The sequence below is a fragment of the Peromyscus maniculatus genome, chromosome 5, assembly GCF_049852395.1.
Source record: "Peromyscus maniculatus bairdii isolate BWxNUB_F1_BW_parent chromosome 5, HU_Pman_BW_mat_3.1, whole genome shotgun sequence".
In the NCBI taxonomy this organism is placed as follows: Eukaryota; Metazoa; Chordata; class Mammalia; order Rodentia; family Cricetidae; genus Peromyscus; species Peromyscus maniculatus.
The window spans coordinates 140,584,788-140,873,145 of record NC_134856.1 but is presented as its reverse complement, the minus strand read 5'-3'; the positions used below and the strand labels follow the sequence as shown (position 1 = coordinate 140,873,145).

The 288,358-nt window shown below is 42.6% G+C and overlaps 3 protein-coding genes and 1 long non-coding RNA gene across 50 annotated transcripts in view; 2 read left to right on the top strand and 2 right to left on the bottom strand.

Moving 5' to 3' along the window:
• The window catches only part of Golm1 (golgi membrane protein 1), a 52,498-nt gene extending 15,154 nt beyond the window's left edge, over positions 1-37,344 (top strand). For 2 of the 3 annotated variants that reach the window (XM_076573489.1, XM_006981695.4), the window contains exons 4-10: positions 13,434-13,488; positions 20,574-20,676; positions 25,747-25,876; positions 28,580-28,724; positions 30,091-30,318; positions 31,669-31,767; positions 34,637-37,344. In XM_076573489.1, the coding sequence (XP_076429604.1) occupies positions 13,434-13,488; positions 20,574-20,676; positions 25,747-25,876; positions 28,580-28,724; positions 30,091-30,318; positions 31,669-31,767; positions 34,637-34,746 (870 nt within the window). In that variant the 3' untranslated portion in view covers positions 34,747-37,344. Of the gene's footprint in view, positions 1-13,433; positions 13,489-20,573; positions 20,677-25,746; positions 25,877-28,579; positions 28,725-30,090; positions 30,319-31,668; positions 31,768-33,535; positions 33,705-34,636 lie in introns of those variants that run through there. The other variant, XM_076573490.1, reaches the window with a different exon arrangement.
• A 276-nt stretch (positions 37,345-37,620) lies between these two features.
• On the bottom strand, positions 37,621-97,704 carry Naa35 (N-alpha-acetyltransferase 35, NatC auxiliary subunit). Of its 10 annotated transcripts, none has more exons than XM_006981693.3 (23): positions 97,603-97,704; positions 96,800-96,928; positions 86,802-86,835; positions 84,125-84,239; positions 82,493-82,567; positions 80,314-80,481; positions 70,079-70,145; positions 69,947-69,990; positions 69,264-69,314; positions 68,590-68,673; positions 67,941-68,055; positions 63,887-64,065; positions 59,539-59,598; positions 56,074-56,180; positions 51,070-51,136; positions 48,488-48,586; positions 47,347-47,525; positions 44,464-44,600; positions 43,711-43,778; positions 42,514-42,654; positions 42,049-42,171; positions 39,283-39,363; positions 37,621-37,929 (listed from the first exon to the last, which is right to left on the bottom strand). In XM_006981693.3, the coding sequence occupies exons 2-23, from the start codon at positions 96,921-96,923 to the stop codon at positions 37,870-37,872; spliced, it is 2,178 nt and encodes a 725-aa protein (XP_006981755.1). In that variant the 5' UTR covers positions 96,924-96,928; positions 97,603-97,704; the 3' UTR covers positions 37,621-37,869. The 10 variants fall into 10 exon arrangements, with proteins under 10 accessions (XP_006981755.1, XP_076429602.1, XP_006981756.1 ...); XM_076573487.1 differs by lacking the exon at positions 86,802-86,835 and adding an exon at positions 86,401-86,744 and having other exon boundaries at positions 97,603-97,676; XM_006981694.4 differs by lacking the exon at positions 97,603-97,704 and adding an exon at positions 97,279-97,416.
• Positions 97,705-129,135: 31,431 nt separating this feature from the next.
• Agtpbp1 (ATP/GTP binding carboxypeptidase 1) lies at positions 129,136-279,241 on the top strand. Of its 28 annotated transcripts, XR_013051680.1 has the most exons (28): positions 129,157-129,270; positions 139,315-139,450; positions 144,406-144,470; positions 154,233-154,357; positions 158,736-158,803; positions 159,564-159,627; positions 160,369-160,515; positions 163,021-163,152; positions 165,983-166,076; positions 176,818-176,855; positions 180,226-180,434; positions 182,234-182,411; positions 192,676-192,773; positions 196,852-196,968; positions 199,730-200,418; positions 205,572-205,655; positions 207,195-207,281; positions 207,363-207,511; positions 218,547-218,634; positions 223,795-223,939; positions 225,316-225,469; positions 226,461-226,641; positions 227,415-227,544; positions 234,625-234,756; positions 238,537-238,713; positions 241,845-242,005; positions 276,835-276,984; positions 278,163-279,241. XR_013051680.1 is itself a non-coding variant. In XM_042278578.2 (27 exons), the coding sequence occupies exons 3-27, from the start codon at positions 144,439-144,441 to the stop codon at positions 254,418-254,420; spliced, it is 3,657 nt and encodes a 1,218-aa protein (XP_042134512.1). In that variant the 5' UTR covers positions 129,157-129,270; positions 139,315-139,450; positions 144,406-144,438; the 3' UTR covers positions 254,421-254,587. The 28 variants fall into 28 exon arrangements, 18 of the variants coding, with proteins under 18 accessions (XP_006981749.1, XP_076429593.1, XP_042134515.1 ...); XR_001578707.3 differs by lacking the exon at positions 139,315-139,450 and having other exon boundaries at positions 129,136-129,270; XR_013051683.1 differs by lacking the exons at positions 139,315-139,450; positions 276,835-276,984; positions 278,163-279,241 and adding exons at positions 248,787-249,483; positions 254,243-254,587 and having other exon boundaries at positions 129,136-129,270.
• Positions 141,227-185,234, bottom strand: LOC143273506 (uncharacterized). Of its 9 annotated transcripts, XR_013051691.1 has the most exons (7): positions 184,778-185,234; positions 183,190-183,309; positions 179,891-179,981; positions 156,533-156,598; positions 146,159-146,366; positions 142,848-143,051; positions 141,227-141,640 (listed from the first exon to the last, which is right to left on the bottom strand). It is a non-coding gene; the product is annotated as an uncharacterized LOC143273506 (long non-coding RNA). The 9 variants fall into 9 exon arrangements; XR_013051694.1 differs by lacking the exon at positions 156,533-156,598 and having other exon boundaries at positions 184,778-185,224; XR_013051692.1 differs by lacking the exon at positions 141,227-141,640 and having other exon boundaries at positions 142,771-143,051; positions 184,778-185,194.
• Positions 279,242-288,358: the final 9,117 nt, after the last annotated feature.

Here is a 288,358-nt window from a genome sequence, read left to right as displayed (position 1 = left end):
TTCATGTGTGGCTGAAGCCTTGCTCCTTCTGAGGCGACCAGGTCCGGCTCCCAATCCAGTTCCCCAGTGTCTCTTCGTGGGTCTTCTGAGGTTGTGCTGATAAGGAGCAATGCCCAGTGGTGGAGTTTTCTTAACAGTGGTTATGTCATCTGTCTGTCTGTCTGTCTATAGCCACTGGCCATGTGAGGCTATAGAATGCTTGAATGGTGGCTAACAGGTGGAATTTAATTTTAACTAGTTGAAATAAAATTGTCAAATATGGGCAGTGGCTGTACTGGCTGGTGTAAGTATGGGTGATTGGTAAGGAAGCAGATCTGGGCTGAAGTTTTAGGAGTCATGTTCCGTGAATAAGCAGACTCATGGGTCACAGGTATATGTAGGGCTGGGCACGCCAGTTCTAACAATCTGATATCTGAAGTGTACCACATTCTGAAATGTTTTAAGGGTATGGATTTGGGCGCACTTGGGATGTCATATTTTCAGATGAGGTATGCTGAATGAGTCAAGTTCGTGTAAATACACTAAAACCTGAAACACTTTGATCCTGGTATACTGGCTGTCCAAAGCATCTCCCCAGCAGGAGTGGGAAGTGGAGGGTGAGACCACCCTTGACCGGTGCCTGCTCCCCTGAGAGTCTCACTGTGTGCTGTTCAGCTGCTGGGCTATTGCTCAGTTCATCAGCCTGCTGTGTAGGCCTTGCTGTGGGGTTTGAACTTGGGACCGAAGGTGTATCAGTAATTGAACCTTACAAGTTACCGGGATGGTTCACACTTCACATCTCAGGCCCAGTGACCAGCACAGCCTCCAGCCCATGCTGTGGCTGCCCTGCGCAGGTGACTGTTTTGAATTCAAAGCTTTGCATTTGATTCAGGTGAAAGGACATAGTTGTGCTCTGGTTTCTGTTCCTGCATCTCAGGTTACGTTGAAGCAGTGGTTAAATCCACACTGAGCATGCTTGGTGGGAGAGATTGTGTTTGCTGCAGCTCTGTTGCCTGGAGTGCCCAGAGGCTTGCTGACAGCAGCCTGAGGACTCAGTCAGTGGCCTGTCACTGCATCTGTCGCTGAGAGCTTCACTGCAGAACTTGCTTGTCTTTCCCACACACCTGCTCGACCTCCTTACACTGGAGCTCACATCCAGCCAAGAGAAAGACCTTCTGTCTGTGTCTGTTAGTCCTGCCATAACAAGTGACCACACAGGAAGTGGCTTAAACCAGTGTAGAGTTTCCACTTTCACATTTCTCAAGGTCAGCAGCCTTAAAGGTGTCAACAGGGTCCTGTCCTCTGGCTTTCAGAGATCCCTTGTAGACATGTTGCTCCAGTTTATTCCTCCCCACTCATGTGGCCTTCTTCCTTTTGGGTTTCCATGTCTCTGTCTCTTTCTTGTGAAGGCAAAAGGGACAGGGACTATCATTAGCTTCATTAGTTCTGTGTGGATACGCCGCGTTTCTGAATGCCATCACTCACTGGTTCCAAGTGATGAATCTTCAGATACATCTACCCCATCCACAGTGTCTTGTGCGCTGTGTGTCAGCAGGGTCACGCCTACTGTGCTCACTGTACGCACAGTGGTGAGGCGGCCACCGCCGCCTTTGTGAGCAGTGTCAAAGGATTTGATCGTAGCAATGTTTTTGTGTGTTTGTTTGTTTGGTTGGTTTTCCGAGACAGGGTTTCTCTGTATAGTTGTGGTGACTGTCCTGGATCTCACTCTGTAGACCAGGCTGGCCTCAAACTCACAGAGATCTGCCTGGCTCTGCCTCTCAAGTACTGGGATTAAAGGTGTGCGCCACTGCCGCCTGGCCATAGCAATGTTTTTAAACTACCAGTAAAATACTGTGCTTCCTTCTGTGTGTACATGTTCGTGTGTGTGTGTGTTTGTGTGTGTGTGTGTGTGTGTGTGTGTACACATGTGAGTGCACATGTACTTGTATTCATGTGGAGAATGGAGGTTAATGTCATGTCTCCATCAATCACTCTCCGACTTGTGTTTTGAGAAAGGCTCTCTTGAATTTAGATAGACCGGCTGCTCAGCAGACCCCAAGTGTCCTCGTGTTTGTCTCCCAAGAGCTGGGATTATAGGTCTGTGCCACAGAGTGGCTTTTTTCATACATGCTGGGGACCTGCGCCCAGGTCGTAGTGTTCGCATATGGAGCTATCTCCCCAGCCGTTTTTTGTTAGTTTGAGGGTTTTTTTTTTTTTAAGATGTACTTATTTGTGTGTCTGTGTCTCTCTGTGTGAGTGTACGTGTACATATGTGTGCAGAGCAGATGCCACAGGAGGGCTTGGGGTGTCCGCTTCTGTTGCTGTCCTCTGCTTCTACCCTGAGGCAGGTCTGTCCCTGTCCTGGGTTAGGCTGCACAGTCCTCCTGTCTGTCTGCCTTGGAGCTGGGACTGCAGGACAGGACACGGAGATGGGTTTGTCACAGGGCACCAGGACCTGAACTCTGGTCCTCGAGATTGCACAGAAGTCCTCTTTCCTGCTAGCCATCTCCCTTGCCCCATTGTTTGGAGGCAGTCTGACCTGAAACTTACTGTGTGGCCCAGGCTGGTCTCAGACTCACAGTAATCCTCCTGCCTCAGATTCCAAGTACTGAGATTACAGGCGTAAGCCATCATTCCTAGCTCAGCAGGATTTCCCTTTAACAGGTGCATATATGTGTACATACAAAAATTTGTCTTCATTTGGTTTTATTCATTAATTGGTTTATTTTCAGTTTTGGGGTGCTAGGATTGTAGGCATGAGCCACCAAACCCTGCTTAAAATATGTTTCTAAAGATGTAAGAGGCAGCAGAGCTTGAGGTTTTAGTTGACAGAAACCTGTAAATATTCACTAGTGAGGCTCTGCATTGTCTCCCAGGTTGAGTTCATTCTGTTGTGTTTTCGTCAGCAGGCTGATTCGGGGTCTGGTGATCTACTGCGTTCTTGGGTCGGGCGGGGAGATCCTGGGGCGATCCTGGGCACTCATTAGCACTGTCAGGACAAACGTGGGTCTTCCTGCCACTCACTCGTGTTTGCCTGCCAAGCCTTAGTCGGAAATCGCCTCTGGGCAGTGTCTGTGCTGGTGACGTCCCTTGCTAGGCTGGTTCCTGGCAGCTGTGTGTCGGCCTTGACATTCATACTTTCTGTGTTCTATTTAAACTTGTTAATTAGCCTGCGGGGCACAAAGAAAATCCTTAGAGTACGTTTCCTTTGTGATGGAAATAGAGTTCCTGGGGGGAACAAGGGAAAGAAAGGACTGGAAAAAAAATCTGAGCTGAATGTAAAGGGAGCCACAGAGGCCGGTTCTTTGCTTTGTGTTCTGAGAAAGAGATGCTCCCAGGCCCCGCTGCCGCTGCCGTGAGCCCAGCCTCGTGAAGACAGAAGCAGTGGGGGGGCAGAGGAAGGACTGGGACTCTGCAGGGAGACCCTCACTTTCAGCACGCTGGGGTGCACTGAGGTGCTGTCAATGCCCCTGTGCGTGACACTATTCGTGGGGTGACTGAACAAATGTCTACTCGCCCCAGATAGGGAGCCAACAAAACAAAACAAAACACAAAGTCCACTGTGGTAAACCAGTGAGTTTTACCCTGGTTGCTTGCAGGAGCAGAAAATGATTCAGACCGCTTTGCTTCTGCAGGGGAAACACTCACCCATGTGAGTGCATCTTGCTTCCTGGGAATGAGTGTGGAAAGTGGAATTGAGCTTTCCAGCCTTCTATGCGGGATAAAATGTACCGGGAGCACACACTGAAGTGGGTCCATGGTGTCCTCCACTGGACAGCTGTGCGTGGTCTAAGGACCATTGCCTCACAGAAGTGTGGCTTTGTCTACTTCACCTGGGCTAGAAGTGGGTGTGGCAGGATGGGGGATTGAACTTCCCAAAGGTGTGCTAAAGCCAGCAAGACCGTGAGCTGGTACTCCAAGACTGCATGGCCAGGAGTTCAGACTTGAAGGTTAAATAGCAAGCCCTGCCCCCACAGGGGCTCTGTCAGAGGAGCCGGGCAGAAAGGTGGTCCCTCTGTCAGCTGGCTCTTGAAATACCTGAAGTAAAAAGAGCCCTCACCTTGGGAGGATTGAGACAGGATGGCAGGAGGCATCCGCAGCCTGTTAGAGAGGACAGTGGCTGAGCCGAGGCTGAGTGAAGCAGGTTATTATAATCCATTGCAAATATGGCTTCCTGGGGGGGGGAGCTTGTGTGAGGTGTATCAGATCCCTTTCAATCTTACTAGATTGGAAATCCTCAGTTTGCAGATTTGGTTTAGAGTCACGGCCAGGTTTGTAATTAAACTCAAGTAGTTGATACCCCACACACTAACCTGACACTGAATGTGTGTTCTTTGAGTGCCCCCTCTGCTCAGTTCTCACCTTCCCTGAGGAAATGTGACTGTGCTCCAAGGTGGCATACTAATCTCAGGAGAGCCTCAGAAGCCACCCTGATCGAAGACCTGACTTATTTAATTCCGTCACAAAGACTTCCACCTGGTATCTTGTGACGTGAAGTTGGCCATGATGGTTGGTGGCTGAACACACAAGCCATGTGCACTGTTCTCTTACTCTGTGGTGGGCTGTGCCTTACAGTCCACCTTCTGTTGCTACACCCGAGGCTGGATATGCTGGCACACGCCTTTTAATCCCTGCACTCAGGAGGCACAGGCATGTGGATCTCTGTGACTTTGAGACCAACCTGGTCTTCATATTGAGTTCCAGGATCTTCAGAGTGACATAGAGACCTTATCTCAGAAACAGACAGACAGACAAACCAAACAAGAATATACCTGAGATAGGACACTCTATAAGGCATGGAGGTAGATTTACCTCCCGGTTCTGGAGGCTAACATTGCTGAAGGCAGAGTAAGGCTTCCTTGTTATTCCCAGATCTTGGGGGACCCCAAAAGACCACCATGGAGACTGAATCCCATGTGTAAAAGCAAAGAGCCTTTATTTTCAAGCTCTGGGGCTTGTTCTCTCTGGCTTTCCAATGAAGTGGTAAGAGCAGAGAGCCCTGAGCCCAGGCAGGGTAGGGGTTTTATCATAGCAGAGGTTGGGGTGAGGGGATTTCCAGGGTTCAGAACCCTGATTGGCTGACATTTGTCTAGGGGTATCTGTAAAACAAAAACTGGTGTGTGCTAGACTCAGGGACATCTAGCCACCTTATCTAAAGGTTGGAATGTTTGGGATGTCAGGTATTTCCTCACCCTTGGGTGGATCCCTGGGTGGTGTCAGCTTAAGGCTTTTCCTGGATCTGGTGTTGCCTGCCAGTAAGCCTGTCACAGAAGCTGTGTCTGGGCCCCTAAGCCTGCCATGGCAGCTGTGTGGTCGGTCAAGCTGTTTTTGGGCCCCTCCACACCCTCAGGTGCATAGTGATTTTGGAGGCACAGGCTCATAAACAACAGAAAGAAACAAACTCTTCCAATGTCAAGCGCTGATTGACGTCATCATCGTCACTGTGAAGGTCATTCCTTCATGGGCACTCTGAAGGTCATTCCTTCATGGGCACTGTGAAGGTCATTCCTTCATGGGCACTGTGAAGGTCATTCCTTCATGGGCACTCTGAAGGTCATTCCTTCATGGGCACTGTGAAGGTCATTCCCATCTCCCCGTGCAGCGGTGTGCACACAGGTTAGATTTGCCGGTGCTGCTGTCTGCTTTGGTGAGTTGGAATTGTCTAAACCGTCTACCCTTCTTTTACTGTTGTTTTTCCTGTCTTTGGCATCAAACCTGTGACGCTGTGCATGCTGGGCACGTGCCGTCCGCTGTGACACCCATAGCTCTCTTTGTACGTCTAAACTAATACCACAAAGTAAGCGTTTGATGGAAACACGGAGAGAAAACACCGACCAGCCCTGCTGTGGTGTTTATTGTCTCTTTCTGCTTTGGCACATTGAGATCTGTTACCTGGGGGTGTGTCCGTCCGTCACCTTTCTCCCTGCTGCAGCAGGAAGCCTGGAAAAGTCACCTGGGGGAAGAAGTTCTCATTTGGCTCACAGTTAAGGCTCAGTCCATCATGGCGGCTCTCATGTGTTCAGGTGCCCGAGGTCACAGTGACCTCTGAAATCCTGATCCAGAGTCACAGTGGCAGAAAGCCCCACACAACTCGTCGTGAAAGGTCAGTTTCCCTCTTCCAAAAGACAGGCTGACCAGACAGAAACACACCAAGTCTCCACGACAAGAGGACTTCTGACGTGGAGCCCAGAGACCCGGGTGCACTGTCTTCTTTGTGCTTAAGTTTGATGCATGGGAACAGCTGTGTAAACAGTAGGGTGGGGCATGTGTTCAGCCGCAGCCGAGGGAGGACACGGAGGCTGTGGGCTCCTCACCTGGGCGCCTGCTGTCCTGAGGCAGGGCCCTGGGCAGGGTGAGCTAATGCGGCCCAGAGTGTTTGTGGCCAGCTCTGATGTGACAGATGAGGAAGGCTGGATATTTTTAGGTCCAGTGACCATCATGGAGGAAAATGAGTCTGTGTCTGCCCTGGAGAGAGGAATTCCCATCTCTGCCGAGTCCTAGGGGAGGAGAAGGGGAGGAGAACTCTGCTGCTGAGGCCTTCACTCTGAGGTTTCACCTCCCTTTGCTTTGCCTGCTTCCGCACTGAGCCACGTCCCTAGCTGCCGAGCCCAGAGCGTGTCCCGGAGCCACGTGGGAAGACGTGGAGTGGGAGGGGCTTCATTGTTTTTAGGTTTTGGAAACACAGCCATGGGAGGTGCCATGATGAGGGGGATAAACTACCTCCTGATGTGACTGTAACGTGGCCATCAGAACTTAGCACCGTGATAGGTAAACGGCACTGGCGGAAAAGCCACGAGCCACAGCCACGACCACCAGAGTTACAGAGAAAGGAAGGAGGGGACAGGAGGGAGGAGAGCCAGGCCTGCAGAGAGAGAAAGAGGGCGGGAGCAGAGCAGGGTACAGAGCCAGAGCAGAGAGGGAACAGAGAGAGAGGGTGGCGTCCGCGTCCGCTTTTTTTTTTTTTTAAAGATTTATTTATTTATTATGTATACAGTGTTCCGCTTGCATGTATTCCTGCAGGCCAGAAGAGGGCACCGGATCTCATTACAGATGGTTGTGAGCCACCATGTGGTTGCTGGGAATTGAACTCAGGACCTCTGGAAGAACAGCCAGTGCTCTTAACCTCTGAGCCATCTCTCCAGCCCCACCCCCCCACGTCCACTTTTTTAAGGCGCAGATTGCGTGACCACGTGTAGTCAGGGTCCTAACACATGGGGCCAGCAATGCACACACCCCAGAGCGCCCTCCACGCCCCAGGGTGGCTGAGGGCTCCGTGTTCTGCCTGTGCTTCATTCCTCTTTATGGCTGAGTCACTGCCCGCTGAAGAACAGGCGCGATTTCTACATCCCTCTGTTGGTGGACGTTTTGCTTGTTGTCTTGTTTCTCTCTTATTCCATTAAGGAGCCTCAAGAGTGCTTTGGCAGGTGAGATGACAAATGTGAAACGGGACACAGGAGCTGCTCTGCCATGCTGGGGACGAGCCCAGGGCCTCACATAAGCTAGGCAGCCACATGCTCAGTCAAAATCTGCCCTAAAAAGTCCTTCTTGAACTTACTCAGAATCTAAGAAAACAAAATTTATCTTGGCATCTTCTAATTTACTTTTTTAGAAGCCTTACAGTTAAAGTGTTAAACTTTTATACTGTTCAGATTTCATTTTTTGTTTGTTTTTGAGTTAAGGTCTCACTGTGTAGCCCTGGACCTCTGTAGACCAGGCTGGTCTCGAACTCACAGAGATCGGCCTGCCTCTGCTTCACACTTTGGGATTAAAGTCATATACCATAACATTCTACTTTCAGATTTAATTTTTATAAATGTGGCACAGGTGTGTGTGTGTGTGTGTGTGTGTGTTAATTGTGGGAAATGTAAACAGGAAAGCATGGGCAGAATGGGTTCATTGACACCATGCGCCTCACATCAGGCTTCAGCTCTGTCAGCGGACCATCTCTGCACACACAGTGGTCTGTGGCTGCTGCCCTCCATGCAGGGCTGAGATAACCACAGTCCGTAAGACCATATGGGGCAGAAAATTCCAACTGCCTCAAAGCTGTTCTAGCACATTCCTCCCACGTTTGCGAGGAACTGGTGTCCCAGCTCACCCTCTGCTGACTCTCTAAGGGAGAAACACATGCAGCTCATGCAGGTCATAAAACCTCATAGGAAGCAACAGGCTTTGTCCTTGTTATGCTCCATAGCTCAGTTTGAAATTACTCCGCCTCCGGCAGAGGCTTGCTGTAAACAGCATGCCATGTGGGACCAGCAGCAGCCTCAAACATTGTGTGTGTCAAGACTCTTGATTTTAGTGGGAGGCCACATCGAGCATTGACCTGTTTACAGTCTAGTTTGTTAAGTACCTGTTAAGATGTTGACACCCAGTGAAATCTCCCAAGGCTGCTCAGATAGCATCCTCTTCCTTAAGTGACAGGTAACAGCAATCTTTTCAGGCACAGCCACCTAGCAATTCCTCTGTGCAAACTCTCTGGCCATTGCTGACCTCCTGTGAATTTGCTTAATCACGACGTTGTCAGCACTGACCAGCTGTCCCACCAGTGTTCCTGTTTCTATGGGAACATGCATTCAGTGTTTCGGGGGCTGTGATCGAGGCAGAATGTTTGGGGGTGAGTATGAGTTTCAGCAGGATGTGGTCACTGAGAGTGTCTACTGCTCGCTCTCAGCTTCCTGCTCTTCCTCCCTCAGGCTCTGTGCTGTCCCTGGCACAAGTGTTTGTTGAACTCTTAAAATGTCTGGGTGAGAGACCACTCAGCAGTTTGGAACCGATAAGAGCACTGGCTGCTCGTACAGAGGACATGGATTCGGGTCCTAGCACCCACACAGGAGCTCACATCTGTCTGTAACTCCAGTTCCGGGGATCCATACCCTCTTCTGACCTCTCTGAGCACTATGTGCACATATTTGTGTGCAGGCAAAACACCTATACAGTAGATAAATTTTAATGTACCAGACAGTGCTGTCACCCTTGCTGTTTACTTACTCCCCATTTCTCTCTCCAGCCCTGAAGTCTCTCGTCAATTTTGTGCGTCTGTGCCTTGCTCACTCTGGATCTGTACAGTGTCCTTTTTATCTGTCCTCCTTCTCTGAGCCTCATGCTTCAAAGCCCTCCATCTGTCCCTGTTTGAGAGCTTCCTATGAAACACTGAGCTAGTGTTCCAAGAATCAAATCAAAAACAATTTGTTTCCAGACCAGCATGGCTGGGATACATATGTATATGCGATAACTAACAGTTTAGTCTCTAGTTAATTCTGGTGACACTGCACAGGGGATACCTCAGAATCACTCAGAATCAAAATACGAGAAAGAATTGATTGCTCAGAGCTGAGTGTATTATGTTATTTAAAAATAATTACAGGACAAATATAGCCAAAGTACATTATGTGGTTGTATGAACGTCACACGAATGCCCGCCATTCCGACGGTTCCATGATACTAGTACAGTGTATAAAGAAAGAATTTTAAAAATTGTTGGATGCAGTTTTTCTCTTCCTTATGAAGACACTCTCCCCAAACAAACAAGCTAGAAAGCATTTTCTTTTCTCCCCCCTCCCCCCACAAGGTTTCTCTGTGTATCTTTGGTACCTGTTTTGGATCTTGTCCTGTAGACCAGGCTGGCCTAGAACTCACAGAGATCCTCCTGGCTCTGCCTCCCAAGTGTTTTAGTGCTGGGATTAGTGCTGCTTGGCTTAGGAAGCATTTTCAATCTTCTTGAAAACAATTCAGCATTTTCTTTTCTTTCTTTCTTTTTTGTAATAGTGAATGTTTTTTAAATTATTTATTTATTTTTATTTTATGTGCATTCGTGCTGTGCCTGTATATATGAGGGTATCAGATCTTGGAGTCACAGACAGTTGTGAGCCACCCTGCCGGTGCTGGGAATCGAACCCTGGTCCTCTGGAAGAGCAGCCAGTGCTCTTCACCGTTTGAGCCATCTCTCCAGCTCCTTTCTGTAAGTTTAAAATCATATGCAGAAACCTTGGACATATTTTATGGCCCCATTTTCATCTTCTTAGGAGGCCATGGTCTTTAGTTCATAAGGAAGGAAGGAAGGTGAAAAGACATCTTCTTTGGCAGGCTAAAAGCTGCGAGGAAGCAGAAATGCCTTTGGAAGCTTCTGACTACAGCAGTTTCCAGATCTTCAGAGGCAAGGTGGCAGCTAAGGGTGAGCTGAGCGAGGGACCTGTGTCACAGAGACTGCATTTGCTGCACACCCATCCTCCCCTCAGCGATGGAGGCTGCCTTCCTGGGCTGTCCTGGGATTTTACTACCTCAGGTTTCTTGTGTGAGAGGGGTCCAGTCAACATTTTCCTGTTATAGCTGGGTGGTGGTGCACCCCTCTAATCTCAGCACTCGGGGGGCAGAGGCAGGTTGATCTCTGTGAGTGAGAGGCCAGCCTGGGCTACAGAATGAGTTCTAGGACAGCCAGGGCTACACAGAGAAACCCTGTCTCAAAAAACAAAAACGAACAAATATTTCCTGTTATGACTGGCATGTTCTTTCATTTAGCCCCAAATCTTAGGGGTTCGTCCATGTTGCGTATGTGTTGGTGTGTCCTTGTCAAAGGCTATGCAGTGTACCACATTTCTGTCTGTTCTCATGGGTTCTGAGATCACCTTTTGGCTGTGAGACTCGCTGCAGTGAATGTGGGTGGGCAGGTAAGGCCCGAGGATCCTTTCTGAATTCTTTTGCGTGTATATTCAGAGAGCGATTGTGGGATCTGGGACGGATTCATTGGTGCAGTTTACCAAACGCTTGCTCTTTTGTGCGGAGCAGCAGGAGTTTTGAGCAGGGGAAGTCCTATTCCTAGAGTGGGTCCTCATTCTCCACCCCTCCATCCTGTGTAAAAGAAACAATCCCAGGTAGAGAAATTTTCCCAAACCATTCTGGGGACTTCTCTACCATTGCTCACATTACTCCCAAAGCAAGCACAGGGCTTGCTGGATTTCATCTCCTGGCACACATCCATCCCTGTGTTCATCTCCCGGCACACATCCATCCCTGTGTTCATCTCCCGGCACACATCATCCATCCCTGTGTTCATCTCCCGGCACACATCATCCATCCCTGTGTTCATCTCCCGGCACACATCCATCCCTGTGTTCATCTCCCGGCACACATCCATCCCTGTGTTCATCTCCCGGCACACTCCATCTCCGTGTTCATCATCTCCCGGCACACATCCCCGTGTCTTGAATGTTGCTCAGGAGTCTGGGCCTCTTGAGACCTTTCCTGTGACTGGGCTCAGGAGATGTAGAGGTGGTGTCTGAGGAGGTTCCGGAGGACACGGGAGGGTGTGGAGGGAGGCACTGGCAAGGTTGGCATCAAGAATGGATGAAAAATGCCTGTTTTCAGCCTGTTGATAAGTGGAGTATTAGTTGTTGGAGATGATATAGTAAGAAACGTTCATGTTGCACCACACTCATCCTGTGTGTGTAAGGGGCCCTTGCCTGTGTGCTGCACACTCATCCTGTGATGTGTTGCTGTGGATAGTGCTCTGTATAAATAAAACGTTGATTGGCCAGTAGCCAGCCAGGAAGTATAGGCAGGACAAGCAGAGAGGAGAATTCTGGGAAGTGGAAGGCTGAGGCAGAGAGACCTGCCAGCCGCCGCCATGACAAGCAAGATGAAGGTACCAGTAAGCCACGAGCCACGTGGCAATTTATAGATTAATAGAAATGGGTTAATTTAAGATAGAAGAAGTAGATAGCTAGAAGCCTGCCATGGCCATACAGTTTATAAGTGATATAAGCGTCTGAGTGATTATTTTATACGTGGATTGTGGGACTGCGGGGCTCGTGGGACCTGGAGAGAAGCCCTCCAGCTACAACGTATTCCAGTGTGTAGTGTTTCTCTCCCCCTCTCTTGTTTTTAGCCTTGGGTTCTCTATGGAGACTATTACATGTGAGAGGACTTAGGGGAATCGCCTCATGGGATTGTGGACTGTGGCCTGCAGATCCTGGGGTACGGGATGCTGGCAGACTAGTTCATGTCTGACGGCCCTAGAGCCAGGGATGACAGGAGCTAGCGGTGGCCCCGGAGTCCTGAGACCAGAGAGCCTGGAGCTCTGCTCACAGCTGTGACTCAGGAGCATGCCCCAAGTCTCATGTCCAAGGGGGCAGTGGAAATCCTGCTTTGTCCTGTTTTGTTCTCCCCAGCACCCCACTCACCCCACCCATTCTGAGGACAGATCTTACTCTCTCTGGACACGGTCCCTGCCAGTTTGCAGAATAAACACTCAGAAACACATTAGCATGTCTTAGGGACTCCTTACTCCTGTCAAGCTAACGCCTACAATTAAGCATCCTGGGTGCAGTCCATGAAACTTGTCTTGCTCAGGTTCCTAGGTGCTTGCAGGGCAGCTTCTGAGAGCTTGCTCTCTGGAGTGTGTCTAGCATTTGTAGGTCTCTTCAGCACTTTTGACAGTGAGCCACTTGAACAAACTGTGTCTAGACCCAGGTGCCCCTCTCTGGCCTTGGGATGACAGCTGTTATCCAGCTCCTACAGCTGTTACAAAGGGCCAGTTAGTAGCTGTGCATGAGGTGTAGAGAGCATTGTCTGACCCAGAGTCCTGCATGTGCTGCATGAAGGTGGTTGACTTCTCACTCAGCGTTACGCCTCTCCCACCTCCTTACTGTGTCAGGGTTCCCTGTTGCCTGGAACACGAATTTTAAAAACGGTCTTATTTATAAAAAACCCAGAGCCAGGCATTGGGGTGATAGCTGAGAGATCAGAGAGACAGAACCAGCCACAGCTAACCTCACCTCGCCAACTCCTCAGCCAATCCTGTTCCTCAGACTGGAAGCCTCTGAGTCCTCACCGGAATGGATCTCTGCTGAACTGCTGCTAAAAGCCTAAAAGCTTAAAAAACCTCTAGTTCCTGGTCCTCACGCCTTATATACCTTTCTACTTCCTGCCATCACTTCCTGGGATTAAAAGCATGAGTCACCATGCCTGGCTGTTTCCAGTGTGGCCTTGAACTCACAGAGATCTGGATGGATCTCTGCCTCCCAAAATGATAGGATTAAAGGCGTGTGTGCCACCATTTTCTGGCCTCTATGTCTATCTAGTGGCTGTTCTGTTCTCTGACTCCAGATAAGTTTATTAGGGTGCACAATATATCAACCACAGTTGCCTCTTCCCTACCACATCAAGTCAGGGCCAGGAGCTGCTGGGAGTCTGCAGGCAGGGAGAGGACGAAGCTACGCTGGCAGGGCAGGGTGTCTGGGAACTGGAATTGAGGCATCCATCTTGGGGTGGCTGGAAAGCAGATGTGTGAGCAGGTGTATCCCTTCACTGTAGGTGGACAGTGCAGTGGAGCAGAGCCTTGCTCCCTGATGGGCTGGGCTGCTGCGGGCTGGGTGTGGCTTTCTTCCTTTGACACCTGCTCTGTAGGCTGAGTTGCACAGGTAAGCTGTCTGATTCCATTTTTGTCTTCCTTGCAGGCGGTTTTAGTGAGTAACATCACCACAGGCGAAAAGCTCATCAGAGACCTGCAAGGTAAGCCCCTTCCCGCTAGCCCAGCAGCTGCCTCAAGGAAAAGCCAGCCTGGCTCTGGCCGACGCCTCACAATGGCCTCGGGTGGCTCCGTCACTATAATCCTGTGTTAGGAGTAATTGAGCCATCCTTAATGTATTCTTACTTACCTGTCCTTATAAAATATTACTGTGACATTGCAAGTTATGATGGACATAATTCAGCCCTTTGATTTATGGATCTTTAAGAAATACTGGGGGGCGTGCTGAGTGTGGGGCGCTTGCCTAGCGTTTCCAGGACATTAGGTTCAATCCCCACCACCAAGTGAGTGATCAAAGTGGATGAGCATTCTTTGTTTTTTTCCCCGAGACAGGGTTTCTCTGTGTAGTTTTGGTGTCTGTCCTGGATCTTGCTCTGTAGACCAGGCTGGCCTTGAACCCACAGAGATCCATCTGCTTCTGCCTCCCGAGTGCTGGGATTAAAGGCATGCGCCACTATTTTTTTTTTTTTGTTTGTTTTGTTTTGTTTTTCAAGACAGGGTTTCTCTGTGTAGCTTTGCGCCTTTCCAGAAACTCACTTGGGAGCCCAGGCTGGCCTCGAACTCACAGAGATCCGCCTGCCTCTGCCTCCCAAGTGCTGGGATTAAAGGCATGTGCCACCACCCGGCTGGCATGTGCCACTATTGCCCAGCTGGATGAGCATTTTTTTTTTCCTTCTTTCACTTCTTTATTTTTTTTCCATTTTTATTTACTTATTTATTTTTCTATTATCAGCTGGATACAGTACAAATTCTTATCCTAATAGTGAAATGTTCCACTGAGGCTTGCCCAGTAATTGAGTAAAACCAAAACTTATTATAAACCACAGTCATTCTAGGGTCCCCCCTACTATGTAGCCTCCCTGGTTCTGTGGGTTGCAGTCTGATTGTTCTTTGCTTTATATCTAGTATCCACTTATGAGTGAGTACATACCATGTTTGTCCTTCTGGGTTTAGGTTACCTCACTCAGGATGATTTTTTCTAGTTCCATCCATTTGCCTGCAAATTTCATGCTGTCATTGTTTTTCTCTGCTGAGTAGTACTCCATTGTGTATATGTACCACATTTTCTTAATCCATTCTTCAGTTGAGGGGCATCAAGGTTGTTTCTAGGTTCTGGCTATTACGAATAATGCTGCTATGAACATAGTTGAGCATGTTTCTTTGTGGTATGATTGAGCATTCCTTGGGTATATGCCCAAGAGTGGGATGGCTGGGTCTTGAGGTAGATCCAATCCCAATTTTCTGAGAAAGAGCCCTAATGATTTCCATAGTGGTTGTACAAGTTTACATTCCCACCAACAGTGGAGGAGTGTTCCCTTTGCTCCACATCCTCTCCAACATTGGTTGTCATTGGTGTTTTTGATCGTAGCCATTCTAACAGGTGTAAGGTGGTATCTCAGAGTCATTTTGATTTGCATTTCTCTGATGATTAAGGATGCTGAGCATTTCTTTAAATGTCTTTCAGCCATTTGTGATTTTTCTTTTGAGAATTCTCTGTTTCGCTCTTCAGCCCATTTTTTAATTAAATTGTTCAGTATTTTGAACTTTATATACTTTAGAGATCAGTCCTCTGTCAGATGTGGGGGTTGGTGAAGGTCTTTTCCCATTCTGTAGGCTGTCTTTTTGTCTTATTGACCGTTGTCATTTGCCCTACAAAAGCTTCTCAGTTTCAAGAGGTCCCATTTATTACTTGTGCTCAGTGTCTGTGCTGCTGGTGTTATATTTAGGAAGTGATCTCCTGTGCCAATGCGTTCAAAAGTACTTCCTACTTTCTCTTCTATTAAGTTTAGTGTAATTGGATTTATGTTCAGGTCTTTGATCCACTTGGACTTGAGTTTTGTGCATGATGACAGATATGGATCTATTTGTAATCTTTTACATATTGACATCTAGTTATGCCAGCACCATTTGTTGAAGATACTTTCTTTTTTCCATTGTATAGTTTTGGCTTCTTTGTCAAAAATCAGCTGTTCATATGTGTGTAGATTAATGTCAGGGTCTTCAGTTTGATTTCATTGGTCTGTATGTCGGGTTTTATACCAGTACCAAGCTGTTTTTATTACTAGAACTCTATAGTAGAGCTTGAGGTCAGGGATGGTGATGCCTCCAGGGGTTGCTTTATTATACAGGATTCTTTTAGCTATCCTGGGTCTTTTGTTTTTCCATATGAAACTGAGTATTGTTCTTTCCAAGTCTGTGAAGAATTGTATTGGGATTTTGATGGGGATTGCATTGAATCTGTAGATTACTTTTGGTAAGATTGCCATTTTTACTATGTTAATCCTACCTATCCATGAGCATGGGAGATCCTTCCATTTTCTGATATCTTCTTCAATTTCTTTCTTTAGAGATTTAAAGTTCTTATCAAAAAGGTCCTTCACTTGTTTAGTTAGTGTTATCCCAAGGTATTTGCTATTATTTGTGGCTATTGTAAAGGGTGATGTTTCTCTGACTTCTTTCTCAGTCCTTTTATCATTTGTGTATAGGAGGGCTACTGATTTTTTTGAGTCGATCTTGAGCCACTTTACTGAAGGAATTTATCAGCTGTAAGAGTTCCCTGGTTGAATTTCTGGGGTCACTTATGTATACTATCATATCATCTGTAAATAGAGAAAGTTTGACTTCTTCCATTCCGATTTGTATCCTTTTGATCTCCTTTTGTTGTCTTATTGCTCTAGCTAGAACTTCAAGTACTATATTGAATAAATATGGGGAGAGTGGACAGCCTTTCTTGTTCCTGATTTTAGTGGAATTGCTTTGAGTTTCTCTCTTTTTAATTTGATGGTGGCTGTTGGCTTGCTGTAAATTTCCTTTATTGTGTTTAGGAATGTTCCTTGTATTCCTGATCTCTCTAAGACTTTTATTATGAAGGGGTTTTGGATTTTGTCAAAGGCTTTTTCAGCATCTAATGAGATGATCATGTGGTTTTTTTTTCTTTCAGTTTGTTTATATGGTGTATTACATTGACAGATTTTCATATGTTGAACCATCCTTGCATCCCTGGGATGAAACCTACTTGGTTGTGATGGATAATTTTTTTGATTTGTTCTTGGATTTGGTTTGCCAATATTTTGTTGAGTATTTTTGCATCAATGTTCATGAGGGAGATTGGTATGTAATTTTCTTTCTTTGTTGCATCTTTGTGTGGTTTGGGTATCAGGGTAATTGTAGCCTCATAAAAAGAGTTTGGTAATGTTCCTTCTGTTTCTGTTGTGTGGAATAATTTGAAGAGTATTGGAATTAGCTCTTCTTTGAAATCTGGTAGAATTCTGCACTGAATCCATCTGGTCCTGGGTTTTTTGTTTTTTTGTTTTTTTTTGGGTTGGGAGCCTTTTGATGACTGTTTCTATTTCTTTAGGGGTTACTGGTCTATTTAAATAGTTTATCTGGTCTTGATTTAACTTTGGTATGTGGTATCTATCCAGAAAATTGTCCATTTCTTCCAGATTTTCCAATTTTGTGGAATACAGGTTTTTGAAGTATGACCTGATGATTCTCTGGATTTCCTCATTGTCTGTTGTTATGTCTCCCTTTTCATTTCTGATTTTGTTAATTTGGGTGCTCTCTCTTTGCCTTTTGGTTAATTTGGCTAGGGGTTTGTCTATCTTGTTGAGTTTTTTAAAGAAACAACTCTTTGTTTCATTGATTCTTTGTATTGTTTTCTTGATTTCTATTTCATTGATTTCAGCCCTCAATTTGATTATTTCCTGAAGTCTATTTCTCCTGGGTGAGTTTGTTTCTTTTTGTTCTAGAGCTTTCAGTTGTGCTGTTAATTCATTGGTATGGGATTTTTCCATCTTCTTTATATGTGCATTTAGAGCTATGAATTTTCCTCTTAGCACTGCTTTCATAGTATCCTATAAGTTTGGGTATGTTGTACTTTCATTTTCATTGAATTCTAGGAAATCTTTAATTTCTTTATTTCTTCCTTGACCCATTGATGTTTCAGGTGGGCATTATTCAGTTTCCATGAGTTTGTGGGTTTTCTATAATTTTTGTTGTTATTGAAATCTAACTTTAAGGCATGGTGGTCCGATAAGATACAGAAGTATTCCAATGTTTTTGTATCTGTTGAGATTTGCTTTGTGACCAAGCATGTGGTCAATTTTTGAGAAGGTTCTATGGGGTGCTGAGAAGAAGGTATATTCTTTTGTGTTAGGATGGAATGTTCTGTAGATATCTATTAAGTACATTTGAGTCATAACATCTGTTCGGTCCTTTATTTCTTTGTTAAGTTTCAGTCTGGTAGATCTGTCTTTTAGTGAGAGTGGTGTGTTGAAATCTCCCACTACTAATGTGTGGGGTTTGATGTGCTACTTAAGCTTTAGTAATGTTTCTTTTATAAATCTGGGTGCCTTTGTATTTGGGGCATAAGTGTTCAGAATCAAGACTTCATCTTAGTGGATTTTTCCCGTGATAAATATGTAATATTCATTCTGATCTCTTTCGATTGATTTTAGTTTGAAGTCTGTTTTATTAGATATTAGGATAGCTACACCAGCTTGTTTCTTAGGTCCATTTGCTTGGAAAGCCCTTTACTCTGAGGTAATGTCTGTCTTTGAAGTTAAGGTGTGTTTCTTGTATGCAGCAGAAGGATGGATCCTGTTTTCTTATCCATTCTGTTAGTCTGTGTCTTTTTATAGGTGAGTTGAGACCATTGATACTGATGGATATTAATGACCAGTTATTGTTAATTCCTGTTTTTTTTTTGTTTGTTTGTTTGTTTTTTTGGTGGTAGTGTTGTTTTCCTTCTTTGGTATTTGTTGGTGTGGGGTTTTCTATTGCTTGAGTTTTCGTGGGTGTGTTTAGCTTCTTTAGGTTGGATTTTTCCTTCTAGTGCTTTCTGTAGGGCTGGATTTGTGGATGGTATTGTTTAAATCTGGTTTTATCATGGGATATTTTGTTTACTCTGTCTATGGTGATTGCGAGTTTTGCTTGGTATAATAGTCTGGGTTGGCATCCGTGGTCTCTTAGTGTCTGTATAAGATTTGTCCATGATCTTCTAGCTTTCATAGTCTCTATTGAGAAGTCTGTTGTTATTCTGACACCAGAATATAAACATATAAAGGGTCTGCCTTTATATATTACTTGGTCTTTTTCCTTTTCGGCTCTTAATATTTTTTCTTTGTTCTATATGTTGAGTGTTTTGATTATTATGTGGCAAGGGGACTTATTCTTTGGATCCAGCCTATTCAGTGTTCTGTAAGCGTCTTGTATTTTCATAGGCATTTCTTTCTTTAGGTTAGGAAAGTTTTCTTCTATGATTTTGTTAAATATCTTTTCTGTGCCTTTGAGTTGGTATTCTTCTCCTTCTTCTATCCCTATTATTCTTAGGTTTGGTATTTTCATGGTGTCCCAAATTTCTTGGACGTTTTGTATTATGACTTTTTTGTCTTTAGTGTTTTCTTTGACTGACAAATCTATTTTCTTTATTGTGTCTTCAGTATCAGAGATTCTCTCTTCCATCTCTTGCATTCGGTTGGTTATGCTTGTTTCTGTAGTTCCTGTTCGTTTAGTCAGGATTTCTATTTCCAGCATTCCCTCAGTTTGTTTCTTCTTTATTGTCTCAATTTTAATTTTCAAATCTTGAACTGTTTCCTTCGTCTGTTTAATTGCTTTTTCTTGGCTTTCTTTGATTTCTTCCCATTTTTTGTTTGTTTTTTCTTCCATTTCTTTAAGGGAATTTTTTTATTTTCTCTTTAATGGAGTTTTTCATTTCCTCTTTAATGGAGTTTTTAATTTCCTCTTTAAGGGCCTCTATCATCTTCTTAAAGTCATTTTTAGGATTGATTTCTTCTGCTTCTTCTGCCTTGGTATGTTCAGGTCTTGCAGGTCTAGAATCACTAGGTTCTGATGTTGTCATATAGGTCTTTATGTTGTTGCCTGTATTTTTGCACTGGCGTCTACTCATCTCTTCCTCTGCTCGGTGTAGGCGGTGTCTGTGTCTATAGGTGCTTCTCTTGTTCTAATTGTTAGTCTTGGTCCACTAGGAGTTCTTGGTCAAATCAGTGCTGTTGGGCTCTGTTTCTTTGGGAGCAGCTTAGTCCAATCAGTGTTAGTGGGTTCTGTCTCAGGGAGCAGTTGTTCCCAATTGGTGCAGGGTGGGCTTATGGTTCCGGTGGTTGTTAGGTTCATAGAGGTTGTTGTTGTTGGTTTTGGTTTTTTTTTTTTTTTTTTTTTTTTTAGTGGGGGAGCAGGGAAAGGTAGCTGTCTAGTCCCTGGGACTCCGTTGGGTAGGACCTAGGGGCTAGAGACCTGGTCTGCCGGTCTGGAGATGAGGGCTTACCTGTTTCCTGTCGGTGTAGGGTGGGCTTATAATTCTGGTGATCTGGTTAGGTGGCTGGGCGGTGCCTTCTTTTGTGTTCTCAGGTCGCATTTTGCTCGTTCGTTAACTTCTCAGCTGTGTCCTCAGACTGCAGACTGTAGGATTCTGAATCCTCTCCCGAATGGATCTCAGCTGAGCAGGTTGTTTAGTAGGGCAATTTCACCATCGCCTCCAAGTTGTTGGGTTTCGCAGGATTGGCAGCTGGGCCTAGGTTGGCCTCAGGCAGAGTGTTCCCAGCATTCTTAATCTAAGACTCTGAGCTCCAACATGTGGAAAATCCCACATCTGACTTCAGGCCCAGGTCAGAATGCACAAAATTATTGAAAACTTTGTATAAAGTTATCTTCAAGCTGTGTATATAAAGCCAGCGAGGGCTGGCGAGATGGTGCAGCAGGCAAAGGCACTTGCTGCTAAACCTGACGACCTGAGTTTGATCCCAAGACCCACATAGTGCAAGGAGAGAACTGACACCCACAAGTTGACCTTTGACCTGCACACATGTGCAGTGGTGCACAGAGAAATAAATAAAATCTAATAATTAAAATAGTTTTAATCGGCATTTCGAATAGGATCGAGGTGCAGGTTTCTGTGGGAGAGTTTGGAGGCTGTGATGGCGGGGGAGGGGCTGTTCTCTTCCTTCTGCTTCCTTCATTTGTGCTGAGTGTGGTTCTGGTGTGTCCTGTGTGTCTGAGGGGCACGACAGCCACACAGAGACCAGTGAAGGGATTTGTCCTTTTGGCTTAGACCAGTTGAAGGCTCTGCAGAGGAGTTACGGGAGGCTGCAGCAGGACATCGTCCAGTTCCAGAAGAACCAGACTAGCCTGGAGAAGAAGTTCTCCTATGACCTGTGAGTATGGCTCGGGATAAGCCCCACCCCCTGGGGAGGGGGGTCCGGGATCTGCGCATCAAAGGCCAAGGACAGAGTCCAGCCTGCTCACTCTGCCAGTCACAGAGCTGGTTCTTTGTCATATGTAGCGTGTGAGAAGGGACTCATGACTTCTGGGATGCATGTCCTTTATAAAACAGCATTCTATTTGGTAAATATCAGCCAGCAGAGTTCATTATGCAGAGTAAGGAAGGAAGGTATGTTTGTGTACATGCACGCATCTGCACTTGGGTGTGTATGTTTACTCACACGCACACAAGCCGTGCTCAGCAGGAAATGAATTGTCACGGTACCATAACATTTATGTGTCATAAACTTAATAATACAGAGCACAGTCGTACCACTTACCTTGGTAATATGAACATTTAAAACATCATGATGGTGTGGAACTGGAGCGGTGGCTCAGTGGTTAGGAGCACTGGCTGCTCTACCAGAGGACCTGGGTTCAGTTCCCAGCATCCACATGGCAGCTCACAAGCAACAGGCACTCCAGTTGACCTTTCACCTGCAGAGACTTCTCAGCCCATGCTCAAGTCATCTGCATGACCTCAGACACCACACTAACATTTTTTCAACTACTTGCCTTATACATACGAAATTCATATAGCTTCAAAGTGTTGCACCATTTAAAAGGTATTTGGGATTTTTTTCTTTCCACAAGACACTCAGCATAGATTTAGCTTGTCACTAGATGCACACTGCCAAATTCCTTGCATTCTTTCTTGTTTTATTTTGAAATGGGTCTTCCTGTATAACCCAGGCTAGCTTCAAATTTGTATAGCTCAGACTGGCCTGGAACTCATGATCTCTCACCCAAGTGCTTGATCACTACACAGTACTTCCCAATTGCTTCCTAAGAGTTAAACTGGGTGTGCAGTCCCCAGCAGCTGAGAAAAATTGCCTCACACATACCAGCCTCATAGAATACCCATGTTCTTTTGAAATACCAGTAACTTACCTGATTTCCTGATTACTTCAAAACCCAATCCTGCAAAAAGCATGATGTCTGGAGCACATTAATATGTTGCATAATAAAAGGGTAGGTGCTGAGCACTGCATCACTAGGCAGGATGGGTGCTGAGCACTGCATCAGTAGACGGGATAGAGGCTGGGCACTGCATCAGTAGGCGGGGTAGAGGCTGGGCACTGCATCAGTAGGCGGGATAGAGGCTGGGCACTGCATCAGTAGGTGGGGTAGGTGTTGGACACTGTATCAGTAGGCGGGGTAGAGGCTGGGCACTGCATCAGTAGGCGTGGTAGAGGCTGGGCACTGCATCAGTAGGCAGGATAGAGGCTGGGCACTGCATCAGTAGGCGGGATAGAGGCTGGGCACTGCATCAATAGGCGGGGTAGAGGCTGGGCACTGCATCAGTAGGCGGGGTAGAGGCTGGGCACTGCATCAGTAGGCGGGATAGAGGCTGGGCACTGCATCAGTAGGCAGGGTAGAGGCCGGGCACTGCATCAGTAGGCGTGGTAGAGGCCGGGCACTGCATCAGTAGGCGTGGTAGAGGCCGGGCACTGCATCAGTAGGCGGGGTAGAGGCCGGGCACTGCATCAGTAGGCGGGATAGAGGCTGGGCACTGCATCAGTAGGCGGGATAGAGGCCGGGCACTGCATCAGTAGGCGGGATAGAGGCCGGGCACTGCATCAGTAGGCGTGGTAGAGGCCGGGCACTGCATCAGTAGGCGAGGTAGAGGCTGGGCACTGCATTTGTAGGCGGGGTAGAGGCTGGGCACTGCATTTGTAGGCGGGGTAGAAGCTGGGCACTGCATCAGTAGGCGGGGTAGAGGCTGGGCACTGCATCAGTAGGCGGGGTAGAGGCTGGGCACTGCATCATCAGTAGGCATTGGCTCTGTGAAACTGGGTGGCCTTGCATCGAGATGGCTACAATCTCACTTGTCCTATGTATTTTTTATGGCCAAAACATCCTTATGTATCACATGACTGTTACATTGTTGTGAGTGCATAACTGCAGAGGACAGGAGCAGACACTCAGCACAAGGAGACGTGGTTGGACTGTGAAACTGTGCTGCCACATGCCTGTTCCTTCAGAGCCTGGGCAGTAGAGATGTTTTGCTCTGACTGAAGGGGAGTGTTACTGGAATCCATTGAGTAGAGACCAAGACGCTGCCAAATGTCCCCGATGCCCGAAACAGCTCCCACAATGAAGCTGTACCTGGTTCCACACATTCACAGTAAGCCTGGAAACTGAGCTAGTGAAATCAAAACATCACACACAGACAAGTGTGAAATGCCTTAGACTTACCAGCCTTCAAAAGCTCCCTGAAGCCATTATTTCCTCCAAATCAGTGGCCTTGCTTGGTAAGTGCTGACCCACGTTTTCAACCTTTCGGAAGCCAGCTATGGGCCAAAGGGAGAAGCATCGGTCCTAGCGCAGGCTGTGTGTGGTGCTGCCCTGGGGTGTGTGTGCCTGGAGACACACATTTCTAAGAGGCGAGCAGCCTTGACGGAAGGTCTCGCTGGCTGACTGTGTCTGTCTCGCTGGCTGTGCTTTAGGACCCCTGCTGCAGATGCAGGAGGTTCCCGGAAGTAATGACTAGAGACTGTTGGAAGCTAGAAAGAGATAGCTGTCCTTAAGTTTCTTTGAATTAGAGATCTGTGTGTTTGAGAATCTGAGAAAAGATGTGAATACCTTGTTAGCAAATTTATAATGTGTACAAAATTGTACATTAAGGAATTGAGAGGTCCTGACCAAATCCACAGTTGTCTAGTTAAAGCAAGCTTTATTAAATACTGGCTAGGATGATGGACATTGGCCAGGTCCACACCTGGGATTCTCAGAGAATGTCACTGAAATAGGTTAGTCAGGTGCTCATGAAGGCAAAATCCACCTTTGTTCAATCAGGGGCAAACATACATCCTGATGTACCTCTTGGCCTACATATGAGCAACACATCCTGTGCATTGGGGCAACCAACCTTGTTTACTGAAGTAAAAACATGTGACTTGTTATTTTAAGTGAACAGCCACCCTCAACATTCCAGGAAATTATCTGTCCTTGGGCAAGTGAAGCTTACAGGTCCACTTCAGCTCCCCAGCCCCGCCATTAGTGGCCTAGAGTTGTGTGCCTCTGTAGTCAATCCCGAGTGTCCGCTTAGTGTACACGTGTAGGCAGACTTTCTCTGTCGCACCTGCCAGCTCCCAACTTACAGTACGCAGACTTCTTATTAATTACAAAGCTTGGCCGATAGCTTAGGCTTGTTTTTAGCTAGCTCTAATAACTTAAATTAACCCATTTCTATTAATTTGCTTTCAGCTTCGTGGCCTTATTACCTCTACTATGATGCTTTCCTACTTCCTTTATACCTGGCAGGTGACTCTGTATCTCCGCCCTTCTTCCCAGCATTGACTTTGCCCCCCACAAATCTTGCCTAGCTATTGGCCTTCAGCTTTTTATTAAACCAATCTTCACAGTGTAGAAAAAGATCATTCCACAATGCACATGTATGAAAGAGCCAGCCTGGGCCTCCCAGAAGTGACACTGACCCAGGCTACATTGTGTGTCAGGGTCTGAGCTTCACACTGAGGGGTCTGCTCCTTCCCTGCTGCTTTTGAGCTGAACTGTGGAGGTGTGGAAGGTTTTTGCATGGCTGAGAGCTGGAGGGAGGCCCTTTCTGCTTCTTTCAGTACAGTCCAGGCGGGAGCAGCTGGTTCTCCTTTGCAGGTGTAAAAGTTCAGGAGTGGCCTGCCTGTTCATTCCTCAGTCAGCTAAGCTTCTTTAGTCACCGTTACAGCCCCTTTTCGCTTGTCTACCGCCTGTGGCTTGACTGACTGTGGGAAGCTCTTCAGTGACGTTTTTGTTTATTTCTCATCTGTCTGAGGTTCCTGTTATCGCCCAGTTCCCTTCTGTGTATGGCCTGTTGTGATTCAATGATGCTTTGAACTGCCAAAGGATATGCTCCAAGCTGAGGACTTAGGCTCCTAAATGCTTCCAACTCAGGAGAGGCCACACAGAAAGAGCATTGCAGTCTTCTGGGGACTTGACTGTCTCTTAGCTCTGACTACCCCAGGCCACGGAACATCTCTTAGCTTCCCCATTTGCGAAGCAAGTGGTTTCAGCTCTGCTCTGCCCTTGTGACATCCTCTTCAATTCCTGGGGGAAGGCTCGGCCTCCAGGGCATCTCAGAGCTAGATGTCCTCCAGCTGAGTCGATCCACACCCCATGGGCTGAAGAACTCAAGCTCTAAGGCTGCTCCACAGGCCAGTCACAAGAACTGGTATCCCCCAGCCACCCACGGGATGGTTTACCAGCTCAGGGATACCTGCTATTCTCCTTGATACTTTGCCAGAACAGCTCTCAGAGCTGAGGACAGCTTTACTCACTACTGGGGTTTCATCGCAAAGGGTGTGACAGGTGAACAGCCACAAATGGTAGTTACAAGACAAGGGCTGGGAATTTTCGGGGCTTATGTCTCCCATGGAGTCAGGGCCCAACCCTTCTGGTGCATCTGTATCGTTACCAGCCCAGAAGCTATGAAACCTCGAGGTCTAGAGGTGGTAGCTGGGTTTGTTATGTAGGCATGAATGATGACATCATTTGTCCACATGGCTGAACCCTCCAGTCCCCTTCACTTCCTAGTGTGAGGTGTAGCTGAATATTTTAACCCCTATCCTGAAATGCCCAGCACCTCCTCCCCATGAATCATCTCATCAACATAACCACAAGTCTGGCCCACAGAGCTCCAGATGCAGATGTTCCCAGCACCAGGAAATCACAGGGTTTTAGGCACTTGTACCAGTCGTCAGTGTTTTTTTTAAGTGTGTGTGTGTGTGTGTGTGTGTGTGTGTGTGTGTGTGTGCGTGCACGCAGTGTGTTTAAAGCAATGTGACAAATCTGGAGTGTGGTTACCTGCAATTCCTTCCCTGTCATCTAACACTTGCAAGTTCCCGTTTCAGATCGTGTCTGGAGTCGGAAAGGGCTGTTCTGTCTCCTGCTGCCTGGACTGTGGGTGTGGGGTCCAGCAGGGAGCACTCGGGACATCCACACATCCTTCCATTTGCCTTCACTAGGAGCCAGTGTATTAACCAGATGAAAGAGGTGAAGGAACAGTGTGAGGAACGAATAGAAGAAGTCACCAGGAGGAGAAATGAAGCAGCAGTTTCCAGAGGTGTGGGTGAAAGAAACGACCAGCCTCAGCAGGTAATTTGGGTCTGTTCTGGCCTGGGTGTCCAGGAGGTACACCTCCTCTGCTCAGCGTTAGTTCTGCTGGCCTGTGTCTCTGTTCTCCCCATGGGTGTGGTTCTCTGTGGTACAATGGAGCAAAGCCTGGTGCCAGGATACCCAGACCAATGGTGTAGGCTGGTCCCCAAGCTCGAAGCCCTCGTCTTTAACATTCCAGCTCTGTGTGGAAGAAGCCGATGCTGTTTGGCTGTTTGAGGACGTTGAGGTCAAGATGTGAAGTACTGTGGCCAGGGTCAGCCAGGCCAGTGGTAGGGCCCACAGTAATATTCTCTCATGTGTTCTGGTCTCAGAGCATTATCTTTTCACAGGATGAGTGTTCGTTCTTACTGATTTTTGTTGATTTTTTTCATTTTAATTAATTTATGAGCTAATTCATGTATCTTTTCTTCTAATTTGGATTTAATTTGCTAATTTGTTTCATGGCTTCTTATGGTACAATCTTGATTCTTGGATATAGATCTTCCCTTCTCATGTATGCATCCAATGCTACAAAATATCTTTAAAAAAATTGCTTTTATTGCATCCTATAAATTCCAGCAAACTGTTTGCATTTAAAACAAAATATCTATATTTATTTATTTATTTTGTTTGTTTTTGTTTTTGTTTGAGACGGGGTCTCACTGTATAGCCTTGGCTGTCCTGGAACTCACTATGTAATCTAGGCTGGCCTCTGACTTACAGAGATTCACCTACCTCTGCTTCCCAAAGTTTGGAGATTAAAGGTGTGACCAAAATATTTTTAAATTTAAGACTTTTACTTTAGTCTGAGCATTATTTAAAAGCATGTGCCTTAATCTCCACCCATTTAGAGATCTTTCTACTCCTGATTCCTTGTTTGATTCTTCTGTAATAGAAGAGTAGCCATGACGTGGTATCTAGTATAAATTTACTACGATATATGTAGATGAATTGCTAAATGGTCTTACTAATAAAAAACTCAGAGCCAGAAATTTGGGTTAAAGCCTGAGAGAGATCAGAGAAACAGGAAGAGCCACAGCTAACCTCACCTCACCAACTCCTCAGCCTCCAAAGAGAGCTACTTCCTGTCTACCCACACCTATGTGCCTTTCTGTTCTGTTCTCTCATTTGCTCTCTCAGCCCATCTACATCACTTCTTCTTCCTGCCCAGCTCTGTCACTTCCTGTCCATACAGACCTCCAGACCTCTATGGTTAGTGCTGGGATTAAAAGCGTGTATTACTATGCCTGGCTCTGTTCCCAGTGTGGCCTTGAACTCACAAAGATCCAGACAGATCCCTGCCTCCCAAGTGATAGGATTAAAGGCATGTGCTACCATTGCCTGACTTCTATGTTAATGTAACGGCTGGCTTTTTCCTCTGATCCTCAGGTAAATTTTATTGGGGGACACAATACATAGCCACAGATGTAGTTTTAGCCTAGAACGTGGTCTGTCTTGGTGAGTGTCCCCTGTGAGGTGGATGTTTTTTCTTGGCTTCTCAGAATTTTAATATCCCTGTAGTTTGAAATGACTTACTTTCTTAGTATTTATCCTGTTTGGTGTTCCCCGAACTTCCTCAATCTATGGTTTGGTGTTTGACCTGAATTTGGAGGAATTCTTAAGTCTTGATTACTAGATGTTTGTCTTTTCCAGGTCTGATCATTGCATATGTGTGGCATCCAGAAGTTGTCTCCGCCATCCTACCCTGAGTAGGAGGGATCTTATCTGTAGTTGTTTCATTGTTTTCAGACTTTGTTCTCACTGCTTTTCACTTTCATAGGTTTTTATTTTACCTCCAAACTTGGTAAAACCATAGCTAGACCCCACATGAGCCCACTGAAAACTTCATTCATGTACAGCGTTTTGGTCTCAGTTTTTCCTTTTTGTTTCCTTAAAGTTTCTATCTCTACCTCATTGTCTACGTAACCCACTGGGGCTCTAGATCCATGGCCTGCTAAGTCAGGTATCACTCTGTGGCTGGTTCTGATGTTTCCTCTCTTGTCTCCAGATTGCTTTTTGCCTCACAGGATGCCTTCTAATTTTGTACTTGGCTATGGGACAGGATATTCTGGGTAAATTGGCCTGTTTTAAATAGGCTGTCTACCACCCACTGTAAGATGTGACGGAGGGGAGACATACACTCTTTAGTGCTAGACGTAGGTATTAAGCCTGTGTTTTGGATTATGTCCTGCTTCTCCGTGTCCCCATCAAGTGGGACAGATGGCAGAAAGGTGCTGAAGTTGCACAGTCCCCTTCCTTCACCTCAGTTAGCTGCTGAGTGACCAGAGGACTGGGCATCTTTTTGGTCATCTGGGAGTGTTAATTTCCATGTGTTTGTGACTCTCTCAAGTTCCATGTCATATGATGGGGGACCATGTGTGATGTCAGTCATGCCAGGCAGACTGTGTGGGCATGTCAGTCATGGTAGGTCCACGTGCCCTGGCAGGGTGGGCGTGGCCTAAGTGCCAGGTTGAGTGCTGTAGATAGTTGATCAGTAACTTGGTTTATTGGAATGGTTACATTTTCCCTTATTTTCTACCTTGAGTGTGTTTTCTGGAGAACCTGGACTTAACCATATCTACTGATCTATGCCACGCGACAGGGTAGGTGGTGGTGTGTGTGTTTAGGGGTTCTTACTTGCTGGTGGATGCAGTGAGGGTCCCACAATCTACTCTTGTAGTCCTGTGTTTATTTCAATTCCAGACCCTCAAGACTCAGCCCAAGCTTCCACAAGTAGTCCCACCACAGGAACAGGTGCCCCAAGAGAAAGAGGCTGTGCCCAGAAACAAGTCCCAGACACCAGCCCCCAGCTCAGAGGTGCGGGGTTTGAAACCACACCAGCAGAATGGTAAGTGGAGGCAGCCATTGGTTTATGTCTTCCATATCCAAGCAGCAGTGTATGGTTTGGGTGGGTGGTAGACAGAGAGGGCAGAGTGTGGCCCGAGGCAGCAGAGAACAGGCAGTGTGGCTGGCTGGTGGTGCTTTCTCTAGGGTCCTGGGTAGGGACACAGCCTTCCTTCCACTCTGTCGTACTGACACTCTGTCCTTGGCAGCTCTCTGAGTACAGGTACAGACGGCACTTTAACTCAGGGGACGGGAGGATGTGGGAGTTGAGGGCGGAGACTAGCCTGGGTGGCTGCTGTGCCTGGGCTCCCGTGGCTTCTCCTACACAAATGACCCTGAGAGCCTAGCGCTCTGCCCTCAGAGTGTCAGGGCACCTGAATCCATGTTATTTTCTGGTTTTTGTTTGTTTCTTGGTTTTTTTTTTTTTTTTTTTTGAGGGAGATCTCTATTTATATAGATCTGGCTGTCCTGGAACTTGCTATGTTCACCAGGCTGGCCTCGAACTCACAGAGATCCCAGGGCCTCTGCTGAGTGCTGGGATTGAAGGTGTGTACCACCATGCCTCGAACTTTTCTGTTTCCTCATCTGCAGATGAGCTGTAGCACGGAAGCCTGTGGTGGGGGCGGAGGTCAGAGACCAGGCTCCCACTCCGAAGTGTGCAGCTCACCCAGTAAGCCATTCTTCGGGCAACACGAGGAATTAACTTCTTTGTTTTGTCTTTTGCTTTTGTTTTGGTTTTTTGAGATAAGTTCTTGTGTAGCCCAGGCTAGCCTAAAACTCAGCATGTAGCCAACACCTCAAATTGACTTTGCTGCCTTCCTCTCCCAAGTCCTGGGATTACAAGTGTGCTGCATGCATTCTTTGTAGTTAATGTTACCATTTTTTCCTTCTGTTTGGTCTGAGGCGGAGTATCCTAGGCTGGCCTCGAACTTACTACGTAGCCCAACATTCCTAATGCTGCGACCTTTTAATATGGTTCATGTTGTGATGACCCCCAACCATAAAATATTTTCATAACTGTAATTTTGTTACTGTTATAAATCATAAGTAGTTTTGAGATAGAGGTTTGCCAAAGGGTCTGGTTGAGAACCACTAATGTAGCCAAAGCTGGCTTTTGATCTCTTCATCTTCCTGTCTCTACCTCTGGAGTGACAGGATGATAGGTGTGTGCTCCACACCCAGTCACAGGTGTGGTGGCACATGCCTTTGATCCTAGTACTCTAAAGGCTCTCAGCGACAGGAGATCTTTGAGTTCAAGGCCAGCCTAGTGTACAAAGTTCTTAGACTGCCAGGGCTACCCAGAGAAACCCTGTCTCAAAACAACAAAAACCAAGAATGCTCTTGCAATCATATCTATATTCTATGCACAGAGGAAACCAACGAGATTCAGGTCGTCAGTGAGGAGCATGGTCTGGGACCACCGAAGGCATCAGTCCAAGAACAGGTCCCCATGGATGGCACCCTTGGAGGAGCTGGGAAACCTCCTCCCATGACACAAGGACCAGCTGCCCTGTTGGCCAGGCCTGAGGATTCTCAGTACCCTGACCGGGACCAGCTTGTCATCCGAGATGAGCAGAAGCAGCATGCAGCTGAGGAAGGTGGGTGGTCCTGGGGTCCCCAGGCTTCTTGCCAGGCACTCCGATTTCTCCATTTTCTCAGCATTGGACACATCCCCTCGAATTCCACCAAGTGGCCTTCTTTTTTGTGTTTCTTGTCCATTTTTAAGAGGGAAACAGGAAAGGGTAGTACAAAACCTAAAGTTTTAACCTTCAGAAACTTAATGTCAGTGGGACTCTGAGGGTGTGGGACACCTTGAGACGGGTGCTTGGCAGGTAAAATGTCGCCTCCTGGCAGTAAGCCACCTGTCTGTCTCTACCTGCTTGCGTGTTGCCGTACCGATGGTGCTTGGTAAGTGACTGAAGAAGGAATGAAGGGCGGTGGTGCATCTGAGGAACTGACAGGCGACTCCCACCTTTGCTTCCTTCTCTGAGTAGTGGTATCCTGTTGCCTTAGAGATGTGGAAACTTGCCGTTCCTGGGCGCCAGGAGCACTCATGATGACCTGCGCTCCTGAGTGGACCAAATAACAGACCTGAGGAAATGTGTCTCCTTCTTTCAGTCTTTCCTTTGGAATAATGAGTCCTGTTGTTCTGGTTAAGGGTGCATTTACCAGCCTCCTGCTGAGCGTCACTGCTCAGAGCCCTGCCCCATCACTATAGCAAGAAGGTGCTCAGGAGGGGAGGGAGACACCCCATTCTGGTGGCACCGAAGTGTCTGACTACTGGACCTGAAGTGCACAGCTAAAGGTGGACGTGAGTGACCAGGCCTGTGTGCAGCAGCTGCTTCCATGTGCAGCAGTAGCGATCTCATTTGGAGGAGAAAGCAGAGCAGAGATCTAGGCATTTCTTTTAAGAACGGGGTCTCCTGTGCCTCCCCATGTACACATTTCAGATACCAGGGAGACTCCTGTTGTCTCTAGTCTGCATTCTGTGCTTTTTCCAGGGCACATAGTCGTGGACAGTCTAGTCCTGTACATGAAATGTAGGCTCACGGTACTCACTCCTTCCCGTTTTGGAGTTGTTCTGAGAAGCCACTGTCATTTCCCATCATTAACCTATTACTTCCTCAGACAGTGGTTGCTTTTCCTTACTTTTGTTGCTTGCCATTTCGTTTCTCAGTTTTTTGACTGAATCATGACTTAATTTAGGATTCCTCCCCCCATTTTTTTGTGTTAGGAATGAAGCCCCCCCTCCCTTTTTGTGTTCTAGGATTCAGTCACCAGAGTTGAATTTTCTAGACTCAGTGTTGAAGGGCCTGTTTCTGAGTACTCTCCGTGGCATTAGTACTGGGAAGAAGTTCATGAGTTGGGCTGTTTTCTGAGGAATGGGTCTGACAACAGCCTGTACTGGTGCTGGTATTCCAGTGATTTCAATGAAATGGTTTTTACAGGGAGAAACCAGGGAGATGAATACAGCATGGATGAAAATGAAGCCGAGTCTGAGAGAGACAAGCAGGCAGTCCTTGCAGGGAACGACAGAGATATCAATGGTAAGAACAGCGGTGTATGGAAGTGGCCACCTCCCAACCTTCCATCTTTTCTTTAATATTATTGATAATAACACCTAGTGGTCAGTTCAGGGAGACTTTCCCCCTCCCCCTTTTTGTTTTTTGAAACAGGGTTTTTCTGTGTAACAGCCTTGGTGGTCTTGAACTCACTGTGTAGACCAGGCTGGCCTCAAACTCACAGAGATCCACCTGCCTCTGCCTCCTGAGTGCAGGAATTGAAAGTGTGTACCATCATGTCTGGAGAGACTGTTTTCTTTAGAAGTTCTGTTAAGTGGGGCAGTGGAGCAGGGTGAGAGCAGGGATGCCCCAGAAATCAGGGTTTGCTTTTAGTGATTTAGGGCTTTTCCAACAAGATGGCTAGGGCACCCCAGAGCACACCTGGTTTCTGTTGGTCCCCTCTGAAGCAGTTTTCTGCTGTGACTCGCCCTCTAGAGAGGGTGAGGAAGCATGTATCTGACAAGGCTCCTGTCCCTTCTGGCTCCTTGAGCACAGATCAGCAGCACTCTGCTCTGGCTCTACAAAGTATTTTCTATCTTTGCCTTTCTGGGCTGCAAATAGCATATTCAGTCTTCACCCAGTTTACATTTTTATTTGCAGATTTTGTGCCATCTGTTCTTTAACCCAGGAGTTTTCTGTAGTTCCTAGATTCTTTGCATCTTATATGCTGCAGCTGAGCACTAGTCTTCTTGAACCTTAGCCATGGGGCATGCGAGGGAGTACAGGCCACCCCGTGAGTCGTCTTCCAGGTGAAATGTGGGAGCCACACAGTGCCTAACTCCTTGAGGCAGTCTTCAGTTCTTTTGATAACATAAAACACTAAGTTGTAAGTGTGCAGCGTCCCATGGTTAGATGCTCTCTGTGCCGTCTTGCTGTCCCACTTGCACTAAAGTTTATCCCTGATAATCTTTGAACCAGGAACAGGGGCTTTGGATTTCCGTTTTACGTGCTTGACTCCCTGGGTAGAACCTGAGGTATTTTTTGTAGTTGTTTTTGGGCTTTTAAATCACACTTATTTGTGTAAGCACATGTATGCCATTGTGCATGTATGGAGGTCAAAGGTCAGCTTTAAGAGTCAGTTCTCTTCTTCCATCATGTGGGATCTGGAGATTTAAGATTTCAGGCTTAGTTCACACCTTTGGAAACGGAGGGAGAAGTCCAGGATCTTTAGGCTTCACCAGAAATCCTCTGGCCAGCTTGCTTCTTAATTATTACCTGATCATATTACTCCCACCTCACTTTTGGACTCAAAGATGCCCTCTTTTATTACCACATGAACAATTCTTGATGTTTGATGGTTTTAAAAAATTCAATACTGGAGAGATGGCTCAGTATTCAAAAGACCCAAATTCATTTCCCAGTATTCACATAAGGTGGCTCACAACTGCCTGTAACTCCAGCTCCAGGGGTTTTTCCTCTGGCTTCCAAGGGTCCTGTATTTATACACACCTATCTGCACAGACATGTAATTACAAATAAAATCTTTATTAAATTTAAATTAAAAAGTAGCAAAAAGTATTCCCATACATCTTCTCTCCATATTCCCCAAATGTATAAACTCTTAAGTAATCATAGTCCAATTGTGCACATGAAGAAATGTTGATATAGCATACTATCTAATACATATATTTGTTCAAATATAGTATCTGTCCAACTGATGTCCTTTAGGCTCCTACATGCTCCACAGTTAATGTCCTGCCTGTTTTATGTCTGTAACTTATTTATCACTCAAGTACTGTTTCGTTTTTTCAAGGTAAGGTTTCTGTGTATAGCCCTGGGTGTACTGGAATTCACTCTGTAGACCAGGCTAGCCTCAACTGGGAGATTGCCTTCACCTGCCCCTGACTCCCAAGTGAGTGCTGAGAATAAAAGTGTGTGCCACCATGCCCATCTCACTCGAATACTCTTGGATCATCGTTTTTCCAAGTGTACTGACCTAATCTGGGTGACAAGTCCTTCAATCTGGATGTCTGATTCTACAGTGTTTATCCAGCATGTCACCTGTTTCAACAAGGTAGTTATTTGAAATTTCTAGAAAAAGAAGCCCCAGTTTGATTTTTAAATTATATTAATGTACTATATAGGTAATGGTTTTTGAGGCATAGGAATAATGCATTAACAGGAGAAATGCTAAGCAAATTCAAGGCATCTCCATCTTTTGTGTACATAGTGACTGCCCTGAATTAAGTCTTCTGTTAGCAGTACTGCATTTGAGTATCCTGCTACATGTTTGGCCTGCAGTGAAAACCTGTGATGTTTAGTCCTTTACTCTGGGTGTGTGGAGCACTCTGATCTTGTGCAAGGCTCTCAGCAGAGTGAGGTGCAAAGCAAAAGGATAAAATGAACAGCTTAAGACCTTGCTTGCCCCAGGGAGATAAGGTGAAAAAGACATTAGCTTCAACTCTGTAGTCTCAACACTGCACAGATTAAACATGAGAGTTGCATTGGCTTTCAGTCTTGTGACAAAGTACAGTCAATACCCAGGATGGAAGCCTAGACCTCAGCTCTTAGAGTGGGCTTCTGTGTAGCAGTCTTCACCAGAGGCTGCAGGCAGGTGGCTCTGGGGAGGAGTGTGTGCTATTGTTGCCACCCTCTGGAGAAGGTCATGCAGCACAGGCTGTACTACGTCACCACTCAACAATGCTGGCGTTTTCAGGGCTTTCAGCTTTGTTTTGTGGCACTGTTAGCTGCACACACGTTTCTTTTGCTCGCTTGATGGGAACACAGTTCTAAGCTACAGTATTAATGGATGTGAATTCTCTTTATGAAAATTCTAGAAACTGACATGAAGCGAGACTTGCCCAAGCTGTTTCCCCTAAGTGCTTAATATTGGAATATTGTTTTTCATTTTTAGTTTTTAATGTTGAAGATCAGAAGAGAGGCCCAATAGATTTACTCAATGGGAGTGAAAAACAGAATCTCATCCTAAATCAAGTAGGAGTCCGTATTCCTCAACAGGCCTGAACAGAGATCCTGCAAAGACTCACGAGTGACTGAGTACTCAACTGTGAAATGTACCAAGTAAACTGTGCATCGGCTGATGATTATTGTGGGGTTTAATCAGTACATTTTAGCAAAGAAAAATGGACTGTCTCAGACAGTTTGGGGGTACTTTTAAAGTATCTACAAAGGATGTCAAAATTGGTCAAGCTTCCTTACAGGTTAGTTCTTGAGCAAGTCAGGCAACACCAAGAAGAGAAATGAGGTTGTCCTCTGTGGGGCAGCAGAACCTCATCATCCTGCGGTGTCTGCAGACAGAGCAGCCTGCAGGAGGGCAGCTGCTGCCAACGACCCCCCCCCCCCTGTTCTGCTGCTGCCAGTTTCTGTTACTGGTGGAGAGCGGCTCATTTCTCCTGCACACACTTGATTCCACCATCGACAGCCCAGGGCAACACCACTAGTCAGTTTAGACAAGTCTCAATACAAAGTAGTTCTGTACAAAAGTAAATAAATTAAAAGACAGCCACTAAACCTGGATAACTCTAGGACCCAGAAGGCTGAGGCAGGAAGACTGCTATAGGTTCTGGGCCAGCCTGAGCTACATAGTGAATTCCAGGTCAGACTGAGCAAGAAAGGAAGACCTTGTCTCAAAATGCCAATTGTTGGGGGAGGATTCTTTCTTTCTTTCTTTCTTTCTTTCTTTCTTTCTTTCTTTCTTTCTTTCTTTCTTTCTTTCTTTCTTTCTTTCTTTCTCTCTCTCTCTCTCTCTCTCTCTCTCTCTCTCCTCCCTCCCTCCCTCCCTCCCTCCCTCCCTCCCTCCCTCCCTCCCTCCCTCCCTCCTTCCTTCTTTCTTCTCTCTCTCCCTCCCTCCCTCCCTCCCTCCCTCCCTCCCTCCCTCCCTCCCTCTCTCTCTCTCTCTCTCTCTCTCTCTCTCCCCTTCCTTCTTTCTTTCCTCCCCCCTCCCTTCTTTTTAAAGACTACTGGTTTAAATAACTTTTGTTACTGTTTTGATATACAGAACACTATTTACTCAATGTGAGCACCTATGGTCTCTCCCTTGTTTTTTGAGTGGGCAAAGGGAAATCTCTAGTAAGCCACTGTACCTCACCAGGAGAGGCAGTGGCTGGGTTGGGCAGCCAGAGCAGCCAGGATGCGGAGCTCTGCAAGGACAGAGGCCCCGGGATTGGTACCTGTGTTGCTAGCATAGTCCAGGAAGAAGGGCTGGCTGCTGGGGGATTCCCAGGCTATAAGCTGGGGACGGCTGCAAAGGCGAGAGACACCAGCAGTGTGGTTTTTCTTTCCACCATAGTCTGCATACTGTCTGAAAACAGGTTCGCGTGGTCCACCAATGCTGATGGCGTTAGCATGTGCTGTGTCTGACTCAAGCCCACAGTGCTGGTGAACTGGAAAGCAGAACCACTGGAGGCCACTGGAAAACTAGTGCCTTCTGGGGCTGGCTGAAAGATCCCGGTAGTGTGAGTGGATGCCCAGGTGGTCCAGTCTTCCTGTCCTCCCATTCTTCTCCTTACAAACATACATTTGATCACTTGTGGCAGATGTGGGTTGTCTCTCACGGCCCGAACAACCAGATTTGGTGCTCATTCCCCCCAAATCTGACACACAACCCTGTGTGTAGATGGACACTTGTTACTCGCAGGGTCCTCAGCTGCAATGTCTTTACAGTCTCTATACTCTACTCCAAGGTTCCATGCTCAAGGGGACTTTGCATTTTCTGGTGCCAATTTCCTGTCTTAGCTTTGGTTCTGGTTTAAATTGTGGACATTGCTGACAAGCTATGCTGATTTCCTTCCAACAAGTAAAACAGGCGAGGAGAACACTCTGGCCTCTGGGTTCTAAAATTCCAGGCTGCCTAGTGTCTGTGTTTGACAGCTGAGCCAGACCACCTCAGTACTGACAAGGAAGTCAGTAACATCTTTGCCTCCATCTTCGCTAGCATTACAAGCAAGTTCACTCAGGCATGCTTCCGAGTATCTCTAGGAAATGTTCTGACACAAGGAAGGTGTCCTGACAAGGGCTGGGCACAGCTCCCTGAGAGGATCTGCCTAGTATGTGTGAGGCCCTGGGTTGTACCCTGAGCACCACCAAAAGTGTCAAATCAGAGTTAGGACACTGAACTCAGGATCGTTTTTACCATAAGCCAAATGAACTGCCAATGGTCTTAGGCCAACCCACAAAACCAGGTCAAACTTCTGGGTAGCTCATTGTGCTAAAAGCACTGCCCCTACAGAGGACAAAAGGGAAACCCCATAGGCCTAGACAGTTGTTGTAACACACACCAGTGCAGAGGAATAGGCAGCAAAACAAGGATGGGGCTCCGGCTGGTAGACTGAGAACAAACCCTGCATCTCAATCCACTTCAAGGGTTCAACTGGAGCAAAGGTGTGGACCATGTTCAAACAGACCCAAAGCTCAGCAGTGTGCACACTTCACAGCAGACACTGCGGTGTGACATGGTTCTTAAACTGCATGATTGCAGATCCTTACTAATGTGTGTCACAACACAGACAATCCTCGTGTACTTTAGAGATCGTCTCCCCTCAAAATCCATTTTCAAATTTCACCAGAATCTAAATGCTTAATAAACTCATGTTTTGAAACTTCTTTTGATCAAGTTTTTGGGTTTGTTTGGTGTTTTAAGATAGGCTCTCATGTAGCCTAGGCTGGCCTCAAACATAGTACACAGCTGAGGGTAACTGAAGCCTGGTCCTGGGGCCTCTGCCTAGGTGCTGGGATTAGGCTTACCGTGCCACAGCCAGCTTCAATAATTCCAGCACTGCTCGATGGTGATGCTCAGACCACAGTTCTTAGCAAAGCACCAGTGCATTTTTTGTCAAGAAATTTATTAACCTTTACAAACACTATATCACTCAATCATTCATTAAAAAAATGTTTTACAATTAAGTCTGTAATAAAACCACATAACATTCACTAATGCATTCCAGCCCAGTTACACCCATGGAGTATAATAAACCACTTTAAAACAGCAGTTTTCATTCCCGCCAGGTAAGGGTGTTAAACTGAAAAATCTTATAACAGGTTGTCATCCAAGAAATCCACGTTACGTCACTGTATGTGGCAGAATGTTGTATCACCTAGAGCGGACACGGTCCATCTTTGCAGTCTCTTTCACACAAGTTTCACAACAGGAAAGTATTTGTGAACAGAGAAATCAAATTCGGGAGGAACCTATGAAGAAAGCCAGAAAGCCCATGAATACATCTGTGAGTGCTCTGGTAACGTACAGTGGCCACGTGGCCCTTTGTCACGTGTCTCAGAAACAGGGCTGTTCAAGAGAGACTGGCCTAACGGGAAAAGTCAAACAGGAAAAGAAATGAGGAAGCTTTTCTCCTTCATGAAGGTCATCAGAAAACATCCCGGCCATCTGTTTCTTATCTTCAGAGAAAGTTAAAGGAAGATGGACGTCACTTCGAAACAAGGCACTTAGCCCCATCAGGATGACAACACAGCTCAAATTTAGGGAAACACGTGAAGAAGCAAAGCCACACACACCAGGCAACTGTCACAAGGTGGCATCAGAAGCTGACCCGTGACAAGGTAGATCTTCCATATTAACACCACATCTTATCAGTGTTTAAAAACAGTTTGGGGCTGGAGAAATGGCTCAGTTGGTACAGTGTTTGCTCTGCAGGTACGAGAGCCTGAGGTTTGAGTTCCAGCACCTTTGTTAAAAAGCTGGGTAGGAGAGCACACACCTAGAATTCTAGTGCTGGGGAGGTGGAGGCAGCTGCACCTTGGGGCTGCGAAGTGAACGGCCACTGCTTATATGCATGCATACCTGTGTATACAGCTAACTACTGGACCATCTACTTTCCTAAAGCAGGTGACATTAAGATACCTTGTACTTCTCCCCAAAAATACCTGTTTTATACATTTTCTTTAAAATTTTATTCCAGTCAGGCGGTGGTGGAACACCCCTTTAAATCTCAATGCTCGGGAGGCAGAGGCAGGAGGATCTCTGTGAGTTCGAGGCCAGCCTGGTCTACAGAGTGAGATCCAGGACAGGCTCCAAAACTACACAGAGAAACCCTGTCTCAAAACAAAACAAAACCAAAAAAAATCTTGTATGAGGATGAGAGCATGTTGCCATAGTGTGTGTGTGTGTGTGTGTGTGTGTGTGTGTGTGTGTGTGTGTGTGTGTGTGTGTGTGTGTGTGTGTGGTGGGTTGGGTCTTTCCTTCCCCAGTGTAGGTTCCAGTTAGTAAACTCAGGTCAGCCTGGACCAATTTGACAGCTCCTATTTCTGAGCTCTTGACACTCTGGCTCGTACTTTCTTAACTGCCCTAAGTTAGCCAATGATCCATATGGGAGCAGGAGAAAAGACGAGTGTAATTTCTAAGTCTCAGAATGTTTGGAAGAAAAACCATGAGCGAGCTTCACTTCTTGGTGGTTGAGCCCTACCTCTTCTCTTCTCGGATGACTCTTCCACAATGATGGAACCTTTTCTTTAATAGTGCACAGGGAACTCTTACACAATGATGGAACCTTTTCTATAATCGTGCACAGGGAACTTTGTACTCACCTTGGACTCTTTTTTGTGTCCTCCTGCTAAAAGCTTCATGACCACAAAGTTGGGCTTGGCAACCTTTAGGATTCTACTGACCTAGAACAAGACACTCAGCATCACAGCAAGAACAGGAGCCGGGAGGTGCTGACCTGTGCTGCAGGCACTCCAGACACTGCACTTCTTTAAACACACCTCCCAACCACCAACCGTGAGCGCCAGTCACAGCATGGTCCAGAGAACAAGCTCCTGTTCAGAACATGGAGCCACACCCCAGCTTCATCATTGATATCAACCTTCTCTCATTAGTGAGTTGCTCATGGTCATCCTCATAGAAATGAAGGTGAAGATTTGGCCCACTGCATAAAAACTGCTTTGAGGACTGAGTTAATGTACATTTCATGCTGCACATACAACTGTGGTTGCAGACACTGAACAGCACAGCCTAGCTCTGCACTTCTATTACCTGGCTGTATTTAAAGCTTAGAAACACTCCTGGCAAGTAGTGAGTGTTCTTGGAGCATTAACTTTTACTTCTAGAACTAACAGTCTAAACAGTTTCATTGAAATATATGAATCATAATAATGACAATTGCTAGATTTCTCTTAAGTAACCCCCAAGTTCCCACTGCTGAGTTATTGACCACTGTCTGGAAATACAAAAGGACAGATGGGTTCTTCAATCCCAAAGCAGATATCCACCTGCCTTGAGGGAGCAGCTCCATTTAAACATCTAATGGAAAGGTTGACACAGAAGTTCAGACCTGTAATCTCAGGCTCTGAGACTGAGTAAGAGGCCTGCCATGGGTGTGAGGTAAGCCCAGGTAGTTCCAAGGCCAGTCTGAGCTACATGATGAGACTGTCTCAAAAAAATAAAAATAAATTGATAACAATTTGACATGTCCGAAACTACACTGGTCCATGCCACCACACTGTTGCCACCATGCAAATCAATTCATTCAGCTGCTTAGGCCAAAACCTTTCAAGTCATATTCCATATCTAATCCATGAACCGACCCAGACTTGAAATCCAACGAGAACGTATCAATCAACATATGGTTGATTACCCATACCACCTCTCACCTGGACTACTGCTGCCGACTTCCTGACTTCCATCTTTGCAGCATGTGTCAATTTTCAGCGGAGTCCCAGAATGTTCCCAGAATATTCCCTTATCACAAGTCAGATCTATCTATCCTCTGCTCACACTCCAATACTACCTTGTTTCTCCCAACTCCAGCCACAGGGTCCCTGGCTGCTGTTCAAACACTCCAGGAACAGGTCTGTTCTGCATTGTTCTGCATTTGGGTCCCCTGTCTGGAAGGGTCCACCCTTGACATCCAGTGTCTTGCTTGCCCTTCTAGAATTTACTAAAATGGGTTATTTAAAATGCTTCAAGTTAGAGATGCACCTCAGCAGTAGAAGCGTTTGCATCGAGTGCTCAATACCCTGGGTTTAATACCAAGCAGAAGAAAAGCAGGGTTCCCTTCCTACCCCGTGACTGCAGCATTTCTTCAAAGTTCTACACTCTGTACAATACATAATATGACCCTTTCCCTGACCCATAACACCTGTTTTCTTCTGGGAATAGTAGATACTTGACAGATCTTGGAATAAATGAGTAAAATTTCTGCTAAATGAAACAAGTTTATTATTGAACCTCACTCTCAAATTTTTATAATTACCATTTTTATTAGCTAGAGTATATATTTTTTTCTTTTTGAGACAGGGTCTCACTATGTAGCCCTAACTGGCTTTGAAATCAGAGATCCTTCCGCCTCTGCCATCACATCCTACTAGAATACAATTTTTACATCTCCTCCCTGCTCTCTTCTCCAAGGTATTCAATGTTCCTCTCAGAGGCTAAGGCGCTATCAACAATTCGCTTTTAACAGAAGTGACTTGTTCACATAATACATAGTCTTCTCTGTCAACTTTCAATGAAATGGTAATGTTCTACTTAGTTTTAACCCTTGCTATCTTAACCCTTGACCTTGTGAGTGACTGGATCACAGTTATACTGTTTGTGATTAAAAACCTGCTATGCTGGTAACTTACCTATATTCATCACTCTTTCTGTATGTGCACATATCTAAAAAGTGGTTTTCCCTCTGTTAATTTATTTGCAGTGCTAGGGGATAGACCCCAGGCTTGGTGCGACAGGCAAGCACACTCCATCTCCGAGCCCAGTACTGGTCGTTTCTGATAGATAATACTAAGTCACCCTGCCCTGAGCTGTATTAAGTGTTCCCTCAGTGAGCAACACATGACAAGAATAACTCCTGTGCTAACAGAGAGGACACACCTCAGTTGTGCTGGGGGACAGTGCAAACTATTAAATCATCAAACACCTAAACCATGTTCCCTTTCAAAGTTTATTCTGGTACATCAGTCTTTTAATGCAACAGTCTTTTATGTCAAATGGTCAAGTATGAAATAATATTCTATAGTAACTGGCTATATAGTTTTTCATATTTAAGACTTATAAGAAGCTGGGTATGGTAGATCATGACCTAATAATCCTAACACTAGAGAGGGAGAGGCAAGAGGATTACTGGGAATTAAGAGAGCAGCCTGGACTATAGAGTGAGACCCTATCGGGTGGAGGCAAGAGACTTAAAAATGGTTCATTTGGCAAACTTGCCTGAATTCTTGCAAAAACAACAAGACAGGCTTCATCTGACAGTGCTCTCCAGCTGACTCACTATAATCACCAGCCACATAGTGGCAGGATGTGCTTTCTGTCAAGCGTGTCCCCTACAAGTACAGTGAACCCACTCTTACCTCACGGTCTGGGTTGGGGATGTTTTCGAGGATCATTTTCGCTTGCTGAAAGTGCTTACTAGCTGCCACATACAACTCTGGAGACTGAGGAGGAGGGCTGTATTTATTGAGGTCAGACATTTCCTAAACAGAAGGGAGACTATTATCATAATATATTTAATATAATCATTTTAAAGTTATTATGGAGTTCTTAACTAACAACCCAGCCATACAGACTCAGTCTGAACCTATGTGACATGCAGTTCTTAACCTGCATACACCATATCTCAATGATCCTAGTGACTTAAACAGAAACTGCCCACGTGATTAACATGTCCAACAAGGCCAAATACTTTCTACACCACTTAAGACTGTGGTTATTTTAGCACTTGTCCCACTGGTACAGCAAATGGGTTGGTACAAACACAACCTCTCTAGTGTGGTATACGGCTGAGACCTCACTCTGACCTCACGCAGCAAGCTCACCTTGAACTGTAGGTAGTGCACTGGAGGTGGTGTCATCACGCTGTTGAATGGAGCAAACCTGTGCTCATACCGAACTTGTTCACTATCAAGCTCAAACTTGGGCTTGCGCACTTTGCCATCCATGTCAAATGCCACCATTGTCTAAAGGACAAGAGAAGGAGAAAACAATGAGAAAGAGAGAAAGCCACTCAAGAGAGTGAACATGTGCATCAGTACAGGGGGAAAAAAGCAGCAACTTAAATACTTAAAATGTCATCTCAGAAATCAGAAAAGAGTAAAGCAGACCTCTCATCCATTTTAAATTCATACACCATGCTCTATACAAAAAATTTCCAGCCTCTGACTGTCTATCCAATACCAAGTGGTCAGCCCTGAAATCATATACACATAAGTCCGTTATATGGACTGGGGAGATTGTAGTTATTTAGGAACACACACATAGACTGTCTCTGTGTGTGTGTGTGCGTGTGTGTTTGAGTGTGTACACGTGTAAAACAAAGAGGCCATGACTTTGAGAGAAAGGAGATACATGGGAGAAGTTGGAGGGAGAAGAGGAGAAAATGATACATTAATTTAAAAATAATCTTTCTAGTCCCAGTGAACACACACACACACACACACACACACACACACACACACACACACACCACACACAACTCTTCTACATCTCATGCTTCTGTAGTTGCTTTGAGACTTTAAGTAAAAGATGTTGAAGGAACAAGTCCCACATAATCACACAGGCCAGTGTCTTTTCCAGAGTCTGCTCTGGGTGAATCACCTCCGAGCTTTCCTGAATTGCCAGTACAATTAAAAGTGAATGTTCACAGCCTTGCAAAAATGCCTGCTGTTTCTTCAGCAGCCATGCTAAAGCCCACTCCTCCATGTCACACCCCTGGAACGCTCCAACTGTCCTGCATGAAGCAAGGTGTCAACTGCTTGTGCACACAACTCGAGTGGGGTGAGGTAATCCTCAGACAGGGACAGCAGGAGAGAGAAGAACCTGGGAGAATCAAGGCAAGAGGTGATCTTAAATGCACTCAGGAGGCAGAGGCAGGCGGATCTCTCTGAGATCAAGGCCAGCCTGGTCTACAGAGTGAGTTCCAGGGCAGTCAGGGCTACACAGAGAAACCCTGTCTTGAGAAAAAAAGAAAAAGAAATGACAGTTAAACAGCAAGAACTCTTGATCTCACCACTTACTTTGAACATCCCAGCACACATGTTCTGATAGGCCTGGCTCATTGTGATTTCTCGGCTCAAAGGACGAACTGTAATTTAGAGAGAAAAAAAAAAATCGTCTATTTCCCCCTCTCTCCTAAACTACCGTAGAAGAAAAACTAATTAAACAAAAACCACCCCACTTACTTACTGAATGTGAACTTTACTTTGCTTCTCTAAATTTTATCTTATGACCAAAATGTACAAATAATACAACTGAGCTGAGCTGAAAAGTTAAATTGTGCTCTCCGAGTAGCTGGTACTAAAGAATGTTGGCAGGAATAGCAGTCCCTGACCTCTGCTTCCTGGGTCTACACTCTGTCCACCTGCCCACACCAACACAGCACACTCAGGGTGGACCCCTGCCTGCTCTAATCTATTCTGCCAGTACAACCGTGTGCTGTGTCCTGCTCTACGTCCCTCTGGTGCACAGCACTGGAAAGGACCCGAAACTCGCCCATCACTGACACCGGACTCTGCCTCTCCTAGTTTGTGCACAATGGTGAAAGAGAAGCCTAACAGACGCACTTCAGCTCACAAGGAGCTCTTCCCCCACTTGTCTGTCAAAGGTAAGGTGTCCTTCACTGTTTCAAATTTAAAAGCAGTCCACAAAGCCAGGGGTGATGGTGTACACCTGCAGTCCCAACAGGCAGACTGGCGAGCGGGCTGTTGTTCAGGCCAGCCTGTCTAACAGTGAGACCCTCGCTGAGTAAGGAAGGAGGCAATCGACAGCACCTTTCTTTTTCTTCTTTGTTTTTTTGCTGCTGCGGCCTTTCTGCTGCTCCTCCATGATCCTCTCCTCTGCCATCTGAGAGCCGTCAGCACGGCTCAGGGTGGACATCAGCCACGCATACAGGAACTCAGAGAGGTACCTAGATGGTCACAAAGATCAGTTACTAGCTGAACAAGACAGCTTTACCAACACAACTATTAATACTAACAGAAAGGTTTATTATTTAATTGTGATTGGAGGGACCGAAGACAGCTGCAGAGACGAACACAAGCCCGCTCTAATACACCTCCAGCCCCACATGGACAAGTTCTGTAATGCTTTAAAGTTTGTAAAACACAGGTTTATTTATTTATTTATTTATTTTTGGCGGTTTCCTAAGTGTAGAGCTTACAAGAAATGAGCATTGAAGGTGATCTTTCCCTTCCCACATTTTACAACCTTTCAAAAAATTTCTGGATAATTATCTACATACATGCAAATTAGAATACCTTTAAATTCTTTTCACTATCAGGACACAATTCAGCCCAATCTATTAATTAAATATTTTCTTTGCAAAGCAAATAAAAAAATTAATTCAGAAAGTGTCAAAAATTATTGGCACTATATAAAACTCACTCTAAAACTTAAAAACATCTAAGTTTATTTATTTAAATTTATCCAATAAACAAAATATAAAATAGGATATTCTACTAAAATTTTTTTCATGTTTAACCTAATAAGGCATCTAAGCTAGAAAAGCAGTTCAAATCTAGGAAATGGCATGCATTGTTTCCAGCATTACCAGCAATATAGAAAATTAAGGACTCATATAATGAATAAAAACCAGATCGATGTTTATGATCTCTTAGGATACCTATTTTAGGATGCCTATTCCCAAAACTGCACTGAAAGATGCCAGGCAGGCTACATATTAAAGCACATATAAACCAGAGCATTTTAATGTCCTCACTATGATGATGATGATGTGCATGTGTGTGGCTGACAGACGGTGGACTGTCTGGAGACTAGGGGACAGCTCTGTGTAGTCAGTTCTCCTCTTCTACCTTTCATGTGGGTTCGTTCCATGGATGTCACTTAGGTCATCAGGCTTGAGTGGATGTGGCTTTTACCTGCTGAGCCATCTTGTTGTCCAAAACAGAACATTTTCAGCCAACAGAAACTTATGAAAAGGTGGATTTGGAATTATACAGGTATTACATGTTGAAGGTAAAGGATTATGGTTTTTCCCACATATGAGGGATCCACTCATCTCATGAAAGAGTAGCTAACATCAGAAGAGGCGGCTGCTGACACTTCATTTAAAGAAACATTTAGCATACAGTATCACTATACAAAATACAAATGAATCCCCACAGCACAGAGTACAGTTAGAGGGTCTGCAATGTCTTTTGCAAAGTGGCACAGTGAGGTAACAGGTGACATTTAACTGTATATTTTCTGAGGACAGATGGTGAGGAGAAAGGATGACGTGAGACTTCCTTTCAGACACTAGGCATTTCTCATTGTTATTAAGAGCTTTATCAACAGCTACAAATATATTTAAGGAGAGCCAGAATGCGATATTCTGTAACACTGGTCCTCAAACTGCCATCTCTGGGCCAGCAGCAGTACTGCCTAGGAAGTAGTAGAAATGGAAATGACTGGCTCCCTCTGCAGATTTACTAAACTCAGGACTGACTTTAGACAAGAGATTAGATGTCCATATTCATCACTTGTTTCTGCTGCTGATTTATATAAAAGCCTGTAAGCCTTAGGAATTACATTTATAAGCAAAACAAGATTATTCTGCAAAAATTTAGGCGTTTAGTCTGTAATTCCAAAACCAAGGAACTGTATAGAACTTAATAAGCAGCCCACTGGAGTTTCTGTAGGTAGAATTACAGCAAGGGCCATGTGGGGTTGGCTACAGTCAATTCTCACATTCAGCTCACACAGCTCAGAACCTCAGTTGTTCCTAACATAGCCAAATGTGGGGAATAAAAATCTTGCTCTTCCCAGGGCAAGTGGTTAAGTTACATGATATTTAACTGTGAGTTTAAAAAGCAGATACACTGAAGTGTAGCACAGCAAACTTAAGCATTTGATGAACAGAAAACTGTTTAAAATTGCCTCCATCCCTTGACAGAGGAAGACACTTTACAATGACTAGTGTGCTGACTTCACTGTTTTCTACAGCTTTTCCATGGCCAAGACGGCCTCAAACAGCCTCTTCCTAGTGAAGGGGAAGAGCTACTCTACAGATGACTCCTCATGGATTATGCTCAAATGGGAGTGCAGCCATGACACCCCCCAAGAAAGCTCCTTCTATCAAGTGCGCCCATAGCATGGACATTGCTGCAGAAGTCACAGCAAACTGCCCACGTTCCTCCATGGGTGCAAACAGAAGATGTTGAATTACCCCATTCACTTTTATTAGTACTTCTCACAGAAATATGAAAACAGAGGGAGGAACATTTGTACAATGTTACAGCACTAAAGATAGACACTTTGGCCTAGCTCTAATTCTCAAAATAGTTTACTATGATACAACTACAGTACAAATGCACTGAAGGAAAAAAATACCCCAGGGGCCAGGGAGATGGCTCAGCTGGTCAAAGAGACTGTCAAGAAAGACTGACAACCTGACTTCAATTCCCAGAGCCTATGTTAAAAAAGTTCAATGCAGTCCCACACATCTGTAAGCCTGTCATTCTTACAGTGAGACAGGAGAAGAACCTGGAGCTTGCAGGCCAGCTAGCACAGGGACCCCACCTCAACAAGGTGGAGGAAAGCACCAGCTCCTGGAAGCTGCATGCCTAACACACAGAGCACCCCAAACGTGCACCTCTGCAGCTGCACGCTCAGACCTTGGCTGTGCCCCCACTTCTAACTGCAGGAGTCCTCACCAGTAGATGTAGTAGTACTCATGCATGCTGTACAGCTCCAGCTCAAAGCCACTGAGCAGATACTGGATCATAATTCGAAGGTTATGGTAAAGAACCCAGGTTCCTAAACAGGCCAGATGTTGTCTCTGGGGCTCCTGCTTCAACAACATAGTGTGAAGTGCTGCATCAACCTTCTCTGCCTGTCAAATTAATGTTACATTATGGTAAATTATTTAGATAGCGAGAGAACCTGAGAATATGAGCAGAAAATATAAATCTCACAACCCAAAAGAGTTCTGCTTTCAAATGCACTTCTGGTTAGGTTTGCAAAGTTCTTATCCTTCAATAATTAACATTTACCCCAATTATTTCTCAAAGAAAATATCCATTTTCACAAAGCTATTCTATCCTGACAAAGTGGTGGTACAGGCTTGTAAACCTGTAGTACCATCAGCCTATTCCAGAGACCAAGGCAGGAGGATCATGAGAGTCCAGTGGCTAAAAATAAGCCTGAAGAAACAGTGAGGCGCTGTCTCAAAACAAACAAGCCTCCAGCTGTGATTTCAGGCCTTGTGGTATTAGCAATGGGAACCACTGTTGCCCACGAGTCAGCTTTAAACCATTCCATTGTGGGGTAAACCTGCCAACCATAGTTTTCTACACATGCCACAATTTATTCTGATGACCAAAGACAGTTTAAGATGCCTATAAACTGGCCGGGCGGTGGTGGCACATACCTCAGGACTTTCAGGCCAACCTGGTCTACAGAGTGAGTTCCAGGACAGTCAAGGCTACACAGAGAAACCCTGTCTTAAACCCAACTGCATCCCCCCTCCCCGAAAAAAAAGATGTCTATAAATTGTATTTTTTCATTTCTTCATGTACACTCTTTCACTGGAGTATACAGCTGTTCAATTTTATGTGAAAAACAGGCATATTGTAGTGAAAAATTAATTCTCAAACCATTGTTTTAAGAATTGCTTTTCAAAAGTTAAAGCTTGAGGAAAATATCCCCACGTAACCCAGGATGGCCTTGAACTCATGATCCTCCTGTCTCACACTCCCAAGTTCAGTGACTTCAAGTATGCACTCTTTTACAGATGCATGCTACTCTTGTAACCTATGACTTGTTGAATTTTAGAAAAAGACACTTGGCATTTACCTCATCTTGTAAGGTAGCAAACTCCTCAAGGATGTGACCCAGTTTGTCTCTCTGCCGAGCCCTGTTATGGCCATGGATCTGAACAAGACTGCAAAATGGCTGCAACACACAGACAACTTGTTAACTGTCAACATGAAATTTCTTCATCCCAATATATGGACATCTTCCTCCAGCTTATTTTCTGCTATTTTAAACTAAAAGCCAAGATTATGATGCTAACATTTCTGTGGTGCTTGAGTGGTGGCTCCTACCTATGGCTCTCCTAGTCCCATGGACTGGAACCATAGCTTCCTGTAAAATCCAGAACACTGAACTAATCAGACAACAGACACATACGGTGAGCAGCCTGTACTTAGGCATAACAGCTTGTGTTGGTGAGTTCTGACAGACTGTTTTTTGATTAGCAACTATTCTAGAATATTCAGAGGCACAGGGTGAGCACCTCTCACCTGAAAACTTAAAAATAAATAAATAAATAAATAAATAAATAAATAAATAAATAAATAAATAAATAAATAAATAAATAAATAAAATTTTCCCCCTATATAATTAAAGTATTTGTATAACTTTCTCCAGTTGTGCTAATGGACACAGTCAAGATCCCTGATTTCAGGCTTTTCTGTAATTATCGTCATTAGCAACATCTGGCCATGACCTTCTCCAGACAAAAGTATCTTATCTGAGATACTCTCCCAGACTTTCTAAGAACAGACTTAAGCATCCAGACTACCTGAGAAGGCCTGGTGGATGTGCTAATTAAGCTTAACCTTTCCCTTTCCAAAGTCTTCTCTCTAATTTTAGATCTACCTTTACCAATAAACTCAGGACTAAAGGGTTTCTACAATGCAGGTTACCTAGCCACACTTCCCCCACCCTGCCAGAAAACGGGAAGGCCTAGATAGCTTAGACAGATAAGGGGCTAAGGAAAAAAAGGCAGTTTTACTTTCACTCGTCACTGATGGACTCCTAACACTTTACCTAACCACTTCTAAGAACAGTTTGAGCACATAAAATCCCCTTTGCTTAGATATTAACTGAATTTAGCCCTTAGTCGATTCATTTCCCCATGAGTCACTTCCCTTTTGGGTTGCAGATGAAAGCTGACAATTACTGCTCTTTTGTGTGGATTGTATTGCCCCTCCTTTTGACACCAAGGATATTCTAGCCTGGTGACCTTGCCTTAGCCAGAGCATTGCTATTGCATGCGTATATAACTGTAAACCTCAGAGACTTGGGAGGACTAGATCGGAGGACTGGAAGAGAGAACTAGAAGAACAAGAGGAAGACGAGGAAGAGGCAGGTGGGGTTAGGACAAGATGAGAGAGAAGGAGATGGAAGAGGAGCTGAGATGGGGAAGAACTAGATGGATGAGAACCTAGATGGGCAGGACTAGATGAAGGAATTAAGATAGCACTTATTGGGAATAGCAGACAAATGTAGAGAGAAATCAGGTGAGAAAGGAGCTAAATAAGAGAGCAGAGTAGAAGCTGTCTAGAGAGAGAACTGACTCAGAGTAAAGTGAATGGACTGAAGAGTTTTGTGTAGATTCATTTCTTATCGTCTAAGATTAGATTATCAGCTAGTTGTAGATTCTTCCACAGATCCTGGGAGAAGGCTATGGAGGGGCTGGACCCCAACAGTCTTTGTTAGCTGAGGACTGTGAAGTTGTGATCTTGCTGCCCCATTTCCTGAGTGTTTAGTACTATAGGTGTGCATGACCATGTCCAGTTTCCTAAAACTGGCATTTTTGAATGCCAGATAACATTAAAAATCCTCCAGACTGGGAGCATGCTGGATTTCAGGTTTTTGGATTAGGGATGCTTAACCCACAAATTCTACACAAATATTCCAAAATCTGAAACATCTTTAGCCTCATTTCAGCTTAGGGATTTCAGCCCGTATTAACTTTTCACTCTTCAAAAGAAATAATCTTCAGAAAGTAAAGCAAACATGTGGTATTAATAAAATGTTACAGAAATAAAACCTTTCACCATGCAATACTGACTTCACACTCACACTTGTATGCACACATGTACACAAGCATGCATGCAATAGAATTAACCCCTAAAGAACCACCTAATTTATTTGAGAGAAATGTTTAATTAAATAAGAATAACTAGTAACTTAATCTACAAGTCTGCATTTTTTTTTCATAACCAGAGACCTGAAAAAAAATTGTAACCTGATTTAAACTAATACTTTTAGTTTAAATAGAACCTCTTTCATTAAGGTAGTACCAAGGTAAACATATAAGAACATTTTTTGTAAGGTCAGAAAAGTGAAGTTTGTACGTCCATTTACAAAGCACACTAGGGAACAAGGGCGTTCTCAGCCAGGAGTCATGATGTTCCATTTCTGGTCCCCACAGGTGGTAGTAGGTTATTCAATGCTGACTTTGTATGTGAACCTGCCAAGAGTACAGGCCATAAAACCACTCATTCAAGAAGTAAGAGAGACAGAAATGTTAATGTATTCACTAGACATGAGTAAGAAATCAATGAAGAAAGAATAAGTACATACAAAAGAATTATGTACCATAATTTTTAAAGTATCAATCAGAACAACCAAAGTTGTAGTCTTACCCGAACACAGTGAGTAACAAAGGAGTCGATACAGTCCTTAGCCTGGTGATTATTATAGAGGCAACACCTGCAAGATAAGATGTGCATCACTAGCATCAAACTATATAGCTTAGACAGAAGACACAGTGATTACAGTAGACGCTACTAACAGAGAAAACACAACCCAATACATTACTAAGTTGAGGAACATGAGCATTATGTTAAATATTTCCTATTACTGTGCTTTCCACGTTTGTGTATGTGATCAACAATCCTAGTGAGAACAAGGAAGTCCCGACCTTTCATCACTTATTCTTCAATACTATCCTCTCAGGATCTACAGAGAGCCCTAATTTCCAAGATGCAACCTCATTTGCAACCCGGGATTGTAAAACACCTTATGTTCCTTGTGGTGGTATTCTAATTGTACTGAAATGTGATTTTGATTGTATTTTAATAAATAAAGTTGCCTGGGGGTCAGAGCTATTAGAGCCATAGACAGAGTGTGGCGGTGGCGGCACACGCCTTTAATCCCATACATCTCTGTGTGTTCAGGGATACAGCCAGCATTGGAGACATATGCCTTTAAGACCTAGGGGGCTGTACATTCAGACAGTGACGAGGCAGTCACGTGTTTGGGTTTACAACCAGTGAGAAGGCAGAATGACTAGAAAAACGACTTACACACAGGAAATAGCTCTCTTTCGGGAAGCTGGGACACAGCAGGAGGAAGGGTGAGATTTTAGCTCTGAGTTCTGACCTCTTGGCTTTCTCTTTTACATTGTTTCTGTGTTTCTTATTTAATAAGACGGTTGGTTACATCAACACCCTTGTCTACTCTCTTTGTGAAGTACTGTCTTTGTTCCTTATCTGTCTCTTCCTTGCAGTCTTCAAGGACTAGAGGAGCTACAGAGGCCAAACAGATACTGGACTTTAAACACAAACCATGTAGAGACCAGTGCTGTGGGATCTAAGGCAATGAAGGAAAAGCAGATGAGACTTTTTCCCTGGGGCCTTGATGGGAATTTGCCAAAGATGAGCAATCTCATAGCATCAAAGAGAAGTGGAACCATGACCATACAACAGAGAATGACAGATGGCCAGGAGGGGGCAAAGCAGAACACCAGGGACAAGGCAGGGTCATTCAAATTAAAACACTGGGAGACTTGATGTCTCTGACTGCCAAATAAAATTAAAAACCTTCCTGGTTCCATGAATGATCATCAAGCTTAAATCTAAGTAGCTGAGAGAAAGATGCTCACAAAAAACCTTTAAGACAGACAGAAAACACTGACAGCAAAGTGGAACTAATGAGGACATAAATGTCACGAAGAATATCCACAGTGATCTGAAGATCTGGCCATCAGCTATGTGTGCTGCTGGTTTATGTCAACTTGACACAAGCTGGAGTCCTTTTGAAAGAAGAAACCTGGAATGGAAAAAGGCGCCTACAGGTTGGCGGTAGGTCTTTTCTTGATTGATGATTGATATGGAAGTGGGGCTGGTGGTCCTGGGTGCTGTAAGAAAGTAGGCTCAGCAAGCCAATAAGCAGTGTTCTCCATGTCCTCTACATTAGTTCCTGCCCTGATTCCTTCAAATGAAGGAATGTCACCTGACAGTTGCAAGCTGAAATAAAACCTTTACTCCCCAAGTTACTTTTGGTCATAGCAACAGAAACCCCACTGAAGACACTCTAGAAGGGAAAAAACAGAGGTGAGAGTGAGACAATAGCCAAACAAGCAGTAATATGGAAAATGATCTGAGTTGAAGACTTAATGGTGAGTTTTAGGTAAGACTGGCTAAAATCCATGTGACTAATCTGGTAAAACTGAAATCTGAAGGAAAACTCTAGTGAGCCAAAGGAAAACTTTAAATCAGCTACAAAGGAAAAAAGAACTATAACAGCATTGGGTAGGACAAAACCCAGAGCCTGGTGTATGTGAGGTACCAACTCTAACATGACCTGACATGGTGGTGCACACCTGTAATCCCAGAATTTGAGAGGCAGAGGCAGGCGGAGCTCTGTGTGGGTTCAGGAACAGTCTGGTCTACATACTGAAACCCCACCTTGCACACATATAACACATGTGCTAGTTCACACCAGTGGGAACTATAGTTATATGGTACCATCCTATGAAATAGGCCCCACACAGTTGATTCTCACTATGTGTAGTGACTATATCCTATAAAACTAGTCCTTCCAAGCCAGGTGGTGGCGGTGGCGCACGCCTTTAATCCCAGCATTTGGGAGGCAGAGCCAGGAGGATCTCTGTGAGTTTGAGGCCAGCCTGGTCTACAGAGCAAGATCCAGGACAGGCATCAAAACTACACAGAGAAACCCTGTCCTGAAAAAAAAAAAAATCAAAAAATAAATAAAACAAACAAACAAACAAACAAACAAACTAGTCCTTCCAGATGGCTCTGGGGGTAAACCCGAGTTTGATCCTCAGAACCCACAGAGTAGACGTGTGAAAACAAATCCTGAAAATTGTTCTTGGATCTCCATCTGCATGCTGTGGCACAGGGTTCACCCACCTGAATCCCAATGTTTTTAACACCATGGACAACAAATGAAAATCAATGTTCCTGGAGGACACAGGGTCAGTTTCCTGCAGGTCTCTGGCCACAACATCTGATGTCGATTAGTAGTATATAACCTTTTCTCTATCCAGTGTTTTGTGACACCATAGTAAGTTAAAGGACTCCAGAGGGCGTCACAATCGACAGTTTGTGAATCTGGACTTGGAGTATGAGGTCTAAAGTATCATTCACTGCTCTGTGTATCCCTATTCCGCATATAGCTGCAAAGACGGCAAAAGGAGTACAAATACTGATTTGAAGGTTGCCAAGTGAATCTGAGTAAACAGGACATTTGCAAATATGAAGTCATAAAACACTGAGCTATTTAAATGGCAAACAGTGCAGCAATGTGCAGTTTAGGTGCTAAGAGATGCCTATCACAAAGGAAAGGCAAAGTCCAAATGAAAGGATTTAAGCACTTTGGAAAGGCATGCTAGGAACCAAACAGAGGACTATAAACATGTTATACATGTTACTAATAAACATCCTCTGCAAGATCTACGTCACTGGTGCCAGACTATCAGAAAGTCTCATATATCAAAGGCTAGACTATGGGGAAATGAGCACTATAGTGTTTACTATTTATTATGTATTTGTTTTTCGAGACAGGGCTTTTCTGTATAGCATTGACTATTCTGGAACTCGCTCTGTAGACCAGACTGGCCTCTTAACTTACAGAGATCCATCTGCCTCTGCCTCCTGAGTGCTGGGATTAAAGGCGTGCACCACCACCTCGATATTCATAGTGTTAGCAGCATCAAATCATGTCAATCACTTTGGAAAGCAATTTAACAAAACAGAATTGAAGATGCATGTAGCTTTATGATCCATAATGATTATGACTACATAGCTCACATGCACAAAGAGATATATTCAAAGACATCAACATAGCACCAATTTTAATACTGAAAAATTAAAGTCAGACATCCAATTGTAGACTAGCAAAATAATTCCAGAATGTCCAAAGTGAATTTTTAAAAACTCTTAGGTTTTGTACCTGCTATGTATGGCTGCCCTGGGAAGGGGGCAGAAGGATCAAGAATTCAAGAGCCGCCTAGGCTACATGAAACTCTCTCAAAAATACAAAATAAAGACAGAAGTCAAGTTTTACAAAGGTTTTAAACCAGCATTAAAACTCAAATATGGAAAAGGAACAAAAGTGGCAAAATATATGTAGAGCTTTAAAACAAAACAAAAAAGCCAGAGCCTTGCTATGAACATGTTTGGTAAATGTGCACAAAGCTGCAACGTCACAGTGTCCTCTCAGAGCAGAGTGAAGAAAGGACCAGGGGCAGGAAGAGGAGCTGAAACAACAGGGGTGGGGTGGTGGGGAGGATTGTGGGGTGTGTGGCCTTCACACACACACGCACGCACGCACGCACGCACGCACGCACGCACGCACGCACGCAGGAACAGGGGACAAAAATACAACTAAGAACTGGCAAGGTGGTGCACACCTTTGGTCCCAGCACTCAGGAGGCAGAGGCAGGTGGATCTCTGAGTTTCAGTCTAGACTGGTCTGCAGAGTGAGTTCCAGGACAGACAGGGCTACATAGTGAGGCTCTGCCTCAAAAACCAGAGGCCCAGGACTTTATTTGCCTTTTGCATTCCCTCTCTCTCCTCTTCCCTCCCTGCACACTCCTAAACAGCAAGAAAGTCAGTATGACTGAGGCAGAGTTAACAGCGAGAACAGGAAGAGGAGGCAGGAGTAGGAGACAGGACAAGGATCCAGACAGCACACAGGCCTTCTAGGCTGAATTACAAAGACAACTGCCTGTACGGTGACTATGAGCTGGAATGACAACTTTCACTTAGTCTCCCAGGGACAAACGTGACGTGACAGGCATGGGGCTAAATTCTCAGGTTTCTTTATTTCTAAAGAGGAAATATGGAGACTGTAACCCATTACTGTCTGCTTCCTACAGGACTGAACAAACTCACATCCAGGTGTGCACGCTGCTTCACTTTCTTCCTTTTTATGTCCTTTCTGCCTACAACATGCTGGCTTTTCCTGGCAACATCTCTAAATACATTTACATGAATACTGATCTCAAGGTCTGTTCCCAGGAAACCCAAACACAGAAAGCTACCACAGTTTATCACGGCATGTGGCTTGATTTAACAAATCATGGTGAGAACGCTGACATTTCATGTATGAAAATACATTTCATATTCTCATGCTTTTACAAATGCTGGGTTCTCTGTAGGAAATAATGACTCAGTTCTTCCCTTTCTGTTGGAAAAAAAAAGCCCTATTCATCTCTCAAAACACCAGCTCAAATGGCTGCATGCCCTCATCCCAGCCTCTATGACAAGGAGAGCAGTCTGAATAAAACTGACCTATGTACAGGGAGGCTGGCCCTAGGAGGTGAGGCCTGTTATCTGTAAGGAGTACAGAGAACTGGGTGTTCACAAGCATACACTGTAACCCATCTGGTAACTTACTTGGGGGAGAGCACCGGAGGACTGACAAAGGACCGGAGGGCATCTTTCACCATGTCTTGCATGAGGTGAGTTCCAAAGACCTTTTTGTTATCCACGAGGAAAGTGGTCTTAAAACAAGTATTAAGACATGTTAGTGAGCTACTACTGCTACCAGATGCAGTTGTCACCACTGAGATACACACTGAGATACTACCTGAAAATACGACAGAATACAAAGGGATTAAATTCAAAAACAGGTAGACACTTCATATATCAGTTTGTAAATCTTTTTTACATTTTTTATTTTATGTATCTGGGTATATGTCTGTGCACCACATGCATGCATGCCTGTGGAGGTCAGAACAGGGTGTCAGATCTTTTGGGATGAGAGTGTTACAGATGGTTGTGAGCTGCCATGTGGATGCTGGGAGTCCAACTCAAGTCCTCTAGAAGAGCAGCCAGTGTTCTTAGCCACTGAGCCATCTCTCTAGCCCCCCTACCTATTAATCCTTATTTAAGGTGCATTTTGATAGAGATTAAATAACACATAAAATTATAAATTCCCCAAGTCAAGAACAATAATGTTGAGCTGAAGGAGTCAACGGACTGAATCACAACAGAACTTTGTGATTAAAAACATGATGTTAAGTGATTAGTTGGTGACATTTGCCACTCAATAACTTTATATATTGAAAGCCTATAAAACAGAGGACCGATTGAAAAGAAAATTTCCACTGGTTGTACCAATTCATCTGTCAATCATTTTGCCAATACCATAGTGTTGGATAGTGTGCGACCTTTCATCTCATTTTTCTGTTCCTTCAAGGTTGGTTTTGCTCTTTTAGTTCCTTCCCCTTCCCACACATTTCAGACTCTTGATAGCTACCCAAGCTTATGCTGTCATTTTGAATGACATTACTATGAATTTGCAGTGCAGATCAATTTGGGGAAAAGTAACATGTTTAAAAAAAAAATCAATTCTTAGCCGGGCAGTGGTGGTACACGCCTTTAATCCCAGCCAGGCGGATCTCTGTGAGTTCAAGGCCAGCCTAGTAGTCTACAGTGCAAGATCCAGAACAGGTACCAAAACCACACAGAGAAACCCTGTCTCAAAAAACAAACAAAAACAAACAAACAAATCACCAAAAAAAAAAAAAATCAATCCTCTCAGTTTATAAAAAAGGTTTATGTCTCCAATTATTTAGAATGTTTCGGGTTTTTTTTTCCCACCACTATTTTGCATTTGGAGCAGACAGATCCTAAACAAAGGTTCTTATGTACATAGCTAGGTTTTTCATTTTTATGCTATTACACATAGTACTTTTAACCTATTAAAAAATTCTTTTCATTGGAGGAAAGGAGAGGAAATATACATAAACCATGACCTAAGTATGGAAGTCAGTGGACAGCTTTGTGGTTCTGGGGATGAACTTAGGTGGCCAGGTACACATGAAAAACGCCTTCACCTACTGAGTTGTTTTAATGGCTCAGTAGCCCTGCTTCAAAAGGGCTGATCTCTTGTTGTTTTCTGCAGGCGTATGGAAATCACTTTTTGTTGTACATAGATCTTATTAAGTTCATCCACCCATTCTAGCAAATTCTCTGTCGACCCCTGGGCACTCTGCTGTCAACACGGAGAACAATTTTCCAGCCACACACATTAGCTCATGACATTGGCTGACATTCGAATTACAAGTGGACATGAAGGGATGACAGGGAGTCTTCCCAGTATTAAGAGGAGTAATTTAATTTTCATCACGTACAGTGTGGTGGTAGCTGTAGGATTGCTTGTACAGACCCTTTATGAAGAATATTGTATTCTACTTCTGGTTCTGGGTGTTTTTTAGGATCATAAATTAATGTTAATCCTGTCACATTGTCCTTAATTTACTGAACTTTCCAACTGGACGGTAAAGTAAGATAACTTTCAAATGCTGACCCACACTTGCACTCCCAGGACTAACCCACTGGTCATGATGTAATTAGACCTCTATATACTACTACCTTCAATTTGCTATGACACTGCTTTCTGCTATAAGGAACACTGTTCTGTAGTTTCTTACATTTATAATGTTAGTTTGGTTTTGTTATTAACTTACTATTGGTCTCAGATAACTGTTCTGGCCTCTTCTAGTTTCTGGAAGGGACTATGTTGGCTTAGAATTTTTACTGTTGGAATGTTTTTAACTATTAATTCAAGTTATTTAATAGATTTAGGGTTGTTCAAATTATGCTTTCTTAAGTTTTGGAAGTCTTTCTTTAGAGAAATATATCTGTTTTGTCTAAGAATTTTTAGACAGAGTTATGTACAATGTCTCATTATTAATTATTTGTATTTTCCCTTGTTTTCCATCTGCCTAGCTAGATGCTCTTCATCTTCCCGGTGTTTCTAACCAGCTTTCAGTTGCAATGGTTTTCTCTATTGTTTTGTTTCATATTTTACTGACCTTGGTTATTTCCGTTTCTCTTCTTGTTCAATTTGCCCTTCTTGTTCTTGTTGTTTCTGAAGATGACAGCTTCAATGACTAGTGCAGTTTTCTGCCTTTTGAGTGTGTCTATGTGTATGTAGTATGTGTATGTATGTAGGATGCAGGTGGAGGTCAGAGATCAACCTCAGGTGCTGCTGGATGGCCAGCTAGCCCCAGCCTTTTCACATACCGTCTGGGGATCAAGCTCCAGTCCCCATGGATGTGCAGCAAGCACTTTAGTAACTGAGCCACAGTCCCAGTCCCCGTCCCTCTTTTAAAGCTAAACAGTGCTAAATACTTTAGTTGTATGATAGATTTTTGTGTATTTTTAATTTCTCCTCCCTCCCCCTTTCTATTTTCATGTGTGTACATGTGTATGTGTGTTTTGCCTGAGTATGAGTACATATGTATACACATATGCACATACAACTGGAGGCTCAAGGTTGATACCAGGAATTACCCTGGATCGCTTGTTCTTCTATCTTATTCACTGGGGCAGTGTCTCTAATCAAGCCCACAGCTCATCAATGTGGCTAGTGTTAGAGACAGGCCACCACACCCAGTCAATAATCCCGTGGGCTCAAAAGATACAAGCTCTGACCTTCAGGCTTGTGCTGCATGTGCTTTAACCACAAGCCATGTTCCTAGCCAAGTTTATTGAATTCAAAATGTTTCCAATTTCCCTCAAAACATCTGTGATCTGTAAGTTACTTTCCTAATATTTAAAAGTATTTCCCCCAGTTACCTTCCTCTTCTTGAATACTACTTTGATTCTAAACTTGGTCAGAAAGCAAGTTATCTTGCATGATCTCACTCGTAACGGAACTCCTGAGGTTTGGGTTGTGGCCCAGCATAACACCCTAAGTCAGTGTTTTAATGAGTGGAGGAGCACAGCAGTGCATCACTCAGACAGCAAGTGCAGGCTAAGACAAAACAAAACAGTACAGCAGCACAACAAAGGGACACCTTCAACAGCATCAACTTTTTGTTCATCAATCAATAAAAGAGTGCAACTTACTTGCAACAGAGATCTTGAAAGAACACATGGTGACTGTTCACTAAATTCACAGAAAAAATCCTAATAGAGAAAAAGCAGTATCGTTAATAGAGTAAACAAAAGCCAGGGATGTTTGCACATAAAGTATAATTTTCGTTTGGAAATAATAGTCTATTAGTGTTAAAATAAGTTAAAGAACTAAAGGTCAGTTTTAAAGAAAATATTTAATTATATCAAAGGGCTAACTTCAGAGTCTACAAAACCTTTTTTAAGATCTGACCAAAGCAGAATCAAGTACACATCCACATTAAATTTGTACACCATGAAAATAATACCAACAATAACTAGGTAATGATAAAACTTTAGCTGTTATTTAAAAGAAATGAGTATGGGGGCTGGAGAGGGTTCAGGGTTAAGAGAGTACTCTCTTGAGAGGACCCAACAGTGGTTCCCAGTACCACATTAGACAGCTCACAACCTCAACTGCTTATAACTCCAATTCCAGGGTGATCTGACACCTCTAGCATTCAAAGACGCATGCATTCATGTGTACATACTCACACACAGACAAACACATACACATAATTTAAAATAATGAAAATATACATTAAACAGTATCAGTAAGCCGGTAACTGGTATTACTTAGGGTGAAGACCAAGAAATATGGGTTTACATAAGAGGCAAAAGACAAGAAAATAGACTAAAACATTAACATTTAAAAATTTAGAGACAGTGAGCCGGGCGGTGGTGGCGCATGCCTTTAATCCCAGCACTCGGGAGGTAGAGCCAGGTGGATTGCAGTGAGTTCAAGGCCAGCCTGGGCTACCAAGTGAGCTCCAGGAAAGGCGCAAAACTATGCAGAGAAACCCTGTCTGGGGAAAAAAAAAAAAATTTGGAGACAGTGGCTAATTTATTATCATATTTTCTGAACCTTCCAATTTTCATATGTATGAATTTTAATATTTGAAATGGTTAAAGATAGGTATGTGGGCTTTGGAATGCCTACTATATCGCTGCAGGCTGGCAGTGAGAACAAAAGAAAAGAGATGTGTTCCCAGGTGATGTTACCATGGAAAGCAGGAAACCACAGGCAGCCCGTGGCACTCAGCTTCCAAAGCAGAGTATGAATCCTCCCGAGTTCAGCACTCATCAGTAACAGAATGGCATTAGAAAAGCCTATCATAACCCAAACCATCAAAGCAAAGCTGTACTACTGATGGACCTGGACATTCCTGATAGCTTATAAAATGTGTCTAAAATACACATTAGGGGAAAGGAAGGAGGAGGGTTGGGAAGAAGGAAGGAGGAGTCAGGGAGGGAGGATACTCACCTAACTCCTGACTACTTAATCAGTTTTCTTTTTCTCCTGTAACTGTAATTCCCTCTAGTTATGACTCCTTGCAACATTCATGCACTGCATTAACTCCTTTTAGAGGAAACAAACAAACCTGTATGCTTCAGTTACATTTGTTGCCTTTACAAACAATCATTCTAGCTCCTCTATTCCTGGTTTTTCTTCTTCATCCTAAATATTAAGTATGGGCACTCTTTTCTTCAGCTACTTATACCCCATGTGTCTTAGTTTCTATTTCTGTGATGAAACATTAGGATCAAAAGCAACCTGGGTAGGAAAGGGGTTTATTCGGCTTTATATGTTTTCACATTACTGTTCATCACTGAAGGAAGTCAGGACAGGAACTCAAAACAGGGCAGGATCCTGGAGGCATCAGCTGATGCTGAGTTCATGGAGGGGTGCTGCTTACTGGCTTGCTCAGCCTGCTTTCTTATAGAACCCAGGACTACCAGCCCAGGGATGGTACAATTAAAAATGGGCTGGTAGCCCTTCCCCATCAATCACTAATTAAAATGACCTACAGTCGGATCTTGTGGAGGCATTTTCTCAACTGAGGTTCCCTCTTTTTACACGACTTTAGCTTATGTCAAGCATAGGTAAGCCAGCACACTGTGTGCATAATCTGCATGTTTTAGTGAGTATTCTACCAAAATCTACACTCTGTGTTTGTGAGAGTACACAGGGTATATATATATCCTTAAACATTATAAAACTGACATTCACTAAATACATTGCTTTGTTGTGGAATATTCCTTTACACTGTGTGAAGATATATCACTGCGATTGGTTTAATAAAAAGGTAAACAGCCAATAGCTAGGTAGGATTTTCAGGGCAGAGATGCCATGAGATGCAGAGTAAGCAGGATGAACATTACAGAGATGAAATAATAAAGCCACGATTCACAAAGTAAATTAATAGAAATAGGTTAATTTAAATTATAAGAGCTGGTTAGAAACAAGCCTAGGCTATTGACTGAGCATTCATAATTAATAAGGAAGTCTTCTTGTGGTTATTTGGGAGCTGGCAGGCAGGACAGAAAAATCAGCCTAAACTGTTTAGTGGCTGAATGGCATTTATTCTACTCCATCTCACAGAATGGATAGTCAATACTGAAAATGTAACATGTTTCACATTTCTCAAGTCATAAACAATGCAAGAAATATATTCTTTGTGTGTGTGTGTGTGTGTGTGTGTGTGTGTGTGTGTGTGTGTGTGCGCGCGCGCGCGCACGCACAGCTGTGAATGCATATGAAGGCCAGAGGTCAATATTGGGTTTCCTCATTGATGGCTCCCCACTTACCTTTTGAAATAATGTCTCTCACTGGATATATATCTATATATCTGCTGGAGCTATACCTTTTAATCTGGCTTATTTTCCTTATATGTAAGTATACCTCACCACCTGACACTGACCCGAACCTTGACAATGACAGACTTTGCTTAACAGCAGATCTAGTCTGTTAACCCTTTTCCTACCTCTCCTTATCCACACTTCCTCTACTGCCAACACTGTACTGCCTGCCGTCTTTCAGGGAGGCATTTATCCTTCCTTCCTAAGCTCTCTTAACACAGTCCCAGCAGCTCAGGCCTGGCTCCCCCAGCTCCCTGTGCTCACAAGGCAAACCAGAGTTCCTACAGATGGAAGAAAACTCAGGAGTTACTCTTCTGCACTAGTATGTCTCTAGGGATGGGAGTCACACTTGATCCAAGAACAGAAATATAATGAGGGATGAAAGTTAAATTAATGGCTAACTATTTTAATGTGCATGAAAAAGATCAATAAATAACTATTAGGAAACCTGAAAAACTAGGAAATTATGAGTATTAGGCCTAAGTATTAAGAAAAAAATTCTGATTCATGTATACCAGACTATTGCAGAAATGTATGGAAACCATCTGCTGTATAATCTTCTTAAAAACAAATCTTTCCTTTGCTTAGTACTATTTGCTTTGCTTTGCCTTGAACTAGGGTCTCATTACACAACCCAGGTTAGCCCACAACCCAAACTTCTTCTGCTTTGGTGTCCCTGGTGCTGCGATTACAGCCGCTCACCACTGAGTTTTTAGCTTTGTTCTTCCTACACATCACAAAGTATGAGGGCTTCCAATTATACAGATGTTTTCACTCGGCAAAGAAAGTACATGCTGTACAGTTTTACATACAAAGGTTTCATCTTTGTACTGTCTGTGTGTTAAAAAGGCAAAACAACGCAAAAGACCTAAATGTAATGTGATATGTATGAACTAAAAAAAAATAATTGTTATATAAGTTTACAGTGGGATATGTCTTCAAAATAATGTAGAAATATGCCTATTTATTGACAAAAAAGAAAACATCTGTAACACAAAAGTTTTCGATTGAACAAAACAATAAACAGGTTACCAAACACCATGATCTCATATCCATAGGGCAAGAACACTAAAAACTGCCAGGTCTGGGAGATTAAGTCAACGTCTCTGCTATTCAGGAGGCTGGGGCAGGAAGTCACATGTTCAAGGCCTGGCTGGGCTACAGAGTCAGTCAACATCAGCCTGCATAACTCAGTGAGAGCCTATCTCAAAGTAAAGAATTATAAAGGGCTGGAGACACAGCTCAGTGGTGGAGGATGAGCCCAGTATGTATGAGGCCCTAGAGTCAATGACGTTTAAAAAGAAAAACTCTATTTTATATGTTCTCTCTCTCTCTCTCTCTCTCTCTCTCTCTCTCTCTCTCTCTCTCTCACACACACACACACACACACATACACACACACACACACACAATTTTGAAGGCAGAATTCAGTTACCAAATCCTATTCCTAAAAGTTGGGTGATTTATCTAATATCTTAAGTTTAGCTTCTTAATTTCTAAAAATGTATCAACTCCTTATAAAAATTAACTATGTGTTATGTTGTGTTATGTGTGTGCATACACACACTACCCCAATGCTTTTTACTGTTCTGTCAGCCAGTCTCTAGACTGGCAAACTATCCTGTTACTACATCAAAGCTCCAGAATGTAATTTTGTACTTACCAGAATACAATGTAAATTTGGTAAGTTCACGACTTCACAGACTGTTTTTATTCTGTCTATTAATCTTGAGAAATAGTTGACCATTTCTTCTCTTTTAATTATTTTTGCATAGCGAGGGAAGGTGGGTGGAAGTAGCCTCTGGTTAACAAGGGGCTCAAAACCCATCATAATTGGATGGTCTAAAGAAGAAAGAGGAAAGTAACATTTTCAATGTTTTTCTAGATTTTAAAATGAAAACTATTAAATATAAAAAGAAAAAGCCTAAATTTTGAAGGCATTTCCAAATTCTATCATAAAAATCTAATAAATTTTATAATTTACAACTAATTTATGTACCCATACATAAATTCAACTGAGATCTAGTGACTTCAAGTTATACTTCCCAGTTACAAGGATGGTGGCAGAGGTTAGAGGCAAAGACTGCAGCAGCAGGGATTCAACAAAGGCCAGGGATGGCTGCTGAGTCAGATCTCCACCCTGAGAGGAGACCTGACTTCTAGAGCTGCCTGGAGGCCACTGATGATAACTAGCTAACCAGTTCTAGTGTGGTGGCCCCCTAAAATGACAGGAGACTTTCTGGGTACAACACTGTTGGATCTGCATCACTGAGCCTCCTTCAAGAGTCATAACAAACCCAGCTGCTGACCACCTGCACTGGACAAGGAGCCTATGGGAGAGCTGCCCACTCCACAGATCACAGCAAAGTCAGAAGCCTGAAGATACAAGACAGGAGCGAGCATCTCTTGGGCCACTGTGCACTCTTATACCTTCGCAGTGTGCACTCTGCTCTTCTTTGAAATAAGCCCCTCTATTCTTTACACCAAACCAGGGGACTCATCTGAATTCTTTTAATGGAAATGATCAAGAGGGCAGACTAGAGGATTCCAGAGTAAAGCCCTGGTGACACTATCACTGCTCACTCTAGTGCACACTCCAGCTCTTTTTAAACCTGGAATCTCAAATGAGATACACAGCGTTGAAACATTTACACAATCTACATCCAAAGCTGTGCTCATCAACAAACAAGCTATACTCTAAGAATACAGTTTTAGACGTCAGTGAGACAAAACTAAGGCTTCACAGTTGCACTGTGAAGAATCAGAAACAAGACTGACCGACTGCAGTACCCCAAGGAGCACTCTGCTGCTCTCAGATCCATCTCATCTTTGCAGATGCTCCCAGGCCTGGGCTTTCTTCTCCACAATAACATCTCCTGCCTAGCAGCTACTTATATGAATTGTTCTTACAGGAGACCAATGCCACTGCAGATTCTTGGATGAAAACCCTCAGCCCACAAGCTTTCTTCTTATCTGTTCAGTGGATATTCCTACTTGGCATCCCACATCGTCTCAAAAGGCAATTTCAAACACTGTCTTTCTCCTAATGGTACCCTCTCTCAGAAACTAGGAACTTAGCTTTACCATCCTGAAGACAGCAACCGTGTCTCACTTCAGGGCTTCACCTACCTTTCACTTCATCAGCTAACAACTCTTAACTGCTCCTCTTTCTTCTTTCTGACATGATGTATGACTCCTTCACTAGTTAATCCTATGCACTGTCACCTCAATTTTCTATGGAAAACACAGCCTGACTTTTCCCTATCACAAAGTTTTAAAAATTATTTTATTTATGTATGGTGTGTGACTGCATGAATTTATATGAACCAAGTGCATTCAGGAGCATGGAGGTCAAAAGGCATCAGACCCCCTGGAACTGAAGTCACAGGTAGTTATGAGCCACCATGTAGGTGCAGGGAATCAAACCCAGATCCTCTGCAAGAGCAGTCAGCACTCTTAACCTCTGAGCATCTCTCTAATCTCCCATCTGTCCTCAAAGTCCTGTTCATTCCCCTTTTCTACAATACAGTGTCCTAAGAGTGCACGGGAAAGAGTCTGGTGGTTTCCTGAGACTCAACAGAAAAGTCTGCTAGATCTCTGGCTCTATGAAGGCTGGTGTTTTGTTTGTTTGTTTTTTTTTAAGTATGTATCAGTGTTTTGTCTGCATATATGCCTGTATGCTATATGTGTGCACTGACCATAGAGTCCCTAAGAAGGGAGTCAAATTCGCAGGACCAGAATTACGGAGAGTCGTGAGGGGCTGTGTGAGTGCTAGGAGTCAAACCTGGCCCTCTGGAAGAGCCACCAGTGCTCTTAACTGCTGAGCCATTTCTCCATTCCTATGAGAGCTGTTTCACAAATTCATCACATGTAGGGAGATTATACACGTAACCCACATTCCCAACTATATTCACTGTCTTTACCATTTTATGTGAGGAAAAACAAATAGAAAAGTTTTGCTCCCATTTATAATTAACTTAACAATTATCATTATCCCATATACATTTGCGCTAATTAAAAATAATTTTGGGGGGTGGGGGTGGCGGCACATGCCTTTAACCCCAGCACTCAGGAGGCAGAGGCAGGCAAATCTCTTGAGTTTGAGGCCAGCCTGGTCCACAAAGTGAGTTCCTGGATAGCCAGAATTACACAGAGAAACCCTGTCTTGAAAAAACAAAAGCAACAACAACAACAACAAAAATTTAAGTTGAGAACTGGGGAACTATAACTCAGTGACAGAGTGCTTGCCTGGCATGCATGAGGCTCTGAGCTCAATCCCAGCAACACAAACACACCAAACCAGACTTGGGACATGGTGACACACACCTGTAACTCCAGCACTTGCAAGGCTGAGGCAGGAGAAACTGAGAGTACCCTTATTTGCTCTCACAGTAATAAACGTAAGTATGAAATTATCAAGAAATGTTCTTCAGTTCTTAACACATAGACTTTTAGGCCTCATACAAGCAGGCAACTCAACGAGAACAGATACTTTCTCATGTCAGTCTTCCCTACTGCTATGATAAAGAACACTGAGACAAACAACTGAGGAGATAAGAAAGACTCATTTGGCTCACAATTACAGACCAGTCCATCACTGCAGGGAGCTCAAAGCAGCAGAAACTGAAGCAGCTGTCACATCCACAGATGAGAGCAGAGAGAATACAATGCATGCACGTTTACTCTCAGCTCCCATCCTCCACCCTTACATGCTTCAGGACCCAGCCTAGGGATTGGTGCCCCCCACAGCGCTGGTGGGTACATCCACCTCAGTATAATTAAGAAAATTCCCCAGAACCATGCCCAGAAGCCAGTTTGAACACAGAATTCCAGTAATCACAAGTAAGCTACTTTAACATGTTACAGTCATTTTTTATAAACATTTCCCAAACTAGATTATAATGTGTTTTAGAGTTGTGGATATTTTATACCTCAACAATCTCAAGACTACAAATACTATCCCATGAGTTTTAGGAATAATCAGTGCTGCTGTATACTCTAAAATGTTGACCCAGTGGTAAATTTTACAGCAGAGATACATTTTTCCTGTTAAAGCTTATTTGACATATCAAGTATGAATGCCACCAACATGTCAAGCACTCTATTCCTACAAGTCTTCAGAGTCTCATGCACAATTCCAGTGTAGTGTAAAGACGGGCACCTGCTGGGGGATGTCTTTCTGTACTCTGTGAATATATGTTGTTCCCACTGGTTAATAAATAAGCTTCTTTGTCCTATGGCAAGGCGGCTTAGAGGCAGCTGGAAATCCAAGGAGAGAGACAGGAAAGAGAAAGGCGGAGTCTAGAAAGAGACGCCAGCCTGCTGCCCAAGGAACAACAGGTAACCACGGAACACGTGGCAAAACATGAGAAATAGAAACGGGTTAATTTAAGATCTAAGAGCTAGTTAGCAAGAGGCCTGCCACAGATCATACAGTTGTAGATAATATAACCCTCTGTGTGTTTACTTAGGTCCCAGTGCCTGAGAAGTTAACAGCTAAAGGCACCTGTGAGTACAATGAACTTCAGAACACTAGGCCTACCTAGTGAAGAAAGGAGATGATAAACATAGACTAAATCTACAAAAAAGCCCAAAGCACTCTTAAGTATTCAGAGGAAACATCACGAAGTGCAAGCAAACTGACTTAAATGCAAGTCAGAGCAAAGTGCATTACATGTTGAGATAGGATACAAGTAAGAGCAAACATGGAGAATTACCTCCTTTGGTAGTGCCATTCTGAGCCTGGATGCCATGGTGCAGTGAAGTGTGGATGGCAGAAAGAAGGTCTGCTGCTTGGACCATTAGTTTCTGAGCCTCTGCAACAGCACTGGTCTAACAACAACAATAAAAAAAAAATCACCAAAACCACACGCTTTAACTGACAGACAAGGAGGTCCTACAACAGTCCTGAGAGCCTACGCATACCACAGTAACATGGATCCTCACAAAGTATTTACTTAATGCAGGATGCCCAAATCTGACAGGATGCAAAGCATTTTCCCCTCAAATCTGTATTTTATTTGATATATTAAAAAATGAAATGGTAAATATTTCCAGCTTATGGCACTAAGCTTACTTTTTAAAACAAAAGATCAGAAATACAGTCAACTGTAAAAAGGGAAAAAATTCCAGTACTATATAGTCATTCACAAATATGGGGTGGAGGGAATCCAGGACAAGAAGAATTACCTCAAACAGTATTTATCTATCCATAAGAAATCTCAGTACATTATAGAGAGAACTGTAAAGCAACAATCACTTTTCACAAAAGTATTAATGTGACTGTGGGAAACTACACCAAACGCAGAGAACTGTGAGGACAGGGAGGACACTGTCCCAAACCGCCCCAATCTCAGTAACTCTCACCTCTTTCTTAGTGAAGGCTATGAGCACTGTCAGCAGCACACGGGTGAACTTCACTCTGCTGAATGCCGCCAAGCACTGCTGGTGCTGGAAGACAGAGTGTGGTGAGAAGCAGAGCCTGCGGAGGCACAGCGCAGAGGAACTACATCTTAGCACTGGACCTCCTACATCTCTGTGCCAGTAACTCCCTACAGTAAAGAGGCCTCTACGGGGCTTTTTAAATGCCTGCAAAACAAGCCACCAAAAACTAGTCAACAAAGAAACGGGAAGAAACTATACTGTACTCATCAGCAACAGGACTGACTTTAATCCAAAGTCAGAGCTAGATGATTATCTCAAAAGTATAAAGCTGGCAGTTATAAAAGGGTTGAAAGGTTCCGCAACTTTTGATGATATGGAAATTCTTGATTTTGCTAAGTTTTGAAACAACATCTATAAGTGATCTTTTTTTTTCCAGTTTCTGCTTTCCAAAGAATTCTGAAGAATTTTGAAATCAGATATTCAAGAGATGTATTACTATTCTATACATAAAAATATAAGAGGAATTAATAAGGCCCCTGCAATGTCCAGTTAAATACCATAAAAGGTGCTTCCATAAATTACAATGCAGTTCAAAGAACTACAGTATTAAAGGATGGGCTTCTCTGACATTATCTATAGAAAATAAGGGCAATTACTTCTAGTTCAACTTCTGGATCTCTCTCTTCTCCTTGTCGACTTCGAGTACTCTAAAATTAAAATAAAAAAAAGGAAATTAAGATAATACAAATCTAGAGAGGTAAAGAAGTAAGTTAATTTATTGAGCATATACAAAAACCTATGTTCAGGAAAAGAATATCTGAGAGAATGTTCAGTACTTTCCTTTTTCCTATGAATGTATCTATATATAAATTAGAAAGATCTTGAGAAGAAGCAGATATTAAAACAACAAAAGCGGCCGGGTGGTGGTGGTGGTGGTGCACACCTTTAATCCCAGCACTCGGAAGGCAGAGCCAGGCGGATCTCTGTGAGTTCGAGGCCAGCCTGGGCTACCAAGTGAGTTCCAGGAAAGGCGCAAAGCTACACAGAGAAACCCTGTCTCAAAAAAATAAATATAAAAAATTTTCTGATGCACTCAAAACCAACTCACAACAAAAATCACTATCACTATTAAAGGTCCTACCATCTTTTAAAAGGGCCTGGCTGAGCCTGATGGGGGCATCCTTTCACCCTAGCACCAAGGAAGCAAAAGCAAACAGGGTGAAGTGAGTTCAAGGCCAGCCTGGTCTACATGGTGACTTCTAGAACATCCAGAGCTACACAGTCAAACCTTGTTTTAAAAAACAAAACAAGCCCTAAGCTACAGAAAAGGAAACCACACCTTTACTCTCCTTTGCATATCATCTTCCACATCTTTCAGCATTCCTACAATGAGAAACAGTAAGTTTTAAAACAAATCAAAATGTAAACTTACAAATTATTGTTGTGAATTATCCTTGTGAATGGTTAATACCTGTAACTCGAAGATCTGTCACACTGTTGGCCATTTTAAATCCGTATGTCATCGACTGGAAATCTTCCTATACAAAAAAGGAGTAATTATGTTCTTGGATAGCAACAACCATATTTTCTCTAACAAAATGACTAGTTACTTAGAAAGAAACAGAATGTCATCCAGTATGTCTCAATATTGTTGTTATACAGCTAGGCCTTCCTTGTAGACATACAATTAGACACCTTGACATTAATGCTGTTATCTGTCCTTGGCTTTAGCTGCTTGTTAGTGGTCTAGAGCCTAAGCATTCCCAAGTAGCATTACTCAAAGAAAACAGCAAAAGTACATTTTATTGCCCGTGGATTTAAAAAAACAAAACAAAACAACAAAAACAACAAACCAACAAGTCGGGCAGTGGTGGCACATGCCTTTAATCCCAGTACTTGGGAGGCAGAGGCAGGAATCTCTGAGACTGAGGCCAGCCTGGTCTACAGACCCAGTTCCAGGACAGCCAGGGCTACACAGAAAAACCCTGTCTTGAAAAATCAAAAGAAAACAAACAAACAAAAAATAGAGTATGGATTTCCAGCCCCACCTCCAAAATTTCACTGCTGAGACAACGAAAAGATTTGTTGGGCTCTCTATGATGAATTTAACATTATCTGGTAGAGTATTTCCCCTGTATTATAATTCCTACAAATATACAGAACTGTACCCCTGGAAAAACTCTGGGATGCTGAGTAAACACAATGAGCACTGAACTCATGTCAGTTAGTCTGTCTCGGAGAAGAGCAGAACATCATATAAGGAAATAGACAAAGCACACAACATGGAACCAAGCAGTGTGATACACGTGTCTGGGTCTTCTAAATACTCAGGTGGAGGTTCAGAGACAGCTTCTCCTACAGGTTCAGTGGACACTCTACCTTTCCTTGGACCTCTACTTCTCAAGCCTTACATATCCAAAAAGAACCTCATGTCCACTTTCCTAGCATTACTAGATGGGCATCCTACCTCCACCTCCCAGCCCAATCCTATGCGTAAGGAAACCGGAATGCCTGACCTACAAGTCTAACCTCATCACTTCTCATCTCTCTCTCTAGTTTAAGTTACCATCACCTCTCATTCCTGTTTACCAGACACATCCACCACCTGTCACAATTATCTCTGTATAATTATTTATTTTTTTGGTGGTGGTGATAGGGGCAGGGACAACACACTATGTATGCCTGGCTGGCTTGAAACTCAGAGATCTGCTTGCCTTTGCTTCCTGAGTACTGAGGCGAAAGGTGTGTATCACCAACTATGGACTACTCTTTGCTGTAATGTATCAACTACCAAATGTCAAAGGAACGTCTACAGAAGTCAGAATATGCCACTTGCTCATATAAAAACCCTTACATGGTTTCATACCTCACAGTAACCTTTGTACACGCTGGCAGCACTCCCAAAGCACGTCTTTAAGAATATCGTCAAGGGCCATCCCTAACTATATTCCAGCCCATGGTGTCAGTTCTCAACAGGCAGTTTTTCTCTTGCATCCTCTCTTAACACACTTGCATATCCCCCTAGCCCATGTTACTTTTCTTCACAGAGCTTATCATCACATGACATTACATATGTACTTATTTACTTATACATTACCTATTTTGTCCAAAAGAATATAATCATGACATTAAGGCTTTGTAGTGATATATTGTAAACCCTAATAAATTTGCCTGGGGATCAAAGAACAGAGCCAGCCACTAGATTAAACATAGAGGCCAGACAGTGGTGGCACACATCTTTAATGCTATCATCACTCTGGAGGTAGAGATCTGTCTGAATCTCTGTGAGTTCAAGGCCACACTGGAAACAGAGCCAGGCAGTGGTGGCACACACTGACATGGCTGTGCAGAGAAAGGTATGTAAGGTGTGAGGAAAAAGGAACTAAAGCAGTTCAGCTGAGATCCTTTTGGGTGAGGACTCGGGCTTTCAGTCTGAGGAAACAGAATCGGCTGAAGAGTTGGTGAGGTGAGGTGAGGTTGGCTGTGGCTTGCTCTGCTTCTCTGACCTTTCAGCTTTCACCCCAATATCTCGTTTCAGGTTTTTTATTAAAAGGTCATCTAAGATTCGAACAACAGGACTCTGTTTAATTCACTGCTTCATCTTCAGGGCTTAGCACAGGGTTTGGCATAAAAGGACTCAAGGTTCAGTATGTGTTGATGAATGACTTTGTAAACTTAACACAAAGCTAGATGGATATGGATGGCAAGAGGGAATCTTAATGGAGAAAGTGCCTCCGTAAGATTGGCCTCCATAAGAGGGCAAGTCTGTGTTTTCTTGGTTAAAGAATGATGTAGGAGGGCCAGCCCCCGGGTGGTGTCATCTGGGACAGGTGGTCCCAGGCTGCATAACAAAGTTGGTTGAGAAGTCAGTAGCAGCATTCCTCCACGCCTCCTGCTTCCGTTCTGTCTCCAGGCTCCTGCCTTCTTCGGTTAGTTTATTGTAAACACTGGACTAACTTGGACATAGGGACTGTCAATTAAGAAAATGTCCCCACAAGATTTGCCTACAGGCAAGTGTGTAGCACATTTTCTCAATTAGTGATTGATATGGGAAGGCACAGCACACTGTGGGCAGTGCCACCCCAGGGCAGGCGGTGGATCTAGGGTATAAGATAGCAGGCTGAACATGCCAGGAGAAGCAAACCTGTAAGCAGCACACCCCAAGGCCTCTGCATCAGCTCCAGCCTCCAAGTTCCTGCCCTGATTTCTCTCAGTGATCAAGTGTGACATGAGAGCTATAAGCTGAAATAAACTCTTTCCTCCCAAGTAGCTTTTGTTCAGTTTTTTTTTTAAATCACCATAGAAACTCTAACTAAAACTGTCTTACTCCATAGCAGGAGTCAAAATGCAAAAGGCAAATTACTAAATACATAGGGGAATAGTGTACGTAAACTGTGCAAAATCAAAGAACATCTGCTTTATTTAGAAAGAGCTAGTTACTGTTTATTCCATGGTGGCCATGAATGAATAGAGAGCTGTGTAGTCAAAAGAAAAGTCTGGGTTTTTGATTTACTATCTATCAAATCTTCCTTAAAATACAAGTAGGACAACTGTTAGAAGACAAACAACCTATTGGGTTTAGCCAAAGAACCTAAGGAAGGTTTTTTCTAGGGGAACTTGGTAGGCTCTGTCTAACTGAACATTGACAGGCTGTCTAATGTGTGTGTCATTCACAAGAACTGAGTTGGAGTAACCTGGGGAAGACACAAAAAGAAACTGCTGTCACTAAACTATTTGTTCTGAAAGCTTTGTGGAAGTATGGACAAAAATCACAGTCAATACAGGAAGGCCAGACACTGACTGTACCCACTCTCCAGGCAGGGACTGAAGGCAGCCACAAGCAGTTTCACATGGCTATGACAGAAGCTATAAAACAAGGAGCCGTGGAATAATCCTTTGTACACTGTGAAGATAATATGCTGCTCTTACTGGTTTAATAAAGAGCCAACTGGCTAACAGCTAGGCAGAAAGAGGTTAGGTGAAAGAGCCAGATTCAGAAAATGTGGGGAAGAAGGGCAGAGCTGATAGCCAGATGCAGGAGGAGGGCATGTAGAAAATGGGGTAACAAGTCATGATCCATACGACAGAAAGTAAATTAATAGAAACCGGTTAAGTTGTAAAAGCTAGTTAGTAACAAGCCTAAGCTATTGGCCAACCATTAATAATAAGTCTGTGAGGTTATTTGGGAGCTGACTGGCGGGACAGAAAAGTCTGCCAACATATTGCGCCCAACGTCCAGTACCCACATCCACATACGACCTGAGAAAGCTTTAAAAAATGTTCTGCACACACTAAAAGCGAGCCAAACATGGCTTCCCAGTCTTGTGTCTCTCATGCCAGCAGTGGTACAGAGACATCTTGGAGCAGCTACCTGTGTGACTGAGCTGCCAGGGTGCCATGACCTAAGCCATGGGGCAGGTTTAAAGTTTTGCTCATGAAGCTGGGCAGTGGTGGTGCATGCCTTTTAATGCCAGCACTTGGGAGGCAGAGGCAAGCAGATCTTTCTGAATTCCAGGCCAGCCTGGGCTACAGAGTGAGTTCCAGGAAAGGCGCAAAGCTACACAGAGAAACCCTGTCTTGGAAAAAAGAAAAAAAAATTTGCTCATGAACACAGAAAAGGTTACAGATACACAGTAAAACATGTTCAGACAGAAAACAAAAACAAAAACCCTCAACAGGTTTCAGTGTTTGAAAATCTGCTTAGGCTTAAAAAGAAAAAGTATACAGACAGTAATTTTAAAAGTAAGTAGTTTAAAAATAATAAAGTCTTTAAAGAGAGAAGTAAACTAATAAAAAAAATAAGCCATGCAGAGATGGGAAATACAAAGGAAGTCTGCATGCTGTTATGTTACTACGTTGATTATGAATTTTTTTGACTGCTGATAAGCAAAAGACAGCTGCTAAGAGACATGGGATTGAAAGGACTGCTAAAATAAACCAGCCTAGCTATTTTGAGAATGCCTTAACTTTAAAATGGAAGTCAAAAAATACATTTGTCAAATGGAAGTCAAAGATACTTTGGAGAAGAGGTTTTGCTTTTATTTCCACAGGAAATGAGAGGCTGTGGATTTGTTCCAGGTTGATATGAATTAGGTTTCATTACAAGGGACCTCCTGAATCCTGACAGGTTACAAAGGTTACAGCTGGTCTTCCCAGGACTTGGTCATTATCTCAATTTTCTCAAGGACCTCTAAAGATGCCTTTGCCCAGACAACAAGAAGCAGTCTAGAAAAAAACAACACACACATTCCCAAGAGATGGAATGGATAGATGGTTTTTGGTTATTTGTTGGGTTATAGATATTTGTTATCACTTAGGGGAATATAGAAATATAGCATAAAAAAAACAACTATTAATCTCAGATATTTTACATTGGTATTGATTTTGGTTTACTTATACAAATTTAAAGTTATTTTTGTTATACTGTATGTATATTTCTTCTCTTATTTGGGGTATTGTGCTTATGCACCTCATTTAAAACTGTAATCTATAATTAAGAAATGCAGGTTAGTAGTCATCTATAATCTATAATCAAACTTGTAGTCATATTAGGTATGTATTCAAGGTTAAACAAATATTTAGATAGATGATCTTCAAACACTTCAAAGATCTACAGAATATGGCATTTAATATGTTTAATAACCTGAGGCTTTTAATGAGAGGGAGACAAGTCTGCTCCCGGCAGCACCAATTCACTTCAAAAGAAGATGATGGGCATCAAAGAACCCCTGTTTGAGTTTGCTTTCTTTATGGCAAAAGCTAACCATTTGAGTAAGAAACCTGCCCTTGCTTCAACTGCTGACAGTATACTTTCCAAACTGGATCAGCAGGACACAAAAGAAAGTGACTACCAAACTTTGCCAAGACAAGGTAGGACAGTCCTTCAGAATTCCCTGCTTCACAGAAATGTGTCAGATACTCTAGGCCTGTAGGCCAAAGCTGGACGCCACAACACTGAAGAAGAACTTTGGGTGACTGTCCAGGCAGCCAGATGTCCCTGCCCTTATATAATATTACATCCTTCTGGGGTCTTTAAAGGAGTTAAAGACTAAATCGTTAGTCTTCCAATTTCCTGAGCTCATTGCCCAATAGCTAGGTAGGAAGAGGTTAGATGGGAGAGCCAGACTCAGAGACCGCTGGGAAGAAGGGCAGAGTTGCTAGCTTGTGTAGAAAATGAGGAAACAAGCCATGAGCTATGTGACAGCACATAAATTAATAGAAATGGGTTAATTTAAGTTGTAAGAGCTAGTTAGTTACAAGTCTAAGCTATCAGCCAACCATTTATAGTTAATACTAAGTCTCTTTGTGGTATTTGGGAGCTGGCTGGTGAGACAGAAAAGTCCACCTACAACAAGGTATTAATTATATTTAGTCTTTTGGTCTCTTTGCTTTTTCCTTTGGTCTCTTTCCTCAGTCTCTCCCTCTTTGTGGTCTCTCTGGCCTCTGAGGTCTTTGATCACCATGATGATAGTTTCACTAGAAGAAAGGCTCAGTCTGACTGGAGTGAATTCAACAGAAGAAAAGGAAACAGAGAAAATGGGTATAGATGCCACCCTAACAACCTGATGGTATAAACCCTCAGATTTCTGGAGCTCAGCCTGGTGCCTGGCCGTGGATCTCTGCATCTGCCTCCATCAGTCACTGATAAAGGCTTTATGATGGCAGTTAGGGTATTCACTAGACCGGTCACCAGAGTAGACCAGTCCAGGCACCCTCTAGACCACTGCCAGCACTGGCAGGTGAGGTTATCCTTGTGGATTCCTGAGAGCCTCCCCAGCACCCTGCCTCTTCCTATTCCCATGATGTCCTCATCTATCATGGCTCCGGGAATCCAATTAATGAGAGAAAGGAGGGATTCTGCAGGTGGGGGACATCGAGATCATGATGGGAGGACATTCAGAGATGACTGGCCACACTGGTGGAAGCCCATGAATTGTAGACTAGTGGCTGTGGAGCCCCCATGGGACTGGACTAGGCCTTCTGGAAACGGAAGACGGTTGTTTGGCTCAAACTGTCTGGGGGGCACCCAGACAGGGGGATCGAGATCCATCCCTGGTGCATGGGCAGGCTTTTAGGAGCCCAGTGCCGGTGGTGTGACGCCTTGCATAACTTTGGTGCAGTGGGGAGGGGCTTGGACCTGCCTAGGCTCAGTGTGCCAGGCTCTGCTGACTCCCCATGGGAGACCTTGATTTGGGGGATGGGAGGATGTGGGGTGGCTTGGGAGGGAGGGCTGGGGGGTGGGAGGAGGAAGGAGATGGGATCTGTGGGTGGTATGTAGAGTGAGTAGAAAATTTCTTAGTAAAGAAAAATGAAAATAAACAAACAAAATACCCACAGATTTGGGCAGAAGATGAAGGACAATGTTATGAGGTACAGCATAAAGCACATCTGTGTGCTAATGTATGAGTGGAGCTGCTAGAGTATCATCTTTGAATAGGTCAAGGTTTAGGGTCAGCGTACATTCATGAAAGCACATTCAGGATCAGAAAAGGCCCATATAAACTTGGAGCATTCAGTCAGTCCTAAATAGGGTATCTTCCAGGATGAAGATGAAAGAACTTTGTTCTAGGAGACATAAATCATCTATGCAGGCAGGCATAGAGAGAGGCTTTCACCAATAACACTAACCATTAACACGATGACATGTCTAACAGATGTTTACTATCAAGCAAAATCTTAGCTTTCAAAGAGAAAATGTGGATCCCATGTAAAAAGCAGACTGCACCTCTGGAATTAGAAAACATCATGGCTTGACATCTCCACTGTCTAACCTCACACTCCATCACAGTCCAATGACCTGGTACATGTGAAGGGAACAATTTGTACCATGAAAAGTCTCAAAAGTTTCTTCCCTGAAAGAAACCAGAGATGCTCCCCTAAACCAAGCAATAAACTAAGAACAGTAGGGGCATGAGCTCTAGATGATAAAGGCAAACAAAAAACAAGCAGACAGAATCCTGGAGAGAGGAGGAGAATGAGTAAGGAGAGGAAGCAGTGTGACAGCTGTGTAGTCACCCAGAAAGCAACCAATGTTACAGGAAGAAAAAAATTAACATCTCATTCAAAAATATGTACATAACTGACTGGTTATCTGATTATTACAAAGCAGCAACAGAAGAGGGAAGATCAGGGATTCCTTAGAAAATTAAGCAAAAGAAAAAAAAGTCATCACCTGAGGTGGTTTAAATGAAAATGGCTCCCAAACACTCAGGAAGCGGCACTTTCAGAAGGTATGGCCTTGTTGGAGGAAGTGTTGTCACAAGGGGCGGGCTTTGAGGTTTGAGATGCTCAAGGCAGGCCCAGTGTCACTCTTCTCTTCCCACTGTCTGCTGATCCAGATGTAGAACTCTCAGCTACCTCTCTAGCCCATATCTACTTGTGTGCCACCATGCCTCCCTCCATGATAACAGTGGACTTAAACCTCTGAACTCTAAGCCAGCTCCAATTAAATATTTTCCTTTGTAAGAGTTGTCATGGTCATGGTGTCTCATTACAGCAATAGAACCGTAACTAAGACATCTCCTTAGACAAACAAGCCTTTGCAAGAAAAGGAAGATGAGATGTACATGGACTTTCCTCCCATTAATACTGACACAACATAACTATGTCAGCACTCAACAATGACCTCCCCCAAAATACATTACTATCTCAGGCAACAGAATAATACACCCATAGTATCAATGCTAAAACCGTGAAATTCTTAAACCTAGAGATGAAAATACTGCTGTAAGAAAAAAAGCTTTTAAAACTACTGTTAAAGAATGGTAACAAAGAGCAAAGGCCCACTCTTTAACTCTGATGACCTATGTAACTTTTACAAATATGCACAAGGATTGCTACTTCTGTTAAATGTATTTTTGAAACAGCAAGACTATGACCAGGTTATGTTTTTTTTAGGAAGACAGTTTATGGTAATGTAAAGAATGAACTGAGGGAAGACTCCCAGGAGCCAACATTAAGAGGTCATTAGTACAGGAGCTAAACAAAGCTAAACAAAGCAGAATTATGGAAAAGAAAAATGAGCATCCAAAACCAAAATATTTTACAAGTGATGTCTCTGTGCATGCATGCATGCAGTGCCCACTGGTGGTATGAGCACCTGGTGTGGGTGTTGAGGAACAGTGCAGCCTTACTCCTCAATTCTTGCTGTGGATATCGCTCTGTATGCTGTGAATGTGTTGCTCTGATTTGGTTGATAAATAAAACGCTGATTGGCCAGTAGCCAGGCAGGAAATATAGTATAGGTGGGATAAGCAGAGAGGAGAATTCTAGGAACAAAAAGGTGGGGTCAGGAGTCACCAGCTAGACACAGAGGAAGGAAGATTTAAAGATACCAGTGAGCCACGTGGCAAGGTATAGATTTTTAGAAATGGGGTAATTTAAGATGTAAGTTCTAGCTAGCAAGAAGCCTGAGCCATCAGGCCATACAGTTTTAATTAATATAAGCCTCTGTGTGTTTATTTGGGTCTGAGTGGCTGTGGGCCCAGGCAGGACCGGAGAAAACTCCAGCTATACATTCTCTCCAGCAGTAATCCTTCCAGCTCCCTAATTTCTTACAAGAATGTCTTCCTATCTGAACATCACACTCCTTGAGAGACCCAGAACAGATAGGAGGAAACCCCTGTGCCCTTACCATACTCTGCACACTGCTGTTTCTTGACCTTCCTAACCCATGCCTATATGCTTGGCCTTTTAATGCTGTGGAATAATCCTTTTGTACACTGTGAAGACATGTTGCTCTCATTGGTTTAATAAAGAGCCAATTGGCCAATAGCTAGACAGAAAGAGGTTACGCGGGAGAGTGAGACTGACAGAACATGGGGAAGAAGGATGGAGTCACCAGCCAGATTCAGAGGGAGCAGGGCATGCAGAAAAATGAGGTAATGGCTGGGCAGTGGTGGTGCATGCCTCTAATCCCAGCAGAGGAAAACTGATTTCTTGAGTTCAAGGCCAGCCTGGTCTACAAAGTGAGTTCAGGACAGCAAGAACTAAACAGAGGAAACCCCATCTTGAAGTCAAAAAAACAACAACACACAAAAAAAAAAAAAAAACCCAAAGGAAAAAAAGAAAATGAGATAACAAGCCACAAGTCACGTGGCAGCATGTAAATTAATATGGGTTAATTTAAGTTGTAAGAGCTAGTTAGTAACAAGTCTAAGCTATCAGCCAAGCATGTATAATTAATAATAAGTCTCTCTGTTGTTTATTGGGGAGTCGGTAGTCCTGACACAAAAACCCCTCATGAGGCCAGAGGGCAGTGACTGGTTTCCTGAATGTCTATGATATATTCACAGGACACTCAGTAAGTAGGACTTATAAGAGCAGAGGAGGATGAAGGTCTTTCCTGAGGAGAAGTGCACTATATAGCTAATACATAGTCAGAATTCAGAACAATGTCTTTGAGATCCCTTGCCTTACCTTCTCCAATAGTTGGATCATACAGGTGTGTACCACCACAGGTTGTAATGTTCACCCTGACAGGGTCTTACTGTATAGCCCAGTCTAGCCTTGAATTCATTACCCTTCTCTGCTTCTGTGTTCTGAGTGTCTGGACTACAGACATGTCCCACACATGGCAACAGCAATGCTCTTCAGTAACTATTCCTTAGTTATACATGTGGACAAAAGCATGCATCATATTCTTATATCACAGAATCATTCATCTACAGCAAGGTAAGATGGCCAAGAGCTTCTGGGTTTCTTTACCTCTTCAAAAACAGCAGCTTTATTTACTTTTTCCCTTGCAATGTCACAGATCTTCAAGATTCCCAGAGCAAAAGCTTTCATTGCAGGATCTTCTATGAAGTCTGGATTATGAATGTAAAGGCACGTAAACACTGTCTGTGCCAGAGAATGGCCTTCTAGCCACGTGATCTGTTGAGAGAGAGAGAGAGAGAGAGACAGAGAGAGAGAGAGAGAGAGAGAGAGAGAATTAATCACTTAAAGTGATAAACAGGGTTTGCAAAGTCTAAACTGAGCCAGAGAGTCCTAGACCTCTATTAGTATAATTAATCATAACACTGAAAAGATAATTAATTGAAGAGACTGTCACAGAAGACAGGACTGAGAACTTGCTTTCATTGGATACATTTTTTAAGAAGCCTATATAGGCTGAGCTCTGGAACATGAAACTTTTTTGTACATGAGGCTAGTGCTCTAAGGGCTCCATATTTCAGATTTTCAAACCATAGTACTCCTGCACTGTAAGTGCCTAGCCATCTATGAGAAGCATTCTTAAGCCTAATATTCCAGTTTGCAACATCTTAGTATCTAATCAAAGCAGAGAAACTAGCATTCAAAAGCAAACAACTCCACAATGTAATCAATAAAAACTCATGGTTAGGGATCAGGCTTAACACTGACCAGGGTCTATGCTTCTCCTCCCATCACTAGCAACAACAGATTGTCTCCTTTAGATTGTTAAATAAACCACAGAAGTTTTCTTGCCTCTCATACAGGGATTGCTACTCCAACAAGATCTTTCTACAACAAAGACAACATTCAACACTATTTCTCCAGAAGCTAAAGGCTGGAACACTAACAACATCAGTACTAACTTCCATCTCCCCCAAATTATACTAGATAGTTTCATATATTTCATCTCATGTTTCTCTAGTCCTCTAGAAAAGAGGTTATTTTCATCCTCCTACATATGACAACTTTAAATAAGTTTCCCCCAGGTTATACTATTGTATTTTACCCTAAAACCCAAGAATTATGCAGCTAGAGGAAAACATGTTACTAGAAGACACAGTGAGAAATGGATTTTCCAGATGAAAAACCATTCTTATTAAAGCCCAGACTCTTAAAGACCATCTTTAGAGTCTCATACTGCTACTTCTTACCTTTGAAGAAAATTTTCCCTCTGCTTACCTTTCCATCTTTCTATTGTTAGTGACTACCATTACTCTTGGCTCCCGGCCAACTCTGATCTGCAGGTGCAATATTCTCTCTTTGACAACTCTATAAACATTTTGGTCAAAGGCCTGAACTCTTCACAATCTCATACCAGTATTACTTCCTTTGTATAGTCCTTCTTAGTCCCCTACCTGGGATATTAGACCCCTTCTAACCCTACAACACCATCACAAAACTACTCGCTAGTTATCAGTTTGTGTCAGCATATCTATTCCCTGCAAACCCTCCCTGGCCTTCCCTATTCCTTTATGAATAGTACATTGCTAAAAGGTAACGAAATCTTTTGAGACAGAGACAGAATTCTGGTTGTACCCCTTTCAGCAATGCAGCCTCAGGCATTATAATAAAATGCTGGAACCTCAAATAAGCAAGACCTAAGTGAGAAACAGTACATATCTACTAGTGTGCCTGTGCTTCCAACACATTCCATTACCAATATTGCCTGATGGAGAATCAACAAATACTACAAAAAAAAAAAAAAAAAAAAAAAAGGAAAAATTTCTACAATGCCTGGAGAAGACATGTATTCAACACAGATAAAGCACCAGAATATTTTTGTTGCAGAGGACTGCCAGTTCATGACAATTTATCCTAGAGCAGCAAAGCATATCTCCAAAGCCAGTCCAAACCTCCCTTTGCTTCAACTGTGCTCATCTCATGGAACCTCAATTACAGATTTCCCTTGATAACTTGAAAACAAACCAGAGCATTTTGGATAATGGCTGTAATCTTATCTTCACTGAAACAAAGCACCCACTGAACAGAACACATGACCACAACAATGCCAGCTGGAAGATGAAGCACTGTTTCCTATGGCTTAACTAGAGCCTGTGAATCTTGTGTCGACTTCTGAGACCTGGCATATATACTCGTATATACTCATATTCAACATGGTACACACATTTTAAATTCAAAGATTCAGGTAAGTCACAGTTCAATTAACCAATAGTCTTGTTTTAATTCTTACCAAACAGCAAAAACACGTATCCATTATCCCTATCAATTCAGGCAAGGTAAGATCTTTAATTTTAATGGTGCCATCCTAAAAAGGAGCAAACAAATGAAGTTAAAAAAAAAGTTATTATGTACATTTGTGTTTTGAATTTTAAAATTAGGTATTTATTAAAAAAAATAAACGAAAGAAAACACTAACATCTGATAAAACCAAAACACCAACTTAATTTTTTGTTCTTAGGAGCAAAATCCTGTTTCTTTTTTCTGACTGCAGTAGTCATGTAGAGACCAGGACGATCTGGGACTCCTGATCCTCCTGCCTCAACCTCTCCAGAGCTGATCTGACTGACAAGCCTGCACTATCACACCCAGTGAGACACATGTACTTTGTCAAACTTTATTTTAACACACAATTGAGGAAACTACATCTTAAATAAGTCTTTATTAATTTCTGTCCTAAATCTTGAATAAGAAAAATCAAAGTCTAATTTGAAACAAAAAGGTCTTTATAATAAAAAGTCCACTCTTTCTACACTTAGTGTCTCAGGTCTGTAAGCTCAGCATTTGTGGAGTCAGGAGCAATAGGAGTTCAGCAAGTTTAGTATCAGTGCAGACCACATGAGGCTGTGTCTCAAGGAAGGAAGAAAAGGGCAGGAGGAGGAAGAGATGCCAAATTATTAAGTATTTTGAAAGCACAAAGTTACACAGCCCAGGTTGGGATGACAGGCATATGCTACCTACCAACTGGCTTAAAGTAAGTTTTACTTATTTGATTTACTTTTTTTTTTTTTTTTTAAATACTGCCTCACTCTGTAGCTTGGACCTCACAGCATTCTCTTACCCTAGCATCTCAGTATTTAACGATATGAAATGTAATCTGAGTCAAGCATCCTGAATATATACTCAAAAATAATTCAAAGAATGCGCAAGTGGACAACTTAGAGCAAGTTCATGAGGACCTCCAGTCATTAATTTCTAGGTTTTAATTGAGACTGGTAACTAAATATTGTAACAAATATATGTACTTTTGGACAAGGTTTCATGATGCCCAGATTGATCTCAACATCACTATATAGCTGAGGACAGCCTTAAACTCCTGATCCTCCTGCCTCTACCTCCCAAGTGTTGAGACTATAGGAAAGTACCACTCTTCCTGCTTTAGAGTATTGCTAATTCTTGTGTCTGAGAAGCTTTTAAGAATACAGTTGAGCCGCCTATATGATTTCAGTATTTGGTTTTTTGAGACAGGGCTTCTCTGTGTAGCTCTGGCTGTGCTGGAACTCACTCTATAGACCAGGCTGGCCTCAAACTCACAAGAGATCCTTCTGCCTCTGCCTCCTGAGTGCTGGGATTAAAGGCATGCGCCACCACCTGCCTGGCTGAGCACGTTTTAAGATTTTTTTTTTTTTTTTTTTTTTTTTTTTTTTTTTTTTGGTTTTTCGAGACAGGGTTTCTCTGTGTAGCTTTGCGCCTTTCCTGGAGCTCACTTGGTAGCCCAGGCTGGCCACGAACTCACAGAGATCCGCCTGGCTCTGCCTCCCGAGTGCTGGGATTAAAGGCGTGCGCCACCACCGCCCGGCTACGTTTTAAGATTTTTAAAAAAGGTATGTTTTAAAAGCCAGAGACATACAAAAACAATAACTACCTTGATAGCTTGTTCAAAATTGAGAACTTTCCGATTCACTTGGTTTCCAATCATACCAGCATCCATCTTGGGATCCATCATTTCAATAGCAGACATGGCTTCAAAAAGACCAAATCTACAAATAAATGAACCCACAGGCTGTTTTTGAACCCAGATTTCCACAATGGTACAAAAATTGTCACAGTACTTTTGATAACTACAGTATTCCATGTATTTATTTGTATTATATGTATTATTTGCTAAAATTTCTATTTCAATTAATTATCATTTAGCACAAAAATTCATGTACTCACTATACACATGTTATCTTACATATCTTATGGAGGAAAGAAGGAAAACATCTTTATATTTCCTTCAACAGAATGTGAATCAGCAGCTTTTGGAAGAGATCGACTCCTGTCAACTGACTTTACATTCCTTAAATAATTTTAACTTTCAGAATAATGCTATCATGTGTAATTTTTTTCATGTATCCTTTTTTATGTGCGTGCGTGCGTGCGTGCGTGCGTGCGTGCGTGCGTGTGTGTGTGTGTGTGTGTGTAAGCTGGAGGACAGGCTCAGGGGTCATCCTTTGAGACACACTGCTCACTGGCCTGGAGCTCACCAATTAAGGTGGCTGGGTGGTCAGCAATCCCTAGTGATCCTCTTGTCTCCGCCTCCCCATTTCCGGGATTACAAACTCATGCAGGGGTTTTACAGGCTTCTAGATAAAACCCATTCCTCATGTTTACAAGGCAAACAGTTTATCAACTGAGCCATCTCCCCAGCTGTAGCTCCATTTTCTTCATATCTTAATGATATGATAATTAATTTACAAAGCCCAGAATTTTGGTGATTACATAATGCAAAACAATCCAGAAATTCTGACTGTTCACCATGGAAAATAGCTACTATATATTGAAAACTGATTAGAAAGACTTGAGATATGCCTCAAGAGATGGCAGAGAACAAGCTGAGGTTGAACTGAAGCCTGACTGACCAAACTACTGACAACTCCACCACACACTGAATGGTTTCTCTTAACTAAAAATCAACAGAGGGCTTGCTTCAGCAGCACGTACACTAAAAACCAAGAGAAAGATGGGAAAAGAATTTTCAGGACTGGTGAGGTAACTCAGTGCCAAAAAGCTTGTCTAGCACATGAAATGCCTGGGTTCAATCTCACTTTTAAAAGAACAAAATAAACTCCATAGATACAAATTTCCTGCCATGACCTTAGTACAGGAAACACAACTCTCACACACAAATTAGGTGACTGCTGATTAAAGCCCAAAAATCCTGACCAGAACAGTACTTTTTCAAAGAGTTAAAAAGGAAAGCAAGTTAAAAAGGAAAGCATTCAAGAATGCTAGAGTATTTTGTCAACAAAAACAACATAAAACAATATGGCTTCATCAACTACCAAACAATGCTATAAAGTGAGAATAAATAAAAACATTCTAGAACACACAGACTAATGGAAAACTCTATGAACACTCCACACCCACGTTCTATGGGAATTAAGCAAAAAGAAGGAATTCCACACTACTGGAAACACCAGTCAACACTGTTGAGAAAAACCACGCATCACATGGGAAAATCCAAATGTTTATTTATACAATTTGAAAAAATAAATCAGATTTAGGTTCTAAATCTTCAAAACAAGCAAACAAAACCTCTTCTCTGATAATCTACAAATCATCAAGGAAAAGCAAAAGCAATTGCAGAAATATTCTAAATTCTTGTGATAGTTTGAAAGTAATTGGTCCTCATAATCTCAGAGGGAATGGCACTATTAGGGGATGTGGCCTTGCTGGATCAAGTGTGTCACTGTGGGGGCGGGCTCTGAGGTTTCCTATGCTCAGGATACCACCCAGTGTCTCAGTCAACTTCCTGCTGCCTGCAAGCAAAGATGTAGCCAGCACCACAGCTGCCGGCATGCTGCCATGCTCCCCACCATGATAATGGACTGAACTTCTGAAATGGTAGGGAACCACCACAATTAATTGTTTTCCTTATAAAAATTGCAGTGGTCATGGTGTCTCTTCACAGCAACAAAAACCCTAAGACAATTCTCAATGTGGATTAGCAACTTATCTCACCTGAGAAGCTGTTGCAAATTCAAACACTGTTCTCAAGCCAACTTACTAAATATGCGACTTGGGTCCAGGCAGGTGTTTTTTAAAGTTTTCTAGATGATTCTTTGCACACTAAAGTTTTAACAGCCTCTTCCTGTTACTCCAGCAAAGACTGTCTAATTTTATCTACTTGCTAACTCAAAATTTTGTTGTTCTCACCCTGAAGCAGCCATGCCACACAGTGTTTCCAGCACAGTGGGGGAGTAAACAGAAAATACACGAGCCAGTACTTCCTTTTCTTTGTTTCACTCGGGGATCTCCAATTTTCTTCCACACCAGCATTCAGTCATTGATAAATCTACCACACTAGACATACAACTGAGAGTTTTCTTCAAGGAATCCCAGGTTCAGTATGTCCACCTTCATGAAAAGGATCCCACAGTTTCATGTTTCATGTCTTAACCAGGTCAGTCACTCAAGATAGCTCAACCAAGTTGAAACTACATTTATAACTCATTTTCACAGCTTCGAAGCATAAATTTACTTGGACTTCAAGGAATATTCTACATGAGAAAAAAAGATTCAAGTATTACACTATTTCAAAGGACACGGATACTCACAGCTTATCATGAAGTAGTTCTCCCAGCTTCAGTTCTAAAAGGTCAAAGTACAAAGTTACTTGAATAATACCACAATTATGTTTAAGTTTCAAGACTAAGAGGGAACATGTCTGATTGCTTTACAATTCATTTTCTAAGGATTGGTTATCTACTCAATCACAATGGTGCTTTCAAGAACATCACAAGGCAGGTGAAGAAAAGAAAACAAGACTGAAAATTAACAAGCAAATGACCATCTTAATATTCCAGTAAGAATCACAAATTTAAAAATCATTTTTAAAGTTACTAATAGTTCACCATGTTCTAAACTTTTCCACAGAAACAAGTGCTACCTCTCTACCTCTCTGGTTGTTTATAACCCACATGGGGTCATTATCTAGTCTTTGTTGTTACAAGAACAGTGTCAAAATCATATTTAAAGATTCATTTTACTTAAATGTAAAAAACACTGAGTAAACTGCTAATCCAAACAGTTCATGAGCTGGAGATGAAGGTCAATGGTAAAGCAATCACCTAGCATTCCATCCCAGAACAGAGGGATGGAGGGAGGGAGGGAGGGAAGGAGGGAGGGAGGGAGGAAGGGAGGGAGGGAGGGAGGGAGGGAGGGAAGGCAGCAGACAGGGGGTGAGGGACAAAAAGTCTTCAAACTTGAGTTTTCCAACGAACCAGAGATCACCCTAAACCCAACCTTCTCACATCACTCTAAACCAGTCCAATCCCACTGTGGGACGCCAACAATGCTTCTAAAGCAGCCAAAGTGATCTCAACGTTCGGACAGAAGACAGGAGCCACTGCTAGAACATGTTAGTAAGTTTTGTTTGTTTGTTTGTTTGTTTTTCAAGACAGGGTTTCTCTGTGTAGTTTTGGTGCCTGTCCTGGATTTCACTCTGTAGACCAGGCTGGCCTTGAACTCACAGAGACCCACCTGTCTCTGCCTCCTGAGTGCTGGGATTAAAGGTGTGCGCCACCAGCTGGCCATGTTAGTAAATTTAAATGTGAGTAAGTTTAAAAGTAGTAAGTTTGGTTTTTCCCTCTGGCAAATCACAGGTGAATGGGGGTGGGGATGTGGGGGTGGGGTGGGGGGTGAGGGAGGTGGGGTATGAAGTGGAAGCTGCCAGAAGGAACACAGTAGAAACTACAGAAGTGGCACTCCTCACATACACAGACCCAGTGACCAGAAGAGGCCAAGGGGAGTGCAGAGGTCTAAGAGAACTACCAGGAAAGAACCTACAAGTCCCTTCCCACACTCCCAGACCACAGGGAACAAGGAGGCTGCAGAGCAAAGGGTTCCATTCCTGCTCCTTCACACTGCACCAAGCAGAGCCTGCTAGGGCTGGAGGGCTCCAAGAACTTCACCTTTCAAATCAGCACAGCTGTGCCTGCAAGGCTACTGCATAAATACCCTTTTGATTTCTTACTTTCTATTACTTTATCTCTACTCCTGCCATATGTGTTGAGAGCCAGTCCAGTCCCAGGACTTTTCCTGAAGCCCTGATAAATGAGAAGAAACCTAGTTCTTTTCCTAAAACCAGGGACATACTTAGCAAGGCCAGTAATGGCCTGGGGCCAGGGCCTTGGGAGAGCTATGGTTTGGGATCCTAGGCCCTCAATTTTCCCGCTCCTGGAAGGGCTGTGGTCATCAGTCTCAAGGAACCTTAGATCTGAGGCACACCTGACATATCCTGTGTTACTACCTTCCTGCTACTTTGTCCCATTTCCCCTGAGAACTGTGTAGAAGATGCTGTACTTCTTAATAAACTGGCATAAGACCTCGCTTGTGCAAGACCTCCTGAGCCCAACTTTCCTATCTCTCAGGACCCTGTCATCAAACAACCACCTTCTGGTTCAGATCACACGTGTCTCATGATGTTTTTTGTTTTTTTGTTTGTTTGTACATTACTCAGCAAGGTTTAGACTGTTCTTATGCTTCACCACCCAGGTTACAGGAAAGGTCTTTACTATCCACCACATTACATGTACATCCTCTTTCTCTTACCCTTATCCCTTCCTCTTTTTACTAGTTAATTATAACCTCCATAGGTTTAACACAGCTCCTCCAAAAAGTCTACTCCTACAGTAATGGTACCCATTGTGGGTGAGCTAGATGGAATCCCAGACAATTCAAAATATGATTTTAAGAATGTTCAAAAATACTAACAGCAGAATAAAATAAGGAAGGTGTTGGGGAATATGAAAGGGGAATCCAACAGAGAAATACTGAAGAAAAACCATTATGAAATGATGGAAATAGAAAACACAGCAACCAGCTGGGCGGTGGTGGTGGTGGCGGCGGCGGCGGCGGCGGCGGCGGCGGCGGCGGCCGCCTTTAATCCCAGCACTCGGGAGGCAGAGCCAGGCGGATCTCTGTGAGTTTGAGGCCAGCCTGGGCTACCAAGTGAGCTCCAGGAAAGGCGCTAAGCTATGCAGAGAAACCCTGTCTCAAAAAACCAAAACCAAAACCAAAACCAAAACCAAAACCAAACAAAACACAGCAACCAAATAAAAAGCTCTGAACAAAGTATCACTGACAGAATGGATCAGAGAAGAGATTATCTGAGCACAAACACAGTGGAAGAACTGGACACTTCCACAGGACAAAGAGAAAGTAACAACGGCCGGCAAGACAGCTCAACAAGTAAAGGCATTGGCTGCCAAACCTGATGAGCTGAGTTCAATCCCTGGGACCCAGACTGTAGGCAAGAATTAATCCCTGCAAGCTGTCCACACACATACTCTCTTTTTCTCTCTCTAAATGTAAGTTTAAAACAATAAAGTAATACAAGAAAGCACAAGTGGTTATTCTGAGGTTTGTAACATTATTAAAGACCAAATCTATGGTTGAGCATAGGAGAAAAATATCATTATAAAAACATGTATTTTCAAAAGGACACTAACAGGTTAAAAAAGGCCAGCGAGATGGCTCAGCTGGTAAAACTGTTTGCTGCCCAGGCTTGACAAGCTGAGTTCAATCCCTAGGACCCATGTGGAGAAAGGAGAGAAGCAATTCCGCCGACAACTCACCTTCTGACCTTCCTGTGTATTCTATGACATGCCTGTGAGTTCATGTGTGCGCTACAGAAGACCCAAGGTTGATTTCCAGCTCACAGATGCCTGCAACTCAAACTCCAGGAGATCCAGTAATATTTCTTCTGGCCTCCTTGGGCATTTGCATGAGTGTGCATGCACACACATATATATATACACTAACACACAAATAAAAATAAAATATATCTTCTTTTTTATCCCCAGAAGAACCACAAAAGAAACATTTCCAGTTAGGAAAAGAGATACTAATCCATATACAGAAGGATTTTGGACACCAAACAAATAAGACTGGAAAAGAATCTTCTTTGTCGTATTTTAATGGAAACACTAAATACACAAAAGCAAAGGCAGTATACTGAAAGTGTCAAGAAAGAATATAGAGGCAGAACCCAACAGACTCATCAAATGAGGCTTTAAAAGCCAGGAGACCCTGGGAAGATGCATTTCAAGATCTGAGCAATGACCACCAACCCAGATTACCATAGCCTGAAAAGCTACCTGCCATAAAGGAAAGAGAAATAAAGCTACCATAATAGAAACAGACTAAAGGATTTTATAACAACCAAGCCAGCTTTACAAATGATACCTGAAGGAATTCTTTAGTCTGAAGAGAAAAACAGCTTTTTCTAAAGCCACAGGGAAGAATAACCCATGCCAGAATAATAATTAACTACAAGGAGAGGAGAAACAAACACGACAAAATCACAGGAATAAATCCACCTTTCAATAGCTTTAGTCTCAACCACACAATCAAAAGACAGAGACCGGTAGGTAAGATCAGAATCAGCGTCTTAGCTATTTCTGTGAAGAGACATTGTCCTAATTAGGGTTACTATTGCTCTGATGAAAGGGTTTATTTCACTCACACTTCTATGCAAGTTTGTCATCAAAAGCAGTCAGGACAAGAACTCAAACATGGCAGGAACCTGGAGGCAGGCGCTGATGCAGGAGCCACAGAGTGCTGCTTACTGGCTGGCTCCACATGACTTGCTGGGCCTGCTATCTAGCACCCAGGACCACCAGGCCCAGGGATGATGCAATCACAGTGGCTGGGTCCTACCACAACAATCACTAATTAAGAAAATGCCCTATAGGCTTGCTTTACAGCCCAATCTAATGGAGACATTTTCTAAGTTGAGGTTTCCTCTTTTCAGATGACTCTAGCTTGTGTGAAGTTAACAAAACTTAGCACAAGACCACGGTAGAATAAAATAAAATCAAGACTAATCCCCATACTATACAAACACAACACACTTTTGAAGGAGCAGTAAGTCACTGAAAGGATCAGGGAGGAAATCACAAAGAGCACACCCACTAGAGCACCTGGGTAGGGCCAGGCCAGCTTAGAAAGGAAGTTCAACTCCCTGGAGAGGTGGTCCTGAGCTGTATAAGAAAGCATGTTGAGCAGGCCGTGGGGAGCAAGCCAGTAACAAGCACTTGTTCATGGTCTGTGCTTCTGTTCCTGCCTTCCGGTTCCTGTCGTCTTCAGGTTCCTGCTAAGACGTCCTCAGTGCTGAAGAGTAACCTGAGAGTTGTAAACTGAAATAAACCCTTTCCTCCTCAGGTTTAAAAAAAAAAAGAAAGGAAGGAAGTTCACTGCTACAAGTGCTCACATTAAACACCAGAGAGCTTTTGGCTGGGGAGATGGCTCTTTGAATAAGGTACTTACCACACCACCAATAAATAATAACATCAGGGCAGATATTAAATGAAAGGGATTAAAAGAACAATGCACAGAATAAACCAAAGAATTGGTCCCTTGAAAAGAGTAACAAGACTGGCAAACCTCTAGCAAAACTAACAAAAAGACCCAAACTAATAAAATTAGAGATGAGAAGAAGTCTGTTACAACAGACTCTAATGAAATCCAGACCATTAGGGAATACTTCGAAAACTTATATCCCACTGGGCATGGTGGTGCACGCCTTTAATCCCAGCTCTTGGGAGGAAGAGGCAGGTAGATCTCTGTGAGTTCGAGGCCAGAATGGTCTACATTGTGAGTTCCAGGACAGCCAGGGCAGTTATACAAAGAAACTCTGTCTCAAAAAACCAAACCAAACCAAAAACAACCTTACATCCCTCTAAGCAGGAAACACAACAAGACAAAAAACAACAATGGATTAATTTCTAGATGTATGACGTCCTGTCCTAGTTTGCCTTCTATTGCTGTGACTAAACATCATGACCAAAAACAACATGGGCAGGAAAGGAGAGGATTTATTAGCACACACATCCCAGTCACAGTTGCTCACAGAGGGATGTTAGGGGAAGAACTCAAGCAGGAACTGAGGCAGGAAGCATAGGGAGCGCTGCTCACTGGATACTACTGATGGCTTGCTCAGCCTGCTCTAGCCCACCTACCCAGGGGTGGCACTAACCACACTGTGCTGGGCCATCCCACATTATTCATTAATCTAGAAAATGCCTCATAGACTTCTCCACAGGATAGTCTGAATGGAAGTAATTCCTCAGCTGATATTTCCTCTTCCCAGGTAAATTTAAGTTTGGGTCAACTTAACAAAAACTAAACAGCACATCTACTACATTAATTATTGTGAAAATGACATTTCTAAAAGTAATCTACAATGCGATCCTCATTAAATTTCCAATGACATTCATCACAGAACTAGAAAAAACAATCCTAAAATTCACATGGAAACACTCAAGACCACAGATAGACAAAGTGACTCTCATCAAAAAGAATAATGCTGGAGACATCACAATGCCTGTCCTTAAACTCTACTACAGAGCCATAGTGGAAAAGATAGCATGGTAATAGCAAAGAACTGACATGCAGACCAATAGAACAGAGCAGAGGACTCCGAAATGTAACTCAAATGTTAAATGATCTTTTAATAAAAAACCCGGGGCCGGGCGGTGGTGGCGCACGCCTTTAATCCCAGCACTCGGGAGGCAGAGCCAGGCGGATCTCTGTGAGTTCGAGGCCAGCGTGGTCTCCAAAGCGAGTTCCAGGAAAGGTGCAAAGCTACACAGAGAAACCCTGTCTCGAAAAACCAAAAAAAACAAACAAACAAACAAAAAAAAAAAACGGGACCAGATACTGGGATGAAAGCTGAAATATCAAAGAAACAGAGCAAGCCACAGCCACCACCTCTTACCTTACCAACTGCTCACCCTGAAAGAGCTCCAGCCCATAGGCCTCTAGCCAAATGAGCTTCCTCAGCTGGAAAGGCAGTTCGTGTTACACAGCTGTGGCTACCTCATTTTTTAACTTAAGTTATCAAAAACATACACTGGAAAAAGACAGCTTAGTCAGCAATAGCTGGCAGAACTGAGTATTTGCAGAAGAATGAAATTAAATCCTTATCTCTAACCTAGTACAAAAACCAGTTCAAAGTAGATTAAAGACCTTACTGCAACACCCACAACACTAAAACTGCTAGCGGCAGACAACCCAGATACAGGTGTAGGCAATAACTTTTTACTAGAGCACCAACCACACAGGGGAAGCCCCAAGAATGGGCAAAGGAACCATCTACCGAGGGAACACAGCCTACAAAATGAGAAAAAAACCCTTGCAAATTATTCTTCAGGCAGGGCTTAATGTCTAGAATAAAAAACTCCAAGAATTAAACACCAAAAGAAAAAACAGTCAAATAATAAATGGGCCAATGAACAGAACAGACCATTCTCAAAAGAAACACAAGTAGTCAATAATATTACAAGAACTGTTCAGCACCCTTTTATCATCAAGGAAATGCAAATGAAAACTACTTTGTGACTTTTCACCATAGTCAGAATGACTGTTATCAAGAAAATAACTGATAACAAATGCTGGTGAGGATGTAGGGAAATCAAGGACCCTTAATTCACTGTTGGTGGGAGTGAAAACGGCACGCCACTATGGAAATCAGTGTGGAAGATTCCAAGAAATGACTAATTAATTAAATAAGTAAAGGAAAGGAACCAGAACCACCACACCACCCTTCTGCATGACATCTGGGCATCACCACAGAGATACCTTCATCATATTTACCGCTGCTCTAGACCTAACAGCAAGGAAATGGACTCAGCCAGCATGTCCACCAACAGATGAAAAAACGATGAAAATGGGATACATATACACTGGAATTTTGTCAGACATAAGGAAAAATGAAATTTATAGGAAAATGGATGAAAGTAAAAACTAAACACATAATTTAAGGAAACTCAGATTCAGAAAGACAAATACCATGTGTACTGTCCCATGTGGGGATCCCAGCTTCCAATTTAATAATGTGTGTTTATGAGGAAGTGCGTGGAGGTCATGGAACTAGAAAAGGATCCACAAAAGGGCAGAAAGAGGCTTTAAAGAAAGGTGTGGAGGGCAGCAGGACATAAGTGATGAGGCAGGAAAGGAGGGGAGCTAGGGAGTGAGGTTAATTATGTACGAAAATATGATAAGGAAATTTGTTATTTTGCATGCTAAGTTTTAAATTAGTGAATAAAAATTTAAAAACAAACATCAAGGAGACTACATTCTCAAGCTTAGGCTCAAAACTCTCCCCACTGCCCATAGGACAAGCTCACACCAGCAAAGCAGGAAGAATGGCTGGGGGTGGGGGGGGGTGGGGAGGGGGGGGGTGGCGGCGCATGCTTTTAATCCCAGCACTCGGGAGCACAGCCAGGCGAATCTCTGTGAGTTTGAGGCCAGCCTGGCCTACAGAGTGAGTTCCAGGACAGGCACCAAAGCTATACAGAGAAACCCTGTCTCAAAAAACCAAAAACCAAAACCAAAAACCAAAACCAAAACAAAACAGAATGGTACTGAAGATTCTCACCTTCTTGTTCTGTAGACAAGCAGAATTATTCAGTATCACCAAAACACAAAATTCTCAATGCACTCTGGCTCAAAGGTTTACCTCAATCTAGGGTCATTTCCTCAGCTTCACTTATAGAAATGTGGCCTTCCCTTTAAGACACAACTTTCCCACTTAAGTCATGAAAACAGCCCACTAATACTTTAAAAAACAAAACAAAACCAAACCAGCACACACATGAACCATTTAATCACCCAAACTTTTGGGCATAAAAACTACCACATAACATGTCTCCTGGTAAACATACAGCAGTAGACATGTAGGGGCAACTCAGTCCAAGGCCCCTCCACTAACTGAGACACACTTTACCTGGACATGCAAATCAAACAGTAAAAAAATATCACCTGGCTTATGCTTACCGGGTGCCGCACCAGGTCTCCAAAAACGGATCGGAATGAGCTCCTTAACGTCGGAGCTTACCATTTTTACCTTTATCTTCATCTTAACTCACTTTTTCCTAGCCTAGTACCAGTCTATCCCTAGTCTCTCCTCACTACCAAGATCTTGAACCCAACCTCTCTTGAAATTTGAGCTTTTCTATTGTTTGTTCCTCCCTCTCATTCTTAGACAATAAACAGGATGTTTATAATAATCACTTACTTCTAAACACTTAGCTGGGAGGAGGAGATTATTTATTATAGAGGGAAGTCGTCTACATTTCTCAGAACGATCTTGAACTTCTGGGCTTCAAGTGATCCTCCTGACGAGAACATCTGAGTAGCTGGGATTATAGGGATGTCCCACTAAACCCAGTTATTCCCGAACACTGGGCCTACTATGTGCCATATGTAGCCCTATGTATATTCCAGGGTTATGTATATGGTTTCTGCCCTTATCAAACTTACATCATGGTAGCTAAGGCTGACAATGAGCAACAAATAACTACAATAATGGTTTTTGACAGATTAAACCCTGAAGAAAGTAAAACATGGTGAGTCAGTTGAGACCAACTTAGCTGACCTGCTTATAGTGTCCTTCTGAGCTCTTCATTGGTAAGGTAAGGTAACACAAAAGTGACTGAGCTATGTGATGACCTGTTCAAAGTAATTGAAGAGTAAACAAAATTCACAATGCTCTGGCAAGGCAGCTTGGTGTTCAATGAGATAAGGGTGACTGAAAAGATAGAGCAATGGCAGAAAAATGAAGACTGAGCACTAAGCAGGGACCAGAGCTTAGGAAACTCTGAGAAAGGAGTCCGGACTTGATTCTACTCCGGTAGGAAGCCATCTGAGGATCTTAAGAGAGTAACAGGATGTAATCATGTTAAAACCTCCAATTCACCACAGTTCTGTTGAAATACAGCGAGTGCTTCCTCCCAGAGCTAGACGGTGCTGTCCCAGCTGCTCTCCTTTCTTCTTCTTGTTTGTTGTCTTGGTGAGACAGGGTCTCTCTCACTATGTAGCCTTGGCTGGTCTGGCACTTACTGTACAGACCAGACTGGCCTTGAACTCAGAGATGGGCCTGCCTCTGTCTCTGGATTACTGTGATTACAAGTGTGCACTTCCACACCTGGCTGTCATGCATTATCTAACCTGCTAAAGTTTGAAGAATTTAGGGGGAAAAGTGCCTTGCAGCTGGAAAGGTGGCTCGGCAGTTAAAAGCATTTGGTATACAATCATGAGGACCAGAGAGTTTGAATTCCAGCATTAAGCCAGGGTTCCAGAAAAGGCTTGTAACTACATCTCCAAGGGATCCAATACCTTATTCTGGCATCCATGTGCACATAGGTGTGTGCACCCTCACACATATGTACATAGAAATAAATAAAAATCTTTTAAAAAATGCCTCAACATCTGTATTTAATGTTTTACCAAATATACACTGGTTTTAAACTAAACTTAAAATGAAAACAGAGTAAAGTGTGGTCTCCACTTATCATCTTAGCACTCAGAAGGAGCTGGAATTCAAGGTCATCCTCCACAGCAGACTTTCTTGTCAGCCTGGGCTACAGGAGACTTTCTCCAAAACAAACAAAACGACCACAAATTTGATAAAATCGCAAGGTTGTTTTGCTTTTTTTTTTTTTTTATCAAGGTTGAAAAAAAGGTTAAATCAAAGTTGAGAAAACACAAATATGATTTTACTTTATCCTGCCCCAGATTTCGAACCAATATTTCAAAAATTCAAACTTACCTCGACAAGCATCTTCAAAATCCTGGGTTATGTCCACCCAACTTGTGTTACTTTTTTCCATTTTCTCAGGGACACTAAGCTGCCACCCTGAATCATCATCATCTACAGCAGCTTTCATAACCATGATGCCTGTAACGTGAAGACTGGTGTGAGACAGAGGGGAGTGTTTTGGCAGGAACAGTATCTTCAGGACGACCTAAGTACTGGGTGAAAGACTTCCTAAACTCTGTAGACAGAACTCCTTTGAGTCCATTGGATGGAATTGCAAAAAACTAGCTTTGTGCAATCAGACCTCACGTTAAGCGCTGCTGCTGATCACATACTGAGACTCGCACCTGCCAGAACTCCCAGTTCCTAACTAGTTCAGAGATCTTCAGCCATCCCACCGCAAGGAACAACTCCAGACGTCCCGGCTTTCAACACTGGCCTCCGGGAACCAGAGCTTCCCTCTCCGCTCAGCAGCAGCCGAGCATCCTCACCTGGCGGGCTTCGCAAGACCCGGGCCTGGCCTCGCCCTGCAGGCGCGTCCCCTCAGACCCCGGCCCGTGGAGGAACGCGGCCGAGGCGGGGACGCGTCTACGCGGCGCCTCGCGGGGAACCGGCACCCGGCGACCCTGGTCGCCCGGGCGACACGGGCACAGCCCGGCCTCCCGGCGCGCGCCTCCGGCTCCGATCGGAGGTGCGGCCAGGAACCGGCCAGAGCCGGCTCCCCGAGGTCCGCCACCCGCGAGCTGCGGGGTCGTGCCGGCCCCACACAGGCCACCCCGCGTACTTTTCCCGCGACCACACACGCCACCACGCACCGTCCGCGCCACGAAGATAACGACACCGCCGCCACAGCCGCCGCCACCTCCCCTCTCGGCCCCGCCCCCGCCCCGCCGGCCGCGTGCGCGCATGCGTACGCCCGGGGCGTGCCACCCCGCCCCCTCCTCTCGGGACTCCGCGCTCCGGCCACGCCCCCTCCCTCACCTAGGCCGCCGTACCCGGATGGACGGTCGTCCTCTCTTCTCGCGGCATTATAGCCCGTCGCGAGACCGGAAGCCTCTTTCCATTTCCCTCCCCTCCGGTAGAGTCCTGGCCGTGGAAGGGACCCGGAGGGGGGCGGAGCCTGAGGGCTGTGCACCCGCCCCATCCCGGAAGACATCCCGGAAGAGCTTCCGGGAAGACTCTGAAAGGTGACTCTAGGGTGAAGGGCAGCGGTGGGGCTTCCCGAGGGACGAGCCCAGCTGCTCTTCCGTGGCCGTGCAAACTGACTGGTGCACGTCTTCTAGTAGTGCGGAAGGACTTCATAAAGAAAAACAAAACGTCTACATCGGGCTGGCAGTTTTCTTCCAGACTCGGATGCTTTGAGTTTTTCCTATTCAGTCAGACCTTCATCAAGTGGATGGGGTGTGGGTGTGGGTGCAGCTGGGCAAAGAACCCAGGTCCAGAATGAATCTTAAAAAGGAATAAAAAAGGAAGGACGTGACTGCTCCTAGGTATGATGGAGGAGAAGGTTTATTGTAGATATGAGGGAGAGCATAGCCAGAGGAAGTCCAGAGTGGACATGACCCTGACATGACCCTGAGCGGTTCATGTGAGGAGAGGGGGAGAGGAGGACCGCATGACCAAAAGGGCTGCATTATATATGGAAGAACAGCTGGGGCAGCCCAGCCCCCAGGCTACAGAAAATTAGGGTAAGGGGCAGGGCATGCCAGCCGTATCTTGTGACAGGTAGGGGACAGGGATGCTGAGAGAACCGGGCAGCCAGGTCTGCTGTCATCTTCCTGGGTTTGAGACCTGACCCTGAATAAGAGAATACTCAGTCTATCTTTGAGCTACATCTTCAGGCTGCATGTTGATTGTTTAAATCTTTGTTTTTCGAGACTGTTTTGTGTAGCTTTGGCTGTTCTGGTCTAGCTCTGTAGACCAGGATGGCCTTGAACTCACAGGGATCTGCCTCCTGAGTTCTGGGATTAAATGCATGTGCCCCACACCTGGCAGATTATTTAAGTTAAAAACAATTATTTCTCATATAGAATGTGTTTCCTGAGGACAGAAACTTTGTTTTTATTTAAACTGTCCTATCACCTAAGGCATGTAGTTAGTTCTCACAAAATACATGGAAGATGAGAAGGTAGAAAAGAAATTACGGAAACTTATTAAAGATCTTTTGAGATGCCAAAAAAAAATATAGAAAAATGTGAATAGGGTGCATCTGAATTGTTCAATATTGTATGTAAGAGTGTGACCAGAACTAATTTTATAAAGATTCACTGGGGGGCTGGAGAGAAGGATCATCAGTTAAGAGTGCTTCTTATTCTTCAGGGAACTTGAGTTCATTTTCTAGCACCTGAGTCAGGCCACACAACCACCTGTAAATCCAGCTCCAGGAGGGTGCCAGGTCTGTAGGTGTGTTCTTTCACTGGGGATTTAACCAAAGACCAAGTATTCTGCCGGGCGGTGGTGGCGCACGCCTTTAATCCCAGCACTCGGGAGGCAGAGCCAGGCGGATCTCTGTGAGTTCGAGGCCAGCCTGGTCTCCAAAGCGAGTTCCAGGAAAGGCGCAAAGCTACACAGAGAAACCCTGTCTCGAAAAAACAAAAACAAAAACAAAAAAAAAAAAAAAAAAAAAAAGACCAAGTATTCTACACGGAGCTAAATCCCTAGCTCCCTCCTATATACGTTGTCATATCTAGAGCACTCATTAACTAATGCAATGCAAATGCTTTGTGAATGTGTATTGTTTAGGAATAATCACCCCAGTAGTCTGCATAATAAGAATATTTTTTTCTGGCTGGGCAGTGGTGGTACAAGCCTTTAATCCCAGCATTTGGGAGACAGAGACAGTGGATCTCTGTGAGTTTGAGGCCAGCTTGGTCTACAGAGTGAGTTCCAGGACAGCCAGAGATACACAGAGAAATCCTATCTCATGGGGTGGGGGGAGGAAGAAAAAAGAAAAAACAACAACAAAAAAAAATCCTTAGCTGGATCCAAGGCTGTAGAGTCCCTGTATATGCTGTGCTGACTGTATATTTGTCTCTTTCATAGTAAAGATTTCTCTAGTCCTCACCATTGGCTTCCAACTGGTAGACCAAGGTGCTTTGTTTCTAGCAGGGACTTGTCAAGTGCTGACCTCACTGCATTTGTCTGGGCCATTGGTCACGAGGTGGTTCAATTTCAGAGAGGAAGGACTTATAATCCAGGGCTTTCGTGTATGGCTGTGCAAACTGGATACTATATAGCTATAGTGTGTGCATTAAAAGCTCCCCAGAGCTTCACACCCTAGCTCTACTCTCAAAATCTGCCAGCAGCCAGCTGTTGGGAGTGGAGGAAGAAAGCTGAGACATGAGGGAGGGCACATTTCAACACCCATGTGACAGGTTGCTGGATAAGGTCCTCTGTGTCTGCTGCATTTTCCTTCTGTCATCTCATGCCAGCTCCTTGCTAACAGCTCTCCCTGCTTGTTTTGCAATTCCAAAGTCTTCTAAGTGAATCCACTTAGAACGGGATGCAACCAGGAAGGAGACGTCAGATCTTATGCCCCGTACAAATGCATCCCTGTTTTAGCCTCAGCCTGACCTTCATCTTGAGAGAGATGCTTCTGTGAGTTCCAGAATGTGCTATGATGCAGATGTGCCTGTAAATGACCTGATCCTTTTGAATTCATTCATGGCGTCTTCCACCTGCCTGTCTCTCTGACTTGAATAGGTTTTCTGTTCCCCAATAATAAGTTTCTCCATCGGTGCAGTAAGCCAGATCAAGCCGAGATGAAAAAAATATAACAGGTATTAGGAAGCAAAGCAACTCCCAGGCGGGTTCTTGGATCCCAGAGATCGAGGCCAGAGAAGTCTCACCCAAACTAAAGAGGGAGATTTTATAGATTGTAGGCAAGGGGTGATGATGTGTCCACTACAAGTTGGGTTTGTGCTCAAGTATGGTCAAAAGATGAGCATTTAGGTGGGGACTTGGACTGCTGGCAACTTCAAGCAGGAGAAGGGGGAAATGTGCAAAAGCTGCCTAAACCCAGCACTTGGGAGGCAGAGGCAGGCAGATCTCTGAGTTCAAGGCCAGCCCAGTTTACTGAGTGAGTTCCAGAACAACCAGGGATACACAGAGAAACCATGTCTTGAAAAAAATGCATATAGCTATTTTTTTCCTCTTTTAACAATTAGAATGGTAGTGGTGTATGTTTTATTATAGTAACGGTCCAGTTCTTGTATGTTACCCTGAGGTCTTTCTCCCATTGGAAATCAAGAGAACAGAATTTCCAAGAAGTTCCAAGAAAACAGAAGCAAGGAATAGAGGCATTACTATGCCCAGGGTATATCTCACAGGGACCTGAACTGCCAGTTGAGCCCTAGGGCTCAGCTTAGCTTTAGTGCCTTGATGTGACGCCAAAGAGCTTGTGCTATCCCAACCACCAAAGCAAGAACAAAGCAGCAGCAAGAGCTATTTAAAATCCTCTTTCTTCCCATTAATTCTGAGCCATGACTATTCTGAACTTTTCTGCAGAACATGCGAAGTATCTCCTTAAAGCCATATGGATATTGGGATTGTGCATGCTGCCAGCCCAGAATTCATTTCTAAAGTGATTTTATATTGTTTGCAGGGTGCCAGCCAGCATAAATACATATATATGCACACATATAAAACATTTTCCTATTTTTGCTTTTTATGTTAATTTGCAGAGATTTTCTGCCTGGAATCAATCTCAAGAGTTCTGATTTAGCTTGGAGGTGGGGTGGATTACATGTTTTTCAGCACAGGAGATGAGGGAATAAGAGAAGATATTTTTGAAGAAGAATTTTACCAGCGAGATGGCTCAGAGGTTAAAAGCATACTGCTCTTGCAGAGGACTGAGTTTGGTTCCCAAGTTGAGCAGTTCACAACTGCTTATGACTCCAACTCCAGGGGATCTGATGCCCTCTTGCATCCTTTGTGATCTCTGAGAGATCACACACATGTACATGTCTACACACACAAAATTAAAAATAATAAAATCTTCTAAAAATAGAATTACTTATCCAAATTGTATTAGTAAAGGTTCTCTAGAAGAAGAGAACTGATAGAGTGAACCTATCTGTCTGTCTGTCTATCTATCTATCTATCTATCTATCTATCTATCTATCTATCTATCTATCTATCCATTTATTCATCTATCGATCTGTCTATAGAAAGGGAATTTATTAGAGTAGCTTACAGGCAGTGTCCAGCTAATCCAACAATGGCTGTCTAGCAATGGAAGTTCCAAAAATGCAGTAGTTATTCAGTTCATGAGGCTGGATGTTCCATCTGGTCTTCAGTATACACTGGAATCCTGAAGAAGTAGGCTCTAATGCCAGTGAAGAAATGGACTTGCTAGTGAGAGCGAGAACCCAGACAGCAAAAGCTTCCTTCATCCATGTCCTTTATATAGGCTGCCAGCAGAAGGTGTGGCCCAGATTAAAGGTGGATCTTCCTACTTCAAAAGATCTATATTAAAGGTTTACCTTTCCACCTGAAAGACCCAGGTTAGAAGTGAGTCCTCCCACTTCAAATGATTTAGTTAAGAAAAATTCCCACACAGGTGTGCCCAGCCACTTGCGCTTTAGTTAACTGTAGATGTAGTGGACAACTAAGACTCACCATTACAAAAGTCTGTTTAAAGTTTGGTGTTGAGAATGATGTCTCTGACTACATAGCTGTATATTGCACAGGTGAGTGGACAGGGTGTCTGTTGTAGTGTTAAGTGTGACAATGGTTTAAGTCAAATCTGAGGTCATGCTCATCAGGGATTTGAAAATTAAATGTACTATAGTTGATTTTTTTTCTAGTTTGAAATTTGTAGTGTGTGTGTGTGTGTGTGTGTGTGTGTGTGTGTGTGTTCAAGTGTGTGGTGGTCAGAGATCAACCTTGTATAGATCAACCTCTAGAGCCGTGGTTCTCAAACTTCCCAACATTTTGACCCTTTAATACAGTTCTTCGTTTTGTAGTGACCCCTGTTTTAGTTTGGGTTTCTATTGCTGTGAAAAAACACCATGACCATGTCAACTCTGTTGCTCGAATTCTAAATTGGTCTCACCAGCTCCTCAGCCTGAAAGAGCCTCTAGCTGAAAGGGATGCTTCTGCCTAAAAGCCTCAGCCAATAGGCCTCGAGTTGAATGAACTTCCTCAGCTGAAAAGGCTTTGGTTCCTGTCTCCTCACACCTTATGTACCTTTCTCCGCCCTGCCATATTACTTCCTGGGGTTAAAGGGGTGTGTGCTTCCCAAGCAAAGACATGAGATCTCAAGTGCTGGGATTAAAGGTGTGTGCCACCACTGTCTGGCTTTGTTACTCTCCTAGACTGAGTCAATCTCAAGTAGTTCAGGGTGGCTTTGAACTCACAAAGATCCAGATGGATCTCTGCACCATGAGTGCTAGGTTAAAGGTGTGTGCCACCACTGTCTGGCCTCTATGTTTAATCTAGGGCTAGTTCTGTCTTCTGATCTTCAGGCAAAATTTATTAGGGTACACAATATATCACCACACAACTTTTATAAAGGAAAACATTTAATTGGGATTTGCTTATAGTTTCAGAGGTCCTATATCATTATGGTGGGACATGGTTTTGTGCAGGCAGACATAGTGCTGGAGAAGGAGAGTTCTACATCTTGATCTGCAGGCAGCAGAAAGAGAGAACATGTAACATAATGGGCATAGCTTGAGCATCTGAGACCTCAAAGCCCCTCCCCACAGTGATACACTGCCTCCAACTAGGCCACACTTACTCCAGCAAGGCCAAACCTCCTAATAGTGCTACTCCTTATATGCCAAGCATTCAAGCATATGAGTCTGTGGGGGCCATTCCTATTCAAACTACCACAACCCCAACCATAAAATTATTTCATTGCTACTCCATAACTATAATTTTGCTGTTATGAATCATAATCGTATGAATCTGATATGCAGGATATGTGATATGGGACCCCAAAAGGGCCACAACCCACAGGTGGAAAACCACTGCTCCAGAACAATCTATCTTGTTTTTGAGGCAATTTTTCACTTGGCCTAGAACCTACCTGACTAGGCTCAACTGTCTAGTCAGTGGGCTCTTGGGGTTTGTCTGTCTCTGCCTCCCCAGTACTGGGATCACAAGCATATGCCACCATGCTCCACTTACATGGGTTCTGAGTACCAAGTGCAAGTCCTCGTGGGCAAGACCTTTACTAACTGAGCTAGTGTCCCAGTCTGTCCTTTTTAATCTTACTGATGTTGTAACCATCAAGCTGTTAAACTTTGATTGTACTCAGATACGTGACTACAAGTCAGTTTGATATTCATGGAAGAAATGGGTGTGTGGCGGTTTGAAGGAGAAGTGCTCTCTATTGGTCACATGTTAGAACATTGGGACCTTAGTTGGTGGAGCTGTTTGGGGCAGTCGCGGAAACTTTAGGGGTAGAGCCTTGGTGGAGTAATGATGTCACTGGGGTGGACTTTGGGAACTGATAGCCTGGCCCACTTCCAGTTTGATCTCTGCTTCGCATTTTCAGTTGGAAATGTGACTTCTTGGATTCCTGCCTTGGCTGCCATGCCTGCTGCCTGTTGCCATGTCTTCCTTTATGGACTCTGTTTCTCTCTGGAACTGTAAACCAAACCAAAGTTTTCCTTCTATAAATTGCTATTGGCATTTTACCACAGCAATAAAAAGTAACTAGTAAAGGTTACTTTAAAAATTGAAATTTTTATCTTGGACCTGAGTGATGGGTAGGTCAAATAGAGGTTTAAGCTGCCCTGTGAATTCTTTTTCCTTAGATGAGAAACATATATTTTTTTACTTCATTTTTTATTATCTGGTTTTTTTTAAAAGATTAATTTATTTATTATGTATACAGCATGTATGATTGCTGGCCAGAAGAGGGCACCAGATCTCATTACAGATGGCTGTGAGCTACCATGTGGTTCCTGGGAATTGAACTCAGGACCTCTGGAAGAACAGTCACTGTTCTTAACCACTGAGCCATCTCTCCAGCCCATTATCTGTTATACCACCTATTTATTGGGGAATATTTCTTTACACTGTGTGAAGATGTTGTGTGGTTACTAGTGTTCATGCTTTTAAAGATTTATAATGAAAAAGAGCAAGCTGGAAAAGGAAAAATACAAAATGTATAATTGGGTCCCTGTTTTAAGTGCTGTGAGGGGAGGCCATGCGGGCTAGGGCGTGCCCTACCAGGCCATCAATTGAGCCTTGTTCAAAGTGCCACCCAGAGAGACAACTGATCAGCTGACTGCACCCAGGCACCGAGTGGCATGGGAATAAACAAAGACCTCTAGGCTTAGCTACAGGCTCACTCGCAGGGAACCCAGGACACAGCATGGAAGTGATTTGTTTCTTTCCTTCTGGACACCAGAGCCACTTACTTAGTCCTGGGGTGCCACCTCTTCTCATCCATATTGTCGGGGTAGGGAGGACAGCCTTACCCACCTCACCAGACTTAATTGTACTTTCAGGGCTACTTGATGGGAAAAGATTTTTTAGCTAAGGTAGGAGCTTTCATTTCATTGCTCCCTCCATGTGCCTCCCTCCAGACTGTCAGCAGTGCTTCCCATGCACAGTGACACAGACAGGGGTCTGCTCTCTGCCTTGTCCCTAATTCCAAAAGAATGAGTTCTCACCCCACAAGCTTTTCTCTTCCTGGTTCCCTATTCTAATTAACTACTCAGCTGATTGTTACAGGATCACCATAGAGCTGGAATCCAAGACCATCAGATATACCCAGGTGGTAAGAAACTGTAACAGTTAAAAGCTCCAGAAACAAGCTTAAATCCATCTGGACAGGTCAGATCTACCTCAATATAAGTGCTAAACCCAAACCTTCCTGGTCTTGGGACCCTTCTCTATCGCCCTGGAAACCCCTCCATAATAATAATAATTCTTTCTTCTAAGCTTTTCTCTGCCTCACAGCATCCTGTCAGACACAAAAACAGTCAAAGTGCCAGGCCAAGAAAGATGAACAGCTCCGAGGCAGCAGACAACAGCCCCCCATCCCAGGACAGCCCCCCATCCCAGGACAGCCCCCCATCCCAGGACAGCCCCCCATCCCAGGACAGCCCCCCATCCCAGGACAGCCCCCCATCCCAGGACAGCCCCCCATCCCAGGACAGCCCCCCATCCCAGGACGCCTTTCTACCTTGGAAGCCTCCTGCCCTAACTCCCCTCCCCAAGAGTCAACCAATGCCCACCAAGTCAGCTGAAAGCAGTTTTTCCAGGAGAAATGACGCCCCTATTCCTGTTCACTCACTTTTTTTTATAGTAAGCAAAAAAGTCTGGAATGTTAGAATTCTGCCCTCACTCCAGCTGCATGACCGCACATGCACAGTTCAGGAGTTAAGCAAAGAGTCTTGCGTCTTACATCATCAGTGTGTACTGGTGACTATGTGAGCATGGCATGGTCACACAATCAGCACATGTGTGGTGTAGCTCCATAAGCCTGCCTGTGCATGTTCACCGGGAACCCTTAAAAAGCTGGACACAGACCCCACCCTCTCTCTCTGTTCTGCTCCCTCTCCCCCCACCCCACCGTCTTTCTCTCTGCTCTGTTCTGTCTCCCCAGGCCTGGTTCTTCTCCCCTCCTCCTAATAAAGCTCTAGCCTACCAGGTAGCATGGCCACGGCTCATGACCTTTTTGCTCAGTAACCAGTGCCGTAAGTAACCAGCACCGCTTATCATTCATTTCACCAGTGACTGGGGTATTGCTGTGATAGGCCTGACCATACTTTTGTTTGAAGGAATAGGGACCTTGGAACTGTGAATTAGTAAAGCAGTTCAACACTTTTGCTGCTTCTTGGGCCATACCAGTAGGAGCATGGAAAACAGTGGTGCTAAGTATGATTTGATGAACTGGGGGGTGGAGGGGGCTGGCTCAAGAGGTTTCAGAGGAGAAGAATTTTAATATATTGCCTAGAGATCATTCTTGTGATATTTTGGTGAAGAATATGGCTGTTTTTTGACCTTGTCCAAAGAGTCTGCCTGAGGCTAAAGTGAAAGTTTTGGATTATTTCTATTGGCAGAGGAAATCTCAAAACATCCCAGTATAGACTCTGTTGTGTGATTACTAGTGTTCATGCTTTTAAAGATGTATAATGAAAAGGAGCAAGCTGGAAAAGGAAAAATACAAAATGTACAATTTGGGGAGAAAAGGAGCATCAGGAAGTAGAATGGAGCTAAGTATTCAAGAAGACAGATTAAGAAATGGAATAAAGGGAGTGGTGACCTTAGGGCAAGATTCCACCCAGCTAGGTTCCCAACTTGTAAAAAGAAATTAAAGAAAAGCTTAGCACTAGGTGTGGTGGGGCATACCTTTAATCCCAGCACTGGGAAGGCAGAGGCTGGTAGATCTTTTAGTTTGAGGCCAGCCTGATTTACAGAGCAAGTTCCAGAACAGCCAATCTTTTTTTTTTTTTTTTGGTTTTTCGAGACAGGGTTTCTCTGTGTAGCTTTGCGCCTTTCCTGGAGCTCACTTGGTAGCCCAGGCTGGCCTTGAACTCATAGAGATCTGCCTGCCTCTGCCTCCCGAGTGCTGGGATTAAAGGCGTGCGCCACCAACGCCCGGCCCAGAACAGCCAATCTTAGGCAGTGAAGAAAACTATGGAAAACAGAAAGCTGGTCAAGATGTAATTGAACAAGGGGGCCATGTTCCAGCCCTAGCAACCAGCAGAATTTAGCAGCTTCAGCCATGTGGTTCTGGCTTTAGAGTCAAGGAGCAACTAAGGAAAGCTGCTAAAGCCAGGCATGTGTCAGGGGTGTGTCCCTGCATGGAGGCCTAGAGAGGCCATTGCATGAAGTTATGAAGGGAAAGCTTGGATTACCTTGGAGACCCCAAGATGTTAGAGATGCCAGAGCTGTAGGATATCTGTCAAGGAGAGCTGCTAATGGGGAGTGGGTCCAGCCCAAGAGAAAGAAGTGTGCTGCAATCAACAAAGCTGATAGGAGTTGGAGATGTGGAGAGTGTTTTGACATCAGACATGGAGATGCAGAGTTTGGAGTTTGCCCAGCTGGTTTTGGTCTTGCTTTGGTCCAATATTTCCTCACTATGCTCCCTTCTCTACATTTTGAAATGGTAATGTATATCCTGTGCCATTATATGTTGGAAGTGTGTGATCTGCTCTTTGATTTTGATTTTACAGGTGATTACAATTTAGAGACTGAATGAACCTCAGAAGAGACTTTGAACTTTGGACTTTAAAACATTGTTGAGACTGTGATAGACTATGGGAACTTTTGATGTTAGACTAAATGCATTTTTGCATTATGGTATTGTTACAAGATTTTGGGGGACAGAGAGTGGAATGTGGTAGTTTGAATGTAATTGGCCCCCATAAGCTCATAGGGAGTGATACTATTAGGAGGTGTAGCTTTATTGGCGTAAGTATGGCCTTGTTGGAGAAAGTTTGTCACTATGGAGGCAGGCTTTGAGATATCATATATGCTCCAGCCATGCCCAGTATCTCAGTTCACTTCTTCTTGCCTTTGGATCAAGATGTAAGAACTCTCAGCTCCTTCTTCAGCAACATGTCTGCCTGCATGTTGCCTTACTTCCCACCATGATGATAATGGAATAAACCTCTGAACTATAAGTGAGCTACCCCAATTAAATGTTTTCCTTATAAGAACTGCAGTGGTCATGGTGTCTCTTCACAGCAATACAAACCCTAAGACAGTAATATTAAAAATGAATGTAAATAGAGGTCAAAATTCCATTATTATAACTTGTCTTTTCTAACTCTGAGTTTTCTCTGGATGTATGCACTAGTAGAGAACTGTTAAGAAGCCTAGTGTGGTGGCATGTATGTAATTGCAGGGCTTGGCAGGTGAAAGCAGGAGTGCAGTGTGGTGATATTTTATTTGTGCTGAAATGTGATTTTATTTGTATATTAATAAATAAATTTTGCCTGGAGAGCAGAGGTTAGCAAGCCAGGAACAGAAGTCAGGTGGTGGTAGTGCGCGCCCTTAATCAGATCACATGGCAGGCAGAGTCTCTGTGTGGTCAAGGATACAGCCAAGTGTGGTGACACAAGCCTTTAATCCCAATACCAACCATAGAGACCTGGAAGTCTATATAGACAGGCAGTGACGAGGAAGTCATGTGGCTGGGCTTAGAGCCAATGAGAAGACAGAACAGGAAAGCAATAAAAACACAGGTTAGACGGGAAGAAGCTCTCTCTGGGGAAGCTACTGCTGGTGGTGAGCTAAGGCTAGTCGTGGCTATTGCTCTGATCTCTTCAGCTATTACCTGTGTATTTGGCTCTGTGTTTCTTATTTAACAAGACTGTTTAGAAATTCGTCTACAGTGCAGAGTTATCCTGGCTACCTAGTGAGTTCAGGGCCAGCCTGGGCCACATGAGACTCTGTCTCAAAAAGAGAAATAAATGAAACTATTAATAGAATAAACATTCTGTAAAAGTAAAAATTCTGCCGGGCGGTGGTGGCGCATGCCTTTAATCCCAGCACTCGGGAGGCAAAGCCAGACGGATCTCTGTGAGTTTGAGGCCAGCCTGGGCTACCAAGTGAGCTCCAGGAAAGGCGCAAAGCTATGCAGAGAAACCCTGTCTCAGAAAAAAAAAACAAAAAAAAAAAGTAAAAATTCTACAAAAGCCATTTTTATAACAATAGCAGTTTTAAGTGAATCAGCATCTGTTTGTAAATTTTTTTTTTTTAAGTTTTCTTTTTTTTTTTTTTGGAGACAGGGTTTCTCTGTGTAGCTTTGCACCTTTCCTGGATCTCGCTCTGTAGACCAGGCTGGCCTCGAACTCACAGAGATCCGCCTGCCTCTGCCTCCTGAGTGCTGGGATTAAAGGCATGCGCCACCACCGCCCAGCTTGTTTGTAAAATTTTAAATAAGGGTGTAAGGTGTATTTAGGAGACTACAGTTATTGGCCTTTTGCCAAAAACTAATTGGGATTTTCTTTGAACTACAATATCAAATTTATACTTAATTTTACTATTACAGTGAAAATCATTTAGCATCTTTAAATCCCAATTCATAAGCTTAATTATTTCAAAGTTTTGTTGGTATTAGAAAGAGTAAGTAAATCTTGTTCTTAGCATAAAATTCTTCAAAGTTATTTTATGTTCTAAATCTTAGTCAATGGCCAGAGTACAAAAACATCCATAACCCTTTTAACAGTTACCTACTGTTGGCTCCTCAGCACGTATGCTCATTTGCATTTCTTTGAGGACCAAGGAATAATTTTGTAGGGAGACTACCAAATACTCTGATGAGCCAAAGTAACAGTTTTATTTGGGAAAAATAATCTTTGCCTTTAAGCAAAGGTCACATAACGTAAGTGGGTAAATTGATTCTTACTTGTAATACAAAATGTTCTTTTCTAAGTAGGAAATCACTCTAAACTTGAGTTCTCCAGAGTCTCCTTAGTGTGTTTTAAAGTATCCCTGTAAGTTACCACTTCCACGGACACATTGTTTGACTTTTGTCATGCTGAAGAGCTTTTCTTCAACAGCTTTGCTGATATAAAGAATGAGAAGTGATGGCTCCATTTCTGTTTTTCTGAAAACCTTTTAAACTTCTTATTTTGGACCCATATAATCCTTGTTAGTATCTAGATGCCAAAATAAAAGAGCTATTAAATTTGAGACTGCAGCTTCATTCACTAACTTACCAGGGATATGGACCATCCTACCTTGCTTGTAATCCTATGCTATGGTGGCAATCCTGGAGGAAGAGACCCCACTCAAGGAGGGAAACACATTTATTCACAGAACAGAAGTAGCACATCAGAATCTGCCTTCAAAGAGACTGTCCCTGTGGCCAGGGATTCACAAGTCTAAATATATCAGTCAGAATCTCCCAGGGGTGATGTCTTAGGCTTTCTGCTCCTGTGATGAAGCACCGTGACTAGAAGCAGTCTGGGGAGGAACGGGTTTGTTTGGCTTATTCTTCCATAGCACAATTTATCATGGAAGGAAGTCAGAGTAGAACAAGCAGGGCAGGAACCTAGAGGCAGGGGTTGATGCAGAGACCGTGGAGGATGCTGCCTACTGCCTTGCTCAGCCTGCTCTCTTACTGCACCCAGGATCACCAGCCCAGGGACGGTCCTACCCCCAGTGGGCTGGGCTTTCCCACATCAATCACTAATTAAGAAAATGCCCTACAGCCTCACCACAGTCTGATCTTATGGAGGCGTTTTCTCAGTTTAGGCTCCTTCCACTCAGATGACTCTAGCTTGTGTCAAGTTGACATGAAGTAGCCAGCACAAGTGACCTCATGGACGTTTCACTGTGGCTAGAGCAAAAGCCAGCACAAGTAACCTTACCGAAGTTTAACTGGCTGGAGCAGAAGCCAGCCAGGTGACCTCAGAGATGGTTCACTGTGGCTGGAGCAGAGTGTTGAACGACCAGAGAGTTAAACTAGTCTCATGCCAATTGCATCAGACTGGAACCTGACTTCTTTTAGACTTGGAAACGTCAATGATAAGCAGTTTTAATATTAGAAGTCATTTCTCTCTATTTTACTAATCACTTAAAAATATGATGAATTTGATCCTTTAGGTTCTGGGACTCTCAAGTCTAAGATATGGCTTTCCCTGCCGGTGCTGCCTCAGCTTGACTTGGATCCCACTTATGTGTTCTGAGGGGAGAACACATGAATTAGGAACAAGCTTTAGGTTGTTTGGTTACATTTTGGGACAGAAAAGGCCTTCTGTGTGTGTGTGTGTCACTTTACCTGTGCCACAGACTTGAGGACAAAGGTGCAGCCGCACAAAAGCTCTGAGCCTGTGACAGACCTTTCATTGTGGCACTTGCCCTCCAGGTGGCAGCATCCCTGTTACTGGAAAAAGGCAAGCTTGGTCAGTTGTGTCTGGATGTCTCATAAAAACAAATCTCATGTTGTCCACAGTGCAAGCATGCCCAGTCTTCCAGACTGAGACCTTATAAAGAAAAAGTCTCACCTAAATTCCACCCAGAACAATTCTCAAGCCTAGAAAATGATCTCCTAAATACCTGTAATTATGAGCAGTTATCTTCCCAGACATGGCAGAAACTGCTAGCTACTCTCAGTGTATGCCACCTTCCTCAGCAGCACAGTGAGACATTTCCTAATCTTTCTCAAGGTGAGATGTGACAATGTGACTGATTTTAGCTGATGATGTGGTAATGGAAGCTGTGGTGTGTCTTAGTCACAATTATAATGCTGTGAAGAGACACTATGACCATGGCAACTCTTATAAATGAAAACATTTAATTGGGGCTTGTGGTTGATATATTGTGCACCCCAATAGACTCATCTGGGGGTCAGAGAACAGAACAGCACTATATTAAACATTGTTTTAGGCAGTGGTAGCACACGCCTTTAACCCTAGCATTCAGGAGGCAGAGATCTGTCTGGATCTCTGTGAGTTCAAAGCCACACTGGAAATAGCCAGGCAAGGTGACACATGCCTTTAATCCCAGGAAGTGATGGCAGGAAGCAGAAAGATATATAAGGCGTGAAGACCAGGGACTAGAGCCTTGTTAAGCTTTTAGCAGCAGTTCAGCTGAGATCCATTCGGATGAGGATTCAGAGGCTTCCAGTTTGAGGAAATAAGCTGAGGAACTGGTGAGGTGAGGTTGGATATGGCTTGCTCTGTTTCTCTGATCTTTCAGTATTCACCCCAATATCTGGCTTCCGAGTTTTTTTTTCTTTCTTTCTTTCTTTCTTTTTTTTTTTTTTTTAAGGCCATTTAGCCATTCGTGCCTCAGGGGCTGGCTTACAGTTCAGAGGTTGAGTTCATTGCCATGATGGCAAGAAGCATGGTGGCATGGAGGTAGACATGGTGCCTGAGAGGTAGCTGAGAGTTCTACATCCGGATCAGCAGGCAACAGGAAGTGACTGCCACACTGGACCTGGCTTGAGCATCTGAGACTTCAAAGCCCACCCCCAGTGATGCACTTCCTCCAACAAGACCACACCTCCTAATGGTGCCGCTCCCTATGAGTCCATGGGGGCCATTTTCATTCAAACCACCACAGTCATGGAGTCACCCTCTAAAACTGTAAGCAAGTTCCCGGTTAAATGCTTTCTTTTATAAATTGCCTTGGTCATAGTGTCTCTTCATGTCCACAGAGCAGTAACTAAGACAAAAGTGTGTACCATGGGGCCCCTTTTCACTCCTGCCAACTGGTTCTACAGTGAGACTTTAAACTAGAGGTAGAGCCTGGGTTCCAAAATTACCTGGAAAATACCAGCACCCCATCATCTGGACAGCCGCAGAGTGTGACGTCCCCTTGTGCTGTCAGCGTGACTGCACATCTCAGGTGTCCTTGTCTCAGCAACTGTAGCCAACTCTAAAATGACATCTAGTAAACGATTCTGGAGATAGTGATAAAATAAATGTTTCTGAATGTTCACTTTCATAGATAATGGCAGTAAATACAGTCATTCATTGGATATACAATCAGAGTAAATGAAGACATCACTTTAAATTTCTAACTTGTGTTTTGTTCTGAGGCAGTCTAACTGTGCTGCCCCAGCTGGCACAGAATCCAGGTTCAAGTGATTCTTCTGCCTCAGCTCCCCAAGTAATCGGGCTATAGGTGAATGCCACTATGTCTAGTTAAAATATTTGTTGTTAAGAAGATTGGAAAATTTATCTTTTAATATTTCTTATGCTCTCAGTTTTTACTGTATAAAGATGGTTTCCAGATACTGACAAACAGTCTAGGTTTGTGTGGTTTTGGTTATTGTTGTTATCTTAGTGCTGGGTATTTTGATGCCAGGCAGCATCTATGCTAATCACACCACTGTAGACAAATTTCTAAACGGTCTTATTAAATAAGAAACATAGAGCCAAATATAGGGGTGAAGTCTTAGGGGTCAGGGAATTAGTGACAGCCACCCACCTTGTCTTTCCAGCCCTGCAGCTATCAAAAGGGGACCTACTTCCTGTCTACCCTCACCTTTACTGCCTTGCTGTTCTGCCCTTTCATTGGCTCTTAGCCCAACTACCTCACTTCCTTGTCACTGCCTGTCTGTACAGACCTCTAGGTCTCTATGGTTGGTACTGGGATTAAAGGCGTGTGTCACCACACTTGGCTGTTCCCTAGTGTGTCCTTGAACACACAGAGACCCTGCCAGACATGTGATTGGATTAAGGGCATGTGCTACCACTGCCTGATTTCTATGTTTACTTAAAAGTGTCTGGCCTTTCCCCCCTTGATATCCAGGCATGCTTTATTTATTAACATACAAATAAAAAAACACCACACATCACTTTCTACCAGTGAGCTCTTCTTCCCAGCCTCATGAAGAATGATTTTTATAAGAAAGAAGAAAGCTAGCCAGGAATGGCAGTGCATGTCTTCAATTCCAACACTCAGGAGGCAGAGGCAGATGGATCTGAGTTCAAGGCTGGTCTGCTCTACAGGGTAAGTTCCAGGATGGCCAGAGCTACACAGAAACCCTGTCTAGAAAAACCAAAGGGAGGAAAAAGAAGATAGGAAGAAAAGAGCACCCATTCATGTTGTGAGATACAGCATAGGACCCTACCTCTCTGCTTGCTTCTATTCTTTTTATATGATGATTATATTAACATATTAACTTGATCATATGCACCCCTTTTGTCTTCCTCCAACTCCAGCTTATCCCTTCTCTTCCAACCTGTCCCCTTTCTACTTATATGTGTACGTGTGTGCACGCGTGCGTGCACACGAGTGCTTGTGTGTGTTCCAATTAATTTCATTAAGGTTGCCCATAGGAACATGAGTAAGGCATTGTTTACAGAAGCATGGGCACCTTACCACTGGCTACACGACTAAAGAAAATACCTGTGCCTTGCCTAGCTGTAGGTCTTCCCCTCTTCATGACAGGATGCTGGCAGGTCCAATCTTGTGTAGGTTGTGTGCAGGCAGTCACAGGTGCTATTAATTCAAGGGTGCAATGGCCATGTTATGTCTGGAAGACAGCGTTCTGCAACACTGCACCACATCCTACAGTTCATATTCTTTTCTTCCCTCTTTTATGATGTTCTCTGACCCTTGGAGGGGTGATATAGATGCCCATTTATGGATGAGCACTTAGGAGTCAGTTATTCTCATCATGTTGACAAGTAATGAGACTCTAGTTATTGTTACCCAGAAGCTTCTCTAAGGGAAGCTGATGACAGTACAGACATAAACATCATTATTTAGAAGTCAGTGTGAGAATCACATTATATCCATTTAGCATAATCCCAATGGTAGCTTCTTTACTAGGGCCTATGACATCCCAGCCACAGGTTCTTGACCAGATTTACAGTACCAGATATGAATTATCTAGTGAAGACTGAGCCTCAAATCCAATCAGAAGGCATTGGTTATTCCTATAACAGATGGGACAGTATTGCACCAGCAGCATATCATTCCTATTTGGTCAGTAGTGAAGTATGCTGGGATCACAGCTGAGTGACATTGTTGATGACAGTTCTCCCCCAGCAGCCTGCATTTCACACAGGCTGACACTATGTTTTCTTCTATTCCGACACTAAAGAAACAAGGTACATGGACATCTTACTTGCTTTTGCTGTTGTTGTTATGATGAAATACAACCATGTAATTCTAACCAGTCATTTGGTCTTGTGGAATCCTATTTAACACAGATGTGAGTTTTTCCCTGGAACTTTAGCTTGGGATAAAAGGTCCAGTAGGTGCTAAAGAGATGGTTCAGAAGTTCAGAGCATTTTCTACTCTTGCAGAAGAACTGAGTTCAGTTCTCAATACCTACATGGTGGCTAAAAACATCTGTAATTCCATTCTAGAAGATCTGATGCCTTCTTCTGTAGGGACCAACCACTCACATGATACACATACATCAATGTATACAAAACATTTATATACATCATACACATACAAATAATGTTTTTTTTAAATGATAAACAGTAGAGACACTGCAGAAACTGTGGAATGGTGGGTACAGGGGAAGCAATAAGGTTGGTTAGTGGTAAGTTGCACACTGAAACACATGATGTAGGGCAGAATGTTCCATTTAACATTACTGAGCACACCCAGGATGGGCTTATGTACTGACACAAGTGAGTGATGAATCTCTCAGAATAACTGGGTTGACACTAAGGACACTTAATCAGGCTCAAGATTGTGAAAGCTTTTTTCCTCCAAGCCTTCCCTAATCGAATTAGACTCTTCCTGGCAAGAAAGGAGCCTAGGATGGGCTGACTGGAAGGATAGTTTTGCACATGCTGTTATTTGGCTCTTCAGCTGTTTTGGGATGCTTGCCTGAGCTCAGATTACTGTTCCCATTAGCTGTGGTCTTTTCATCTTTCTTTACGGTTAAGTGATGTGAATGAAAGTTCCTGGAGAGAAGCCATGCTTGCTGCCAAACCTTCTGCAAGGCTGGTTAACTGATTAGAATTTCAATGATTATGGAGAAGTTGAAATGTTGCAGGTTCAAAGCCAAATTACACTTTTTGGGGGTTGTCTTTAGCCTCCATATTACCATTCCTTTCCCTCTCAGTGTCTGATCTAACATCGCTGTGACTACCAGGTAAATTCCTTCTCTCTCTCTCTCTCTCTCTCTCTCTCTCTCTCTCTCTCTCTCTCTCTTCCTCTCACCCTACCTTTCTCCTTCCTCCTTTCTTTTTCTCCTCCTCCTCCTCCTATTTTCTTTTTTTTTTGAGATAGGGGTCTCACTTCTAGCTGCCCTGGAACTTACTCTGTGGACCAAGCTGGCCTGGAATTCACAGAGATTCACTTGCCTCCACACCCTAAGTGCTGGGATTAAAGTCATGCACTTTTATGCACAGCTCAGTGAAGCTTTTTGAAATGTATTAGGTTAGTAGACCCCTAGCTTCCACCAGCTCCAAAGTTAAGAGTGTCAGGAGACAGCATATGAGGTGTACATCAGAGCTCCCCCACTTTCCTCTATCAATATGTCTAATGTTTCCATCAGTGCTTTTCAGAGTGTCTTCACTTGTGCTCTTTGTTCTGCTTCTGTAAGACTTCATGGAATTGCTACCTCATTGGAACATGGAACTTGGGGTACTCTAAATGTATTCCCGAGCCATAGTCACTGGTATTTGACTCTGTGAGAAGCTCTCATCCCTTTTGAGGTAAAAGCAGGCTTTGGGTTTTTATTTATTTTTTGCATTGACAGTGACAGCTTATCCTAGCGCAGGCTGGTGACCTTTCAGGACTACTCCATTGGCTAATACTCAAGATGCTGCTAATTCACAGGGAGAAGTCCTCAGGACTGGGCTGCATCATCTTCGTCCTGTTCTCAGAAACTTCAGTTCATGTTTCAAACCCCACAGAATCTAAGGCACATTCATTAGAAAAGAGAATACTTTCATGTATGTGCTAGAGGATAGGAGGGAGAATAGGGATGGAGAATCAAGTCTGAAAGACTGTTAAAGCCTTATAAAGCTGGGCAGTGGTGGCGCACGCCTTTAATCCCAGCACTCAGGAGGCAGAGGCAGGCGGATCTCTGTGAGTTCGAGGCCAGCCTGGTCTACAAAGTGAGTTCCAGGAAAGGCGCAAAACTACACAGAGAAACCCTGTTTCAAAAAACCAAAAAAAAAAAAAAAAGAAAAGAAAAAAAAGAAAGCCTTATAAAATCAGAATAGGAAAAAACAAAGTTGGTAACAAGAAAGGCTAAAAACCCCCTGCCATGGCCAACTGCAGCCAGTCTCTGGTGCAGACACAGAGTCACTCCAGAGAGTCTGAAGTTGACCTCTGGCTTATTATATTACTAAAGCACACAACTCTGGGTGAAGATGCACAGCGCTAATGAGACATACCACACATAAACATTGCATCTAGAACTACATATGACAGGTGAGAGCATTTAGGGAAAATCTTGGGCTAAGAAAATGAGCCCCAAAGCCCCTGCCTGTGACATAAAAGACCCTGTTCTCTGTACAACAGTGCTGAATGAATTATAGAACTCTATTGGTTTGGGTCTGTTTCTTCTGTCTTGAAAGTGGACCTGTTTACTTGCGTCTACTGAAACTATGTGTCTGTGTTCCATTCCTTCTTTCAGAGGCGTCCTCCAAACCCTGCTCTTGAAAGACTCAGATACAAGGCATAAAAGAAAAGTCACAAAATAAAGTCTGTTTTCTGCTGTCTCACCTCTGTCCTTGTGGCCTTTTATTGACTTCAAACCAGAGTGCGCATGTGGCACTTACCCAAGCTCTGAGCTGTTCTGTCGGAGTCACCTCTTTTGTGACCTAGTTCCTTTTAATTAACGGTATTTCAAAATTGTGCTTCTAGCCGAGGCAGATCTCCTACTGGTTAAAGATCCAATACCTATGTATTCATTTGGCCAGTTGTGATTTAGCTTCAACGAAAGGCTTTTAGGCTGAGAATTTTAGGTGTCTGGTTGTATCTGCTGCAGTGCAGATGATGTGGGGTAGGCAGTTAAGTAAGATTTCCTTATCTTCTATCAGTGGCTGTTAGGCGTTTAAGGGAAAGTGCCTGTGCCCTTGCTCCTTCAGAACTTCAACCTTTTTCAAGGTGTTCTTGGTTCCAGTTAAAACTGATTTGAACTAGTCAGAGATACCCAGTTGCTTTTTTTTTTTTTTAAAGATTTATTTATTTATTTATTATACAGTGTAATGTCTGCATGTATCCTTGCAGGCCAGAAGAGGGCACCAGATCTCCTTCTTCTTACAGATGGTTGAGAGCCACCATGTGGTTGCTGGGAATTGAACTCAGGACCTCTGGAAGAACAGCCAGTGTTCTTAACCACTGAGCCATCTCTCCAGCCCCCCAGTTGCTTTTTTAAAAAACATATTTAAGCCGGGCGGTGGTGGTGCATGCCTTTAATCCCAGCACTTGGGATGCAGAGGCAGGTGGATCTCTGTGAGTTAAAGGCCAGCCTGGGCTACAGAGTGAGTTCCAGGAAAGGCGCAAAGCTACACAGAGAAACCCTGTCTCAGAAAAGAAAAAAACATTTAAAAAATTATTTATTTTTATTTTAAGTATACTGGTGTTCTGTCTATGCTTATGTAAGTGCATCACATGTGTACAGTGCCTGCGAGGGCCAGAAGAGGAGTAACAGATAGTTTTGAGCTGGCTTGTAGATGCTGGGAACAGGACCCAGGTCCTCTCTCTGAGCAGCCAGTGCTCTTAACCACTGAGTCATCTCTCTAGACCCTAACGAATAGATTTTTTTTAAATGTTCTTCAATTTATGATTTTTTGTTCTGTTAACATAAAAACATGAAGAGCCAGGTGGTGATGATGCACACCTTTAGTCTCAGAACTCAGGAGGCAGAGGAAGGTGAATTTCTGAAGTTGAGACCAATCTGGTCTATGGAGCAATTTCCAGAACAGCCAGGGCTACACAAAGAAACCCTGTCTCAAAAAACCAAAACAGCAAAAATAAAAACCCAGCATGGTATGTGGGGTAACAAGAGTGTATTCCTGGGAAGTAAAAGGTACAGGGAGTGTGTGTGTGTGTGTGTGTGTGTGTGTGTGTGTGTGTGTGTGTGTTGTGTTTGGACACCATTCACGGTTTTTGCACATAGAAAGTAAGAAAGAACCTCATATCTTCAAGAATATGCTGTCTCTACACTGACTGACAAGTCTTTATAAATATTTGTGTTATGCACATAATTTCTCCAGTACAATCCAGTCACTTTCTTTGAGGAGAGACACTGCTTTGAAAATGACCCCTACTGCTCTTCTTACTTTGAGTATTAATGCTCTCTTCACTTTTCTTATTTTCTAACTGTGCTTATTGGTTTTGCACTCCTTAGAAGGTGACCCATTGCCTTCTGTTTTAATCCAATAGCTGATGTTGGTGTTGCCTAGGAAACACAGACATGTATTGTTCTGTACAAGATGGTAATTGTCTTATATGATCTTTAAAAAAAAAAAAACCGGGGGGGGGGGTACTTTATCATAGGAAGTAGAACTGTTTACCTGAGTCTAACTGTTCAGGTCCAATTTCACTATAGCCACATGAGTACAGCATTATTTAAAAACTGTCCATCTTGGGCTGGGGAGATGGCTCAGAGGTTAAGAGCACCAACTGCTTTTCAAGAGGTCCTGAGTTCAATTCCCAGCACCCACATGATGGCTCACAACCATCTGTAATGAGATCTGGCACCCTCTTCTGTATACATAATAAATAAATAAATCTTTAAAAAAAACTGTCCATCTTGCTTCCAAGAATGATGACTCATCGTGGGGAAAAGGCTGGTAAGCAACAAGCCCATCACTGCTCAAAGGAATGCCTGCAACTTGTCACTGTTGTCAGTAAATACCTGAACTCCTGGGATTTGCCTGCTCTCAGCAGAGCCAGGGACAGCTAACTAATCTGTCTCTCAGAGCCAGTCCAGAAGTAGTGACAATTTATGATTATTGTAGTTTCAGGAAAACTATAAACATGATCTAGGTATATTATCAAGACAGGAATAGAGTCCCAATATATTTTTCCAGTAACCTACTTCCTCCAGTGTGGCTCCATCTCCCAAAGTTTCCTCTATCTCCCAATAGTGCCACCAACTGGGGGACAAAGACTCCAACTTATGAGCCTCTGAAAGACTTCCAGATCCAAACTATACTACTCATTATTATGAGAACCCAAGAACAGCCCCATGGAAGAGACAAAGTGAGGGCAAAGTGTGGAGCCTCTACTTTTTATGGTTACACTATCGTACACTTGCCCATGTTCAACAGGTAGGCAGCCTTTTGAACCTTATCCTTTGGGTTTTGTACCCTTACATTGGCCCTTAATTTCCCTTACACTGGCCACTGATGACCAAACAACTCTACCTTCAGCCTCACTCCAAAGCTGTGTGTGGGAAGGCAGAAAAGTTCCAACCCTTTGTCTGGTTGGTCCTCCAATAACCAGGCTTCCTTTGGAGGGTATCCAGGAGACCCCAGCTACCCACTATCTCATTAGCATACAAAAGACAGCATTTAAAAGACTGAAAAAGTTTTAGAAATTCTCTAGCAAGAAACAAAAGGAACATCAATATACAAATTTTTTATTGTGACATCACACGTTCTTGAATGCATTTCTTGTAAAGAGTCTGTGTGTAGATGAGTCATTCTGAATTCCAAACAATGTAAAAGGGAGTTGTGCAAGTATTTCACAGGTGTTCCAGAATTTAAGTCTAGTTGAGTTTGCTGTAGGCTGGCAAAAATCCTAGGATCCAAAGTTCAGAGTTGTAGATGAATTGCTAAACGGTCTTATTAAATAAAAAAAACCCAAAGCCAAATATTGGGGTTTAAATCTGAGAGATCAGAGGAACAGGAAAAAGCCACAAGCCAACCTCACTTTACCAACCCTCAGTTTCCAAAGAGACCTACTTCCTGTATATCTACGTCTATATGCCTTGCTGTTCTGCTATCTCATTTGCTCTCTCTATCCAGCTACATCACTTCCTCTTCCTACTCAGCTTTGTCTCTTCCTGTCTGTCTGTACAGACCTCCAAACCTTTATGGTTAACTGTGTTGGAATTCAAGGCAAGTGTCACTATGCCTGGCTCTGTTTCCAGTGTGGCCTTGAAATCCAGTGTGGCCTTGAAATCACAGAGATCCAGACAGATCCCTGCCTCCTGAATGATAGGATTAAAGGTGTGTGCTACCATTGCCTGACTTCTGTGTTTAATATAGTGGCTGCCCTTTTTGTCTGATCCTCAAATAAACTTTATTGGGTTGTACAAATAAAATATCACCACACAGAATTGTTTGGGAAAGAGGATTGTTACAGAAGGAAGGCTGGGAACATTTTAGACAATACCTAGGTGTTTTAGAGACAGTATGTCTAAGACACTGCATGAGAAAGAGAAATGTGTAGTTGCTTTACAAGCAGGTATGAACAAGTTGCTGTGCCATTCACAAGTAGATGGCAGCACTGCTGGATTGTAGCCCCAAAGGACACTGGTGAAGGGAAAGCTTCCAGTGGGAAGAACAGTTAACAATTTGTTTGTCTGTGTCCAGTGTTAGAGCTGGCCAGAGGGACGGCTCAGTGCCACTTCACTCACACACAGTTACAAATTGTTTAGCCTGGGGGGTCAGAGGCATGGAGGGATTGAGACAGAAAGTCTGGTGACAAGAGACTTAGGGAAAGAGGTGTGTGGATAGATGGTCTCTCTTGAATGGGCACTAATAAGCTGTATTTCATATGAAGGCTTATCAAAGGGCATGTACTGCAGTGGAGGCAGGTAATGGCCAGGCTGATCATCCATAGAGATCATCAGTCTCTTTGCCCAGCCATCACCATTCCAAAGGACCTATCCACACAAAATGTGGCTACTGTAGGGTAAAAGGGCCAGCCAAAGAAACATACCCTGACCATGGAACCAGAGCCAAAAAACACTCTTTGGCCCTGAAACCAGAGTCAATGAAATGCACTCTGCCCCTGACCAACTCAGCATGAAAACCAAACAATCCCTAGCAGGAAAGCCAACCAATCCTTGAGCATGAAATCCAGCCAATCTCTGAGCTTGTCTAAGTTCAGGGATTGAAACATGACCAATTCCTACCCTGAAAATCTTCACTCTGGAAAAACTCTGCCCCTAAGAAGCCCTACATAAACCTTGTATCTGTTCAGTTGGGAGCTGCCCCTTTCCACTCTGGCAGAGGCAGCCACACTCCTGGATTCTTCCCTCCCAATTGTAGGTGAAAGTTTTTCTGTGTCCTGCCTGGTCCTCAGCCGCTCAGACCCAAATAAACACACAGAGGCTTATATTAATTACGAACTCTATGGCCATTAGCTCAGGCTTACTACTGATTAGCTCTTATAATTAAACTCAGCCCATTTCTGTTAATCTATATGTTACCAAGTTTTCCGTGGCTTTACCTGTGTGTTATTACATGTTGCTCTCTGGACAACAGGCTGATGTCTCCTGATTTAGCCTTCCTCTTCCCAGAATTCTCCTTGTTTGATTATCCCACCTATACTGGCTACTGGCTAACCAGTGTTTTATTAAACCAGTATACAAAAGCATTATTCCACAACACCCAATAAATCTCTTAAATGAGGTTTGAGTGACAACTTGTTTTTGTTTTTGTTTTTTTTTTCTGGAACCGAGGGGAAAGAGACGTAACAACTTGCATCTTAGCTGAAGCAGGGTGGAGCAGAACTGTAACACTTTCACTGCAGAAACCTTTCCCTGGCAGAGTAGAGTTGTTTTACATTGGGGAAACCTTTCCCTGGAGCACAGCTATAAGCTGCTACACTTATGGTGACTTTGTGGTATTCCTTGGCTCCCAACTGCTAGGATCCCTTTCCATGTGAGCTGCAATGCTCAGAACTGCTGTAGACAAGATGGCAGGTATGTATGAACTCAATAGTGCAGGTTCACTGTTACTAAGGCTCACTTTGGTGAACACTGCTGTCGAGATGGTAATCTGACAATAGCCAAGACCCCTAATTTATCTGCAGAGGTAGCTTCTGCAACACTTGTGTATATAATACAGTGACCCTGATTAGCACTCCTTTCAGGCAGTTTCCCAGTGAAGTATCTCCAGTGAAATGCCCTATGTCCCCACCATCAACATCTTTTCCTTTCCTAGCACCCTACCAAGTCGATTTCCAGGAAGCTCCTGAAACATATTTCTGTCAGATTTCACTGACACTACACTGTAGTGAAGTATTTGCCAACCAGTTAGTTATAGCTGTGCCCTCTCCAAGGTCTGGCTTACAGACCTGGTGACTGACACAGCTATAGAATAAAAAGTCCTCCCACTGATCTGAGTAATCCTGAAATAGCTATCCCATTATGATGAGAAAAATCAAGATATGGTCTAAATACTGGGCAGCAGTGGTGCACGCCTTTAATTCCATCACTGGAGAGGCAGAGCCAGGCAGATCTCTGTGAGTTCAAGGCCAGCCTGGTCTACAGAGCAAGATCCAGGACAGGCACCAAAACTACACAGAGAAACCCTGTCTCAAAAAAACAACCAATCCAAACCAATATATATATGATCTAATTCTGAAAGGATAGGTGTGTTCCTGAAAGGAGATTTTCTCTAAATTTGTAAATAATGTGGTAAAGTGTTTACCTAGCATGCATGAAAACCTGGGCTTGATGACCAGCACTACATAAGCATGGCAGCCTACACCTGAAGTCCTAGCAATAAGAGGGTGAGGCAGGCAGGAGGATTGGAAATTTGTGGTCATCCCTGGCTACATAGTCTGTATCCACTCTGGGCTACAGGAGACCCTGTTTAAAAAAAAAAAAAAAAAAAAAAAGAAAATCTATGACAGTTTGATTCTTTAGTAAAATCCTAAAGCTAAATATGCCAATTTAGAATGCCTTTTCTTTAGAATTTGAAAAATCTAAATTTTTCTCTGGGCAGGTTTCAGTGTAAGATTGTGATAGAAAAGATAGCTGAATAGATGGGATTTTCCAGGGTTTGCCTTTGGGTCAGTTTGGCCTTTTGCTACCTTGGTTCTGTGACTGCTTGAGAGATTCAAGAATTCACGTTTGGAAATGCTTCATGATTATTGTTTATTTTTACATACTTTATACTTTTTAATCCACTCAGCAGCTTTCAAAGTTATTAGTGATAAACAACGAACTTTCATTTTTCTTGCTTAAATACTATATGCATTTTGCAGAAAATATAAAAAACATTAAGGAATAAAAAATTTTAATGACCTATAATGATGCCATTAATTGATAACTATTGTTAAAACTTCTAATATATATTCTTCCAAGCCTTTAACAGATAAAGACAGATTTTTATAAATATTGCATCGAGATAATGTCCTCATTTACATAATGAAATATCATGAATATGTTTTTATACCGTTTGTGAATTCCTCTTAATTTATGTTCTTTTTTTGCTGACCTGGAGCTCTCTACGTAGACCTGCCTGACCTCGAACTCAAAGAGATCTGTCTGCTTCTGCCTCATTGTGAGTGCTGAGATTAAAGGAGCAACCATCACCCACGTTCATGCTCTTAATCTTTTGAATTATAACTGTCTCACAGACTTAGCTGCTTTGTTCTGTCTCTGAAATTATGCTGCTTTGAACCCCAGACTTCCCTCTGTAGTAGACTTGGTAAAACACCTGCAGTGGCCTTGTAGCCCCTCCCCCTTGCAACAGACAGATACGTTTCTAGTCCTATCTAGTGCTTGTTTGTCTCTGTGCCCCTTGGCATGAAGTCAGGCTAGATCACACAGTGTAGTTTGCCTACCCCTAAAAACCTGTAAGACTCAGAAACCCCCTTGTTCTCTGCAACTGAGGGGTCTGTTTTTCCCCTCAGGGTCCCTATCACAGTGGCTCTCTCCTGCAGCAGAGCCCCTCCTATAATGGGGCTCTCTCTCCCCCACTGTAGAGCCTCTCTCTTATTGTGGGGCTATCTATCTTGCCTGATAAACTAGCCTCTCCAGATCTGGCTACATAGTCTGTATCCACTCTGGGCTACAGGAGACCCTGTTTAAAAAGCCAGCCACTATAGTAAACATAGAGGTCAGGCAGTGGTAGCACATGCCTTTAATCCTATCACTCGGGAGGCAGAGATCTGTTTGGATCTCTGTGAGTTCAAGGTGATACTGGGAACAGAGCCAGGTGTGGTGGTATATACCTTTAATCCCAGCACTAACCATAAAGGTTTGGAGGTCTGTACAGACAGATAGGAAATGACAGAGCTGGGCAGGAAGAGGAAGTGATGTAGCTGTGCAGAGAGAGGAAATGAGATGGCAGAATAGAAGGCATGGGTATATAGGAAGTAGTTCTCTTTGGAGACTAAGGTGTTGGTGAGGTGAGGTTGTGGTTGTGGCTTTTCCTATTCCTCTGATCTCTCAGGTTTTCACCCCAATATCTGGCTCCAGTTTTTTTTAATTAATAAGACCATTTAGCAATTCATCTTACAGTATACTTCACAGAATTCTGTTCTAATAAATACTATTTTGATAATCCATGTAGAATTATGCATCCACATAGTTCATCACCTTTCCTACAGGGCACATGAGGAAGTCAGAGGATAACTTGCAGCTGGTTCTCTTCCTTCCATCATATGGGTTCGAAGGACTGGATTCAGAGCCTCAGTCTTGGTGGCAGGTGCCCTTACCACTGAGCAATCTGGGCCTTTAATATATATATATGAAGAATTCTTATACTGATCTCAGTTTCCCAGTTGTTTTCTTGGACCACAGGTATAACTTGCTTAAGATTTCAGTTGTCAGGATGTAGGGGGTAGCTGTTCCAGCTTTGACCTAGAGGTACTACCCCCATTGAGGCTTCCGGTAACTGTCACGCCTATGAGGCAGGGCTAAGACAGGAGACCTTAAGACCTGAGATCCAGATGTGCCGGCTCTCTTGGTTCCTGGATCCTGGACACTGGAGGTAGATCCAGCAGAGTTCTCCAGAGAACACCACTGGCCTGCACTTCACCTCTGCTGGACCCCGTAACCTATCCCTTTACTTGTAAGTTACCCCACAAAATAAACCTGCCTTTTAGCTACGTGGAGTTACCTTAATACTTCAACCAATATCAGGGACATTCAAATTGCATTCTACAAATGAGGAGAGTAAAGGTATAGTTGATAGGCAGGGACTAAGTTTTCTGGCTCCAGATACCATGTCATTTGCAGCTGCCAAGTGGAAAGCACTTGCCACAGCAGGAGCTTTTGCAACTAGAACCATTCCACTATGTGCCACGCAAGGGTTGTTTCTTCCATTTCCCAGCTTGGCCACATTTAATTAGGTTCAGCTCAAGTTATTCACCTTGCATTTCTGTTCCATGACCTATTTGTAGTAAACGCTTTAGAGTCTAAAGTTTAGACTGACACAGGGCAGTTGTTAGATATTTTGTCTAGTGTAATTATTTGCTTAATTTCCCCAAAGATCTCCAGATAATTGCCTCTGACTTGTACAGGTGCTCAGTGAATTATTAATGTTGAATATGATGGAGAACTACAATAATCCTGCAACTCCAGAGGACCTTCCTTTTGGGTCAGGATTGTCAGGACCAACCTTGCTTCCTTAACATTTCTGTTTCACATAGCCATTGCAGACTTTTGGTGAGGCCTGTGGTTGTTCTAAATCTTCTAGCTACAGTTCCATAATTACGTTTATTGCATTTTGTAAGTCACTTTATTAAACGTTTAGAGGTAAATTAGCAAGAGCGAGCTTCACTCTCTTTACACCATTAAAGTTGAAATAAACAAAATTTTATGAAATACCTCCTATGAGGTATCAGGTTGACTGAAGAATTCCAGGTAAGTGAATATTATCATATACTTACACTGACCTACATTTGATTTTTTTTTTTTTTTTTTTTTTTTGGTTTTTTCAAGACAGGGTTTCTCTGTAGTTTTGGTGCCTGTCCTGGATCTCACTCTGTAGACCAGGCTGGCCTCGAACTCACAGAGATCTGCCTGGCTCTGCCTCCTGAGTGCTGGGACTAAGGGTGTGTGTCACTACTGCCCGGCTACATTTGATTTTTTTTTTAACATTTATTTTTTGTGGTGCTTGGCATTGAACTTGGGATCTTAGACACACAAAGCATGTGCTCTACCACTGAGCTATCCCACCCTCTGATTATTTATATTTAGTTTATGTATTACCTTAGAGTTTACTGCCGCACTAAGAGGATTTTCTCCACTTTAGGTGTATGTATTCATTGAGAGACTCGGAACACAATTCACAGATAATATAGTTGATAGATGAAGCACATTCACCACAAAATGAGTGAGGTTTCAAAATTATTTAAATTCAGCTATTGTTCAGTTAGGGTGAAAGCAGACTCTGGGAAGGGAATTGGAACGAGACTGAGATGTGCCTTCAAAAGAGCTGTTCTGGGAAGAGATGGTGTCCAACACAGTGGAGATGATCTGTCCCTGCATGGTGCTCTGAATGAGGGTTGGAGACAGCTGCAGGTTATGAAACAGCTGGAGCTGGTGGTGTTTGGAGAAGAAGCCTGTTACTTCCCGAGTGCTCAAACTTTGTGTCAAACTCTTGTGTTAACGAGTGTTTAAGACTGTGGTAGCTGAGGCCAGGAACTCACATCATTCTCTAGGTGTGTATGTGTGTTCCAAGTTCTTATAATAGCCAAACATCTGTCACTCATTTACGTGTCTGCAATCATTGCAAAGTCAAATGACACTATTTACCTAGCTGTATGGCTAGTTTTCTGAGCCTTTGTTCTGACCATTAACAGTACTTTGCTAAAGATAAATTCAAATTCTAACAGACACACATTCACATTTATGTCTTTCTATATTGCAAGTTGATTTATTTAGAAACATGTTCTTTGAATATGAATACTAATGTTTAGAAATTTTGAAATCTTAAAATACTCTTAGATAATCACGTTTTCAGATTGGGAAGTTTGGGGTGTGGAGTGGTTTAAAGATATTTTTAATTCTATCACTTTGTGCTCCCACGGGAAAACGATAACATTTAATAAAATGGCAGTCTCATCTTCTTAGTAAAGACCTCTGCCACTAGCAAACTGCATGAAATAGTTTCACACCTTGAATTATGTTTTGAATCGCCTTCAGGAACCTGCTAAATTTTGCTTAAATAAAACATTAAGAACAAAATAAAACCCGAAAGTGCTCAGTTTAGTCCCCTATCCTACCGTGGTTTTACGTCTCTTACCAACTACATAAACAGCAAGCATGACTTACATTCCTTAAAAAGGCAAATGATGTCTTTATTGACAATGTATCTCGGAGCATTTAAACACAGTGAACACACAAGCGTGTTTCCAAGATTTCTCCCACACGTCTTTGCCTTTAGCTAGCAACTTCGCAACATGTTTTCGAAGGCTACACACTGGAACACTGTTTAGAAACTAATCGGCATGGCGTTTTGTTCACAGTACCATCAAATATCTCATTTATACGGGTTTGATCAGGGGTGCAGTTTGCAGAAGCCAGGTGGCATTGCTTTCCCAGCCTGTTCTGGGTCTCCTTGGGATCAGGAAAGGGCTAGCCTTACCCACTGTGTCCTTAAGGTTTGATGGGATCTGGAGAACTAAGACAGCCCTTGCCCTGAGCTTCAAAGAAGCCTCCTGGCAGCGTGGGTGGTTGGCAACGGTGGGCCTACGGCTCTGGTTGGGAATGAAAAAAGAAAGCTATCTGAAGACCCGCTAGCGGGCGGGCGAGCTCAGTGACACTGGGCCACAGGCACCCAAAGGCTGGAGCGCGCACAGCCCGGAGCCCCGGCCCGCGGCCCTGCCCCTTCCTCGCCCTGCCCCACTCCGAGTTTCGGGACCCACCCCTCCCCCTCTGCAGGTCCGGCCCCGGCGAGTGCCCCGCCCCCTCCCGCGCGCACGCGCACTGTGCCCTCCCTCCCACGCGCCCCGCCCGCACCCTCGGGCATGCGCCCGGAGCCCTCTCTCTTCGCGCGCCCCGCCCCCACCCGCGGGCACGCGCCCCGTACCCGTCCTCCTTCCTCGTCCCGCCCCTCCCTGGGAGCGCCCCGCCCTCACGCGCACGCGCCTTGCGGGCGCACGCGAGCCGGCTGCCCGAGGCGTGAGTTGGGCGGGGCGCCGCGCTGACGTTGCCCGGGATGCGGGCAGGTTCCGCAGCCGTCTTCGCCACCTCCGTCTCTCCTGCCACTGGGGTTTGTATGAAAACACCGGGCGGCGGGCGGCCAGGGACCCGCCGTGCGCCCCGGGAGCCGCGGGCGCGGAGGCCGACCTCAGCCCCCCGCCAGCGCCCACGCCGAGCCGGTGAGCGTCTCCGCCGTCCGCGCGTCCCGCCGGCCGGCTCCCGGCGGCGCCCCAGCTCACCTGGCGGGGGCGAGGCGCGCTCCGAGGCGGGGAGGCTGACTGTCGAGCGAGCCCCGGCCGTCGCCGCCCCGTGCGCTCCCCGCCGCGCTCCGCTGCCAGCCACTCCCCGGCCTCCGCCCTGCCGCGCCCCGGGACGCTTTGATTGGCTCCTCGTTGACAGTTTAGCGCTGCGGAAGGCAGTTTCAACACCTCCCCGGGTAGTCTGGGTGGACGTTGACAGTCGAAAGCTCGTCTGCGGGACCTCGCTGGGCTCGTTCGGTGTGTGAGGTAACGGCGGCGATCCCGCCGGCATTGCGGGTTCTCGGTGGCGAGCCCTGTCTCCAGGTGTTCGGAATAGTAACGGTGCTCATCCGGTGCACGGCAGGCAGTTTGTAGTCGGCAGGGGAGAGTGGCCAGCCGCTGAGTTACTCTCACAGTTCTCCCTCGCTTTCCTGAGATAGGAAGTTATTTTTGTAATTGTATTTTGGAATGTTTTCGGTCTAGTTGACCAAAAAAGAAATGGTTTATTTAAGGCACCTTAAACGGCACAGATTTTAAAACATAGGCCACATGTCAGAACCAAAGTCCTGGAGATCTGTAAGCCGATCTCCCTAACGGAGACACTTGGCGGTGCCTTAGTCTATCCGGATTTCTCCCGATTTGATCGGTTTCCCGTTCCACTTCTCCTGAGTCATATTCTACAGTGAGGTTACACGTTCATTTTGGGTGACTGTGGAGTTTTGCTTTGAATTGATGGGTCAGTGTTTAAAATTGTAATCTTCGTTGAATTCTAGAACAGACGCTTTTTGTGTTTGACCAGAATGTGAAATGTATTAATGTAACTTAAGCTTTTGTGGTAGCAGTTGAAATTTTTTTAGTATTTATTATGTATATGTGTATGAGTGTTTGCCTGAATGTATATATGTTCTCCACGTGTGTACTTGATGCCAGAGGAGGTCAAAAGAGGGCATCAGATTCCTTGGAACTGGAGTTACTTTTGTTGTGAGCAGCCATGTGGGTGTTGGGAATCGGACCCACCCAGGTCCTCTGGAAGAACAGTAGCCATTGCCTGTCACCACTGAGCCACCTCTTCAGCCTTGGGGCAGCAATTTTTATAATGCTCTTCCAATTATTTGTATTGAGGTACCCCTTTTTTCGTGTGTGTGTGTGTGTGTGTGTGTGTGTGTGTGTGTGTGTGTTTAGGTGTAGGTCAGAGTACTTGAGAGTTTTGGTTCTCTCTTTGACCTTTTGGGTGCAGAGGATGGAACTCAGGTGGTCATGGGCAGGTGCTGCTGCTTGCAGAACCATGTTGCTGTTCCCCTTGAACTGAAGCATTCTCTTTAGAGAAGTCTGGCTGCATTGCTGTGTAGTGATTGATCCACATTAGTAGAGTTATAAGGCGGTCCATGATGTGTGAAATATTTTAATTTGTATTACAAATACAAATTGTATTACATTTGTATTAATGTAACCTTACATTTGGGTTTTGTCTTTAAGCTTCTTTCACATTAGTCATCTTCAAAGTCTACTCTAACAGCTTGAATCCTTTAGCACCTAAAAGTTAAAGCAGTAGTGAATGGTAATTGTGAGCCTCTTGCACATTGTTTAGGATCTTTCATTAAGCAGTGGGTATCAAGGTGAATGCCAGAAGTGGCTGAGGGCGGGTGCTGAGTTTTAAACTTGATGTTTTGTAGGTTACGGTGCTTGTGGACTGTAGTGCTGTGGCTAAGGAGTTGGGGCTCAGCCAGAGAGGCTGAATTTGTGCCCTGGCTTGCTGTAGGCAAGTTGTTTATCCTCTATTCAACTCTCTCCATGCCAAAAATGGAGATGATGGTGTTTATACCCTTCGGATGATCTCAAACATGAAATAAGTTCATACAAGCATAGTGCTTTTTCACAGTGTGTAGTTCGTAGGAAGTGCTCACTAGGCATGACTGTTCTTGCTACTACTTTCCCTCAGTTAATCAGCAAAGAAAGACTTCAGGCTGGTTGGGCAGCATTAGCACAGATTAATTCCCATGATGTATTTTCTTCTTTGAGGCTGCGGGTGTGTAGTCTCACTGTTGTTTCTTGGAACCATGTAAGTTTTAAATAGAACAGGTATACCCTGAGCAGGCTGCCCTGGGACGTGCTGAAGAACGGAGTATCCTTGACTGTCCCCTTTGACAGAACTTTGGAGTGTCTCCCTCATGTTAGTGGTGGCTGCTATTTTAATCACCTGTTTTCCAGCCATTGACTGTTTCTCTGTCGTATGTTGCTATTGGATGCATTATCCAAATGCTATTGGATGCATTATCCAAATGCTAGTGGGCACATAGATGTTTCTAGCATATGCAAAGTAATTCTTGTCTACACATTCTGTTTTGTCTTTATCGATGTTACATAAAATGATGCTTTGATTTGACATTGTGTTCATTTTTAGCTTTCATGTAATTTTCCTAGGAAAATGGGTCTCCCCCATTAATAATTTCATATTCTTGTTCTTGGTTTACAAGGATTTGAGGCAGTTTGAGCATCTCTTGTCTGATATTCTTGAGGCCTGCAGGTGTTTTAGGTTTTGGAATACTTTTATACATCTAATGAGATATTTCGAAGATGGTACCCAAATCTGAACATGGGGTGTGTGTGTAGAATGTGATTTTATATGCTTTTAGTGTGCCTACATTTTGTCTGCAATATGGCAAATGAGGTCAGCTGTGAATTTTCCGTTTGTGGTGTCATGTTGGTGTTCAGAGGGTTTGGGATCTTGGAATTTTAGATTAGAGTTATGCAGCTTATATTTAAAGTCTGTTCTTGAATCAGATATTTTCAAAATTGATCTCAAGATTCCTTTCACATTCTTAGAAATCATTGTAGTACTTTTTTGTAGGTTATAGCCTTATTTACTTTGTTACAATTAAATATTTTTTGTTAATTTACTTATAATGGTAGCTTTAAACACATTACATGTTAATATAAACAGCATGTTTTAAAATGAAACACACACACACACACACACACACACACACACACACACACACACACACACCAGACCTGGTGAGAAGAGTGGTAGCGTTTTCCATGTTTGTAAATTTTCATGCCTTTTCTCCATCTCTTCTTTCCTTTCCCTCCTCTCCTACCCTACTCCCACCCCTTTGTTTTTGGAGTGTACTAGGCAAGGAAGGCCTCTACCGCTGACTTAAACCCCAGACTTAATTTGTATAAATCTTTAATATCAAATAATACAATCAGGTTATTTCTGCTTCAGCATTCAATCTATTGCAGTATGTTTAGGTTGAAGTATATATATGGAGAAAATCCAGCCAGGTATAGTTACTGGTTATAAAGGGGAGGGGATAATTGTGGATATTTTTTGTTTGCTATATCATCAAATCTCAACACGTGGTTCTTTCTTAAAGGTTAGTTGCAACATGGAATCTGAAATCCTATCTGATTTTTTCCATGCTCATTTGTACTTAAATGCATTGTTGTGAGCTCTAAATGGATCTCATGCACATTTGAATTTGTAACAATTTGTTGGTCAAGTATTAAATATTGATTCACTGAGTTGGGCACATCTTCCAAATGGTGGCACATTTTATTGTACAGTACCAAAGAAAGTCACGTTTTTGGGTCCTAGTACTGGAGATTGAACCCAGGGCCAGCCAGATCGCTTTTGTACTTTTATTTTGGCACACTTTCATTAACTTGTTTGCTGGGATTGCAGACCTCTTCTCTCAGGCCCAATAGAAGTCACATTGTTAATATGCTTGTTCCATGAGAAATTAGTGGTAGTGGTTTGGGTTGAAATATGATGGTGGATATGAGTTTTACAAAGTTCTGATTTAAAGAAATACTATTTTGTATCTGTGCTGTGGTATGCATGTGGAGGCAGAGGACAATGTCAGTTCTCTCCTTCCACCATGTGGTTCCTGGCAACTGAACTCAGGTTGTCAGACTTGGTGGCAAGTGCCTTTGCCTGCTGAGCCACTGGCCAGTTTGAGACCTTATTCTGTATGACACATGAGTAGTATCCATGAAACGCTGCCACCATGTACTGAATAGCTGATGGCTGTCTCGAGGCAAAGGAGTTCCATAATGGAATTGAGAGCTTGAATTAACCTCTTTTTTTCATGAAACACCATTTGAATGGAACTACGCATGTTCAAACTTGGGTGTCTTAGCAGAGGTTTTCACAGAAATGAACAGAGTAAGTCTACTTTCTCTTCAAGTAAACAAACGATAGTTATATTTGTGACAAAGATAACACCTGACTTTTCATCCAAAAATCAGAATCCTGGAAAGATGGCTCAACAGGTAAAAGGTGTTTGCTGCGCAAACCTGGGAACCTAAGATCAACTCCCAGGACCATGTAAAAGTGGAAGGAAAGGAATGACTGCCCTGGCCTTCACAGTGTGGTACCCATGCGCACACCCACCCACGTCATAGACACACATTCATAAGTAAAATAAGATTAAAGAAAGAGTGGACTCATTGAGCCACATGCTCATTGTTTTCAATTTTGAGGGGTTGTTAGACTGCTTGCAAAGCAGCCACACTCTTAGATTCCCACCTGCAGAGTGGAAGGGTCCAGTTTCTCCACATTCTAAACAGTCACTGTTAACACCTCCCCCACCCATATTACAACCATTTGAGTGCTTGTAAATTGTAGACTAAATTTCAAATGGAGACTTGGCATAGCAGAAAGACAGTATTCTAAAATAGATTAGTTTTATATTTAGAATATTTATTAGGCTGACCCAAGATTACAGCCAACAGTAGCAGATCTTAACTTGGCTATACATGGTTAGTGTTGCCTAAGATCTTTTTTGTAGGTTTATCATGACGCTGATGGCATTCTATCACCCACTCATCCTTACAAAAATATTTATAAAAAGAAAATGGGAAGGGTCACTTGTAGATCTCTCCTCAGTAGAGAGGGTTTACTCTTGGCTGTTAAATAGTTGAAGGACTTGTTTGGGGATGTACAGATATGTATTTAAAAAAAAAAAGAGAAGTAGAGATTAATTCTGAGGAATATAGGAACATTAGACCACAGCCTTTTCTTCCATTCCTGCATGCTTTTCTATCCCCAGGTGAGAGCAGTATGGGCTGAAAAGGACTTGGTGTGCGGCTTGCTGGGGTCTACACTTCAGAATTTTGGAGAATGCTGCTGATGGGAGGTGACTCAGTAGAGGCACTCTGCTTGAGTTTTTGTGGAAGCTGTGTATGTCACAGGGACCTTTGTTAGAGAGACCAGCCTTGTAGCCGGAAATATTCCTGTCCCACCCAGTCCTCCAAGTAAACACACAGAGGCTTATATTAATTACAAACTGTTTAGTCTATGGCTCAGGTTTATCTTTAATTAACTCTTACAAGCTAATTCAGCCCATTTCTATTAATCTGTCTTTTGCCATGTGACCGTGGTGTTTCTGGTCTGTTGATATGTTGCTCCTTGGGTGGTGGACTGGCATCTGCTCTGACTGCTCTTCCTCCTTGTATCTCTCTCTCTCTTGGATTTCCCGCCTGCCTCTTATCCTGCCTTACCATAGGCCAAAACAGCTTCTTCATTAACTAATAGTAGCAACACATAATCACAGACCATCCCACAGCACCATCCTCGCTGCAGCAGTGGACCCTTCAGTTGCCTTGCCTGTGGAGACCAAGTGAACATCCTTGAGCTAGCAAGTTCAATCCCCTCTCCTGCAGTGTCTTTCCTGGCAAAGCTTAGCATCATGCCAGCTGGTTAAGGAAATATATATGTACAAGGCACATTTCCATAAAACTGACAAAAAGGATGAACTTGGAAATGAAGGGCAGTGAATCGTATATCTGGCACAGGTATTAAGATAAGAGCTTTGCAGTATGGTTGGACATCTGAAGAGATTCTAGATTGAAATTTATCTTTTAAAATGTACATTTACATATTGTAAGTGTGCACATGTGTGTGAGCGAGTGCGTGCGTGCGTGCGTGCGTGCGTGTGTGTGTGTGTGTGTGTGTGTGTGTGTGTATACCTGTGTGCATGAGCATGCATGTGCATGCAGGGAGGTCAGAGGACCAACTTTCAGAAGTTGGTTTTCTGCTTCTATCTCATAGGACCTAGGTATTGAGCTCAGGTTGTCAGGCTTGACCACAAGTAACTTTATGCACTGAGCCATCTTGCTGGCCCTATTGAGCTTTATTTTAGGGCGCGACTCCCAAAACATTAGCCTGGAATCAGAGTGAAGAAAGGAAGGAAAGTGTTGTCTTGTGATGAAGAAGCCTGCCTGATTATGAGATTGCGTCTACAGTCTCCTTTCTGGGGCCACATTATCGTCTCAAAATCAGGAAACCATTGGCTGAGGAGGCTGTTGGGTCCGTGTGCACTTAATTGTGGACTCAACATTAGGCCTGTTGTGGTGTGTATCAGTTCTGCCTGTTAACAGTGACGACACCAGCCCTTCTTAGAGTCTGGAACTGGTGGGAACATGAAATGATGTGCAAGGCTGTTTGTCTTGTCTCCACATATACATGTATATATAAACTATCTAAACTAGGAGGTGAACTGTTGGTTTCATTATGGCGTTCTCAAACACACATCATGGTTCTTTGTTCCTGCTCTCCCCTTCCACACCCTTCCCTAGGCCTGGCTCCCTCTTGTTGGTCCCCTCTCTTCCCCAGTCTTCCTTCTGCTTTCATGCCACATGTGGCTCATTACCCCAAGGCCTGTTGGAAGTTCTTCCTTCTTATGGTCCCATTATACTTTTGTGACCCTTACGGTGCTGTCTTTTTTTTTTTTTGTGATATATATTTTTTATTTTACAATACCATTCAGTTCTACATATCAGCCATGGGTTCCCCTATTCTCCCCCCTCCCACGCCCTCCCCTTACCCCCAGCCCACCCTCCATTCCCACCTCCTCCAGGGCAAATCCTCCCCCGAGGACTGTGATCAACTTGGTAGACTCAGTCCAGGGAGGTCCAGTCCCTTCCTCCCAGACTAAGCCAAGTGTCCCTGCATAAGTTCCAGGTTTCAAACAGCCAACTCATGCAGTGAGTCCCACTGCCTAGTTGCCTCCCAAACTGATCAAGCCAATCAACTGTCTCACCTATTCAGAGGGCCTGATCCAGCTGGGAGCCCCTCAGCCTTTGGTTCATAGTTCATGTGTTTCCATTCATTTGGCTATTTTTTTTTAATAATTGAGTAAAACTGAAATTTATTATATGCCACAGTCGTCCTAGGGACCTCCATGCTATATATATAGCCTCTATGGTTCTATGGGTTGTGGTCTGATTGTTCTTTATTTTATATCTAGAATCCACCAATGAGTGAGTACATACCATAACTGTCTTTCTGGGTTTGGGTTACTTCACTCAGGATGATTTTTTCTAGTTCCATCCATTTGCCTGCAAATTTCATGCTTTCATTGTTTTTCTCTGCTGAGTAGTACTCCATTGTGTATATGTACCACATTTTTTTCATCCATTCTTCCGTTGATGGACAACTAGGTTGTTTCCAGGTTCTGGCTATTACAAATAGTGCTGCTATGAACATAGCTGAGCATGTATCTTTATGGTATGAATCAACGGTGCTGTCTTTTTACTGATAGCTTCTAATAAAGATATGAAGTGATAATGTGGTTTGCAGTATCAGAATGAGTGATGTGAATACCTTTTAATAAATCAGCCTTTTGGTCAACCAATAAATAAATCAAATTTTATGTCTTTATAGAAATTTTAATTTAGGTTATTGGTTAATTTTTACATTAGGTTATTTATTTATTTATATTCCTTACCACATGTATATCTGGCAGATATTTTCTCCCAATCCATAAGCTGACTTTATTTTGTTGATTGTTGACTTTGCTATGCATGTGATTTCTTAAAAGTTAAAAAAAGATTTATTTTCATTTTATGTGTACAGGTGTTTTGCCTTCATGTATGTCAGTGCACCGTGTGCATGCTGTGCTTACAGAGGCCAGAAGAGGGCATCAGATCCCCTGGAACTGGAGTTATGGATGGTTGTGAGCCATTATGTAGGTTCTGGAAACTGAATCCTGGTCTTCTGCAAGAGCCATCTCTCCAGTCCAATTTTTCTTAAATTTTATGTCGTCAGCTTGTTTGTTTTGTTGCCTGTGATTTTATTCACTAGCTAATCATTACCATATGATTAGATAGTGAATAAAATTCTGTGGTCTTACTCCTGGGTCTTTAATTAATTGACATAATATTTAAAAGTTCATTCATGTTGTAGCTATAGCAAAAGCTTATTTTTATGAATGAGTAATACTCTGCTTTAAATACACCATAGTTTACTCCTACATTCATCAGTTAGTGAACACTTGGGTTGTTTCTACTTTTGGTTATTGTGAATAATCCTGGTATGAACATTGGCATAAAGTATCTGTTGGATCATTTCAGATATAAGTCAAGAAGTGGAAAATAACTCAATATAATATATATAACTCAATCTAAAAATAGGAGAAAGACCTGAATGGACATTTCTCCAAAGATTCTTAAGTGGTCAGTAAGCACATGAGAAGATTCTCAGTAGAGTTAATCACTAGGGAAATGCAATCAGTATTACAGACTATTCCTCACATAGGATGGCTTTCATCATGAAGCTGGAGAACAGCAGGTGTGGTGAAGCTGTGTAGAAATTGGAAGTCTTCTACATTACAGGTGTAAAATGGGGCCGACACTGTGGGTGTAACTGGATGGGGACTGGTTTGATTGTAAAGGTGGACTTGTGTGGTGTGGTTTTTGTTACTCTAGTGCAGTGATGTCCAAGGTCTTCACTGTTCATGTCCCAGACTGGCTTGCTGGTTCTCCTCATACTTCATCCTTAGAACTGCATATTATTAAGCATATTTATAAACTACAGATGCTAATAGTTAAGGCTATAACAAACAACTAAACCAGGGACACAGAACACTCTAGTTTCCTTGTAGTTAGTACAGTTCTGCGGAACTCACCCTTATTTGAAATGCTCTGGACCAGCACAATTTCAGATTTTGGAGCTTTTGTTTTATTTTTTTGGAAGGGAATATTTGCATGGACTTCACAAACCAAAACTGTGAGTGTTCCCAAATCCGAAATTCTGATGCCTGAAAGGTGTCAGTTTGTAGATTATAGATGTTCACCTTGTAGCAGAACATGGGAGTCGGTGAAGTGGGTTGTAAAATAGAAGCAGTTTTTTTTTTTTTAAATTAGAATTAGAATCTCCCCCCCAATTCTTGTTACACTTGTAGTTTATTTGTTCCTAAAAGCAGTTGTATTGCGTTAGGGGAGTTGGGATGGTAACGAGGGTAGTGAAGCCTTCATCTTCCTCCTGTATAACACAGCCTCTAACCAAATGAGTGCTGTTCTGCTGTGGACTACCCTCACAACCAAGTTCTAGTCAAATATTGCTGTTTGTATTTACTGTGAAGACCACCATTGCTTGGTGCATGAAACATTTTTAAAAGCTTTTTTTTTCTTCTTCTTTTAGACAGGGTTTCTCTGTGTAGTTTTGTGCCTTTCCTGGATCTCCATCTGTAGACCAGGCTGGCCTCGAACTCACAAAGATCCACCTGCCTCTGCCTCCTGAGTGCTGGGATTAGAGGCGTGTGCCACCACTGCCCGACCCTTAAAAGCTTTTAAATTAAAAAAAAATTTCTGATCTTTCAAAGTAACCTCTTTAGAACCCAGATTGAAAAACCTTTGGACAAAACCCTAAGACCTCTGATTATTCTGTTGCAGACAAACCACAGTTTGTCTGTGGAGTCAGTCAGTCTTTGCCTGACTTTCCATCTAAATCTTGCTCAAGTTACACATGTACACACAGTATACCTATACATGAGAACATGCGTGTATATATATACATGTGTGCATAGCACATATACATAAGTTAAAAATAACCCAAAGATTCCTTTGCTATTTCATCTCACTCCAAGCAGAATGGCTGTCATCAAGAAAAGAGACATAGAGACTCTCTCTGCCTTAGAACCCGAGTGGAAGGAGAACACTGACGTCTGAAGGTCATCTTCTGCCATCCACTTGTATGCTGTGGCATGCACACCTCACCCCCAATAAGTAAATAAAGGTTTTTGTTTGTTTGTTTTTTGTTTTCAATTTTTAAAGACAGGGTTTCTCTTTGTGGTCCTGGCTGTCCTGGACCTTACTCTGTAGACCAGGCTGGCCTTGAACTCAGAAATCCACCTGCTGCTGCCCTCTGGGTGTTGGGATTAAAAATGTGCACCACCACCTGGCAAGTTTTTACTTTTTAAAAAAATAATATTTTTATTTTTATGAGTATGGGTGTTTTGCCTGTATGCACATCTGTGTATTATGTATGTGGAGGATCATTCAGGAGCCTCTGGAAGCCAGAGAGGGCATCAGACCCTAGGACTGAAGCTGTAGATAGCTGTTAGGGTCCATCTTGGTCCTCTTAACTGCTGAGCCAACTCTCCAGCTCCAGGTGAATAATTTTTTAAAAAAGAAAATAGACAAGAAATGATGGTGAGGATGTGTAGAAAGAGGAATTCTTTTCTTTTCTTTTCTTTTTTTTTTTTTTTTTTGAGACAGGGTTTCTCTGTGTAGCTTTGCACCTTTCCTGGAACTCGATTTGTAGACCAGGCTGGCTTTGAACTCACAGAGATCTCCTGCCTCTGCTTCCTGAGTGCTGGTATTAAAGGCGTGTGCCACCACTGCCCGGCAGAAAGAGGAATTCTTACTCACTGCTGGTGTGAGTGTAAACTGGTACCCCCATTATGGAAATTATTAAAAATGGAACTGTTATATGACCAAGATGTACTTCTGGGAATGAACACAGAGGACTCTGAATCTTACCACAGAGACACCTGCATTTCCCTACTCACTGCTCCATTATTTACAATAGCAGGGAAATGGAATCAGTCTAGATGTCCATCAGCAGATGAATGGATAATAAATGTGTATGTGTACAAATAGATTTTACTCAGTAGAAAATGAAAGTGAAATTTGAAGGAAAATGGATGGATCTAGAAAGTATTTAAACATGTAAAATACTTATTTATGTGTATGAGTATGTTGCTTATATATGTGTAAGTGTACCATGTGTGAGCTTGGTGCTTGTGGCAGTCAGAGGAGGGTGTTGGAGCCCCTGTAACTGCAGTTATAGGTAATTGTAAGCCGTCATCTAAGTGCTGAGACCTGAATTCATTTCCTCTGCAAGAGCAAATTCTCTTAACTCCTGAGCCATCTCTCTAGTCCCGGATCTGGGATGCGTAGCATGTTCTTTTTCATATGGAAACCCTAGCGTAATATTCTTGTCTGTGTGGGTGTAAGTGGGGCCAGTGTGGGCATAGACCGGGGAATAGAAAGGAGATGGCAATGGGGGTGGTCTCGAGGAGGCAGGGAGGCAGTAAGACACATAGGAAGGAGGGGAGGAGCTACGGATGGGTGGAGGATACAGCGGTGTGCGTAGGGGAGAAGGGGTGAGGGGGGAGAGTCAACAAAAACAAATTTTGTTTACCAATGCCTGGATGAAACCTAATACTGTGTATGCTAATTTAAGTTTTAAAATAAAAACAAATTGTTGTTCCACTTGGGCTTCTGTAATAAACTGGGTAGCTTTTTTTTTTTTTTTTTTTTTTTTTTTCCGAGACAGGGTTTCCCTGTGTAGTTTTGATGCCTGTCCTGGATCTTGCGCTGTAGACCAGGCTGTCCTCGTACTCACAGAGATCCGCCTGGCTCTGCCTCTTGAGTGCTGGGATTAAAGGCTTGCGCCAACACCTCCCGGCAACTGGGTAGCTTTTAACAGCATACATTTTTGCTCATAGTTTGAAAGCTGGGAAGTTCACAAGGCATTGGCAGTTTCTATAGCTGGCGAATAAACAAGTCAGTTTATTTTTTTAAATACACGTACACACACACATTTTAACGAGGGTACTAACCACAGTGCTTGAGGGGCTTACCCTCATGACCTCACTTTGTTTCAGAAGGCTGTTTCCCCATTGCTGTCACCTTGGTGGTTACACCACCATGCAGGCCATAGCAGAATTGCTTGAGGTATCAGTGTCTTCAATGAAGTTTGTCTGGGTTGGGTGCCTGGTTATTAAGCATTTTCCACAGTGGTGGGCATGACGGTATGGGAGACAGGCAGTCTGTTGCGGCTAGTTTAGCTATCACTGACATTGTGGAATCACTGGTCCCCAGTTCTGGCCTCTTCTGGACAGACTACCCAGTCTCTTTCTCCTCTTAGTTTTCTTTTTGTTGTTGAAACAACATAACTTTCTTTACAGCCTAATAAGGAGAGTAGAGACATTCCTGAAGTTAAGTATTTTATTGTAAACTGTCAGTTTGAAACTTTTTTTGACTAATATTTTTACAATTTAGTTTTTTGTTTGTTTTGTTTTTAAGACAGAGTCTCACTATGTAGCTCTGGCTGTTCTGGAACTCACTCTGTAGAACAGGCTGGCCTTTGAACTCTCAGAGATCTGCCTGCCTCTGCCTCCCCAGTTTAGGAATTAAAGGTGTGCCCCACCATGCCTGGCCTGAATAATATTTTATTCTTTGAGAATTTCATACCATGTATTTTGAACATATTAATACCCTCTCCCAACCCTTCCTGTAATCACCCTCTCTACTCTTCCATCCCTTCCCATCCAGGTTTGAAATTTCTTCACCCGCCACCCCCTATCCCCATTGAGTCCAGTTTGTGTTGATCAGCTACCCAGGCATGTGATTGAGCTGTGAGGGGTCACAACATTAAAGACAGCTGACTCTCCCTCTCCCAGCACGCTGTCACAGTGGTTTTGAGTTCATATGTACAACTGCCCTTTTGTGTCCAGAAAATAAAAGCAGTTTCCTTGATATCATCTGCAGTTCTCAGTCTTTGTGCCCCTCTTTATGAAGACCTCCAAGTCCAGGCTCTCAGTAAGAGTGATGTGTGGAATGTACACTTGAATCCCACCCAGCCTTTGGGTGAGCCAGGAGTTTGGAGGTCCAGGCCACCTGGACTACTTAGTGGGAACTTCATCTCAGGAAAATTGAAAAACAAAAACACATGGTTAGATGTAGCACGAATTCTAATTGGTCTTATTAATAACAACCCAGAGCCAGATATCAGGGTAAAAGCTGAAAGACCAGAGAAGCAGAACAGCCAGCCACTAGTTCTTATCTCCTCAAAATCCTCAGCAGAAAGGGGACTGACTCCTGTCTCCTCCTGCCTTACATTCCTTTCTCCACCCAGCCACATCACTTCCTGTCTCCATCTCCCAAGTGCTGGAATTAAAGTGTGTGCCACTACTGCCTGGCCTCTATGACTAACTAGTGGCTGGCTTTGTCCTCTGCTCTTCAGGCAAGCTTTATTGTTAGAGCACACACAAAATATCACCACAGTTAACCTTTCACAGGACGGGCTGCTAACACAGTTGAAGGAATCCTTTGTTGATTGCTTTAGAGGTAGGGTTTTCTGCCCACCCGCTGAGAGCTGGGGTTGCAGGCTCACCTGGTTAGTTTACCTTGTGCACCCTGGGTCTGGAGTTTCTGGAGCCACACCTTCCAGCCCTGGGTGCTTTCTGTTTTATTTGAGGCTAGGTCTGGTGGCACAGGCTGGGACCCCTTTATGTAACAGTGGTCTTGAACCCCAATCCTCCTGCTTCCATCTTTTGAGCACTGGGATTGTGGGTGTGTCACTGCGGCCAGCTTTAACCTGGAAAGGAGAGCCCTTGTGAATGGGGCAACTGATTTTGAAAGCCCATATGAGGCTTTCTGCCACCTTTGGGTGTGTACTGTCTTATTTATCCTGGAAACTGGAAAAAGTTACTCTGAATTCATATAGTTAACTACCTAGAGAAATAACTAAAGGGAAACAATTACAACTTTAAATTTCTCAATGACTTCAAAAGTGGTCCACATGATTTTTTTAAATCTTAAATATATATATATATATATATATATATATATATATATGATTTATTTAACAAAGAAAACATTTTATGTTTTATTAAAAAGACTTGTATTTGTATCTTTTGAATGAAACATTAAAATATTCCTTTTTGCATGTTTTCTTTGAAATATAGCATTATTAAATATGTATAAATTGATTAACTTCTTAGATTCATTGTAGTTGTTTTGTTTTCTAGTGATGCAACCAAATTGAGTCTCATTAAGCATTGGCATATAAAATTAAAAGATGTCTAGGATATTTTTTGGTGACTAGTTTTAAAGTACATCTGAAAATTATAAAAACTGCAAGTCAAGATGGAAGGTTGTTTAAATAGTGAGGACTTTCTAAAGATGAAAACATTAACTAAGGTGATGTTAGGGAAGCTCTTTGTTTAAACAGCTCATTATTAGAAATGTTTTCATATAGAAATATTCACAATATTTACCAGTTTGGTGCTGCTGTGTGAATAGTCATCAGCAAGTGCACTAATCATGGGATGTTATGGTTGGCTGAATATTAAAGATGCACATGCACTCACTGTCTCAGAAGTAGATGACTGTATGAGCTACTTTTCAGTTAAAGCGATGTATTACCACAATCAAAAACAGCTTCAGGAAGAGAGTTTATGTTGGCTTACAGTTCTGGAGGGTTCCAGAGGGCGTGCAGGCTGGAGCAGGAAGCTGGCAGAGGAGGGGAAGAGGAGAGGGAACAAGGAACAGGAAGTAGGACAGGGTTATAGCCACCCCCCCTCCCCACATAATTCCTTCATCAAGGTTGTCCCTCCTAAAGGTTCTGTAACCTCCCTAAACAGTGCCACAGCTGGGGACCGAGTGCTCAAATGCATGAGCCTGTGGGTACACTTTGATCAGACCACTAAATAAATGTGATGTTTGGTTTCTGCACTTTTGTAGCTCTAGAATTTTGATAACATTTTCTGTGCTGCTATTAGATACCTTAGTAGTTATATATGGCAACTGCAGTGATGGACTCGGCTACATAGACTTGCTTCCTTATTTTCCAGTGTTATAACCTCCCAGTTACATGGCTTTTATAACACCTGATGCATAGAAAACAGAATTGTGTTAGGCGCCTGATAGTATTAACATTTTTCTTTCAGATTATCTGCAATGCTGGAACGAAGTAACTCAAGATGAGCAAGCTAAAAGTGGTAGGAGAGAAAAGGTACCGCAGCCTTGATATGTGTGAATATTGATATGTGTGATGTGCAAATAATATACAGTGTACTTATTGGGACTGATTAAATATGTATGTTGTGTAGTGGCATGTTGTGCATATTTTACCAATAGTTAACTTTTCAGTTACAGACTTAGCTAGTATATAGCCCAGTGGCTAAGCCTGGCTCACTTCAGTGTGTCTAGTGAGCTAAGAGTGGTTTTACATGGTTTAAAGTGTAGTACATCTTGACATGTGAAATGATAGGAAACTCAAGACTCTGTACATCATTGACATTTTATTGGGACACAGCCCCATCTGTTAATTTATGTGTTGTTGGTAGCTACATGGCCCATAACCCTAAAATAGATGCTTCCTGGACCTTTACAGGAAACTTCAAGTATCTTGAGTTTTAGGGCCAGGCAGTGGTGGCGTATACCTTTAATCCTAATACTTGGGAGGCACAGGCAGGCGGATCTCTGTGAGTTCAAGGCCAGCCTAGTTCACAAAGTGAGTTCCAGGACAGCTAGGACTGTTAAACAGAGAAACCTTGTCTTTAAAAAAAAAAAAAAATCCTTGAGTTTTAGAAAGCACTTTGTCATTTTTGTTGGTTTTGTTTCTTCTACTTAAAAGTCAGACAGACCTTACTGACTCTAGATTAGCTATACAGCCTTGAAACAGATTAACTCTGTTGTGCCCATTTTCTCCTCTATAAAATTATCTTAATGTTAATGTTGTATGGTGTCAATGGCTAAGTAATACCTTGCTGAGAAAGTAAATGACATCTTCCTAACAGTAATGATAATCAAGGCTTCTACTTTGCAGGCAATATTGTAGTTTGTTTTCATGTATATAGTTTTACTCTTATAGATAGTATGCTATGAAGTGAAAAATGTACAACTTATGAGATAATATTTATTAAATTGTTAGGTTTTCTAGTTATTTAACATAATTATACCACAATAAATTGTATTATTTCACTAACTATATAGTTTCTACAGGAAGGTGGTTAGGATAATTTTTTTAATATTAAAAAAGAAGCTCCTTCCCTCCTTCCCTGCCTTCCTCTCTCCTTCTTTCTTTCCTTCCTTCATGTGCATATGCCCGATATGTGTGTGTGTGTGTGGGGGGGGTATGTATGCCATATTGTGCATGTGGAGATCTAAGGACAACTTTTGGGAGTAAGTCATTTCCTTTATGTGGGATCTGGAGACTGAACTCAGGTCACTAGGCTTGTGTGACAAGTGCCTTTACATGCTGAGCCATCTGGCCCCAAGCTGCTCTTTTCTGAACAGGTCAAATAACTAGCCTGTTTTCCACTAATTAGTTAATTGTCTAATTTCTAGAACACTGCTCATACAGTCTGTAAACCCTAGGCTTCTCATGTCAGTTTGTTTTTGCTTCCTGAAATAAATTGTTTTAGATATTTATTGTTGTTTTAGGCTAGTCAGCCACTATACAATTTTACTGCTTTAAAGCAATTTATAATTTCTATTAATACTTATTGCATTAGTTCTTGCATCGCTATGGTCAAAACACCTGACAGACAACTCAAAGAGAAAGTGCTTATTTTGGCTCATGGTTTTAGAGCGTCAAGTTCATGTCACTGTCTCCCTTGCACTTGGGTAGACCATCATGGTGGTTGGAGCGCGTAGTCGAGGAGTAAAGCGGTTAGACAGTACACTTGTGAAACTTACCCAGTGACTTCCAGCTGTCCCTGTCCCCCATTTCCACAGTGGAGACCATCATTGAAGGCACACGCTCACGGCACTTGCACACTGCTCTGGGAGTGAGAGCTGAGTGCAGCAGGGTGGGCTGAGATGGAAAAGGCTCAGGACCTTCAGCTGCTGCTCAGTGCAACAGCCTCTGCACTCGTGGATTCAGTGAACTGTGCATTCAGAAGACCTGAAAATACATTGTTTGTGTCTGCACTGAGCATGTGCAGACATTTTTCTTGTCATTGTTTCCTAACTATAGATTGCAATAAAGATCCACACATGATTTATACCATATTAGGTTTTTAAGTGATCTAGAGATGATACGGAGTGTATGTGAGTTTACATGAGGAAGTTGAGTGTGCACAGATTTGGGTATCTGTGAGGTCCTAGGGAGTCTTAGAATGTCTATACAGCATAATGAGATTGAGAACTCAAAAAAAATGTACCCTCCAAAGGTCTGAATGGGGGAAATAATAGTCTCAGGGGTTTTGAATTATTTCTTCTTTGAATTATATCAAAACCACATCAGTTTCCACAGGAAGTGTGTTTTGTACTTTCCATATCTCCAGAGGCTTTGTAGATGCTTTTCTCTTATTTTATAATTTATTTCATGATGATGAGGTGAATCTACTTAGCACTCATGACTGTGCATCTACATATTATGTGAGCATGTTTGTGTGTGGTGAGTGTAGGCATGCATGTGCTATAGTGCTCAGGTTAGAGGACACACTTTAGTGTTAGTGCTTTCTTTCTTGTTTGAGGCAGGTTCATTTCTTCTATAAAATTGTTTAAAGTAATTCTCTTTTAATATTAGAAAAGCTAGGGAGGTTTCCTGTTTTTTTTCTGATAATTTGTGCATTTTCTCTCTCTCCCTCTTTCTCTGTTCTTGAACAGTTTGGCTGGAAGTTTATTCTTGAGTTTCTCAAAAAGCCAACCTTCTGGTTTTAGTGATTTTTGGCTTTGTTTGTTTGGGTTTTTTGTTTTTGTTTTGTTTTGTTTTTTGAGACAGGGTTTCTCTGTGTAGCTATGGCTGTATTGGAATTCCTTCTGTAGATCAGGTTGTCTTCTGAACTCACAGAGATCCTCCTGCCTCTGCCTCCGAAGTGCTGCTCCGAAGGGATTAAAGGCGTGAGCCACCACTGTCTAACAATATTTTCTGTTCTGATTGGGCATTTGTTGCTGTTAATTTTCTCTTTAATCACTGCATTGCGTATCTGATTAATTCTGATGTTTTGTTTTTATTCAGTTCAAGATTACTTTAAAAAAATTCATTTTTCATGTATACATTTTATGTACATGGATGTTTTGTCTGCATGTAGTCTGCACACCAGAGGAGGCCATCTGATCCCATAGGACTATAGTTATAGATGACTGTGGGCTGCCTGTTGGCTGGTAACTGAACTCATGACCTCCGGAAGAGCAGCCAGTGCTCTTAACTGCTGAGCCATTTCTCCAGCTTCCTCAAGATTACTTTTAATTCTGTTTAAAATTTTTCTTTGCTCTGTGCTGTAAAGTGTTAATTTCTAGGCATGTGAGGAATTTTCAGTGGTTTTAGCTGACGTTATTTTAGTTTATTTGTGGATGAGAAGACACACTGTCTGATTGAATTCTTTTGACATTGTTTAGCTGTGCTTTCCCGTGGAGCTTACGAGGTCTGTGTTGCCCTTGAGTGCATATCCTGCTGCTGGAACCCTGTGAGCAGCCGTCACATTGATGTGTGCTGTACTCAGATACTTCATTGCTCTCCAGCTTCTGTCTGTTGATATTGGGATCTCCATAAATTTTCTTTTTCATATGTTCTGTAAATTTTGCTTCATAAATTTTGAAAGTATTATGTCTTTTAAGATGTATCAAGGATTGAGCATTACAAAATGTCCTTTACTCCTGGTTGTAGTTTTTCTCTTAAGTCTATTTTTCTGATGTTAACATAGCCACTCTGGCTTTTAAAAACAATTAGAATTAACATATATTTATTATCTTTATTTAAAAAGTTTTATTTTATGTGTATGTATGAGTGTTTGTGTGTCTGTCTCTGTACTGTGTGAGTGCCTGGTGTCCTCCAAGGTGAGAAGAGGGCATTGAATTTTCTGAACTGGAGTTAAAGACAGTTGTGAGCTGTTCTTTGGACTCTGGGAATCAATCCCAGGTCCTCTGGAAAGGCAACCAGTATTCTCTAATGGCTGGGCAATCTCTTAGACCCTCATTGTCTTACTTTTAGTCTACTTTTCCTTCAAGGAAATAGTCTTTTTATTCTGTTATTTTAAAATATAGTTTATTTTTAAAATTAAAATATAGTTCAATTACATAATTTTCCTCTTTCCGTTCATCCCTCCAACCCCTTCCATGTAGCCCCACCTTGTTCTCTGTCAAATTCATAGCCTCTTTTTAAAAAATTGTTGACATATATTCCTAAATATGTAAATATAGCCTGTTTAGTCCATATAATGTTACACACACACACACACACACACACACACACACACACACACACACACACACATGTTTTCAGGGTTGACTGCTTGGGATCGGATAACCAGTTGAGGGGTCCTTCCAGGACAAGGCTGCTTGCCCCTCCCACTCTCAGCCATCCTGAGTTGCCATAGATCTTTGTCTACAGTTGGGGCCCCAGGAGAGTTCTCCTTTCCGTGTTATCATGTCTTTTGGAGTTCTTTGTCTAGGGTTGGAGCTCCGTGAGATTTCCCCTGCCATGTTGCATGTCTGTTGGTATTGTCTTGCTTAGGTCTTCTTTAGGCAGCCATGTTGATGAGCCTTCATGGATATTAGGTAGCTTCTCTGTCATTTATAGAAGACACAACCTTACAGTACACTTCCTGTTCTGCTGGAGTCTTTCCACCTCCTATTCCACAGTGTTCCCTGAGTCTTGGGTACCAGAGTTGTGTTGTAGATGTATCAGTTGGGGTGGGTGCCACCTGTTCTCTGCATTTTGATCAGATGTGGCTTTCTTTAATGGTCTCCATCTGTTGCAAAGTGAATTTTTTTGATGAGGCATGAGAGTGACACTTATCTGTGGGTAAAAGGATGAATATTTAGAATATGGTTAGAAATTAAATTGGTTTAGTAAAATGAGGGTAGTATGTTCTCCTCCAAGATCCATGACCTCACTAGCCGTGAGTGTTGGCCAGGTTTCCAATACTAGGCATGATTTACCTTATGTTGAAAGTGCCTTAAGTCCAATTAGAGAGCTGTAGTTACCACCAAGATTCACCACACACACACACACACACACACACACACACACACACACACACACACACACACAGGGTTATTGTGCCATGCTGGTTGCTGTTGTGACTTGTAGGCATCATAACTGGATAGGACTATTGGTTGATTTCCTCCCTAGGAGGCTTGTGTGGCACCTTCTTGGTACCATGAGAGCTGGTCCTCAGGGAGGGGCTTTCAGTTCAGTTCTAGCTCAGATCCTCTGGGCCCTGTGTCTAAAGTACAGTATGTCTTCAACAATGGGGATTCATCTTCCACCTCTGGGACACAGCCAGGGCAACAGCAATAGCACGTTACGTTTTGGGAGTCTCTTGAGCTCCCTTGACTAACAGCCCAAAGGGGGCTTCTCGTACTTGGTATGGGGAGTTTTGTTAGTTTATGTTGGGGAGGAGTATTGTCAGCCCAGGCGGGAAAATTGTATTTAAACTAGATGTTTATGTACAAACATAGACTTATATGTAATTTTAGATAAATACATAATAATACAATGATGGCTTTTTCAGACATCATTTGTAGCTGGAGAGTTTCTCTCCAGCTCCTGCCAATCCCCGGCAGTCCCACAGCCCACTTATAAAATAAACACACAGACTCTTATATTATTTAAACTGTTTGGCCTAGTGGCTCAGGCTTCTAGCTATCTAGTTCTTACATCTTAAATTAACCCATTTCTATAAATCTATACCTTGTCACATGGCTCGTGGCTTACCAGTGTCTTACATGTTGGTACTCATGGCGGTGGCTGGCAGTTGGCAGCATCTCCTGACTCAACCTTCCTGTTCCCAGAATTCTCTTCTCTGCTTGTCCTGCCTATACTTCCTGCCTGGCTACTGGCCAATAAGTATTTTATTTATACAGATATCCACAGCCATCATTATTGTTATTTTCCCCTCATCCAGCCCTCTCTCTTTCTAGGTTGACCATCCTTCCCCTCTGTAATTTAAGCCCTCCCCTTTTTCCTTCCATTTCTCTCTTAAGTCACTTATATCCTGCACCTTTGAGGGCTCCCTGATGGTCTCTTTATACTTCTCGTGTTTCTGTGGTTGCTCCAAGGCAATAATCTTTATTAAAAACTGTGAGTTTGTTTAAAACTTTGAGGATATTTAATAGAAAATGGATATATTTATCTAGATTTTACAGTGAGGGATGGGGTACTAATTATGGACATTTATAGACAAAATAGCTTTTATTTGTTGTTTTTAAACAGAGACTCAGATAGTCAAAGTCCTCATTAGACTCACTGTGTGGCCAAGGGTGACCTTGAACTTCTCTGACCCTCATGCTTCCACTTCCCAGGTGCAGTCTGAGATTGCAGGTGTGCACCATCACACCTGGTTTTATGGACCTGCATATTGAATCTAGGGTCACATTAGGCAAGCACTCTATCAACTGAGACACATGCCCATGAAGTAGCTCTTTAAAGAAATAAGGCATGAATGGTTCAGTCTCGGTATACTACATGCCATTAATATTAATAAAGCCTGGAAGACCATGCTGTGTTCCATTATGATTAAAAAAAAAGCACGAACTTAAGTAGTTCATTTGTGGTTAAAATACCCATCACACAGTAGGTGCTTTTGTCTTTGCATTTTGACCATCTTTCTGACCACCTTCTTGCTTGGAAGACAGCCATCAAGCAGTAAGGCACTCTTGCCACAGTAAACCAAGTAAAATAAGAATAGACACAGTGCTGCCGGCTGCATTCACGTTTGAGATTAGTGCTACACTTAGTCTTCATCAGAGCTTACTTAACTGCCAGGAGTGGCAGCTGCTGCAGAAACCCCAAGCTAGCCAGACCACAGAGAATAAGGGATGGTGACATAGTCAGCTCCAAATGCGACTCTGCATCACCTCCAAGGCTCAAGGAACATCATAAAAGAAGAGGCACAAAGAATGTAAGCACCAGAGGATGGGGAGATGCACCTTTTTACATGACATAGCTGTTGTACTCATGAACTCACTACAGCTGTTGTTATCTTCACAAGATGTGCATAGAATTGGGCTCTCAACATTTTGTCACAGATGGGAAGGAACCATCAGGCCCTACCTCTTCCTGAGGAACGATTGCAGTTAATGGTGGCTGAAGGAGGATATAGTTTTCTTCAGTGATTTAGCCACTCAGAAGTTGCCCATGCTCAAGTAAATAGCCTCCCACCCATGCTCTTGCAATCAGGCAATTCTGATTAAACTTGGTGGGCCACACACAGGAGACATGAAGGCAGGAGGGTGGACTTGTTGAGAGGAAGAAGGGTTTTGCAGGAAAGGGATGAGAGGGGAATGGGAGGGTTGTGAAAATGACTGGAATTTATTATATGCATATATGAAACTATGAAGGAATAAAAAATGGGGAAAAGAATACAATGCTCAGGACAGTTTTAGCTGTGGAAGTATGTGCACCCCATCTATCCATTTGTGGTTGTTATCTTCGTTTAGCTAACCCCTTCTCCCCTGTGTACTGCTTTGAATGTCCTCCTTCAGGGTCTGGTGGGGGTTATTCTTGAGGAGCACAGGTAACATTGAGAGGCTGTGAGGCAGCAGATTGGCTGGATTGCCGCCACAGCATCTGCAGTGGGCTGAGAGCAGGGAACAGCAGCAAGGCAGGTGGGGACAGCTTGCCAGGAATCTGGTTGTCGGCGTTTGCTTGCCTTGTGTGTGACATCGAGGACATGCTGCTTGGTCGTGGTTGGTGGGATATGCTGCCTCAGGCACTTAGGGTGAGGCGATTGAGGAGATGCTGCTGGGTGCCAGTGCTGTTGACTTTCCCTGCTGGCGGCAGACTTCGGAGAGCTGAGTGGACACCAAGAAGCAGATGAGAAGGTGTCATCTTGTTTGCAGAGAACAGTTGTCAGCTGCAGGTGATCAGGAAGCACTGTGATCGACTACATCAATCCCTGTATATTCCAGACTCTTTCTGGCTCTGGGCTGACAGAAGGTGGGGTGGGGGGTGTAGAGTATGTGGTGTGGGGAGGAAATGGAAATTGAAATTGCAGAACATCTTGAGTGTGCAAAGGAAAGCACTAGACACTGCCTTTGGAAATAGGTGATGCAATTCTCCCAGAGGAGTTAATTTTGTTAACCTTGGTTAACCTATAGATAAATGGTAGGGTAGCATTTGGAACATGTAGATCATTCTTCCAAGCTTACATGTGTTTAAGAATATTACAATGGAGAGGAGATTATCTTTGTTTATAATCTGACTGTTTTTGTGTTCTGTTAAAGTTTTTACATTATTTTGTGCCATTTTACTGCTCTGGTAATTGATGTAATTATATATAAGTGTTAGGCTGGTGAGCTGGGTCAGGAGGTAAAGGCAGTTGGCACCAAGGTTGACAACTTAAGTTTGAGCCTGGGGACCCACATAGTGAAAGGATAGAACCGATTCCTTCAAGTTGTCCTCTGACCTCCATACTTACTCTCCTCGATAAATGTAAAAAGGTACACATAAACATACAAATATTTAATTTATGGAAAGAGTACAGTGTCACTGGGAAAGCACTGTGTGAGGTGAGGTGTAGGCCGAGCTGGCAGAGGAGAATCCCAGAATGCAGTAGGAGCACAGGTTCAAATGTGCTACTGCTGTGCTTAAGGGTGGGCAGCTCAAGGGTGGTGGAGAGGCCCTGCTCTTCCTGGTGTGTCGCTTCTGTCCGTACCTAAGCATTTCTCAGTATATAACTAGTGGACATGGAAGGACATAGGTATCGCTTCTGTCCTACCTAAGCATTTTCTCAGTTCTATAACTAGTGGACATGGAAGGACATAGGTATCGCTTCTGTCCGTGACTTCCTGACTCTGAATGGTGAGTCTTCCTGTGCTGGCTCCTGTGTCCACGCTCGGCCCTGACTGCTCTTCTCCTTGCAGGCTGTTGTAGCTATTCTAGCGACTGCCATCTCTGAGTCCAGCAGGCATGTGCTTGTCTTGGAGCTTTGGTGGTTGTGACTCCCTTCTGCTGCAGTCTTTGGGGCTCACTACCTTACTTCTGTGTGTTGCCTTTCAGTGGCACTTTTTCAGTGAGGTGCTCATGGAGACTGCTGGCAGTTGCACTCCTCCTCTGATGATTCCTCTGCCCTGCTTCCTCCCAGATCACTTTCTACTCCCTGAAAACTGAGTCATTCATGTAAATACTTGTTTGACTTGTGTGTGAGAGGCAGATTTTTCTATTTTATTTTTCTGAGATGGCGTCTTACTCTGTACCCAGTGTGGCCTGGAACCCGGAGTAGCTCCTCTGCCTCAGCCTTCCAAGTTCTGGCTTTACAGGAACATGCCACTGCACCTGGGGGTGTTGATTACAGTCTGTTGGCAAGAGTAGAACCAGATGATGTGTACACAATCAAATGAGGAACGAGAGCGAGCGAGCGAGCGAGAGGGTCAGATGAGACAAGTGTGTACATGTTTGCATAATCAGTGAGAGCACGGGGGGGGGGGTGTCAGATAGCTTTAGGGAGCTGCTGGTGGAGTATTCTTATTTGTTTACAACTGTTCTGTAAAAAGGATGAGAATGGAATGGGGCAGGAGAAAGGGATTTTCAGGTTTGAGAAGAACAGAGAAAGTACAAAGCCTTGGAAAGTAGAAAACTTTCCAGGTGCAGTAGAAGATTCCCAGATCGGTGAATATTTGTTGCGTATTTGCATGTGTTTGTTTGTTGTTTGTGATTTTCTGAAATAGAGTGTATTTTCCAATCAGAATTTAACAGTGTTATAAAAGACAGTGAAGGGCTGTGATATGACGTGGTTAATGCTTAAATAATGCTTTCTCTGAGCAACATTCTCTTTGCTGTTGACACAGAATCCACACTAATGGAGAGTAATGTTCTTTTTAGCCTTGCCAATAGTTCTCGGGTTGTGGGACTCCTGGCCCAGCTGGAGAAGATCAATACGGATTCCACAGAGTCAGATACTGTCAGATATGTTACATCCAAAATTCTTCATTTGGCTCAAAGTCAAGGTAAGCTGGGATTCCATCTTGTTTTTGGAATACTTTTTCAATTCTTTAAAAGTAGATACTAAGGGGGCTCAGTGGTTAAAAGCACTGACTGTTCTTCCAGAGGTCCTGAGTTCAATTCCCAGCAACCACATGGTGGCTCACAACCATCTATAATGAGATTTGGTGCCCTCTTCTGGCCTGCAGGCATACAGGCAGGCAGAACATTGTATACGTAATAAATAAATCTTTAGAAAAAAGTAGATACTAAGAATGTTCTGATTTTTGATATGAAGAATATTCCAATTTTTGATAACTGAATGGTTTTCTGTAAAAATGGGCCTTTCTCAGATTGGTTTATGGAAGTAGGAAACTGAATGACTTTGGAGATAATTGATTTTCCACGCAGTTGTTTAGATTTGATCCCTGATCAGATGCCTGAGAAACAGATTATGGAGGAAATATGTATTTTGGCTGTGCTTCAGGGGCCACCGTTTGTGGTCAGCTGGCACTGCTGTCTCCAGCCCTTCAGGAGGCTACATGCCATGGTGGGATGAGTGTGGGGGAGTCAGTTTGCTCACTTCACAACAGCCAGGAAGCCAAGAATGCCTGCATGCGTGGGCGTCCCCCTGCACTCTCCACTTAGTAATGCCTCACAGGCATCTCAGTCCAGCATAGTCATCACTCAGCACTGAGACATACTTTGTACCCAATTTCCAAAGAAGATCATAATTTTACAATCCCATCTGACACAACATCACTAGCCCTTGTAAAACCACACCCATAATAGTTTCTTCCCCAGGTCTCAACAGTTCTAGTATTGCTCACAAGTTTAAGTCTGAAGGCTCTTCTGAGACTCAGACTCTTAGCTGTGAGCCACAGTAAGTAAGACCCACAGAAACCCACTTGCATCCAGTACACAGTGATGAACAGTGTTTATTCCCATCCAGGTAATCTACTAAATTCTGTTGCTCCGTTCCTGACATATGGGACATGTGTTAGCGTGATGTGAGCTCTTGAGGGCTGGGATCATCCTGGGTATCCCTTGAGTGTTCCCAGCTGTGTAGCCCATCTGACTTCTTCCTTGTGAGACTCTGCTTTCTGCTTGCAAATTTCCTTAGCAGGTGTTCATGTTTCTGGATCTCCATCTTCATACACCATCCCGATCCTGAAAACACTTATTGAAGGCTGACAGATTGGAGCACAGGGATGAATTTTGTTATAAGGAGGCCAAGAAACTGGTGTTTATTTTTTAATCTTCATGTCTTTTTTTTTTTTTTTGAGACAGACTGTTTCTATGTGCTACCACTCTGGCTGTCCTGGAACTCACTTTGTAGACCAGGCTGGCCTTGACCTCACAGAGATCCACCTGCCTCTGCTTCCCAAATGCTGGGATTAAAGGAGTGTGCCACTACTGCCTGGCAAAACTATCAAAAGCTATTGGGGTCCAGCCCCTCGATAGCCTTCCAGAGTTCCAGAAGAGACGCTACTGGTGGTGGGTTAATCTGAGGGGTTCACTAATAAATCTACGCACACGAATCTCTTCAGTCCATAATTTATTCTTCTGAGTCAGTTCTCCCTCTACACAGCTTTTCTGCTCTCATACTTAGCTCCTTTCTTGCCTGATTCTTTCTACCTCTTTCTGCTGTTCCCTCTAAATGCTATCTTACTTCTTTCATCTTAGTTCTGCCCCATCTTGGTCTTTCTCATCTCATTCTTACTCACCTAGTACTTCCCCATCAGGCTCTTCCTCATCTATCATCTTGTCCTTCTAGTTCTCCATCCAGTCCTCCAATCTAGTTCCCCAAGTGTCTGAGGTTTACAGTTATATACCCAAGTAGTAGCAGTGCTCTGGCTAAGGCAAGGTCACCAGGCTTAAATTCTTACAGGGTCATAAAGGCAGATAAGAGTTTTCCTCAGGCAATGACCATCAGGCTCTCTTTTACAACCCCAAAGGGGAGTGGTTAAGGGAGGAGGTCAACTAAGCTAAACTCAGTTAATATATCAGAAAAAGGGAATTTATGTGCTCAAACTATATTCCTAGGAGTGGTTAGGTAAAATGTTAGGAGTCTATAATGTTAGTATAAATACCACTAAGGCTGTATAAGAAAGGAGAGTCTGAGCTTAATTTGCATAAGAAACAAAGTACATAGGTACTTAGGCTTAGGAGACAGACAGTATCTCCATAAAGGTGTTTACCTTAATTCAGGAGACTCAATGGTTGGTCTGAAATGCTTTGTCCTGTCTGCTGTTTGGCTTTGGATGCTAGAGAAGTATATCAGATAAAATACACTGTTATAAGTTCTTGGGGAAGGCATGAGAGCACACAAGAAATTCATAGCAGGAAACAGCTGATATATTAAAAGCCAAATAATACCAAATACGCTTTGAGATTTGGGTTACTCTGTAAGAATTCCTTGATTCTTCCAGGTATAACTTTACTATATTCAGCTGAATTTCCACTTCATATTCCTGTGGCTTGTAGCACAAAACTATGGTATTTAAATGAATTTTCCATATGAATGTCAAAGGCTGTCAAGATCATGGGAAAACCTGGAGTAGAGTGGAAAATTGTTAGTTTAACACTTTGTTTTCATTTAGTGTCTAGAATCCCAAGATTATGGTTAGAAGTTGGTGAGGAGATAGAGGCTGCCTTGGACTGTGTTCACAGGCACAGAGATTTTCACTGTTTGATGCTGACAGGATGTGGCTCATTAGTGATACAGAGCTCTGTGTCTTCTGAGGATATCTGTAACACTAGCATCAAAAGTGACTTGACTGTACTGAGGCACCAGCCTTGCTTTCTATAACAAGGATGGCTCCTTCAAACAATATTTTGTTTTCTTATGAGACCTAATATTTTTTGGTGGTGACAGCTGGGCCGAGTAAAAGACAAAAGATAGTTTAGATTGCCAAAGGAATATATACTTAAAAAAAAGAATTTCAATTTATGAACACAATATGCCTGTAGGTGAGTTTGCCATGCTGTTGAGCATTAGCAAAATATAGCAGTGAGCAGACATGAGGGGTGTCTCATGTCTTCATACCATTTATGGAGATGTCTGGTTTGAAAGGCACACGGTTCCTTTAAGTTGTGACATCACATGGACTGAACTGTATCCTTTTTTAGCGTGCATGGTAACTGTCACAAACAGTGTTAAACTGAAACCCTTACATATATTTGTCCCTCTAATAATTCCTATGTGAGATCATCTGCCCTGAGCAAACATAGGCCACAATAGGAAGTGGAACTTAATTCTAATAGAAGACACTCAGAACTTAAATTCAGTTTAAGTAGAATGTAATTAAATTAAAAAAACAACACCACCAAAGAAGGCAGTAAAGGGAGAGATGAATGTAAGAGACTTGAAATCCTTACGGAAAGGTGTAGCGGTCTTTCCCACCCCTCCAGTGGATATTTTCCTCTCATGCAGCCCTCTGCTCCTAAACTCCCTTGATTATCTCCATATGAAACATGGAATTTAGCCTTCCTGTCTTAGAAGCTTAATTGTAGAATTTATACAACATTGAGAGTGGATCCTTTGTCTTTCATTTTTTAGACCTCAAAATATTGAGATTAATATCCTGGTCCCCTGAATTAACAGAGTTATGACATTAATATCCGAGTCTGAAAAAGTACAAGGGCTTCAAACCTCTGAAAGCAATGATGTGTTGCTCTGAGAGGTCTGCAGAGTCAGTAGAGGCCATAAGCTCTGGCTCTGCAGCGGCAGGGTCACCTTGTCTGCCTCACTCATTCACTGAATGACTTGATTCAGACCACGAGCAGAGATAATGTGGGTGAAATACACGGACTAGGAATGGTTGGTTCTTTATTTGTTATTTAATTATCTCTCTCTGAATTGAACTGTGACGAAGATGCAGGGGCCCCTGAGTAAAACAAAGTGTTTGCCCAGTTCCCATCCAGTGGTAAAGACAGTCATTTGAATGTTGGCGTCTTCAGCTTCTCACAGGACAGTCCTTCCTTGGGTGGTTCATTTATGTGATTCAGAATTTTGATCTACATTAAATACAATAGAAGTGTTTGAAAATGGCCTGAGATGTCTGCTGTCGCTCATTTTGATGAGCTGTTTTTCAGTTTTGCTCATAATGTAAAAAGGCCTTCCCTCGCAATTTCTACCTCCATTACTTCTCGATGCCATTTCTAATTTGAAGATTTTTTGGAAGGATTGACAGGGACTTATCATAGTACATTATATTTAAGAAGAGAAAATCTTGTTAATTGGAAATGGAAATCCCATTCACAGAATAGAATTATAGTGTTAAAAGGATGAACATCCAAGAGTCAGCTTAAATTGTTTATGGTGTTAGCTATATGTAACAAATTGTTATGGTTTTTTTTTTTTTTTGGTTTACATTGAAAGAATTTTTTTTTACCTTTCAGAAAAAACAAGGAGGGAAATGACAACCAAGGGTTCTACTGGCATTGAAGTTCTGTTGTCAACATTGGAGGTATGCCGCCACTACAGCCTTAGTGATGTAACTGCCACAGGGGTGTTGGAGTTATTAACACACACAGCAGGAGGGGTACTGAAGGGAACGTACACGTGTGAATGCACTACTATGTATTATGTAAGCATATATTTTCCAATGATTATAATACCTAAAATTTAATCTCAGATGTTTTTAAACATTTATTCTGTATGTGTAGGAGGGCATACCTGCCATGGCACATGTGGACGCCAAAGGACAATTTCGTGGAGTCGGTTCTCTCCTCCCACCTTTATGTGGGTTCTGAGGATCAGAGTCAGGTCTTCAGGCTGTGCAGCAAGTACCTTTACCTGTAGAGCCATCTGGCTGGCCATAAACTTTAGGTTTTTTTTTTTTATTAACAAAGAGCTTATTTTTATTATTTTAATTATATGTATGTGTCTGTGCGTATGTGTATAATAAGTGCAAGTGCCCATGGAGGCTAGAGGTGTTAGATTCCCCTGCAGCTAGAGTTCAAGGTGCCTGTGAGCTGCTTAACGTGGGTGCCGAGCATGTTAAAGCACTTATGGCCAAGTCTGATGACCTCAGTTCAATTCCAAGGACCCACATGGTAGAAGGAGAGAATAAGAGTATAGTAGAAGTCTTTACAGTTGTGCCTAGAGAAATTAGAAAGGTCATTTGTTAGACATAGGTAGTTACCAGCAGGTTAAAACATTTGAAATAAAAAAAAAATGAGTGTTTTAATAAAACAAATCAACTGCAAATCAACTATTTGTTTCAGAATACGAAAGATCTTCAAACTATACTTAATATCTTAAGCATTCTTGTCGAGCTGGTATCTTCTGGTGAGTTTTGATTTACTTTGATTTGATTTGTGTTTATAAATAGTGACCAGCTTTGTGTCCTGTGAACTTCATTTAAAGTTTCTTGATATTAAAATTTTGGAAATGAAATGTTATGTTCTTGTTGTTACTTCCTGTCTGAGGGAGTGGGGAATATGTGTATGCTAGAAGAAGGCACTGAGTGTTGAACTTTCTTACTCTCTGCCTTATTTCTTTGAGCAGAGTCTGAACCCGGAGCTTAAGGTTTTCAGCTAGGCTGTTAGGTGGCAAGTCCCATTGATCATCCTGTCTTTGTCCACAGTGCTATGAGACTGTGCTTATTACATTGGGCGGCTGAGATTGCCTTAGGATTGCACAGGAAGCCATCCCTCCACTGCAATGCATTATTTTTGACACCTTCAGATACTGCTCAAATCCTCCTTGCCTATTTATACAGCACCTTGACCCTAGAACTTTGATATCATTGTGTTTATTTTTTGTATGCTGCATTTTAGATACATAAGTGAAACAAAGTGGGAGCTGAATATGGTGGCTGTGTCTGTAAGACTGGTGCAGAATCTGGACCACACATTTTAAGGCTGGTTTGGGCTGTATAAGGAGACCCTGTAACCAAACAAAAATATGACTTTGATAGCATTTAGTTTCAGAAGTGAATGACTGGATTGAACATTTCTTGAGGGCTAACTAATCATGATGTCCACTGTGGGAAGATATGCTGTTTGCAATATTTTTTAAAAATTTTAGGTGGAGGTCGAAGAGCAAGTTTCTTAGTTGCTAAGGGTGGATCACAAATATTGTTACAACTGCTTATGAATGCTAGCAAAGAATCTCCCCCACATGAGGAACTAATGGTGCAGACTCATTCCATTCTTGCAAAGATTGGACCAAAAGGTAAGAGTTCCATTTTTATGATTATTGAATATAGAACCATCTAACTATCTTTGTAACTTTTAATTTTGTCTTGTTTTTTTGAGACAGAGTTTCTCTGTGTAGCTTTGGCTGTCCTGGAACCCACTCTGTGGACCAGGCTGTCCTCGAACTCACAGAGATCCACCTGCCTCTGCCTCCCAAGTGCTGGGATTAAAGGAATATGCAACCACTGCCCAGGGATTCTTTGTCTTAAACTGCTTAAATTTTGAAATGCAAAGCACTACTTTTCTTGGGTTTCACAGTGGAATATTTTTACAGTTAACCAGCAAGAACTGGGGATCCAAGATTCATAAAGAGTTGTTTTGAATGTGGTATAGAAGGGGAAGAATGCCATTATCACAGTGTCTTAGTGCTTGTGTGTACCCATATGCATATATATGTGTGTGCATATCTGCATATGTGTATATGTGTACATACATACACACGTAGAAAGTGAACATGATGTGTGTTCTGGTGAAGTTAGAAGGAGGGTTGTGGGTGCAGTGTATGGAAGTGTTGGTAAGTGAGCGTGTTGCTGTGACAGCATTTTCACTGATAGTCACATTTGTACTGTGTGCAGTTAAGTGCTCTGGAAACTTCCTATTTACAAAGACCAAAGCAGATGTGAAAAGCTGTGAGGGTCCAGGCTGCAGAGAGACATGTGAAATGCGAAAAGCACAGTGAATAAGGAGAGGGCAGGCCCAGGACCAGGAGACGCTGCTTACTTAGGGGAACAGAAAACTCCTTGAGTGTAGAGCTGTCTATACATTGTCTTCACTTTGAGGAGTCTTGATGTGAACATGCAATGCATACATGTAGGCATGTATGTCTTCATGTAGCAGGTGTTTAGCTCGTACTTTTAACAGATCGTGTTTATAAGAATGCAGCTGTGTGGTGACCCTGAGACTAAACATATCTATCTTATTCTCTAACTTCCGTATTTGAGATCCATGAATTCCTTTTCTGATATTTTTGTAGAAAATGAGAAGCAAAGTTTTATTTATTGGTAAATGTGATAGTATATTCTTCCTCTCTAATTACAACCAAGTTATCTTTACTTTTCATGAAATTAAGATGTCGATGTATCTGTTTCTTCCACTTTAGTTCTAGGTCATCTTTTTATTCTGCATCTTAAATTGGGCTTTTCCCATTAGTATTTGTACAACTTTTCTGTTCTTATGTCATTCATTCAGGTTGTACAGTAATTTCTTGAGTGATTTTCTGTTGTGTTTTTTTTCTTATGAAATAAAAGTTACTTTCCCTTAGGAATATCTCTTTCTGCATGAAAATTTGTGTTGTTAATGGCTTACTTCTGCTGGTCCTGTTTCTTAATATTCTTCAGATCTTGTTACTTAATATTTTTTTTTATTGTTGTAATCTCTTTGTGAGAATAAAAATCCAGAACTTCTATTCTCTGTAGACAAAGTAATGCTAATAGGTAGAAATGTCCATTACCCTGAATTACACATATTAAATATATGTGTACTAAGATATCACCCTGTATTCTATAAATATATATAAATATTATTTTACTCAGAAATTAAAAATAAAGTATTTAAGGAGATGGAAATGTGAACTGCCTTGACTTGGTTGTCATGTGCCATATCATGTACTGAGTTATCACAAGAGCTCTTCTGTTTCCTCATAAATTCTTAAAAGATTTAGTTTATCATTGTAGCGTGCATGTGCATGTGCACGTGTGCATGTGTGCGTGTGCGCGTGCGTGCGTGCGTGCGTGCGTGCGTGTGTGCGTGCGTGCGTGCGTGTGTGCGTGTGTGTGTGTGTGTGTGTGTGTGTGTGTGTGTGTACATGAATGCAGATGCCTGCGGAGGCCAGAGTTTTCAGCTCTCCCAGGAACTGGACTGACATGTAGTTGTAAGGTGCTTGCTGTGGGTCCTGGGAGCTGAACTTGGGTCCCCTGGAAGAGTAGTAAGCACTTCTAACTGTTAAACCATTCTAACTCCCCTCTTAGAAATCTGTTTGATATATTTGCCGCATTATTTTCTATTTTAAGACATTACTTTTTTATTAATTTGTATATTATTTTATAGGTATGAAAATAATATGTTCACATTAAATAATACTGGTACTGGATATTTAGATTATTTACTCCTCTTCCTACCTGTATTTGTGGGAGGTGTGTGGAGTTGGACTCACTGGAGTCCATCAGTTACCTTCTCCTCGCATGGGACCATATATGCTGGGCTGCTCCAGCCCTCCCCTGTCCTGTTCTCCTGCCTTGTTGTTGTGGGATGTGTTTCAGAAGGCAAAGGGTATTAGAAATTATACATAAGTGATTATCACTTTGATTATTTCATGCCAACTTTGCTTCTGATATGAATGTATAGTACAGATTTAATATGTCACTGCTGTTTTGCCTGGCAATTCTAGGCAAGCCCTCTACCATTGAGTTATATTCTTTATCTTCATTGCTTTTCAACTTATTTTTGTTCAAAAGTTTTATGTGAATAAATTTTTTTTAAACAGATAAAAAATTTGGAGTGAAAGCTAGAGTTAATGGGGCACTGAATGTAACTCTAAATTTGGTCAAGCAGCACTTTCAGAACTATCGCCTGGTTCTACCTTGTCTTCAGCTCTTGCGAGTGTATTCTACCAACTGTGAGTACTTAAGGGTGGCTGTGATTTACTCAGGGTTGTGAAATTACACAAAATGAAGTTCAAAAACCATCTAAAGCCAATAAATCTCTAAAATTTGTGGAAAATAAGCTTTAATATGACTCATAAGTCAACAAAAGCGGTTTGCAGTAAGAAGGGAAGGTGACAAAATCTTGAGAATTGTCACCAGTTCCTTTCATTTGAAAAGGACTGGGGTGAGAGGAGAGCCTGTGGGAAAGGCTGCAGTCGAAGAGTATGGGATATTGGCAGCTGGGAAATGCTTCTGTCTGGCCATAGCTGTAACTGTCAACTTGAGAAATGGAGACTATCCTGGGAAAGAGGGTCTCAATAAGGGATAGTCTAGATCAGCTTGCCTATGGGCATTTCTATGGGTGACTACCCTGGTTGAGTTCATTAAGGTGGGAAGACCCTCCCCTTGTGAGTGGGTCTGTTCTCTAGGCAGAGGATTCTAGACTGTGTGAGAGTGGAGAAAGGGAGATGAGAGTAAGCATGCATGCGTGTGTCCATTGCTCTCTGTTCCTGATTATGGTTTATATGACCAGTTACTGCAGGCTTTTGCTGCCTTGACTCCCCGCTGTGATGGACAGGTTTTAAATAAACCTGTGCTGAAATGGTTTTAAATAAAACCTTTTCCCCATAAGTTGCTTTTGGCAGGGTATTTTGTCCACAGCAACAGAAAACAGACATAAGATACTCGAGGTGTTCACAGACGAAAGGGAGAAGAAAGGCACATAGTCTTACCAGCGGCATTGACTTATTCCTCGATGGTGAGGCAGCAGAGCACACAAAGAACAGTGCCGGGCCTCTGAGGAAGTTAGAGAGATGACTTCCAATCACCTCCCCCACATACTCTCCCTTTGCTATATTAGGTCTCCAAACCTACGAGGTAAACATTTCCTGTATTTTCTGACTGTGAAATCTCAGTTGAGCATGAACCATAGGAATATGGCTCAGTTAGTAACAGGCTTGTTGTACAGGCATAAGGACCGGAGCTCTGACCCCAGTGTCCTTCGCCTGTAACACTAGCATAGGGGAGGAGGTGAGAGGGGGCTCTCTGGAGCTTGCTGCCAGCCTGTTTGAATGAATCACTGAACTCTAGACACAGTGAGAGACCCATCTAAAAAATGTAGAACAATAGAAAAAGACTTGACATAGACTTCTGGCCTCCATATGCATACTCATGTCTACACATACACACACAAATTAGAAATGAATTATACACCATTTGTATATGAAAAAATATTGGTGCAGCACAAAGTATGTGTGTGCACACATTGTGCATGCTGACAATTGAGGGTATGCTCAGAAACAAATGAACACTTATATGACTAAGAAGAACATAAACAAAGAATTTGATAGTTAATCAACAAAGTTAAGGATAGACATCAATAGTAAAATTGAGGGATGAGTTTGGAAAGGGTCAAGAGGAAAACTTGATTTAGATCCCAGCAGTTTGGAGGCAGAGGCAGGTGAATCTCTTGAGTTCAAGGCCATCTTAGTCTATAGAGCGAGTTCCAGGACAGCCAGGGCTACACAGAGAAACCAAACCCTGTGTTGAAAAGCCAAAAACAAACAAAAAGCAAAAAACACATTAACTAGGAAAGAGGAGAATTGATTGAAAAATTAAAACCTGATCTGAATTAAAAATGAAATAATTTTAAATACAGCAGCCAACCAAGAGAAGAAGATGGTAAAAATAAGACAGGAAGCTGACCCAGGTGTAAAGCGGAGACTGGAGTTCCCATGGGACAGAGGAACTGCGGTTTAGTCAGTCCACTAGGAGGCTGACAAATGGCTTATGTGTAACTTTGTATGTGTGTGTGTTTGTTTTTGAGACAGGGTCTCCCTATGTAGTCCTGACTATCCTAGAACTCACTGTGTAGACCAGTCTGACTTCAAACTTAGAGAGGTCCACCTGCCTCTGTTTCCTGAGTGCTGGGATTAAAGGCAGCCAACTACCACACCTAATTAATGTGTCATTTCTTTAAAGTAACATTTGTTCAGAATTTAAAATACTGGCACAGTTTTCTCACTGCCCATTCTCTGTAGCATAACAAAACTGTCATTGTATACTCAGAAGCTGCTTTAGTAAAGACCCTGGGTCTATCTCACTAGGTGGGACTCTGCAGAGTGCTCTGAGCGCTGCCCTGGCTGTTTGAAATGCACATCTGACTTGTTTCTGCTTGGGCAGTTCCTGAAGCTGAGGTCTCAACAAGAAGGCCCTTGTGTGTCTTTTCTCCCCTTCCCATTTGCAGGCCCTGTGTCACATGTAACTGTTCACACCTGTGATTGTCGTTCTGACGTTGTCCATGCTGTACCTATCTGCTGAGCCATTACAGAAATGTCCACCTTCTTAACACCACCTCGCTCCTTTTAGCGCTAACTCCTGTTCACATTGAGTGGGATCAGGCATCATTTTCCCCAGAAGTCCCTCTCTGTCTCACTCTGAAGTGGGCATTCCCAGTGGAATAAACAGCCTACAACTCTTCCTGCATCTGGACAATGATGTCATCATGATTTATAGTCTCTGCCATTCCTGCTATGCTCAGTTTTCTTAGAGCAGAGCCAATGCTTGTCTCTTATTCCCCACACTCACTTCCTGGTGTCATCTCATGATGACTCTTTTCAGAATGCTAGCTGCTTCCAGCTTCCCATAAACATAAAGCAAAATACCAACCAATCCCCTCAAACCCTACAGCAGACCTTCACAGTGTACTGGACAGCTTGCATTCATATTGACTAAATACTTAGGAATGTTTTTGCATTTATCACTAAGGCTCAAATCACTTTGTATCTTTTTCTTATTTCTCAGCTGTGAACTCAGTATCTTTAGGTAAAAATGGAGTTGTGGAGCTGATGTTTAAAATCATTGGACCATTCAGTAAGAAGAATTCGAGTCTTATGAAGTGAGTAAATGTTTTGATGTGAGTAGAAGTATGTCCTTAATCATTCTGAGTGTTGTTGCCTTGATACATATATAAGCAGTTGAAGGCAGTTGTATTTGGAATCTCTAGTTCTTAAGTAGTTGTTCTTTTTTATAATGGCGAAGATGTTCTTAATTAAAGGCTTAATCTTTAAATTAGAAACTTTCAATTTGCTAAGGATACGTTTTTTAGACATGTCAGTTTTGATGTGCTCCTACATACTGTGAGAAGAAATAGGCCATTTACAGAGTATCATTCACTGAGACCTTTGTTGAGTGCCTACTGTAGTCCTCATCTGACTTGCTAACCCTTTAAAGACTGTTTATCCTCCTTCAAAAGGTTACCTGACATGTCTTAAATTATACATTTCTATTTTGCCCAAATTGTGTTATTCTTTTTATCTTCTCCTCTTGGGTTATGTATGGGTGTATGAGTATATGTTTTATTGTGTGTATGTGTTTCCATTAATTTATAGGTCCTCTAACATCAGAAATGAAGCACTCTGTGTTAGGGGTTATGCTTAGTGTAGTCGTATTGAGGGGTTTTTAAAATTCACACAGCAAGGCTCATACTGTGTCCCACCTCATGAGTTCCCATGTGTCATCATTGTCCTGTTATTTACGATACTGCCACAGTGCTGTTTGCATGTTCTAATGGAGACTGTTGAGTAAGTCATAGGGATTCCCTATGGTATGATTATTTCTCTAAGTAAATGAATAGACTATTTCAGCATATACCTCTGTTAAATAAGGGTGGGAAAATAGTGTTATTGCTACAGAGGTATCAACAGGATAATGCCCTGCTAGAAAATAATCTCCGTGTTGTTGGGTTGTTGTAGAGTCACAGTTTTACATGGATTTGTTTAGATGAGAAATAAGCAAGTTACGCACATTGTTTCCCAGAATCTTATGGGAGTTTGCAACTTCCCAGAGAAGTAGAGTAGTAGTTCCATGAACTCCCAAGCTCAGCAGTAGCCAGCATTATGCCATTGTTATTTCATCCTTCTCACTGTCCATATATTATATCTGCCATTGCATTTTGTCTATAGATTCTTTAGTTTGATTACTATCAGGTATAAACTTCTTATGTTGCCACAGTTTCATTTTTGTGCCCAGCAATATTAATAGTGGTTCTTAATTTCATTTCTTGTTTTCTGACTGCTGAAAAAATACCTTCTTAATACTTGACTTATTAGTATCACCATTCAAATAAATTTTATTTATTGGTTGTATCTCATAATAATAGGTATTATTAATATTTTTTTGTTGTTTGTTTGTTTTTTCAAGACAGGGTTTCTCTTTGTAGTCCTAGCTGTCCTGGAAGTCACTTGGTTGACCATGCTGGCCGTGAATACAGAGATCCTCCTATGTCTGCCTCCTAAGTACTTGTATTAAAGGCATGTGCCACCACCGCCTGGCCCTCATAATTCTTTAAAAACAACAAACAGCCCATTTTTCTGTTGTGTTTATTGAAGGGTCTGTGTGATGTTTAAAATATGTCACATTCTGGATTAGGTGACTGTATGTATAGATCTTGGCATACAGGTATGTCTTTTATGTGTACTTACAGCTACTTACAGCTTGCCTACATTTATTTTTTTATTTTTTAATATTTTTTAAGATTTATTTATTATGCATACAGAAGAGGGTGCCAGATCTCATTACAGATGGTTGTGAGCCACCATGTGGGTGCTGGGAATTGAACTCAGGACCTCTGGAGGAGCAGTCGATGCTCTTAACCTCTGAGCCATATCTCCAGCCCTACATTTATTTTTTAAGATTAAACGTTTAAGAGGTGATGGTGGCGGTGGGTACTTGTGCATCATTTATGGTCACTGTGCTGAAGTATCTGTTCATCAGAATATTCCTTCCATTGCTGTTTCATGATGCAGTATTCATTCTTCCCACTGCCTGGATCTATTATTTGATTAGGGATTGTAAAGTAAGAACTGCTAGTGCAAGTGAGAGCTCACTGCTTCTTGTTCTTCCAGAAGACTTGAGTTGGTTCCCAGCACCCATGTCAGGTGGTTCACAACCACTTATAATGCCATCTTCAGAGACTCTGACCCCTCTTCTGGCTGCTGTGTGTATCTGCACTGCACACATATAGTATATAGTCACATAGATACGCATACTTATATATAAAACAATTAAAATTTAGTGACCATTGGGGTTGGAGAGGTAGCTCAGCTTGAGGTTAAGAGTGTGGCTTGCACCAGGCGGTGGTGGCGCACGCCTTTAATCCCAGCACTCGGGAGGCAGAGCCAGGCGGATCTCTGTGAGTTCGAGGCCAGCCTGGACTACCAAGTGAGTCCCAGGAAAGGCGCAAAGCTACACAGAGAAACCCTGTCTCAAAAAACCAAAAAAAAAAAAAAAAAAAAAAAAGAGTGTGGCTTGCTCCTTTTTTTTTTTTTTTTAAGATTTATTTATTTATTTTTTATGTATACAGTGTTCTGTTTGCATGCATGAAGAAGGCACCAGATCTCATTACAGATGGTTGAGAGCCACCACTTGGTTGCTGGGAATGAACTCAGGACCTCTGGAAGAGCAGTCAGTGCTCTTAACCACTGAGCCATCTCTCCAGCCCATGTGACTTTCTCCTGAAGAGGTCCTGAGATTGGTTCCCAGCACCCATGTTGGCCAGCTCAGCACCTTCTGTAACTCTAGCTCCAGAGACTCCAACGCCATCTTTTAGCCTCTATAGGCACTGTATTAAACTGCCCATACTACTCTATGCACATAATTAAAAATAATAAAAAGAAATATTTAAGAACACGTCTTCTTAAAGTTTTAGCTACAAAAAGTTTATAAAGATGAACATATCAACATGAAGTATTTGAAATTTATTCTTCTAATATTTTATTATATTATTTTTAATTATGCATATATATATGCATGCATGCAGGTACTGTTGGAGGCCAGAGGCAATCCACATGGAGCTGGAGTTACAGGTAGTTGTAAGTCACCTGATATGGTTGCTGGAAACCAAACTCTGGTCCTCTCTAATACCAGTATCTACTCTTTAACTGTTGATCCATCTCTCCAACCTTCAGATTCTATTTTTTAACAAAGAGGGTCCAGAGTATTTGGACCTTTTCTTTTTGTTGTTTTCTTAATAAAGGTCAAAATAACGGAAAGTGGTGGTGGGCACCTGTTCTAGCATGTGGGAGACTCATGACAGGAAGATTGCTAGGTGGAGGCTAGCCTGGGACATTGGGAGAGCCTCTCTCTAAGGAAATAAATAAATAAATAAATAAATAAATAAATAAATAAATAAATAAATAAATAAATAAATAAGCAAGCCAAAATATTTGGGGAGATTACTTGTATGTATAATTGTTAGTTTTAGTATTTGGTAGGGTGGCCCTGCATTATGTAAACATCATGTACAGTCCTAACATAACTGGTAAAATGTAACAAAACAAAATGTATCACAACTGGGGAAACCCACTTAACATAGTAAGTGTAGTGCAGTGGGCTGCGGGGGCAGATGACCTGGAGGGGAGTTTTGCCCACCCATTCACTGGCTCCACAGTCTAGAGTTAGTTACTTCACCTGCCATTCTTGTCTTTTCTGGGTATAGAGATAGTTAGTATTGGTATCTTCATTATAAATTACAAAGATTTAATGAGATGAGTCCTAGGAGCACAAATGTGTCTATGAATATAATATTTTGTTTAGTTTAGCAATGTGGGAACCTGGGTGTGGATGAGTTCTAGATGATACTAAAGTGTATGATGTATACACACAGCACTCTTTTTTTAATGGTTCTGGGGATTGAACCCATGACTTTGTATATACTAGGCAAGTGTTGTACTTGTGAGCTGTATTCCAAGACCTGTTTTTAATTTATATGTCATTTCCCCTTTAATATGTGAAGTTCATCATTTATCTTTGGTATACTTCAGTGTAAGGACTATGACCTTCCTATGTAATAGCTACATGTTTCTGTTGTGTCCATGTTACCCCATTTAATATAAAATGTTCATAGGAGAAATAGAACACTTCAAAATTATATTTGAGTTGATGTGTAGGCCAGTGGTGCTAGAGGGACTGCCCAGCCAGTCCTGGGTTCAGAGTACAGCACACAAGTCAACCAATGAAAAGTGTTGTTACAGTGGAACACATGGAATATTTCCAGATGTTTTCATTGTAGAACAATAGCCCTAAAACTTCTGAGAAAGGAATGTAGTTATCTAAATTATCCTGTTATTCCTTTTTCCCTGTGTTATTTAAATTAGTGTGTACGTGTATGTGTCTGTGTGTGTGTGTCTGTGTATCTGTGTATACATGTGTTGCTGCCATGGCATGCTGTGGTGTTCAGAAGACAACTCTGGGGAGCTGGTCCTTGCCTCCCGCCTTGTTGAGGCATGGCCTTTCTTGTTGATCTTGCTGCTGCACTGTCCTTTTGGCTAGCTTGCCAGCAAGCCTCTGGCCAGTTCTCCAGTCTTCACCTCCCTTTGTGCTGTAGGAGAGCTGAGGTTACGGTGCACACCACCGGTAGAGTTTTTGTGTGTGTTCCAGGAGTCAAGCTTGAGAGTTAGGCTTATACTGCCTGTGCTTTGATGTACCGAGGCCTCTCCCTAGCCCTCTGCTTGCCTTTTTATTTTCTTTAAATTTTTTCCACTTTTTATTTGTGTGTGTGTGTGTGTGTGGTTAGTGAACAACTTACAGGAATAGGCCTCTGTTTCCACAGTGTGGGTTCTGGAATTTTAACTCAGGTAACTGGGCTTATCATCGTGGGCTATGGGCTGTGCCTCTGCTTTTTTTTTTTTATTTTACATACTGAGTGTAGTTTCCCGTCCCTCCTTTCCTCCTGTTCCCTTCCCCCTACTCCTATCTATACTCCCACCCCGCCATCTATCTATGTTCAGAAAGGGGCAGGCCTTCCATGGAAGTCAACAATGCATGGCACATCAAGTTGAGGCAGGATCAAGCTGCTCCCCCTGCATCAAAGCTGGGCAAGGCAACCCAGCATGAGAAATAGGTTCCAAAGAGCCAGCTCATGGGCCAGAGACAGATCATGATCCCACTGATAGGAGCCCCACAAACAGACCAAGCTACACAACTGTCATACACATTCAGAGGGCCTAGGTTGGTCCCATGCAGGATCCTTAGCTGTTGCTCCAGTGTTCGTGAGCTCCCATGAGCTCAGGTCAGCTGTCTCTGTGCCACCACCCCCTCAACCCTGTCATGACCTTGACCCTCAGTGCTTGGCTGTGGATCTCTGCATCTGCTTCCATCAGTTACTGGATAAAGACTCTCTGAAGACAATTAGGGTAGTCACCAATCTGATTAGAGGAGAAGGCCAGTTCAAGCACCCTCTCCACTATTGCCAGGAGTCTTAGCTGGGTCATCCTTGTAGAATTTCCCTGGCAACAGTGTTTTTCCCTAACCCCCTTGTCATTCCCCCCAATCAAGATACCACTTTCATTACTCTCTCCCTCTGTCCTGCCCCTAACCCGCTCAACCAAATCTCTAACCAAACAAGTGAAAGATCTGTATGACAGGAACTTGAAGTCTTCGAAGAACAAAATTGGAGAAGATATCAGAAAATGGAAAGATCTCCCTCCCATGCTCATGGATTGGTAGGATTAACATAATAAAAATGGCAATCTTACCAAAAGCAATCTACAGATTCAATACGATCCCCATTAAAATTCCAACACAATTCTTCACAGACCTCAAAAGAACAATACTCAACTAAATATGGAAAAACAAAAAACCCAGCATAGTTAAAACAATCCTGTATAATAAAGGAACTCTTGTAGGTATCACCATCCTCGACTTCAAGCTCTATTATAGAGCTATATTAATAAAAATAGCTTGGTATTGGTATAAAAACAGACAGGTAGATCAGTGGAATCAAATAGAAGACCCTGATGTAAATCCACACACCTATGAACACTTAATTTTTGACAAAGTAACCAAAATTATACAATGGAAAAAAGTATCTTCAACAAATGGTTCTGGCATAACTAGATGCGGGCATGTAGAAGAATGCAAATAGATCTCTATCTCTCACCTAGCACAAAACTCAAGTCCAAGTGGATCAAAGACCTCAACATAAATCCAGTTACACTGAACCTGATAGAAGAGAAAATGGGAAGTAACATTGAACGAATTAGCACAGGAGACAACTTCTTGAATATAATACCAGTAGCACAGAGGACACTGAGGACAACAATTAACAAATGGGACCTCCTGAAACTGAAAAGCTTCTGTAAGGCATTGGACCCAGTCAATAAGCAAACATCAACCTACAGAATGGGAAAACATCTTCACCAACCCTACATCTGACAGAGGGCTGATCTCCAGATATATAAAGAACTCAAGAAACTAGACATCAAAGTACCAAATAATCCAATTTAAAAATGGGTTACAGAGCTAAACAGAGAATTCTCAACAGAGGAATCTCAAATGGCTGAGATACACTTAGAGAACTGTTTAACATCCTTAGCCATTAGGGAAATGCAAATCAAAACGACTGAGATACCATCTTACACCTGTCAGAATGTCTAAGATTAAAAACACTGATGACAGCTTATGTTAGAGAGGATGTGGAGCAAGGAGAACACTCCTCCACTGCTGGTGGGAGTGTAAAAGTGTATAGCCACTTTGGAAATCAGTATCACAGTTTCTCAGAAAATTGGGAATCAATCTATCTCAAGACCCAGCTATACCAGTGTTGGGCATATACCCAAAGTATGCTTACTCATAATACCACAAGGACACTTGCTCAACTATATTCATAGCTGTGTTATTTGTAATAGCCAGAACCTGGAAACAACCTAGATGCCTCTCAACTGAAGAACAGATGAAGAAAATGTGGTATATTTACATAATAGAGTATTACTCAGTGGTAAAAAACAATGACATCATGAAATTTTCAGACAAATGCATGGAACTAGAAAAAATCATCCCGAGTGAGGTAATCCACACCCAGAAAGACAAACATGGTATGTACTCACTCATAAGTGGATATGAATTGTAAAGGATAACCGTGCTACAATCTGCAGCCCCAGAGAAGCTAAATAACAAGGAGGCCCAAAGAAGGATACATGGATTTTCCTGGGAAGGGGAAATAAGAGATCTCCTGGGTAAACTGGGGATGGGGAGTAGGGGGGATGGAAACAGGAGGGATCTGCTTGTATTTTTAAAAGTACTTCTTTAAAAGATTATATTTATTTTAAACCATTCAATAGCCAGACATTAATGTCCTTATTGTCATTTTTTTTTTTTAAAGAAATCTGACCTTTTCTACACTAGTTAACAACAACATCTGGAACTTTCTATTGTTCTTCCTTCTTAAGTAATGCCCTATTTAAAAGGAAAAGGGGCCGGGCAGTGGTGGGGCACACCTTTAATCCCAGCACTTGGGAGGCAGAGCCAAGCGGATCTCTCGAGGCCAGCTTAGGCTACCAAGCGAGTTCCAGGAAAGGCGCAAAGCTACACAGAGAAACCCTGTCTCGAAAAACCAAAACAACAACAACAACAAAAAACAAATAAAAGCGAAAGGGTCAGAGGAAACTAATGTCTGCAGCCTGAAGCTTCCCTTTAGGATTTTTTTCTTTTTCTGGTTTTAGGTTTAAACTGTTAGTCCAGAAGGCAGGCAATCCAGAAAGTTATAGCTGTATTCTCCAGTGTCCTTGTGGATTTGTCTTCCCTCTTACAAGGAGAGCAGTCGGGTTGATTTGGGCCCACATCATGTTGAAGGTCATTGTGCTAACTTCATCAATAGCTAAACAAACTGTTCTTTCCTCATTGCTTGTGGGCTACCCTTTGTGTTCTTGTTTTATTCTTCTGGGTGGAAAATATAAAATTGAAAAACTCTAGGAGAGAGTATAAATATTTTGAAAGTGAGAAACTTTAATCAGTTAACCCAATATGAATCATTCATTTAAAATATTTTTGTAACTCTCATAAATTTATATTATCATGTAAGTTTAGTAAGGATTCTTTTTAGAAATTGATACTGGCTATCAGTGTCATAGAGTTTCAGAGTTTTATGCTGAAGTTTATAGTAAGGTATAAGTTACATTGTTATATATTATAATAATATATAATAAGTTTTCAAGATGATTGGAGTTGATAATTTCTTTATTTTTTTAAAAAACATATTTAAGCTGGGCAGTGGTGGTGCACGCCTTTAATCCCAGCACTCAAGAGGCAGAGCCAGGAGGATCTCTGTGAGTTCGAGGCCAGCCTGGTCTACAGAGTGATATCCAGGACAGGCACCAAAACTACTCAGAGAAACCCTGTCTTGAAACCCCATCCCCCAAAAAATGCAAGAAATGAACAGTGGTATCTACTGTTTGATGTAAAGAATGCCTCTCATTCAGTGGGTCTTGCAACTTTTATTGTTAAATGCTCAAAGATATATAATTTTTTGTCTCACTTTTCCCCCCCTGCTACCAGGGATTGAACCCAGGGCCTTGTATATGAAGGCCAGGTGCCCTACCATGGATCTGTACCCTCCAGCAGTATTACCACTGTGTAGAGGGATTTATAACATAATAGGAGTTAGACAAAGTGCCACAGAGGGAAGAGTTACTAGTTCTCTTTGATTTTACCCTGTGGTATGACACACCTGTCTGACAGCATACTGTCTGTCCTCAGGAAGTGTACAGCTTGAGAACAGTTGGTCCATGCAGGTGTGCTTCCTCCTTTTAGGCTTGGTAGACAGAGTTTTGAGTGTCACAGATTGCTTTGGTTACTTTTAAGGTTATAAGAAGATAACCTAAACATGTGAGAACAAACATGTTTTAGTTCATGTTACTGTAGTTATACTCTTTATAATGTGATAGCTCCACAGAGTGGGAATTTCCAGCATTCCAGAAGGCTGCCAGACTTGCAGACCATTGTGTTTTTAAGCTCTGGGGTCTTCTTACAGAATCTCCTTGTATTTCTCCATTCTAGAAAGAGGACTGCAGTGGGTCCCCTGTTTTTGAGGGTAAGATGGTGCTGGTTGGTGAACCTCTGCATAGTCTCCTATAAGAATCACTGACATTTAGCCCCAACACATCAGACAGGAACCCTTTCTATCAGGCAGGCTCTATGAGCTTCAGTAATGCATGACTTGCTTTTAGGCATTGCCTGTTCAGCAGCAAACAGTCTTCTTTAGTTCCAAGATGTGTCTCTGTTCTGTCTTCCAGATAGACTTGCCTTAGACTTGTCCACCACAGCAAGACTGCAGATGAGTGACATGCAGATCCCACTGAATGGTCCCAGCAACCTTGGTGTCCCAAAGGAGAGCCTAGCCTTGTGATTTAACTGTAGGTGCCCAGCAGCAGCACCAGCACCTCCCCATGCTAAGTGCTCTGTACCTGAGTATGTGATATGCTCAGGGGTCTTTGCCCAAATAGAAAGTTCTTTCTAGTTGACTGCTTCTGCTGCCTAGCCACCCTGTATGTCCCTGCCTGCCCTTGGGAGCATTGCAGTGGCCACACAGCTCATTAGTAGCCCTTGTTGATTTCTTTAAAGGGGCACCTTTTTGATTTTGTAATTCCCTTTATCAACAAATGCTTATGTTATTCTCCTTATAGAATTTTTTTATGTGGTTTTAGGCATACTGTCGTTTAGTTTAGATTCTATAGCTTCCATATCTATGAACCATCCATTTGTGGTGTAGTTGTGAATGATTGTTTCCAGGTTTAACTGTGAGTCAGTATTCATCCATTGCAGACCTTCTGATCGCTTACACTCTGTGCATCTCTTCATCTGGTCACTACTTCTCCTTTACCACAACACATGGATCTGCCACTTCATCACCGGAGTTTTAATTTCTTACGTATTTTTTTTATAGGTGTGTACATTATATTACATAATGTAGATTATAAAATTATCTTTTGAAGTGGTGTATGTTTAATTTCTATCCATGAAGGAGTGTGTAGTAGGCATTCAACAAATGCTTAATGGTGAGTGAAATGCTTAATCTTGATACATACATATTTTTAGTGAAAATTTTAGTTGTTAACATCTTACAAGGAGATAATACATTATGTAGGCTTATAGTTTTGCAGTTGAAACTGAGGGACATTTTCTCCTTAGCAACTCACTTTTTATAAACTATTTGATTTACAGGCTCCGTGCAGTGGTAGGTAATGTGTCTTTTATGGCTGATTATTGGCAGCTGATATCACTGTGTAACTGAGTATGTTCAAGAAAATGTATGTACCTTCAACTTTTAGGGCTCTTTCTATGTCCTTTGAAGGGGTAATATTTAGGTTTGTTTCTAAGTTGTACAGTTTACAGTTATCCCTTATGTCTAAGGATTCTAGCACATGGCACTGAAAAACTGTTATGTAAGAAAGTTAGAGATGCCTGTAGACTCTGTAGGTCTGAATTAGACTGTTACAACTTGTTCTTATTTAATTCTTAGTAACCAGGGCCCCTGAATCTTCACTTTGCTGCTTGTGTACTCTCAAAAGGTCAAATGCAGATACTGTAATTGGTTTCATTTATCTAATTTCTGACATAAAGACTTAGTGTTAATCCTATTAAAATTTTACAAGTACTTTGAGTATTTTAATCTTATTATCTAATTTTGAGCGGAGGGGAGAGATGCACACAAGTGAAACAGCAAATAATCAGTGCTGTTGCAAGAGTAAATGCATTTTGGAATGGATAATAGACAAGATAATATTTGACAAGATTGCATGCATTTATTGTAGATTCATTTCACTAGTTTTGTTGTTGTTTGTGTTTTCTTGTTGTGTTGACAGGGTTGCTTTAGACACTCTTGCTGCATTGCTAAAATCAAGTAAGTTTTTAAATACTAGAAATAATAGTAATTAAAATACTCTAAATATATATCTATGTTCAAGAAGCTAGAAATTAGATTTAGTGTATAGAGTTAAACTAGTTTCTTGTAATCAAAGTTATAGATATCATATTAGATTCATTTCTCAGAAAAGTGATGCTTATATGACATTTACTTATATTCTTTTAATGGCAAGGCTTTATGCTTATGTCAGTAAGTTAGAAAAATGATAATGATGTGCTTGAATAAATTATCCAAATGGATGGAATAAACTCTAGCTCAATAAGCATGTCATTATAATGCATATCAGCTTCATATAACATAAATGACTTTTATTAGAAATTTTGTTTTTACTATAAGTTCAAGTTTATACCATTTAAAAAGTGATATGATATAAATTTATAGCGGTGATAAATCCATCTGCACAGAGCTCACTCTGTCTTCAGAGCTGAAGCACAGGAAGAGATGTGTCTTCTGATGCTGTTGGAGAGCAAGTGCTACATGTGTTAAGGGTTTTCTCACCAACAGGCTCAGCATGTCTTTGAACAGTTTCATAGTATTCTCCCATATGATCAGTTGCTTAATTAACATTTAATCTTGACATTTAGTCTTAACATTTCTGCTGATGGCTTTTACATGCCCCCTTTCCCCGTACATAACAGGCAGTCGGTCAGAAACTTGTCAGGGGTGGGCCACCTTGTGTACTAAGTTTCCATGGCTATATTTTTTAATAGTAACATGATTGATTAAAAGTGTGATCTTGCTGGCACAGTGGCAAGCACCTGTTATCCCAGTAGGTGGGAAGCAGAGGCAGGGGGATTGATGGCAGGTTCAAGGCTAACTTGATCTACATAGTGAGTTTCAGGTCAGTCATGGCTATATAGTAAGATCCTGTCTTAAAAAAAAAAGAGTAAAATTAAGTTTAAAAATACATTTTTTGTTGTTTATCAGAATTCTCATTTACACTTTCACCCTTGGGATGGAATGGAAGGGTCTTAGTGGGGTAACTACTTTTATCTGTGATGTGATAAACTGTAGATCAGGGTCATACGTGATGAAGCAAAGCATCTGATGAGTACTTTGTATTTAATATCTCTTCAAATTACACTACACAACATAGAACACATAATAATGGATAATAGTATTTAGTAGCAGGCTGCATAGTTTAAAATGGACCAGAGCATTTTGGAGCATCCTCTCTTATGTTAAAACTTGCTTATTGTGGGGCAACCACTTACATTAGAGGATAAATTTGTTCTCTGAAATAATGTGGTAAGGGAAGTGTGTATAGTATAGGAGTAACGAGTGTAACAAGAGTGTGAAGCCCAGGGCCCTTACTGGGTCGCACATCAGATGATGCAGCTTAATGGAAAACTTGAGGTTTTGTGCTTTGAGAGGGAAGGACAGACAGACTCCCAGCGAGTTTTGTACCATGAGTTTATAAATAAAACCCTTTTATTTATTTGTTTTAATTGTGCTCAGTGCAGATTGTAGATATCTCTCATCATTTTTTAAGGGCCAGTTCAGCACCTATGTTTGAATTATAATGAATTCTTTATTTGGCATTTCCTTTTAAAATATAAACATTTCCTCTAAGTATCATTTAGACTGTTATAGATTACAGCAGAAACAAAGTTGTAAATATTGCTGTGACCATAAAATTTTTAACTAAGTCTTATTCATAGCTACTAAAGGCTTGTGCATTTCAGGTGGTGTAAACAAAAGTGTGTATTCACTTAAAATACTTCTTTGTTGTTCTTGTTGGTTTTGAGACAGTGTCTGATCTATCCCAGGCTGGCCTGAATTTGTGATGTAGAAAAGGATAACTTTGAACTTCTGGTCTTCCTGCTCCCACTTCCTGAGTGCTGAGATTACAGGTGTACACCAGCTTGCCCAGTTTATGTGGTGCTTGGGGGCTGAATCCCAGGACTCTGTGCCTGCTGGCAAGCACTCTATCAACTGAGTTAGATCTTTAGTCTAAAATACAAGAATATTTTGTTGGTCAAAGCAAGCAATTGAATTGATCATACAAATAACAACAGCCTTGCAGAAAACTAGCTATTGTAGATATAGTAGAGGATCTTTTTTGTTTGGCTTTATTTTTCTTGTTGTAGTAGCCCAGGCAAGCAATCCTTCTGTTTCCACCCCCCAGGTGCTGATATCAGGCATGCACTACACATCCAGTTTACAACAGAGCTTTAACAATGCTCTCATAAGAAAAGCACCTCCTCTGATGAGCACCTCTCTATTGTCAGAGTTGTAATTCTGAAAGAGAATAACTCTGTATCTTAGTGTTATGATTTAGTCTACTTGAATACGTGTAGAAACTAATGATCCTTCTAGACAGTTAAAGTCAGTACCATCTTGGGGTCCATAACATAAGCCAAGTTTGCTTAGTGGGTAATTTTGAGGTTAAGATGAGATTAGAATTTGTTTGTAACTAAGCAACCACAGGTGGATTGGTTCCCACTCCTCTGCTCTTACGGTCCTCGTAGACTGTGTTGCTGCAGTGGCATTCCATGGCTGCTGCTTTAGTAGATGTGTTCTTTTGGGTAGTAATCTTAAATGTAAGGAAGTCAGTTCAAATTTATGGGTTTCTTATAGTTGTATTCCATTAAAATTTTGACCAATTTCTGAAAACGTATAGTTTTTTTATGTTAAGATTTTAGTAACCAGAAAGAACTATTTTCTAATCTCATACAGTTTCTTACATTTTATACAAAACAAGTTGTATTTTAAATTTTGTGTTTTAAGGAGTAGATATCTGCACAATAGTAGAATAACTAGAACAGTTAATTCCACTGGGAAAATAAATTTTATAAGTAATAAGAGCTATAATCCAGTGGGGTTAATTTTAATGGGAACACAGAGTTTGTCATGAGAATAAGCAAGAATGACAATTGCTTTAACAAGTCATGTTTGTAGCTAGTCAGTAAAGACTTTATGCTTCTGTCTTATGAAAAGGCCCACATATTATAAGTTTCAAAATAGATGGTGTTTTAAAGTTAGTATAACATTGAAAAACAATTACAGACCTTGTCCTAGTAAACACACTCCTTTTTCCGTTGTGGTCTTTGCCTTCATCTCGTGGGTGCTGGAATTACAGGTGTGCACTGCCAAGCCCAGCTAGGAAGGAGAGTTCAGTTGTTAAATCATGGTCAAATAATTAGGCAAGAATGTGTCTAGAAACTGTAATGATTTCTGGTACTTGCCATAATTATTTTGTTAGAAAATTATTAAATATGTGGTTCTTGTTTTTCAAAGGCTGAGAATTGATCACAATACTGGTACTCTACTTTTTGTTTGCTTCATTTTAAAACTTTCTTCTGTCATTTATAAAATAACCTTTCCCAATTTTCTCTTGTTAAAGAAACAAATGCCAGGAGAGCCGTAGACAGAGGATATGTTCAAGTACTTTTAACAATTTATGTAGATTGGCACCGCCATGATAATCGGCATAGAAACATGCTCATTCGGAAAGGAATTTTACAGAGCTTAAAAAGTGTCACAAACATCAAGTTGGGAAGAAAAGCATTCATTGATGCAAATGGGATGAAAATTCTGTATAACACCTCACAAGTAAGCTACTTGGCTTTCATGATTCTACTTATGTACTAATGATATTGTTTTGATTCTTAAGAAAAATGAGTTAATATGCCAGTACTCAGGAAAGTGTACATATATTTTAAAATTTTGTAAAACCAATAATCCCGTTTGATTTTCACATGTGACCTCAGAGATGCCTGGAGAGAGTGGCAAGTGCTTCTGTCTAGAGTATGAGTCTCACACTGTAGCTATATGAACCGTGTACACAGCGGGAGGGGTTCTGTATAGCTGTGTTGCATGGGTGACTAGATTGACTTAGTTTTGTATGCTCTCACAAGGTATCTAAGGATTCTCTAGCTGGTGGAGCAGTTCTGCTGTAAACACTGGGAATGTCTTCCTGCTGGATAGGGCTGTGGCTATGGCCATTTTTCAATATAGAGGGTATATAGAGAGATGGAAACTACAAGTAGCCTGCTAGCTCTGCTAGGCATCTTACCTGCACACATCCCTGACAGCATGCCAGTGACCCTGTAGAAGACTGTCATTAGGGGGGATAATGGTACTGTCCTTTGAAATGACCAGACACTTGTTCAAGTTGCATTCTCTTGGTTTTCCACACAATAAACAACCTTTCTGCATGACAGTGGTTAAAGTATCTAAACACTTGATGTGTTTATTCTGAGTGTTTCCATTTTTCTAGAACAATCCTATATACCTGTTTTTACTATCTGAATATACACAGTAATAGGTATTTGATATATGATGATGAACTAGATGGTTTTACATTTTTTGAACCTTAATTTGTCTGTTTAACTAAGTCAGTTGTGTGTTGAAGATTGTGAAGAATGTCAAAGTACCCCTGAGAGGGAAGTTGTCACTGACAGTATTGTCAAATCCCCTGCACTTGACAGTGGCCAACCAGCCAGCCTCTAGGAGCTGAAGTGGGGTCTGCTCCCACTGTTGTCTACAGGAGATGAAGGACCTGGTCTTGAGAGGCATTTTATTCTTACACCTTGGTTGTCAGTACTTCTTATTCTTCTTCATGCCCTAGACCAAGTGTCTGAGTGACTCCACTTGGTGATTTTCATTGTCCAAGATAAGTTGTAACACAAATTTTAAAAGGTCTTATGATAAAAAACCCACAGCCAGATATCAGGGTAAATGCTGAAAGATCAGAGAGACAAAGGAACAAGCCACAGCCACCTCTCACCTCACCCACTCCATAAATCCTTTGTTTGGATGTTTTTGTGTCCTCACCTGAAAGACTTCAACCAAAAAACGCCTCTAGCTGAAAGGGATGCTTCTACCGAAAAGTCTTTAGTTCCTGTCGCCTGATGCCTTATATACCTTTCTCTGTCCAGCCATCTTAGTGCTAGGATTAAAGGTGTGTACCACCACTACCCAGCTCTATTTCTCTCCTAGAATGAGTCAATCTCATATAGTCCAGGATGGCTTTGAACTCACAGAGAGCCAGTCACATCTCTGCCTCCTGATTGCTAGGATTAAAGGTGTGTGCCACCACTGCCTGGCCTCTATGTTTAATCTAGTGGCTTGTTTTGTTCTCTGATCTTCAGGTAAATTTTATTAGTTTACACAGTATATCACCACAGTAATTACTAAATTTTGCCTAGTGAACATTTAAGGAAAAAATCCCACTGAACCAGTCACATGTGACTCCTGAGTACAGATACTTCTGGAGAGTAAAGCCGTTTTATAACTGCGTTGTGTTATAGTATTTGTGTGATGTTTGTGGCTAAGCAATCTTTATTATGTTACATTTTGAATATACGGTGTTGAGCTGTCCACTGACTCACATATCCTTGTTTGAACAGGAATGCTTGGCAGTCAGGACTCTTGATCCTCTTGTCAACACCTCAAGTCTGATAATGAGGAAGTGTTTCCCCAAAAACCGCTTGCCGCTCCCAACCATCAAAAGTTCTTTCCACTTCCAGTTGCCAGTGATCCCTGTGACTGGACCCGTGGCTCAGCTCTACAGCTTACCCCCTGAAGGTAGGGCCTTAGGCTACTATGGGACTCCGTTGACATAGTTATTTTAAACTTGTGTCCGATTCCTCAACAAAAGGCCTTAATGTGACCATGATAAATCCCCACATTTACTTTAGTCAATAAGCATTTCTTTAGATGTAAGAAACTGAAGTCTAATACATACATACATTGCATGTATGTCAAAGTGAGTTGTGAAAACACAAGAAATTAGTCAACCATCAGTGTAAGTTTTCAGAGTGTAAGATGGTGACATCAGCCGGGCGGTGGTGGCGCACGCCTTTAATCCCAGCACTCGGGAGGCAGAGCCAGGCAGATCTCTGTGAGTTCGAGGCCAGCCTGGGCTACCAAGTGAGCTCCAGGAAAGGCGCAAAGCTACGCAGAGAAACCCTGTCTCGAAAAACCAAAAAAAAAAAAAAAAAAAAAAAAAAAAAAAAAAAAAAAGATGGTGACATCAGATGCTTAGGCCATTCATTATGTTTAGGATTACCTGTGTAGCTTTAAAAGAATTTATTGCATATTATGATGATGATGATGATGATGATGATGTGGGTGTGTATGTGTATTGTGTGTGCCTCATGCATTTATGCTCATGCTACAGTGAGCATGTGAAGGTCAGAGGACTACCTTTAGAAGTTGGTTCTTTCCTTTCACCACAGGGGTCCCAGGGATCAAACTTATAACATCAGGCAATCCCACTGAGTCCCATTGCTGGCCTGATTTTTCCTCCCATAAGTTAAAAACCTAATCACCAAAATTAGCAAGAATTGAACAAATAACTTACTTGGAAGAAGAGTGAAATTATTTGAGGTAGGCTGCTTTTCATTTTTAGTGTAACACTGTAGGTATGTAGTAAGGAAGAATTGAAACTTTCCAAAGTGGTTTTTGTTTTTGGTGGTATTTACTAAAATGGAAAAGAGAAGTAGTTATGGATTGTAGGGTAAAAAGGGCCAAGGAAAAAATGCTCTGCCCCTGACCTGAGACCTGTGCCTAAGAAAAAAAACCCTGATCCTGACTTGACCTCAGTTCTAGGGCTTGAAATTGCAGCAATCCCTGAGCTTGCCCCAGAACCACACCACAAAAATCCACTGATCCTGCTGGGTGGTGGTGGCGCACGCCTTTAATCCCAGCACTAGGGAGGCAGAGGCAGGAGGACCTCTGTTAGTTCGAGGCCAGCCTGGTCTACAAAGCAAGTTCCAGGAAAGGCGCAAAGCTACACAGAGAAACCCTGTCTCGATCTCCGATGAAATCCTACATAAGGTCTGTACCTTGTTCAGTTTGCTGCTGTTGCTCACCTGAGGCAGCCACCCTCCTGGATTCTTCCTTCCCAGTAAATCTCTTGAGTTAGGTTTATTTTGGTGTGACATTTTTGCCAGAGTGGAGCTCAGATATAGAGAACTGTAACACTATTGCCGGGGAAGCTTTCCCCTAACAGCAGAGTTGTTACGTTCCCAGGATCTGAGCAGAGCTATAACATAACGTGTGGACCTGAGAAGAGCAGAGAACAGAGAGCAGAGAGTGAGCAGAGAGAACAGAGAGAGAGAGTAGAGCAGACAGCAGAGAACTTCGCTGGGCAGATCCTCCTCCCCTGCTGGAGCAGAGCTGTTATGCTTGCATTGGGGAAATCTTTCTCTCAAGCAGAGCTGTAAGCTGCTATGCTTATCATGACTTTGTGGTATTCCTTGGCTCCTGACTACCAGGATACCTTTCTATCCTAGCTGCAATGCTTGCATGGATATTCATAGAATTCTGTTTTCTAATTAATTATATCTTTGAAAAAGTTTTTTAAATTTTTAATTATTTATAAAATACTTGAAATAAATGTTTTAAAAGTTTTCAAGTAATCAGTAGTTTTTAATCCTTAATATGGATTTATTAAATAAGGTATATTATTATTAATTTTTAAAAAAAATTGAATTATCTAAACACAGATTTAGTTGACATGAAATCCAAAATGAATCAACTTCTTTCAAAAGTCAGGCTGATGAAATAGCTTGTAGGTAATGGCATGTTATACCAAGCCTGATGAATTGAGTTCAATCCTCAGGACCCACAAGTTGGAAGAAGATGGACTCTGGCAAGTTATCCCCTGACCTCTACAGGAGTATGTGTGTGTGTGTGTGTGTGTGTGTGTGTGTGTGTGTGTGTGTGTGTGTGTGTGTGTGTGTGTGTGTGTGTGTATTAAAATAAAAAAAATACAAAGTTTAAAAGTCAACAAGATTGAGTCTAGAAAGTTCTGAGTAAGATAGCTGAGTGAAATAGTTTTATGATTTCTCCTTTCTGTTCTTCTGAAATTTCTCACAGACTTTGAAAGTGAGGACATTTGTAGGATTCTGACAGGCAGGCAAGAGGAGACTTTAGGAAGCAGTTACCCTGATGTGGTAGAGGAAGGCCGAGGACCAGCACAGTCTTCTTCCTCTCCAGTGCAGTGTCTCTGGCTCCAGTGGTGCATTAATTGGAGTTTTGGACATCTTGCTTTCCCCCTCTAAATGTAGGAATGACGAGGTGTGCACTGTAGGTGTTAAATGGTGGTTCTGGCTGGTGGAAGGCTGGGGAAGCTCTTCTATGATGCAACAGGAAGTAACAGCAAGGAGGAAGTAGAATACATTCTCAGAGTGATGTTTAGTCAGAGTCCAGATTAAGGGATAGTGAAAGTTCACCTGCAGTGTAGTGAATTCACCAGGCATGGGAAAAAATGAGAAAGGTGATATTTTTCTGTGGGATCCTTTTCTGTATGTTTCTCATATTTGATGAATCACTAAACTAGAAATGTGTTTAGTTGTTAACTCACAAGCCTTCATTCAAATGGGATGGGAAGATTCTGTAGACTCCTTGGTCAAGGAGGATGTCCTTATTCTGTTTTCCATTCCTTTCTAGTGTGTCAGAATTATATTTTAGCCTTCCTTAGCTAACATGGGAGTTCCTCTGGAATAGGTCTGGACTGTTTCTTGGCCATCATATCAAAAAATTCTCTACTTTTGGATGATTAGATGAATGTTGTCATTTTAGTGTAGCTTGATTTTTCCGCCTTGCCCACAGTCAGGACAAACCTCTGTCACCCGCCAGTCCCACAGCCGCTCAGACCCAACCAAGTAAACACAGACACTTATATTGCTTTCAAACCGCATGGCCGTGGCAGGCTTCCTGCTAACTGTCCTTATCTTGCTAACTGTGCTTTTATCTTAAATTGATCCATTTCCATACATCTATACCTTGCCATGTGGCTGGTGGCTTACTGGCGTCTTCACATGCTGCTGGTCATGGCGGCGGCTGCAGCGTCTCCTTCTGCCTTTCTGTCCTTTTATATCTCCTCTCTGTTAGTCCCGCTTATCTTTCCTGCCTAGCCACGGCCGATCAGGTTTTATTTATTAACCAATCAGAGCAACTTGACATACAGACCATCCCCCAGCACAGCCAAGTGCAGACCATCTCAAACACCTGCACTCAGGCCCATGGTCCTAATCATCCTCTATACGGACCTGCTGGGTAACGCCACAAAGAACCTGAGAATGGGCTCCCACAGGACATACAGATCATCCCACAGCATTTTAGTCCATTTCCCAACTACCTAACTTAGTATGGACACCATAGAAGTAGAGCTCCATTTCACAAGACTTCCACATTAGATACCTGTTGTATGCCCAGGCTTCCTCTCTTTTGGAGTGACTATAAAGTTGTTAGGGGGTTTCCACAAGACTCTGTTAGTATTGATCATTTGCTAGATATAGATTTGTGCTAGGACAGCTCACACCAGCCAGGAACACTGTGTACATTGTTTGTTATAAAGGATACAATTCAGGTATAGTCAGAAGGAAGTGCAGAATAGGATTCACGCTCTCTGCAAGCACATCCTCCTCCTAACATCTTGATGTGTTCACTACCCCGGAAGCTCTCTGAGCTACATTCTTTAGAAAGTTTATGGAGGTTTCATAAAATAGGCATGATCGATTAAACCATTGATTGTTGATGACTAATTAGTTTGTAGGTCCTCCTTCCCTCCTCAGAGGCTGAGAAACAGGGTTGAAATCCCCAGCCCTTTGTTTAGTCATGTCACCAGCCTCCATCTTGAAGCTACCTAGGGTTTCCTCATTAGAATAGAAGACATTCCTGCCACCCAGGAAATCCCAGGGGATTTGGCAACTGTCATGACCCAGGGACAAAATGGAATAGATCTCTATCACAACTACAGTTTTAACCCCTATTTTCTCTTTAGCATCCTTTATAAATTGTATGACGATCATAAGGGTACATTTATTATTTGCTGAGTGGGTAGAGCTAGACTCAGGACTTGCCTTCTTGAGTGCCAAAAGATAGTGAAGTGCCATCTATGAAGATCTGAAGGAAAAAGTTCTGATCTGAGGTTTCTACACCTTCACTAGCTTCCATTACGAAGGTGGTATGTTCTTAGATATGTGGTTGTGGAGCTGTATATATTATGTGCCCTTCCTTAAGTGATGAATGAAGTATTGATCTAGCCAGTCAAGTGATGAATTCAGATGTTGAGAATGCAGAGGGCCCCACAGAAGAACAGTTGTATTAAATGCTAGAACTTGCCCACTCTGTAATACCTAATAGTCACTGCATTAATATTATGACATAACAACCAGTTTTGTTAGAAGGCTCATAATGTTACAATAAGCAGAGCCTTGTACATGAACAAATAAATTTCATGTTGATAGATTTCCCAATATAATTCTTGCATTTCTAAAATGGTACTTGAAGAAATGTACATTTTCATTTGTAACATACTCAACAAGAGGTGTTCAGCTTGGCCCCATTGGCCCCTAGGACTACACAGGCTAACATCAGAGACTGCCCCTGTGTCATTCTGGGTAAAACTTTGGGGGCCTTTGTTTCTCTTGAATGAACCCACCACTGCTATGTAAAAAGCAAAGGAGTTTCAGAGATGAATAACGAACCTTTTAGAGATCTGACTGTGAAACATGAGCAAGCATGTCAGTTTCGATAGTAAATCTAAAGAGATAAAATATTCTTATTAAAGGCTGCTGTGGTAGGGCCTTTACTACCAGCACTTGGGAGGCAGAAGATAGGTAGATCTCTGCATTTGATGCCAGCCAGGTGTACACAGTGGGTTCTGGGCCAGCTAGACCTACACAACGAGATACTGTCTCAAACAAAAAGTCAAAAGCAACCACAACAACATTGTATTAAAAGATCAGGACTCTTACACTGGGTGAAAGAGCAGATACTTACTGGAGAGTTAAAGAAGTGGTGTGGAAAGCTTGACAGGAAACTAGAAAATGTATATAAGGAGCACTGTTTACAGAGTACAGACCCAGAAGGAAATGAGCATGAGACAGGACCATACATATGCTGCATGGCAGGGTGAAGTCAAAGCTGTGATCAGTGAAGTAGTCAGTAGATGAGTAAGTATGCCTCTGAGTACCTGGCAAGTTAAACGAGGGGATGATGTAAATCAAAGTCACGCTACAGAGAACACTCTTAATACATTTTAATTGATTATTTACAATACATTTAATTGAAATATAATTGAAATAGTACTTTAGGGACATTAATTGATTAAAACAATTTGAATATATAATTGAAATAGTATTTTAGGGACATATAATTGATTAAAACTGACTGGAATAATAAAAAACCTGAAATGGAGTATGTAGTCAAGTTTGTTTGCTGATATCAACTGTTGATGACATCATAGATTAGTTCTCTCAACTTTCAAGGAATTTTCCCATGCTTTATTTTCCAGAGCATAGAAAAAAAAGAAAAGTTTAGAAGTTAGCATGGGCTGAAAGCAAAACCTGGTAAGGGTTACCGGAGACAGCATGCAGCTAAATCTCACTAATCAAAACAAGTGTACAAATCCTACAGTAGAGCAGATTGAACCGGGCAGTGTTTATTTGTGTAAGACATCCTGGTTATTTTTAAGAAACGAAGTTCACTGTATTATTAAAATGGGTGAAGTTGATTATTAGTAGGTCAAAAAATGGAAATCAGTTATTTCAGTAAATACCATGAAGAGATTCCAGATAAAATTTATTAAGGAAATTGGCAGTTATTTTGAACAGTGTTACAAACTTTTGCCTATACTGTACCTCAGAAATAGTAATGAGATATTAAAAGATATATCTCAAATCATGTAGGTCAGTAAGATAGAAAAAGAAAGGACTTACTCATTGAGAAGGCTAGATGGATGAATTGTGGAGGATATCATTACAGTGTTACCCAGGAAACCATGACAAAAAATTTAAAAGCACCAGGTACAAGGAAAATGAATAAAATATAGTTGTTTTCCTAATCTGTGTCTGCATGTTTATAAAATCAAACCTTTATACACACTGCATATCGCATACCTAAACGCCTAAAAAATGTATCTCTATACACAGATATATCAACACCTGTAGGCTAGCCTTAGAGATTAGCTTTAGAGATCTAATACATACAACACATAGAGGGGAGGTGGACCTTATTTATAGGCATAGTGAGAACAATTCCTTTGTTTATAGTTTCTGAGTCCTTTTCCTTTAATGGTGGTATCCCAGGGATGCCCTGTATTTGTCTTACTAGCTATCAGAAAGATATGTAGAAGTGTTTCCTGCATTGCTGTGGTTAATATATACAAGAAAGCAGATGACAGCTTTGATTTATAGCCACTGGTTTTGATTGTATGCTGAAGGTATAGTTAATTCTTAGCAATGCAATGCTGTAAGAAAGTGTCAGGTGTTCTGAAGCTGTATGATGTTTCACATTTGGAGCATGTACCTAAAGGAAAATACTTGGAACATTTGGCCTCAAGTTAAAAACATTTTTTTTCTCCATTTCTAAACTCTGATTTCCCACACTATTGAATCAGGTATTTTTTCTGTTTGCAATAGGCCTTTGTTGAATTTAGTGCTTTTTTTTCCTGAAGAGTGTTTTGGGTTGAAAGTGCCATTACTCTGTGAGCAGCCTGGTGCTTTACTCCTGTCTCTCCATAGTTATGCTCCATGTCCTTTTACATGGAACTCTGTGAGTGTTTCTTCAAGCTGTTTTCTTTCATTCCCTTAGCCTTAACTGTCCCTCTTGATTGGTGCTACTTCACTCATATGTTCTCCTCTTATACCTGCCAGAAAATGCAAGTTGTATCAAGCCATTCTTTGCTTGGAAATCCTGGGGTTATGTTTTGTAGGTTTAAAATCTAACTGACTTGGCAGACTGTGTAATATCCATCCTATGTTACTTATTTATTTAAATTTCCCAAGCACATTCTACATGTCAATCATATTAATTTTCCCAATATCCTATCATCTCACTTTCTTTTTTTTTAAAATAGCATTCTCTCTTTTTTTTCCTTTTAATTTTACAGTACCATTCAGTTCTATATATCAGCCACGGATTCCCTTGTTCTTCCCCCTCCTGCCCCCCTCCCCTTCCCCTCACCCCACCTCCCTTTCCCACCTCCTCCAGGGCAAAGCCTCTCCCGAGGACTGAGATCAACCTGGTAGACTCAGTCCAGGCAGGTCCAGTCCCCTCCTCCCAGACTGAGCCAAGCGTCCCTGCATAAGCCCCAGGTTTCAGACAGCCAGCTTATGCACTGAGCACAGGACCCGGTCCCACTGACTGGATGCCTCCCAAACAGATGAAGCCAATCAACTGTCTCACCCATTCAGAGGGCCTGATCCAGTTGGGGGCCCCTCAGCCTTTGGTTCATAGTTCATGTGTTTCCATTAGTTTGGCTATTTGTCCCTGTGCTTTATCCAACCTTGGTTTCAACAATTCTCACTCATATAAACCCTCCTCTTTCTCGCTAATTAGACTCCCAGAGCTCCACCTGGGGCCTAGCCGTGGATCTCTGCATCCAGATCCCTCAGTCGTTAGATGGGGTTTCTGGCACGACTATTAGGGTATTTGGCCATCCCATCACCAGAGTAGGTTAGTTCGGACTGTCTCTCGATCATTGCCAGCAGTCTATTGTGGGGGTATCTTTGTGGATTTCTGTGGGCCTCTCTAGCACTTTGTTTTTCCTTTTCTCATGTGGTCTTCATTTACCATGGTCTCCTATTCCTTGTTCTCCCTCTCTGTTCTTGATCCAGCTGGGATCTCCCGCTCCCACAGGCTCTCTTTCCCTCGACCCTCGCCCTTCATTACTCCCACTCATGTCCAGGCTGTTCATGTAGATCTCAGCCATTTCTCTGTCATTGGGCGATCCCCATGTCTTTCCTGGGGTCCTGTTTTCCAGGTAGCCTCCCTGGTGATGTGAGTAGCAGTCCAGTCATCCTTGTTCCACATCTAGTATCCTCCTATGAGTGAGTACATACCATATTTGTTTTTCTGAGTCTGGGTTACCTCACTCAGGATGATTTTTTCTAGATCCATCCATTTGCCTGCAAACCTCATGATGTCATTGTTTTTCTCTGCTGAGTAGTATTCCATTGTGTATATATGCCACATTTTATTTATCCATTCTTCAGTTGAAGGGCATCTAGGTTGTTTCCAGGTTTTGGCTATTACAAACAATGCTGATATGAACATAGCTGAGCAAGTGCTCTTGTGGTATGATTGAGCATTCCTTGGGTATATGCCCAAGAGTGGTATAGTTGGATTTTGGGGGAGATTGATTCCCAATTTTCTTAGAAAGCGCCATATTAATTTCCAAAGTGGTTGTACAAGCTTGCATTCCCACCAGCAGTGGAGGAGAGTTCCCCTAGTTCCACATCCTCTCCAGCATAAGGTGTCTTCAGTGTTTTTGATCTTAGCCATTCTGACAGGCGTAAGGTGGTATCTCAGAGTTGTTTTGATTTGCATTTCCCTGATGATTAGGGATGTTGAGCAATTCCTTAAATGTCTTTCAGCCACTTGGGTTTCCTCTATTGAGAATTCTCTGTTTAGTTCTATAGCCCATTTCTTAATTGGACTGTGGCAATTTTACCAAAAGCAATCTACAGATTCAATGCAATCCCCATCAAAATACCAACACAATTCTTCACAGACATGGAAAGAATACTACTCAACTTCATATGGAAAAACAAAAAACCCAAGATAGCCAAAAGAATCCTGTATAATAAAACAACCTCTGGAGGCATCACAATCCCTGACTTCAAGCTCTACTATAGAGCTACAGTAATAAAAAACAGCTTGGTATTGGCATAAAAACCGACATGTGGACCAATGGAATCGAACTGAAGACCCTGACATTAATCCGCACACCTATGAACATATAATTTTTGACAAAGAAGCCAAAAGTGTACAATGGAAAAAAGAAAGCATCTTCAACAAATGGTGTTGGCATAACTGGATATCAATGTGGAAAGGGCTGCAAATAGATCTATATCTGTCACCGTGCACAAAACTTAAGTCCAAGTGGATCAAGGACCTCAACATAAATCCAGTTACTCTGAACCTACTAGAAGAGAAAGTAGGAAGTAGTCTTAAACTCATTGGCATAGGAGATCACTTCCTAAATATAACACCAGTAGCACAGACACTGAGAGAAACAATCAATCAATGGGACCTCTTGAAACTGAGAAGCTTTTGTAGAGCAAAGGATACGGTCAACAAGGCAAAACAACAGACTACAGAATGGGAAAAGGTCTTCACCAACCCCACATCTGACAGAGGACTGATATCCAGAATATATAAGGAACTCAAGAAATTAGACATCAAAACGATCATCTCACTTTGTTATACTTCCTCTTAGAGCCTCACTGTGCAGCGCCTAGGTCTCCTTGAGGTGCTGCCCTGTGAAGTGCTCAATGGTCATCCCTTGGCCCTATGTCCTTTGCGGCCATTTACTGTCTGCCTGGCATTCCTCCTTTAGGGCAGTAATTATATCTTTAAAAAGTTCCTAGTTTGTAACCCAGTATGTGGCACATGGTCAGTGAAATAAATAATTGCCAAGGAATGAAGTGAATTATTGAGGTTTATCAGAATACTTCATTTGGGCTACTGTAACATAGAACATTACTAGATTTGTAACTGAGAACATCAGTAGTAAAACAATTAATTTGTAGTTTTCTAAGTTTTAGGGCCCTTCCACATACTTTCTCTGGTTTCTAGGGTTGAGATATATTTATAGGTGTTTTTAGTAAGGAATCTAAAAAGGAAACGGAACAACAAAAACAAAAACAAAACCTAATATATGAAATTGTTGAAGAACAAAAAAAGAAAAAAAATTTGTTGAGTAGATGAACGTGATAATTCAATTATAAAAGAAATCTCCTTGCCTTTCCTTGGCGATCGGATACTTTATGCACACTGTGCGCGTCTGCCTCGTAGGTCCTTGCCTCTGACTGACGTGTGTTTTGTATCACAGTGGATGATGTGGTAGATGAAAGTGACGACAATGACGATGCTGATTTAGAAGCTGAAAATGAAGTAGAAAATGAAGATGACCTAGATCAAAATTTTAAGGTTGGTACATTTTTATCATTAGTAAACTTTATAAATTGTATATCTCAGCTTTAAAATAGATTTGTTGATGCATAAGACTATAGATAAAATGTTTTATCCATGTCTTTCTATTGTAGCTGAATCTATTGGTCAGAAAACAGCCCTAATGTGCTGGCCATTGGCCCTGAAGAAAAAGATTTCAAGCTTTCTGACTTAGCTTTGGAAACATAAGGGCTCTAAGGAGAGCGGCTTGTGACTGCTGTAGCAGTTTCTTCCTCTGTCAGCAATCTTGTGGGGCTGTAAAAATACTAGGAATATAGTCTGTAACAGAGGTGCTTAGTGATGATGTCACAATTTCTAAGAGGAAATGTAAAGCTGTTGCTTTATACCTGAGCTGTTCAGCTGAAGAGGCTGGTGTGCTCTCACTGTTGTGCTTTGTCTGGAAGCTCAGAGACTCTTCTCTGTTTTATTTGGCGCAGACGAGTCATTACAGCATCTTCAGAAAAGTGGTCTCTTTGATTGTCAGCTGCTTAACTTGTTTACCGCCTGCTTTAAGGGGAGAGCTAATTTTATCTCTGCCTGATTCTGTTTTTTCTTTCTTTCTTTTTTTTCCTGGACTTTCTTTCTTATATTGGACTGTTGGGGTTGGAGAGATGATGGCTCAGCAGTGAAGAGGACTTGCTGCTCTTGCAGAGGACTAGATTTGATGCTTAGCATTCAATTGGCAGTTCATAAAAGTTTAACTCCAGCTCCATGGGACTTGACTATAGACGAATTTCTAAAAGGTCTTGTTAATAAAAACAAACCTGGAGCCAGGTGTTGGGGTGAATGCTGAAAGATCAGAGAAACAGATCAAGCCACAGCCACCTCACCTCTCCAGTTCCTCAGCTGATCTTGTTTCCTCAGACTGAAAGCTTCTGAGTCTTCACCTGAATGGGTCTCAGCTGAACTGCTGCCAAAAACCTAAAAGCTTAATCAGCTAACAGCTTCTAGTTTCTGGTCCTCACGACTTGTATACCTTTCTGCTTCCTGCCATCACTTCCTGGGATTAAAGGTGTGTGTCACCACACCTGACTCTGTTCCTAGTGTGGTCTTGAACTCTCAGAGATCCATTTGGATATCTGCCTCCCAAGTGATATAATTAAAGACCACCATTTTCTGGCCTCTATGTCTATCTAGTGGCTGTTCTCTTTTCTGATCCCATATAAGTTTATTAGGTGCACAATATATTGGGGAACACAATATCACCACACTTGACACTGTTTATGGCCTCTGCAAGTACCAGGCACACATGCAGAGCACATATATTCAGGCAGACAAAACATTCATATACATGAATTAAAAATAAATAATACTTAAAAAAAATCTTGGAATACTACCTTAAAATTGGGGCACACTATGTATTTGACTTTCCAGAGTCTAGAATACTGGGAGATGTATCTTAATAATAATACAGAACTAATTTCATTACCACTGATGTGATCACAAAGAAAAATAGGGCAGGCTTTGATGTTAAGATCATTCTTGGGTAACTGGGTGTTTGGACCTAACATAAGTAATGGAATTGGTAGGTTCCCAGATGTGAATAACATTCTCAGGGAAGAGGAGGGGTGTTGAAATGCATTTGGGAGTTTTTGCAGGGTACTTTGGGGTAGTGAAATTCATGAGATTAGCATATGAATTTCTACCAATATTTTAGTAATAAACATTGAAGTATATTTGGTATAGTTGATTCTTTACTTCTCATAGTTCTAATTAAAAATACCTGTGATGGTTAAGAGTATAAAGATTAGGGAGTTAGGAGAATTGGAACAGTGACTGATTTGGCTGCTAGAAAACTGTGTGCATGTATGCACATGCTCAAAAACAGGTATTTGAGAGTGGGTTAGATATGTCAGCTCTTTTGGACCTTCACCCATGAACATACACCATAACTGCAGGACAGCTATTGATGTTCTACCAACTTGCCATCTGTGTCCAGTTTATCATTTGCTCTTGTAATGTCCTTTATGAGGATTTTTACCCTCTCTGCTGCAGGATCTAGCCTTATATACTGCGTTTCCTTGTCTCTCACTTGGTCCATTCATCTGAAACATTTCCATAAATTTCTTTGCTCTTGACATGGGTATCTTTGAAAAACAGTTGTTGGTGTCCATTTTTCACTGAGTTAAAAGGGACAGTGATTGCTCACATATTGTCTACTTCACCTTAACAAAACATTTATGGTTATGAATGAAAAAATAGTATTTATTGAACACTTAACCGTGTGCCAATCCAAGCTTTTCATGCACTATAACCATCAAATCCTCACAGCAGTGTAGACAAGGCACAGAAGGCTATGTATGCAAGGGGCCAGGCAGTGTGGTGGAGGTTCCACTTCCTCACCACTGCTATGTGTTTTACTGAAATGTCCTCTTCAAGCCCATGATGCATTGGCCAAGACTTCGAGCTGCAGCTGCACGAGCCTCTGCCTCTGCCTTAGGTTGGCTGTTGCACTTGGGCAGCCTCAGTTTTGCTCGCCTCTAGGGAGGATCCACAGGTTCTTCAAGAACGGCTGTGCTGCAGTGGGAAACCTGGGGCTGCTCTGCTGTGGTTGGTGGTCGTCTTCCAGACCGCCTTTTCTCACCAGCACGAGTCCGCACACTCTTCCCCTTTCTAATGCTAGAGTGGTTGTTTCTAACAGCGAGCCATATGCCTCTGTGCAGTCCTGGCTGGCCTGGAACTCAGAGATCCACCTGCCTCTGCCTCCTAAGAGATAGGATTAAAGGCGTGTGCCCTGCAAGAAAAAATAACTTTGTATTTTTTACTTTGGATGATTACATGTTCATCAAGAAAATTAAAACATTATTTGTTGATAGATAAAAACTTAAGTGAAATTATATACTCACAGAGTAATAATTACATGTTAATGATAATATGCAAATAAAACAAATATCTTATTAATAGGAATTACAAAATCTTATTCATTGATTATATGAATAAAAGCAAATTCCCAAATATAAAATGTTGAGAAGTATCATATATTTTTTCCTTAAGATTATTAGTTAATGTTCATATATATTAGGTACTATATATGAAGGATTTAAGCATAATAAAATAAATTTGCTTTAGGGTAGAAATGAAGTAGTTTATGACAATATGATAAATAGGAAATTATAAATGAGGCCCACTTGAAAATTAGTAACTGGTCTTTCTATGCCTCCTTACCCATCTGTGAAAGTTATGAGTTTGTGAGAGGTAAGCTGTTAAGGATCTTAGAGGGTACTGTGGGTCCTAGGTGAACTAACACTTGCCCTCCTGTCATGAGGCACATCAATTCTTTAAAGAGCTTAAAGAGGACAGCCAGGGTTACATAGTGAGACTCAAAAATACAAGATAAAAAAATTTAGGGACAAAATTGATGACATGTCTTTTTTGTTTGAGGACATAGTTGGGATTTATCCCCCCCCCCCTTTTCTTTTTCCTTAAAGGCACATTTTGGGCACTTGTATCTGAAAAAAAAAAACACAAAAAAAAAGCCACACACTGGCTATAATGTATACTTTGGAACCTCTCTAACTAGTTTTATATTCCAGGTTGTCCAATTGTAAGCTCCTTAACATTTGGTGCACATCACTCCCCATCCTCGGTCAGATGGTGGAGATAAAATAAGCATCTCTACTTTATAGTGTTGTACAGAATGACTTACATAAGGGAGTTTGGTGCATGCCATCGAATGTTAGCTACTTTGTTACCATTTTTGTTCTATATAAATGTTTTCAATTTAATTTTCTTGAGTTTTACTTTACAGCAGAATGATAGGGATATTGAAGAGAGCATATGTGATCTTTATTTTTTGTATTTTTATTTTTATTTCATCTTGACGAGCCTGAAAACTCTTGTCTGTTACTTTAAGATTAACCATGACCAAACAACAAAATCAGCACCAATGATAATCTCCAACTTATTAAAAGAACTGATTTACAATTAAATTGAATATAAACTTTATTAGTAATTATTTACTAACCGTAAGTAATAATATTTTGGAACATTTCAAATATAAAATATAGTCTCTAACATTTTTGTATTTTTATACTAATGACATGTTTTATTATTTCAGAATGATGATATTGAAACAGATATTAACAAATTAAAACCACAACAAGTACCAGGACGAACAATAGAAGAACTAAAAATGTATGAACACCTCTTTCCTGAGCTTGTTGATGATTTTCAGGTATAAATATAGAACGTTTGGTCTTACCTGGTTTTAATAAAAGTTCATTTTTTCTCCTTTATGCACGTAATTGCCATTTTTCATTTCTGAAAAAAATGGCATTCATCTTGGTTTCCTGGATGATATGGGACCGTAATATTGACATTTCAAGCTGAGTTGATGACCTGTAAGAAGAGAGAGCATTGGGCTAGTTTTTACATTTTATAATCACTTCGGTTCAGCACTTTGGCTTGCTTTTTAAAATTTGTCTTACATTCTTACAATGGCATTATAAAAGCACAGCGCAGTCTTCCTTGTGTTGGTGGTGCTGAGGAGTTGTGCAGCTCTCCCCTCCCCTTGGTACCCCTGTAACACAGCAGCAGTCAGCACAGAGCGGGCAGCCTGCCGCCCCGACAGTGCAGTGCAGTTATTCTTAGCATTTCTCATTCTCATTTACTGTGACAGAGTGATTCAGCTTGGGTTATACAACACACCATGTTGACTGAATTGTTGGCAGTTAGTAGATGTAGTTTTTTGTTCTCTCTGTTTTGACTGTGCTGGGCTCTTAAGTCTGATTTTCAAGTGTCTAAGTTTGGCTGGGCATGGTGGCATGCACCTTTAATCTTAGCACCAGGAAAACAGATCCAAGTAGATCTCTGTGAGTTCAGACTGCCAGCTTGGTTTACACAGTGAAATCAAGGCCAAAAAGTATGTGTTTGGGCTAGCTAACCTCAAAGACTTGAGTAGCTTTTGCTATAAATGTTGTTGCTCTCCAAATCCCATATCCTTAATTACAGTTGATTAAAGACAGATTACAGTGAGTTTATAAGTGAGACATAAATGAGAACTATTTGCCAGTTTTTCTTTTGTCTTTGGGAGTAAACTTAGGAGCCTTGGAGTACAGTGAAAGTTAACCTCTTGTCTCCTCATTCCTTGTCCTTCTTGTAGGTTTGAAGCTCATTGGAACTTTGAAACTGAAAGTAGAAGGAGGTCAGGAGTCAGGGAGAAAGGAGTTGGGGTGAGCAGGGGAGGTCAACTGGGGAGCAGTGAGGGAAGGAGAGGGAGCTAGGAAGAGCATTTGGTGAAGAATATAGAGTGAGTAAGTTTTTCTTCCATTTAACCTAGAACAGCTGTTGAGTTACTCTTTTTTAATGTATTTGGCTTCACTTGAACATTTGAAGATGAATACTTTGTAAATCAAAGCAGTCAAGTAATGTTATAGTGGTTTTGGGTAGGAATTGATTAGCTAGAATATAATGACTTCACCTATTTTCCTATAGTTATATGCATATAGGGATATATAATGCTATACAAGTTATAGCTTTGGTGTGGGAGTACAGTAGAGTAATTTTATAATTTTTATAATGGGTGTCAGGTTAGGATTTAGATCAGGGGGTCTCAACCTGTGGGTCACAACTTCTTCGGGGGTCGAACAACCCTTTCACAGGGGTTGCATATCAGATATCCTGCATATCAGCTATTTACATTACAGTTCCTAACAGTACAAAATTACAGTTAGGAAGTAGCAAGGAAATAATGTTATGGTTGGGGTTACTGCAACATGAGCAACTATATTAAAGGGTCACAGCATTAGGAAGGTTGAGAACCACTGATTTAGATTTTCCAAGCCACTTCTCCTTTCCAAATTGTGATACACATCTGTATTTAGATTCCCATGTCCTAATCCTAGTTTACCGCTTAGCTAGGCTTGATGGGCTCCTGTATAGCCTCCAATGATGTAACAATGTAAACGGGTGGCCAGCTTGTTCTTGGTTATTTCCTTAGTGTGTTTGGTTCTAATTTGGGTCTGAGTTAAATGTAGCAAGTAAAGACATATCTATCTGAGAGTCAGAGCTCCTGATATGCTACTTCAGGTAAGTAAGGCAATATGCACTTATTAGTGTGTTGTGTATTTTGCCATTAAGTTATAGGTGTTAATTATTTTAGTCCTATATGTTAGGGAAATAGCACTTTGTTTTTATTTACATAACTGGATTTATTGCCAAGAGTTGTTCTCGTACTTGATTGTCTTTCTCATTTTAAAAGTTTCAGAGTTTGAAGTGTATGCCTGAATAGTAAGAAGAAATATTTAATGATATATTATTGAGGATTGTAAAAGTTTATTGATTCTCTTAATAGTGTTTGAAAGAATCTTATTCAACCATCATTGAATGAATTCCTGGCATATAATATGACATTAAGAATATGTGAAATTAGTTGCTTTCAATATTAACCATTGAAATCTATGACAGCTAGATGTGTCTGCATCCTGACCAATATCCACTTTGTTCCCAGATGTATAAACCTTGCTTATTCAGTTGCTGGCTGGAAATGAAATGAATGTCATTTGTAGGCAACAAAAAGAAGTCTCTTTTTGCAGGGCAGAAGAGGATTGGACTCTGGTTCTCTTGCCCACTAAGCAAGCATTCTGTTTTTGCATTGTCTCCCAGTGTCTGTCTGTCTGTCTGTCTGTCTGTCTGTCTGTCTGTCTGTCTCTCTCTCTCTCTCTCTCTCTCTCTCTCTCTCTCTCTCTCTGTGTGTGTATGTGTGTGTATGTGTGTGTATGTGTGTGTATGTGTGTGTATGTGTGTGTGTTTATTTAATGTGTATGAGTGTTTGCCTGCATGTTTGTTATGTGCACCACATGCATGTCGGGAGCCCATGACGGTCAGAAAAAGATGTTAGGTTTCAGAAGGAGCATGTGAAACAAATATGATCTTACTTTTATTAGCATATTTTAATACTGACAGATAACAGATTAAACTTACTTTTTCTTAAACAGGACTATGAATTAATCTCTAAAGAACCCAAACCTTTTGTGTTTGAGGGGAAAGTTCGAGGCCCTATTGTTGTCCCTACAGCTGGAGAGGAAGCGTCTGGGAATTCAGGTAGTGTAAAGAGAGGAGCTGTGATGAAGGAGAAAGTGTCTCCTAAGGGAGAAGAAGCCAAGGACGAAGTCAAAGGCAGTGACAGGACACTGCCACAGCAGCTGGGTGGTCAGAACAGAACTGCTTCTTCAGTTCACACATTCAGCAGTGACATTGTGAAGGCCTTAGACCGAATCACATTGCAGAATATTCCTTCACAAGTAGCCCCAGGCTTGACTGCAGGGATAAGGAAGGACTGTGGTCTCCCTCTCACTGTCCTCTCATGCACGAAAGCGTGTCCACATGTGGCAACATGTGGAAGTACTCTGTTTGAAGGGCGGGCAGTACAGCTCGGGAAACTGTGTTGTACTGGAGTCGAAACTGAGGATGACGACGACAGTGAGTCCAACTCATCAGCAGAACAGCCCGCCTCTATTGACGTCCCTGATGGACCAACACTCCATGACTCAGACCTCTACATTGAGATTGTGAAAAATACCAAGTCTGTTCCAGAATATTCAGAGGTGGCTTATCCTGATTATTTTGGTCACATTCCACCTCCATTCAAAGAGCCTATTTTAGAAAGGCCTTATGGTGTACAAAGGTGAGTTGCAGACTTCTTCCTCCTCCTAAGTAAGACCATTGTCAAAATGTAAGGCATACTTAAAAATTCTGTTTGGGGTCTCTAGGAAAATACTACTGTGAATTAAGATACACTGGTAGGATGCTTTGGTTGCTCTGAAATTGTCCCTGTTGATAGTTGTGTCTGGAGAATGATCTACAATTGCTATACTTTGGATTTTGAGTAAGTAAGTTCATTAGGTGTATACAAGAACAAACACATAGCAAGTAGCAGAAAGATAATAGAACATCAAATCAGGCACTTAGAAATCCAACAGAAATGGCCAGAGAAGCCCTGTTGAAACAGTGAGCTGTAGGACCAGTTTAGAGTCCCAGGTAGTGTCCTGGGACTGCAGTGTCTTCCTGGTGACTGCAGGCATTTTATAGTCTGGGGTAAGTAGTAGTGACCTGTTGGAATATGTCCCTACAGCTGTTCTCAAGTGTGCAGTTTGCACTACCCTTGAGCTGTTTGCTAGGCTCCTTTCTTCTTGTCACAGGGCCTGGAATCAGCCTGCTCCAGGACAGGGCATCTCTGAGGAAACTTGAGATAAACGTGCTTGAGTCTGAGACAAGGGGCCTACTTACCGTCTTTCTCTGACAGTTCTCAGCAAGTGCAAAGAGCACATGATATAGGCTTACTGTATTCTGTAAGCGTGTTACTTATTTAAATGAAAGAATAATAGGAACCTGATACAATGTAGAAATTTGGTTTAGATTGCACCTAAGAATTTGAAAGATTATTTAATGATGTTTGAATAAATACTGTCTTAGCAGTATTTAGTAATTTTTTATTCATACTTAGTTTAGACATGGTTTTAAAATGGGCTATAGATGAAGCAATAAGGATGCATTATTTTGTTTGAAAATGTAGCTGGAAATAAAGAGTGTGAGAATTTGGTATTCATAAAGGCACCAAGTGAAGTAAGTGATTTTTAGTGTGCCAAAACAAATAAAACATAGAAATTGTTGCTAGCACCAGCCAGTGCATACTCAGCACATAAAAAAACCTGTGTAAAATCTGTTTAGTGTGTCTGAACTGGTTTTGGTGACTTAAAAAATGATATCTCATCAGTTTTTGATACACTCTTATTGCAAGTAGGACATATACTGGAAAGGAGGAGGCCTGGCTGTCTGCCTCTGAGCATCCTAGAGTACAATGTCTTTAGCCACAGCGGTGCATTTTACCTACAGCGTATAGTACTACTTAATGCTTCGCTTGACACCTGAGTGATTCTCCTCCTCTAGTGACAGAAGTGAGTGAGTGTGACAGAAATCCTGTGCCTTTCAAAGCCTAAAATATGCACTGTCCTTTCCTTTATAGGAAATATTTGCTTACCCTTATAGCTAGGTAGTCTTAAGGCTTTAAAGTTTTACATTCATGTCAGAAAAGTCAGATGTGGCTATTTACCAGCTGTTTATAAAGCTCCCAGAAAGCTCGCTTCCTGAAGTGCACTGAAGACGTTGGCTTCAGTGTGCTTGTGTCAGCTGCCTCCTCTCTGTCAGCCTGTTCAGAGCAGGTGATAGATGTTCTGTGGGTCGTTTGCCAGTGTCATTCCCTGTCGGAATCTAGTAACATTACAAAGGAAAGATATCAAATTAATTAATGCTTTGTCACTTTCAGAAAAAAAAAAAAAAGCAACCCATTCCTTACTTAGTAAGTTAGGCATGATGGCACATGCCTGTGTGGTCCCAGCCACTTGGGAGGCTGAGCCAGGGTAGCCGTGGCAGCATAGTGAAATCCATGCTTAAAAAATTATCCTGTGGAATGCTTTAGTGTTATTTAGAGTTCTCTTGTATTGTTACAGCCTTTGTAGTGTGTAATTACTGATCCTAGTTTTTTTTAAAAAATAAAATTCAGTATAGAATAAATAAATTCTGTTGAAAAGTCTCTGACCCAATTGCAAAAGAAAATGTCAAGATTCATATGCATATCTACTCAATGTAGATGATAAAGTAACAGTAAAATCGTAAGTGGTATATTTTTCATTTCATTTTATCAGGCAATGCAACAGCTGTGAGTTCTCAGGCAGTTTGCTTCCTTCTTCCTGTGAGGCCTTACTGTCCTCTCCTGCTGCTCCTCCCAGTCTCTTCCTCAGGCTCAGGGGACATTGTGGAAAAGGAGGCAGAAATAATGTGAGGTCAGAGGGTAGGAAGCAGGACTTCTAGATGTCATCTGGGCAAGACACAGCTGAGCTATTTGCTACTGATAGATTTAGAGAGTGGAGACAACATCACCCTCAGTTGTGTACCCACTACTGACCCAGCAGGCTCCAGTGGACACTTCCAATCCAATAGTTATATAGATGGTCTTGGTTAAACTAACTGGGTCACAAAACAGAACTATAACTTAATCTTTGAAACTAAATGTGATGGCAAATATTGTCAACCTGATAGGGTCTAGAATCTCTTAGGAGAGGCTGAGGAAGTGGTTCATTGGTTAAAGTACTTGCCATGGAAATTCAAGAACTGGAGTTGAGATCTCTAGCACCCACATAACTGCTGAGTGGGGTGGTGGCCTGCTCGTAATTCCAGTACTCAGAAGGAGGAGACAGGAGATCCCTAGAGCAAGCTGGGCTAGCTAGACTAGCTGTATTGGTAAGCTCTCATTGAATAAGGTGAGGAGAAATCAAGGAAGATTCCCAGTGTTAGCCCTGAGACTCTTCATATACCCAGATGCATATGCATGGGCATTTGCATATATGGGTGCGCCCATATGTAGAAACACACATGTGCATTCACCCCTCCAGCCACATCCCCCACCTCCAAAAAATAAAATATAAAAAAAGCCACCCAGGAGTTAGCCTGCTCTGGTGGGATTATCTCAGTGTGGTTAGCTTTTGGGTTTGCCTGTGAGACACGGATTTACATGAAGTTAGCCTCTGGCCATATCTGTGAGAGATTAGATAACTGCGGTGAGAAGACTGGCCCTTCCAAGGCCTGGGGCTGAATGAGAACTGAGCAGCAGCTTTCACTTCCTGCTTCCTGACTGCAGGTGCAGGATGGCAGCCTGGCCTCGCTTCCTGCTGCTGTGCTTTTTCTGTCCTGATGGACAGTAACCCCTGAACTGTAAACCACGAGAAACCCTTCCCTCCTCAAGCTGCCTTATTCCAGCAACAGGAAGAGTAACTGACAGACTGCTCCTTTTCCTTATAGACTATTTTGTATGCACTGAGTTATTTTTCTATAGCATAAATTGAGAAGTAAATTATGTTTAACTATTGAGTAGATAAAGAAATTTTTACCTCATACTTTTCTCATGTTTTAGTTTCTTTTTATGTTTAAGTGTCACACCTTTTAATATTTTCTTCATAATGCCTGGGTCTTCATTTAGGATGAGTTCTATGCATATTTAGAGCTTAAGGTTATATTGTTGTCACAGCTTTCCATCACTGTGACAGATGTCTGTGATCAACCACCAATACAGAGAAAAGGCATATTCTGGCATGTGTTTTCAGAGGTCTGAGTGCAGTTGGTTGACTGCTGTGGGGCCTATGAAAAGGCAGAACAAAGTGGCAGGAGTGCAGATAAAACAGACCATTCACCTCATGGTAGCAGGGAAGGAGAGCTGGAAGGGGTGGAGAGGAATGGGTGGGGTTCTTAGTATCCTCTTAGGTGTTTCCCCATGACCTAACTTCCTTCCACAAGGCCCTCCCTCCAGCGGTTCTCCAGCCTCTGAATGGCAGCCCAGTTGGTGACAAGCCTTTAACTACGGTCTTTGGGAGGCACTTCAGGACTAATGATGTTGTTAACTTTCTTTAAGTACAGAAAAGCATCTTTATGTAGGGGGTAGTTTCAAATTTTCTAGATTAAAAAGTCTTCAAGTTTGGGTTCAGTGTATTCTTGAAATTTTATTGGAACCATTTTGGCAAACTTTCTCACACTGCTTTTCATAGATCTATAACCAAAGTTCTAATTTCTATTGTTTGTCTTTAGCTGATGTGAACAAAGTTAGAAGTTAAATAAATCCACATAGTGGACTTCTTCTTCCTTAAGAACTCATTATAGGGACTGGAAAGATGGGTCAGTGGTTAGAACACATGTTACTCTTGCAAAGGCCCAACTTCAGTCTCCAGCACCAATGGTGGTTTACAGCTACTAGTACCTCTAGCTCCAGGGAGATTTGACACATTTGGTTCGTACACACACACAATTTAAAAATAAAAATAAATCTTAAAATTGCTTTGAGAGATGGCTTTGCATTAATGCCATCAATCCTTGGTGCCAGTTAGCCTGGAGTCAGCATCTGCCCTGAGGTCTGAACTCCTGTCCCAGCTGTGCCTTGTTTCCTCCTGGTGCTTCCCTCCTTCCCAGTTTTTTTCTCCCCACACAGGAAGGGGATTCTGGCTGGGTGGCTGGGTGGCTGGGTGGCTGTCCCCTGGTGTCCCCCTCTCCTCCTTTTCTTGTTCCTCACTCTCTTCCCTAGATTTCTCCTCCTGGATACTCTCTCTGCCTGCCAGTCCCACCTACCTATTGGCTGTGCAGCTCTTTATTAGACCAATCAAGGGTTTCAGACAGGCAAAGTAACACAGCTTCACAGAGTTACACGAATGCCACATAAAAGAATGCAACACATTTTTACATCATTAAATAAATATTCCACAGCATAAATGAATGTAACATATCTTAAACTGATATTCCATAACATAACTGCTAGTTGGATTCTTGGGCTAAATTCCTAGCTAGATGAGTTTTAAAACCTTGCAGGGTGTCTTAACTCTCTGGTTCTGTTCTATCTCCAAATATGCACACAGAATTACTTGTTTAATGGTTAGTCCATAGGCTTTCTGATTGAGAGGCCTAATAGACATTCTAGGCTAGCTTCTCTCCCACCCTCTGCCTTTACAAGGTTTTGCTATGGCTGTCTTTTTTTTTTTTTTGTTATATATATTTTTTATTTTACAATACCATTCAGTTCTACATATCAGCCATGGGTTCCCCTATTCTACTATGGCTGTCTTTTATGTGGTTAGTTTTTAAAGCTCAAGCTTTGATATATGCTGATTTTTATTTTTGTGTGTGTTAATTTTTTGTATACAAGTAAAGGAATGATTATTTTTATTTTACACAATTATTATTTTATACACTTTCACTCCAAACTTACTTTGAACTTTTGTCATTTGTCTTTTATGATTTCAGGACAAAAATTGCCCAAGATATTGAGAGGCTGATTCACCAGAATGATATCATAGACCGGGTGGTGTATGACTTAGACAACCCTAAGTGAGTCTGATCTCTAAAACCTTTTATTAAGTTTTAGTTTTTATAACAAAATATTAATATTATTTTAAAAAGATAAAATAATTATCTTTTTATCATATTTTCCCCATATTTTATTGTTGCTGTTTTCATCCTTTAACAGGTAGGTATATGATGATCATGATAACTCTTGTTCATTTTTTTAAGTTGAAAGATAGCATAAGCCTTTGTTTTTCGGTGAAATTTAAAGGATATAAGCTAATACCGTGATTTTGGAAAAATGAAAGTACCTCTACTTATAAATGGGATTTTCATAAGAAATGTTGTCCTTTACTACTGTGGCACTGGACCAGTCACTGGAGTTCCCACCCTGACCTTGTGGCTTGGCAAGCCAGCCATTTGCTACCTTTGAATTATCATTGATAGTGTGTGTCAGGATTTAACTGTAGTAAATAAATAAAAATTGTAAGTACTCAAATAAGAAATCCAGTCAGCTTTATTTGAGTCTCTCCTCTCCTTACTGTATTAACTACTTTGAGGAAATTTGACATTTTACCTATCATGATTGGAGGAGACAAACTTTTAAAAATGATTATTGGTAGATATGAGTAAAAGCTCTATCAAAGGTGGGACTGAATCTGGAATATTCTTTGTTGTTGTTTATGGCAGAGTCTCCCAATGTAGCTTAGGCTGACATGAACTCACTGTGTCGCCCAGGCTGACCTCCAACTTAAAATACTTCTGGTTCAGGAGGCATGTTTCACTGTTCCTGACTTTCAAATCTTCTTACACAAGGAAAGAATAATATACCTTATTAAGCATGTAGTTATTTCATTGTTCATGCTTCCATGTTAGATGTGGAACCCAGAGTATGGGCTTGTCCAGCTTGTTCCTAACAGATGTGACTATGGACAGAAATGCTGAGCTTCTAGGAGTTTCCTAGTCCTTGTTTTAGATGAGACTCTTCAGAGGAGCAGGGTCAGGCAGACAGAGTGCCTGGTGTATGGGTGCTCAACCACATGATAGGTAAAGCCCCTACCTATCCATGTTAACTCAACCACATGATAGGTAAAGCCCCTACCTATCCATGTTAGCTCAACCACATGATAGGTAAAGCCCCTACCTATCCATGTTAGCTCAACCACATGATAGGTAAAGCCCCTACCTATCCATGTTGGCTCAACCACATGATAGGTAAAGCCCCTACCTATCCATGTTAGCTGAAAGCAAAAGCTGCATGCTTTGTTAGAATTATGGTTACTTACCTGGCAGTTTTAAAAATAAATCTTTTTTTCCCTATGTAATAATCAGTATTTTAGAAATGACATTTATTCAGCAAGGCAAAGTCTTTATTATGGGTATAAATGTAGGAGCAAGTCTCTTGTAATTATAATGAGTATAAATGGAAGTCACATTTTTTCTTTGTTGTATTTGCTATATTCTTTGCTTTAAAAGGAAGGAGGGAAGCAGTGTGTATTTTTGATCTGTCCTCTAGTTTTAGTCTTTGCTTATCTGTTTAAGTGTGATATATTTTAATATGTTTATTTTAAAATATTTATTTAGCTATGCCACTCCAGAAGAAGGAGATATTTTGAAGTTTAACTCAAAATTTGAATCTGGGAATCTGCGCAAAGTAATTCAAATTAGAAAGTAAGCCATTTAAACGTCTTCATTCTGTGTGTGCACAGACACTCCCGACTTTCCGTCAGCTGTCTTTGTCTTGTGTTGTAGAAGCGAGTATGACCTCATCCTGAACTCGGACATAAACAGTAACCATTATCACCAGTGGTTCTACTTCGAAGTCAGTGGGATGCGGCCCGGTGTTGCGTACAGGTTCAACATCATCAACTGTGAGAAGTCCAACAGCCAGTTTAATTATGGTGAGGCTCTTGCTCTCTCCTGTGAGGGGCAGGCTGTTAGTTACCTGTAGGACCAGAAGTCAGCACGGAGGCACCACCTTAGATATACTCAGTGTCTCTGGTTTCCAGACCTCAGCCGTTGATCATGCACAGTTTGAAATAGCTTAACTCTGGTTGGCTGCTCAGAAGAGCTACCCTCATGTAACAGCCCTGCGGTAGCTGTTGTTGATCTCATCCAAATGGAGCACAATTGCAAACATCGTCAGGGGTTTCTTCTTTACTTACTTAGCGTGTTAATATGCTGCATAGGTTTGATTTTAGGATATTAAACCAGCCTTGTTTCATTTATAGAATGAATCATAGAGTTGCTAATGTTTGTTAAAAATGTTTGCATTTTAAGCTGAGCCCAGTGCTGCATGTCTGTCATTGCCTGTAATCCCAGTCCTGCCTAAGAAAGAAAATGTGGAGCAGGATGGGTGAGCCTACAGTTTAGGCTAGGGCTGCAATTCAGTGATGGCTCAGTCCACAAAGTTCTGGATTCTGTCCTCAGCTCCAGAAGAGAAAAAAACAAAGAAAAAATATTTTTACACTTGTGCATAGGAAGCTGTACTTCCCTCTGCCCAGCTCCCCTCACCATATCCACTTTTGGTATCAGGACAATACTGACTTGGTACAACATGGCACATCTTCCTTCCATTTTCTGGAAGTCCTTGTGTAGAACTGGTGTTAATTCTGCAAGGCATGATGGAATTTTCTAGTGGAACCATCTGAGCTTTAGAATTTATTTTGTTGGCTGTCTTGTAGCCTGGAATCATTTCCTTAGCAGTTGAGGACTGTTGGGGCTCTGCTACATGGGGCCTGAGCTGCAGCAGCCTCTGCTTTTCCTAGTGGGTCCATTTCTTCCCAGGTGTCAGTAGCTCGCTGTTCCTGTGTGTTGTGGTTTCTCTGCTTGCAAGGTCTGTGCTGATAGCCTCAGTTTCATTTTCTGTAATGGTAGCTGTGTCTTGGCCCTTCTTTGTCGAGATCTTGCTTAGCTACCCACACAGAACTCACATTTTGCTTACCTTGTATTCACTGAATACCTGCTACTGTACATGTTTCTGTTCTTGATCAGTTTCTGTCCATCACAGAATGAATTCTTACTGCACAGTTTATTGACAGTGTTGAGGAAGAGTATTTTGTTTATTGCCTTCCTTGCTGCTTCTCTCTGAATAATTTTCTTTTCTAAATAGATCTCTAGTGTTTGGAAGGAGAAATCTGAAGGGTAGAGTGTCACTTAAGGCTGCTGTGTTCAGTGCCTTAAGTACAAATCTAAGGATAATCACATAAACTTAACATTTGCATGTAAAAGTCAGAACTTCACATTTCAAATCTAATAGCAAGTTTTTTATATAGCGCACACAAACACACACACACACACACACACACACAAAACATCCCTTTATAACAGATTGAGGAGAAATATGTTACAAAATGATAGTGGTCTCAATCATTAGTTAGGGAGATCAGAAAACTTTCAACAAGAGCATGAGAGACACTGCATTCCCTGCCTGCAGTCACTTCCCTTAGTTGTTAGAGCATCTGGAGAAGATGCTCTTGAAAGAGACAGTTCTGGAAATGAAAGGTTTTGAGAGCAGAAGTGGTTATTGCCAGTTGTCCTTTATGTGGAAGTAGGAAATGGTGTACTCTAGAATTACTCACTTGTATGAGATAAAAGGTTTGTCATTTATCTAATGAAATAATGGGATGATTAATAGTGTAATATCTGATATGGTTATAAATACTTTTTAAAGATGCGAAGTCTTATCTAATCTTCAGATAGTCTTGTAAAAGTAAATGGGTATATTTTGACTAAAACATCAATGGTTACATTGGTTTGCATGGCTGGTGAGAGGAATATTCCTGATGTAGTTTAGGATACTACATCTTTAGTGTTATACACTAAAATCACCAAGAATACTTGTGATAGTGCAGAACACAAATCACTGAATATGACGTTTGTATCTATCCAAGTACTAGACAAATCGGTTTAGCCTCTGAAATCAGATGGGACTGGATGGGGTCACGATGGTATGCCCATCACCAGAATGTGACCTTGTTGTGTGATATTTTGTTTGTGTTCTGACAAATAAAGCTTGCCTGATCAGAGGGTGGAGCTAGCCACTAGTTAGCCATAGAGGACAGGCAGTGGTGGCATACACCTTTAATCCCTGCACTTGGGAGGAGGAAGCAGGAAGAACAGGAGTTCAAGTCCACCCTGGGCTACATGAGATTAAACCAGTCTAAAAGAGAAACAGCTGGGCGGTGGTGGTGCATGCCTTTGATCCCAGCACTTGGGAGGTGTAGACAGGAATATAAGGTGGGTGGAGACAGGATCTCCATTCAGCCTGAGGATTTGGAGAGGTAAGAAGTTCCTAGTGGTTGCTGCTCTGCTCCCTGAGTGGCTGTTCAGTTTTGTACAGTGTTGATATGTAACATTTTCCTGTGTCTGTGACATTTAGATTTCCATTAGTGCAGAATTGTGAACAGAAACTGCAGTGTATTCACGTTTTTTGTGCTTGGGCAGTTCTTTTTATGTATTTAAAATATTTTATTTTTATATAAAATACACAGCTGCTGGCTTATTCATTTCCTTTAGAAGTTTTCCTTAATTTTGACCTTTACCTCCCTGTAAATTAGTACTTTTCTTAACTTCCTTAATTTGTTTTTGTAGACGATCAGAACATTTTAAATTTCCACTTTATTACAGCTTAATTTTGAATTTCTCCCTGATTTTAATATTTGTCTTTTTTGTTTGTTTTTGTTTTCTATTTTTGCTTATTTTGTTTTGTTTGTATTTTCAAAACAGAGTTACTCTGCATAGCCATGGCTGTCCTGGATCTCGCTGTGTAGACGAGACTGGTTCACACTCACAGAGCTCCTCCTGCCTCTGCCTCCTGAGCGCTGGGGTTAAAGGCGTGCGCCTTTTCCCCTCTTTGAGGGGAAGCTTGGGCCTTTTGTCTAGAGGATGCTGAGGGATGGGCACACGGAAGTGGACTCAGTTTCTTTAGCAGGGATCCCCAGGGTAGGGAGTCTGGTCATTGCTTTCATTTCTCTAGTTCCCAACTATTTAGTAGTTTTCTCACAAATGATTCTAAAGCAGTTTTACAATATATTTCTGAGAATAATGCTCTTTGCGTTACTAAATTTGAGAATCTGTGTCACTATCTCCACTTGAAATAGATTTTCTTAAATTGCCACTAGGTGGCAGTTCTACATTTAATACACCAGCTTTAGTTTCAGGCTTCTGTTTGACTCTCTCCCTGCATCAAACTCTCAAGTTCAAGAGGGTTCTAACTACCTTCTTGTGAAAATCGAACCTGCTTGGGAACAGGCAACACTACACAGCTGGGGATCTACCCCCCCGCCCCCCCCGCCCCGCAGTTTGGCTGGGGGTTATCTACTATCAAGTGTTCAGACAGTGTCCCTGTGACCTTCCCTTCTGCTGCTGCCTTCTGCTGCTGTTTGGGCTGCATGTTATTTAGTTGTGTTACTGATACTTTCCCTGCTGTCTCAACATGTATGTGAATTCTTTGAGATAGGAACAGAGGACTGTTCTGTGCATTAATACCATGGCTCATAGTAGATGTTAAGTGTTTGTTAATTGGTGCAGAGAATGTGAGGACTGTGACGATCATGCTGGTAGCATAGAATGAGCATGCACAAGGTACTTATCAAAGACCCTAGTCTAGTTTAAGATCCTTGACTTTTTGTGTATGTTATGTGAGTATATGTGTTTGTGTTATGTATGTATATGTGTGTGTATGGTGTGGGTGTGTTGTGTGACTATATTTGTGTATATGATGTGTGTATTGTGTGTATATGTGATGTGTGTGTATCTGTGTGTATGTGTATGAGTGCAGGTGCATGCATGCTATGACTTGAATGTTGAGGTCAGAGGACAACTTAGGTGTCCATCTTTGTCTTCCATCTTGTTTGCGTCAGGATCTCTCTTGTTTATAGCTGTGTACAGTGGACCACCGAGCTCAAGAGCTTCCAGAAATCCTCCTCTTTTCTCCTTCCCATCTCCTGGTAGGGATGTGCTGGGATTAAAAACGTTAGGCTTCTGCATCTGGCTTTTGTGAGGGTTCTATGGGTCCAAGCTCAGGGCCTCAGGCTTGTAAGGCAAGCACTTTACCAACCAAGCCATCTCCATGGCTGTCAACTCTTTCTAAAAGTTTTATTTTGAAATAACTTCAAGTGTAAGGAGAGTTGCACACTGTGTCAAGATGGTGACCTGCTGAAGTGGTGCTCCATCACTATGGATTACTTTGTATCTGTTTTCTACAGCTCATGGCTTTTTATGTGTCACTGTCTCATTACTGTTAGGATCATGAAATTGTCATTGACACATGAAATACCTTCTAGTCCTTGGTTCCTCATTTAATTTAGACTTTTTTTTAAATCAATAAAAAGGTTTAGCTCAAAGCCACATTTTCAGTCTTTCAATTCTTCCATACACTCAAGTGATTATTGAATTGAGAGATCTGTGTTGAAGTCTGCCACCAATAGAGTGTTTATTCTCCTTGTTTCCTGTAGTCTGTTCCTCATTGCATAAATAATAAACATTGCTGGACTTTCACTGTGAAGTCTGACTCTTACAGAAAAGAGATGGCTCAATGAGTAGAGCACTTGGTGAGCAAGCCTGACCTACGGTCTGTCCCATGAGAACCAGCTCCTGACAGTTGTCTTCAGACTTCCACTTGCACACCATGGCCTGCTGGTACTTATATACACACACGCCTCTGCCTGCCTCTCTCTCTCTCTCTCTCTCTCTCTCTCTCTCTCACACACACACACACACACACACACACACACACACACACACGAGTTTTCTTTTAAACACTTTGTCTCATTTAGTATGTTTTGGCCTGATAACTACTTTGATCTACATTGTTGTCTCCTTTTGGCTCCTGTATCTTAGCCTGTTTCTGGACTTAGAGGTAACAGATTGCTCGCGCTAAGAGTCCGGGTAGTATCTAATTTGGTATTATTTGTTGAATGTATTCCTCTGTTGGTGAGAGAATACGAAAAGATTGATTCCAGTGGCTTCCTCGTGTCTTTAGTGTAATACCTGATGTGGCACCAGCTGTTAGTCCCTGTGAGATGCCTTAGGGTTATCCCTTCTCTACTTTAAACTGCTTTGTCTTCATCCGTGAGTGTCACCTTTATGCCTGTGAGTGAGGGCATGTGATTGTTGGAGCCAGAAACACCTCACCTCCCTTCATGTTTGTAGTTTTTACTGACTCTGGACTTTATTGGTTTTTATTAAAGGCCAGTGCCATGGGATGTTACCATGGCAGCTTAATATTTTGCCATCTTATATTCTGATGACAATATGGACAGTTTGTTAATATTTTTTTCATGCAAATAAAAAGGTTTATCCTTTTGACTAATGAATAAATAAGTTACTAGAAATACAACCTTTCTGTAGTATGTTGAGTAGATTATAGCTGATAGAATCCAAGTTACCTCATTAGATTGATTCTTGGTGTTGCAGCCTATTTTTCTTTCCAAATATATTCAGTCAGAACTTCTAAATATTGCTTTCTTTTTTTAAATCAGAATTAATAGTATATTTTAAAAAGTAATATCAGAATACATTCTTTGAAAAAGACATTAGAGCATTTTAGATAAGTCTAAAGTGCCCCTTAACCTCAACCTGAACCTTTTTCTCCTTCCTGTAGTTAGCTGTTACGATGCGTTTTATGTGTCTGAGGGAGGGTGAAACTAGAGATTTAAATGGCTCACTGAGTTGCAGTGGCTCAGTGAGGGTCAGGAAATTAGACGTGACTTATGCCTGTCAGTGACACTGCTGAGTTTTCACATACCAACAGCCTCAGTACGTTTCCCTTAAAAGGAAATGTCAGCACTGTGGGCAGGTAACAGTCATAGAGTACTTGCCTTGTGCAGGTCTTGGTATATTTCAACACAGGCTACTTACTAAGAGGTAGTGGAGCAGACAGTGCTTAGCAGTCTCTCAAAAGGCATGCATCTGTTATGTGGCAGAGCTGGAATTGAAGCCCTGGTAGCAGGTTGTGTACTTATAACTACTGTGTTGTTTAACTATAGAAGATCAGCCTAATACTGGACTTGTCGTTTGTAACCTTAGAAGCCTGGAGGCAGCCAGATATCTTTTGTAGAATCTGTCATTTGTTACTGCCGGCACATGATACGGTCTGTGTAAGAATTCAGGAAATATGCTACCTAGGTTCTCTTTGAGGAGATGTCAAGATAAAGAACTAAGAATGGACACAAGATGTCCAGTAGCATTCTTTTAAAGGAGAGGATATGGGAGATGTGAAACTGGTCTTGGTCTGATGGCTTAATTGTTACTTTGATAGAACCTTGGAAAAATAACAGCTAATCTAGACCATAAAAGGATGAGCAATGCCAGAGTAAGAAGAAATCATCTGAACCAGGAAAATAAGAAGTTAAAGTGGAAACAAGTATTTGATAAATAGTAGAAAGGAAGTGGGTTGGAGGGGCTGAGGTAGGTGCTCTCAGAAATCAGTCACAGCTCAGTGCTGTGTGTTCCTCCAGTGACAGAACACTTGGGATGGAATGATTTCACCAAGATAAACAAGGTAAATGCAAACAAAATAAAGCAGAAATGGTAACATTAATGTCAGAGAAATTTAATGGTTAAAAAAAAAAACAAAACAGAATAGCTGAGAGACAGGTGCAGTTCACAGGCTGCAGTCCCTGAGATGCCACAACCTTTATTCAGTGAAGTTGTCATGGAGACCTACAGAAACAACAGCTATTATTAAGATAGAATCTGACGCAGCAAGAAGTTACAACAAGCAAGAACATCAAGATTATGAACAGTGTAGCCAAACTTGGCTTTGGATTTTTGAGGGTCCCACATTGAGGAATATTTAGGATGTACTCCAGCAGTTTGAGCATAAAGTTTAAGAAGAGAAAGACATTGGAGAAATGATGGAGCTTCTGCAGGGTCCAGCAAAAATAAGAAGATAGTTGATGAAGCACTCTAGAAAGTAGGCCATCCCTACCAAAACCTGAAGTTAAAGAGCAGGGTAAGGCTCAGAATAAAGTGGAGCAGCATCTTAGACATGTAAGAGACTGTTAGGAGCGTGAGAGGAAAAAAGCCTGTCTTCTTGCATCAAAAAGATGAAATAAAGACAAAAATGGTAAACTAAAAATGTTGGGCTGCAAATGTGAGACGAACATGTTTCATATAGGTTGTACTTTTTGGCAAAGATGTAAAGGAAACATTTGAACTGGACCCTGGAAGCATCTTGGGGGCACTTACCTTGGCTTTCCAGTGAGCCGCACTGACAGAATCTTAGCTAGGAAGTGCAGCTGCTTGAAGAGGCACAGGAGGAGAGCCGGGCAGTGGTGGTGCACGCCTTTAATCCCAGCACTCGGGAGGCAGAGCCAGGCGGATCTCTGTGAGTTTGAGGCCAGCCTGGGCTACCAAGTGAGTCCCAGGAAAGGCGCAAAGCTACACAGAGAAACCCTGTCTCGAAAAAACCAAAAAAAAAAAAAAACAAAAAACAAAAAAAAAAGAGGCACAGGAGGTTACCTTGGTATTCATGAAACAGTAAGGAAGCTTACATTCTATCACTGGAAAACTTACTGCCATAAGAAGGTATCTGCAGATTTTATTGCGATTTAAACTATTGTTAGAAATCAACAAGGAAATGATTAAGGTAAAAAAAAAATGTATCAGCTTTTGGAAATCATGTAATAGTCTTAAATATCTTTTTAAAAAAGAAAAAATTTGAAACTGATATTAGAAATTATTTAGAACAATCTGTCAAGCATGCTAGCTACCAGCCATATGAGGCTAATAGAATTAAATATTTAAAAATTTGAGTTATTCTGTAGAACTATACTCATTGCTACCTGTATGTGTGGTGTGTGTGTGTGTGTATGTAGTGTGTGTGGTGTGTATGTGTAGTGTGTGTGCACACGTGTGCATGAGTGGGTGGGTGTGTATGAATGTGTGTGGTGTGTGTGTGGGTGGTGGTGGTGGTGGTGGTGGTGGTGTGTGTGTGTGTGTGTGTGTGTGTGTATGTGGTGTGGGTGGGTGCAGAGGTTACCATGCCCTATTATTCTTTGCTCTCTTCCCTTGAGACAGGATTCTCACTGAACCTGGAGCTGGGCTAGCCAACAGTAAGTCCCAGGGATGCCCTCTCTGTCCATTCAGTGCTGGGGTCATAGGCACACATATAGATAGCCAGACCCAACTTTTTATGTGTGTTCTGAGGATTTGAACTCACGTTCTCATGCTTGTGTAAAGGTTCTCCTTCCCACTGAGCCATCACACACACCACACATACACACCACACACACTACACACACACTACACACACATATGGGTCTACTTTTTTCTAAGCATTGTACTTCTATGTTTTGCTTTATTTTGATCTAAATATTTCAACATTTGTTTTAATTAATTCTCTTCCTTCCCTTTAATTTACTTCCTTCTCCAGTTTCTTACATTGGATACTTACTTTCAGTTATTTCTTATTTCAAAGAATATGTCAGTTTACAAGTCTGGGTCAGCTAGTCTGCTAAAATGAAATGTATTATATAAAGGGCCTTTTATTAAGCATTAGCAATGAGTATAGTTCTACAGAAGAACTCAAATTTTTAAATATTTAATTCTAATAGCCTCATATGACTGGTAGCTACCATGCTTGACAGATTGTTCTAAATAATTTCTAATATCAGTTTCAAATTTTTTCTTTTTTAAAAAGATATTTAAGACTATTACATGATTTCCAAAAGCTGATACATTTTTTTACCTTAATCATTTCTTTGTTGATTTCTTGTGTAAAAGTTCTCCTTCCCACTGAGCCATCTAACCAGTCCCCCAAAGTAGATTTAAAAGTTTTTAATTGTATGTATTTGGGTGTCTTGCCTACATGTATGTATGTGCACAACATGCATGTCAGGTACTGCTGGTTGGACGAAGGTGCTGGATCTTTTAGAACCAGAGTTACAGACAGTTGCCATGTGGGTGCTGGGAATCAAACCCGGGTCCTTGAGAAGAGCAGTCAGTTCTCTCAACTGCTGAGCCGTCTCTCCAGCGTCCCAAAGTAGAAATTTAAACAGGCTGTAAACTACTGAAAAATTGAAAGCTAAGCATAGTGGTGCATTTCTACATCTCAGCTCCTGGGAAATGGAAAGTAGAAGAATCAGGAGTTCAAGGCCAGCTTCAGCTATGTAGTGAATTTAAACCAGCTTGGGATCCTGTTTTAGGAAACCAAACCAAACAAACAAACAAGAGAGAAAAGAACACGTTAGGTTTTTAACCCTGTAAAATAAATCATACTTTTGTTTATTTTAGCAAATGATGGAAATAACCAAATGGGTTCAAGCTTACTCTTCTGAACCTCGTGTGAAATCTGTACTTTACTATTGAAAGAGCCAACTGCAGGGACTGGAGAGGTGGCCCCATGGTTAAGAGTGCATACTGCTTTTGCAGAAGACTACAGTTGGATCATCACCATCTATGTCAAGTGGCTTACAACTGACTGTGACTTCAGCTCCAGGGAACCCTACACCTCTGCCTCTGACGCTTACCTGCACTCAAATGCACATAAACATAATTAAAAAAAAAACAATAAGTCTAAAAAAAGAAGAAACTTAAGAATCTAGGTGCAGGATTCTAAATAATAGCCAATTTAACAAGTTAATGCTAAAAGAACAGTCGTTTCTCAGAACTAAGATAGCTCACAGTGAGAAGTCTCCAGCATCCAGTGTGCCCGTCAGTGGTGTGAGAGGGAGTCACATCATGCTGTCAAATGGGTACTGAAAGACCCTAAGTGAAATGATTCTGAATTTTAAATGCAGTCATAGTCCTTGGGAAATTATTCAAGTTACAGAGTTAATAGTGCTCACCATCTAGGGCAGGTGGCTGGGAGGGAATAGTGACTGTTTTTATATATCTAAAATCAGCAGTGTCTGGCACATAGAGATTATTCACTATCTCTTGTATTATGCATGATAGAATTGATTTGAGAAATTTGGCCAATATTGGACTGATCAGTATATAACATTTTGATTAAAATTATGAGAAAACAGTTGCTTATTCTTAGCAGTATATTCACCATCAATGTTTGAGGTTGTGATTTCCTGAAAGGCAACGAAAATAGAAATGAACGGTAACTTCCATATGAGGAGCCAGGTGGATAAGGAGCACACAATAGGTTTACTCACCTCAGAGACCAGGAGGCAGCAAAGCAGCTGTGGGGTGGTGTGTGTGTGTGTGTGTGTGTGTGTGTGTGTGTGTGTGTGTGTGTGTGTGTGTGTGTGTGCGCGCGCGCGTGCGCGCGCATGTGCATGTACACTGTGGTGCCTGTGTTGGGATCAGGATGGTCTCAGGTTCTAGTCTTTACCTTTCTTTAAGGCAGGGTCTTTTCTTTGTTATAGGTTGCTGCCTCAGCCAGGCTAGCTGGATGAGCTTCCTTCCATCATCTAAGAGCATTGGCTCACAGACATGTGCTACTGCGTCCAGCTTCTACATGGGTTCTGGGGACTGGGACACAGAGCCTCATATTTGGGTGACAAGTTTTACCTTTAGAGCCATCTCCCTAGATTCTTAAAATGTCTTTATATATGTTTGACTATGTTACTTTTTTGGTTTTTTGAGACAGGGTTTCTCTGTGTAACAGCCCTGGCTGCCCTAGAATTCACTCTGTAGACCAGGCTGGCCTTGAACTCAGAGAGATCCTCTTGCCTCTGCCTCCCGAGTGCTGGGATTAAAGGCGTGCGCCACCACCACCCAGCTTGAATACATACAATTTAACAGGAAAAATTGGTAGTCATTCACTCTAAAGTTATTCCATTTTATTTAAAATTTAAAAGGGGGTTATTATTGCTTAAAGTATAATTTAAGAAATCTCTCAGATTTCTTTAATACATCCTAAAATAATTAAATGCACTGTACCTCAGCTTTCCTAAATTTTTGGTGCTTTTTAGAAATGTAAGATTCATTTTTACATCAACAATTCTTAATATTTTCTTTCCTTTTCTTTCAAAGGTATGCAGCCACTTATGTATTCAGTTCAGGAAGCTCTAAATGCCAGACCATGGTGGATTCGTATGGGTACTGACATTTGTTACTACAAGTAAGTATTCTTACAGAAGTTCATAAAAGGGCATATTCCATTCTGTTTCAGTGTAACAATGAAAACAGACTTAGTATGTGTGGTGGCTAGTTTTATATCAACTAGATTCAAGCTAGAGTCATTGGAAAGAGGGAGCCTCAGTTGAAAAAATGCCTCCACAAGACTGGGCTATAGGCTAGCCTGTCTTACATTTTCTTAATTAGTGATGATGTGGGAGGGCCCAGCCCCTTGCGGATGGTGCCATCCTGGGCTGGTGGTCTTGGGTTCTGTAAGAAAGCAGGCTGAGCAAGGCATGATGAACAAGCCAGTAAGCAGCATCCTCCATGGCCTCTGCATCAGCTCCTGTCTCCAGGTTTCTGTCCTGTTTGAGTTCCTTCCTGACTTCCTTTGATGATGAAGAGTGATGTGCAAGTGTGAGCCACATAAACCCTTTCCTCCCCAAGCTGCTTTGGTCATGGTGTTTTCACAGCAATAGCAACCCTAATACGAACTCTTCGGGGATTTCATACAATGCATTTTATCCTAGTCAACCCCCACTCCTTCCTCTAACTCCTCTCAACTCCACTCTTGTCTCTCTAACACTTGGTCTCATCCTCCTTTTCCTCTTCTTCGTTTTCCTCTTCCTCCATTTTTTAAAATAACTCATGGAGTCCAATGTGTGATGTCCATATACCTGTGTATGTGGCCATTTTTTGGAGCATGGTTGACCTGCCAGGGGCCACCTCTAAAGAGAACCAACTCTCTCTCCTCTAGAAGCTGTCAGCGATTCACTGCTCCCCTGGCCGGCGTGGAGGCTTGTTAACCATGTTGAGTGGCTTGGTCATGTGTAGGCAACCTCAGCTGCTGTGAGTTCATGAGCACAGCAGTTCTCTTCTATCTGGAAGTCAAACGTCCTCCCTGACCTCTAGACTTTAGAATCTTTTCTTCTTTCTCTTCTGCAGTGGTCCCTGAACCTGTGTGGGAGGGTAGGTGGTGTGTATGATATAGATGTCCTATTTGTGACTGCAGCTTCGCTTCTAAACTATCTAGAATTCTTAAGTCTTTGCTTCCTATTTTACTCTAATTCTGTTTGTAAAATGTTCCAGGTACCCTCCACTATATTTTTATAATGCCTATTTTATTTCCTATAAAATACATTAAAAACACATGACTCCTGTGTCCCTATAGTTGTCAGCAGTTCTTCACATCATTCATCACAAAGTCCAGTTTCCTCGTGACCTCTTGATTTTGATGTGCTTGTGCAGGACACCTGAGACCACTTTGATTGTTTATGTGTGTTCCTGCGTTTGGAAAACCAGAAGGTGTGATTTACTATTTCACAATTGGAAAGGCTGTTTAGTAAGTCACACCTTTCCTTGGTAGAAGGACCCATGATTACAGTTTGTTGCTGTCTGTTCAGAAATATTTTACTAATGCACACATACTTTCAGATTAAACTAAACCATGTAAATATCTGACTTACAATTCTGTCTAGCCTCTCAAACTGGGGCACAGACTTGCACTTCCACAGCATGGATTCTGCCCCCTCCTGTTTTTTTACTGATAGAATACCGTCTTCGTACTCTTAGAGGGTACCCTTGACTATGAGCGGCCTGATAGCTCAGCCTGTTTAATTAGAGATCCACATGAGATTCCAGTTTTCCTGTGGTCTTCTATTAGAACATAAATGTTAAACAGTAGAGGAAGTGCTCAGATTTGAAATCCTCTGTGTCTACAATAAACATTAGACATTCTAGTTTTTAATGATCATTTCCCATCAGTCACACAAGGTTTTGTGTTCATAATTTTGACCTTGGTTTTTATCTCTGTTGGATGCTGGTTTCTGTCCTGTTAATCTTGAGTTTTCCATAGAGTGGATTTTGACTTTTAATGTTGTCCTTAACTAGCACTGATGTCTCATCCTTTTTAGCTTTGTCAGAAGATGATGACATCTAGAATTTACAGAGATTTAATAGTTTCTTCCATGTCTTTGGAAAAACCTAGGTCTTAAATGCTGTTACTTTTTGGGAAAGAAACAGGCTTCATCTCAGTAAGGTTCTATCCATCCCCATTTGTTAGCAAAGTAAGTAGCAAATAAAGGAGGAGCAGAAACAAAGGAAATGTGTACTCTGATCTCCACTTCACAGAGCTTGTAGTGCTTTTAGTAACAACTCAGTAGAAAGGTGCTCCTGGACCTCCCTGTCTGTTAGATTGTTGGAGTGAAAGAGGACTGACCTGGGTAATGGTGGGCAAGGTTTTGGAAGACTTGCTCAGGCTATTAAATATTAAAACATCCATGCTTGTGGTGATATTGTGTTCCCCAATATATTGTATACCCTAATAAACTTATCTGGGGTCAGAGAACAGAACAGCCGCTAGATATAGACGCCATAAAATGGTGGCACACACACCATTAATCCTAACATTCCAAAGGCAGAGATGTGTCTGGATCTCTGTGAGTTGAATGTCACATTGGAAACAGACAGGCATGGTGACACATGCCTTTAATCCCAGGAAGTGATGATGTCAGGAGGCAGAAAGGTTTATAAGGTGTGAGGACCAGGAACTAGAGCCTGGTTAAGCTTTTAGGCTTTTAGCAGCAGTTCAGCTGAGATCTATTTGGATGAGGACTCAGAGGCTTCCAATTTGAGGAAACAGGATCGGCTGAGAAATTGGCCAGGTGAGGTTAGCTGTGGCTTGTTCTGCTTCTCTGATCTTTCAGATAACTTTATTAGGGTGTACAATATTTTGGGGAACACATAATCACCACACACGCTTCTCTACATTTCAGTTCCTTTTACATGCAAAGTGTGTGACCATAACAGGATTGACTTTTTCTGTTCTGTATAAGGAGTGATAACAGGAGTTTTTTGTTTTGTTTAATTTTTGCTTTTTCTCTGGTTGCTTCCAGGTCAGACTGGAATTCAGTGCAGTTTAGCATTCATTGGTTAACTACTTTTTATTTTGTATGTGTTGTTGGGGTTGGTTTCCAGAAGCATGCATTCAGTAAGGACTGGAGACTGTTGTGTTAGCTATAAATAGAACCAAGTTGTCTTCTGTCAACAAGTATGTATGATTGTTTATAGCCTGTAACTTTCATGGAACTACTGTATGATGGCATAAATGCCTCTCCATTTAGCTGTCACCTCAGGGAAGAAGCAGCTGTCAGGCTCCTTCTTGGACCTGTTTTGTGTGTTCCTTAGCTCTTAGCACTTGCCATTGTCTGTCCACTCAAGACACAGAGATGGAGTTAATGAAGACTAGTGTGAATATGTTAAGTGTGGGAATAAATGACCTGTGAGCCCTGTTTTTTCAAGAATTTTAGAACTTTAGGAATTAAGTTGAGAGAGTGTCTTTAAATGCCAATGTCAGCAATACTTAAAGACTTTAAAACTTGTAAAAACCATGAACAGGGTGATGTCCCATGTATCCACTGCTCACTTTGAACAGTTACTGTCATGTGGTAAACAAACAAACAAAAAAAGCAGTTCTATTTGTGCATTTTAGAACCTCTACTTCCATGTTGACTTATAAAAGTTCCTTTTTGTTTATTTATTTACACTGTGGGGTGGGTATTGGAAGGTGGGTGTACCTGCCACTGCTAGAGTGTGGAGGCCAAAGGACAGATGTTGGGATTTGGTTCTTCCCTTCTAAGATGTGGTTCTGGGCATTGACTTTGTGTCATCAGCTTTGACAGCAGTGACCTTTACCAACTGAGCCATCTTGCGGGGCCCCATGCTTAATTTTTAAAGCAATTGTCAGATACCATATGTTGTCCAGAAATACTTACCACAAAAACACAAAGACCACCTTGCCATTATCATACATCAGAAAAATTAAGAAAAGTCTTTAATGTAATCTAGTCAGTGTTCAGTTTGTCCCAGGTGTCATATAAAGTTGCTTGGTACTTTTTTTTAGATTTGATGAAAGATGACACATTGCATTTTTTAAGTATAAAAGACTGGAAAGTGATTTATTTCTGGGACTACTGGCATAAAAGAGCAGTCATTGGAAAAAAAATAACCTTCAAGGTATTCTGTGTTAAAAGTGTCTGATGGTTGCTGCTGATCCCCCTTGCTCATTACACATCACATTCAGTCTGTGTTAACGTGTTTCTTAAATATTTTTTTTCTTATCAATAGGCTTCCCTTTTCTCTCTGAGTGCTCTGTTAAACTGGTTTGTTTCTCATACAAGAGTTTTATGTTTGTCTTGCCGATTGCATCTTTGCTATTAATGAATGTATCTGACTGATCTCTTGCACACTGTCAATTAGATGTAAAAGCTTAATCAAGTTTAGGTTTATTTTTGGCAAGAGCACTACAGCTGTGGTCCTGCAGATCTCCCTCGTCCCACATTAGGAAGTGTCAGAAGCAGCATCCTTTTTGGCTATTCCCCTTTTGTGATCTTAACTCTAAATGTGGTGAAGTGCTGCTGCTGCTGTGTGCCATGACCATGGTCCTGAGCCTGTTAGCTGATGGAGGGGCTGCCATTGAGGAGCAGTGTCAAAATCTAGTAACGGCATGGAATCTAAAGAATAAGCAGGGAATCACTGGTGTGGAGGGAATGAGCTTCATGTGCTATGTTCAGTCTAGAGAAGAGAGCAGCAGTACTGCTAGATGATGGCATAGACTGCATGGCCTTCTCACTGTGCCTGTGATGGTTTGGGGGGCATGGCCCCCAAAGGCTCATATGTTTGAACACTTGGTCCTTATTAGTTGGTGGAACTGTTAGCGAAGGGTTAGGAGGTGTGGCCTTGTTGGAGGAGGTGTATCACTGGGAGCAGGCTTTGAGGTTTCAAAAGCCCACACTATCCCCAATATGCTCTTTCCCTGACTCGTGCTTGTGGATCCAGGCGTTAACTCTGAGCATCTGCTTTAGCACCATGCCGGCCTGATACTATGTTCCTGCTATGATAGCCATAGTGAGATGGATTCTAACCTGAAACTGGAACCCCCCAAATAAACTCTCTCTTCTGTAAGTTGCCTTGGTCATGGTGTCTTATTGCAATAGAAAATAGAAAATATGACAGTGTCTAATGAATACAGCAGTTCAGTTAAACTGGCTATCCACTGGGGTTTTTTTTTTCTTTCTCTTTGAAATTCTACTTAATAAAAATTAACCAAGGAGTATCAGAACATCTATGCATGGGAAATAAAGTGCTTTATGCTTTTTAATTGCAGAAATCACTTCTCAAGAAGTTCAGTTGCTGCAGGTGGGCAGAAGGGAAAGTCCTACTATACAATTACATTCACTGTGAACTTTCCACATAAAGATGATGTTTGCTATTTTGCCTATCACTATCCATATACATATTCAACTCTGCAGGTGAGAGATACTGATTGTAAATTTACGAATATCACTTTGTATTATGAGTAAGTATCAGATAATTGGAGATAAGTTGCTTCTGGTTAAATAAATGAATAGAACTGGAAGGTTCAGGGAAGAACAAATGTTAGAGGTGGAGATGTGATGAAGTAGCTGTGAGAGCCCGGGGGTGGCTCAGGGAGAAGTGCTCGCTGCATAGATAGGAGGCCCAAGTGTGGATCTGTAGCACCCACACAGAACAGACAGACATGGTCTAGTGAGCTCCCGAACCCCAGTACTGGGGGCAAAAGCTGCTGGATCCTGGGTGTGTGGCTCAAGACCCTGCCTCAGAAGAGAAAATGAAAAGTAAAGATAGAGGAGCAGTGGATGCTTGACAGCACGTGGCTGCTTTTGCTTTCAGGGTGTCCACGTGAGTGCACACACGCCCACTCCCATGCTTCCACAAATGAAAAATAGTTTAAAAAAGAAATTGGAAGGAAATAACGCCTTTCACTTATCATTTATAGAAATTGATGATTCTTCAAACTTTTTGTGAACAAATTTTGACTAAATGGGATTTTAGTTTGCTTTACTAAAAGCACTAAATCTTGTAGAAAAATGTAACAGTGAGAAAGTATGGCCACATTTTGAATTTTTCTGTAGGAAAATTAATTTTTTGGCATAAGAACTAGGTTCCTTCTGTAATCTGAGGCTCTAGTTCCTCAGAATATGGATATAAGCTGTGAGATTGCTGAATGTTCACATAGTACAACAAAACTCAACAAGCAAAATCAAGTGAGCAGAGAGCCAGCTGTGGTAGATTTATCCTCACAGCAGAGTGCTGTTGTAATGGCAAGGGTGTTGGCGGGATGGTTACCTCTGTGTCTCAGCAGAGGGCTGGCGTTAGAAACCTTTCTGGACTGAGTATGTATGCATATTGTATATGTATATACATACATATTCATTATTACATATACAACTAATCTTGAAATCAGAAGTAATTGTTCATAATTTGTGTTATGTACTTTTAGCTTGCTATTATGTGACTTCAGTTATAATTCCAACATTCTAAATGCTTTGCAAACCAAAAGCTTTTTCACGGCTCAGATTGGCAGCAAAGCCTGAGCTGAGCTTGTGTGAAATCATTTAGAATATTGATTGCACTTAGGAAACCCTGCTGCTGTGCTGTGTATCTAGCAGACAGCACTTTTCTCCTGTCCCACACAGGTTAATGTTTGTGTTTATTTGGCCTGGAGGGTTTTCAAGAAGAGTCTTAGGAGTCAGGTTTACTTCTGGTTCTGTGGATCTCTAGATGCATTAATTATATATCTGTCTATCTATCTATCAGTAGGGAGTTTTGAAATGATTATAGACTTTGCTTTTAAATTTTTGCCAAGATGCATCTTCAAAAATTGGAATCAGCACACAATCCTCAGCAAATTTATTTTAGAAGAGACGTGCTGTGTGAAACCTTGTCTGGAAACAGCTGTCCCCTGGTGACCATCACAGCAATGCCAGAGTCCAGTTACTATGAACATGTCTGTCAGTTCAGTAAGTCTCTCTTCCTCACTCACATGTCATGCTCACTTGCATTTGCTTTCTGTGTATTTTATAATACTAAGAGCAGCCACGAGAAGACTGGGACTTGAGTCTTGGCCTCCTCCTAGTGATGGACCCACCTCTGCCTCAGTTGTCTCCTCTGGAAAGTGACAGTCACCTGAGATTCCCTCTCAGGGATCATTTGATGGTCATGGTTTTTAGTTCTTATGTCTAGAAATCATGCTGAAGCAAAACCACAGTATTTTTGTTCTTGTTGTTTGTTTGTTTTTTGTTTTTTCAAGACAGGGTTTCTCTGTGTAGCTTTGGTGCCTATTCTGGATCTTGCTCTGTAGACCAGGCTGGCCTTGAACTCACAGAGATCCACCTGGCTGTGCCTCCCGAGTGCTGGGATTAAAGGCATGAGCCACCTCTGCCAGGCTCAGATTTTGAATTGTTAATATTTTCCTTTTTTCCATGAGTTTATGAAATATAATTTTATATTTTAAACTTTCCCAGGTGATATTCTTTGTAAAACTGCTCCCACTCAAGAAGTATTTTTTTTTTTTTTGGTTTTTCGAGACAGGGTTTCTCTGCGTAGTTTTGCGCCTTTCCTGGAGCTCACTTGGTAGCCCAGGCTGGCCTCGAACTCACAGCGATCCGCCTGGCTCTGCCTCCCGAGTGCTGGGATTAAAGGCGTGCGCCACCACCGCCCGGCATGAAGTATTTTTTTCAAGTTGGATAAATCATTAGAAAATAAGCAAGTGGTTCCAACACTGTACATTATTACACTGTGTATATTCATAGTACAAGTTCCTGCATGTGACTGTTTGCTTGCATTTTCTGTTGTCTTCTCTGTAGCGCCTCGTGGACAGTGTGTATGTTGTGTATGCATAGTGAGTTTACATTGGAATTCACAACTGAGGAGAGTTCTGGACCCCAAAGTGAGATGTCATTCACACTTTTAGTAGCTGTTCATTTACTTGATATTTTATGTGCACTTTAGGAAATCGCCCTTACATTTTTTTGTCTGCTCGGGTCCATCCTGGAGAAACTAACGCAAGCTGGGTCATGAAAGGAACACTGGAGTACCTCATGAGCAATAGCCCTACTGCCCAGAGCTTACGGGAGTCCTACATTTTTAAAATTGTCCCTATGCTAAATCCAGATGGTGTCATCAATGGAAAGTAAGTTAAGCAGTAATTACAGGAATGTCATAGGTTGTTATGGTGGCTGTATATACATTTGTTGACCTAATAGTGTTCAAGTTAATTCAGAAAATGGATTTGATGATTTGCTTTTTTCTAGAAGCAAGTTTTGGTGAGTAATTCATCAAAGATAAACTTTTAAATGCGCATGTTAGTATTATGATTCCATGAGAATGTAATTTCATAAAATCTTTCTTGAATTGCTTTAGGAGGCTATGTCAGGTATGAGAAAGGTCTTTAATACATCAGTCTTGCCTCTTTTGTTAATAGTGTAACTGTAGATTGTATTGTGCTTGAAGACATTAGAATATGGCTCTTATGAACAGATGGAAGTGTATTTCCATGTTTCAAGACTACATAATTTTCATAAATTTGCCTTTCTCAGATGGAGGGCTCAGATAGCACTGTACAAGACAACTAATGCATTCAGCATATAGAATTAGTATAGCGAATGATCACTAGTTAATCAATAGAGAATGTGTCCATTAATACATTTTATAAAGTACAGAAGAAAAGCCTAGAATTGACAATTTTGTTTTTTTGTAACTTAAAAAAGCTTATTTTAAATTTGAAATCATTGTTACATAAATGTGACATAAGATTTTACACATAGCAAATGATGGATGTGTACTTACTTAATGAATACTATGTATGTTTAATTGAGTGCTATCTGCATTTCCTTGAATACTTACTGGAATAAGTTATTGACGGTCTGTGGCACTTGTATTTCCTGTCTTTGTTGATGTGTGTAGTCACCGCTGCTCTTTAAGTGGAGAGGATTTGAACAGACAGTGGCAAAGTCCAAACCCAGATTTACACCCTACGATTTACCATGCAAAGGGACTGCTTCAGTACCTGGCCGCAGTGAAGCGCTTGCCTCTGGTACGTGGCTGTATTTGTTTGCCTTGTACATGCAAATGTGTTTATTGATTAATGACAGTATATTTTAATGTTATGTTTTTAGATTAGCATGCAAAGCTACATCTTCAGACCTCTGTGTTACTATTCCTTCTTCTTCTTTGTTCCCTCCCCGAGGCCTTCCCTGTCCTCACTTCTCACCTTCAGCATGTTCTAGTACTTCCCTCAGTGGGTCCTCTTTTCTGCTGTCTCATATTACCTGTGTTCCATCTCCCTCTCTAAATTGTGACCTGCATACGTGCGTACATATTAATCATACTTCTACGAACACAGTTAAACCTAGGTTGCATGTATACCAGAATTTGTTTTTCTGTGTTTAGTTGATTGGACTTAATGTAATGATTTCCAGTTGCATCTGTTTCTACAGATGCATTAAAATTCTCATCCAAGAGTGTTGATTTAGAGTAGTATGGCTGGATCATACAGTATCTCTGTTTTTAGTTTTTTTGAGGAATGCCCATACTGATTTCCATAGCTACTGCAGATGCTTATATTTCTGAACAGTGAATGGGGTTCTTCTTCCCTCCCTCCCTCCCTGTCAGCATTTGTTACTTGTTTTTTAATGATAGCTACTCTGGTTGGCATGAGATAAAAATCTCAGAGAAGTTTTAATTTACATTTCTGTGGTGACTAAGGATGCTAAATACTTTTTTAAAAAAATTACACATGTTTGTTTGTTTTCCATGTGTGAGGGTTAGCATTCCTGTCCACAGTGCAGGTGTGATGATCAAAGGCAACTTGTAGGAATTGGTTCTCTCTACTTTGTGGGTCCCCAGACACCTTTTCAAGCATTTATTAGCCATTTGTATTTCTCCTTTGAGAAGTGTCTTTTTGGTTTATTATACCATTTACTGAGTGGGTGATTTTATTTTTCAGTGTTTAATTTTTAAAAAATTCTTTATAGTGTTTAGATACTAATCATCTGATGTGTAGTTGGCAAAAGATTCCTCTCCCCACTCTACTCCTCACACAAACAAAAACGAAAACAAGAATCAGGGCTGGAGAGATGGCTCAGTAATTAAGAGCACTGGCTGCTCTTCCAGAGGATCCAGTTCGAGTCCCAGAACCCACATGGCTGCTCAAAATGATCTGTAACTCCCACATCTTCCAACAACTCCCAACATCTTCTGGCCTTTGCAGGCACCAGGACCACACTTGGTGTATATATGTACAGGCAGGTAAAACATCCATATACATTAAATAAAATAATTTTAAAAACTTGAACAAATAAAAAAAAGTTATATGTTTGTATGAACACCTGTTCAGGTGCCTGAGCAGGTCTGAAGGGGCCTGGGTTCCTTGGAGCTAGATTTACAGGTGGTTGTGAGCAGCCCAGCATGGGTGCTGGGGATTGAGCCCAGACCCTCTCAGAAGAGCAACTAGTGCTCTTGAGCTTTCCCTCCAGCCCAGCTTTTTCCTTTTATGAAGGCTCTCTCCTTTTTCATGCAGACACATTAATTTTATGTAATCCCGTTTGCCAATTGGAATTATGTCCTGTACTATGAGTCCTTTTCAGAATAACCTTGCCTACACCTGCTTCTTGAAGTGCTTTCTTCTACCACTTTGAAAGTTTCAAGTCTCATTCAGGCCTTTATTCTGTTTTGATGAATTCTGTGCCAGATGTCAGATGCAGATTTGTCTTTCTAGAAATGTGGAAACCCAGATTCTCTAGACCATTGTTAAGAAGACTGTTGTCTTGGTTACTTTTCTATTGCTATGACAAAACATCATGATCCAGACCAGTTTTAGAAGGCAGTTTATTTGGGCCTTAAAGTTCCAGAGGGTTAGAGTTCATGACCCTAGTGGAGAGCATGGCAGCAGGCAGACATGGCACTGGAGCAGTGGCTGAGAGATCACATCTTGAGACACAACCATGAGGCAGAGGAAGCTAACTGGGAATGATGTAGGCCTTTAAAACCTCAAAGTCTATCCCTAGTGGCACATCTCCTTCAACAAGCCATACCTCCTAATCTTTCCTAGGAATAATCAGGCTTATTTTCAGGTATTTATTTATTTATTTATTTACTTTCTTACTTACTTTTGAAGTTTCTATGAATGAGGTAGTTTCCTACTTATTTTCTTGGCAAATTAATAATTGAGACCTGGAGAAACTACTGACTTGCTGTGTTGGTTTTGTATGATGATGACTGTTAAAAGGTCATAAGAGTTTTCTAGTAGTCTTAGGTTCTTCTAAGTACAGTACAGGAGAACTTTTTTTTTCTTCTCTAATAGGGGTAATTGACTTCTTTTCCTACTTGTGTGTCTTTTCTTTCTCTTGTTTAATTGTTTTAGCCATGTCTCTGAGCACTTTGTTGAATAGAATGGAGTGGGCACCCTTGCCTTGTTCCAAAGTTTGGGGGAAATGCTCTCAGTTTTTCCCTATTTAGTGTAATATTGATTTCAGGCTTGTTTTATACAGCCTACTGGTGCTGCTAATTCCTAGTTTCTTTAGGATTCTTGTGAAGGGGTGTTCAACCTGCTGGAGGCTTTGTAATTTCTGCCCTCAAGTCGTTTATGTGCTATGTGACTCAATGAGCTGGACCAGCTCAGTCATGGTGACTGATGGTAACATGTTCTTGAATTTGTTTTGTAAGGATTTTAGTGATTAATTTTGCGGGTGTATTCATCTGGGAAATTGGCCTCCAGGTGTGATGTCTGTATCCAGTTTTGGTGCTCTGGTGGGGCTGGCTTTCTACTCATCCTGCCTCTCTTTTTTGGAAGATTTTTTTGTTTTGTTTTGTTTTTTCTATGGTTTTTTTTTTTTAAATTACTGCTCCAATCTGCATTGTTGTAGTTCTGTTTAAATCATCTTTATTTAATTTTGTTAGGTCACATGTGTCAAGGAATTTATCCATTTCTTCTAGATTTTCTAGCTTGAATATGATTCTCCGTGTTTCATTGGAATCTGCAGTAATGTCTGCCTTTCATCTTTTTTAACCCTGCCAGCTGCTCTCTGTCTGTATTGGTGGGCTGAGGCCATTTACATTATGGTTGTGAATGAGAGACTTTATCAGTTGCTATAATTTTGTTGTCTCTTTCCCCTGATTGTTTGTATTAATATTTTTTTGTATGCTCTCTCCTTCTGGTATCTGAAGTTTGCTGGTTTGCTACTGTGTTGGAAATGACTCCTTTCTAGCCCTCCTTCATCTCTTCTGTCATTAAATGTGCTCTTTCCTGTGTTGTCATGATTGTGACTCTTTCTTCTTCCCCCGTGTGGTGTTCTCTTATGTTGTTTTGGTAGTTATGAACTGCTTTAGTTTGTGCTTGTCATGAAACGTTCTTGTTTACCCTTCAGTTTTGAAAAGATAGCTTTGCTAGATAGAGGTTGGCTGGCAGTTACTCAGGGTTTCAAATGTATCGTAGGGATTGCTGATGATAAATTGGCTGTTCTTCTAATGTTTCTGCCTGTGAAGGTGAGTTGATGCGTTTTCCTTACAGCTTTTAAGATTGCTTTGTTGCATTGTATTTTCAATGTCGTGACTACAATAAGTATTGGGGAAGTTCTTTGTTCATGTATGTTTGGGATTCCAAATACCTCTTGTTTTTGAATCTTGATTCCTTGAGGTTTGGAAATTCTCGGCTCTAATCCCATTGAAAAGACTCTTTATGTCTTTAGTCTTAGGTCAGCTCTTTCTGTTCCCTGGAGGCTTCAATTTGGTCTCTTGATCGTGTCTCACAGTTTTGAGGTGGTGAGCTCATAACTGATTTTTTCCTTATTGAGGCTTGAATATAGTATTTCGTCAGCCTTGTCCTCTAGTCTCCATTCTCTTTCTTATGTTGGTCAAGTTTTTGGTGATTTTTATTTGAGTCACTGAGTTTTTTCATTTTTAACATAGCATTTTTCCCCCTAAATCCCAAATTTTGCTGACTTTCTCATGCGAGTTACTGGTTTTCTCAGTGGTTTGGCTGACTCTTGGTGCAGCTGACACTCCTCTCCAGGGAGTGGACTGAACTTGCCTGCTTGTCGATGCCCTCTTTTATGTCTGTGTTCACCTTAGCAGCATCTTGAAATCTTTACCCTGTGTTCTATATATTCCAAGTGTCTTTGAACTCAGAAGTGAAGGAGCTGTAATCTTTTCAGGAAGTCACGTTGCTAAGCATTTTCTTGTCTTGGGTTTCTCTGTTGCACTCTTGAGTATCTGCTGGGTTGGCTGTGTCTTCTGGCTTGTGGGGAACCCTTTTATTGAGCATCTTACTCTTGAAGCCCCGAGCCCCAGTCTCAACCAGAAGAAACCCTACTGCCATCTTAGTAGCAGTGGTAGGTGCAGGCTCCAGTGACACTTTTGACGTCAGTGGCAGCCCACTAATACATGAGATGCCATAAACTTGAAGATGGATGTGATGTGCTCTCTAAGTTACAAACTATCTAGGGTAAGTGTGGAAATAGTAAATGAATGAAATAAGGGAAGGAGACAGGTTAGCAAAGAGAAGAAAGGTGCAGAGATTAAAAAATAGTTAGACATTAGAAAGATAAAGGAAAAGGGGAGGAGACTTCTCAATTACAAGAAAATTAAAAATCAAAAGTAGGTAAGTGTAAGAAGGAAATAAGAAATACAAGAGCTTTAAAAAAATGTTGAGGTCAGTGCTGTGGACTGTGGAAAGGGTGGAAGAGGCAGCACACAGCAGAAGAGAAGAGCCCAGAAGTAAATGCCTCCTGTCACATGTGTAGATAGAGGGGCAAGAGTGACCAGAGGAGAAAAGAAAGGTCACAGGAATAGAAAGACCTGCTGCTGGAGCCGCTTCTGTCTGGGCCCTTGAGGACTGGAGAGTGCCAGTTGTATGCCTAGAAAGGGGAGTTGAACTGCAGCCCATTTTTGTCTCTCCTGTGGTTTATGCTGCTGTTGAGTCTGTATTGGACAAGTGTCTGCTGTCCTCACTGGAGGAGCATTCCTTCTTGGTAAACCAGGGGCCTCTGCTGCCATTTTTAGCTTTGCTTTGTATGGGCGAGAAGACTGTCACCCTCCTAAGGCTTCTGGTCCTACTTCCTTGGATGGCTAATGTTTTAGCTCAGGAGTGTCTCCTAAATGCCTTGGGAGTGTGTGAAGCAGTCCCAGCACTGAGGTCAGTGCAGACGGAGGGCCTGGGTTCAGACTTTGAAGACCTCCTGAGTACTCATCACACTACTGAGGCCTGTGCTGTGGTCTGGAAGTACGGCCTGGACTTCTCCAGCTCTATAGCAGTGAACAACAGACCCTTGGCTGTACCTGCAGGCCTCAGAGCTACCAAACTTCGGTTATTCTCAGTTGAGGAGATGCACATCTGGCCACCGAAGGCCCTGCTGCCTCTCCTTCTGCACTCGGCAGCCTGTTTTTTTAGCAAACTCTGCTGCCTGTCTCCTTCCTTCCATCAGGCCCGCCCTACTTCTGTCCACAGTGCCCTCTGCTTCCTCACTTGTGCTTGGTGGCTGGTCTCAGGTCCAAGGGGAGCTCTATTTTAAAATCACATTTGGTCTCAAGGTGGCACTTCAGGATGGCTGTTGGCTGCTACCCTATGAATCTCATATTGTGACAAAATGGGATTTCTAGCCACTAGGGACCCATTTGGCAAAGGAATTACCATCTCACCAAAACCCATGACTGTATTTGAGCCTTGAGGCCATGGCCTTATTCTGGGGGCAGGACTGCCAGGTCTTCATGTGGAGGCCTCTTCTACACCTCAGCCGCTAGGGACTGTTACTCTGCTGTGTTTCTCTTGCTGCTTCTCATTTCCCCCATTCTGCTTTTTTCCAGAACCCTTTCTCTCACTTACTGTGTAGATTTCCAGAGGCGTCTCTTTGGGCTGCAGCTTCTGTCTCTCCTGGGCTCACAGATAGGTCGCCTCTAGTCACAACTTTCTAGAATCCTGTGACTTAGTACCTTATATGTTATTTTCTGATTATAAAAGCTAGGTGTTAATTTCAAAATATTTTTTCTGTTATCTTTATAATGATTATAGTGTCAATAATTTATTCTTGTTGTTTATAATTTGTATAAGCCTTTTCCTTTTTCTTTATGAATATTAGTAATGGTGACTTATGTGCTTTAGACATTAACGTGTTGTATGACCAGCACAAAGGTAACAGTGTACATCTTCCAGATTTCATGGCAGTGCATATATGTTCCTGACTGTAGCTGTGAAACACGTGCCTCAGGGTACACCTGCAAACACAGCAGGCACGGTGGGCTGCCTTGGGCCTCGTACATGCGTCTGTCCTCACCAGCCACCAGCTTTTGATTACAATGTTTCTTTTCTTTTCTTTTCTTTTCTTTTTTTTTTTTTTTTTTTGGCGGGGGACAGGGTTTCTTTCTGTAGCTCTGGCTGTCCTGGAATGCACTCTGTAGACCAGGCTGGCCTCCCTCTGCCTCCTGAGTGCTGGGATCAAATGCATGTATCACCAAGTCTGGCTACAGTGTTCCTTTCTTTAAATCAGTGTCTAAATTAACTAATCTTGCATTGGGAAAGAGAAAAATTAACATGTTATTTTTTTCATTTTTAGAAATGATCCTGTTAAGATTTTAAAAGTTTTGTGAATTTTTTTCTCATGAAAGCATTTTCATGTTCTTTTAAATTAGGTAAGTGGTGACAGATTCCTGGATAGCCAGGGCTGTTACACAGAGAAACCTTTTCTCAGGGGGGAAAAAAAGTGTTGAGTAGGAGATACAGAAGAAATAGTGGAATTTTCAGTTTGATGTGAGATCTTTAAGGATTTAGCAATTCAAACATTAATTATAAATCTTTAACAAAGCCGGATTTATTTCTTATTAAATGATGATTTTTTTTTCTAAATTAAAAGACCAAAGAAGACAGAGCTATTAGGTGGCTTGGTATTATCTGCATTTATTTGGCAATATATGAGTCTGAAGCTTAAAAATTTTAGTTTGGCAACAGTTTAGTTTTTATACTTAAGTAAAAACCATAATAAAGCATTCTTTTACAATTCTGAACACATAAACCTCAAAACTGTTTCTAGGAAAAATGATTTTGTACATGGACTGAAACTGTATAAATCCAGAGCTTACAGTCAAGGGTAAGGCTTTAATTGTTAAAACATATGATCTTTTTAAGGTGTATTGTGATTACCATGGCCATTCTCGGAAAAAGAATGTATTTATGTATGGCTGCAGCATCAAAGAGACAGTGTGGCATACCCATGACAATGCAGCTTCCTGTGATGTTGTGGAAGACATGGGATACAGGGTAATTATTACAGACAGTTCATGAATATTTGAATTTCAAATGCATGTAAGCTATAAGAAAATTCAGTACACATGAATTGATCAGATTTGATGTTTGCATCTTACTACTTTGGTTTTAAAGTTTTTTTTTTGTTTTTAGGTTTGCTTTCATATTGATCATTGCTATCCATTGGGAATTTATTTTTGTATTTAGTATGGAGATGTGTCTTAGTTAGGGTTTTTATTGCTGTGAAGAGACACCATAATCATGCCAACTCTTATAAAGGAAAACATTTAATTTATCATCATGGTGGGGAGCGTGGTGTCATGCAGGCAGATATGGTACTGGAGAGGTAGCTGAGAATCTTACCTCTTGTAGGCAACAGGAAGTCAACTGAGACACTGGGTGGTATCCTGAGCATAGGTAATGTCAAAGCCCTCTCCTACAGTGACACACTTCCTCCAACAAGGCCACACCCACTACAACAAAGCCACACCTCCTAATAGTGCCACTTCCTATGAGATGATGGGGGCCAGTTACATTCACACTACCATAAGGCGCAATCTTATTTTGTCCGTGGATATCAATTGTGTCAGCACAATTTATTTACAAAACAGTAGGGTTGATACATGTATATTCTGTGCTTGTGTGTGCTAGAAGGATCTCAGTCATTGCAGGCATTCCAGTTTCTTTGCCTGTGTGCCTCATCATTTTAGTAATGCTGAATTCTGACAAGTTTTCTTATTCCTTTAAAACCTTTGTTGGCTGGGTTTTTTGTTGTTTGTGGGGTTTTTTTTTTGTTTGTTTATTTGTTGTTCGTCTGTTTATTCCTTGTGAATTCTGAGATATTCATTTGTAGATTAACTTTGAGGTTTGAATCAGAATAGTGTTGAATCTAAATTAAGTTTGAGAAAATTACTTAGGAGCATTTGTATCCATGAACATTGCTTGTCTATTTGGTTGAGTATTAATAAAATTTCTCTACATAGATGTGATATTTTATTAGTTTTATCCCCAAATACTTCTGGATCTAATTGCAGTTGGAATTAAGAACTTTTCCCTCACATATCTGCCACCTCTCAGTAGATCATTGATTGCCTATAGGAAATTACTAATTCTTCCATGAGAAATAGCTGTGAGTTTCATGATCATTCTAAAGACCATTGCATATCAAAATGCATCTCCCTCCTAACTATCAAGAAGTGTAAAGTGAAGTAGGGCTGTGTTAGACACTGAAGGTAGCCAATATCTGCCTCATAAACACCTTTTCCACGAAGCTACTAGGCAGTAAGCTTTTAAAAAAAATATTTTTTTAAAGATTTATTTATTATGTATACAGTGTTCTGCATGAGTGCCAGAAGAGGGCACCAGATCTCATTACAGATGGTTGGGAGCCACCATGTGGTTGCTGGGAATTGAACTCAGGACCTCTGGAAGAACAGCCAGTGCCCGCTGAGCCATCTCTCCAGCCCCTAAAAAATATTTTTAAAAGATTGATTTTATGTGTGGATGTTTTTCCTGCGTGTGTATCTGCATCATACATGTGCAGTTCTTGCAGAGGCTGGAAGAGGGCATCAGAAACACTAAAACTGAGTTACAGACTGTAGCAGGAATCTTAAAAAGTTCTTATAAGATCAAACCCGGACCAGGTATTGGGGTGAATTCTGGAAGATCAGAGAGACAGAACAAGCCACAGCTACCTCACTTCGCCAGATCCTCTTCTGGTCTTGTTTCTTCAGACTGGAAGCCTCTGAGTCCTCATCCAGAATGGCTCTCAGCTGAACTGTGCTGCTCAAAAGCCTGAATGCTTAACCAGGCCAAATGCTTAATCAGGCCAAATGCTTCTAGTTCCTGGTCCTCAAGCCTTATATATCTTTCTGCCTTCTACCTCCACTCCCTGGGATTAAAGGCTTGCTTTCTGGGATTAAAGGCATGAGTCACCATGCTTGGCTGTATCCTTGAACACATGGATTTCTGCCTAGCTCTGCCTCACAAGTGCTGGGATTAAAGGCTTGTGCTACCACTACCTATCCTTTATGTTTAATATTGTGGCTATTCTGTCTCTGACCCCAGATAAATTTATTAGGGTGCACAATATTTCGGGGAACACAATATCACCACAACAGACAATTGTGAACTGCCAGGTGGGTGCTGGGAACTGAACCCAGGTTCCCTGAAAGAACAAGTACTCTTAGCTGCTGAGCCATCTCCAGCCACCGGAAGGTTCTCAGGATTAAGTATTCTGAAAAAGAAGGCAGTGCAAGGAAATTAATCCCAGAGAAGCAGAGCCTACAACACTGTGAAGGAGAGCTGCAGAATCCGCATTGTTTAATGTGTCAGCATTGAACAGGCACAGCCTTTAGATGGTTCAGAGTTCTGCTAGATTAGGCCACATTGATGAACTGTGTCAGTGGAACCCAGAGATGGGAAAAGAGTGCCTGGTTATTTTAATTTACGTAGTGACAGTTGGAAGTGAGGCTGAGGCTTTCATGTTTGCACATTACACTATCTTTTGGGAATACTCCTTTCTTACATTTCTAGCTTTTGTAATATTCATCTAATTATTACTATTTTAAAAATAAGAATGCTTTATATGTATTATAAACATTTTCTAGTTTTTTTCTTGTGTATAGTAATTTAAAACTGGTAATGGTGCTGGGCTTAGAATCCAGGGGCTTCTGCATGCTGAACAGGTGCTGGACTCCTAAACCACATCCTTAGCCCATTGACTTTTTAAAGTTGCTTCCATGTTTAATTTCACTGGTGAAGAGTGACTTCAGGTCATTCTCACTGAAAACAGCTGAGCCAATGTTAGTGATGATTGGTTCTTTCTAGTAGTAACATTAATGCTTTTGGTTTTGTTTCTGAACCCTCAGTGTATTTCCTGCATTACTATCCCCACCTGGATTACTTTAGACACACAGGCCACAGTGACATGTGTGGGATTGTTTCTTTTTTCTTTTTTTTTTTTTTTTTTTTGGTCTGTGATGCTTTTTTAAGTTTTCTCACATGTTTACATTTTCAGGTGAACTTGAGAATAATTTTAAGTTTGAAAAAGTATCGGTACTGCTTAGATTATGATTTCATTGGTTGGGCTTTTTTTAAGTCTTGAGGTCATTGACTTTTAGTGTTAAATCAGTTAACCCAGGCAGTGGTGGCACATGCCTTTAGTCCCAGCACTCGGGAGGCAGAGGCAGACAGATGTCTGTGAGTTTGAGGCCAGCCTGGTTTACAGAGCAAGTTCCTGAACAGGCTCCAAAGCTACACAGAGAAACCCTTTCTCGAAAAACAAAAACAAACAACAACAACAACAACAACAACAAAAATCAGTTGACCTTTTCTGGGTGATTTTGTTTTTAAATTTTAAGCATTTTTTTTTCATATTTTATTTACGTAATACTTACTTGTGTGTGTCTATGTGTGTGTGTCTGTGTGTGAGTTTTCACATATAAATGTGGGTGCCCAAAGGAGCCAGAAGAGAGTGTCAGATCCCCTGGAGCTTCAGTTACAGACAATAACCAGTGTAGGTTTTAGGAACTGAATTCAAGTCCTCTGCATGAGCAGCAAGTGCTCCTAACTGTGAAGCCATCTTTCACGTCCCTTTCTGTATATTTTTAACTGTGTTTGTTGTCAATGCTTTTAAATGTAAACTTTGTACATTGCTTGCCACTATAATGTGTTTCCTCACTGGTTACCATTGGGAACAGCAGGAAAGTTAAGGCTGAGGGAGGGAGGGCACAGACACTTAAGAACAAAGCAGCGTTTGAAGTGTAACCCTGGGTTACGATTTCACCTCTACAGACTCTGCCTAAGATCCTGAGCCACATCGCTCCAGCATTCTGCATGAGCAGCTGTAGTTTTGTGGTGGAAAAATCCAAAGAGTCCACGGCTCGGGTTGTAGTGTGGCGGGAAATAGGAGTTCAAAGGAGCTATACCATGGAGAGCACTCTATGTGGCTGCGATCAGGGGAGATACAAGGTAAGCAGTTGAAGATGTGTACCTGTATTTAAACTTTGGTGTCTGTGAGGGCATGTGCTCACGGGTGCGATGCCAGAGGCTCTGGAGCTGCAGTTCCAGGCCGTGTCAGCTGTGCCATGTGAGGACTGGTCCTCTGCAAGAGCAGTAAGCACTCAACCACAGAGCTAGCTCTCTTGCCACAGGTGTTTAGATGTAAAGAGTTGATGCTTCCTTCATATGTGCTCTCATGCTTTTCAAGTACTTGTTAAATGTACATTTGTCTTACTGAGCTGGATGTGTAACATTTAGTAATGGGATCGTGTGACACAGTATTGACAGTGAGTTTCTGGGTGAGAGTAAGGGGTGCATGTATGTGGGTGTGTATATGCATGGATGCCAGAAGAAGATGTGGGATGTCTTCCTCTAACTCAGTGGTCCTCAACCTTCCTAACGGTGCGGCCCTTTAACACAGTTCTTCATGTTGTGGTGACCCCCAGTTGTAAGTTATTCATTGCTACTTCATAACTGTAATGTGGCTACTGTTATGAATTGTAATGCAAATCTCTGTGTTCTCCAATGGTCTTAGGTGAGCCCTGTGAAAGGGTTCTTCGACCCCCAGGTTGAGAACTGCTGCTCTGTTACTATCCACTTTATTCTCCTGACACAGGATCTCACTGACAAGCACACAGATCTTCCCATTCAAGCACTAGTAACTTGCCCTTGGCTGTCCAGCCAGTGAGTTCCTAGAGCCCACCTCACCTGTTCCTCTCACCTGCCCCAGGCACACAGCTGTGGTGGGATTTGAATTCAGGTCTTTGTGCTTGAAGATAACTCACTTTTACCCACTGAACCATCTTCCTGACCCTGCTATTTGTTGCTCTTAGTTTCTGTAAACTAAATCACTTGCTTAGGAATCTTTAAGAAATTTTAGTTATTTAACTCTATTCATATCCATAATTTTAAGGAAAGCACATTGGCACAATGGATCATACATTTAATTAGTAATTCATAAGGAGCTACACAAAAACCACACTATCATAAAAAATAACATCAATATTAAGTATTTTTTATGAATTTAAAATAAGTACATTAGTAACTAGTTATATTTAGATTTTTTGAGTGTGTGACTTTTTGTGCATGTATGTACATGGTTGTGTGTGAGTGAGTGATGTGGAGGCTGGAGGACAATCTGTGGGAGTTAGTTTTCTCCTACTACCAAGTAGGTCTTAGTCATTGAACTTCGGTGGTCACTGGTGGCAAATGCCTGTACTGGATGAGTTATCCCACCAGACCCATTTGTTTCTCAGTGTATAAACATGTAAACTTCTAAAAACAAACTGAATACCAAATAAGTTTCCATCTCTCTTTTTGATTTGATTTAGTTAATGAGATTCTCATCGGTTAAAACCCTATGGAGAGAAATGTTTTTCCTAAGCTAGGTTTTAAATGTTGGATGGGTGGGTTCGGAGGACAGGTGGCTCACTGGGAACGAACGCACTGCTCTGCTGGCTGTGCCCGCTTTCCACACGCAGTGGGTTCCCGTGGCTGCTTCCTGGAGTCAGTCCGCTTGCAGTTCATCCTTGCTAGGGTCTGCTCTCACCCACGCCGACAGCTTCCAGTGCTGGAAGGTCTTCAGTCATCCTGGAGGTTCATTTTGTATCTGGAAAATAAGTGATAAGCAACATAGTTTGTAATCAGTATTTGGTTTTATATGGTGACATTTAATGTTTGATAACCTTATGCTTGGGAAGCAGTTCAAGAAGGTGATGGGAACCATGTGTAATTTTCTTTTTGACGGAGTTGAAAAATTGAAATAGGCACTCGCACTTGACGTGGAACATAGGAAATGATTTACTACTTTTGTTGAATTTATTCTCTCTTATTCAGGTACTTTCATTTCTTTTTTTTTTTTTTTTTTTGGTTTTTTCGAGACAGGGTTTCTCTGTGTAGCTTTGCGCCTTTCCTGGAGCTCACTTGGTAGCCCAGGCTGGCCTCGAACTCACAAAGATCCGCCTGCCTCTGCCTCCCGAGTGCTGGGATTAAAGGCGTGCGCCACCACGCCCGGCTGTACTTTCATTTCTTTTTACCAAGTGTCTGTAAGGTAATGTTCAGAAGTGTGGTGAAAGATTGTGTACCCTAATAAACTTTGGCTGAAGATCAGAGGACAGAACAAGCCACTAGATTAACATAGTGGTGGCACACACCTTTAATCCTAGCACTCAGGAGGCAGAGATCCACATGGATCTCTGTGAGTTCAAAGCCACCCTGGACTACATGAGATTGACTCAGTCTAGGAGAGAAACAGAGCCAGACAGTGGTGGCACACACCTTTAATCCCAGCACTTGAGATCTCGTGCCTTTGCTTGGGAAGCACACACCCCTTTAATCCCAGGAAGTAATATGGCAGGGCGGAGAAAAGTACATAAGGCGTGAGGAGACAGGAACAAAGGCTTTTCGGCAGAAGAGTCACTTTCAACTAGAGGAGCTCTTTCAGGCTGAGGAGTCGGTGAGGTCAGAGGTGGTGGCTGTGTCTTGCTCTGCTTCTTTGATCTTTCAGCTTTCACTCCAGTATCAGGCTGTGGGTTTTATTATAACAACTGGCAAACAACACAGAAGTGCATAACGCTTTGACAGTCAGAGCCATGGCCCACAAGGAGTGTTAGGAAGACTTGGTTGGAATACAGCTTCACACATGAGCAAGAGCAATGTTAGTCAGAAATTCCCTGTTCATTTATTCTGTTACCTCAGATTGTCATCATGGCCAGTGGGACTGGGTGTTTCATTACGAAGTTCAGGGTTGACAGTCCCTCAGAAGCCAGAACTGAGTCCATGTTTTAGGATATTCTTTTAGAGCCAGATACTGTAGCAATCCAGTAATCCTAGTATGTGGGGTTGGGGAGTAGGGGAAGGAAGAGGAAAATTTGGGGCAAATGGCAAGACCCTGTCTCTCAAACAACACCAAAGAACAACAATAAGATGCTGTACTTTAGAACAGTTTCCTTTATGATCTAAAATGATTTCATATCCCTACAACTTCACAGTGTAATGCGCTACTTCCACAGCAATGTAGTTTAAAAATTCTTTGGATATGACTGGAATGAGTTGCAGCCAAAGAGAGCAAAGGTTCTGAGAATCTGTGTGTTTATTTCTAGGGTTTACAGATTGGGACTCGAGAATTGGAAGAAATGGGAGCAAAATTTTGTGTTGGTTTATTGCGTTTGAAAAGACTGACTTCTCCAATGGAATATAATCTGCCCTCCAACATGCTTGACTTTGAAAATGACTTAATTGAATCAAGCTGTAAAGTAACTAGGTAGGCCATTCTTTTTTCCCTATGTAAGATCTCATGAATAGTCGTTGGTTGAGCATGGCCATCTTGATAGTCAAGAGTACATTTACGGTTAATATGGTTAGGGTTACATGTCTAATACTTGTTTTTAATTATAATTATTGATTCTTTTATTGTTAATGTTTGAATAAGAATGCAATGAAAGAGCCTTCTGTTTTGAATGTTGCTTTTATAACTGTAACACTTCACTTTTAACTCAAAAACAAGCAGTGGAGAAATACTGCATTTAGATCATATCTAAATTAAGACTTGGAGTCATGCTTTATATTTCGAAAGATTTTATTTTATTGATGTTTACATATGTCAGATGGCTGTTTGGTAACCTGATTATATGTTGGAAACACCTGAATTAAGCACACATTTGACAATTTATTTCTGTCAAATGTTTCTTAAAATAATATTTTCTCTTAAAATTCACTGTACATGACATTTGAACCACTTATAAGTGTAGACAGTTGAGTGTGAATATTCTTAGTTATAGTGTCAGACTTCAGCCTTCTGTTCTGTGGTGTGTGTTGCGGGGTAAGAATAGTCCTGTTCTCTAGAACCTTGATGACTTGTGTTACTGGGTACCAGTTGTCATTGTGTTAGTTTGTCAGGGCACTGTTATCATGTGAGTCAGCACAGCACTGTCAAGTGAAGTGAGACAGGAACTGGGCTCTTTGTGGATGAGGTAATTAGACAGTGATCACTGGCAGCCATTGTTCTTTAAAGTACTGGCTAAACCGTAGTGGAAGCTAATGCAGAGTTGACCATGGTGTTCTTGGGCAGGTGGGATGACTCTGTGGGTAAAGCATTTGCCATGCAAGCCTGATGACCTGAGTTCAGGTCCCAGAACCCAGGTAAGGTGGACACAGAGTCCTGACTCCTCCTCAGTTCTCATGCGTGCCCACACAGTGCTAATAAAAAACGTGGTCAGCTTTCCCTGAAGTCAGACACTTACTTGAACTCACACTGTTACCACTGTCCATGGAAGGAGGATGCTCGCCTCAGACAGTTCCGAGGACCAGCTTTGGTTATTAGTGATCTACACAGATGATCACCATTTTCCCTTCCCTCCAGCAGACTCATTCGTTCAAAAGGAAGAAATATATATTTTGAAAAGTGTCTGTTCAGAAGAATTATACTGATAAGTACTGCCATATCATATATTTAACATTTCAAAATGTATTTCAGTATAACTTCTTGTTGTTGTTTTTGATTTTGTATCATGTGGAGTTCATACTGTATCAGACTCTCTTGAGAGAATGTAGCATAAGAACAGTGGAGCATATCTGATTCTCACCCCTATGTGTATAAAAACATCCAACGGTCTGCAGTTGAGATGGGTATTTTCTCTAGCAGTCTGCAGTTGAGATGGGGGTATTTTCTCTTGCAGTCTGCAGTTGAGATGGGTATTTTCTCTTGCAGTCTGCAGTTGAGATGGGGTATTTTCTCTTGCAGTCTGCAGTTGAGATGGGTATTTTCTCTAGCAGTCTGCAGTTGAGATGGGGTATTTTCTGTAGCAGTCTGCAGTTGAGATGGGTATTTTCTGTAGCAGTCTGCAGTTGAGGTGGGGTATTTTCTCTTGCAGTCTGCAGTTGAGGTGGGTATTTTCTCTAGCAGTCTGCAGTTGAGATGGGGTATTTTCTGTAGCAGTCTGCAGTTAAGGTGGGTATTTTCTCTTGCAGTCTGCAGTTGAGGTGGGTATTTTCTGTAGCAGTCTGCAGTTGAGGTGGGTATTTTCTCTTGCAGTCTACAGTTGAGGTGGGTATTTTCTGTAGCAGTCTGCAGTTGAGGTGGGTATTTTCTGTAGCAGTCTGCAGTTGAGGTGGGTATTTTCTCTTGCAGTCTGCAGTTGAGGTGGGTATTTTCTGTAGCAGTCTGCAGTTGAGGTGGGTATTTTCTCTTGCAGTCTGCAGTTGAGGTGGGTATTTTCTGTAGCAGTCTGCAGTTGAGGTGGGTATTTTCTCTTGCAGTCTGCAGTTGAGGTGGGTATTTTCTGTAGCAGTCTGCAGTTGAGGTGGGTATTTTCTCTTGCAGTCTACAGTTGAGGTGGGTATTTTCTGTAGCAGTCTGCAGTTGAGGTGGGTATTTTCTGTAGCAGTCTGCAGTTGAGATGGGGTATTTTCTGTAGCAGTCTGCAGTTGAGATGGGGTATTTTCTGTAGCAGTCTGCAGTTGAGATGGGTATTTTCTCTTGCAGTCTGCAGTTGAGATGGGGTATTTTCTCTTGCAGTCTGCAGTTGAGATGGGTATTTTCTGTAGCAGTCTGCAGTTGAGGTGGGTATTTTCTGTAGCAGTCTGCAGTTGAGATGGGGTATTTTCTGTAGCAGTCTGCAGTTGAGATGGGTATTTTCTCTTGCAGTCTGCAGTTGAGATGGGGTATTTTCTCTTGCAGTCTGCAGTTGAGATGGGGTATTTTCTGTAGCAGTCTGCAGTTGAGATGGGCTGATTTTGCAGTGTATTTTCACCCTTTTCCTGCTGTTAAAACTCAGCTACTTCTTTCCCAGGCTACCATTCTTCTCTCTCTGTCTCAGATTAGTTTTACCCAAACTTTTGGCTTTTCCCCTTGGCTTTTATATCCTAATGCTTCTGTGGTTTGCAGGTCCTCAGTCTGAATTCGCCTCCATCTCATACTGTTCTTAGGCCATACAGAGTAGGCAAGAATATCACAGACGCTGACTTCTTGTGGCATCCTGGTGTACTGTGTAATTTAGCTTTCTTCCGTTGCTCAGAACCTTCCCTCTGGTCACCTGTTAAGATGGTTTGCTGAAGTTTCCCATTGCAAATGTAGCTTTTCCCTATGAATAATTAAGTTTTTTCATTGGGATTACTTTACAACTATGCCCATGTCTTCTTTCTCATCAAACTTTTAATTTATTCATTTTTAGATGTATTGTGTGTTTGACTTCTAAATTTAAATTTAATTCACTTTAATTACAACTACCATTAGTTTATCTTGGTGCTCAGAACCGCCCTGTTTCCCCTCACACACTTTTGTGTGTTTATGCACGTCCACGTTGTCTCTTCGCCTTTCCCCTCTGAAGCAGGGGACATCAGGCCTGTCTTTGTGCATAGTTTTTCCTGAGGTTAGACTTAGCCACTGTTTCCAGGCTGATCTGATGATTTGTGGGTTAAAGTAGCATTTTTATCAATGTGTAGTGCTAGTTTTATTTATTGCTTCTTTGCCGTAGGCCAGTCTCTGTATTCAGGTAATTATACCCCCGGGTACCCATATATACATGTGTGCATCCACAGACAATCCAAATACCCTCAGAATTACCTTCGAATCTAATCTGTAGCAGAGATATAACCTTGGTTTAAAATTTCTAGCTCACTTGAGTAACAGTGAGAATCGGCATTGCTGTCCTTACTTCTGACCCTCTGCGTATTTGATCTCCCTTGCTTTGCCTTCCTTTCCTTTCCGATGCCTCTTGAGAAAACAATTCTTGTGATGTCAGTGCCTGGCAGTGTTTCTGTTTCCTGGCTAATTATGGTCTGTTGATGAGCCCTGAGGTTAAAGTATCAGTTATAAGTTCTGGTGGAAAGTGTTGGAGCTGCCTTGTGGTAAGGTTAGAAGACACAGAAAAGATTATTTGAGGGAGCTGCTGGATGTTGGAAGAATCAATACATTTGTGAGATAACATATTAGTTATGTTATATAAAAGTATGCAGAAAAATCCATTAAAATGATCATTAAAAACCCAGGCTGGGGAGATTCTCAGTTGGTAAAGTGCTTTGTATGCAAGGCTGAGTCCTGAGTTCAGATCCCCAGTACTCATAAAAACCAGGCTTGGCAGCATGTGCCCATAATCCCAGCATGGGCCACAGAGAGAGGAGGCTTGTCTAGCCATCTAGCCCAGCTCTGTCAGTGAGCTTGCACCTCTGTCTCAAAACTACAGTGGAGAGCAGTAGAGGAAGGCTTGTGACACACACCTGCATGCATATTTGCACACACGCACATCACGTACACATGCTCATACACAGATTGTATGCTTTATTGTGTACCTGGAATTGGACTGATTGGACTGATTGTTGCCTGGAAACTTTTTTCCAAATTGTGCTGTGTTTTAAACATGCTAACAATGAACTGCCTGACATTAGATTCTCCAACGTCTGGTCCAGGTTGACAAAGTCAGTCTGCACCAGGTTTTCATTCTTATCTCTTTATGATATTTGCTTCCCTAGATGACACCTGCAGGGACCCCCTCATAGAGTTATTTGGACATGTTGATAAGTTTTAAACCAGGACTTGGCATAGAATAAGTGAGGCTTGGTAAAGAAATAACAGCTAAACATAAACAAATAAAATTAGCAATGTGAAATACACTAATTTGGGTCCAATGGACCTTAGTGCTAAAACAAACAAACAAACAAGCAAGCAAGCAAACAAACAAACCGCCCCCCCCCCAAAAGAAAAAGTATCAAAGGAAAAAAAGTTTTTCCCTATAATGGTGATCATGGCTTTTATGGAGAGGAAGTGGTAGTTGTATGTTAGTTGTATGTTTTAAAACATATAACAGTCACTAACACTTCAAAGGTATGTGTGTGCTGTAATGAGAGATGTTCAGAAGTGTGATTATCTGTTTTTCAGCTGTTTTCATATGTAGAGCCCAGACCTTAGAAAATTGAATTGTTTCTAATGCAGTTAATAATCAACAGGACTCATGCTGGAGCTGCTCAGTGCTTTATATGTTTTCAGGTTGTATCCCATAGCACTTTTTGAGTTGTGCCATTTCAGTGGCCATGAAGTGTCTAGTTAAGGCTCTTAATGGAAGTGTTCTTCCTACTTGGCACAACCGCCTCACCCCTCCATCAGCAGCACAGACATAGTCCCGAGTCTCAGCTTTTCTGTGTTCTTACTTAGGATGTGAATTTGTGTGCAGAATATAACTGTATGCTTTATAACCTGGTCGCTTGTCTTCATATAATGGTATATTCATTCTGTTTCCATTTAGTGAATTACTGATAAAATTGAAGAGTTTTAGTTTTTTTTTTTTTACATCTGGTGTTCTATGTTATTTAATGCTTTTTTTAAACCTTGTCTTAGAGGTGAATTTTTTGTTATTCCACTTTTGTCTCTGCATAAGCTTGTTCTTTTTCTTTTGTTACTCTTTCATTGGTACCCTAGAGGTTTATCAGTGCATAATGGACCCTTGGTTTATTAGTGCACAATATAAATTACTATGTCTGCTTCCTCATAGACTGCAAATGCAGAGACCTTAGGACACATTAATTTTATGATCTTCCCACTTTTCATACTATTGTCTTGTATTTAATTGAGCTGTTCATACTTTAAGCCATATTGTGCTTATAACTGCTTTCGTCAGTCATTATTGATGAAGATTTACTTTTTACACCACTGCTGGTCTTTCCTCCCTGTTGAGAGTCTCTTTCTGTAGCCCAGGCTGGACTCAAACTCGACAGTCCTGCTGCTTTAGCTTCTGCATGCTGGAAGTGGAGGATGCGCCAGCCCCCAGCTGGGCTCCTCTGCTTCTGCTGCAGGTTAGGGTGCTATCGTGTGCTCTTAAACTGGTGTGTGTGTGTGTGTGTGTGTGTGTGTGTGTGTGTGTGTGTCTGTGTGTCTGTGTGTGTGTCTGTGTCTGTGTATGTCTGCTGGAAGTAGATTATTTCACTTACTATGTTTTCTCATTTTGTTCCTTTTGTTGGGATCACAGTTATTTTAGTGTTCCTATGTGGTAACTAACACACTAGAGCTGTTTCTATTGGGTTTTTCTTTAGTTGTGTTTCTTAGCATGTCTGGCAATTTACTCAGATGCCAGCTGGGTGTCATGTAAAGATGAGAGGATTCCTTTGTCCTTGACTGAGCTCCAAGGCTTGGTTCCCCAACCCAGCTACTGAGCTGGCTTGAGGTAATGTTAAAAAAAAAAAATGTGTGAAATTTAGTTGACTCCTGGTTCACCCCTCCTCTCCCTTCACAGTGAGGCCCCCCAGGACCCCTGCTCTCCCTTCACAGTGAAGGCCCCCAGGACCCCTCCTCTTCCTTCACAGTGAGGCCCCCCAGGACCCCTCCTCTTCCTTCACAGTGAGGCCCCCCAGGACCCCTGCTCTCCCTTCACAGTGAAGGCCCCCAGGACCCCTCCTCTCCCTTCACAGTGAGGGCCCCCCAGGACCCCTGCTCTCCCTTCACAGTGAGGCCTCCCAGGACCCCTGCTCTCCCTTCACAGTGAAGGCCCCCAGGACCCCTCCTCTCCCTTCACAGTGAGGCCCCCAGGACCCCTCCTCTTCCTTCACAGTGAGGCCCCCAGGACCCCTCCTCTTCCTTCACAGTGAAGGCCCCCAGGACCCCTCCTCTCCCTTCACAGTGAAGGCCCCCAGGACCCCTGCTCTTCCTTCACAGTGAGGCCTCCAGGACCCCTGCTCTCCCTTCACAGTGAGGCCCCCAGGACCCCTCCTCTTCCTTCACAGTGAAGGCCCCCAGGACCCCTCCTCTTCCTTCACAGTGAAGGCCCCCAGGACCCCTGCTCTTCCTTCACAGTGAGGCCTCCCAGGACCCCTGCTCTCCCTTCACAGTGAGGCCTCCCAGGACCCCTCCTCTTCCTTCACAGTGGAAGGAAGGCCCCCCAGGCCCCCTGCATCCCTGGCATCACAGGACTGCCAGCGCCCCTCCTCTGGCTTTTGCGTCCGTCTGCGTTGCTCTCGGAGCTGCTTAGCCTCCTGCGTTGTCATTTAACAGTTTGTCAGATGCCTCTAGGAAAACTGTCGAATGTTGGGGTCACCTCTCTGCAACTCCCTTTTTTCAGGAAACATGGCAGCTCTGAACTCCGGCTTTCCCCTGCAGTCCTTTGAAATTGCTGGCGCTCTGATGACACCCGCCCCTGGCAGCTGCCTTCTTTGCCCTGCTTCTCACTGGACTTTGCCCCGCACTTTCCCTTGCCGACTTTGCTCTGTATCCTTTCACTGCAATAAGCCATGAGTGTGGACTCCGCTGTGTGTGCCTCTTCCTCTCAGCCTACTACCCCAGGGGCTTTTGGGGTCCCCAGGTCATCTGCCCATTCTGAATTTCTTTCGTGCTTTGTTGTCACAGAGATGCTAGTGTTTTGCTTATAATAATTGGAGCTAGTTCACACTGTACAACTGTAGCCCAGAACTGCCGAGTGTCATCATGTGATGGTTCCTGCAGAAGGTCTCCTGGAAACCCCACGGTCTTTGTTGTAGCTGATATTCTCTGAGTGTACAAGTAAAATCCCAGATGGTGCCGCTTGAAGTGTTGTGGCTCTGAGCATGATGGGTATTGGGTGACTGACCATCTGGCTCTCTTCTCTGAGGACTGGCTTTTGGTTCACAGCTGGAGCTTAATGGCTTTCTTTCTCCCTTTCTTTCCTTCTTCCTTCCTTCCTTTCTTTCTTTTTCTTTCTCTTTTTCCAAATAGATGTCCTTTGGGTAGCTGCATTGTACAGTAGCTCAACCGACCTCCTCTGTGTGTACTTGCACATGCTTGTAAGTATGTCATAGTCATTTCAGAGTGACACACATACATTTCCTATGAAGAGGAAGGTGGTTGTGTGTATGTTAGGTAATATATGTGAAGGTTCTTCCTAAGTTGTAAAGTGCACAGAACATACACTAGAATTCAATGAACAAAAATGGATTGGTGTGGTTGGCCTTGTGCCTTAAATCTTTCCCACTAAAGTAAAATAGTATGAGAGGGTGATATGAACATTGATGATCTTGACAGCCACTTCACTTACTGAAAGGTCTTAGATGTAGGCCCAGTGGGAATGGAGATGGATTGTTGGGAATATTGAGTAGAAGACTTGGAAGGCCATGGCAGGTGGACAGACACAGTGCAGTGAGCTTTAGTCTAGGCCTTATCACCAGAGACAGTCAGTATAGTGGGGCTCTGCATAGAGGAGTCAGGGTCCTCACGGTGCAAGTAGGTATCACTACAACACAACCTGCAGCTGAGCTCTGATTCCCAGGCAGGAAGTAGCAATGGAGTGGGGAATAGGAGGAATAGCCAGTGGTAAATATCACCTTTAATGTAAACTCACTTGTCCAGATAAGAAACCCTGGCACCTAGAAGCCTGTTAGGGAGAGAATCAACAGGTTTCAGTAGAGTGCCTGTTGGTGTCTGAGAAGGGGAGGGCTGCGGTAGGTAGGATTTTGACATCACATTCTTACATTAATAAAGTATACGGCAAACATTTATTGAAGTATCTGAAAAGTGCCGCTAGATCTTTCTGGGGCCACAGGAGGTATTTAGATGGGTAAGTCACAGTTCCTGACTACTGTGGAATAATGCTTTTGTACACTGCTTTAATAAAACGCTGATTGGCCAGTAACCAGGCAGGAAGTATAGGCGGAATAAGCAGACAAGGAAAATTTTGGGAAGAGGAAGGCTGAGTCAGGAGATGCCAGTCTGCCATCCAGGGAGCAGCATGTAATGGCACACAGGTAAAGCCACGGGATACGTGGCGACATATAGATTAACAGAAATGGGCTGAGTTTAAGTGTAAGAGCTAGTCAGTGGTAGGCCTGAGCTAATGACCAAGCCATTTTAATTAATATAAACCTATATGAGTTTACTTGGATCTGAGTGGTTACAGATGAGGCAGGACACAGAAAAACTTTCAGCTACAAATGGCGCCCAACGTGGGGCTCAAACCCAGGTCCCTGAGATTAAGAATCTCATGCTCTATAAAATTCCTGTGTCCCGCCCGGTCCTGCAACTGTTCAGACCCAAGTAAACACGTAGATGCTTATATTAATTAAAACTGCTGAGCCATTAGTTCAGGCCTACCACTGACTAGTTCTTACATTTAAACTCAGCCCATTTCTGTTAATCTATATGTTGCCATGTGTTCTGTGGCTTTACCTGTGTGCCATTACATGCTGCTCCCTGGATGACAGGCTGGTGTCTCCTGACTCAGCTTTCCTCCTCTTCCAGCATTCTCCTTGTCTGCTTATCTCGCCTATACTTCCTGCCTGGCTACTGACAGGTCAGCATTTTATTAAAGCAGTGTACAAAAGCATTATTCCACAGCATTTCCCCTTTTCAGAAAAACTTTCAGCTACACCTGACCTTTGGCTTAGTATTGAGAAAACAGGCATGGAAATGGATGGCTTCAGCTGCAAATGGTGATCAGATGGAATGCCTGTGTAGGGTGCAAAGGAAATGTGGAGAGAGGGAACTCATCCCAAGGTGTTTAGGAGAACTGAGGATGAGGTCAAGCTGTCCTTTTGCAAGAAACATGAGCCATTGGGAGAAGAAAATGGGAAGTCCATCTTGTGCAGAGAAAACAAGTGTGGTCAAGGCTTGTCAAAGAACAGGTAGGGTGTGGCATAGTCTGGAGATTAAGGCTAACTTTCTTCAGGAGAATTTTGTTGTGTGACTTCCTGAGTGAATGGATATGAGAATACAGAAGAGGAACAGATTTAGTGGAGAAAACAGTGACTTTTCAGTGTGCAGTATTTGTGGTACAGGTGAGATAGCCATGTAATGTCTCCAGCCACTCCATGCATGTACAAGAGGATTTTGGTGAAGTTACATGTTTGCATTTGGAGTGTATGAGAATGCACATTAAAAATAGGGAGGGCATGCACAGATGGAGAGCTAGGAACCAAGAGCACCTTTATCAGCATTTATTTTTGAGACACAAGGACCACGTGCTCTGTACTGAGCAGCAACAGGGAGGAGAGAGAGCAAACCAGAATGGAAGAGTCAGAGTTCTCTCCCCAGTTGAGAGCAGCAGAGGCAGCTAGTGAAATGGTAGTATGAATTGTGTTGTGAGGGCTGGGGCATGTGCTTCCTTATGCCTGGTTCGTAGACATCTCTGTGCTCTCACCTCTGCATGCCATCTCTGGCAGACTCCCGTGTCTTCTTTCAGTCTTGATAGTGTTGTAGTGCTGGCACTGTTGGTCCTGTCCCAGTGTGAGCCTAGGAGCAAAGTATTCTCAGGATCTGGAGAGACCAGAGTCTGAATGATCATGGTGAGCTACAGGTGTAGACTAAGAGGAGTAGCTTCATTTCCCTCTCTCTCCATTCTCTTTACAAGAACAGGTGACACCATGAACAGAGTTCTTGGTGAACAAACCAGGTTTGGTTTATTCATGTCAAACTGATGAGTGAGCCAAGACTTGCCAGGAGGGAAGCAGCTCCTGGTGCAGCCCTGCCCACCTCTTGGTGTACTTCCCTGGAGCTTGCCCTCCTGGTCTGAGGCTTCCAAGTCCTTGCTGTCCTTATTCTGGCCCTCTCTTGTTCTGTCTTCTCACTGGTGTGCAGCTTTAAGAAGACTGGCCTGCAGACCTGTTTTTGATTTCCAGTTAGTGAACTTTGGTACCCACCTTTACACACACAATCAATTCTTATTCTAACCCTGCTCCTTGCAACCAACCTGGTCCAGCCTCTGCTCTGCCAGTAGCCAGTGAGCTACATCTGCTGGCTCCAGGTCTCTTCAGCACCTTGGCTTGCATGGGGGGAGTCTGTTGCCTTGCTCCCTCTTGCGAAGCCCTGCTTCTGCCTCTGCGCCTCATTCATCTCCCTGGAGCTGCCCTGTTGCCGGCCCTCTAGCAGCCTGTCTGCTAGCATTGCCGTGCTCCTTCCTGACTCTCAGTCTGCAGCAAGGACTAAGCAAGGATGTGCCAAGAGGTTGCTTGTTCTCTTCACTTCGCTTCCTTCATGTCTCAGCCTCTTAAGACTCACCTGAAACTTTTAGGAGTGTCTAAAACACTGAGGTCAAGGGTGAATGGATTATTATATTTCAAAGGCAAGAAAGATAGTAACAGTCATTTCAAAAACAAATTTTTTTTTACAATCTTTCTACCCATGAAGACCTAGCTATGAAATTTTTAACTATGTATTTAAATTTCATAATAAAAATTGGGAATTGTCCTTGTAAATGTTGGGTCTGTTGAGTCTTATTCATTTTCCAAGCCAGTCAGCATCTTATCTGGACTTTGGTATAAAGTGTAAGTTCTGAACTTATTTTTTGTTTGTTGGTTTGTTTCAAGACAAGGTTTCTCTCTGTAGCCTTAACCATCCTGGAATTTGTTCTGTAGACCAGGCTGGCCTTGAATTCAGAGATCTACCTGTCTCTGCCTCCCAAGTGCTAAGACTAAAGGTGTGTGCCACTGCTACTGGGCAAGAAAGCTCTGAACTTCTAAGAGAAAATCTGTTGTGTGTCAGAGTAAGATGGCTTGCAGTCCCCACCCCCCAACACACACACACACACACACACACACACACACACACACACACACACACACTTCTTACTTTTGAAAGGGTACATAAAGCTCACTGGAGGAAGAGAGTGCTTTTGCAGACAGGATCTACTCTCCTCTCAGAACTACAACTGTAGGATCCACTTGCTTTCCTTCTCTGCTCCAGTGTATTGGCCTGGAATTTCGTGCTCAGCTGTGGGTTCTCTCATCTCCAAGGCCAGTTGGCCCTGTGCTTCTCCTCATTTGAACAGATTATTTTCTCTTTTGTCTAGTTTTATAGCTTTTAGTTGCTTCACCTATCCGAAATCGATTTTTAGAAGTGGCCTGTTTAGCAAACGTGTGTATGAAAGTTAGGTTGGTTTGGTCACAACTAATTGTCCTGTAGTGTTTCCTTGATGTGAGTGTGTGAATTCCCACCACTAAGAAGCAGTAATGGAAGAGTTGTTTCCATCCCTCACACACTACATAAAGAAATGCATAAGTGCACTTGGTGCTTTAAACAAACATCTTATTCTCTCAGTGGGAAATAGTATTTGATTTTCATTCTGGATCTATGGACATTGTCGGCTGTGGCTGTGACTATTTCACAGCAAGCAGTGAATCACTCTAGATGTCAATGGTTTTAACTCATTCCTCCAGGAGGCAGTTAGGTGCCACAGTTTCTCACACAGCCTGTTGGAATTGTCTGTTGCCTGACTTACAGGGATTAAAGTAGAACTTTAAAATAAATCTTCAAAATGTGTGTGTTGATGAAACCCTTGAAGTAACCATTGAGAGAATCCACTTTCTTTCTGCCCAATGATGTGCTGTGTGTGGACACTTGCAATGTCACTAAAGACTGCCGTTTCTCCCCACACTGCCGGGACAGGTGGCCTTCAACCATTATAAACCTCTCACCTTGTTCATTTGGATAAGACCTCCAAGTTAATACAAGCTGCATGTATAGATACTGAGGTCAAGGTGATGCATGTGAAGTGGCCTTGTATCCGAGCCTTGGGTCTCATGAAGCCTTGTGTGTTCTGTGCTTTGGCTGCAGCCCTACCACTTATGTTTTGGATGAAGATGAACCTCGATTCCTTGAAGAAGTTGATTACAGTGCAGAAAGCAATGACGAATTAGAGGTTGAATTAGCGGAAAACACAGGCGATTATGAGCCTTCTGCCCAAGAAGAAGCCCTTTCCGACTCCGAGGTATCAAGAGCACACCTGCCTTGAACTGTCTGCCATCTTTGTTAATTGCTAAGAAGAAATGAAATGTCTCGGTTTTCATTACATAGGAAATTTGAGAGGGACAAGCTTTTAGACAACTGACTCGAAGACAAGAAGGAACTTGGGCCTGTTTGGTTTCAAGACAATAAATATATTATTAACTCATGATATAATTGGCATTTGTTTTATTTTAGAGATTCAATGTACTTTATATAGCATTGAATTATCAAATGATAGATTTACTTTTAAAAAAAGAACCCAAGTGTCATTGCATGACTTTTTGTCTCCTGTGGCACCTGCGTCAAGTAGATACATTTGAAGTATGTCCAGACACAAAATCTAAAGTAGAGTGTGGAAAACTAATATACCTGTTCGTGGATTTCTCTAGACATGCTTGTGTGGAGGTGGGTAGTTACTGAAGATAAGACTGCTCTTCAGAATCATGTGAACTGTGGATTGTGGCTAAAATAATCCAGAATTTGCCTTGAAACCATCCCATTCTACATTTATCAAGTTAAATAAAAACTGTATCAAATATTGCATTTATTTTGTCATCTTTTTAGCCAGCTCAGGTTTTTAGTGTGAAGAGCTTATAAAAACACCTTGTATCACCCTTGATTGGAGCTTTTCCTAAACAGCCCAGCTCTCAGGCTCGAGGCTGATGGTGTTGGCGCCTGTGCCTCCCGTTGAGCTGTGCCCTTCTTGCTTGTGCCTTATGGATGGACTGCAAGACCCTCCCTGTGGTCAAGGGCACAAGCTGCTGTCCTGTGCATGTGCTGAATTGTGTGCCTGGGCTTGTGAGGTGGTTTATTTAGAGCATGCCAATACTAACAGGAGCTCTAGGTGACCGCAGTCAATTCAAACTGTTCCTCACAGTGACATTTTGCTGAGGGTTGGCCATCCTGTGGCAGGGGTAACTGTCATCACCAAATAAAACAAACTCAGCAACTAGATACTTGCTTTAAGAGCTAAGTTTTGCTTGTTAAACAAGACTTCCAAAGACTGCACATTAGCCAGCTCTGTTCAGGTACCTAGGTGCTGCCGTATATCTCCTTGGTTATTCTTAAGTTAGAGCCATTTCTAAACCTTTTAAAATGGAAAATAAATTATTAAAGTATACTTTGGATTTTATGCATTTTCCCAAATCAATGCTTTTTTAAAATCATCTTATTTAAGATAATATAGGTTCTCTTTGGTATCTTGGGAGCCATGTTAAAAATATAGTATAGATACTGTAAAAAGAGGTTGGCCAGGCTGGTGATGTACACCAGCACTTGGGGAAGTAGAGACACAAGGATCCAGAGTCAAGGCTAGCCTGGGCTACATGGACCCTGTCTCAAAATAAAATAAAACAAAAAAGTTTTGTTTCTTCTCCAAATCGTCTACTTCTCAGCCTCAGAAAATAAAGTAAGGTAAACTGTGACATCGAGCCAGTCCTGCTCCCAGGCTGTCAAGTTCTGGAAGGAGCATGACGATTCTGTGAGGAGACATCATGACCACAGCAACTCATAAAACATTTAATTCAGGGGGCTCACTTATGGTTCAGAGGTTCAGTCCATCATGGCAGGGAGCATGGCAGCATGCAGACAGGAATAGCTGAGTTTACTACTTCTTGCAGGTAACAGGAAGTCTGTAGCATGAATCCTAATTGGTCTTAATTATGAAAACCCAAAGTCAGATATATGGGTAAATGCTGAAAGATCAGAGACAAAGGAGCCAGCCACTGCACTCTTTTTTTTTTTTTTTTTTGTTTGTTTGTTTGTTTTTTTGGTTTTTCAAGACAGGGTTTCTCTGTGTAGCTTTGCGCCTTTCCTGGAACTCACTCTGTAGCCCAGGCTGGCCTCGAACTCACAGAGATCCGCCTGGCTCTGCCTCTCGAGTGCTGGGATTAAAGGCGTGCGCCACCGCCGCTCTGCTCAGCCACTGCACTCTTACCTCACCAACTGCCCACCTTATATTCCTCTCTCTGCCCAGCCATATCACTTCCTGTCTCCACCTCCCAAGTGCTGGGATTAAAGATGTATGCCACCACTGCCTGGCCTCTATGGTTAACTAGTGGCTTAACTCTGCACTCTGATCTTCAGGCAAACTTTATTTGTTAGATCTCAAACAAAATATCACCACAGAAATCGACTGACAATTGCACTGAGGAAAACTTTAGAAAAAGAAACCTCAAAGCCTGTCCCCACAGTGACATACTTCCTCCACACTTACTCCAACAAGGCCATACCTCCTAAAAATAGTCCCTCTCCCTTTGGGGGCCATTTTCTTTCAAACCACCACCTCCTACTCCATGGTTCCCAAAGGCTTATAACCATATCATAGCACAAAAATGCATTCAGTCCAACTTCAAAAATTTCCATAGCCTGTAAAATTGTTTTAAAGTCCAAAGTCTCTTCTGAGACGCATGACAATCTCTTAACTGTTATCACCTGTAAAAAATCAAAATAAAAAAGCAGATCATATATCCAACATATAATGGCACAGGATATACATTATTATTTCAAAATGCAGGAAGGGAGCATAATGAGGAAATGCTAGACCAAATTAAGACCGAAAACCATCTGGGCAAATTCTGCATCTTGCTGGGCGATGGTGGCACTCGCCTTTAATCCCAGCACTCAAGAGGCAGAGCCAGGCGGATCTCTGTGATTTCAAGGCCAGCCTGGTCTACAAAGTGAGATCCAGGACAGGCATCAAAACTACACAGAGAAAACCTGTCTCGAAAAAGAACCAAAAACAACAACAACAAAAATTCTACATCTCCATGTCTGATATCAAAATGCTCTTCAGCTCTCCAATTCAATTCAGCTTTGTTGACTGCAACACACTTCTTTTTCTTGGGCTGGTTCCAGTCCCTGCTAGCAGCTCTCTTCGACAGGTGTCCCATGACTCTGGCATCTCTAATGTCTTGGGTAATTACAAAATTCCAACCATACAATATCTGGGATCCACTCACAATCTTCTGAACTCTTCCAAATGGCTTGGGTCACTTCCCCTGTTCTGCCCTCTGCAGCACAGACAGCTCATCTTCTAGGACCCAGCTGGCTCCACTCCACTGCTGCTGCTGTTCTTGGTGGTCATCCCATGGTACTGGCATCTCCAAAACTGTGGGGTCTCTGCTGACCCTGGGCTGCACTTTGACCAGTAGCCTCTCCTGGGCTCTCTTCATGGAGCCAAGCCTCAACTTCTCTGCATGACCCCTTCAGTCTTGGGTCTTCAAGTGCCGCTGAGGCTGCATCTTCACCAATGACTTCTCCTGGCCTCTCACAGTGCCAAGCCTCAGCAGCTCTCCATGACCCCTTCATGCCTTCAAAACCAGTACCACCTGTGTGACGCTTACACATTACCAAGTCTGGCTGCCAGCACGAGGTATAACCATGGCCACCTCTGGAACATAGCTTCTCTGTGCTCTCAGGAAACACTTCCCAGAAGATTTCACCTCAGTGATGCTGGTCTCTTCTCAATCACCACTACCAGAAGATTTCACCTCAGTGATGCTGGTCTCTTCTCAATCACCACTAATTTCTTAGCTCCAGCTGTCCAGCATCAATTGTCCCAGTAACTTAAAGGTTTCACTTCAGCAGTTCTGATATCTTGTTAATCACAGCTAATTCTTCAGCTTTAGCTAATCAGAACCACAGGATGCTAACTCATTTCTTCTATCCTTAACTCTAACAGCAGAATCAGATGGCCAAAGCTGCCAAGTTCTGCTTGCTGGGGTTAGAACATGGCCCCCTTTTTCACTTGGCTGTCCTGAAACTTGCTCTGTAGACCAGACTGGCCTTGAACTCACAGAGATCTGCTTGCCTGTGCCTCTGCTAGGACTAAAGGTGTGTGCCACCATCGCCTGAGGTCACCACTCCCTTTATTCCACTTCTTAATCCTTTTATTTCCTTGAACAGAGGATTTAGCTCCATTCCACTTTCTGGTGCCCCTTTTCTCAAATATTTCTCCTTGCTCAGCTTGCTCCTTTCATTATAAATCTTCATGAGTTACCACTAATAACCACATGACAGAGTCTACACTAGGTTGTTTTGAGATTTCATCTGCCAATGAAATTAATCCAAAACTCTTCACTTTAGCCACAGGCAGACTCTTTCTTCATTAAAATATCACAAGAATGATTTCTAGGTAACATACTAAAATTCTTCTCTGAAACCTCTTGAGCTAGCTCCTGATATTTCAAACCATTATCAACACTGTTGTCTCCCATGTTCCTACTAGTATGCCCTATTAAGCAGTGCTTAAAGCATTCCACTGCTTTCCTAACCTAAAGTACTTTACTCCGTATTATTCTAAACAAAAGCATAGTCAGGCCTATCACAGTAATACCCAACTCCTGGTACCAGCTTTTGTCTAGGGTTTACTATTGCTGTGAGGAGACTCCATGACCGTGGCAATTCTAATGAAGAGAACAAATAATTGAGGGGACTCACAGTTCAGAGGTTCAATCCATCATAGCGGGGATCATGGCCATGTGCAGGCAGGCATGGTGCTGGAGAGGTAGCCCTGTGTCCTACATCTTGCAGGGAACAGGAAGTCAACTGACAATCATACTGAGGAAAGCTTGAGAAAAAGAAACCCCAACTCCTGTCCCAACAGTGACACACTTCCTCCAGTAAGACCACACCTACTCCAACAAGGCCATACCTCCTAATATTGCCACTCCCTTTGGGGGCCATTTTCTTTCAAATCACCACAAGGCTTTAATAAGATACTATTTAATCATTTATCATTGTAAATAACTATTTTATTGCATGTTTTGTTATAATTGTACTTTCAGAGAATATACTCACACTGTGCCCACAATGTATAATGTTCTTGGCTTTTGCTAAATTAGAAATTAAAAACTTAAACACCAAAATATATAAAAAGCAAGTGTCAATAATTTATTGCTTAGATTATAAAATCTCACCATGAACACTTACAGCATATAGATGAAGTGCATCTCTTAACATCTTGTATACCCGAGTTACCTTTTCTTAAGTAGTTGCCAACTGGAAAAGAAAGGTTTTATGGTTAAAAGTTATTATTTTCATAATCTTTTGAAAAATAAAAAATAAATCCATATCCTAACTTTCCTACTTGAAGGTATCATTGTATCATTTATTAGTCTCTAAAATTGCCCTAAGTTTTACCTGTCTGTGGGCCTCACTTTTGTCAGTAGTTCCAAAAATGTTTGGGATACTTGCTATACACAGTGTCCTGGCTGCAGTGGTGAGGCCTGGCATGGACAGTGGACCCAGGAATTGTTGTACATAGGCCCCAGCTGCAGTGGTGAGGCCTGGCATGGACAGTGGACCCAGGACTTGTTGTACATAGGCCCCAGCTGCAGTGGTGAGGCCTGGCATGGACAGTGGACCCAGGACTTGTTGTACATAGGCCCCAGCTGCAGTGGTGAGGCCTGGTATGGACAGTGGATACTAATTCACCTGCATCTGGAGCTTTGAACTTGCTAAGAATAGTTTGGTCTAATCCAGTCATTCTCAGTGTCAGTGTGAATCATAACTACCTGGAAGGCCTCACACACATTGCTGATTAGGTGGTCCCTGTGGACCTGAGAGAGGTCCTACAGATTCACAGGTGATGGTGATGCAAGGCCACACAGCCACTCACTAGTGTCATCTCATATGCTCTTTCAGCATCACGGTTTACTAGCACCAGGGAGACTTTGGATTGAATGCTTTGTGGAATAAGGGAACTTAATGCACAGAGGCCAGCAAAGGCCAGAGTGTCACTTAGGCAGCTCTCCTGACAGCTGGCCTCATGTTCCTACCACAGAGGAGAGTCAGTTCTTTGCCTTTGCCCAGAGAAGAAGGAATGTTAAAAGTTGAGTGATCTCTCTTGAATGGATGTGTTTATAGAAGTGGAAAACAAAACCGCATGGTTCAGTGTCTTTGTACAGTAGTCAGTGTTTGAACTAGGAGGAAGTTCTGCCACCTCGTTAAGTCTTCGTAGAAACATTGGTTGGTGTCCTGCTTGGGAATAAGTAACCTGGAAGTGTGCTTCTAGTGGCATGCCACAGCCATGGATCTGCTATCCTAAGTCTCTAATCTCCACATTAAGATGATGCATGTATATACTGAAGTAGATGACACAGGAAATGCACTCATGCAAGTTTCTTGTGCATGATTCAGAAAGAAATGCTAGCAATGAGTGCATCCTTGTTAATCCCCTTCTTATATATGGTTTAATAATTATAAATATGAATTTAAAAATAAGTATTATTCTCTTATTTCGATGACAGTTTGATAACTGTATGTATAACTAGTTTTTGCATTAGGAAAAACCTACCGAAGAAATAGTGTGATTAGAATACATGTCTACTTCATACAGTGAATTTCTTAAACTATTTCTCTGATTAAAATATATTTATATTTCATGACATAAAGGGAGTCTAGAAGAAAGTACTGTTCTTTTAATGAAAATAAGTACTTTGAAAGTTTAGTTCTTGAAGTGCCACATGGACTTGTTTTCCACCATTGACACACGCACCTCTACCAGGTGTGTGGTAGGTGACTTTCAGTGTGCCAGGAACATTCATTCTGCCTCTGCACCTTACAAGCCTCCTTTGGCCCCTAACCCTGTCATAGCTCGTCATTTATCCCTTGACTGGTCATTGATAGGACTTGGGTATGCTTGTTTTCGGTTAGTGGTTGCTCACTGCAGTATCCAAATCTGAGTGGCACCCGATGGCAGCCTTTCCCTCACCTCACAGGCTAGTAAGGTGTGTGGCTTTTTCTGACTCGGCAATGTACTTTTCAATCACATAAAAACCCTTGGCTTTGCAAGTGTGGAGAAACTAACAGGCAAAGATGCTTGTCATTGAAAATTAATATAGGAAAGATTTGCAAGGGTGCTTAGCTTGAGGCTCCTGGCCACATGCAGCCCAAGGTAACTACAGTGCACAGCAGTATGTTTATAGAACCGTGGTGTTGTGTCTCAACATCGAAGGCTCAGACACACTTGGATTAGGCTTGGTAAGTAAAAGTGGTCTGCACCTTAGGAAGCAGACTGGCTTTGCTGTGGATTGTTAAAGGTGCAGTCAGTGGGGATTTTAGACTCCTGTGCTAGTCACTGGAGTCATTGTCTATTCTACTTGCAGTGCCTCTGCTTAGGAAGCGTTGACAGTTCATGGTTTAGTTGTCCTTTGAAAATGCAGATCAAATGAAATAATGATTAAATTTTATCATTTCATGTAGATAAATTTCAAAATTTGAAGTCCTTTTTAAATGGTTATCATTGTTTTGTTCTAAACTGTATTTTGCAGTCCTAAGATTGAGCCTACAACCTTGCACATAGTAGGCAAGCAGTCTCCTACTGCTCTGTATCCCCAGCAAGGACTTCAGTGTATGGAAGAGTGTCTAGGACTTGCTGCCTTTGCCAGTCTTTTCCTTTCTCTCCTAAAAAGCCAAGCAAAACAAAAATATCCGAAACAAAATCCCTGTTACCAGTGTGCTGAACCCAAACCTTTTGTAGGATAGAGTAGACATGCAGTTGCCCTGAATGCCCGTGCTTCCCTGTGCTTAGCCAGTGTTCCAGTCCCGTGTGTTCATGTGTTATGTGCTGGTCTCACACCTTCAGTAGTGAAGAAGCACATGACCTGAGCAGCACCACGTGGCACATTCCCAGTGCCGATCACAGGGATTGGGCTTTGGTGGGCTGTGGTCTAAGCCAGTCTAAGCAGAAGGAACATCGGAACTTCCTTGGAGGACAGAGTTAGTGGCAGCCACCATGACGGGAGAAAGCCTGAGATGGTGTCTTAGCACTCATCTGCATATGGAGCTGTCCATGAAACATGGTTTCAGCAGTTCTGTGTTGTTTAAGCTACATAAGCAGTATGTTCTATTTCTAGGAAAGTGTGTCAGTTACAAAGGTATATGTGAAACCTATCTGGAAAGCCAGTATTTCAAGGTCCTTCCAGAAGAAGGGGGTACACCTAGAGTATATATCCCAAGAGTCAAGAGTGAGGTCTGACACAGGCCTGCAGGGTTTGCCGCAGATGAATCAGTAAACTAATCATTTGCTGTCTACCGGAAGCAGTTGCTGGGCCTGACGGAGTTCCAGTGATGTCAGGCATGTGTGTTGTTAACTATGGGCCTGGCGATCCAGCTGATCACCATGCCTGACACCTGGATTTGATTCCTGGAATCTACATGGTTAAATTATCTTCTGACCTCTACACACATGTACATGTACACACACACACACACACACACACACACACACACACACACACGCATTGTAGTAAGTTTTGAAAATTAGATACTAATATTGAAATCAAGCATCCCTTTAAGTGATAAGTTATGGTAAGCTGGATCCAGGGAGGAAGCAGGATCAAAGATATCTTTATTGAGTTACTTTAACTAGGCAAAGACAGAATAGGAGTTAACGTTCTTCAGCCTGGGCAAATATTACTCATTTGCCCAGTCCAAAGCTATTTTCATCTATTCTCTGGCGAGAACAGTACATTTCTGTGTAGCATGAATCTTAAAAGGTCTTATTAATAAAAACAAACAAAAAACAGAGCCAGCTATTGGGGTGAATGCTGAAAGATCAGAGAGACAGAACAGGCCACAGCTTCCTCACCTCAACAACTTCTCAGCCGATCCTGTTTCCTCAAACTTTCGGAAGCCTCTGAGTCCTCATCTGGAATGAATCTCAGCTGAACTGCTGCTAAAAGCCTAAAAGCTTAGCCAGACTATATATAGTTCCTGGTTCTCATGCCTTATATACCTTTCTGCTTCCTGCCATCACTTCCTGGGATTAAAGGCATGTGTCACCATGCCTGGTTGTTTCCAGTGTGGCTTTGAACTCACAGAGATCCAGACAGATCTCTACCTTCATAATGCTAGGATTAAAGGCATGTATGCCACCATTTTCTGACCTCTATGTCTGTCTAGTGGCTGTTCTGTTCTCTGACCCCAGATAAGTTTATTAGGGTGCACGATATATTGGGGGACACAATATGACCACATCTCTGTCTCTGTTGTCCACACAGGATTCATAGATGAACATTTGAACAGCCCTTTATGGAGTGCAGCTTTCATAATGACCTCAGTCCGGTAGCATAAAACCACAATTCAACAGATACCATTTTCCATTTATTCCCTGTGTGTGTGTGTGGGGGGGGCATTATGTGTGTGCCACTGTGCACATACTGGTGTCAGGACAACTTACAGGAGTGGGTTCTCTCAGTGTGTGGGTCCCAGGAAACAAACTTGGGTCATAAGGGTTGGTGCCAAGCACCTTTTCCTGCTGAATTTCCATTTTGCCTGTGAAGAGACTGGAAGGCCATGTTACAGACATGGCCTTGCTAGTATAGAATCAAGCGGAGCCTTGGACTGTTAGTGCTGATCCTTACACCTTAGGAGGCCTGTGATCTGTGCCCCTCTTTGCAAGATGAGCCCATTCTATTGGACTCTGTTAACAGTTTAGGCATCCTGAAACAATATGCATGTTTATCACCACATACCATAGGGCTCCTAAGGAAGTGAGGTGGGGCACTGACGAAGTATTTGGTGTGGATGGAATAGTCCCCTGAGTCCTTTGTGACAAGTCTCAGTGGGAACATTTTCCTTCTAGCCTGTGGAATGGTTCATGCATTTTCCAGATTACTGTTCATGGAAAATTGGTCAGAAGACAGCGCACCCAGTGTTTGTTTCTAACCATTTATCTTTTTTTTTTTTTAAATGGAAGAGATCATTGAGTCTTTTTATGTTTAGCAACATAGGTAATGGTTTAATACAAGCCTTTTTCCATCTATCTTTTCCTGTTGTCCTTGTATTTTCTTATGCTTATGAAAGCAGCTTTTATTTCTGCCAGTGGGGAAAGAGAGGAAGCATTTTGTCCAACATTCTTACCCAAAGTATCTTTGCTATAACAAAGTTGTCAAGTTTTGTTTCACGTTCTTTAAAGAATTTGTGACTTTACAAGAGAGGTTTATTCTGTAGCTTCAGTGTCATCTTTGAGTGGCAAGGCCAAGCTAGAAATTCAAAATTACCTAGTTTTTCAAGTTCAATGAGAGTTACAGAAACATCTTTATATCACAGAAAAAGAGAAAGGTGACCTGAGCTTGCTTGCAGGCTTTGTGTTTGTATGTGTGTAGGATGTTGTATTCATTGACAGGCTGAGCTTAGCCACATCATCTCCTGAGTTAACACGTGTATGAGTACCACACATGTGAGTATGAGTGCCATGGAGAAGAGCTGGAGAGGTAACCGTAATATCTGGAGCCATTCTGATCAGGTGCCACTCATGCATGCCCAAGCAATCAATGGCAGGACACTGGACTCTACCTGCTTCTGTTTCTGTTTTCATTTGATATGGGAATCTTACAGAGAAATTCATGAAATGAAGGAAACACTGAGCCTGCCAATCAGTCCTGGACTGAGCGTGAAGAAAAGAAGGCTTTCTGCTTTGATATTTACAAAGGTTCAAGTTTCCAGAGTGCCCATTGTATTGTGGGCACTGATCTGTAAGATATGTATGGAAATAAATGCATATGTACATATACATATATATATGACTAATCTTCATGACAGACTTATGATGAGCATTATCCCCACTTCAAAAATGCAGAAATCAGGTAAAAAGTCACACAGCTAATGGATGTTAGGAAATCAGTTAAATATTGACAGCACTACAGAACACTGCCAAAGAGTAACAACCTGTAGGAGCTGGGCCTACTCTTCCACTGAAGGAGGAATGAAGTCCCATGAAGCAGTGGTATGTGTGCTTCAAGTCCTCAATGTGGCCCTGAAACTTGGCAGGTTTCTCAGGCAGAGTGCATGTGGATCTCCCTTTCATTACATGTCTTTTTGTGTGCACAAATGATAGTTAGACACCACACAAGCAAGTCTCCCAATATACCCACCAGAAATGTTGTTGTTGTAGAAAAGTGCCCTGTGTCTAGATTCAGATAAAGAAAAAGTGGTTATTGGGAAAAGGTTCATGGATCAAGGAAAAGTTGGTAAATGTACAGTTTGAGGATAAATACCTCTCATGTATTTGTTTATAAGTCTAAAGGGTTCTATGTGCTACGATATCACTGACCAGCTTTGTTGAATTGTTGAGTGTTCAGGGGAAATACCTCATGTTAAGCATGTCCCATTAAACCTTTGGTGAGGGTGCACTGGAGAGGGACCTGTGTAAAGTCTGGCTGTGAACCCTAGCATCTAGAATCACTTGATGGTCCTGGAGCTACAATATGGTCTCTGAGTGGAACCTGAGAGGTAAGTAGTCAAACATGCAGGAACACTCAGGGGCTCAGATAGGAGAATCTAATATATTGTAACAATGACTGAATTGCAGACAGTTGGCAGGGCTCCTATGGGGAGTCAGCAGAGCCTGGTACATTCAGTTGAGGCAGGACTAAGCCCCTCCCCCCTGCATCAAGGCTGAGCAAGGCTTTCCACCTTAGGGAAAGGGCTCCGAAAAGCCGGCTCATGCACTAGGGATAGATCTTGATCCTACTGCCCGGGGCCCCTCAAACAGACCAAGCTACACAACTGTCTTTTGTATACAGAGGGTCTAGTCTAGTCTCATGCAGGCACCACAGTAGAGTTCATGAGTTCCTACGAGCTTGGTTCATTTGTCTCTGTAGATTTCCTCATCATGATCTTGACCCCCCTCCCAACTTGCTCATGCAATCCCTCTTCCCTCTCTTCAACTTGACTCCTGGAGCTCCGCCTGGTACTTGGCTGTGGATCTCTACATCTGCTTCCATCAGTTACTGGATGAAGGCTCTATGATGACATTTGGGGTAGTCACCAATCTGGCTACCGGGGTAGGCCAATTCAGGCACCCTCTCCACTATTGCTAGTAGTCTAATCTGGGGTTGTCCTTGTGGATTCCATATGATCATCTGTCTCATTAAATACTGAAAAAGCCTTCAACAAAATCCAACACCCCTTCATAATAAAGATCTTGGAGAGGTCAGGAATACAAGGAACATAACTAAACATAATAAAGGCAATTTATAGCAAGCCAACAGCCAATATCAAATTAAATGGAGAGAAACTCAAAGTGATTCTACTGGAATCAGGAACAAGACAAGGCTGTCCACTCTCCCCATATCTATTTAATATAGTACTCAAAGTTCTAGCTAGAGCAACAAAATGAGATCAAGGGGATACAAATTGGAAAGGAAGAAGTCAAACGTTCACTATTTGCAGATGATATGATAGTCTACATAAGTTACCCCAAAAATTCTATCAGGGAACTCCTACAACTGATAAACACCTTCAGTAATGTGGCAGGATACAAGATTAACTCAGCCGGGTGGTGGTGGCACACGCCTTTAATCCCAGCACTCGGGAGGCAGAGGCAGGAGAATCTCTGTGAGTTCAAGGCCAGCCTGGTCTACAAAGTGAGTACCAGGAAAGGTGCAAAGCTACACAGAGAAACCCTGTCTTGAAAAACCAAAAAAAAAAACAAAAACCAAAAAACAAAAACAAGATTAACTCAAAAAAATCAATAGCCCTTCTATATACAAATGGGCTGAGAAAGAAATCAGAGAATCATCACCCTTTACAATAGCCACAAATAATATAAAATACCCTGGGGTAATGCTAACCAAACAAATGAAAGACCTGTATGACAAGAACTTTAAGTCTTTGAAGAACAAAATTGGAAAAGATATTAAAAAATGGAAAGATCTCCTGTGCTCATGGAGATAGAACTAACATAATAAAAATAGCAATCTTACCAAAAGCAATCTACAGATTCATTGCAATCCCCATCAAAATCCCAACACAATTCTTCATCCATCTCAAAAGAACAATACAAGTGCAGGTAGACTACTATGAGGACAGGTAGATTACTGTGAGGACACATGCAGGTAGACTACTGTGAGGATGCTTGCAGGTAGACTACTGTGAGGACAGGTAGACTACTGTGAGGACAGGTAGACTACTGTGAGGACACATGCAGGTAGACTACTGTGAGGACAGTGCAGGTAGACTACTGTGAGGACAGGTAGACTACTGTGAGGACAGGTGGACTACTGTGAGGACAGTGCAGGTAGACTACTGTGAGGACAGGTAGACTACTGAGAGGACAGGTAGACTACTGTGAGGACCCTTGCAGGTAGACTGGGTGCATTTTGCATTATGAGATACTGTGAGTTTTTGGACACTAGGGCAGAGAATGTGGTTTGAATATGAATTTCCCTTGTGAACTTCTTCCTGTGTTCAAGAATGACTATCTACCTAGTAATATAATCAAGAGATGACTAGCTCACAAGAGCCAATGTTGGAGAAAGCTGGTCACTTGGGGGCATGCCTTTGAAGGTGCTGTCTTGTTCTCCCTTCCTTTCCTCCCTCTCTCCCTCCTTCCTTTCCTCCTTCCCTCCCTCCCTCCCTCCTTCTCCCCTCCCCTCCCTGTTTGTTGGCAGTCAGGAGGTGAACAGCCTTGCTCTGCCATGGCTTTTCCACCACAGCATCCTGCTGCCACAGGCCTACAGTGATGGGCTACGAAACCCCATTCTCAAACCTCTGACACCTAGACGTTTGCATCTGGCCTCCTTTGACTGTGTCCATGTCGGGCACTGTTGATGAAAGTAGCTCTTGTTAGGCTTAGTGCTCTCACAGGTTAGCTTGCATTGGGCAGAGGAGTAAATGTTCACTTAATTAAATCACCAGCCGTTACCATGGCTTATGAGGTTACAGAGCCCCAAGATGCAGCTGCTGCCTGCAAGAAAATGGTTGAACTTAGAGGCTCATTCTGTTTCCACAGTTACAGTTATGAAAAAAGAGGAAGGAAAGCAAGAACTAGTCTGTAGTCTACGAATTGCTTTAAACTGCCTTAAAATTGCCTCTTAATTTTGAGTTAAGAGTTCCTAAAACTCCGTGAACACTGGAGACACTGGAGAGTCTTTTGTGCCTTGCTACTGTGGTCTCCAGACACATTTCCTTACATTGGTCAAAGTGGACTTCACTCTCTGAGAAAAGACATCCTCCCTTCAGAGATCTCCCCGGGAGGGAAGCGGGCCTGCTGAGCCCCTGGAAAATCTCTCACACTGTTGAATAAGTGGAGCCTGGATTAAGTAACTTCTAGGGCAGCATTGAAAAGGAAAAGCCTTGGGTGACACAAAGGTGACAGTGAGATTTACATGACAAACACTTGGATGTCTGGAAGAACAACAAACAAAGAAAAACAAAACCTAGGGAGCAGTGGCTGTGGTGAGAGCTTGGACGTCCTTTGGATCGGATCGACCCCAGTCTTCTATCCTGCTTCTTCAGCACTTAGCCAGTTTGGAAAGCCACTGGATCACCCTAAGTGTGAATTTTCACATCTGTGAAATGGCGAGCGTGGTGTCCGGCTTATATGGATTTAATTACATCCATAGAATGTTGGGTGGGAAACAACAGCTTGGTAAACAGTGTGACTGTGGGTAGCAACCCCTTTGTCTCCATTTCATTTATTCCACTTAATATTATAGAACTTTTCCTTGTCCTTCTGTTGAAGATGTAGTGCTGAGGGTCTCTGAGGTCACTTCCCATTATCTTCTCAAATGAAGAAATCCAATCCGAGAGGGGTCCAGGGACTCGTCAAGGTGAGCCAGCCCCTGGACTCTCTCTGGTCCTGCCCCAACCCCATCAGACCCTTTCTGATGTGCACTCTGCTGGCAGGTCCATTTGGACTGAGCAGGGTGACTAATGTCAGGCTTGTCTTGTGTTCTGTTGACAGTTGTGTGGCCCATGGTGCCATTTATAGCCTTGGCTTTATAGCTTTGGGAAGAGCCTTAAGATGTAATCGCAAACCCTCCACCCACCCAAACGCAGACTCCCTTTGCCTAATAATAAAACTTTTAAGTGGGGACATGGGAGAGCAGTGAGACGACAGCTCATGTGAGATGAGGAATCAGGGCTCACTGGACCCAGTAGTAGAACTGTTTCGTTGGTCATCCGTGGGTAGTGCATATTTTAAAGGGCACAGTGTGTCAAGTCATTGTCCAGACTCTGTTGAAGAGTGTGAGTGTTTTTTTTAAAGTATAGGACAGACTGCTTCCTCTTACCATACATGAGTACATGTACTCATACACCTCCCCCAACACACACACATGCACCATCACAAACATTAGTTTTGATGTTCCTGTCCTTTGTCAGAAGTTGTACTTTCTATTGTTTTCAGTTCTATCAAAAAGGAAGCTTTTTTTCCTGTTGCTGAAATGACTTGATTTTTCTATTCCTAGAGGAGACACAGAAACTGCCCTGGGAGTAGAGGATGATAAGATCTGCCTGCTAGCTGCCGCTCTTCAGTTAAGAGCATCCATGCACTCCTCTTCCTCATCAAACTCTAGTTGAACCTGGGAAGGCACAGATAGTCTGTTCACCTGAGATGGAAACCAGTGATAGACTGTTGCGGGCTCCATTTGCTGGAGTGATCTTGGTCATCTTTGGTTGGATTCTCCCCCACGCTTTTTTACCAAGGGTGTCTTACTTGTGTCCTTTGTACATAGAGGACCGCCAATGACAAGGCTCTTCTGAGCCCAGGACCCTAGGTAAAGTGAGAGAGAGACATGAGGTTGGTAGGAGGAGTTCTAGGGCAGGAGGCTGATCTGAAACTGGAGTGATCTCCAGTCACTCAAATTCAATGGCCATGCCTGAGCCAGCCTTTGCATGCCATGAAGCTGATGCTGGAGGTACCATCTGAGGACACTGTGCCGCGCAGAGGACTCCACACATACACTCCCTGAATTACCTTGTCAACATCTGTCATAGTCAATCGGGAGACTTGCAGATGGGGACACTTCTTGTCCCACACTCTTAGCCCAAGAAAGACACATGAAAGGGCAAGGACTATGTTAGGACCCAAAGAATGGGAGCGACACTGTTCATCTCTCGCCCCCTCATCCTCAAACCAGCATCTGGAGGACCACTGCCCTGAAGAAGGAGGACTCAGAGCTGTACCCCTCCCTGTACACGTTCATGGATACTCAAGCCAAGACTAGAGGAGGGAAGATGAGGCATAAGTTGGACTGCAGTTCATTCTGTCACACAAGCACAAAGTATCATCAAAAGAAGGAAAGGGGAGATTTGATAAGACATTATACAAAAACTGTCTCATGCTCCCACCCCAGGGCCAAACACTGCTCAGGTAGATGGGCATAGGAATTATGGGTTACAGTGCTGATGGGTTCTGGAGAAAGGGTGAGGCTTGATAGAGTCAGATGCAGTGCAGGTACATGGGTCAATATAGAATAACATAAGGAGGAAAGGTTAGCTCCTAGCTTATGTCAGGATGCAGAGAGATGAGGATGCTCACTTACCCTTCCAACCATGGGCTCCTCCTCCTCTGAACCTTGGGACAAGCGAGTGGCCCATGGGTGATCTTCAGTTATGCCGCCTCCTATTGGGTGCCCTAGGACTTGCCTGGGCACTAGAACTGAGTGCCAGGCTGGGGTCACTGTTACCTTTCACAGAGTAAGAGCATGCTTGTCTACTGCCCACCACTTATTGCTGCACACAGGCCTGGCAATGCTCAGAGAAAGTTGAAATAACTGGGTCTGACCAAGGACAGGGAAGAGTAGAATGTGACTGCTATAATACAGTTATGCCTCGAACCCTTGGGTTTGCTGCTTGTATTCTAATTAGAGATCCTAATATTGCTGCTCCCATTTGGTCTTGATATCTTTCCTGTAGACACATGCTATATATGGATTTTTGAAACTAGAAAGGAGCCCTAATGGGTGACATTGAGAGTTAGTCATAGGACTTTGTGTCCATCTGTGTTAGTTAATTTTGTGTTGCTACAACATAATGCTTGAGTCTGAGTTCTTTATACAACAAAGAGGTTTAGTTGATTCATGATTCTGGTGGCTAGAAGGTCCAAACAGTGTGGCACAGGTATTAGGGTCCATAAGAGATTTCCCTGGCTGTGGTAGAAGAGTATGAGGAAGGGGTTGCACACAGAGAGGCACATGTGTGAGTGATGTGTGAAGAGACTGGGAAGGACTGGCTTACTTTTATAACAACTAGATCTCACAGGAGTTAATCCATTCCTGGGAAACTGACGTCATCAATGGTCATCAGTGAGAATGGAGTCCTGTGACCTACTCTCTCTTTAGGCTGTCCTCTAGAAGGTTCTATTTGCCATCCCTACTATATTGGAGACCAGCATCACAGGGCAAAGAACACAGATACCATGTGATGTGCTTCTGGGAGATTTGGCTTCACAGGAGATCTTTGCTTCTCTCATAGGAAGTAATACCAAGAGGCAAGACTTCATCCTTGCTTCAGGCTGGAGCAGGCCCACTCACCTCCCTTTCAAAATGGAGAGAATTCACCCATGCTGCTTCTTTGAGCAGGAAGTTCTGAGTCTCCTAGCTCGAAAGGCTAGGTGGCAGCTTACTGATCAACCTGGGCAGGAGGCAGAAACATGGCTTTGTGCTGAGCTAGAATGTTTGTGCTGTGCCCGAGCCGTGTGTGTGTGTGTGTGTGTGTGTGTGTGTGTGTGTGTGTGTGTGTGTGTGTGTCTGCGTGTCTGCCTCTGTGTGCCCCCACCAGCATCCCATGTCAACCCACTGTATTGTGTCTCTTGTCACAAAGCACCTCTCCAAAGCACTAAGCACACACAATCCATAGTGTTTGGGGAAGATAACAGTTCAAAGGGTTTGTGGGGCTCTTCCAGAAGTCTGGAAGGAAAATGATGTTACATGCTGAGAGAAATGTCCCGACACACCAGCATGCACAACCAAGAACTTCTCATCTCTGTATCTCTGAGCTGATATCATGCAGAAAAGGAGAGTTTTGGGGGTCTCATTCCAAGGATCTCTGTAGCTAAAACTGCTTGGAGCAGCTTTCTGCCCTATGGCTTGTCAAACAGAAATGAGACTCTTGTGTATGAGGAGCCTGGGTCAGCAAGGATGTGCAGAAATGGGGAAGGTACCTTACGCTGGAGAGACAAAAAGAAGGATCATAGAAGGCTGTGCATCTTAGACAAGTTACTGAACCTCTCTGATTGTCCATTGCCTCACCTGTAACACTGATCAGTTATGGTGCTGAGTGGGGCTGAAATTGACACCTGCATTGGAAGACTGTGGTGTGGACAAGATCGTAAATGAAAGCTGTACAGTGTACCACCTGTGCTAGGAGCCAGGCAAATGCTAATTCCCTTCCTAATTTTTTGTTTTTGCTCTGTGGCCGGACTTAATTGTTCCCCATTTTTAACTGTGACAAGGGTCTGCAGGGTAAGTCTGACCCACTATGAAGGAAGCATAGAGGAGACGATTAAGGCAATGTGTGGAAGGACAGCATGGCTCTCCCTGTGGTTGTTCCTTTATTCATCTCTCTTTAGAAAACTATGACAGTAGCTGTGTACCAGGCCTACCACGAAAAAGTAGAGGGCTGAGTTCAAATCTCCAACACTCATGTGACATGCCAGGCATGGTTGCGTGTGGCAGGGGCCTAGCACTGGGGCTTGGGGACAGGAAGATTCCCAGAGCTGCCTGGTCAGCCAGCCAAGCTGCAAAGGCGAGCTTCTGATTCAACAAGAGGCTCTGTCTCGAGGTCATAAGCAGAGAGTTAGGGGTGACACCCAGGTCAGAGGCAGGGAGGGAGGGCAAGAAAGGCCTCTCTGGAACCTTTACACAATGGTGCTGATGACACTCAGGGAGGCAGAGCCTCTGTGACTTAGTCCCATCTTAAAGATTCCGCTGCAGTAGGGTTAAGTTTCAACACGAATTTTGGAAGGGATACTGTCAGTGAAGACCATAGCACCCTGGGGCTATGGGAAGTCCATGGTCAGTGTCTTAGTCAGGGTTTCTATTGCTGTGAAGAGACACCGGAGACCATGGCAACTCTTGTAAAGGAAACATGAACTGAGGAGGCTCGCTTGCACTTTCAGAGGTTCAGCCCACTATGATTACGAAGGGGAGCATGGCAGCATGCAGGCTGACATGCTGCTGGAGCTGAGAGTGCTGCATTGTGCAGGCAACAGGAAGTTGACTAACTGTCATACTGAGCAATGCTTGAGAAAAAGACCTCAAAGCCCATCCCACAGTGACACACTTCCTCCAACAAGGCCACACCTCCTAATAGTGCCGCTCCCTTTGGGGGTCATTTTCTTTCAAATTATCACAGTAAGGGAACCTCTGCAGGTGCCCTGGGGGTCTCTGAGGAAGTCTCTTGGTAAGGGAGCTCTGGCAAGCACTCCCATCTTCAATAGCAGCCTGCCTCCCCTTCCTCCTTCCAGACAGCTCCAGGCTTGTTGGTGAGGTGCTTGTGGACCAACTAAACACTGGTCTTGCAGAGAGGTATAGCATGTGACTGCTCTCACTGAGAGACTCACTGATAGGCTTTTGGGGAGGGGCAGTCAGCTGCGGGTCTCCAACGGCTCCTCTGACGCTCGTGCTGAGGTGTGGGATCTGACCACACTTTATGAAAGCCATCGCTGCAGCAGTTGTCCTAGGAAGTGGGTAGGGAATCACGTGTAGGGGTGATCTCCTCTTCCGGTCCACAAAGACCTATGGATGTCCTAGGCTAGGGGTGAACCTGACTTGCTGGAGTCATGACCAGATACTCAGAGGGAATTGGAGGTTACCACTCATTGTCACCACTGAAATAAACGGGGCACGCATATTCTTCAGGAGTGGCATTGACATGACCAGATGAGGGGGTACTCACAGGCAGCACAGCCACACTCGGATCTCCTGGGTTTCCTGTGGCTGCTGGCTAATGTCTGGTTCCCATCACTGCCTGCCAGTCCTGCCTGCCTCAATTCTGTGGTTTGGGCAAAGGGAGGGCCTCTAACACAAGCATGTTTTATCCATTACATCTTGGTTGTTGTTATGATAGTTTATTTTTCTTCATAAGAAGCAAACTGTGTGTCCCCAAATGCTGGCAGTGCAGAACATTCCATTTGTTTGTGGAGAGACAGACCTGATGGCACACTTTCAATCAAAGGCTTCCGTGTCTGAGCGAGAGATCAAAGCAGCCTGTGCTTTAGTTTCCGGGAAGCCTAGGGCTGTACACTCAGTTAACTCCTTAGTTCCTAAAAAGTGGCCTTGTGGGTATGTCCTACCAATCTTGGTTCCCCAAGAAACGGAAACATAACTCCAATTGTCACACCACCACCACCCCCACCCCCACCACCACCCCACCCCACCCCCCGTCACCTGGCAACAGCTGCCTTCGTTAGTTTGTGCTGGGGGAAAGGTTGTGTCTTTTCAGGCACCATGTGGAAATGGCCTTTTAAGTTTTCTACTTATAAAAGCAATAAGCAATTGCAAAGCGTTCCTAGGGACTGTGGCAACAGCTCAGTCAGTAAAATGTGTGAACACAAGGACATGAGTTTGATCCCCAGCACCCACACAGAAATGTTTACATACATAGTGATGTGCTCTTATAATCCCAGTGCTGGGGAGCCAGAGACGGAGTTTCCCTAAGGCTCAAGTTGTACCCAGCCTAGGCTAATTGCTGAATTCCAGGTTCAGAGAGACCAAAATAGATTTAAAAAAACAAACAAGGAGGATGGCACCTTGGGAGGAGTGACACCCAAGGGTGTATTCTGGCCTCCACATGTATACACATGTGTACATATATGCACCCCCCAAATTTACTAGGGTGATGGCTCAGTCAGAAAGTGCTTGGCAGAGGTCCTGAGTATGACGCCAAAGACCCATGAGGGAAAGCTGGACTCAGTGGCACACACTTTTAACAGCAGTGTTGGGAGGGCAGAAACAGGAAGGTCTCTGGAGTTTACTGACCAGCCAGCCTAGGTGGTAAGTTTCAGGCCAGTGGGAGACACCTCTCAGAAACACGATGGACAATGCCTCTGGGTGACTTCTGCCCTCTACTTGCATGTATACACACACACACACACACACACACACACACACACACACACACACACACACACCACCATCACAACTAACCCCAACTCCCAAACCCTGAACACATAGGAAACAACCCAAAAGGCTCTACTCTGGACACAGTATCTCCCCGAAGCTACCCGTGCCTTACCTGGTTTTTTATTTTAACTGAGCATCTCTCCAAGTTGACTCATCTTTTAAAACAGACGTGTAAAATAGACATCGTGGACAAGTGTTCCTGTAGTGTGCTGATTTAGAGTCCTTTGGGTCTATGCCAAGGGCTGGAATAGTTAAATTATGCAGTACTTGTACATTTGTCTTTTGAGAATATCAGAGTTGGTGTCCATACACTGGCAGAACTATTTTGCACTCCCACCAGCAGTATCTGGGGATCCTCCTTGTCCAAGTCCTTTCCAATATTCATTGTATTTTTCATTTCACTTCTTCCTTTCTTCTTTTTCTGTAATAGCCACTGTGACTGGGTGAGATATAACCTCAAAGCAGTTTTAACTTGCATTGTTCTGATGGTTTAGGATGTTGAACATTTTTATAAATATTTACTGTCCATCTGTTTTTCTTCCTTGACTCTTCAGTTCATTAGCCCACTTATTAATTGGATGATTTGGGGAGGGGTTACTTAAATTTTGAATTTCTTTTTAGAGCCTAGATATTAATTTCTTGTCACAATTTCTTCCTCATCTGCAGACTAGTTAACTTTCCACTGGTGTAATAAACACTATGACAAAGCAACCCGAAAAGGAGAAGGGAATATTTTACCTTACAGTTTACAGTCCATCACGGGGGAAATCAGGCCAGCTGGGAGCCCTAGGGAGGAACCTGGCAGTAGGACCTGGAGCAGAGACCACAGAGAGATCCTGCTCACTGGCTTGCTCACTGGCTTGCTCACTGGCTTGCTCACTGGCTTGCTCACTGGCTTGCTCACTGGCTTGCTCACTGGCTTGCTCACTGGCTTGCTCACTGGCTTGCTTAGCCTACTTCCTTATAGAACCCAGGACCACCTGCCCAGGCGTGGCACCACCCACAGTGGACTGGGCCCTTCCACATCAATTATTAATCAAGAAAATGCCTCACAGACTTGCCTGTAGGCCAATCTGATGGAGGCATTTTCTTCGTTGAGGTTCCCTGTTCCCAGATGACTCTGGCTTGTGTCGAGTTGATAAAAACAATCAGCACACTGTCTCTTTACTCTGGTTGTTGTTCCTTTGTTCTGTCGAGTTTTTAATTCCATGCAGTCCCACTTGTCTGTTCCTGGGGTTGTTCCCTGTGCTGCTAGAGTCCTTCCCAGAAAGCTCTTGCCTGCATCTGTTTGAAGGGCATCCCCTGTGTTCTCTGGAAGTTTCGCTGATGGGGATTACATTGAACCTGCAGGTCATTTTCATAAACTATTTTCCTAGTCTGTCTTCCAATGCCTCTGACACCCTGGTTAGACTGATGCTTAGTCTTTTAAAAACCACTCGAATGGGGTCACCTCCCTGGCTTCTGCACTGTAAGTTCGTTATATTTTGAAAAGTTACTTTATGTTGATTTTTGTATCCTGCTACTTTTATAAAAGACAAACTCTTCACTCTTCTGTCAATGCAGAGCCCTAAAAGCGACAAGGAAGTTGGCAAGATCAGGAGATGGCTCAGAAATGTGAAAAGCCAGAAGAGTAGAGGTGGGACTCTCCAAGAACTGTTGTGGAGACAGATCATGGTGACAAAATGGGGACTCGAGTGTGTGTACAGACGACAGGTGGGTAATGCTGTCAAGTCAGACGACCTGAACCCCAATTCAGGTCCCCACAGCCCTCCACTTCCTCATCTCAGTCTGCACGTTTGTGGCCACATGTGCCTGGCTGACTTGAGTCTGCTGGGAGAGCCTGCAAAGGAGAGAGGGGGTTTTAGACATGGAAAGGAGTTGATCAAGGAGGAAGGAAATTGCATCCAGTGCTCTGGGCTCTCCTGTCTCACCTCCATCTAGCCCATGGAGATTTTAGAGAAGTATAGAAAAAGTTTCATCAGTCAGGACCCAATGTGCAGAGATGTGTGTGCCTTGCAGGTGGGTCAGAGCTGGTGGGATTTGTGGATCTCATACGTGTAAGTCAGGCGATGTTGCACTGTGGCCCCTTTCCTGCTTTCTAAGGCTGAGGGACAGAGTCACACACAAAAGGGTTTTGAGACAGGGAGGGCACTGGTGAGAACTGGAGGGACTAGTCAAGCAGGGTGCTGCTCCTTGCTCTGTGGATTAAGAGGCCAGTGTAGGTATGAATTAAGGGACTAGAGTATGTTGGCAGCAGCGAAGAGGATGCTGAAGGATGCTGTGTGACCGTACACAGAGGTGCTGTGTGGTGGGGTAGGGCAGGCCCACGCTGGGATCTAAGGGCAAAGGGGAGCACAGAGAGTGTTCTATCAGCAGGCAGTGAGAGCTCTGGGTAGGAGACCCGCACCAGATAAAAGGCACTGGGGGTGTCTGAAAGGATGTGGAGAGGCCGGCAAACTGAGAAGAACAAATAGGGCGAAGTGAAACATTTGTGCGATTCCACAGCAGAGAAACAAAAGCCAATCCAATGTCTTGGGATGGAGTGTGGGGCTGGTTTAAACCAGTGCCTGGTGACTTTCCTGCATCTTGGAGGGAGGGATCCTTGGCAGCTGAACAGTGAAGGGCGTGTTTCTAATTATCACATTGGACCTTTGATCTGCTCTAAGTATTCATTTCCTCTGTAAACACAAACTTGACTCATTGGCCCTGGGCTTGAGTAGCTGCTCTGTTTGGAGGTGGTTGGCAGTAGGCCACCAGAGCTTCCCAAATGACACACACGCGCCCAGGATTCCCACAGCATACAAACACAGGGCTCCTACTATTTGCTACAGACAGACAGAATTGCTAGCTGAGGTTGTCATGCTGCTCTGAGTCTCTGTCTTCTCTTTCAGGAAGCTCTGGAAAGAGAAACACTCTCAAGAAAAACCTGGCACACACAAGTGGGAGTACCCACAGGTGGTTAAGAGCGGAGATGTCACCATCAAAAACCCCCAAAGCTTCCGGGTCAGTCTTGCAGGATTTATGGACTCAGCCCACACCTGAAACTTGTGCATCTAAAATGTAAAACCTCCAGCAATTAAGAGATAAAGGGTACATTATTCCTATGATCTGAGAAGGATTTTGGATATTTTTTTTTATGATTTCTACTTTTTAAAGTAATTTAAAATTTTTGGTGTTAGGGTAGAATAGAGGGCTTCACATGTGCCTCGTGTGTGCTCTTACCATTGATGGGCAGCCATAGGCCAGGACTGTGAATTTGAGAATTCAAAGTATTTTATTCAGTTATATTTTCACACAGCATATAATTTACCCACTTCATGTACACAATCCAATGATTTTTTAAAAAGACTTATTTACTTTTTTATTTTATGTTAATGGATGTTTGACTGCATATATGTATGTGTATCACATTTGTACAGTGTACATGGAAGCCAGAAGAGGGCATTAGATCCCTTGGAACCAGAGTTAGAGATGGTTGTAATCCATCATGTAGGTGCTGGGGATTGAACCCAGGTTCTCTGGAAGAGCAGTCAGTGTCTTAACTCCTTAGCTGATTCTCCAGCCCCTCAATGAGTTTTTGAAAAGTAAATATACAACTTGTACAAACATGGTCAGTTCTGGACCATTTTTGTCACTCTTCTGTGTCTCACACATACTTACTGTTAAGTCTGTCCCTGTTTCCTACACCCCAGTGACCATTGCTCTACACGGTCCCAGTAGATTTACCTTTTCTGAACATTGATACAAATGGGACCACAGAACACTTTCCTGTTTTGCTTAGCAAAACATTTTAGAGGTCCACCCATATGTCATGTGATTCTTCTCTTGTTGAATGATGTTCCATTGGGTGGTAGATGGATAGACCACATCATAAATGCTGACTTGCTGGTTGATGGAGGTTCAAGGCAGCTCCAGTCAGATCTTTGTGTAGGGAAAGACTTAACATCTCAAATAAAAAGATTTGTCTTGATTCTCAGTTATCTAAAATGTTCTATCAGCTCAAGAAAAGAGTTTTGTGTGCTGAGTAGTTTGTGGCATAGGTGAGTTCAAAAGGAAGAAGACAAAACCTTTGTCTCCAGAGAAACTCACTTGAGCCCTGGGTAGAGTATGGCCATGAGCCCTAGATAGAGTGTGGCTATGACGCCTGAGTAGAGTATGGCCATGAGCCCTGGGTAGAATATGACTAGCAAGATGGTATTGACTGGCAGGTACCTCTTGAATGTCAGGTGCTGGACTCCAGTCAGTCTAGATCTAGTCAACCAGTTTTCTTTGTAAGCACACCACTGTAAAGGGAGGTGGGAGAACTTATTGGCTTACATAATGAGATGCCCGAGGGCTAGGGTTAGATTCAAGATGACATCACCTGTTTTGGGTTTCTTCATAGATTATTAGTGTTATTTCATAGATTTGACATGGTGGTATGTGACCAGAAGTGCCAGTTTTTGAGTTTAAGTTTATTAGAGAAATGCCCAGTTCTTGTAGCTCCAGAGGAAGTGTTGTCTGGATGCAGCTAGGGAATGGAATAGCAATGGGGAGGATTGCATTACAAATAAATCAAACTAAAGGTTGGATTCTGGTTCCTAGGAAGCTGCAAGCTTTGTTCTTCAGTGATTAAACTGGTTCCAAATTGTAGGATCCTTAACCATTTTCTCAAACTATACATCTTCTAAAGTAGACAGACAGAATCTAGTCCAATTCCCTGTTGCTGTAGCTGGGAAAACCAAGGTTAAGAGCTCAAATGAGTCTGCAGGTTAAAGGAATTGCTTGTGGCAGACTAGCCCTGGAATTTAAATCTTCCTGTTCAGCCATTTTCTTATGCAAATCAGGCACATATGCATTTGATCGATAGATGTAAATTCAGCTCAATACATGGGACTTATTTTGGATGGAGATAAGAAAGCACTGATGTGGACTATCCTGAAAATTTTATATTTCAATAGAACATAACCAGGTGCACATCCAACTCTCAGCAATGTCTCTTTCTTCTCACTGCTGCCTTGAGAATGGACTAAAATGAGAGGTGTTTACATGGTATAAAATGGGTAAATGAAGTGAATTAGGACAACAGGGAGAAATCCAGCTCTGTTCCAAAAGGGGCACGTGAGAGATGACTCTCATATTGGTGGTGGGAGTGTTGTTTCCCTCATCTGTTCAAACCCCGTTCTTCCCATGCCAGTCACGATACCTAGCACTTGTGAGGTTAGAGGTATATTCCACTTTGAGAAAATAGAGACACAGACAATTTAAATGATGTTTTTGACATTACAAAGTGATCAGGCAACATATTGATTCTTGGAACTCATCCTATTGAGAGTTCAATGGTCTGGAGTCTACAAAATTTGTCTTTAAGAAAAAGACTCTAAGTGTGACACCTGGAATAGAAACCTACCTAAGCATTTCTGGAGCTCAGGGGAAGGTCTGCTTCTCTCCCCTGAAGATGGGTGAATATAGAAATGCTCCTTTTGAGGAGTCACCCGGCAGGTAGTTCATTATGGGGAAGGGATGCACTGGACCACACCCAAGAGATCATAGGACAAGGATGCCAACTTGATCTGGTGAGGTAGGATATGAGAGAAAGAGGATGTTGCATGATGTACCTGAATATCATGCTGAGTGGGGACCCAGCATTTGGGCCAGCCAAGATTGTTGCTATGTGACTGATGGGAGGCTGTGGGCTGTGGACCCAAAGGCAGGGCTTGTTGAGCTGGCTGGGGTGACGTTTACTTTCCAATAGCATCCTAGTCCTCTGTGTAAGCAAGTCCATCTGAGCTCTCTGATGTCTTACCCTGTTTTTACCTCTCTGGGTTTCCCTTGGATATTATTCCAACCCTAGCTCTTGGTTGATTCAAGAGAAGGGGTTGTTGTTGCTCTTTTGAGGGCCCGCCACCAAGCTCCCAAATAAATAACACACAGAGGCTTATATTTAATTATAAATGCCTGGCCTTAGATTGGCTTGTTTCTAGCCAGCTTTCCTTAACTTAAAATTATCCCCATTTATCTTTTGCCTCTGGGCTTTTATCTTTCTCTATTCCTATATACCTTTCTTTTTTACTCTGGGACATGCTGTGTAGCTGGGTGACTAGCCCCTGGAATCCTCCTCCTTCTTCCCTTTCCTCCCAGATTTCTCCTCTCATTTATTTTCTCTGCTTGCCAGCCCCGCCTATCCTTTTTTCTGCTTTGCTATTGGCTATTTAGTTCCTTATTAGAGCATCAGGTGTTTTACAGGCAAAGTATCACAGTTTCACAAAGGTAAACAAATGCAAAATAAACAAAAGTAACACACCTTAAAATAATATTCCCCAACATTGGGTCTCAATTATCTCAACAGGAAAGGGTTGAGGTAGAAGCTGGGGTGGCCTGGAGGGTCCAGGAGGAACCCAGTCTCTTTCTCTCACTAAGAAGAAAAGATTTACTTTTATTTTTGTGTGTGTGCATGTATGTCTGTGCAGCTCATGTATGCCTGCTGTACATGGAGGCCAGAAGAGCGTGTCAGATCCTCTGGAACTGGAGTTATAGATGGTTGTAGGCCACATGTAGGTGCTGGGATTCAAACCTGGGACCTCTGCAGGAGCCACAAGTGCTCTTAACCACTGAGCTATCTCTCCAGCTTGCTGTGGGATGTCCTGTATGCTGTAAATATATATTACTATGATTGATTGATAAATAAAACGCTGATTGGCCAGTAGCCAGGCAGGAGGGATAGAGTAGGAGGGACAAGAAGGAGGAGAATGCGGGGAGGTGGAAGGCGGAGGCAGAGAGACACTGCCAGCCACTGCCATGACAAGTGAGATGTAAGGTACCAGTAAGCCAGGAGCCATGTGGCAACTTATAGACTAATAGAAATGGGTTAATTTGAGCTATAGGAACTAGATAGCAAGAAACCTGAGCCATTAGGCCAAACAGTTTAAATAATAAAAGAGTCTGTGTGTTTATTTTATAAGTGGGCTGCAGGACTGCCGGGCTTGGTGGGAGCTGGAGACTCTCCAGCTATACCAGCTCTTCCAGTCCTCTTGATGTATATGTGACAGCGATGATGGGGACCTCTTAGGGGATCTCTGGAGCCTTCCTGTCCCTCCTCTGAGCTCCTGTGGAGGTGGGACTTGCCAGCTGACACGTCTCCTTGGCTGTGGATCTCTAGATGGGCAATTGTGTGCACACTTGGTGTATTTGCAGCAGACTTGGGGGAAATTTTGTGAAGGTCACATAACTGACATTTAAGGCTGTGTAGCCAGATGATCTCTATAGCATATGACTCAACTCTGCTGCTGCCGTGTGCAAGCAGCCACAGACAACAGGTATGGAGTGAGTGTGTTTGTATTCTGGTCATACTGGACTCAAACAGGGGTAGGCCAGATTCAGTTCCTTGGGTTGTAGTTTGATGACATCAGTCTAGAAGGTCAGGCAGCTATAGTTGGCACAGGATTGCACTGCTAGATGGAAGAGAGGTGTCAGGACTCCTGGAGGCCCCACCGCAGAGTGTGTTCAGCCAAGAGTAGACTGAGAATCTGGTTTCATAGTATCTATTTTAGAGCTATGGAAATATGAGCCTGGACAGTGTAAATGATAATGTTGCTTATCCAGCTTTCTCTACAGCCTGCCAACTGGGTAAGTGATTAAAGGCCACTAAACACTTTAGGGACATACTTTGTTGGTAGACATATCCCTTGTACATATTACCCTGATTAAAGGCTCTTCAGGGTGCATGCCTGGCCAATTTATGGGATTCAAATATACTATGAGTCAGGCCAACCCAGACACAGGACCTTCAGGGAGGTGGGGAGCATGCGCCTGGATGGCCAGGACTATCCACATCAGGACAGACACAGATGGGCCAGGAGAGGAGTGAGCGTGCACCTGAGTACAGTTTCTAGAATGTGGCAGAAGGCCTGAACAGGAAGCACACCCTGTTCGCTGCATGTGGGCTTCATGGAAGAGGTGGTGTGTGTGGTGGGCCTTGAAGGATGAACTACATCTAGTCAGGAGAGAGGGTGGTCATGTTTGACCTATGGCCAGTGGTTCCAGAAGCCAGTGGTTTAGTTTGGCTTTGTGGTGTTGAATAGAGTATAATTTACAATGGTGGCCGTGGCACTGTTTCTCGTGGCAGAAGCGCTTCCCTTCACAGAGAGAGGGAAGAAGGGGCCCATCCCTTTGAGTCAGGTGACTACAGACTCATGGATCATCACTGCAGTGCATTAAGTGTCATATGCAGGACCTTGAGGTCAGGGTGGAAGAGGATATGGCTTCATACTCTTGAGTGGGAACACAGGTACCATGGGAGAAATGTAGCCACCCTAAACTTGTCTGGAGTCTGCCACATCACGTGAAGCCACACACTGGGAGTGATAGCTAAGAGGTGCTCAGATTGCAGACCGGGCTTCCCCGCCAGCCTAAGCCTCCTGCCACTGAGCCTCTCCAGTCTCTGGAGTGCCCTGGGAAGGCCCTCGATGCAGTGGAGCTGAGCCTTTGAACTCTTGCCTGACTTCTGGACCAAGAGAGTTGCAGGGTATGGGAGGCCTGCTGCTCTGCCCAAGGAGGTCAGGGTGATGCTCTGCAGACTCTGAACCCGAATGAACTGTGTAGTGGGGGCTGCTTGGCCCAGCTCCTTGATGGCCTTCAAGCTAGGGTCCACAGCATGGGATTCATAAGTGACAGCAGGGACTTTGCTCACTTACGCATCATTTCTTCTGCCTTCTGTCTCTTCCATCAGCCCAAGGGCTTCATGTGGCCTGGCACTATTAGCCACATAATTCCCACTCAAGAAAGGATTGCTTATTCATGGGCTCACTTATATCATACTGTGGTGATATTGTATTTGTGCTGAAATGTGATATTTTATTTGTATATTAATAAGTAAAGTTTGCCTGGAGATCAGAAGTCATAGCCATAAACAGAAGTCAGGCACATGCCCTTAATCCGATCACATGGCAGGCAGGGTCTCTGTGTGGTCAAGGACACAACCAAGCGTGGTGATACACACCTTTAATCCCAGTACCACCCATAGAGACCCGGAGGTCTGTACAGACAGGCAGTGACGAGGAAGTAATGTGGCTGGGCTTAGAGCCAATGAGAAGGCAGAAGAGAAAGGCAATAAAGACGCAGGTTAGACAGGAAGAGGCTCTCTTGGGAAGCTAAGACGAGGTGGTGAGCTAAGGTTAGTTGGCGGCTATTGCTCTGATCTCTACGGCTGGCACCACTGTAATTGGCTCTGTGTTTCTTATTTAATAAGACTGTTTAGAAATTCATCTACAATTGGCACCCAACTTGGGGCAATAATTCTTTAAAAAACCTTTGGTGGCCTTACAGGCCAGGGGTTACAGGCCCCCAGGCCTGGACGGAGCTACAAGCGGACCTGCTACATGCAGCTGGAGCTGCTTGCAGCCAGATCTCCAACTCACGTGGCCAGAGCTTAAAGGGGCCAGAGCTGTGAGCGGCTAGACTGCTTGTGGGTGTACAGACCCCTGGCTCGGGCCTGAAACGGCTCAGGCCGGAGCAAGTGGCTGGACTTTAGCTTTTAGCTTTTTTCTCTCCTCCTGGTAGGTAGTAGGTACTCTCTCTCTCCCTCCCTCTCTCTCTCTCTCTTCCTCCCCACCGCCCTCTGGATCCCCATCTCGGACTGCAACCATTCTAGGTAGCCACTTTTAAATTCCCTCGGACTTCTGTTCTATGCAGACTTGGTAAGTCAATTAAGATATCAGATATCTTAAAGGGAGAAACTAGTTAAAAGAGAAAAAATTTTCCCACATTAAAAAATGGAAAATATCTTTACAATCGCAGGAAAGGTCTGAACTGAATTTGCTGTGGGGGCCTGCATGGGGCCCCTCTGGGAGTTTCCCGAGGACAGAGGCAAAGGATTACCTTGTCTGTCCCTTGTTGATCTACATTCATTGGTCCAATGTTTACCCTTACCACACTTTCTGCATACTCCAGAAGCAGGGACTGGAGAGATGGCTCAGTGGTTAAGAGCACTGGGTGCTCTTCCAGATGTCTCAGGTTCAACTCCCAGCACCCACATAACAGCTAACAACTGTCTGTGACTCCAGTTCCAGGGGATTCAATGCTCTCTTCTGGCCTCTGCAGGCATGCATGTGGTGCACAGATATGCCTGCAGGCAAAACATCCACACACATAAATTATAAATAAATCTTTAAAAACAAAGACCTTAAAGCATTTGAACTGTAAGCTTGCCTCCTCCGTGTAATAAAAGGCTAGCTAGTCCACACACCTATGGCCTCTCCATGCCCCTTCTGTCTGTCAGCACTCTGTCCTCTAGGAAGACTGTGTATTGGCATCCTGTTTCACACACTCTTTCAGTGACACCATGTTTTGGAGAAACCAGTGGCAAACGAGGTACAGGCAGGCCCCCTGCCTGCCCTGTGCTACAACCCTCCGACGGCAGGGATCTGGAAAGGAGGTGGCCGCCCGGAGTTCTCAGAGTCCACTGGAAACAGACAAGGGACTGATGTCCCGCTCGACCTCCCCGTACCACTGTCTCAGAGTCTCCAGCTGAAGGTAAAGGGAGCCTCCCCCCCTCCCCCCCACCCACCGCACCAGTGCTCCCAGGAGGCTGGGAGTTCATCTCATCTTCCAGAACATGGTTTTCTCAGCTGTGGTAGGAGGCTCTGTCTCTGTGTGCTGTAGAAGCTCTCTTCTCTCGCTGATGATCAATGGCACCAGATCTGGGCACCAGTCACCACCATACAGGTGCCTCCACTCTGCAGCATGACAACCCCCTCCATGTGACGTGCTTCTGCCCACGGAAAACAGCAAAACACAGGGGCTATTGGTGGCACTCCAGGGAACACTGATCTCTGCTTTGGGGAATCCGTTTTCCATGGAGACAGCTGAGTTGTCTGTAAATCAGTTCACCTCCCTTGGAAATCAGAGCTAGAAGTTTCCTTGGTAGAAAAACTAGGATTCTATGGTTAGGATAAACATGCAAACCCCCAACCCTATAACTAATCCAGAAAGCCTCCTAAAAATGGAATCCAAGCATTTTGCAGGAATCCAGTATGGTTTCCTTTGAATGCCTCCCAGGGAAGCATGCCATGATGAGTAGGCAAGGGCTGGCAATGCAAACCCTTCCTCACAGGAGGTCAGCGGATCCCTAGAGGGATGACAGTGTCTACAGAGTGCCAGCGTATACGCAGCAGCCCCTGGAGATGTGAAGGCAGCCCTCCAAAGCTGTACTCTCTCTTGTCTTCCCTCAGTCTATGGTAGCTCCTCCCCGAGGGGAGTCAAGAATAAAGAGCACCCGCCATGCCTCCTCCCTCCCCTGCTGCCTCTCTCTGCCCCTCACTAATCTCCTCTCCTTTGCCATTTCCCTCCTGCGGTGTCTTGCCAGCGCTGTCATATTGAAGTTGTTGTGGTTTACAGGTAAATGTCCCTGCCTGGTGGCTCTACGGTGGGGCCCTGCTGGCAGAAGTAGGTCTCTAGCCTTTGGAACTTCACCTCAGCCTCCACTTGGGTCCGGCACTCCACTGCCTAAATGATGAGTTAGCACCACCGACTGCTGTGAACTTAGCTGTGTTTTCTTGGTTCTGATGGGCTCAAACAGCCCAAATCAATCTTAGGTTGTTTCTGTCTGTTATCTTGGATAACAGCGCTGCACACCAAGTGGCTCAAAAGACAGAAATGTACCATCCGTGGTTCTAGGGGCTGAAACTCCAGAACCACATGCCAGCAGATCCAGTGTCTGAGGGCAGGGCTTCTCTCCCTGGCTTCTCACCCTTCTGCACAGCTCTTTTTGAGGCCCATGTTCCCCTGTGTAACTTAAATGATCTCGTCAAAGGTTGTGTCCCTAGGAATAGTCATGTGCAAGAGCCAGGACTTCAGTCTGTGAGTTTGGTTGGTTGGTGTCTCCATGTCTGTCCCCAGAGCTGTTCTTGTATGATCAAGTCAGATTGGTGTCAGTTTTGGCTTTACCATTTACTGTTTGGTTTTTTTTCTTAGAAATTTCATTCCATTTTGTTTCACTGAAGATACATCCTACATTAAAAAATTGATAAAAAAAATTCTTGATGATGTAATTGTGAAAATAGTTACAATGTGGGTCTAATGAGGATTTTTTTATTAATTAGATTTATTAATTTATTTATATCCCAACTGCGGTTTCTCCTCCATCTTCTCTTTCCATTCCCTCCCCCTACCTCTCCTCTGCCCCCCATCCACTCCTCCTCTGTTTCTGTTCAGAAAGAAGTAGGCCTCCCATGGGTGTCAACAAAAATGGCATATCAAGTTGAGATAGGGCTAAGCTCCCCCACTTTGTATTTAGGCTGGGCAAGGCAATCCAGTATGAGAAATAGGGTCCCAGAAGCCAGCCAAAGCATTAGGGACCGTCCCTGCTTGCTGTGGAATAATCTTCTTATACACTGTAAAGATTTATCACTCAAATTGGTTTAATAAAACACTGGCCAGTAGCCAGGCAGGAAGTATAGGTGGGATGACCAAACTAAGGATGATGGGAAGAAGGGCAGAGTCAGGAGTTGCAGTCAGATGCAGAGGGAGCAGGAGATGAATGTGCCATGCTAATAAAGGTGCTGTCATGTGGCAGAGCATAAGTAAGGGATATGGGTTAACGTAAATGTAAGAGCTAGTTAGTAATAAGCCTGAACTACTGACCAAGCATTTATAATTTATATTCAGCCTCTGAGTCGGTTATTTGGGACTGGGCTTTCAGAACAGGAAACGTCCACCTTATACCTGCTCCTACTGTTAGGAGTCCTGCAAGTAGACTAAGCTACACAACTGTCGCACATATGTAGAGGGCCTATGTTGGTCCTGTGCAGGCTCCCTATCTGTCAGTCCAGAGTCTGTGAGCTCCTGTGAGCCCAGGTTAGTTGTTTCTATGGGTTTTATTGTGATGACTTTGACCCCCTGGCTTGTACAATCCTTCTTCTCTCTCTTCAATAGGATTCTCTGAGCTTGGTCCTAATGAGGACTTTTAAAGGAAAGATTTATCTTAATTTTATGTGTATATTTTTTTTTGCTTGCATGTATGGTATACTTGTACTACTTGTGTGCAGTGATCATGGAAGACAGAAGAGGACATTGGATCCCTTGGAACCAGAGGTATAGATAGTTGAGTTTC

Bases quoted from the DNA above. Each gene is read 5' to 3' on its own strand.
- Naa35 (XM_076573481.1), bottom strand. From the start codon at position 96,923: ATGGTTATGAAAGCTGCTGTAGATGATGATGATTCAGGGTGGCAGCTT. The intron at 70,146-80,313 runs GTAAAGAAACCC...TTTTTTGTATAG, and splicing joins AAGCTGCTGTTTTTGAAGAG to GAAGATTTCCAGTCGATGAC. The intron at 44,601-47,346 runs GTGAGGACTCCT...GTGACCATCTAG, and splicing joins GAGTACTACTACATCTACTG to GTACCTCTCTGAGTTCCTGT.
- Agtpbp1 (XM_076573470.1), top strand. From the start codon at position 154,159: ATGCTTTCTCTGAGCAACATTCTCTTTGCTGTTGACACAGAATCCACA. The intron at 154,358-158,735 runs GTAAGCTGGGAT...TTTACCTTTCAG, and splicing joins TCATTTGGCTCAAAGTCAAG to AAAAAACAAGGAGGGAAATG. The intron at 205,656-207,194 runs GTGAGTCTGATC...ATATTTATTTAG, and splicing joins TATGACTTAGACAACCCTAA to CTATGCCACTCCAGAAGAAG.